Below are 288,358 nucleotides of genomic sequence, written 5' to 3'. Positions count from 1 at the left end.
TCATATACTAATATGTTAAAATAAACCTTTGTTTTATGTACATTCAGAAAGATAAGATTCTACTTGGAGTTCTACTTTAAATGCCAGCAGTCAGTTTTAGAACAGGTGTCACATTTTTCAAACGGAGAAATATCTCATTTGGATATAAAACACTCCCTTTATGTTTTCATAGCTGAAAATGAGTGTGGTGCCTCAGAGCTACATCATTAATTATGCATTTGACTTGAATCTGGATAAGTACAGACTCTGACCTTGGGCTGTGACAATCCTGTAGTGACCTTTTTCCCTCTCTGTGAGAACAAGAGCCCACTTACAGTATTCCCACATCATCATCTGGGAACATTATTGTCCTGTCCACGCTTTTTAGTTCATAAGAAGAATGAGTGTATTGTTGCATTCACGTCATATGGAAATAACTTTTGGAACAGCTTGACAGTTAAAAGCACGGGGTTTGTATTGTTCATACACTGAAACGGGTGCCAGTATGCCAAGTTTTCTGTCTAGTTTTCTGTGTTTTAACAATACTTAGATGTAGAATCTTTGTAAAAGCATTTAGCTAACTTGAAGCAGCATCCCTATACTAATGCTTAATTGCTGATTATAGTGAGGTTATCAGTAGCTGTATTGCTAAAAAGAACCTCTCATTAAGTGACTCAGTTGACTAAAAAGTAGATAGTATGTAGATTTAAGGACTGTGGTGTGAACACAGAGCAAGAGGCCTAAAAACAAACACCCAACAATCAATGAGTTATCACTTTAAATCTTGGCCTGTGTGTTAGATAATATTTTGTTGTCCTTTAAACCATGTCCAATATGATTTTGAAGAAAAAGTTGTGTATGCTGTATGTTCACTGCGTGAGCTTGTATTATACAGAGGCCACATGAAATTGTTACTGCAGTTGTGTGTGTATAAAAAAACACAGAAAATGAACTTTGTTCATTTAGAAAGACAAAAACGTTAAAGCTGCATTAACAGCTGTTTTTTTGGTCTCTTGGGGGCAGCAGTCCAGTATTCATTCTCGTATTAGCGCTTTGGTCTCTACTAACTCCTGAGGAAATTATGTGACTCTTAGCACCACTATTTTCAGCAGCTAGATTGTTGGTCCCTTTGGTTTTAGGTGGCTAGCATGCAGTGGGTTTATGAAAGCTTCTTTTTTAGCTAGAAACAGCTTCCTGCTGCGGCTAGCGCAAGTTTGACAGTGGAATTTGCCAGCAGGAAAACAAAACTTCCTCTCCAGGAACCATCAACTTATCATGGTGGACAGGTTTGTGTGTCCCTAACCTGAGGGCTGTGTTGTTTGTTTCCTGGTGCTCCTGCTCCTTTGTGTCGGAAGGAGCCAGTTGAGGTGGTTTGGGCATCTGGTAAGGATGTCCCCTGGACGCCTCCCTAGGGAGGTGTTTCAGGCCCATCCAGCCAGGAGGGGGCCTCGGAGAAGACTCAGGATTAGGTGGAGAGATGATATCTCCACACTGGCCTGGGAACGGATCGGGATCTCCCAATCAGAGCTGGTTAATGTGTCTTGGGAAAGGGAGGTTTGGGGTCCTCTGCTGGAACTGCTGCCCCCACGACCTATCCCTGGATAAGCAGTAGAAGATGGAAAAACAAAACAATGAGATGAAAGATGTTACATCCTAAAAAGTCAGATGATAATTCTCTGTGGATTAGAGATGAGCAACCCTTCCTCATTACACATAGTACTATGATCCATTGTTATAAAACTATCAATTTGTGTAGCTTTAATGTTTCTGATGAGTGAATGACACCTTCCTCTGATTCCACTACTCTGTTTATCATGACAGCTGGTATGCTAGAGAATTTGGCATATAGAGAAAAAAAAGGAGAATGTGGGGAAAAACATGCACACCACCAAAAAAACAAATTACATCTGAAATTATTGAGAGTTTAATTCCCATACAATCATCAGGGGAGCTCAGTCTTTACCAAAACACAGTGGGTAACTTGTGCTAAAAGTTTTTCTCAACAAATATGACAGATGTGACCACAATCTGAGTCACTAGCAATCCTGTGCAGTTTTTATAAATCTCCAGGTAATAATAAAATACATACAGTTGAAAATCAGACACTTGTTGCTCTTGCTCTGCTAAAATTCATATCTGATATGGGTTTTGGATGTGGCAAGGGTAGCTATATATATATTTCAACAAAGTAGTTCCTGCAGTATGTTTAACATAGATGCATTGGCGTGGGCCTTTAGCCCCAAATGTTTTGTTTTGTATCCCCAAATGTAACTCAACAACAGCAATGACAAAAATTCCGTATTAATATGCCATAATCCTCATGATGCTGTCTCGCATGTCTTTGAAGAACAATTGTAATCAAAACATAAATGTTGTCAGTCAGTGTCTTGTCTGTGTATTTGCTACACAAAATATTATGACTTCATTCTCATTAGAGTGTGATTTTATTCTCGTAATATTACACTACAAAATATTATTCTGCAAATGTCAGAGAACTCAGATATGTGGGAAAGATTCTGAATGTGCAGAAAGTTTTAAACACGACAAGAAAACCTGCTGAAAGAAAGAAACTGTTAAAATCCAGGAGTTTATAAATGAATTAAAATTAATTAATTTATCATTGAGGTCAAAGGGTGCCACTTGCACATTTAAAGAGGTGACTTCAGTCAAGCCTACATGTGTGTTGTGACTCAGCAGGGATGAAATTAAATTTCTTTAATTTTGAAATTAAATTTCAAAAGTTGAAAAACATATCTGACAGCAAGACAGAATGCCTATTTACACTATATTTTTGTATTCTTAATTGTCACCTATCACCTGAATTTTGTGTTTCATTTAATATAAATAAAAAAAATTCCTCTACAAATTGGTGCAGAAAAATTTACTTCAATTTTTTCATCAGGTGAAAACATTAATTAGTTGGCTGGGCTAAGCCCCCAGTGTTTCAAGAGCCGCCCCTGCATAGATATACAACATTTGGTAGGCACATGTAACTTCTCTGCACTTGCAAAAAACTTTAAACTTAACTTGGCCATTTTGAATTCAGTGTTAATCATTTGACATTTGCAGACGCCATGCTTTTACCAACTCCTTGCAATTTAACCAGATCCACCTTCAGTTTTGGTCAGTGAAATCTAAAGACCTCCACAATGCTAAATTGGGAAGCTTTTCTGTTTTCATTGAATGCTGACAATTTGAATGTTTCACCATTAAACAGGAAACTGTATTTGAGGAGCTAGGGATGCTCGAAAACTCACAAATCTTGGCACATACATCAGAAGTGGCAAAAATGGTTGTCGGTTGGCTGATGGGTCTAACGCCTGTGTGTAGCAAGGCGTCTCGATAGAGCCCCCTGCAAATGAAGTAGTGTACGCGGTATGTTTTACCTAATTGGACAAAATTTGGTAACATTTTCAGAAGCTTTTACAATTTACAGCAGCTATACTTTAACAAACTTCTCCCAGCAGGTATCTACATGCCAATACTGCTTGCAGCTTTAATTTCAATTGAAATTTAAGTCAAAAGTCTTCATACAATCTTTACATTTAAGACTTAGAAGAATTTGCACATGTTTTAGCACATGCAAGTCTTTGATGTTTCCTGCAATCTCTGATGCTACAGAAAAAAATTTAATGTTGAACCTGTGTTTCAGTTTTCTCAAGCTGTCTGGTACATTTAAAATGCTAATATAAGACTAAACTGATTAATAATTAAACAATTACGGTCATGAATCAATAACTTCTGCACATATTTTTCATTAGTAAATTGTACAGAGTAAACAAAGAAGCAGTATTACCAATTCAAATGTGCATGAGGGGGGAGGGGGGTGGCATTCTAATCGTCCTAACTTTGATGAAAAATAAACATTCGAGACAGTCACTCAAACAGTAAGGCCTCTGGTACAATTTTCCAAAGTAGATCATGTTGTTGCTTTAGATACAGTTAGTTGGTTGATTATTCAAGTAAACATGGTTGGAACATTTTTAATGAAGTAGTCCAATATGAGAAATTCATGATAAATCTGGTGTGTGTAGTCAATGTACAGAACATTTGGACAGATTTGATGCCCATCTGAGCCTCTTTAAAGTTGAACTGATTTCCGTGGCAATCTGTCTCTAGTTTGAGGAACTCAGATGTTGCAGTACAACGGAGGGGCTTCCACAGCGGGCTCAGGCACAACTGTTAACGTGTTTGTGATTAGTAGTATGACTGCTTGATTGACTTTTTGTCATGTCCGCCAAAGACTAATTTCACTGTCCATGTGAAACGTATATTATTCGCCACAAAACCACTGTGCTCCTGTCGGTTTCATCCATTCATGTCAAAGTGACACATTCGTGTTTGTGGCTCATCATGCGTACGCAACTTACTGTCACCCTTCCCCAAATGCCAGCGTGGTAATAGCTAATGCCATGGCAGTAAATGTAAAGCCTGAGAAACAAGGATAAAAGCATAAACAAATCTGTGATAAGAAATATGACATGGCTATCAGCATGCAGAATAAGCCTGGCCCTGCGAGCACAGGCACCCAGATTAATGATAAATTACGAGGACCTAGGCTTGTTTATAGCACTCATTTTCCCTGCTGCACCTGCTCATATTCTCTTGGCCTAGAGCAGCCCCCTCTCTCTTTTTCTATTTTCTCTCTCCATCTCTCATACTCCTTCACCCCCCCCCCCCCCCTTTTTTTCTTTTTCTCTGAGTAGGTGCTTATTTAAAATGATCCTGTGTTTCTAAAGCACTCTGCCAAAACCGGTGGGACACCCCATGAAAACATAATCTGTGGGTGTATAACTGATGTCTTAAAGGAGAGGGGTGGGCAAGGAGAGAAAATATTAGAGGGATAAGAAAAGGGGTGAGTAAAAGAGAAGGGATATAGTGGGAGTGAGAGAGGTTTACTGTAAATGAGAGACAGAAAAGCGAGTTATAGATGGAAGAAAAGGTGAGCAGAGCGAAACATTTTGAAACGTAACGTAAGAGAACGAAAAAGATGAAGCCGGGAAAGAAATGAGAGCAGTGGGCAAGCTCAGCTGCCGTTTGGTAGCAGCTCTTGTAATAAAACACCACCCGGCATCAACGCAATGCTTAATTTTAATATTAATTACAAATATCTCTCCTCACAACAAGGAAATAATTTGACAATCACTTTGGCCCCGAGTACTGTATTAAATGCAAGCTGAGGCTAAGGGCGGGAGCAGTCAATATGGAGAACTAAAGTGTCTGAACCCCCCCCACCACCACCACCACCACCACCCTTCTGTCTCCCCCCTTTCCCTCACCTCATTACATGAAGTGTGAATGTTAATTCTAGTGGGTTTATTAGTTAGAATCAAGGAGGGAAAAAAATGAAAAGAGGTTAGCATTTTTATTGTTCATTACAAGTGGCTCTCTGGTGGTACCTGGGAATTTTTTGGGGGGTTTGCTCTTAGGCCATGGGTGTGTGTGTATGAGGACGGGGTGATAAAGGGGCAGTGGGTGGAAGGTTGCAGTAGGAGGCACTACGAGTGGCTATTGTCTGATTCATAATTATATTTTTATTATGACTGAGCTCGGGGGCTCTCTCACACTGTACAAAGCAATTTCTTGTAGAGAGTGCTACGAGGGCAAAGTGTTTACATACCAAATTATAAGAATATACTGACAGCGTTTGGTTGTTAATAAGCCGTAATCACTTCCTCTAATTTAATCTGGTTGCTATGGTAAACAAATGACACTTGAGGCTGATGGCGGTGAAGGAGGAGGAGGAGGAGGAGAGGAAGAGGTGTGCCCAGTCGAAGGAGAGGGAGAAAAATAGCTGATGAACGAAAAGTGACACATACACACACACACACACAAATATCCTCCTCTGACAAGACACCTGCTGTCCTCTGTGCGCCGTACATGTTAGGAGAGTTTGTGTGTGATCTGTTATAAGCATGTGAGGAGAAAGAGAATGTACTTATATATGTGTGTATGTGTGTTGGCCAGATCCAGCTGTCTGTGCAGTCAGCAATGCTGCTCTCCTCAGAAAGCAGAAAATTGAGCGGGAATTGGGCTAATTGTACGGAATGATTGATGCGAGTGGAAACTACAGTACATTAAAAACACAAAAGCACACTCATAAGTGTGCACGCAAACACACACACACACACACACACACACACACACACACACACACACACACACACACACACACACACACATAACATATGCACTCATGCAATCACATACACTTCACACAGACACGCAGATACAAGCACCAATAGACTTTCACAGGCTCTCTGTTTGCTGTACACAGCCCATTCGCACAAATCCTATAAAATCAGTTTTTAGGTTAGATTCAGAGTTAAAACGTGTTATTTAAGGAATTATGATACAGGTTATTTTAAAAAACAGAACTGTAAAAACAGATCTGAAATAAATCAGTACCTCACTCCCTTACTAGCATTTATATTATATAGTATGTATTGTTAATTACCTATGGGCACACATTAGTTTCTGAAAAGCATCAACATAACTTGTGTCGAAGTACAAGATAAAAGTAAATAAAATAAAAAAATATGAAAAAGTATGATTAAAATATAAAAGAAGGATTAAAAGAATAGAGTGGCCTAATTTGCAAAGTTTCAGTAATAGATACAAAAGTAATGATTTTTTAAAGTGTTTTTCCCCTCCTGCTCTTTTCCTTCTTAGTGAATTCAGATTGTATGATGTATTGCTGAAATGAATAATACAGTCAGCAAAAATGTCGAACATTTGCTGGCTCCATATTCTTAAATCTGACAATTTTCTGCTTTTTTTCTGTTTTGAATCTTTGTCAGTTTAATCTCTGAGTTTTGGTTGGTTTGACAAAACAAGCAATTTGAAGATATAACATGTAGCTCTGGAAAAAACATTAACTAAACTAAGTAATAAACTAAATATTAAAGGCAGATAAATCAATAATCAGTCAGTTGACCACAGATGATCTATTTCTTGATTGGTATGTCATGTTGACCAGCTGGCTAAATATACTGAGTCGGTGGAAAAGTTTCCCAATGTGACTTTTTCCAGGGACAGACATGCTTTGAAACACTGGTGCAGTGAATTTCCAAGGCCATTGATTAACAAGAGAATAAAAACATGCTGAAGTTTGACTTCACACATGAGAAAAACCAGAGGGAGCTGTTCAGATTTGGAGAACAGCTGATACATTTATTCACATACATTCACACATGTGCACTATCTTTTGTCACCTCTTGAACTTGCTAGCAGCAGAACATGCTACAAGACGCTGAGTACTTAGAACTTCATCTCCATGCAGAATGATTGTCTATTAGGATGCACGTTCACTGCTGTCAGATGGCTGTCTGCTTGTGCGTTCATATATTAACACTTCCGACACATTTAGGTGACATCCTGTTGGCCGTGAATTGGGACATTGTTTCTTTTCATGGTATAGAACATAAAGTAGAATCCAGGTCGTCTGCTCCATTGGCTTTATCTCCTCACACTGTCTCCTGCTGATTAAATTTGAAAACCTAAAGAAAATCTCCACTTCTACACTCTAATCCAGCAAATAAGGGAGACTGAAGAGAAAGGGAATGAATGGTTGACAATGGCTTTCAATTCCAAACCCATTCAGAGGAGAAAATCCTTACCTGTCATTCTTTAGTCCGTGTTGCAGAAGTACAGATAATTGCAACGCAATAGTGTCACTGTATCGTAAATCCAGTCTCCAGTAGGCCACTAAATCAGTCAATCTTTAATATTTCCTAACAAGATTCATCTTTTTGCAAGAAAGCATTCGTGGCTGGGAATTATACATTTTTAAATAGTTTAATGGTTGCTGCCTCATTGGGGAATAAAGCTTTTTACATACATACTGGCTTAACAAATCTGGATTTACAGGACAAGAGAGACACAGAGTGAAAGAGAAAAAGAGAGAGACAGAGAGGACAGACGTCCTTGTGGCTGTGGTAATGGTTTTCTTATTCTCTCTATCTTCTCTTATAGATGCATATCAATACATATCGTAGTGTCTGCATAGAGCCTGCCACATCCAATATCGCCTGGACATTTTACATAATTATTATTTTCAGGAGTCATTGGGGTCTCATAGAAGGGAATGTAAGTGACAGGCGTTTAAAATGGTTTTTAAATCATGCGGAATAACCAGGGCCCTTCAGAAATAATTGTGTCAAACTGCTTTTCACCTTTTTTGCCAATCAATATGCACACTTATTCATGGACAGGCGACTATCCATCAAAAGGCAGCGCTGCTCTTTAATATACATGCTTGCATTTTAATGGGCTACTTTAACAACAATACCAGAGACAACAATGTGTTTCTGTGTAATATTCACGTAAAAATTGATGATACAGCCTCTTTCACATAAGGCACAGCAGTGGCTCACTTACTGTCCTCCTATGTCCATATGTATGGAATGTACACTCACACACACACACACACACACTCACACACACAAATACTTGCGTGCATGAGGTGTGCACCCACAAACACACGTAGACAGTTTGTTAAGTGGTGGCCTAAGTCGATGTAATCACATTCACTTTGTTACACGGCTCGTAAATGATTTAAAACTAGATTTCATGCATGCTTTCATACTAATTCACTCGTTCGTATTTTTCATTTTGGCCAGAAAAACTCTGAGAACAATCAAGAATTACGCCGTTCTCCAATTAAGCCTCTAAACAGGACCAAGAGAGAGGGAATCTATTCATTTTCTTTTGATTAAAATTATCGCCACTTCCAAGGAGCTTTGGGGTTTATATATTAAATAATGCATCATTTCATAATTATATAGAATATATAGATTTTTTAAATAGGATACTGGGCAAAATGCTAACTTTAATTAGATCGGTGTGTAAGATATCTCGGGGGTATGATAAAACAATGTTAAATATCTCACAATGACTGTAAAATATGTTCCAACAGATAATGAAACACAAATAGGGTGTCGCTTTGCCATGGCTCCTATTTGTCAAACCATCCCCTCATGCATCTTCTGAAATTTCATAATTATATTGAAAATATGATCAGCGGATAACACATCTAGGTGCTAAATATGATGCTGCCTGCCCCCCACCTATTCAGAGGCATACATTATCATCCTATTACTATAAGAGTAATTTACTCAAGAGAGTCGAGCATATTGTGCACCAAGCGGGGGAGAGAGGGAAAGCAAATTCATGGTAGCAGACTCCCTTAAGAAGCTGTGTTTGGTCTCCAGTCACACACACAGCTGACACACACAGTACACGTGAGCTAATAAAGAGGCCTAGAAGGTCATGGGTGGCGTAATATCCACACAAAGATGAGCTAAGGCCTAAGATTAGCAAAGAACTAAAGAGCACTTGGCAGAGCGGGGGGGGGGGGGGGGGGGTAGAGCACTTTTACAATTAAAGCAGAATTAAAGATGCACTAAAACAGCAACACTTTGCCAAGCAAACAACGCCTGCAGCCTCTTCCAAAATTACAGCGGGCTAATTTGAAATGAAGGACAAACAGGGGCTGTGGTTGTGTGTGTGTGTGTGTGTGTGTGTGTGTTTTCAGAACCTTCTCCTATTATGATTGCAGGCGTACAGACCCCTCGTTTTGGTCTATATATAAAGTATGTAAATGTCGTCTGGCTGCGACAGTCAGAAGCGTCAATAGAAGTTGACAGCTGAATTATAACCGCAGCCAAATCCATCAGTCTTTTGTTTTAACCGGAGAATGGAGCGTTTTTAAAACTCAACAAAGGCCTTTAATCAAATTCTCAAGGTTGTTGGCTTTAGCATTGTATTAGTTTAATAGTTTCTGCTGCACCATTGACGTTAATGACACATTCCTATGTAAATATAATGTGGCTCCCAGAAGCCATCAAAACATTTTAAGGTCCAATGAATACAGTTGCATTTTTTCCTTTCTCTCCCCCCTTCCTCCCCATACAGAAATGTCTTTTTATTTAGCAATCTCCGCACAGTGCTTGGTGATACAATAAAAAGGAGGGGAGATTGATTAATGGAGACTTTAAGGTAGTGATGCGCAGCACTGATACAAATAACTGTGGAGAGACAGAGAGGAGGGAAGATTGTGCCTCCCTCCCTCCCTTCTTCCCTTGTCTCCTCAGCAACACACACACACACTTGCACATACAGTATATACACAGACTTTTAAAGAATTCACATATGGAACCACACATCAGGCTACAATCACAGCTGTGGCTATACACACACACACACACACACACACACACACATGCAAATCTAAATCACATGTACAGTTTAGAGGCCTTTGGAATAGATTCATCACCCACGATTGAAAGATAATGAAACTGCATATTTTCTCACCATTCAGAGATGAAAGCATTTAGAGTAATATAGCAGAATACATTAAAGGCAGTATCATATTTTGAGAAGCCTCATAACATCTTGGCCCATATCTTAAGTAAGGGTGATAGGCTGCCTTTTGTATGTATGAATTGCTAATCAAGTCTTTGGGGGATATACTGTATTTAAGTGGTTGTTGGTAATTGGTTGGTGGTTGTTGGGGGGTGGGGGTCAGATACTTGTGTTGGCATTGAGATCACACCACATTTGCTAATATGCTTGGATACACAAAACTGAGTTAGCGGGGGACAGAGTGGGAGGGTGAGATGTAATGGAGATATTTCATGCTAGACATGTACATATTAGCTAAGAATCAGCATTCAATCATGACTTCATGTTTTATTTTCCGGATTTCTGTGTTTTTCTTCACCCATTGTTTAATAGCTTAACACAATGAAATTAACATCCATATGTCACATGTAATGGTCTACACCACACATCCTTTAAGCTCTGCTTCTAAGAATCAGTAGTGATATACTCTCATGACGCAAAGCTACCATTAAAAAGAAATATTGATTTGTTAAATTCAAATCATTTCTACGTTTCATATTAAACTAGTAAAATTATTTTTGATTGTGCAAATTATAAATCACGTTTCAGCCTAGTGGTGGATAATCTATTTTGATTCTTAGGTCAAAGCTGCAATACCACACTGTAGAAATACTCACTATTAAGTTAAAGTCCTGCATTCAAAGTATCACTGAAGTAAGTATTATCAGCAAAATGTAATTTAAGTAATAAGTAAGTACTCATTGTGCTGTTGAATATATATTATCATATTATGAGAAATGTACTTTTATCATATGACTTGTTTAACTTGGCAAAAAAACCCACACACCTAAATGAAGTCATTACAGATGATTTTTACCATTTGATATTAGTTAGTTTAGTTAATGTAAATCATCTAACATGTCATTTTCCAGTAACACACAGAGTTTACAAAACCAACAGAATATATAATAACATCGTGTAGACATCTACATACTACAGACAACGTGTTTAAATGTGAAATTGCTGTTTTCACATGTGATGTCTTAAATTTCTCATGTGAAATAGCTGAAATTGACATTTACCTGTAACATCTGAAATGTCCAAAAACCACAGGTGAACATTATGTATATTTTCACAGTTGTATTAAACATATATCTATATGTGTGTATGGTGAGGGAAATGTAGTGTGACATGCATTGTAGTAGATGATTATTGTGTTCTGAAACTTATTACCTCTAATGTTGCCCCACTAAAAAATCACCCAAGAGTTTTTCATTGTTAAGAGTGTAAAACATTTTATATTATGTACAGATTATCATGATTACAATTTGCTCATAATCCATTTAGAAAGAGCTTATAGTGCCTTATAATAGTATGTGAGCACCACTTGGAGGAAAGTGCTACCAAATAAAAGATCAAGTGCATTTGAGCATTTCCATTACACTCTCTCACACACACACACACACACACACACACACCTACAGACTCTTACACACATTGCGAAAATTTCTCATGCATCGTCTTCCTGTGTGCTCTGGGCTGTAACATTTGCTTTCTTAGTCAAGGAGAACAATCTCATTTGCAGTGAAACAAATTAGAAAAAAAGATGTAGCTGTGACAATACCCCAAATTCCCTCCTACTTATTTTTCCCCTTTCTTCTTCTTCTTTTTTTTTTTTTAATTTACAATGCAATGTATAAAAATAAACATTGAGGGCTCAATTTAGTGTGGCTTTCAGCCGTGGCACCTAATCCCCCTGCCCCACCCCTCGTCATGATGTGCTGGAGGTTGTAGATTTTGCCTGGGGGTGGGTGGGGTGGGGGGGGTCTTGTCGAGGGAGAGATAGGTGGGCAAAGAGGAGGGTCCTTTTGCATTTCACACAAAAACACAAACACACACACATACCCAGTGCAGGCCCTAAGGGATCAGCAACACATACTGTACGCTAATCACACACACACACAAACAAACACACACACACACAGCATAACTGATTCTTATTTGCCATAAAGGTGTCCCAGAAACAAAAAAAGTGCACACAAAAACACTCAGAGCTCCGCCACACACCACCATGGAGAAACTGGGAAACAAGCAATTCTTACACGCAAACAAAAGAAGAGTTTGTTTGTTTGACAAAGATCTCCACGCGGAAAAATACGTTAAAAAGAAGAAAGTGGGACAAGAATAGGCAAGGGAGGAAGACAGAGTGGCTGAGTGTCTTTAACCCTCTGCTTGCTGTCAGTCACTCGGAGAGGCGTTCAGCTGAAGACTTTTTTTTCTGTTTGTTTGACCTTATGAAATGATTGCTCATCTGGATTCCGTGCTTTTTCTCTTCCGCTTTACAGAGGAAAGACAAGACAGAAGTCGGGGAAAGAATGTGTAATTTCAAAGTGTTATTAACTCCTACTCAGAACGTGCATATGTCTTAACACTAAGCCAAACATGTCTGTTTATAGCCCCTTACTCGCATCAGCTCCATGACAAGCCCCCCCGCACATGCCTGAGCGCTACCCAGTGGGAGGCTATCTACCTGATGAGGAGGACGTCACAACAGGAGGGACGGCTAGATGAGGAGATCAACCATCCTCGGCAGACGGACAGAGAGGAAGAGTGAGGCAAAGACAGAGTGAAGTTATAGATAATCTTTTTACTTGCTGTTGGGTAAACATACAGTGTTTGTTAAGTCTGTTGCCATGGTCGAGCCAAGCGGCGAATGACGGATGCAACGGCGTTAGCTGGCTGATTAAAGCCCCATCTTCTTCAAAGTAGGGGGATTTTCACGCTGACATTTAAAGAACAAACACAATGCTCAGTTGGGTGGCATATTTGCCTATTGTTCCTTTTAAAGATAAAACTTCTGTCCATGTGGAAGTTTAAATCTTCTCGGGTAGCTGTTGTATCTGAGTGTTTTTCTTTATGTCTGGGAGGCTCAGTGCGTCTATTTGCATGCATGTGTTTCTATATAGTTCTTCACGACTGTACATGCGTGTGTATACGTGCCCATGTGTGTTCCTGCATATAAACCCTCATTCAGATAGACCTCGGTCCAACTTCGGCGGTGGCCCGCGGCCACATGGAGTGGTCTGATAGAGCACTGGAGTCTACGGGAGTCACACACACTGCTGTCATATGGCGGGGCCTCTCTTATCGGAGCCGCCAGCACGGTAAGCTTGGATTAGCATCTAGACCTGCGAAGACTGGACGTCAGCACAGCGGACAATGGTGACAGAAGAGAGGAAGGCTCAGGAGGAGAAGATGGAGATAGAGGGGGGCGGATGGAAAGGGAGGGTTAGAGCAGATAGAGGGATGTCATACTCACCAGTAGAGCAAAGAGCTACATTTCTGCCATCCCCCACTTACTGGTGTGAGCAGTTGATTTCTTTGCTGCTCTCTAAAGCCATGTTGTTCCCCTTTCTCTCACTTCTTTTGTCCCACTGGACAAGATGCATGAGAGCAGCATGTGTCTATGCCTACTTGGACTTTTTTGGTGGTCTGATGTGGAGGATGTACTTCCAAACCACAGAAACATCACACTGATGGAGCAGGCTAAGTGGGCCCTGTTTTTGAAGTCTTTCTTTGAAATAAGCGAGGCAATCCCTTGGCCCAGGGATCATATTCTATTTACGTTCCCTTTGCCAACGACACAGGCGACGCTGGCCAAATTCACAAAAGAAGATCCACATTGGAAAATCCGGCTAATCCCTGATTGAAAGTTCATGTGTTGGCTTCGATGGATAAGCTCTGGCAGATTTTCCCAGGAAAGGGGAGTAAAGAAAAAAAAAGGCAACAAAACTGGGATCCCTTTTGGTTGAAAAGTGGAGTCAGTGTCAGTGGCAGGCAAGCAAAGCTCATGTCCGCTTGTCAAGAGTTGCCTTTCATGTTCAAGGCCGCAGTGGGTTCTCTCTTCTCTTCCTGAAAGGAGAGGTTGTGTTGTCATCTTCAGAAGTGATTGGTCATGAATTAGGCCACCTTAGTTTATTTGGCTCTTCTGTTTTCTCCTTTTTCTTTGTCCATTTATTGCTTGCTCAATTTCTCATCCACTCTTTCCTCTCTCATGTTCCCAGTCTGTCTCTCCTTCTTTTCCTCCATCCTTCCCTCCCTCCCTCCTACCCTGCTGCCTCTACCCTGCTGCCTCTCTCCTCTCTCTCTTCCAGGGGTGGTGGCTATGGCTAGAGAGCCTGCACAGATGGCAGGCCAGCTTGCCTTCAGGGGAAGGGCTCCACAGCTTAAACTTCCTCCATTTTTCCTCTTTTCTTCTTCTCCTTTCTTCAGCTCAAACTTTTGGCCTGCAACTTTTCACGCCTGGCGAGCCTTTATCTCGGCATGCATGATGTGAGGGGGAAGGCAGGGTCCTAGGGGGGAGGGGGGGCTATCTGAAACGCATGAGCTGTCCTCGGATCAATAGTATCAGTGGAAACCCAACGCAGAGGCCAGTAGAGTGTCAGTGGCGGCTCTGCAGGGCCATCGACTAGCCGATAATCTGACACTTGAAATTGTCACATTTCAAACCTAAATCTCATCATTCTATGGCGAGCAATGCATCTTTCACTTTCAGTCGTGCTGATTGATAAATAGCGCAGGTGCTAGTGAGGGCTTTCTGCTAAGATTCTCACATCCACTGATTTTCGCTGCTTCTTAACACGCAGAGGCTTAGTCAGACAATAGAAGCATTAACACACACAAGTATTATCACAAGTCAGAGTTTCCTACTTTGTGTTAACAAGAATCCTCTAGATCATTGTCTTCCTGAGATGACCCTGTGATAATGGTAATATTACCTCTTGCTATCTCTCCACACATATCATTTCACACTCGAGTCAGTGTGAACAATGTTCCTCTAATGGCCTGCTATACTTAAAGCTGTCACCACCATAAGTGGTCTTGTTAGCAGTGGCCCCTTGCCTCTTCATGGGATCAGCCCAACAACTTGACCCATGTCAAGTGATCACCTGATAGCCACCACTCTGTTTTAGTCCTCCTCCCATTCAACACAGCAGGATTCTTTTTAGAGGCTCAGAACTTCTGACAGTGTATAGCAAATCATTTTAAATTAATCCTAAAATACTGTAACACTCCAGTAATTGTATGTTAAAATAATAGTATACAAAAGGTCGGTTACATAGTGCAGCAGTTCCCAAAATTTGTGCCTTAAAGGGTAAGTTCGGTATTTTGCAACCTGCAATTTCATCCCGTCAAGGTACGTTCACTAAAGTGCTTGTTTTTAAAGAGTAAGATTGTTTTTGTTTAAACAGAAACAGTTGCTATATCACTCTGATCAAAGCCACCAAACCCCTTTGACAAAAACTTGATTTTACTTCTCTGGTCTCGTTATTTTTTGTAATTGACCCTTTGCTAAGCCACGCCCCAAATATGCAATTGGCTAATTGCAGCACATTATAGAACTCTGATGGACTCGAGACCATTGACTCTAATACAATAGGAGTTGTTTTCTAGCTCTTTTTTGGCTGTATTTTTCCAAAATATGGTCAAAGCTGTTCCTGGGGCAATTGTAATAATTACAGTCGCTACCCAGAGAGGTTGAAAGGAGAAGTATGATTTATTCTCTTTCCAAAACCTAAAACAAATCCAGAAAAATCCAGCTGTGGATTGTTCCTAATGTAATGTTAGTTAGCTAACGCTTGCTAACTTACTACTGAATGTAACGTTATAAAGCCCTACTGTTCTTCTTTTTAATGAATGTAATAATGAATAGAGACCTACCCAGCTGTACAGGAACACTGTTTCTCAAAAGTCAATAATAGTACATGATTCACTTTTACTCTGTGATACGTAGGCTTTAGCTTCTATCATTATTCTTTTCACGTCAGTTTGAGTCAGTTTGACAGCCTGAATACAACCTTCAAATGCACAATGCAACTGCAAAACTGTCTGCTTCCTTTGTCAGATCAATTTTACCAAAAATTAGACAGTAGTTCTTTAGGGAGTGCAGTAATATACAGTGGCAGCGCTGTGCTAAAAGTCTGACAGGTCCAACAGTTTGTTGGACTTAGCAACTGTAACTAAGAGGGGTGTGGCTTAGCGAAGGGTCAGTTGTGTGTCTTTGGTGTTTTTGACCCTTTAAACAAACAAAAACACCACACCACAATAACACAAACTAACCGACCAAGGCAGCGGTACACGAGCAACTTGTGTGTTCTGCGAGGTAAAATGACATTTTGTTAAGGGAGTCTGGTGGTTGCCAATTAGCATACTTCATTTTCTCTTACTTTTTACATTAGTTCATATGTGACATATGATGTGTGTGTAGGGGTTGGGGTGTGTGCATAGATAATACAAAAATACTAACTCTGAACTTTGAAGGTGTTTTAAAAAAGTTCAATGACTGGCATAGCTCACAGGTGATTGAGACATGGTATGAATTTGGGGCAAAAATAAAAGCTGCAAAACGGTATTTTATTTAGTACAGTCATCTACTCTTATTACAGTCAAAAACATGTGATACAATAAACACAATTAAAGATAAAAGATCTAAATGGTGATTCACTCAAAACACTTTCTCACTTGCCTCTAGTGGTTTCTAGCCATGCAGATAGTTTTGGTTTACTTTGTCCAGGTCCTGAGCTATTTGTCTCAGATTTCTGCCTCCACTGCAGTACAATAGATGTGAATGAAATTGCATTTGTGGTGTTAGCAGTATCAAAAACAACAATTTAAAAACTGATTGGCAAAACACACATACAGATAAAACTAGGTTGGATTGACCTATTTGATATTTTGTTAGGAAATTAGGTGCTCATACCTCATTTGCTCTAACCCCACAACTTGTTCTTTTCACCCTCTGATAGTGAGGTATTATTTCAGCTCCATCGAAGGTATTATAAAGATTGTCCTTTTTTTTCAGAGCTGTTTTGATCAATAGAGAAGATGTGTGAAAAGTGGATGTTTAGGGCTATTAGCTGTGGGGTGAAAGTCAGAATAAAGCCCTGAAAAGGAAACCAACGTAAGGAGATTTTGTTTTAGCCGTCCTGTTTTTGCAGAGGAACATCTTAGGCATAATAATAATAATAGTACTTTTTTAGCAGTTTTCATTAATCTAACTGTGGTAGTGTTGTCATTGTGCTGCAGATGAGGTTTTGTGTGAGAATTAACACTCACCTTGACCTGTGACTCGCACTCTCAATTACGCATAAAATTCTAATTATATAGAGAGATTATAACATTTTTAAATATGATTGCAGCATTTAATACACTTTAAAAGTTGTACGTGCCGGTAGACTGGCAGCTTTTTTTTTTTTTTTTTTTTTTTTACAACGTTCCTAATTAAAGCTTAGAGAGGATTTGTCATCAGTGTGCTTCAAGCATGTCCTAATTCTCATTTTCATAAAACATCTGTGAAATAGTCTATATTTAACGCATGTGATGGCTATTTTATGCACTTTTTATGCTTGTCTCACAGACATCTTCATGTGCTGAATATGTACCATCAGGACAGCCGAGGGACTCAAGCACCCTTTTCAAACATCAATGAGAGCAGAGAAGTAGTGTGTGCTCTGACATATGAGCAAAAGACAGACAGAGAGAAAGAGATAAAGAAAGAGACAGACAGGGAAGGGGGAGGAAAGGGATGAAGGAGAGTTGAAAAATGATTCCGGACTTTGTCAGAGAAATCAATTGAGAAACACATAGACATGGGCAGCAAATTGGGTGATAAGGCCCCTGTGTCCTCCCCTTTCTTAACGAGGAGCACTGAAGCATGAGGGTAAATAAAAGAGACATCTCTCTCTTTCTATCTTCCTTACATTTTCTCTTTACACACGATCCCATTCTTTAGCTGCTCTGTTGGTCCCTCTTTTTTGTCATTATCTGTGTCTGTCTGTTTCATTAGACTCTGTCTTCGTATCAATACATTTATGCATGTTAATAACAGCTGACAGGATGACAGGACACCACTATGACTCCACGCTCTGTATGTGCACACATTGTGCATTTGTGTGCAAGGTATATCTGAGAGGCCTATCCTCTGGTCCCAGGTTTGGGCGAGGGCGACCAGAGGTGGTGGCGCCGTGTGCCCGTACTTTGTGTAGAACAATGCAAGCAGGCAGGCAGTCGGAGCTCTGAGGTATTCTGCAGGTGTCGCAGAGAAGGACCCTTCTGTAGCAGTGTGTCTTGGACCCGATCTCCACAAAGCTGCCTCGCCTGCTGCCAGATGGACCCATGCTTTTCCCCACACTCTTGCTCTCACAGCTAAGACCTAGGCTTTTCTCCCTCTTTTTTTTTTCTCCCCCTCCCTACAAAAGAAAAGCGCTTTGGCTGAAAGAAAACCACAGCTGAATTTTATGGTGCCGCTTCTTTTGCCAAGCTGATTTTACAATTCAAAGGGACAGAGTGCATGGAAATGCTGTTTTCGAGCTGCGTTGACGCTACGCCTTTTTAGATGCAAGTTTGCATTGGCAGATATGTTTGCCACACTAATATTTCCCTTCCCAGTGTGAAATCTTGATAATATCCGGAGTTGCGGAGAAACACAGCTCAGGGTGTGTTTGGAGTGTGCTTGGAGCAGATCTTCTGGGGTGTAATTCCTACAAGGCCTCAATAAGGTGACAGCAGTGTCAGCGCTAAACCTGATCACGCCGTCTGCAGACGTCATCGTGTGTGTGTGTGTGTGTGTGTGTGTGTTTGGTGGTTATGTGAATATATGCCTGCACACATACAAATACTGGCAAACGTTCTATGTCAGATATATCACCAGGCACAAAATTCAAAGTTCAAACCCTTCCCTTTACCTTAAATAACTGAACGAGTGGTAACACAACTTAAATCGCACGACCTCGATACAGCTACACCTCGCACTGAGCAGAGGGAGTGCTCACTTACTCCGGGGACAGAATTAACATCCAATTTCCCACTTCTCATTACAATTCAATAAAAGCCAATCTGCCTTTACCTTTAGAGCACTGTTTTGGGTGGATGCTTTCAGGGGGCCCCACTCCACTCTGAGCCCAATTAAGAACATTTAAACATATTAAAATCTCCCAAGCTCTTCACTGTCCTGATTACTGCTTAAATATAATCTGCTTTTATATCGCTCTCTCTGCCTCTTTCACTCATTTTTCCTCTAAAATTCATCAGTGATGATTTTTTTTCCCTCTAGAGGGTATTCAGGGTAAGGTGAGTAAGTATCTCTACCTTTCACGCAATGATATTGAATTGCCAAGTAGAGATTGAACTCTGCCTGTCTGAGACTTTCTCACACATATTCTGGCTGTACAAGCAGCCACTTACCGCACAGGACACAGATACACACACATACTACATAATTTAATGTCCACCCTCAGCCTCTTGCCCTCCTATTCCTACTCACTCTCAGCCTTGACTAGGATATATAGTGTGTTTAGAGAGATGCATGGATGAATATTGATGTGTATAAATGTTTCAGTTAAAACAGGCCCCATGATCGCTCAGTCGATCTGTCACATCCATCATGGCAAATCCACTTTGCTTATCTCCATCACCAGTATGCCATCTGATGGGCAAATGGTCCACAAGTCACATCCAAGGAGTCAAACAGAGTGCTCACACAAACGCATGTGAACCCCTTATTTAGATGATACTGATATTAACAGTGGACATCCAGTGCTTTGTAATGATTTCTAAGTCATTTATTCGGTGCCTGAAAGCTTCCCTGCAATAATATTATGCCTGCGCTCAGATAAAATAGGCTTGTTAATGAATTAGCTGAAAACATTTCTGAAAATATTCATGAAACAAAAGTACACACACACATATATATCTTCTTTCTAGATGTACAGTAGACCTGGTCACACCAGAATGTGGAACTCATCCACAGAATTCATCCACATCACCTTGAAATATAGGCAGTGGTGCCGACATTAGGGACAACTCGTTTACTCTGTGCTGTGCTGTTTCAAGTAGCTGTATGCAACTTTCCCTGCCACTAAATGTCACACTAGAGCACAAGCATCTCAGACTAAAATAAATGGGCGGTTTACCAGACTCCATTGGGAAAAACAGTCATTTTACCTCACACACACTTCATTCCACCTTGACAGAAACAAAATAAAACTCACCATAATCATCTTTGTTCGTCTTTCCACTGTTCCAACAATCACCACCTCTGGTTTATTTGAAATAAACCCTTAATTTACCAAAATATTCTGGCTCTATGCCTCAGCCGGCTGCTACAAAACGGGCTGCAATGACTGCAACGTAATCCTTGGGGACAAACGTTCCAGTCAAAGTAGCATACATCCACTAAAAGTGCAACATTATGGAAAGAACCCCTACAGAGATAGACAAAATAAAACTCACCAAAACTGTTTTTGCTAATCTTTCAAGTGTTCTAACAATCACCATCTCTGGTCTGGTTGAAATCCTTAATTCAGAGTTGGATGAGAAAAGACACAGCCGTTGTATCGCTCTTCTCAAAGCCAACAACCTCACAGCGAGGGACTCGCACGTATTCACATACACACGCAACCGGACCGGCCACCAAAACAAAGCACTGAGGAGCTAGAACGACAACACACACAGTGTCACGCCACATAGTAAATAGCTGTTTGCTGCTATATCAATGTTCAGAATCTCATATACAGAACCTTTGGTCTTCAGATTATACGTCATTCAATTAACAATTATTGAATGGGGTAAAAAGTTCTCACAGCTAGTGACTGACAGTTAGCAAACTAGCGTGTTGCCCAAGGACTTTCTCACATGTGGACAAGAGGATATGGGGACTGACCCGCCGACCCTGTGATCAGTGGACGACCCACGTTACCTACTAAGCCAAAGCCAACCACAAACGACATGTTTCACTGTCTGCAAACCTTGCCTCTTTTGTAGATCAGTTTATATTCCCAACAGAGAAGATCACATAAAGTTAATTTGTGGACATTTTGACGTACAAACACAGGTGTAGCTAATAACATCTTACACAGTAGTTCAGTTCCAGGGCCCCTGTTTTGTGAAATTTTACAAAGCATTAATGTTGTTAGTACCACCTGCACTGCCAAAACTAAAATCTTAGTAAGATTAATTATTTTAATTGAAGGAAAAATATACTTGTTTTTTATCTGACAAGATATTTCTGCAAGCTGCTTTTATGTTAGAGAATTTCACTTGTTTCAAGTTTTTTTGGACTTAAGTAGCAAGTGAAATATTCTTGTTGTGTTGGCAAATAATTTAGCTTAATATTAGTTTTAATATTTTCCCTATTTTAATGCTTTTTTCCTTGTTTTTGAGAGCTCAGTTTTTGCAGTGTGTGCTTTTCCTGCCATGACGAGACAAAATGTCGTCTGTAAAATAAGCCTAGAGGAAAGTTTTGACTGTGTTTTCAGGTGCAGGGTGCAGAAACTATAATTCATGACACATGTTGGAAAAGATCCATAAATTACATTCAGTCCCTGTATGACACTAGTCCCATGTGCATGGGGTTTTAGTTGACAAAGGATTTGATGCTATTTTATGTATAAAGATTAATATGTTGATTGCTTGTGTGCGTTCCCACTTAATGATATTCACAGTTGAGAAAGTAAGCACACAGTGTGAGATTTCAGACAACAGTCTGGACATCATCAGCAAAATGTGCAAGTAGAAGTGGGTTGAGACTTTCATGGGGTTTTCCATTGTCTCTACTTTCATGTCTGATGACGTATTCAGTGATCATTTTTAATCAAAGCAGAACGCTAAAATCAAGACATTATAATGTTAGGCTAACAGCCCATAACATTTTGTGCACAATTTCTAAAATATGTACTTCACTGACACGAATGAAAACAAATAGGCTTGATCATAATCACTCATCTTCATCATGGAGTGCTCAAAAGGTCACAATTACTATACTGCCAGGTGCTGGGAAATGACCCCATATTATAGTCCCACTGAGACTAAACAGCACATTCTGCAGGTACATCTGTTCACTTAAAGACAGCTGAACTTCAAATTATTCACAACGCGTAATTCAGAGCTGTGTGTAAGTCAGCCATGTAAAAATGCATCTTAAATTATACCGTGCAAACTCCAGTGTCTCATTAATATTACAGGAACTATTCTTTGACTTCATTTCATTTAATTTCTCCGTCTGAGTGGGGACAAACGTTGCAGGAGGGAGGAATTATAAGGTGTGCAAATCACATTATAGGGTTCAGTGTACAAAAAACCACTTAATTGTTTTAACCTTTCCTTCTCCACTTCTTGTATAAAAAGAAGTTTAAAAGTATATAATTATTTGTTTCATGACCATCCCTCTTTACTCTGGATTAATTTGTTGAGGCTTTTCAGGGTTAGACCAGTGCATGCAAACAGGACAACAATTAGCTTTGCCATCACTAATCAGATTTAGGAAATTTCTACTATTGCTTTTATTGCTTTATTGGTCTATTGTGTTGTTCTATTCCACTGTTTCAAGAAAAAAATCTATATCCACAATAGAGAATTTTATATATATATATATTATACTATTATTTGTAGGTATGTCTCTCTGTACATTTACCAGTCAGAATTGTTATCTCTCTGTATACATAGACAAAGCACTTAATAATTTTATTTTAAACTGTATTACCATAAAGCATTTAAAGGGTAAATGGCTGCATTTATACTGCATTTTTATCCAAAATGCTTTTCAATTTACCCCTTAATCACTCATTCGCACTCACACACTGATGACAGCGAGTTACCTTACAAGATGCTGGCCTGATCATTTGCACCAATGGGGTTCAGTGCCTAGCTCAAGGACACTTTGGCATATAGACAGGATTGAAGTGGATGATCCGCTTTATCTCCTGTCACTGTTCTCTCATAGACTGATGGTCACACTAACCAGCAGGGCAGTGACGTGTAGCAGAGTCACTTTTACTAGCCACCTTTGCAGGTGACATTAATTGGACTGCCCCCTAAAAGTCCTGATCTGAGTTATCAGTCGAGGAGAGCCCGAGTCGACTTGCATTTTATCCGTCGAATCAGTGCACTGTGGGTTTTTAGCTGAGTCATTGTACACAGAGCAACAGCATGGCAGGCTGCAAACTTTACAAACCAAGTCTCAAAATGCCTGCAGACCACCAAACTAACTGCGATGGAAGCGGAGAAGGGAGATAGAAATGGAGGGCAGCATGAGGCATGGCAGCGCGACTCCAGTCTGTTGGCGGCTCCGAAGCTCTGTGCTCCGGTGATGACTGTCAGTCATCAGTCAGACTGTCAGCAGCCTGGCAGACTCTCCGTGGGGTGCTGGGATTTTCTAACTGAACTATGAGCAGGATACACACTTTTACTTTCTCTGACTGTATGGGAATCTGATGTTTTGACATCACATATGATGAATTGTATTAAAACACGAGTCTTACAGGTAGAACATAGGAGGAGACTCATGTAGGCTGATGGAGAAACAACAGGAACAAAAAGTTAAATCTTCATATTAAACATGCAAATCCAATCCTATACACACACACTCACACACACACACACATATATATTTACATATAAAAACTTTGGAGAGTGGCTAATAACTTGACACTAGCCAGTGGCTGATGAGCAACAAAGTTAATGTCAAGCCCCGCTAACAAGACAGCACAAAAAGCACAGAAAGACCTGATTTTGCAGCTCATGTTTGCTTTCTGGCTCATGTCACTGCTAATTTAACAGCTTAAAAACATACTTACAAATGTCAAACTAGTCATTTTAGATTGTAGGGGTGTGGTCTTTTTTCATCAGTACTGTCTGCACTTATAAGGAGTGCTGTGAAGTTGTAGAGTGTTGTGTTGCTTCAGTAATCCTACTGAGGTACTGAGTAGAAGTAAAGCAATTATATATACATATATAAATATATATATACATATATATATATATATTATATATATATATATATTTATTTATTTTTTATTTTTACAAACATAGCAAAGCCTATGCATGTCTCAACACGGCAGTAGCAGTAAGACTGTAACTGTTATTAAAGTATTTAAATAAATGTGTAAAATAACAGGCACTAAAAGTTGTCTAACTGCAGCAGCGAGGCTCATCAAACTCCACAAGCAGCCAGGAGTATCTGCAGAGTAACAGGCTAAAAAACACCAAGTCTACCGTCTGACTGTGGTACATGAACAAATCTGGCGAGCCCAGAAGCCCTCCTTCTGTATTCTTTGGCACACAGGCAAAAGTTTGGCATGTACAGGAAGTGAGGGCAGTGAGAATGAGAGGTATTAACAGCAGCAGCTGAGTTACATCAGGTCATTGAGGGACAAATAAAGTATTTTGAATTGAATTGAGTACACAGGTTGGCAATGCTCAAAGGAGCATTTCGGAGGCAAAATCAAAGTACCCTTTTTTTGTCTTTTCAATAATACAAAAACATAAACAATAAATTCAATAATTTAATTATTTTAGACTGCAAGAGACATACAGTATTTAGTTTGGGTGGACTTTTATTGTAAATATTCAAAATAATTCCCCTTCCGCTAAAAAAAATAGTTAGATTTGTGTTTGTTTCATATCATCTCTGAGAATTTTTATTTTTATTTTTTTATTCAACAAGAAAAAGATCTTGAACAAAATGATAAAAATGACCACAAAAGCCAATAAACTGACTTACGACTCCGAGGGGGCAGCTTGTGTCTAAACATTTTACTCATCATTATAAAAGGCTTTTATTTCCTTGTGGCTTTTACTCTATATATCAAGACTGAGGTCATTGGCTCTCACATTAAAGATTCATAAAACCAGTACTAGGGATATGGAGAATTTATGAAACACTCACTCTGCCTGCTTATTACTGTAAACTTGCTGATATGCTGGTGGGTGACAGTATAAGAAAATGATGATGCATTTCAGCATACAGAAGCCACTGGAGATGCAAAAGAGTTGTGTGGAGCACTCGGTAATGGAGGGCATCAGAGTAAGCAGATAAGTATTTCAATGCTAATATCGGCAACCTGGCGATCTCTCACATACAATACCAGTTTTACACTCCCCCACCACCACTGTCTGTGGAGGATCATTATGCATGGAAATGACTGGCGTCTGAGAGAGCTTGTTTAAACTGAGTGAAAACAGAAGAGAGGCTGCACTGTGGAGAGACGGAAGGATGGAATAGATGAAAAGGCTTAACTGTTTACTGTCAAAGAGGTGAGATAGATCAGGTGCGGTTTTAAAAGAGATGGCTGGATGGATGTAGGGAGGGAGAACGGGGGCCGATAAGTTAAATGACCTATATATATGTGTATCCTTACTGTTTATGAAATGGAACTAATGGTGTCGGAGGTGGGATATTCTGTCTTCTCCTCGATGTGGGAAATCTCTTTTTCTGTTCGTATGAAAATGGCCTGATGGTGTGTGTGTGTGTGTGTGTGTGCGTGTGTGTCCTTTTCTATGTACTGTTACAAACATGTGTGTCAGTGGATACTGTAGGTGTGTGTCCATCTTTGTTTCTGAGAGTATTTGTGCCCATTGTGTGCAAGTGTGTGTGTGTGTGTAAAAATTAATCAAAGCGGGGGCGATGATGAACAGTTTCTGTAGAATTCTGTCAAAGGTTAAGAGCTAGTTATTTTTAAGAATGACATGAATCTCGGGGAGACAGTGATTGCCTAAATGACCACTGTAATTACCAATTACTTCTTGAAGCAGAGAATATATTCACGGCATGTAGCCAGCTAAATACAGACAGGCATTAGCCCATTTACGTACTAATGCACATAATTTAGATCCTGAAAAGGGCAGATGGGAACACAATGGAAGATATAATAGATACCGTCTAATATCATTCCAAAAAGAATATTGGATTCATAGGAGATGAATATTACTTTGTGTCAGATTGTTTTTCCATAAAACATTCAAAATATATTTCATCTTTCTTGCTCTTGCTCTTGCTTTTCTCCCTCCCTCCCCTTCCCTTTTGTATGCCGCCACCGCCGCCATGCTGTGATCGTTAACGAAGGGTACTGCAAAGGAGAGTTGTATGGAGACACTTGGCTGTTTGGCAGGCTGTTATCCCCCTTCTGCATTAAATGACAATGAGGGCTTGACACATTTCACACAACTAGCCCGGCATCACGCACTAGTTACCTGGCCTTGTCTGTGGCGCACAGTTCAGAAGTTAAACTTTCACAGTGACGCCCACAAACAACAAAAGGGCGCGAATCAGAGAGAATATATACTGTTCAGATCCAGACTTGATTTCTCTCTGTCACCCAGCAACCGGAGACGGGGGAAACAAGGGAAGTTGAGGAGGAGATGGGGACGGGGAGAACACAGGGAAGAGAGAAAAACAATGGCTGACAGGCCTGACTGGCGAAAGGATATTTACTAAATTAGACATAAACTGCAACGCTCTGCATCTCCGTCAAGGAACTTGTAAAGTCTCATAAATAAGTAAAGCAAAATGACAGAGATGGAGCACGCAAACAAATGTGGTGTACAAAATCTGACTGCAAGTGTGAGTTCATACTGGATGTGCATGTTTGTGTGTGTGCTTTGGATGTTTTTGGGTTTGGGATAATGAGTTGTCGTTTTGCTGCTCTTCTCCACTCAACAACAACCTTTCCCCCTCTCCCATACTACATATTGCTCTCTTCCTCTCTACCCTCATTTCTAACTCTCACTCTGTCACCTCTGCTATTGTCAGTCTTGCGAGTCCCTCTTTGGCAGGATAATAGGGACACATATTTGCTCTCGATGTAATCTTGTCTGTGTTCTATCTGATAAATACTTGGAGGAGAAGCTGATTATTATAGTTGGCGGTGGGGATCAAAGGGAGACGCGCCGAGAGAGGGGCGAGTGTTTTGAATCCAAACTTTGAGCATATGACTTCACCCTCCTCCTCCTCCTGCTCCCCTCACCGCATTGCTCACTCGTTGCAAAGTCATGTCCGCGCCGGCCGCGACCCGTTTGAAAGGGATTAGCTTATTCCATGTGGGGGTTTTCTTTAGCAAGTGCTGGCACTACATAGAAAGCAAATCCATAGGGGCCCCGGGATTCACATTGTAATGGTAGTAATAGCAATGGGGAAAAAACACACTCTCGCTTCTGAGCTGCCCTCTCTCCGCCAATATGTTATCTCACCCCCTTCATCCATACACAGCCCCATCACAGAATGTGTCAGGATTTAAAACGGGACAGGATATTTTTAAGTAGCAGAAACAAAGTGTGTTGACTGTTTATTTCTTTCACTTGCTTCCTGTCATCTCTTGCCAAAGCTCTTTAGGAGCAGCATTGTCACTCTTCTCTTCGCCACCGGCTCCATACTCTCACTTCTTCTTCTTCCTCTTTTTTTCTTTATCTTTAAACAATACCTGCGTTTTACTGTAGCAGCACTTTTTTAGCTGTGTCTTTATATTTTCCTTCTCGTGTTTTTTTTTTTTTGGCATCGTCACATTTGCTGGCAGTTGTCTTCAATAGTTAATGCCTCAATGAAAAGGGGTGACAAACAACAAACCGTTGCAAAAGAGAGGTTTATTTGTTACATTTTGGAAGTGAGTTTGTCTTTCTACATGTGCATTAACCCTATACTAGATGCCCTTTGGTATGGAAAAGTCCACCACGTTGTAACTGAAGTGATCATTGTCATGCAAGACACTCTTGCATTTCCATGCACTGGCCTGGGAAATAGCACATTCTTCTTACAAATTAAAAGTTGAATTCATATGCAGGAAAAGAAACCTTTCCTCAGTTCAACACACTCTGTTTTGACCACTGACTTATCGTGGCTAATGTTAGCTAACGTTAGTAAACTTTAGCTAGATTTTGATGTGTAACAGATATATCTTATGTACTTGTGCCACAGTTACACTTTACTACACTCATGTACCAGCATCAGTGCCCCCATTTTCCAGTGATAATTTTCTATGAATTTGCATGCCTCAAAAAAAGTAATGTCCTGAAAACATGTGCCTTAAAAAACATGCACATTGGATTAGTCAATTCCTTGAATATTCATCAGCAACAATTTTGATAATTTAGCAATTGTTAAAATAATTTTTAAAGCTAAAATTCACTGGTTTAGTCTTCTGAATCTGTTAAACTACATTAATGAGACTGGGGTTTTGGACTGTCTGTCAGACAAAACAAATCAATTAGAAACATCTCCTTGGCCTCTGGGAACTTGTGATGGCAGCATTTTCTACATTTCATAGGCCCAATGATTTACCAAGAAAATAAAGAGCAGATAAACTGATGATGAAAATAATTGTTTGTTGCAGCCCTACTATTGTTTGTCATCAAATCAACTTATATATGACACATCATGCATTTTAATCAATATCCACACTGAGTAAACTGTTTGCTGACTGATCATCCAAAATGAGCCATTAATATTAAGAATGAAATTAGAAAACCTTGAAAAAATTATTCAGCACACAGTCCTTAAGAAATGAATCTAACCTTGATTAGGCATTAGACTGGCTAGTAGACACTACGGTCTACCAATCCTTGCAGCCCATTATTTTAATATGTGTGTATAATAATATAGTAATTATGTTGTGTGATCACATTATTGTGACCTTTGCATTCTAAGCTTAGTTATCTATAATGTTGCTGATGTAGGATTTGAAGTTGAATCTTTTGATCTATTTTACGAGATGAGTGTCTTATAAATGCGTGTAATTTGACCAGAAATGGAGTAAAAAGAGAAATTCTGTGAGATTCATCTAGTAAAAGTGAGAACACTGTTACCACTGTAGATAAGCGCTTGTACAAAATACTAACCCTGATATCCATGAGCACAGAAGTAAGTGGTGGCTGTGAAGCCATGGCATTTGAATGACACATTGATGGCCACGGCTCGTACGTGGCATGCCAAGAGTCCAGAAGATAGAACCAGTCTGGATCGGAGCGGGCCAAGAGCTTAGTGGGGAGTCCACAAACTGCTGAAAGCTGACATTTGTGCCTCCAGGAGGTACGCAAACAGGGATAGACAGACAGTCAGATCCAACTACCCCCCACCCCACCCCCCATTCCCAACCCACCCAGTTGTCTTCATCTCTCTATCAATCTTATTTAATTGTTTTTCAATTGGAGATGTTGTATATACATTACGTACGGGTACACTGTTCGCACTCCTCCGTTCTCTCCAGCAGAAGTGCCATTTTGAAAGCTGGCCCTGTCTTTGGCTGTCTGAGGGACGGCTGGGAAAATGCTGATGTTCTGTGGATCGTTTTTCCTCCAATAGCGCTGGAGTTCATTTTAATGGGCTCAGGTTCATGTTAAATCATGCAGACTGATTGCTTTTATGTACTACCGCACTGACTTTTTCTATTTCGCCACAAAATAAACAAAGTGTTTAAATATGGAGTATAGGGAGGGGTGAAAGTTGTGCCTGAATGTTAGAACATGGACAATCATAAAATCTAATCTTCTGAGAAGAAGAAAAGGAATCACATGTATATTTGATGATAGCAACCTATCCTCAGACCCCAAACCAACATATTTTATGAGGACAGGAAACAGGGATTAATGAAAGAGATTATGACTTACTCTCCATCCTCAAAGTTTCTGTTGTTACAACCCAATTCATAATGTGTGTATCAAAAACACTGTGGCTTGCCTGCTACCACTAACAGTTAAAGACAGTGAGAAGACATAAGGAAGTTTTTTAAGCATTAGCATTCTAGCAACCATCTGTTATTAAAAAATAAGAAAAGCCCTCCTGCTGAGGCATCACAGATAATATACAATATACTGATGTTGACAGAGCCTCTATTAAGGTCACTCATCACTCAGAAAATTCATTAGCAAGACAAATGCAAGCTCTTTTCCAAAAAGAGCGGCTTTAATATTAATGTAAGCGACCAGGTAGCTTAACATTGGAATACAATGAACACACCTCAACATGTCACGTTTTGTTGTCATTCTCTAAGACTGAATGAGAAAGGGCTTCATTTAGACTCCATGGCTCTGTCAGTTCATTCAGACAGTTTAATCATATATATTTCTTCACCAAGACCAGCTTTTTTTGTCCACAATGCAATGAACAAAATGCCACAAGACATGCAGTGTGCACATGTGTCCTGGTGTACACATTTTTCACAAGGTTGCCTTTGAGTCAGTAAAGTTGCTTTTGTGAAGAGGCTCTGTGTTTTACATTTTAATTGAAGCCATAGTTGTGAGCATTTCAGCGCTTGTTGTTTCATATGACGACTGTGTGCTGCACATGTAAAGGCCTCAGTTATTACAGTTATATTGTTTATGTAGTATGCTACATCAGTACATTTGTTTTGAAATATTCAGACCATAGTCCATTTCGTAGTTAATTAGAGAATTACTCAAAAGCAGCTGAGCTTATTCCACAACAACTACACTCTTTATTTCCCCTAATTCCAAGTTATTGTGCTCTCATAACACCGTGCGTTTCCACTGTCCTGACTTAATACAGTTTAACTGTGGACTCAGTGAGGGTTCAACAGAGTGGGGTCTGTGTGATCAACAGAGCTGTTCTGCATGGTGCCAACCAGCACTGATGACTTTCATAAGGATGCTTTCCAACAAAATTATGCAGTGCGCCATGAAAGTGGTATGCATCCACTTTATCAAGGACTCTTTGTTTTATGCTGTTGCTCGCCATGTGTCATTGACTTTAATGCCTTATAAATACCACTGATATATTAAATTGGTATTACGCTTCCACATTTTTATCATCTCTGAGCTTGTTTCTGGCACTTTTATATCAAGAGGGAATGAGAGAAAAGAAGAAAAGATGAAAACCGTTCTGCCGTTATTTTTTAATTTTTTTATTTTTTAGAAGGCTGATGGTGAGTTCTGTTCATTTCACTCAGGGCACTTTGTGTTGATAGCTTACTGTGCACATAAGAAGCATGCGGTGCTAGAAATAATTGTTCTTTTCATGGTAAGAAAGGCCATATCAATTAAGGGTAAATAGCCTCCTTAGTTATTACAGTACAGCTCAGTGGTGTGCCGTCAATTGTACTCTGTTCCCCTGCTTTTTTCCACTGTCTGTGCACAAACTGTATTTAAGCCTTGTGATGTTGTTACCAGCATTTAACATGAAGAATACTCACAAAGTGTGCATATTTGTGAGTAATCATGTCTGAGAACATGGCTGTGTGAAAAAGAGGAGATGGCACTTTAAAAAAAGGAAGTGTTCTAAGAAATGACACAGCAGTGGAGCGCTGGTTTATGGTCTATTGGGGGTTGACTGTGGCTCTTTGTTTTTACATTTTGCTCTGAAGCTTAGGGGTATAGAATGAAGGTCTATTACTTGTCATTGTCTGGGGACTTGATCTTGAAAGGAAACATCATGTTGGGTAGAAAATAAGCAGCTAGAAACCATCAGGGAATACAGGGATATGTTTGAAACATCCACAAGTAGGTTCCTTCATTAATGTGATTGTGATACCTCTCAAATTCTCAAACATTTGCTGCAAAAATACATGTGTCTATTATTACTTTGCAGATTATTTTAATCTCACATTTCATATTGGGGATGATACTGAACATTGTACTCATTGTTTGATATTCAACAATATGTCTACTGTATGTGCACAAGCTAACACCATATCATAACTAAGACATCAGCAACCTGAACTAAACTCAATCCACTGTGTAACTGAGTCCCAATAGACGTAACATTAAACAAGTAAAGACGATGCAACTCATAGGGAAAATAAGCTCTCATTTAATTGTTAGAATTGGGTCATATATCAGTCAGAGCAGTGATCTGAGGAGCAGGGAGATGATCATCATTACCTGTATTAATGGATGAAGAGGAGTGATAGTGTTTCATGATGGTAATGGCTTTTGACCCCACTTGTGTGGTCCTGTATGGAGCTGGATCAAGCTGCGTGGTTCGATGGCCAAGAGTGGGTGGAGGAGAGTCTGAGAGATGGAGTGGTTTCCGAAATGGCTATGTCATAAAGTAATTTTAGACCTTATTTTAAAATTACGATTCTTGAACATTTCTGCAACAATAATGATTGCTTTTTCTGATAAGTGTCTATTTTGCAGTGGTGGAAGGCTTCTGATGCTTTACTTAAATGACACTATGTCACCTTTGAAAGACGAAATAACATATTCTCTCTCTTACAAAAGAAGAGTTGAATATAAATAAAATGCACCTATTCAATATTCTCAGGGGTTTTGCTGCTACAGCCTTAATTATGTAATAATTATGGGAAAATAATAAATGCTACAGATCTATCTGCCTCTTAAATGTATGTTAAGTAATGAATTGCTTGAACATTAGATGCATACAGTATGTGAAAAGATGAAGCAGAGTGAGTATTTTATACACAGTGTGACTTAAGTTCCAAGTGTCCAGGGAGAAAGAAGGTCAGGGATTAGAAGTGAACAAGACTCATCACTACATTTCTGTCCAACTCTTCAGGCTGTAAGCGTATGATTGACTGGTGCCAAGTCTGGCCTTATGCTTTTTGTCATCGTGCCAGCTGCAACATCCCCTGGTAGGCCCCAAAACGATGCATCTTCTTTGATACATTCTTAAGTACACATCAGACACAGTCAAATATTAATCTGCCATGCTCGCCGGCCAAACAACATCTGTCTCAAAACATGAACTAACATTCCCAGTTTTATGTTTTTTTGGCTCGCAAGAATATGCCCCTCCAACTCCAGAACACCCATCCTTCACAGCAATGCGTACATTTGTGCATTTATTTACCAATTCATAAAAATTCAAATACTCAGAATAAAATGTAGCAAACAGAGGAGCAACCATAAGCATGAAAACATATCAGATTTATTCTGCCTGCCTTGTTTACCGGTTCACGGAACACTGCATGCAAACAGAATGCAAATGCATTTGATTGAATCAGGTGATGCTGAGGTAATTGTATTTGGAGAAATGTCCAAGATTTTTTTTCATCATTATCAGTGGGGGGTTTTCTTTATGAAATCCATCTTAAACAAAAGCTATCATCACTCCCGAGCCTTGTGATCTTCCTTTGTCACATGCGGATGTGGATGCGTCTTTAATTTCCTTTCAATTAAAAGTAAATATACGCCTTTATTTTTTTCCCCCACTGTGAAATCCAAACAAGAGGAGTCAACATGAGCAGACAGGTGAGGAATATTCATTTATATCTGCCTGCCGTATTTTCCTTTTTTTTTCATTGTTGATGCTGATGATGTGATTCAACAGGCAACACTGTGCCTGCATGCCTTCTATCAAACACACCCACGAGTTTGTAACAAAAAAAAAAGGAAAAAACCTCCCTGCCGGCTTGTCTTGTTCAGAGCTGGATGGGAAAGACAAACAAACACCAAACAAGTGCAACACAACACAAACTTTACTTCATCATTAAATGGCTGTTAATCCACATCTCCTGTAGCTACAGTTGCTTTGATCAGAGCAAAATTGTCACGAAGACGCAGCTTTTTCATTTCTTATTGTCTAGTTGCTTGTCATTGTGGATATTAATGCATACATCAGTATTGCTTATTGACAGCCACTGCTGTTACTTTCCATCATACTTACTTTCTATGATATCTAACTATATAGAAAGAGTTTCTGACTGTCTGCATGCATGTACCTCTGATCGACTTCACACCTTGCAGGTGTGTTGCTGAAGACACAAGGATCCACAGTTTTGAGTGTGAAGTTCTTTGGATGAGCGGTTCTTGAGAAAGCCTCAATGCTGGAGGCCAAGCAATCATCCCGATGCGAACAGGCATGTTTTAAATGGGCACTGCACTTTTCTCTGACAATGTTTTTTTTCTTGTGAAGAAGCTCACCTCGTATGGTATTTACACAACATATTGAGAAGAAACTATTGCTGTAATTATATGGGAAATACGGGTGCGGGTTACTTCAACTAGTAGTAGTACTAACATTACTACTACAAGTAGTGCTGTGCTGTAAAACAGTACTATGTAATACATTACCGTTGTAGTCAGTGTTTTAGTACTGGATTATTTCTGTAAATTAACATTAACATTAACGCTTTGTTACTTTGACGTTTTGTGCAGCATCTTTGGAGTGGTCCGAAGGCTCCTTTGATCGAGCTTAGCTGAGTCACGAGTAACTAATTTCTCAATTACTTAGTAATGTGTAATAATTTTTTCAATAAGTTATAAATAATGAGTAATGCATTACGTTTTTCTGGTAACTTGCCCAGCACTGACTACTGGTCCTTCCAAGACCAATGCTAATACTACTTCTAGAGTCAAAGCTACTACTGTCCCTGCTGGTATTATTGCAACTACTAATACGTTTACAAGTAAAATTTTTGCTGCATGCATGATGGAGCAGTAGATGATGGCAAGTCCAAAGACAGGATAGTATATGTTTTCTTTGGTAAAATCCTTTTCTACATTTGGCTTCCGTCACACAAACTGCATCCACGGTTAAAGCAGTAAGTAGAAAAACAACAACACTGAACGAAATTTTCTCATTTCACATCAGGAAAGACTGGTTTACCTTAAGTAATACTGAGTCAAGGACTTGATTGAATTTCACTGATGTCATTACGAGGTCACATTTCAGTGTGTAATATGATATAAATTTAGTTATCCCACCCCTCCTCTCTCTGCCTCTCCTTGCCCTGTGTAGTGGACTCTTGTTTGTGCCTTTAGGATAACCTGTTTCCTTGTGCCCTGCACATGATGGATAGTCCCATCCTTTACAAATGTTTTATTGCATCTGTCATTAGCCAAAGGTGGCGCAGGCATACTGTCAGAATATGTATGTACGTGAACCTACCACACCGCATGAAATTAGGTAAACACGTACACACACACACAATTCAATTCTTCTCTCTCTCTCTTGCACTTCTGCATGTATACAGCCTTTTGTGCAGACACACTCCAAGCTATTGCTTGAATCTATTCAGTGTACCAAAGCAGTGCACCCAGCTTCTGATAGATGGAGGGCCGCTATGTATATGCATTATGAAAGGTGTGGTATAATATATCTGGACACACACAGATGTCCACCCCCTCCTTCGTGGAGAAATCACTGCACTGGGCTGTCCCAGCTGTTCTTTAATGGGGAACTCCACTGATTTTACACATTAAGTTCTCTCCACTAGTCATGGGGAATGCTACTCAGTCTGAAAAAAACCCTGTAGAATTTCTTCTGTGGCTCTCGAAATGACCCTAATGATGTCATTAGGGTTATCTCAGCTTGGGCATGGAGGCTAAACATTTAAATTTACAGGAAGACGATGTTACACTGGGCTGTGCAGTTTGGAAGACACGAGGTGGGGAAGGTCTACCGAAAAGATGCTATTATACTGCATTATGGGAAATGTAAGATCCAGTGTTTTTGGAGCTTGACCCATACTAGGGATCAAAGTTAGGATATCTCAGCCTCCGGTGCATCAATTTTGACCATTGAAATACTAAACTGTTGGATGTTGGAGTACACTTATAAATAAAGTATTTTGCCTTGACTTTCATTGCTGCCTTCTGCAAGGCCATAGGTACAGGTGCCATTTGACATGTCAGTGCCACCTAACCCACATCACCCATATGAAGCACTCAGTGAATGAAGTCAGGAGATCATCAAAGTTATTACAATTCATTCTGATAGGGACATGAATGACTGCACCAAAATTTCTAAATTTTATGTCAATCTATCCACTAGATGTTGAGATATTTCACATGATAAGTGGAAACTTATCGTGACCTACTTGTGGTGCTAGAAGAGTCAAAGAAGTCAGGGGATCACCAAAATCTTTAGCCTCCATTCTCCAGAAAGGAACTTTAATGCACAAAATCGATGGGCCCAAAAACAAGTCTGAACAACCATTGTCTTGGAGTTTAGTATCCATTCCTCTTAACACATCCATGACCCGGATTTAATGTTGTTGTAAGATCACAGAGATGAGACTGTTCAGTGTTTCCTCCTTGAGTTATATCATTAAAGGCCTAGAATACATACAACTTCACAGGTGCAACTTTGGCTTTAGATCTAATCAAGCCCTTAGACTGGCTTCGTGTCCATCCTGAGGTCTATCATGACGTCCTTCTGGAAGAGTTAGGGTGGCGGCTTGTCTTTCCCCTTCAACCTTTTCTCTCTCTCCCTGTCTTTCTCTCTCTCTCTCTCTTTAAGGACCGTGCAGTAGCCCTAGGTGAGTTATAGAGTTACAGGGGCTGCCGCTTCTTCCTTGCTACTGTTTTGTTGTTTTGACCCTGTGCCGTCGGAAGGATTTCTGAATAACAGATCTTGCCGTCCTGGATGTTTTTCAGGGAGGCCTCATGCAAAATGAATAGGGACGGCGCATTTTATTGAAGTTTGATTTAAGGAGGGGGGTGGGGGGTAAAAATGCAGGACAGAGAGAGGAAGAAAAGGCAGGAGAGAAAGAGGATCTTGTCATAAATTATTTTACTCATATCCAGCTTTGCCAATGTATGTGGATTGGTAAATAATGCATCACCCCGGCGCATAATTAGGACAACAACACTATTCTTTTCCCTCGCTCACGCTTCCAGATAACTATGTAGCTGTTGTTTGATTCCTCCTACTCTTTAATGGACGTAGAGGCTAACTGATTGATCTGTGGAAAAAGCTCACTAAATGTCCTTTAAATGCTGCTGTTGCTCTCGCGCAGAATGTGTGAACATGCGCGTGCATCGCGTTCTGCTTTTTAAAAAATTGATGTTCAGACCTCAATGATATATTTTATCATGTGAATGCTCATTATCATTTAGACACCAAATAAGTGAAGGTAATGTGTCCTAGAACACAGGAGGCGCCCTGGTAATGTTTGTCGCCAGTGATGTACATGTACATTGGCTTCGCAGATTCATTACAGCCTGAACGCTGCCGCCGTTGATTGTAACGCAATGTGACAAAATGCAAAGCACTGTGAAAAGAAAGGAGGGGGAAAAAAGACAGGAATGAAGAGGAGGTTATTATTTAATACAGTATATGTGTCTGGGTGTGTGTGTATGTGTGTGCACGTCTTCCTCTCTCTTTTTTCTTCGGCAGGAGATAACACCTTTTGGAGGAACTGCCTTGAAGCATTATCCCCGAGACAGGATACATGGCTAATCTTCGGCTTTGAGCCATTACGCTACATTTATCTGTGACCCCCTCTCTCTTTATATCATTACATTTAAAGTCCATAAAAGTGTGTTTAGACAAAGATGAAGGCATTACCTGCTCAGAAACCCCAAGTGCTATTAGAGGCTTAGGCCCCTGCCGATGTGCACTGGATATTAAATATCCTTTATCTTAAACTCTCTCTCTCACACAGCTCTCTGGGTAAGCTGATATCTCACTCTGCCCTGCCTTATATTGCCATAGGCGTAATAAATACACAGATATCAATGGGCCAAGTTTGTCCCGGTCTCAAACGATTATGTGAGGCATGCCTCCCCTTTATGTAGTGGGAGTAGCAGGAGAGCTTTTATTTATTTCCGTGGGAGGCTAAGGACAGATATAGTTACAAAGTCAGACACAGTGGAGGGGCAGAGCGGGTTATCTGCTGAACTGAGGGGGCAGGCCGAACCAGCTAGACCTCGTGCACACACACACACACACATGCAGACAACAGACAAACACAACAAATGCACACATTTATACATGCACACCGTATTGTATGTCATAAAGAGACTCGTGTATATATATACAGAGTGTGTGTAAGAGTGCACATGCATGCCACAATGACTTATATTCAACATACACATCAGATCAGTATGTTAGAAAGGGAGGGACACGGGGCATGGTATCTCTACAGAGGACAAAGAGTTGACTTGATTGTCTTAAGGACAGTTGTAATTTAAACCAAATCTCCCCCAGTTCATTTCATATTCTTTGAAAAGGACACTTCTCTCCAGGGCATAGAAACTAGAGAACCGAGTCTTTAACCCATGATGTTATCACGCTGGAGCATGTGTAATTCTTCAGGCATTTGATCATAAACCAGAGTATTGGAAAAATTTAATTTTGACCTGATGATATCGCTAGATGAAAGAGTAAGGGATCACAAAACGAAGGTTATGATATGGTAACCCCAGTTCTATAAGCACAGGCGGAGCCCTCTACTGGACTCTATGGATACTACTTATCATGCACGTAGCTGACCAATACGACGCTACCGATACGTGCGTGACTTATAAATAACAGTGTCCCTACCAAAGCGCAAAGATTAACAACATTTCACACACACACACACACACACACACACACACGTGTCATCATTGTACCTTGGTCATGTTTTTAATTACGTGGCCACTATAATAAAAGCTAATAAAATCACTTTCTAATGCATAAAGTACTCTGAAAACAAAGCTCACAACGGTATACGCTTATTATATCACAGTTAAGGGCATTGTTCGGCCCAACGCAAAGCTTTGTTAAGGAAAGGTTAAAAACCATTCTAAAATCTGAAAAATTCCCTATGTTCAAGGCCCTGAAAGCATATTTTCTCAATCAGCTTCTTACTAGGAGCAATGGAGTCCTACATGGACGCAACGTTTTCTGCCAAAGTTAAAACAGTTTCGGTTATTTGATACCAGAGAATTCTCTATTTGTGTTTTATTTTCTATGCTCTTGTCACTGGTTTTAAGTGGACAGGGCTTAGTTGGAAAAATTGCAAGGATTTAGCATTCAGGATTTACCACACAGTCAAGTGTTTAGCGGCTTTAAGGCCTCAATATGCTTGAACTCAACTTGTGTCATCCAAAGACGTCTAACAGCGTTCTGAACGGCCACAACTGAAGGCAAAATGCCTGACATCATAGCTTCCTCCTGGGTTTTGTGTCTTTTCAGTGTCATCTCGCTGAGATGAACTGCACAAATGGAGACTGTGGAGCACACTTCTGGACAGCCTGTTTAGGGTGGATGTTCATCACGCCATAACAAAAAATTAAAAAACTGTCTTTTTTTCCCTGTCTTATGGCTAACAAAGCAGACCCACTTTCTTCAGGTTTCCCATTCTTTTGTCTCCTTCTCTAGTGCTCACGTATGCTCCCACTCCTCCTCGTGCACCGAGTCACTTTCACAACTTTCATTACCTCTCTGAGGGCAGGCTGAGCAGGCTGGCAGGGGAGATGGGTGTATATCTCCTGGCTATAACCCGTCCTCCAGAGTGTGGAGGTCAATGAGATTAACCTATAGCTCCTTTTTTCCTTCATTACACACTCCAAATTACACCCACTTACAGACGAGAGAAAGAAAGAGGGAATCATATATGGGTTGATATCTATTTAAAATCTAATCCCTCTGGGTGAATTGCTCAGCCTTTCCATTTCTCTTATGTTTCTGCCTATTGCCTCTGGGCTCCACTGTGCCATGGTGTGCTGCCGTGCCGTTCAGGAAGGTGCTATAACCTCGCCCCTGTTCATATTAACTTTAGATTCATCTGCACTAATATAGGAGACACTTAAGATTATAACTCCCTCTTTTCTGTTGTTATTGCTCAGTTAAACATTACAGACTCCCAGCCTATTCATTTCTCCAAAGCCAACCACTCAACTTACTCTGATTATTTACTGTGGATTCCTTTGGTTGTACCTTGAGGCACATCATTGCTTCCTAAAAGAAACTTTATCAGTGTCCAGGTTCTCTTTTTTTTTGTTGCTCAATTTACCATGCCGTGTTTAGTGCTTTTGTAATTACCAAAATAGTTCATAGAAAAGTACGAGATGAAAACGACATGTGGATGGAGGTGTTTATACTGTAGTTTTCCTCTCCTTGTAGCTGAGGTTTGAATCTGTAGGAGAGCATTTGTTCCTAAATAGGCAACCACAGGGAGACACTTTATTATAGTTGACCTATTCTCTGTATACATGTACTGCAGTACATCTGAATCTCACTGCCTTTCACCACACTATTTATTCTTCTGTTTAACTCCAGCATGATGCTTTAAAGGTCCCATAGTAATCAGAGTTCATGATTTTGTTTTTGACTGTGGCTCAGTGTAAGAATAATGTTCTTCATGATGTTTCCCAAATACACATACACTGTTCAGACAATAAAGTAAACACATGTTATAAACAAGGTCTGGCAAACAAGGCTTTGATTTGCAAGTTTTCAAAGCAACATGTAACGGCTAACAGAGTTTTGACGAAATCATCTGTGCCCAAACTGCAGGTGGACTGCTCAACAAGCTGAAGAAATTTCATGTCATGAGCAGCAGTCTGGAAAATGACAGCATATACAAAACACAGGAAAAGTGCTTAGATAAAGAGGAAGTTTAAACTAACCAATGGGGATTTGACATATGCACACAAATGCACAGTATATATACAGTGGATACTAGGGAAATGACAACTTCTGCTAGTTGGTGTGTAACCTTGTGATGCATTTTTGTTGCAGCAGTTGCAATGGTGATTCACTTGCTTCAAAGTCATTTTTGCAAGTGTTTACATTAATTTGTCTACCCCCTGTAGGTTCAGTTAAAATGATATTTACTGAATGCATTTGCGCATACTCATGGGCAGAACAGCCACAATACTGTGCTCTGATTGGCTGATGTCACCAGCTCGTCTAATTCAAAGCAAACAAACCTGCTGACTGGAGGCTTTCCAGCTCAAATATTACAAAACAACCTTGATTCGTCTGGAAGGGTTCTTTGGTGGCCAATCAGGAGCAAGTCCAGCTGTGATATTTTTTTTTCCTGGAGGTCTGAAGACTGATGCAGCTTGAAATAACCATTTTAATCTTTAATCTTCACTAATCAATATGTTTATATAAAAATTATATTGATCATAAGATCAAATTATGTCATTGTGACCGACCCACAGAGGATTATCACCTGACTGCAGTTCTCCTCAGCTCTACAGAGCAGTGTAGTGTCTGGCCTGCAACTCTGCTCTTATCAACATCGCTTTAGGCAGGCTGTGGCCACCTGCCCAGTACAAATCAGGAATTGGTGGAGACCAAAAAAGGGCTAAAAGGAGGGTGAAAATCCATCGTGCAGACTGAAACACAACTCCAAATGAATGCTGCAGTTGTTTGTTGACTGCTGGATATTTACATAGGCAGCTGTAATGTGCTTGTCACGTGAACCATATGATAATATGGTATGTCATTGTTGTGTTCACAGGCTGTTGACCTGCCCCAGTGCCCCAAAAATCAAAATACTAATAATGCAGATGTAATTGCGTCATTATTTCAGACCCAATTTTTAATGCATTTGCTTTTTTAGCAAAGTTCCATTTAATGTTAATGTTAAGTTTCGTTTGTTGCCACTCTGGGACCTGTATATTTAATTACAGTTGCAGTTACCACAGGTGTAACCAGATCAACCACAACTGAAATCTTAAGGATTATAACTTTAAATTGGACTTCAATAAATATTTCTGACCATAAATGTGTATAAAGAAAAGACAAAAGTGATTTTAGGGACTCTCAACTAAGGGAAAGGTTTCTATCACGGGCTGTGGCACACTGCATATCTTGGCCTAAGTTGATCTTGTAGTTTTAATTATATTATACCCTTATCTATTCTTCCTCTATGCTGATAGTTTAGAGGCCTATTACATTTTTTTCCATGCTGACCAAATATCTTGTCCTCCATCAGCCATCACTGAACATGTTGGGATTTTTCCATAGCTTTTAGTAAAGTAAAGCCCAGGGCTCCATGCTCTTTGGGGGGATTCATTTTAAAGCCGCAACCACTTGTAGTGTACGTAAGACAGAGGCTTCCACCATCAGCATGTATAATAATTATTATTAATGGTTCAGTTCAAAGGTCAAACTAAATCGGAAAACCACCGTGAAACAATAGGAAGCAATGTTCAATATTATCTCATTGTGATGATTTTGCGATTAGCGATAAAATTTGCCTGTTGGTGAGCACATCTGAGGTTTATCAGCTGGAGGATGGCGTGACAGATAGAGCATCATTGTGGTGGGTGTGACGGAGTAGGCAGCAACAAGGCTCATGTAACTTCCTGGTTATGAATAGCCTCTGTGGAAAGGTCAATGCCATGACAACCCTGTGATGGATGTCACTGACGTCCAATTAAATTCTTCTAAAAAAAGGCGCCTTGGAGGCTCTCGTGTGTGCTTATTAAATATAAAACAGCTAAATCAAAAGTCTGAGGGCCTGCCTCCCTGTGCTTAATGCAGTCTAAGACAACCAAGAGCATTTTTTATTCCTCAATTATTCGTGTTTTTGATGAGGGGGTCAATAAGGGGAAGAGCACTCATTATGAATGTTTGGAGCTAAGCGCAAAGGTCATAACACACAAACACACACACAAACACATATTTTCAGACATTTTTAACTTTTTCCCCTCACTCTTTCTCTCTGGATAAATAGAAGAGCGCAAAGAACAGTCCTCCAGTGCTTTGAGGAATGCAAATATTTGTCGCCAGGTTGTTGAAGCTTTCTTTCTTGGATCTATCTCTCTTTCTCGCTTGGTCCCCCTCTCTTACACACACACACACACACACACACACACACATCGCTCATGCAAACACACAAGCTGCTTTGAGGAAACTGGGACAGACAGTCAAGCCATGAATAAAAGGATGCACGTTTTTATATTTGTGTGTTATTTGGCCCTGTGAAACTTTCAGCACATCCACATGCGCACATCAACATGCGCACATGCATGTGCGTGTAGGCACACACTATGCCCACACATTCGAGTCAGCCATCCAGCCTCACTTTCCTTCCTGGAACAGTTAAAGTCCTCTCACTTTTTAAGCCTACCTTTGGTTGAACTTATGCTTCTCTTTTTTCCCCATGTCTTGTGTATCCACTCTGAAATTATAGATGGGGATAATAATAATAATGTCATTTTGTACCGGAATCTTAGTCATTACCTGCAGTAAAGTGCTTCTAATTGATACCACCAGAGAGATAATGATTACAATGCCCTCCAGGAACATATTATTGCAATATTAACCTTTGTATATACTTTTATGCAGAAGACTCTGGCACATTAAGGGATCTCTAAATCTTACTTGTGCGCTGTAATGCCATTACAAAAGAATGGATACTCGGAGGTGTGCCCTTTTCCTGATTAAGTGTGTCCAGGGGTTTGCAGCCATCTCCAAGAGATGGACGACATGGAAGTGCAATTTCCAACATCTCTCTCTTCTCTTACTGGCTAAAGCCTCCTTTCTTTCACATGCATCCCTTTATGGTTATGCACTAGAGATGACCTTTTTCTTATTTCTGTGCATGTGTGCATGAGCATTGAAGTGTGTTTGTTTCTCATGTAGGTACGTGCACATGAATAGGCGTTTGCATGTCCGTGTATCTTTTATTGCATGCATTGGACTGTCATGTCTGCCTGTAGATGAGCATCCCCAACATTTGACCAACACTGCACAGCTGCTATGCTACACTCAACTCTCCCACCATGATACAAGACCACATCCAAACCAATGGCTATTTTTGGATACAATGTCATCACCAATTCACAATTGGCCCAAACTGAGGCCATGATCCCTACCATCAACCACAACAACATTCATCTCTTAATATTATTACATGGAGTACCACCATGCATTATGGGAAATGCTGTGCCAAAGAGAAAGAATGTATCCACTGTGTGCTTTCTCAGAACACTGTGGTTTACGGTCGTTTGACCTGATAGCTTAAAAAGCCAGCAAGGCAGTAACAGCAGCAGCAGTGGGCTGATTTAGAAGATGAAATCCTGTGAGCAGATAGAGGGACCTTTGGTTAAGAGATCTTTCCGCAGCAAAGACCAGCGTACTGCTGAGAGAGGGCAAATGAAAACAAATTAATTCACTGAGGACTGCAGTTTTATGGCTGTCTGTGTGTCAGTGTGTGTGTGAGAGTGTGCACATTGGTGCATGTGTCGAACTCATGACACAGTCTAAAACGGCTTCTTTAGACCTGGTGACACGGGACAGGAAATTGGGATATCTGAATACTCTGGAGACCTCTTGGCTTGGCCTCACACAGACTCCCACCCCCACACTCCACCCACCTGCAGTGGCAGGCTCCAGCCTCTGGTGGGCACTGTACAGAGCACAGGTCTGATCCTCAGTCATGTAGTCTTGGTGGAAGAGCTTCTTCTTTCTGTAGAGACATTGTAGGAGTTGCCCCAGATGCATGTTGTGGCAGTCAAATGTGAAATCACACTAGAGTCAAGTGGTTACTTAATTCATCCAATAAGATAAAATAATATGTATTTTTACATACCATAAATTCTGTGTTTAAGGGATTAGTGCCAAGGTAAAGCTCTGGCAATGGAAGAGGAAGTAGATAAAAGCATTGGCAGCTCTGTCCTCCCAAGAAGACCAACAGCATCAGTTGTTTCCGCAAGTATGTTTACATTCAAGTGACAAAGTCCTAGCAGGCAGAGGAATTCTGACGGGAGCAAGAGAAAAGAGTAAGGTGACGAGTGTGACAGTCTGCGAAGAGAGGAGGTGGTTCTAATGGATGGGTCAACAAAAACATCACTCATTTGAGGACTTGTTGGCTAAACAATAGTCAAGTCAAGTCGAGTCAACTTATTTATAAAGCACATTTAAAAATATCCCCTGTTGGAATAAAGTGCTGTACAAAGTAATGCAATTAAAACAACAAAAATAAGCAGACCAATCAGATAAAAAACATACATCAATAATAAAACATAAATCAATAAATTCAAATATGAAGCAACCAGGACAGATACGTGAGTGTCCCTAGACTTACTTGAACGCCAAAGAATATAAATACGTATATGTGGTCTCTGCCTTAGTTAAAACCCTCGTGTATAGACTGTTAAAGTGATTTTAGTTTGTTTTTGTTTGCTGCTTTCAGTCTGCCACAGACAGCAACGTCTTTTCTGATACTACCGCCAGATGGGGATGATGTTGGAAACAGCTTAAATTCATTCAAATCAAGTTCTGAAAGAGATTGGATTAGACAGCGTGCCTTGTGTGCGTGTTTAGAAAGATTACTGCTACTAGCGTGTGCATGGAGCATATTCTAATGTTCATATTGAAACAGTAGTGAGTAATATTACTGTAGGTCCATATTGGAAACAATGTTCTTGTTTTATACGGGATGAACCCACAGATAATAATCACTCAACTTTTCAGTTCCCCTCAGCCCTCTGGAGCATTTTAGCATCTTTAAGCTCACTGATTTGGGTTTAGACCCACAACTTTACTGTTCAATGTGCTTATCAGCATTGTTTCCAAATCGAGCAGGCAATTGTGCAAAAAAGCCACAACCTGCTTGCACCGCAGACAGACAAAGTTAGCAACTAGCCGGTGAACATAGTGTAGCATTTAACAATAGATAAAAAGATAGATTTTTCCTTCTGGAGTTGGAAGCATTGAAGTGAATATTAGGCTTGGGCAGTATTTGTTTTTTTCATACCATTCTGACATTGCACCATGGTATAAATGGTATATGACAGTCTTTGTGTTAAAATGCCATGTGCGGCTGGGGTGGACAGGGTCGGGGGGGCGACCTCTCTTCTGTGTCACGTGCATGCTAGTTGTCTGGGTGGAAATAGTAGGGACAAAACGCGCTGTACAGTGTCAGAAACAGTAAGGAGGGCAGAGAAAAGCACGCAAGGTGAACATTTGTCATAAATCTGGAGAAATATACGGGAAATCAGGAGAAATGTGACCCCCGTGAAAAGTGGATACCAGCACATCAGTGGGCTGAAGAGATGATATGCACAAAGCTTTGTCCTGTTGGCTGGCTCACCTTTATCATCAGGACTAAACCCAAAATACTCCAAACAGGGGCATTTTTCTAGTTTTCTAGTCCTGTAATGTTATCCCCACCACTCACTGACGAGTCATCCTTTTTTTTGGGAGAGAGAGAGTGAGCGGCAGGGGAATGCAATGGCGAAGAGGAAAAGGTGAGCAGTGAAGTTCAGCAGTAAAGGCTGCAGCTAAAGCTCCCGTTTGTGAGTTGTTTAACAGTTGCTGGAAAAGTTGTGGCGTTGTAGACGTAAATGATATCAGGCAGTTGTCCGTCATGCTGAGGGCGTACACTACAATACATACAGTGATATTGCTCGAGCCTAGTGATTATTGGAACTTACATTCATCAGGGGACCAAAAACCCATATCAACTTTAAAAGATGATAATATGTCATTGTTGTGTTTATAGCTTGTTGTGCTGCCCCAAACTGGCTCAGCAACTGGACTCAAACTAGGAGGATCCAGACAGCAACTAGACTAACTAGCCCAGCTGGACCCCCATATCTGTACTTTCCTGAGTCCTGAAAACAGAATAACATTTTAAGGTTGCTGATAGCAATAGGTAGCTGCCTCTGAGTTTGGTTATTTGTCCTGCTCCACACCAGGTCTGAAAACACCCGGACTGAACACGAATTAGCTTTTAACTGGTACTGTACATGACTTGTCAGGTTGTATCCTGCCTCTTGTGCAACATGAGCTGCACAGGGTAACCACAGATAATGGATGGATGAACCAGGAAAATATTCATTGCCTGGTGCACTTCATTAATATTGTTTTTTTCTGTTGGACCCAAAAAAAAAATGACAAATATGTAAAAAAGCCTGAAGTAAACTTGATCAAGTCTGGCTAACTTTGAGATAACCTAAGTATCCACAACAGATTCCTCCTGAGCTACACTGAACTGAGTAATTTCCAATTTGGATTGCGTGTCTAAAGATGCCAGTTATCACTGTTTCTCATGTGCTCTTGGGCCTTGTTAGCTCCAATCAGAGACCAGAAAACCAGAAACCTGAAACAGCTACAGTGAGACACAACCTTGAAACATGGTATGGATCCTTGACCTGCTTTGGGTCCAATCGGGTCCTCTGGGTTGTTGCCTGAAGACCTTGACTGTACGGCTTTCACAACAGACTGACTGAGCACCATTGCTCTTTTCTCAGCATTACCATACTGTTCTACTGTGCCAAGCCAGTGACATGGTCAAGGGTACAACAGCTGTATTTATTGTGTCAGTGGTAGTGCCAGTAGCATTTGTCCAGCACTGTTTACACTCTACTATATGTCCTCAACAGTTTCACTCATCTTCAACTCAACTGAGAAAATGTACCTGTTTCTTATTTCCAAGGCTACAAGATGGCCTGGAAAGATAGATAGTTGGCCAGGAATTTTTTTTGTGTTTAGTATTCATCTCATAGTTGTAACACAAGGCCCACTTGTCCTTGAATGCTTGTTACAAATAACCCACATAATTCCCACAGGCTCAGAGATAATTCACTGATAATTTAAGGCACTGGTACTGTGTAGCATTTCCCCCGAACACACAAAAAAATCAACACATTCTTTTGTTGTTCTCTCATTGTTTCCCTGCTGCTCCTGAGCTGACACTAACCTAGTAAAGCGTCTCTTTTGTTCTGGGTAACGGGAGACTGTTTCTGAAGTGTACACAGAGGTTAGTGTGACTGAGCCCTTTTGTGGTGTGGCAACACCTTGCACTTTATCTGCCGTTTAGCTTCTCTGTTCACTGCAGAGCTGCATTATCTGCTGATTTAAGGAGGTGCTGCTGAATCAGGTCAAAGTAGTGCTGGCAATTTTCAGTAAGGTAAAAAAAAAAGGCCTTAAGCGGAAACTCTCACTCGCAAGCTTTTAAAAAATTATACATTTACTCTGACACTGAAACCGTTTCATACTAATAATCAGACCTTGTATGAACGTAGCAATGAATATTCTCTCTTAATACAATTTCTCGGGACCTGCACTATGGTGGAGTATTTTTGTACTGGGGCACCATAAAGAGATTAATTTTAGTGGTAGTCTTCCCATGAGGGAGTCAATGTAATCCTACAGAGCATTAGAGAAAAGGAGATGAGAAGGAGGAGGAATGGACACGAAAGAAGTGGGGAGATGAGGATAGGAAACGAAAAGGAAAGAAAAGGAAAGGAGGAGAGTGCAGGAGAGTATGGGAGAACACAGGGGGAGAAGAGTAATCACGTGTGTCCGGCGGAGGTCACCACTGGTCTGCAGGTTCTAATTATGTGCTAATAGCCACTGAGGAGGTCATTTGGAGCCATTAGCCAGCGCCTGTAGGTAGTTAACGGCCCACAGCATAACCCAGCCTCCTTAATGTTCCCTGCGAGGCCGTTAGCGCTCTGTCACCAGCCAGCTAGCTGCCTCGTTACTGCGATTAGAAACCAATTGATAGGTAATAGTAAAATATGATCGCACACTATCCAGGAAATATGGACTCTGGTGGAAAGGTGAGAGGACAGGAGACAGCGAGTGGTAGTGTGTGAGAGTGCCTTCCCATTCCGGAGGGGAAAGCAGACTCCGCTCAGAAGCTAACGGCAACAACTGGCCCGTAAACTGATCAAAAAGTTGAGTCCAGTCTGGAACTACGCAGATCCTTTAATAGATGAGAATGTTTGAATGTTGTCTCTGTGGGTGACTTGAAAGCATAGTGGGGTGAGTCATGAATTATAACATTTAGGAAGGTTGGTGTTTTTGAGGGCTCTGAATGATGTCCTAATTGTCAACTCATGGCTCTAACTGAGCAGGTAATCCATCATCAATATGTTTCCCATTTGCTATTATGCACTCTTGCCACTGATTGGTTTGATTATCCTGCAAAATTAAGAAGCCACACACATTTACACACGCACGTGGGTAACGATTAGGTCCACTTTGTGCCTCCAATGTGTTTCTACTACATTCGAGTCAGAAAGCTAAGCATCACATGTTCCAAAAGATAAATACTGCTGTTTTTTGAAAAAACCCAAAGGTAGTACTCACACCCCCACTGCTGTTGAAACTATACCTCCTGTCCAGATAGCTGGAGATCACAAAAAATAAAAATTTTGGACCCGACAACGTGTAAATAGATGTGTAATTTTGGCTCTCGTTGTACAAACTGAGCAAGGAGATACGTCCTACTAACATCTTTGTTTGGATTCAGAAATACGGTTGTAACTTGAGAAATGGAATGAAAATATTTTTTATCGTGCAACATCGACAATATTTTTGCATCCGGATAGTTGGGAAAGTTTTTGATGATTCTGGAAATACCTCCAGAATAGCTTTAAGTGCTGTTAAACAATCTGCTGTGATTGGCAAGTATTAAAATGGCGGAAAATCCGATGCTTAGACTAAAATGTAATGGTAACGCATCAGAGGCACAAACTGGGGCTAAGTAAAGATATATGAACACATCCATGAACACACACAGCAGTTCCTTTTTCCCTTAGCCATGGATGAAAGAAATCAAATCAGTATCAAAACAAGAATATTCTAGACCTACTATGCGGAACATTGTTCTTAATCAATTAGAGTCAGATGTTTTCATTTAGATATATTTCATTTCTGCTCTGGGCAGATGTTGATTCATATGATTTAAATTAAAATCACCCTGGTTATAAGTCAAATGCAGTATACTTCCTGCTCCTCCACATTCATCAAGCTTGGACAAGTTTGATCTTGAGTATACGCTCTGTCCTGGCAAATAAAGAAATATAGCGCTTCCTGAAGAATCACAGATTTGTCTGTGATGAAATCTCCAGGCTGGGCTGTAAATATTTGCCTGTGCTGTATTTGTGCGAGCGTTTCATTAACGATCAGAGCTGACAAACATGCACACTCATTGACCCCAGTCATCGGGCCTGAGACAGTAGTGTGTATTTAGTGTGTATTTGTTGAAAATGTAAATGCCTCACATGAGGGATTGATGTCACCAATAGAGGAGACGTCTGCAGTGGAAATGAGTCTGGTGTGGTAAACGTTTTCTGTAGCCAGCGCTCCTGGCTCTTATTTAAGGTCCTTTCAGAACTTGAAAGTGTAATTGATACAAATTCTAAAGTTTAATTTTTAAAGTTTATAGTCACAGAGGGTTCAGAGCTTCAGATTGTTTAAAATTGCACTCACTCCCTTTTCATTAAAGCAGGATAGTCTGAAAACATTTGTTCATCAAAGGGCTGCTACAAATTAGACTTTGAGAAACTCAATTTGAAGTAAAGAAAAGCATTTCTTTTCCTCGGGGGGAAGCCAAAGTCTCGGCTGTGTTTGCATTTAAATATAAACAGGGCACAATATCTGGCTTTAAAGATGCATGCAGTCATCATACAGACGCAAACACCGAGACACACACTACACTTGCCATATGCACATATTCAACCCCAACTATCTAATTTGGTAGTTCCCTATAAACTGGTACAGACAACAGCTTGAAAACCTTGTTGTACCCATGCCCTTAGAATGTTGTGTCTACTCACTAATAGTTGAAATTAGCAATAACGCCTCTGGAGACGTTGAGGAACAGGCATACATGATGTAAATCTGGGTCTGGTAAGTGGAAAAGAGAGACAGGGAGTCAGATAGAGACGGGCAGAGAAGTGGAATAACATCTTAATCTATCTGAGAAGTGAACAGTGGCCGGTCTGTTTTTGGAGCATGCTGTCTTGGATGGCTCCCAAGCAGAGGGGCAAGGAGCAGAGCCATCTTCAGCTGCTAGTCACTAACATGGCAGTAATAAGGCAGTGATGACCCTCCCAGGACTGCCAGGCCAACACTCCCTCTGCCTCCAATCCCTTCAGCACAAACACACACACACAAACACAAGGCCGTGCACTTGAACAGATATGCAGTACAGCACCAAATTTCTCTCTCTGTGATATATTGACTTTCCTGGCAACTTACCAATTTCCATTCATTTTGAATGAAACTTAATAGCACACTGAAAAGCTGAGCTAGATAATCAGTAGCTTAAAACGGGGGCCACTATTGTGTTTTTGCAGTACACTGTGTAGACTCAAATTTAAAAAATAACAAATAATAAAATGTGTGATATTCATTTCTTCACTCAAGTATAATCAATCAGAGTAACAGAGAAGCATGGGACTAGTCATCATAGTTTATAAGCCTTAATGCAAATGGAGACGTAGAACAGTACACAGGGCTAACAGAAATGAATGTGATGCTGTTGCACCTGTTGCAGTAGCAAATTAAAGCAGCATCAGACCTTGTCTGTCCAGTACAGTAACCTATGAAATAAAAGAAATCATACAGTAAATGTGCTTTCTCGCAATTGCGTTTAATGTAGCAGCCTAAAGGTCTGTAGGATTTAGACTTGGATTTAGATTTAGATGAAGTTTTATTAGGTTCAGAGGCAGATAAAGCTGCACTCTTGCCTGTAAACACAAATAAATATGATTAGTTTGTATAAAGCAGATGCTGACAATCATTTATATCCTTTTTAATTAATATGAAGGGGGGTTCAGTCCCATATCTGTAATCATTAGAAGGCAATAGGAACCACTAATATCATAAAAAATCAATTATATTTTCATAAAATGTATTATCACCTTAAAAGCCCTAACTTTATGCGGCTTAAATTTGTTTGGTAGTACTTACTCTGCATACAATCAACTTAAGCCACTGAGATCCGTGTCAGCGTGTATAATATGGCTTGCACACAGTTTTGCGTGGCTACTTACACATATATGGTGGTGTGCATGTGAGTGTACAACCCCTCAGTGCTATGTATTGTTAGAAATTTGCATGCTTAAGTCCATATGGCAACTTCCTTTTGACCTGCTTTCCCATCCCAGATGCATTGTCAGGGCTGTCAGCCGATAAAGAATCACTTGACTTGCTATAACAAGTTCAAAAGGAGCTGATGACGCGCTGTTGATCCATGGAGAATCGGCAAAAGGAACACCCCTACTGCTTGCTGCTATCACTCCCATAGAGATAGCCATATTATTGATGGGGAATGGTTATGCTAATTTCTTTAAGGGAGGGAAACTTTTTTTTTTTCTATTTTGGAAAATGCTCAAAAAAAGAAGGAAAGAAAAAAAGAATTTCATACACATCAAACTGAATTCCATATAACCATTTAAAGGAGCAGCATGAGAATCTGATTTTCATAGTGCATAATGAATGTGGAGTTTCTTTTAAAGAGGAAGATGTGTTTTGTCTGGGAAGGAGAAGAAAGCAGATATTTAGGCTATCTATTAATGTCTCACAGAACTCACACACAAACTGACTCACCAGTGTGAAAATATCTTCAAAAAAGCATAAATATTATTAGTAGTATCACTAGAGTCAAAGGAAAACGGTGAACTAATATTAAGCCAGTGTATATCTTAATGTGCCTGATACTCATGTCTTTAAATGTGCAAAAAGGTTAAAAAAAAAGAAAAAGTTTTTGATAAAAAAAAGTTTAATAAACAGATTTGCAACACATTCCCAAATGTGATTCAAATAATAATAATTCGTATACACTGCAAGGTGCGGATTAATTTCACCCACAGATGGAGTGTCATGTGCTCTCTGTCAGAGTGACCATTTACATGTGTATCTGCCTCCTGCCTCTCTCTCTCTCTGACACATACAGCATGGCACAAACGGCATGGAGGGGAGAGGATGATGAGGGCGGGTGTGTGTTTGGGATGGGGCTGGGGGGGGGGGGGGGGGGGGGGGGGGGCTGTTATGAATATGACCCCGGGATATTCCATCGTGGGCCCATGTCCGGTTCTGAGGGCATTTGATAGCATCTCAGTCAGTGGCATTAATGTGTCTCTCGGTTCGACATTTTGAATAATCGGGGTTGTCTGCCGTCATCCTGCCACTAGCTGTCAGCAGCACCGCCTGTCTGTCTGTCTGTCTGTCTGTCTTATCACACTCCTCTACTCATGCACTTACATTATAGAAAACAAGCTGTCCGTGCAAGAGAGCACTTGATACTTTTTTATTATTACCAAACCGTTCCCATAATTACCCCATAATCATTATATAATCCTGTAACAAAGCCTCTATTGAAGCCCTGTCTTTTGTCAACGCTGGGACACTGAATCTATAATTGCATTATTCAGTCTCTTCCACCCCCCTATAGAAGCATAATATATCAAAACATCCGGCAAGGAAGGTTGTAGTTGCAAGAAATAGTTCGGCCTATGCGGGACGTCTTTTTGTCGTGTGTTTTTTTACGCATCGCAAAAAAAGTTGTCCCAACTTGAAGTTTTGGGCTCCTGTTGGAAATTTCAAAAAAAAAAAAAAAAAAAGTATTTGCTTCTTTTGCAGACAGAGTTGAGCTTTCAAAAATCTTCATAGAGGTGTGTAGAAATGCATTCATTCACAAACTGGACTAGTCGCATTATTAATATATCATATTTACAAATAATTATGTTCATTCCCTATTGCGCTCCCAGGCAGTAAGATAAATCGTCAATACATTGAGAAAAAAAGGCAAAAGCGAGTCCCTGAGGAGCGGTTTTGCGTTTGTATGCATGGGGACTGGTAACACAACGGGGCTTATTTACATTAAATACGCCACAAGGTTACAGTGCAGATAGATGAGCGTCATTTTTATCACTCATTACTTCTCTTAAGCGGTGACTGACGCTCAGGACGCACAGGAGGCAACACTCATTTATCCTGGAGTTTTTAAGGCGAGGAGAAGAGGAACAAGACTCGAAACAGTTCACTTGAAAGGTAAGGAATTCTACTTTTTGGAGTGATTTTGTGACCTGGGTGTCTTTACACGGATACAAGCCAATTTTTAACGCACGGTGCCTAAGCGCCGAGGCTGGCTGTGTGTGGATGGTTATGTAGCTACAGGGGGCAGATTTTTAAATAAAAGAGTGTTTGTGGGCAGTTCAAGGTCAGAAACAAACTATGGTGGTTGGGAATCGGCTTTTTTCCCTTGCCATGGTACCAGTGGAAATGTAACGATAAGGGGATTATTTCTTTAAACGCGGTTCTGTACAACGCTGGGCTCACCAGCTGCTTTTTATCCCCATCAACGGCGAATACCGCTAGACCCGGGCTGCATCCAGCCAGTCGGCTCTGCTTTCTACAATGGAGTGCCTTTTTAACGGTACAATGCATTTCACCTACCAGATAGGGGGAGTCCAAGCTGAAGGATGAAGGGAATATGCTGATGCCTGGCGATCGGCAGCAATGCAAACGTTTACCTTTAGCAGACAGCGACAGAAAAGCAAGAAGAGAGACAAGTAATAAAGACGTATTTTTCATTTCAAACTCAGGATGCGCGGCAGGGAGCAGTTGTAGGGACAGGATCGAGGAGTGGACAGTCTTTAACAGGTCCGAAGCGCACTTTTCAACACCCCCGTCATCCGACAAGAATATGATCCGGTCAAATCATATGGACATGCCTCATTATTCAATGAACACTATCTCTCACAACGCATCGTTTACGCGCAGGAGTTAGCCGGCGCTTCGCCAAATTTAAAAGGTAAGAAGAAGTGTGGAGCTTATAGTACAGGAGTGGGGTTTTACTGGGGGCTTGGGAGTGTATTACTCGCTGGGAAGTCAGTTTTGGGGACGATTGGGTTTTTTTGTGCGGGTGCATCGCAGCGGGGGCCCCCGACGTCTCCCCAATCATGATTAGAAAATAACAGTGCAATTATCCGTAGCGAGTGACGATCGTAAAAAACGGCAACAAAATAGCAGCTGGGACCAAGACATGGGCTGCCATGCTCTTCACCTTGCAACTCAACGCTTAAAAACTATTTTATACCAGTAGAAAATACATTATAATTAAGTTTACCGTCGCATGTTTTACTTTACACTGCTTGCGTAAAAAGCTTCGGTCGCACGGCTTTGCAATATTGCGCATACAGCAATAGCAGTGTGAGACTTTTACTTTTACAGTCCAGCCGTATTCCCGTTAAGAGTCTACACGGAAAACTTTCTACCGACACCCGCACTTGTGCTGAAAGAGTGCGGGAAGACGATTCAAGTTTGCCGGTGCCTCTGCCTCCATGTGTCAAAACTTGTGAGATGGAAGAAGAGCCGGTGAGACCTGCCATTTTGTGCAGTGATCGACCTCTCTTATGAATAAGCAGCCCCTGCATTATGCTTTGATGAGGCGTTACGATGGCATTCAGACGAGGGGGGTAAATGTCATATGTGGCGACTAATGCACATATTAGCAGCGGTGAAATTGACATTTTTTGGGAACCGCTGTCACTTTTGATGGGGGGGAATGTGAGTTTTTTTAGGGGAAGTTGGGGCGAGTCGGTCAAAGACTACATGGGGCTGATAGACATCCGTTACTGTGGAAAATATAAAATGACGGAACCCATAAGGCAATAAAATTTTTCCGGAGGATGGATGAGGTCGGGTGTATAACATGTCATAGCACTCGTGCTTTCTGGAGTTTCCACGCTATCGTCTTTTAATTTACGAGAGGTTGTGTATTTTTAGGATATCCGAAAGATTCAGCAGGTTGAGCGCGTTTCATGCGCTAAAAAAATCTCTAACCGGGTGCCGAATTCCCACACCGCGGCTCACATGTCAGAATGTGTGCTTATATGATGGAGCAGTATTGGATTATCAGTAATATGTGGCAGGGATGAGGCTTGTAATCCCATTTAAAGCCTCTGTCTCACCGTGCGTCTTGGGTGGGGAGGACCTTTTCTTGGAAGTCGAGTTGACCCCTCAGTGATCTGACCTGGGTTATCCAGCCACTTGCACAATGACTGGGAAGACACGTGTCATCTTTCTTAAAATACTCAGTTATGTGTATCACGTTGTTTCCCACTGTTTCTCTAACATTCCTTAAAGTTGTCTTAAGCCCCCCCCAAAAAAGTTGCCTCTTCCTCAGATGCATTGTGCAAGGAAAAGGGATAAATAGATGTGCTGTGCCAGTTGAGATGCTGTCATTGTTTAATGGTATGCACAGGGCGGATATTATGTCTGTAATAGTGTCTGGGCGTAAACCCTTTTTGTCAGCTCCTGACATTCCCATATTGGAGATGGAACAGCAAATGGATAACTGTCCCTGCTCCTCTGACAGTTCAGGCTGCCTCACAGACCTGTTTGCCCTTTACTGCACCTCTCTGCGCTGCTCTTTCCGGGTGAAAATATATGAGAAGAGACACCTTTTAAGAAAAGGCCTTGTTTTGCAGACTAGTCTGTTAGAGGAATTGATAAACTGAATTTGGTGTCAAGGCCTCAGTGGTTTGTGTTAGCAATTTATTTAATATTCATTAGGCCTACTTCTGATTTTTTGTGTTCGTCTACCAGTCAGGTTCCATTTTAATATTACATACTTCTCAGTAATGATTTGTACTATTAATAATCAGATTTGTTGTCATTAAAATAATTACAATAACAAATACGTCTAAATATTTCTGACACATGCTTTTATTTTTTTTCTTATAAAAGAAAAGCATTATTTATCTTCACTTCATGGCAAGTCAAATAGATAAATTCACAACATTTGTAGATGGGATGTTTTATTTTGGAGTCAGTGTGAGATTTCTTACAGCAAAAAAAGCCGCACACATACAGCACAAGTATTTTGACATGTTCCTGGGCTGCAACTTTCTGACCGACGGAGCTCAAAATCTGCTCTTGGGAGCCAGTGTGTAGCGGTCGACGTTGATCTTGTATTAGTTGCTTTCCCACCTGTGCCCATGTCAGTGTTGCTAAGGGGGCCGCGGGCCGTGACTGACTGTGGCGATACACATCTTTCAGCTGAAAACGAGGGAGAAGGGAGTGATGAGAGAGACGGGGGTGGGGGGGGGGGGGGGAGACAGAGAGAGAGCATGGCATGCAAAGGATGGCATCAAATCAGTCCTCTTTTCACCAGGCTGTCAGTCAGTCAGTCAGCCGCTCGGTTCACCGTGGAGTAGACCCGCTCGACTGAAGCTGCCGTGTTGTCAGTCCGACACGCAGCAAATTATTTGCACCGTTCATATGTACACAATCAGATTTTTTTAAAAAGAGGAAAGAATGATAAAACTGTTTGAAAAATCACACACTTGTTTAACAAATGCGCGTAAAGAAGGCAGCACATGAGCAGACATCCCAGAGCCTTTGCAAAAACACACAAACCCACAGTGAAGTGGTCACACAAATAACATAATCTAGCAGCACAGAAAAATATGTGTGCATAATTAATTAGACAAGACAAGATATCCTGTACCAAAGGCAGTGATACATGCATCTGCAACATAGTGCAGTCCATAGTCAGATAGCCAGCCTCATGGTGGCTAGTTGATCCCCTTCTCATGTAATTATAGGGGAGAGGGCTCCAGCTGTACAGGCTGCGAGGCCAGGGCTCCCAGTCCGCTGGGATCAGGGCGGTGGTGGGCAGGCCAGATCAGGCCAGCTCTGCTCAGCCAGCCATTAATTGATATATGCAGTCATTGTGAAAGCCCCCCCCCCCCCCCCCCCCCCCCCTTTCATTCTGGTTCTGATCTGCTTCCTCTTCTTCACGCGAGTAACAGGGCAAGGCAGCGGCGTATGTGTATTTCAGGATATCTGTGTACGTGTGTGTGTCCCACGGGGGGCAAGGAGGGTGCTGAAGGGGCTGTAACACATAGGCGTTAGTCTGGGTCGAGCCATGTAGCTCCATGACCTTGATCTCCAGAGTTCAAGCCAGAGAGGGGAAGATGTTGGCGAGCTGGGCTTACAGATACCGTGTGAGGCTAATATGACAAGAACACACACACACATACACACGCACGCACGCACACTCACACTCGCACACTCACACTCACACAATCGAAAGCATTGAATCAAATGTGGGATATGAACTCAAGTAGAGATTGCCCTGACCACAAAACATCACACGCTAGATTACACACATTAGACCGACATCTCAAACAATGAGATTTTTATCACATTTGTTTGAATTTCTGTCATAGAAAATGTTAGATTAGACTATTTTTCGCCACTATCAGGGTATGATGGCAAACTTTTATAAGGAACAGCAATTACAATTTCTACCGCTGTGGTTATAAATAGAAAGGGGCATGAATGACCTCAAAAGTTAGCGCCGCTGACCTTTGCTCACTTTTAGGATCTCATTTTTTGGAATTAATAAGTAAACTGATGAGTATAATTTCTTCATCTTTACATGTAATGTTAATGTCCAAAAGCCTGCCATGTTCTAGTTATTTCGTATTCAACAGTAAATTTAACACGTTGCTTTTGTTATAAATTAGGGCCGAAGTAAAACTGACTGTGCTTTACCTCTGACTCAGTTATTGAGAATATAAAAGCAATGGGAAATATGGAAGACACCATTAGCCTCAAATGAATATGCTATCAATTAAATTCTCGCTGTATGAATGATCAGCTTTATTGAATCATTGTTTAAATGAGAGTTTCTGTTCAGTTTTTCCCGTTGTGTGCTCTTGCTTTATGCCTCATCCTTCACTTACGAGTTGGAGTGTATATTTCCCCCCGCATGTTCTGTGCCCTGAGAGCCTGATAAGAATTGGGGGTTGAAGGGTTGAAGGAGCAGTGGGTTGGATGGGTTGGAGTGGTGGGTAATCATGGACGTCATTTTGATCTAAGAATAAAGAGTGTAGGGCAGATGAGGTGCTGACAGATAGGCTTGACTCAGTTCTTTCATACCGGGGTGCCATCATAAGGAGCGTCTGCCTGTCTGGGCAGCGGGAGGAGTCAGGGTGGGTGGTGAGAGCGGCTAAGGTCTGGATGGCAAGAGAGGAAAAGAAGAGATCGAAGTGGTCTCAGAGGGAGAGGTTAGTATGGAAGTGGGCACAAGGTGGATCTTTATTATTATTATTTTTTAAACTTCATCATAATCTCCGTGCAGCTTCAGTGACAGACTTTGTTAAATAAGCCTGAGAATGTGCATGCATGCAGGTTGGTACGCGTGGGAGTTAGCATTTGAGTTCACAACAGTTTTGTGACATGTGCACATGAACCCCACATACTCTGTGTGTGTGTGTGTGTGTGTGTGTGTATTTTCAAGGATAGTTTAACTCCTCAGCCTTGAGAAAGTCCAGTGTCCAGGCGATGATCTGGCCTTGCCTTTTCTCTCTCTGTTTAATCAGTTGGCACTCACATAACACCAACAAGGAATGTGTCCTGAAAAAATGTAAAACACCTTATCCTCACAACCCGTGATATTCCTCCTTTGTTTGCCCCGGCTTCCCTGCTGAGCCTCCTTGGCATTAAGGCATTATTGAGTTTGGCTTTAGCTTGGTATTTTTTCCCCTAAGTTCGTTAGTATTTCAGATTTAAGGATGCGTCATGCGATGTCAGGACCGTTTTCCTTTTTGATGTGTCGAAAGGCGCTGCGTTTTCAGCTGTGTCATTTCCGTAGACAACAGCTTAACACAAACAGGCAAGCACACATCAATCAGAGGTCCTGAAGCAGAGAATTGTTACTGCTTAGCATTCAGCCACGCTCAGCTAAGACAGTGGTAAATACCTCCAGTGTCGATGAGATGGAAGGTTATATGTGTGTGTGTGTGAGGCAGGTTATGTCTGTTACCCTCTTCACATACTACTGACTTCATAGCACATGTCATGTCTGCTCTTTAGCTGCTCTACCTCTCGGATGTGACCTCTGTAAACTTCTCAGACCTCTGCTAATGAGCACACCAAAGTAGCACAAGATGGAGGGAGAGGAAAGGAGGGAAACAGTAGAGTAAAAAAGGGAGAAAAGGGAGGGTGTGAGGATGCTGGAGAGAACTCCTGCACCTTTAATTATGATCAAGAGGTTTTCACCAAAGGACGGAGGCGTTGCAGTTCTGTTGCGCTCATAAATCTGGCCCCGGATGCCGTATATTGTGTCGAACGATTACTGTACACCATTATAGTGCACATTCAACTGCCTCTCCAGCACCTGATTTGCATAATTGGATCTTTAATGAAACTTGCCTTGTGGAACAAAAAATACAAAAAGAGAGATGAAAAAAGTGGTTAGGCGTGGGGGGAAATAACACGATGTAGATGAATGCCTCCTCAAATATTTGTTGGACTTTGGAAAGGTTGTGGTTACCGAAAGTATAAGGAAGACAGAGAGATAAAAAAAGAGGGGTAGTGGAGGTGACCTGCTGTGGCCCAGGCGCTCGCACATCAGCGGCAGTGCTACAAATAGGATGAGAAGTGACTGTGAAAGCTGTACATTCCCCGCCAGGTCTCGCGGGTTAAGACTACAATAGCGGGATATTCTCTAGCCCGGGGGGGATTTCAGCTCCTCTTCTGTCGACACTCATCGCACCAACTTGTTACTCAGGGAAGATGGCTCTTTTGTAGAGGAGCCGATTCCGAGCTTGCCTGGTGGAATTCCTCCGTCGCAAATATTTTGACAATGCCTAATCAGGAGCCGTCGTTTTTTTTTTTTTTTGTCTCCACTTTTTTGGTAGTGGTTGGGGGTTGCTTAGATCCTTCTTGCAAGTGGCTGAATGGTACTTTTGCTTTTATATACATGTGTGTTTTCATCTAAATTAGGAGCTTGCATTTCTAGTAATCGTTTGTCTGTTTCACAGTTTTTGTGTTGTGCATTTGGATTTGTGTGTTTGTCTGAAAGCTGCCATTCTCTTTCCCCGCCACTTGTTTGTGGCTGTGGCAAGGCGTCCGTCTAATTACTTAATTAAATTCCAACGTGTCCTGTTCCCTCTGCCTTCAGGAGGTGAAGGTTAAAATCCTCCTAGTGCCACTTTCACGCCAACGTGAGGGCCATGGATAATAGCGGGTTATTTGTCCTGTCTCGCTGAAGGATGTATTGCTTAAGACTGACAGTGAGAGATGCATAAAAAGAAGAAAAAAAACCCCAAATTTTTTAATCAACGTGTCATGAGAGAGACTATTAGGTAGCTCTCTTGTTTCTGCTGTGAGTGCCCCTCCATTCAAAAGTGGGACAGCCAGTTGTTAATCGAGTGCTAATGTTAAAAAACAACCCAACGTTGATGGTGCGTTAAAGCGTTGTGCATGCTTAGCTGTCTGCAAGCAGCAGTTTCTCTGTGTGTGTGTGTTTCCACTCTACATCTGTGGGAGTGGATCATGTGTCAAAGCGGTTTACAGGTGGCCTGCAGGGCAGCAGCTCTACAGAGAGGTGGAGGAAAGGCAGGCAAGGTTCAAGTACCTCAGAGGCTCTGACGGCGCTGAACTGAGCAATCCCAGCATTTGAGAGGACCCTTCAAAAGCCTCCTTGTCACACTACTCACTCCACCATTTCACTCTTTCTTCTGTCTCTCTGCCGGAGCTTCTGTCATCTCTCTATCCTCTCTCCCACTCTTATCTCCCATTTTTCCTATCTATCAACTGATGGAAACAAATCAAATTTATAACCCCATTGTAATCAGGAGACTGGTGAGCTCTTTCCTTAGAATTGTACCAGAGTCTCCTTCCTGCACAGGTGAATTCACTCGTGTATTTATTTGGTCAGGATTATACGTCATTTCACATATCTTGAGATTTTATTAAACATCAGTGAATCTTGACATCTTGACAAGACACTGTTAACCCATGTAAAACAATTTCAATAGCCTCAAATGGAGAGTTTCAGTGTCCTATGATGTCCCATGAATACTTTTACACATTCACATACAAAAGGAGTTGCAGGATTTTTTTTTTATAAAAAAAACCAAACTTGACAAACTTGACACTTGGCAGTCAGAAAGTCAGAAAGTACGACATCCATGGAATGGTAGATCCAGAGAAAAAAGAGAGATAAATATACAGTAGGCAAAGGGATGACAGGACAGAGCGGGGGGGAAAATACTTAGAGTGAAACGCAGCGAGCAGAATGGGAGAAGGAGCTAGACAGAGAGGAGGGATGATGTGCTTAACGGTATCTGTAGGCTTCATTCTGAACAAGCTGCTGCCACAGATCCGGGGAGCCTGCGCTGATAAATTCGGTTTGATAAAAGTCACTGAAATGCCGGCCTGTCTGCACACCTCTATTAAGCGCTGGTACATTTGTCACAGCCAGTGGAAGTCAACCAAAGGGTTTTAATGTCACATCAGGCTGAATTAAAGACTCAATTGAAAGCCCTGAAAGGTTTAGGTTTTTATTTCAAGTGACAGTAGTGGTGGTACAGCTGTGGCTGGTGCTAAAGATTACTGGGCTCTAGTTGATCAAGGCAGTCATTTTAAATTTCATATTTAGCTATCGGGAATTTTGTTATTATTTGTTGCTCATTTTAGCCTGGATGCTCATTGTGTATCTGATGACTTTGAGCGAGGGAGGGTGGAGTGTTTGTGTATATTTGTGTATGTGTGTGTGTATGTGTGTGTGGTGGGGGGGCTGAGCTCATCTCAAGTCTGACATTATTTTTCTAATTCATTTTTTTTAATCAAGAGAAATTAGATCTATGCTGCATTAATCATGAACCTTCCTTAATATAGCAAACTGAGGGAGCATTTAAAAAAGGCTGCATTTTAAAAACACACAACTTTCCCCTTGAGAAGCCCCTTAATACCACATTACTGTTCTCCATTTATGCAAAAGTAAATATGTAAACCCAAAAGGCAAATGAGCATTCCAGGCATTTAAACACACAGCCTTCTGTAAACGCCTGGTGCAGCCGCCACCGCATCTCTGAGGCATAGTTGATGTAAAAAAAAAGGTAAATATATGTCTACTGATTTATTCTTGCCCTTATTTGAGGACAGGATATTCAAAAACAAGTACTTTTTTAATGTTTTTTTTTTTCCTTAAGGAACATCATTCCCGTAAGACAGCAAAAGGCCTGAGGCCTAAATATCAGACAATCTTAGGGACTGTACAAGAATTATTAGGGTGGGGAGGGGAGCAAAATCACCTCTTCAATTTATGTAAAAAAGCAAGACCATCCCCAGGGTATCAACAAACTGCAACATCCTAACCCCAATATCTCCAAACAATGTATTTATGACAAACAAGGTGGAAATACAGCCACTCTGGTTTTGAGTAAAGAGCTGGTAAATAAACTGTTACAGGTCTGTGATGTGTGAATCAGGAACAGGCGACAGCCATGTGGGTGCTGGAGGGCTGGAGCATGGCAATATTGTACCACAGATTCCAAATAAATACAATTTGATGTTGAACCTTGACCATTTTATAAACTAAGTTAACACAAAACATTTAACTTAACTGTAGTATAATTCAGAATAAAGGCGCGACTGTCTAGGTTTCTGAAAAATAAAACACTTTGCTTGGGATAAGGTTCAATCAGAAATCAGACTACTTAACTCCACATGTATTGCGTTTCTCAAAACAAACATAGTGGCCCTACCAGTTACAGCCTCTTACCAATTCTGCACCTAAACCAACCATCAGCTGCTGATTACACCACTAATGATGAACATGAACATGGCCAAATTCATCGAAAACATCTGATCTTTCCTTCCCTTCTTTGCCTCTCCCTTTTTTCGTCCATGCACACACAAACACTCACAAACAATCAGTTGATCCCACCTGGCGTTTTATTTAATTAGGTAAAATACACAGTACATGTGTGCGGGCACACGCATGAGAAAGTGTAAGTGCATTTGCTCGCCAAGAGCTGTCAGTCTTTCATGAACTACTTTAAAAAGCGTTGTTCAAGGTGGGAGCTAAATACTAGTTATCTATTATTTATCTACGTTATTACCAGGGTTGAATTTAAAAAGAGAGCTCTTCGACGTGGGAGAATTCCCCCGGCGCCTGGTTCCTTCCTTTAATACCTCTTTTAAGTCATAAGATGCGCTCCCACCCCTGCTGGAAAAGAAACCTTTAACAGATCTCCTGCAATTTCCGACAATTTTCTCAAATCATCTGGGTTTTTTTTTCTTCAAACGGCACACCTCATCATCTCCTCTCTCTCTAGCCCCCATCACCTCGTCTTCCTTATTTGTTTTCATCCATGTCTTTTTTGTTATTATTATTATTCTTGATCGTGAGCTGCAGTTGTTTTCTGCGGCTCAGAACTGCATTTTATCTCTTTTGTTGTGTCGTCCACACCAATCGTAGTAATGGGGAGAGAGTTAAGTGGAAGTGCCCGGGCCCTTGTTCAGCTTGTCTGTTGGCTGCTTTGGTAAACAGGACTGTCAGATCTGCACACACAGAGAAGATGGTGGTGGTGGTGGTGGTGGTGGGGGGGGGGGGGGTGCATCCATGGTGTGGTTGATGACACTGATAGGCTCGAAGGGTGGGAGTGAGTTCACACTTCAAGTTTGCTCACCCGCTCACAATGTGTGTCCCAAAAACTAGGGGGTCATTTTGAACAGATTCGCTATTTCTAGCCTCCTGTCACTCTATGGCACCCATTAAAGAAAGAATAGGAAAAAGACATGGAAAACCTACAATTCATTGGATTGTACAGTGTATAGTGGTAACTCAGTATTGTAGCAGGTTTTGTACCAAATCACAGACAGGAAAGGGTCTTTTTAATGGATAGTTCAGGTTTATTAAGATGGATTGTTTTTTCGTAGGTTTTGCTGTTTCTTCATGCTTATGGTTATAACATTGTGCTTACCAAAGCAATCACTGAGATCTTGGAATGCGGTAAAGTTTTTTCTTCACAGACCACCATTATGAAAGCAACATCTCTAAAAATGTTGTCGTTTTACCTCAATCTGCAAACAATGTCAATTATTACTTTTTTTTATCATACATTTGTAGCCATGCCAGCAGTTTAGGGATTCAAAGTAAAATATCTTTACAACTATTGGATGGATTACTGTTAAACTTTGCCAAGACATTCATGGTCCCCTGAGAATAAAACCACCAGACTTTGATGATCCCCTGACTTTTCCTCCATGGACATTTGGTGACAACTATTGGATGGACTGCATTGTAATTTGGTACACACATTCACATTCCCCCCGAGATGAATTATAATAACTTTGTTTTTATCTAGCGCCATCATGAGGTTGTGATTTTAATTTTAGTTTTAAAAGTTCAATTGTTCGATACTTTGGTTTCTGACCAAATACCTCCAAAACTCACATTCCTATTAGCCTAGACAACCTAGTCTGCTTTACGTTTAGTGTTAATTAGCAAGTGCAGCATGCTTAACACACTAAACTAAAGTTGGTGGGCATGATAAACATTGTATCTGCTCAACACCATAGCATTGCCATGGCAAGAACTAGCAGAATGAAACACGTAGTCGTGATAAATCATAAAAGTTTCATTGTAGACATCGCCCAACCCTAATGGGAACCATCCAGTCTGAGCTTTGAAAGAAAGTGGTATAGAAAATCTAACATTTGTTTTATTTTCAGTTTTCTGACCACTCTTGTTTCTTGCTGTTTCTTACCGACGGAAATGAAGATCCACGTGAGTTATCCTTTCAGCCAGAATTTTAACCTGGTGGATGAACAGCTGGATCAAAAGCCACACAGATAATAAGCTCATTTTCTGCCCCAGCACAGTATCGTGTACGCTTATTGCCTCCTTCCTGTCCTGACTGGTGCCTCCACACTTCACCCGGCCTGTGACCCCACTGACCAGAACTTACTCTGTCACAGGAAGTCCTTAAACTCTGTGCTCATATCCTCCCAAACACCCCTCATCCTGCCTATCCACCAACAGGACAATGTCATGGCAGAGCTGCTTCGGATTAGGGATTGGAGAGGTTTGCACCACAAATCTGAAGTTGAGGTAGAGTTTATTTCTCTCCGTCTCCCTCATAGCCTCCGTCTCTCTGATTGCCGATCAGCCCCCGAGGGCTTTGAGGCGCTCTTGCTGGATCCCTGTGATTAGAGTAAATGGCTTCCCCTCTGCTCGCCGGAGATCAGGGTTTGTTTGCAGGGTGGGAAGAGAAGGGCGATGTGAACAACGCAGAAGAGCGGAAGATGTGGAAATGGACAGAGGGAAGGCAAAGAGTAAAAGTAGAGTGAAAACATAACTTAAGCGTTGGTTTGACAGCTGGTGTGGAAGCCCGTGGATGACAGAATCCTATAGATGGGTCTCATACCATGTTTGCATCATATCAGATTTATGGTAAAAATTATCTTCCAAATGAGGATAAAAGACCTCAGCCTCCTAGTGGTTATTTTAAATTTTGGGGAATAGCTCTACTGTCTCCCCAGTAGCGTTATGAACGGTGTATCCCACATGAATTAAACATGTCAGCAAATACACCAATTCCAAGGTAAAAGGTGCAGTTTGTCTCTGTTACGTATAAAAATAAATTGTAACTGATTACTATCTTGGCAATCATGCCCTTTCTTAAAATAACGTGAAGGTGGCATCATACTCGAAGGAACTCGGCTCACAGGAGTGATGGTCTGCGCCGGTGGACGGATTGCCTCTCCAGGCAGTGTACTTAGTAGAGACGTGTGTGTCTGTGTGTGTTTTCTGATATGTGGCCTGTAATAAAATGTAAGCCCTCAGGTGCTGAATCCTCTATGTGTGTCTGCCTGTACGTGTGCTTGTCCTCAGTTCGCTGTCACTGTGACTCTACAGTATGTACCAGTACTGTACCTGTTGTGTGTGTGTGTGTGTGTGTCAGTTACTGCTGGGAAGGGCATTTGATCCAGCCGTGGCTCATGTTTGTGCAGAGCCCGGTGGAGAGCTAGCGGAGGTCAGTCTTCTCCTCAACACCCCTTTTTCATCCAATTTCTGTGGCTGCGGGCGGCCGCTTGCCGTGCTTTTGTTGCCCGAGGTAATCTCTGAAGTGATCTTAATTATGGAGGTTCGGCCTGTTCCTCCCCCCCCCCCACCTCTTCCTCCTCCTCTCTCTCTCTCTTCCTTTTCATTCTTTCTCTTTCTGTCTTCCTCTCTGTACACGCTTTTAATCTAACAGCGTAGTTAGCGCGTAATGAGGGCGAAGGGAGCACGTGCGCGTCTGCTTACACATGCTGCGAGGCTTCGAAGAGAGGGAGGAGGAGGAGGATGAAGAGAGTGAGGAAGCATGGGAAGGGCCGGATGACAAACGGTTATACACTTTCCATGACAGGTTTGTCAAGAAAATTATGTGGCAGACCAGAAATATGGAATTTATTTTGAATTCTGCCAAACCCAAAAGTGAGTGCTATGAAAAGAAAGGTTTAACTTTTTATACTACAAAAACATTTCTCAAATTTCATTAAAAAAAAATCATATTCATAAACCGACCACTGGGCATGAAGTGTGATTCATTTCCTGTTGTATTTATAATTACGTAACATTAAATACATATAGCCGCTGCCTGTCTTCACGGTGTCTAGAAGTAGACAAGTGGAGCTTAATTCTAAATTTTTTTAAATCAAAAATCAAAAAGGAAATAAAACAGTTGGTGTATTCCAGTGAGAACAGTTTTGATGGAGGGAGGAGAGGATGGTGATAGACCTGGAGGGAAGCAGGGAAGGGGTGGGAGGGAAGGGAGGGGCAAGGGGAGCATTGGGGGTTAGAGAGAGAGGGAGTTAGATGGGATCCATTACACATAAACAGCCTAGGCATTGATGAGATGATCCGACGAGGATTAGGCCGACAATCCTGATGGACACTGAAAAGGTGACCACACTGGGAGGGGTGTGTGTATATATATATGTGTGTGTGTGTGTGCCTATATGCACATGTGGAAATGTGTGTATGTGGTTTGTAGCACAATAGCATATGCTGTAACCCCCCCCCAACGCTGCCGCCGTCGCTCTTTAAGGTCCCGCTGGGAGCCATTTCCAGGTCACAGCGAGGCCAAAGGGCAGCCGCTGGGGCATGAATGTCAATCAAGTCAGAGCTGCATCGCTTTGAGACGTTCTGGTTCTTCATGTGTGAAATGTGTTATGATATCACTTAGCTGGTTTCAGTTGGTTCCACTTTTTAATTAGTCCAAAGACCTGATGGGCTGTATTGGAATTTAAGGCCAGAATTAATACATTAATACAACAATTTTGATGATCGATCATTTATGCATTTATCAAGTGAACATGCCAACAGCTTCTTAAATGTGAGAGTGTATTGCTTTTCTTTCTCTCTTCCTTTTAAGTCTTTGTAAATTGAATTTATTTGGTTGAAAAAATCAGGCAAAGACATCTTCTTGCCTGGGAAGTTTTTAGTGGCATGTTTCACTATTGAGAGATTAATCAATAACTAAAAAGTTTAGTTGAAACAACCAGTTGATAAATCAGTTTGTTGATTGTCAGGAAATTAAAAACAAATCTTATGATTAATCGTATTAGTTATTTTTGAAACAAAAATCCCCAAAAGTCTCTGGTTCCAGCATCTCAAATTATTTCACACAAAGTGTTTCGGACAAAACTGAGAGTCTTTTGTAGTTGGACTGTTTATTGGACAAAACAAGCACTTTGGCATCTTTTTTTGCGATTTTGGCCATTTTATAGGCCAAATGATTAATTGGGTAGGATCCTCTGCATTTATGAGTCGTGTAAGAATCATATGCTAGAATTTAGAGACTGTGGGTAATGGAACTTTTTCTCTGTCTGCAGGGCAGTTTGTGCATGCAAATGTGTGTGTGTGTGTGTGTGTGTGTGTGTGTGTGTGTGTGTGTGTGTGTGTTACAGTGAGGCTGCTAATTCCTTCAGGGTCAAGGGGAGGGGCCAGGGTTAAATGGTATGACAGTGGAGGTCAACAGTGATTAGCTGCCATCTGAACTAATGGCTGGATGCTGAAGAGGAGAAGGGACAGGAAGAAGAAGAAGAAGAAGAAGAAGAAGAAGAAGAAGAAGAAGAAGAAGAAGAAGAAGAAGAAGAAGAAGAGAGGCAGGGGAGAGAGGCGCTTGCATTCAGGGTACCGGTTTGTTGAATCATTGTGTGTATGTCATTGTGTTGAATAGTCTCCCCCCTCCCATTTGTACTCACCCCCCACTATCCCCTCCTTTCCTCATGTCCTTATATTATTAAAGGTTGCCTCCGTGCTTAAGTAAGGCAAAGCAGATGGCCCTTTTCATAAATCATGCTTATAAGATGATTATAGGCGTCACCGCCACCATTCTCCCTTCACTTGCTTACAGTAGTGCTTACAGTTTTACTCAAGACCTGCTAATCTGGCTGTATTTTTAAAAAAAGCACAAAGCCACTGCTAAAGCTAAACTGATCATTTTACTGACCAGGGGAAAGGAGATGCCACTGTTTGAACCCTGAAAGCTGCAAAAAGCCTACAAAGGTGACAAGTCTGGAAAAGAAAAATGCAAAGATAAGATTCCTTGCCCTTCCTGTGCCGCCTCCTCTCTCTCTTCCAGACTCTCAGCGTTACCCCCCACTTGTTATGATCCCAAGCTTGGCGCAAAGTTGCTCAGAACAGGATGTTAAATATATAGCACAGGGAGGGAGAAGGAGAGGAAGAGAGATGGAAAAGGAGTAAAAGGAGGGGTTGTGTGTGCATGTGTGTGTTGGATTATGTCTGTGCCGTTGCACTATTCCTTGATGTATGCACCATGTCAGGCAGTCATTGTCTCCTGGGTAAAGAATGATAGTTCAAATACCTAGCATCTCTCCCCTGGTGCTCCAAATGCTCGCCTTTGAAGTTTTTATAATCCATCTGTCATCTGCGAGTAGGGAGGGCACATGTTCTGTACCACTCAATTACCAAATTCTCTTTTTGCCAGCTACAATGAGACAGGAAGCAAATAATATGGGCGACCCTGAAAAAAGAGAGAAAAGGGGTGGTGGTGGTGGGGTATATAGAAAGAGAAAGGGAGGAATTGCTTGAAATCCTGCGTTCCTGGCTTTCTCACGCACTTGATTGTGTCCCCTCGCTGCCTCTCATAACAGGAGAACAAAGCCTGTTTGTTGTGGGTGGAATGCCTAAAATGCTTCCTACTGTTACAATTATGAAGAATTTGATTGAATGTGTATTGTTTCAAGGGCTTGGTGATTTTGATCATTTTTAAAGTGCCTTAGATTGTTATTCTGCTTCCCTACTAGCAATAATAACCAGTCACCTAATCAAATTCCATTTGATATAAACATTTCATTTGTTATAACGGCTGCTAGACGTTGATGTTGTGAATGGCTAGTGTGAAAAAAAAGTGTTTTGATTATACATTATTCATTACAGACACTTAAAGATGCATTCTGATAGGCTTTTTGTCAGCTGCTGGATGGATAATCTAATGAAGTTTGCTGCAGTTCTTGGTGTTAAAATTGTCTTTAATTGGTGAACGCTTTGTTGTGCGTTGCTTTAAAGCTGCACTGAGGCGACCAGAAAAACTTCAGATAACCATCTGAAAAATAACAACAGCAGCAGTTGCAAATTATGGCTCTGAAACATATTTCATTTACATACGCCACAGGCCCCTTTTAAGGCATCTACCTTTTAATTCTTTTTCATATTTAACACTCAATACAAAACAATAAAAGCCTCAGATCTCTGCGTCTGTACCCTCGTTTACATTCAAAATCCCCCTCCTCAGCCCCCATCCGAAAGCATCCTCACTGGGAAGAAGATGAAAAGATTGTTTTGAGAAACTCGAAAGGATATTTGACATTCTTTGGTTGCTTCTGAAACTTCCAATATTCTTCCGTAATTGTTTCATACACGTTATATATCTTCATTTGGGGGAACGGGGGAGATGAAGAACACGTCGGCTTCTTTCTTCCTGAATAAAAGGCAGCAGAACCCATCTGGTTAGGTGAAACATGGCTGGCCCTCTCGCGCTCATCGCTGAAATAATACTCCCTCTAATGACTCCCACATATTCTGAAATCTCCCTTTTGAAATTGGTCTTGGCAGATTATTTGCAGGTACTTGAGTTGCATCTGTTTGCAATTTTGCAAATGTGGAAGACTTTAATGCTGGGCAGGGACGGATAGTAGAGAAAAGGCTATTTTAATCCCTGGGATAACACTGGCTGTCAGTGTGGAAGGGCCTGGGTAGTGGGCTGCACCGCAACCTAAATTTTAACTTGTCTTTACCCAGTTGACAATATGTTTATACATTCTAATGCTACATTCTTCCTCCCCCATAATTTGTAGCTGTCTATACATGGGACCAGTTTTATATAGTGGCGTCTTTGGTGGTTGCAGATGGTGGAAGAAGGTGGTGTGCACTGTGAATCCAAAATATTCAAATAGAAGTGTTAATGCGTTTGATCAGGTCATAGCAGATTAACCAGTGTGGAAAATAACTAATTACATTTAGACAAGTGCTTTATTTAAGTAAAGATTTGAGCTCTTGTTACTTTGAGTATTTTAATTTCATGGCACTTTATACTTCCAGTCCACAACTGTCCTTGCAGTCCCATGAAAACCATGCATCTCCAAATTTGGTGATTATGATTTTTGTTTGGAAAAACTGAAGGATTGAGGGTCCAGAAATTCTTTGTACTTTTTTAACTGAATAAACAATAAAAAACATTAGATTAGATTATTTGAAAAATCCTTTCACACAAAGCTGAAAACAGGCCTGTTTTCATGGCTCATGAAAGTTTTGGAAATTTTGGAGAAACATGGTTTTCAATGGTTGGCGCTGAAATTTGGATTTTGCATTCAACAATATGATCAATTTCTGAAATATAATGCAATCTTGTAGGTTAAACTACCCCAGGAGTATATAAAGTAGTTATTCCCCTTGTCTATTTACATTTATTCATTTAGCTGAAACTTTTATCCAAAGCGACTTACAATTGCTCCAGAGGTCACACGCCTCTGGAGCAACTAGGGGTTCAGTGTCTTGCTCAGGGACACAATGGTGGATGTCTCACAGTGGGAATCAAACCCAGGTCTCCCACACCAAAGGCAAGCATCTTATCTATGCACCATCACCACCCCATCTGTCCTATCTATCCTATCTAATAATAATATAATATAATACAGTATATAGTAGTATAGTATAGAGGTATAACATTCACAGGGGCAGTTTTTCAGCTTCAAGTACTTTACCTTTTGATACTCTAAGTAAATTTCGCAGATAATACTTTTCAATGCAGAACTTTTACTTGTGATGTGGTATTTTTCCATGTGGTATTGCTACTTTAGTCTCACATATTGTATTCAATCATTTAATTTGTATATCACAGACAATATGGCTCACAAATCCCTGGATGCCTAAGAGTTTGTCAGGTATTTGTATTGTCCAGTATGAAGTGCAATGATCAGCGAAGCTAAACCAAAGCTGAAATAATTGTGACTTCAGTCCTTATTATTTCTACCATGTGGTGAGCAGCTGACCAGCTTAAGCCTCCCCCTTTTTTCACCCCATTCCCCCCTCCCTCCCCCTTTTAAAACTGTAATAAGGTGCCCTATTGTCCTATGGCAGGGTGTACCGGGGCCACAGCCGAGCCCACCCGGCTGACTGTAATTGCATAGGTGGTTACAATTACATTAATTACATATTTCATCAACACTGTTTATCCAGCCGCACGGTAAATGAAGAAGCCAAACTTTTAACTCTGTCTTTTGTTTTTGCATTTCTTGTCTCCCGCCCCCAAACCCCCCCTTTCTGTTCCCTGCTTTTTTTTGTGTGTGTGTGTGGTTGTTTTATATTAGGAGCAAAGGGAGGGGAGGTGCCAGAGGAGGAATTATGCTGAAAGTGTATGCCTTGCAACTTTTCCCCTCCCTGTTGGAAATGTTTATTTGAACAGTAAGCTCATGATTTGAATATTTGTAATCCATGCTTAAATTTACAGGCCAGATGAACTTTTTGGCACAGAATGGCAACCATAAGTAGGATTTTGAGAAAAGCTTTACAAAATTTTAAGCCATGTGCAAGGCTTATATAATTTAGAAGGGGGGAAATATGCACAAATAAAACAGGCTCTGTCTTATTTACTTTACACGGGCAGAAAAAACTGCATCATATGGCGCCTGACGTATATATGCGTTAGTTATGTCCTTCTGTCCACACTTTTTAGAAAACAGAATCTAAAGCTAACAAGCAGTTGTCTATGAATACTTGAAGGAATAAAATAGCCCCAGAGGCACAGGCACTTGAGTCGTTCTCCTGTGTTAGATGTAAATGAGCGTATTCCATATTGACTTGTGCTGGCGGGGATGCCACCCATATTAGGCTGGGAGGTGGGCGGGTCGCCCCGGCGAGTGGCAGAGAGTGATAGAGAGAGACTGGGAGAGAGGGGTCGCTGAGGCGGGCAGGAAAAAGGAAGGCTTTCTTAAATGATGCTAATCAGTCCGGAGGGGCCTGGCCCTCTCTCCCTCATCAGCCTGCTGTAATTCAGATGTGCTGAGAACCTGGAATTAAATGTGTCACTGTGAGGCACATGCGTGTGTGTGCTCTTGTGCGTGTGCATATGTGTGTGTCAGCCTGTATTTGCCTTGTATTCACTTCTGTTGTGTGTGTGTGTGTCTGTGCGCGTGTGTGTTCATGGGGTGTTTAGGGGTTAAGTAGAACCAAATTAGTCGATGGGAGAACTAACAGCAGCAGTAGCTTTCTGTGTGGCTACTTCTTGGTGAATGTCAAGATGATTTAGCTGCTCTTCTGCTCGCCGTCTGTCTCTGAGCACTGGCCCTCCAATCACCGCTCTGGGCTGTCTGTTTTGTGGCCCTCCGTGCAACAAATGAATATTAAATCTGCACTGGGCAACTTCGCACACTGGCAAGAGGTTAGAGTCTGAAATATGAGGATGGTGAAGCCCAGAAAAGCTGCAAGGTAACAACAGTAAACCGTCCCCTTCTGCTGTCTGCTGATGGTGAAGGAAGTACTGCAGAGAACAGCTTCTTCTGCATTTATTTGCTCGGGTGCTATTCAGTGTCACTCTCTTGACTTTTGCAACTACTGTTTACACTTTTATACACCTAATCAAAATCATGGAGCTTTAAATCATACAGACAACTCTAGGTCAGTGCTGACCATGGCTGTGTGCAAATGTTTTGTTGAAATACTAGTGATGATATGACCAAAACAGCACTTTTTTTGGCAGCTTACATTGAGGAGCAAAAGCATGATTTGTGTGTTTTTGTTTTACCAAAGAAGCTAAACTTCTCAAATGCTAAATATTTTACCATATACACGCAGCTTTGCAAGAACTTTGCCTAAATGAAATGCAGTCTAAACTTTACAAACTGAATGAATTGATGATTAATGAATAAATGAGGGAACTATCTGATCAAGGTGTAAGTAAAGAAGAGTGGGAAAATGAGCATGCGTTCAATATGTTTGTGATAATTTTCGATAGATTTCATTCTTTACCAAAACCGAATTGAATTGAGGTTTGATATCCAGCTCTAGTGTTAATCAGTGTGTCCCTGTGTGAGCTCACAAAGGTGTCTGTGTTGTCTTTCTTGCCAGCGAAGGGTGTATGTGTGTATTCTTGCTAACATATTGTGTGTGTGTGTGTGTGTGTGTGTGCTGGGAGGGGTGTGGGGGTGCGAGTGCATGTGTGCGCAGGGACGCCAGTTGGGCTAACAGCTGAATCATGGCTCAGCCGCTGCCCCTCGTAGTCCTTGGCAGTTAGCGGTGTGAAAAGCCTTCTCTTTGAGGGCATTATATAGATTAATGTGCTGTGCCTCGGGCAGAGACACACACACCTCACCAGGGAGGGATCCTGACCGTGTGTGTGTGTGTGTGTGTGTGTGTAAAGCAGAGAATGCTGAGATTTTCTGTGAGTTTCTGTTGAGGTTTAAGTGTGTGTATATGTGAACGTTTGTGTGTGGGTGTGTGCTTATTTGTGATTGTGTGCATATGTGTGTGTGGATGTGAGAAGGGACAGTATGGGGGGCGGTGGGGAGGGGGGGTGTTAACAAGAGACTAGGGGAAGGTACTGTGAGTAAGCTGTGCATGTGTGAGAGAGAGAAAGAGAGAGACAGAGAAAGAGGCCTGGGTGGCATTCAAATGTGTTCTTGGTGAATTCTTGAATTATTTTTTTATGTATCTTCTTACACTTTGTGTTTGTGGTATAAAAGTTATTCAGTGATAATAGAAATTGTCTAATAAACAACACATTTGATCATAAAGAGTTAATGACAGAACGTAAAGTGTAAAAGATATTAGCCTGTGTTTCTTATGTGGATGTACCTGTTTATTTCGAAATGCAGCAGGATTCGCAGATATTAGAGTGCATGCTTCATTAAACTATGACTCTGTGTGCAATAAATACCCTGGAATACTTTCACTCACTTTTCACCTCATTTTTTCCTTCCAGTATATTAAGCCTACTACTTTTTAAGTACCTAAATCTACATGTATTTAGGCTACTGGATGTCTGAAGTAGCATCTGGGGAGTTGATAGCTTTCTGTCAAAGTATTTTTATATGAATCAGAGGTGTTTACGGGACCTGGTGACCTGAAATGGTCCAGTGCGTCACTCTCTCTTTACCTTCACTTTCGGTCTATCCCAAATGACTTCTTAGCTTAGCCGAGTCAAGTTCAGCTGATGAACTGAACAGTATCTCAGCAAATGCACATAAATGCCACAACTGCTGGAAGCAAATGCAAATGGAAAAGTACAACACCGTTCCAGCTGAAGTTAAAGCAAAAACCTTGTAGGGGTAAACAGGATACTTTTTAAGGCTTCTCGCTTTCTCTCTGCCTCTGTCACTCTTTTGGGTTTTGCTTGGGATTGCTCATATTTTGTACGTTTCCCCTTTTCTCATCTTCCACACTTTACCATTTTGCTGAGAAATAAGGGGGAGATTTTCCTTATCAGAATTGTAGCACATTCCATTCAAGATTAGCCACATCTGTTGTTTTGTATATGTGCTGCTGCATGTGCGTGAAAGTGTGTGCATGGGACTTGAGAGTTCTGAGATTATTTATGTGATTTTTCTGCCTCTTTCACATGTACTGTAGCTGCGTAGTCTTGGGAAACAGTGTATATATGCACATAAATGTACATATATGTCTATATATGAGTATGCATGTGTGTGTACTCTCTAGCCAGCGGTCTAAATAACCTACTTTTGTCAGACAACGGCATCAAGTCATGGAGGTGCACATATGCAGAAAGCTATTTGGAAAGGCCTCCTCGTAGCTGTCAGCTTTTATTATGCACTGAGGTGTCATGTTTGTTAGGAAGCTGAGTGCAGATGGCAGAGTGGAAGAAATGGATCACTAATTTTAACAATGATTAATGAACAGAGATGGAAAATGAATTACATCGGACTATTGGAGGCAAGGAATATTTTCTCTGAAAATGTTAACTTCGGCTGCCAGGCAGCGGAGTATATTGAGGAGGGGGAGGGAGCGAGAGAGTGTGTGTGAGTGTGTGTATGTGTGTGTGTGCATATATGTGTGTTTGTTTGTATGTGTGCGCACTGAGGTGCAATTTCCCCCCGCATCTTTTGTAGAATCAACACTTCACTGCTCTTGCCTATTACTTTACTGTTCGCCTGCTTAAACACTGCCGGCTTTATACACATTGCCCCCCCCCCCCCCATGTGTATTGAACTACCAGTTAAGGTACACACTCTTTAATAAGGTAAACACAGGAAAGGTTAGGCTGTCTTAAAATGTTAGCTATTTTCATTATTCTGCAGTATGCTTTGATATCAAATCATAGATGTAGCAGATTCGATCAAGTGTCAGTAGCCTTTTCTGTGGTATTGCACGCTAGTAGAACAATAACCTGTGTGTATATCTGCCTTTGAATGTAGTCTGCAAGCTTTTTTTGTGACTCCATATTTAGTTTTGATCATAAAAACAGCAGTAAAGTATAAGGCAAAGCAGCCCTGGCACTGTGTTCAGAAAATCAACCTCACAGATTTTTTAATTTTTGATTGACCTGATGAACACCTCATCAATCACATTTTATCAGCCTGTTTGGGTTATAAATGACAGAGCAAATCAGTGCATTTGCCTTCCAGTATTACACTATGATATGGCAGTATATAAAGCAGACATAACACTCCTCATTGCTTGTGATCTGAGAGGAGTTCCTTATAGTTTCTCCTCTCTTCCTTCCACTTTCTTTCCTTATAAAAGACAAACCTGCCCCACACCCCCTCCCCTGTATTTGTGTCTCTGTCAAGGTTTTGTCTGGTGGGCGGTTGGTGCAACATGGTTTAATAGGTAGATGTGAACTAGTTTTTTAATTAAGGCCCTTATGGGAAACTAGGAAAGGGAGAATACAGAGCAACTTCTAGCAACATTGTGTGTTTGTGTACATGTGTATGTGTGTGCATGGAAGACAGAGAGAGAGAGAGAGAGAGAGAGAGAGAGAGAGAGAGAGCTCAGGTTACGGCGGCATATGCTAAGCACTCAGAAAACATACACAATGCCTTTGGTGAACAAGGTAGTCGGTATGCCCTTGGGAGCCAATTTAGATTGTGACTTAAGGCAATGTCGTGGCTTTGTGTGTGAGCGTGTGTGTGTTCTCTCTATGTGAGTGTGAGTTTTCCTGTTGACGCTCCATTGAAACAGTAGTGGTGGGTAGATCTGGGTGGCCCTCCTGCAGACCCTCCACATCTGTGTCCCCCCCTCCCATTGCAGGACTGAGCCAGCTTCTCCATGCCTGGCTGCCTCTCCACATCCAGATTAGCATTGTGCCTTAGTCGGACCTATACTTCTTTTAAGTAATAAGGTACAGCATTAATGCGACACTGAAGAAGAGCGCCACCTACAGACACAAAGAAAATGACGAAAGTGTTGCTCGAAACTGTGACCAACATGTGATCTTTGGGTAGTGGGGTGCAGAAAAACAACAGTGTTGTACTTTTAGCGCTGAAGATTGAAGGTAAGTATACAAAACCCAGATCCTGCAGATTACCATCTAAGCAAACTTCAACCGATTTAAGCAAACGTTTGAAATGTCACAAAAAATGAAAGGTAAATCAGGAGCAGTTCAGTCGGCTGCATAGAAATTGATAAATTAGCCTCTTCAACAATGAACAAAAATGTACAAACATTTTAGGTTTTCCACCTTAATCGAGCATAAAAACTTTTTGCCTGGTTCAGACCCTCTATAATTTCATAAATCAAATGCTACTTTTAAAGGGAGTGGCGGTCTTCTACTTTGCGTACTCTGTGTCGGCTTGATTATTTTGCTGCCGTTAAGCGGCGGGGTTTCAAGGCTGGATCAGATAACATCCTCTGCTGTGGCTCCTCTCGCAGTTTTCTGCTTATGAGAACAAAGCTTCCTGTTTAGTTTTTTCATTTGTTTTTTTCTCCCCAACAATGTATTTTAACTGTCAAACGATAATCCTTGTGCATCTCAGAATGTGTCCCAGTATGATTCCCTCATCTTAAACTGGATATTACAGTGTCAAATTAAAAAGTAATAATAGTAACAAAATGAAAAAGCAAAAGATTGATATACACAAGCAATTACACTTCATATATTTGTTAGATTACTCAAGGATGTGTAAATGACATCACGCCCTCACAGGAAGTCCTGAGGAAAAATAGAGATGTGGGGGGTTTTGGGGGAAGGGCATCATCACACAATATTTCAATGGGTATTTCTTTTCTGTCGCCAGTGTTGCAAACTTGTCAAGCTTCAAATGCGGGTGACTGTGAATTTCCTGGTGTGTGTGCTTTGTTTACAGGCTCTTGTCGTCCCACCTTCTGTGGAGCTGTCGGTGCTCTTCCTGACATCCGGCATTCGTTGGAACAGCGGCAGTCACACAGGTACGATCACACTGATTGATCACGGTAAAGGGGAGGATATTAAAGGTGTCTGTCACACTTACACACCTGCACATGCATCTTCTGTTTTCATTTAATTCTTTGTTTATCCTAGGAAAGTCAATTGAGCATGCACTTGTTAAGCAGAGCCATGCTTCTCAGTCACACTGCGGTGGCATTCATATCTGGGAGCTGCCCATTACAGCATCTGTTGGTGGGTCAGTGGCTCATTCTGGAGTACATCAAAGTTATAGGGGAGAGTTAGTTATTCACAATCCTCCTTTTTTTCCAGCCAGCTAGATAAAATAAATGGAGATCCCTTCAGCAACAAACACTTCAGGCTTCCATCACACAATGCATGAATGTGTACTTGCCTGCATGCACACTTTTTGGAAATATGACACATGGGTTGCATGGATGGTGGGGCGGTTGTAGGTTGAATGAATGTCACCCCGTTAACCTAAACTTGGGGAACTTTGCAAGTGGACATACAGTATGTCATCAACCTTGCATTAGCCTCCTTGCATCTCAGTTTTATAATGCACAATTTGCAGAATTGCACCATTATTTTGGATTTTTGCCCATGTTGTGTTTGTTTTTATGTGGTTTTGCCTATTTTCACAACGGACATCATGTTGGGACAGGACCTGCCATCCAAAGGAATGTGATTTGACAGTTGAATAGCATTTGGGACAAACATGGAAAAGTGAACACTCGTGGTAGCAGTTGACAGTGTTTTTATCTAGGGTGTCATGCCACATATGTTTGCACCTCTGATAGCAGAAAGACCTGCAGGATATGTTTGCGATGTCACAAACTGACACACAATAGACACCTTTTATCGGATTTGAACCCAATGTCAGAACTGCTTTTCTAATTAGAATTCTTTCGCATTCCCCATTGAATCTGATTAGGTTTAGCTTTCAAAAAAACTAAAACGTCAATTGAGACATGTGATCACCTTTAGTTAGCTGAAAATGTAACGCTAACGTTTTTAGTGGCAGCTTAATTAATGTTCACAACCTGCAGCTACAACCTGAAAATTAACATAGATAGAAATGAAATGTTGATTAAATGTATCTGACACATTGGGATAACAGCTGTGGCCTACTTACTTTTACAGTCTTATTTTCACAAACTACCTGTTTCAAATATTGGATGTCCAGAGACACTCCAGAATATGTATTGTCTAATTTAAGTAGCACAAAGAGTTGAATCAGGAGCTAGCATCTGCAAAGTACGCCTTCTAACAGGACTAACCGGGTCTCAGGTGTCTGAACTTATGACTAGTTAAATTACAATGTCTTCAGTTCAAAACTACGGTAGATCCAATGAGGAAATTAGACCAGTCTCTCTACTGAACACAGAGAGAAAACTGATATAACTCCTATCATCTGCACTACAGTTAATAAGCAAATAAGCAAGCATTTGTCGCAAAAGTATAAGCATTAATTTAAGAATAATGGAAGAAGAAGATGAGACATCAAAACCTCTTAAAAGCTAGGTGGTTTTGGGATACAGTAACACACATTTATTTGCCTTCTACCAGTAAATAAAGCAATAGTTAGACACAATAGCCATGTTTCCATCCAATTGTCATGCGAATTTTAACTGTACTTTTGAAATTTCGCAATAAAGACAAAAAAAAGAAATTGCGAAATATGTGCGTTTCCATCAGCTGGTTTGGAGCGAATAAACCAAGCTACGGCAAGCGTAGTTACATCAGTAGTTGACGTTACACATGGCTGTAATAAACAAGACGTATGGGTTCCAAACCAGAAACAAAATCAGTCACATGAACCTGATGGCTATGGATCTTTGAAAAATGGAGAGAGGTCCTCAGAGATGTGTTTCAAGCGGGCAAACTGCTACCAGCCATGTCTCCGCACGTAATGGGAATATCCGGCGTTATGCATGCGCCTCCAAATAATGCTTTTAAATGCAATAATATCCTTTGTGGGGTTCATCAATGGGGATAAATGATTCTAATTATATAGCCTATTCTATGAACGTTTAGAGTCGTTAATATTTAGTATAGTAGCATTCATTGAGATTCAGCAAAAATATGCGGTGATCACTGTGCAGAGCAAAGGATCTGAAAAGGACCTTTAAGAGGTTAATGCATAATTCGGCAGAGCAGATGATGAAGGCTACCTGCCGAGATTTGCATCCACCTCTTTTCTCAGTACAAACGAGCGTTACCAGCCAAGAGGTGCATGAAATTCTTGGCAGGCGTGCAGAACTCCGCATAACCAGGCAAGACGGCGACAGCAGAAACAGCTGATCAGTCGTGAGTTACAAGTTCGCTACGTCAGAACTTATTCGGAAAAAGTGTTTCCATCTCCCATTTAGCGCATTTTCTTTTTTTTGACAAAGGCAAAAACCACCTCAAGCGAGCGTAAAAAGTTTTTAGCGAAATTAAAGATTTTTTTCAAATTTTGCTGTTTCCATCAACCTTTTCTAATGCGATACTTCAAAATGCGCATTTTAAAACGTTGATGGAAACACGGCTACTGACACCAAGTAACGACACATAAATGAATTAACTTCTTGTATGTGTACACATACAAGGAATTTGACTCTGTTTTCTTTGTTGCTCTCAATGTACTTGCACAGAAATAGTAATACAGCTAAAAACAAGGACAACAAAGCTGAGGAAAGGTAAACACAAACAGCTATTATATGCAAAATGTATACAAGTAGGAACTCTAAATTTCCTGTGGAACCTAACACACTCACATCTTGCTGAAATAGATGTTGTTCCCCTGAAGGTTCATTGCTTATGGAGAATTATTAGGTCTATTTTACCCAAGCATTTCAAAAATGGCAGTTGGCAACATGTGTCATTAAAATGAAGTAAACACTTACCAATAGAGCTGCTCCAAGTTCTTGTTTTCTCACTTTTTGGATGATGCTTATCACCTAAGGACAAAGCTATGTAACATAAAATAAATTTGGTGCCAGTCTTTTCATCACATATTGACTAAGGATAATAATGGGACCCCCTACGTACACACACACACATACACACACACGCACAAACATACACCCCACCTGTCAAAAAGCCACGACGCCGTCAATTCCTCTCAGTGTAGCTCAAGGAGACAATTAGCAAACAGAGGTGACATGGTAAACAGGTGCAAGCCATTATTCCTGGAGCTGGAGGAGCGTGGCCACCCCATCTCTCATGGCGATGGGCTGTTATAAAGTGTGTACTGTATGTGTGTCTGTATGTGTGTGTGTGTGTGTGTGTGTCAGTGAGTGCCGGGAAATCACATGACAAGTGAGGAACATGTCTGCTTTGTGGGGTTAGGATGCTTCATCCTGCCAGGTTGTCTGTAATCAGCATGCCACCATCATCCTCGTCATCATCATCATCATCATCATCATCATCATCATCATCATCATCATCATCATCGTCGTCGTCGTCCTTGTTACTGTGCTTATGCACCAGGAATTAGACTTTCTTGTTTTTAGGAACACATCCCTCTAGCATCACTCCCCTTCCTCTTTCCAATAATTACTCATTTATTCGCACTTTCTCACTGCTCTGTATTCTTTTAATTCGTAATAAACCATTTTCCTGAGAGTCGGCTTCCTGTGAAACAGAGAAAGGGATGAGTGGGTCAAGCGGGTTTGTAAAAATTGATTGCTTTTAAAGTGCTAATCAATGGAAACCTTTTCTCTTGAAGCTGGAAAAATCATGTTATAACATTTATGATTCAGAGAAGCAGGGATTAAACCTATATGGCAGCTGTCCTCTTCAGGACAAGCTGAGACAATGGCCTGTCTGATTTATCACCGTGCATTCACATGTGCCTCACCAAACTGAAAAACAAAGACATATTTAACTGCAAATGTAACATTCACATTATATTATTTTTGATCATATCAGATTTCATGCTTCACACTCTATTTCAGACACTATTTTGTCTTCATACCTTAAGGATAATAATATGATGCTGCGTTTCTCCAGTCAAACCATGCCTTGGTAATGGTCTGTTGTTGTGAAACACATTTTGCCGGCTGTAGTTTTATTAATCAAATATAGCATGGGTGAGTCATGTCGTTTTGGCTTGTGTCATATCAGAGGTATGTGCCACAGATTTCCCTCATATTGGAAGCAGAGCTAACACATGCTCCCCTTGACGCATTCTCACACCATTTCTCACACAAAGCACTCACACACACACTTGTAGACGCATACACACACACGCATACACACACACACACACACACACACACACACACGCAGATGACTTATATAGAGATCTGCACATGGATTACTATTTACAGACTGACGCATAAAACCTTGACATACCAAACCTTCTGCTGAAAAAAGAGAGGAACATCAGTTGTTTCTAATGAATTTGTATCTAAGTAGCGGTGTTAGGTTTTGGAAAATGTCTACTTTGACTTAAATAATATTTCAAATGCTCTTTTTCTTGTAACAATAGTGTTATTTCATTGTGTTATCACTACTTTTACTAGCTTGAAAGACCTGAATAAATGTACTCTCACCAACAGAATAAAAAGAAATTCCTAAACTTATTCCTAACTTTAAAGTTTGTGGTGAGAATCTTTCATATGGAAATCAGATCCTAAAGAAAAGATGTTTGAACAAAATTGACATAATTGTATTGTCAGATACGATCAAATTATGATGGGGTTTTTTGTGCATTCCAAGAATGACTAAGTGCAAGTTACTTTTTCAATGTACCCACGTTGCCTCAGTCTGGCTACTAATTCTCCAATGATTTCCAGCATTTCCCAGAATGCTTGTGGATGTGAACTTTTAGCTTCTTGCGTTTATAGCCATATGAGTATAGGTAGCCAGCTAATCTGTGAAGGTTGGGTTTTCTTTTTGATAGTAGCTTTTACTCAGTGACACAGCTTTGTCACTTGGCTGCAATACATTTTGGATTGTTTTACTTGATGATTTTAAAACTATGAAATGAAACAGATTCCAGACAGAATTTTTTAATTTTTTATTCTGAACAATGTACACCTAAAATATTGATTCCACTGCTGGAAGTGTCGACGTGATGTCAAACAAACTACAAAATTTAACCTGCACTCCATGTTTTTTCCTTAAGAAGATAGAAAAAGAACAACATAAGGTGCAGGGGTGGTGGGTGGAGAGGGGTCAATTTTCCCACAGTTTCCACTTCAGTGTTGTTTGGTTAAGATTGCCACTGCTGTGTGGTACTCTACCCCGCTGGTATAAATAAGGCATGATTGGCATCACAGCAGAAGAAAAACTCTCTCTCTCACTGACTGTCTCTCTCTTTATCTCTGTCTCTCTCTCTGACAGCCTTCATTTGCTGGAGGAGTGGCAGACTTGGTGGGAGTTAATGATTATAATTATTTCGCTTTTTTTCTTTCTTTTTTTTTTTTTTTTTTTTACATTGTGGGATAATTATTTAAGAGGTTCGTGTAGTCATTGTTGTAATCAGTAAAGAGAGATTACAGAAAATCCGCATGCCAACAGATGGCACTTTGCTGTTGTTGTTGCTTCATATTAAACCCAGTGCGACACACTCGGTAGCAGGCAGGCAAGAGTAAGGGGACAATCAGAAAGGGGCCAGATCATAAAACAATTTGTCCTTCATCATAAATCAATTTATCATATCACTCTATCCCAGAGATAAAAGAAATCAAAAGTATTAGGCGTTGTGTTAATGTTCAATCCCAAATCAGCTATCCCACTAACACACTCATCTTCCAAAAGTGGGGTTTTGGGGCATTGTGGGAGTTGTGGCGGATTTACACGAAAGCCTGTCAACACAACAGTATTTTACCAGAGGAGCCCCGACCCCATGACTTTATCTATTAACACCAGTGTGCACTGCCATGGTTGTTCACACTCAACACAATCCAACGGTCAGTGCTTGTTAGCTTTCCTCCTCTGGGATATCTCCTTGTGACTGCGAGCTGACCACTTTCACTATACATCCACAGTTGCATATTATTTCTGTTTTTTAAGTCTATTTCTATATATACATTTCTTGCCAAGTGAGAAAGAAACAGATAAATAGGCGAGGCGAAGTGAGGGCACTTGCAATCCAGGTTCGGGGAGCAGGAGAAGTACCAAGGCCGCTGGCCTACATTCCTGACTAATTGTATAATTGGAAAAGCTCTCCAAATGAGCAAGCAAGCCCCCCTAAACCCCACACAGCAACCACCTGCCCCCTACTCACTTAACACCCCCCACCACCACTACCCAACCCCCCCATCCACACATGCACGCCCTTCAAAGCAAATCACAAAAGAGCATTTTGGGAATAATGATAATTTCAAAAAGCGTCCATTATTAATCCCACACGCTCGCATCCCTGGCAGCAACAGCTAGGCTGGTTAGCACAGAGGGCACAAGCCACCCCCCCCCCCCCGCCCCACTACAATAAACAGTCAAGTGGGAAAAATCATTAATGCAAACTTTATTTCTTAAAATACTACATCTCGTGAAGATAGCAAAAGTGTATTCCTTTATACTTCAGAAAGCTCCTCCAGAGCCACAGACATTTTACAACTGTTTAAACAAGCTGTATAGTACTTCTCATGATGAGTAAACTTAATTTAATGTGTAAAATCAGTACTTTTTCTTTAAAGCAGTTCCATAAAATTTGTTAAAAGGTTGAAAAGCACTCGTAAACTTAACTTTCATTTTAGATTTTTGTCATAAATAAATAATATTATGCCCAAATGGGATGATCTACCTGTGTGCTGTGTTAGTGCTCATATTTTACTGTTAGTACCAGAGCTCACGGTCAAATTGGATTTCCTGATTTATGGCCCCTGCCACACGCCGTTCATTTCCATGGCTACTGAGAGATGGGGGGGTATTTGTGAGGTCGACAGTGGTGTCTAACGGGATAGCAGGGTGCTGTTAAAATGAAGCGGTTAATTAATGCTATTGATCAGCAAAAAAAAAATAGAGGCAAATAGGATTTGCATACAGCCCGAGTGATCAATGCATTAACCAATTTTTTTTTCTCCCCCTTCTGAAATCTGATTTTCTGAGTTTTCAAAGTGAAAGAGAGAGAGTTCAGACTAATGTGGATCGATCGGACCTCTCTCAGACAAGAATACAAAGCATTTTATTAGCCGGTGAAGGGTGAAACATGCCAGGAGAGAGGACGGCGTTTGACGTTGGATTATGTATGTCTCACTTCAACAAGAAGATTGCCATCTTCTTTCTTTACATATTTGTTTAAACTATTATCGACAATGTCATTTTTCTCCCACTTCACACGGTGTACAGAAAACCTGGTAATAAGGTGATATTTCTGCAGGGTCAACCAAAATCTGTTTTCTAAAAGGCAACAATGTAAAAAGAAAAACACATCAATGACAATAACAACAGGGGCATGAAAAAAACAAAAACACAGGAGGTGTTAAAAAAGCAATATGTTGTTTTTTTCTCCTCCTTTCTCTCCCTCTGTCAAGAGCAGCTTATTATAGCGTATTGATTTATAAAGCTTTAAATGTGATCCTCCATGTCCAAGTCAAGGGCAGGGAGCAATAGAGAAAGGGAGAGAAGAAGAGAGGGAGGGAGAGAAAAAGAAATGGAGAGGGAGAAAGAAAGGCGAAGGGAAAAAGGCGTCTGGAGACGGATAGAGATAGAAAGAGAACGTCCACGACATGGGGAAGTGACAGCAAGGCATTTTCAGAGCCGCTCTGGAACACAAAAGGGTAATTGTTTTAGCCCAGATGTTGCTTTCGCACAACAAGCAGGATACAATGTTCCTACTGAGCTGATGAGCCCAATCAGTGAAATGATTAAAAATTGATTTTGTCCCTGTAATTACAGTATGTAAACTACTTAGCCGGGATTGCAAAGGAAGTGATTTTCTAATTACGTATATACTCTGGTGTCTAATGATTGGTTTTTTGAAGTAATGAAGAGAGGGTCCTAACGACTCCACTGTGTTCTGTTGTTGAAGGGAGAAGGCAAGAGAAGGGCTGTGTGTGTGTGTGTGTGTGTTTGTGTGTGTGTGTGTGTGTGTGTGTGTGTGCGTCGTTAGGGCAAGACAGCAGGCTTGGATACAAAAGGGGGATGAAAATTGAACTTTTGCCAGCCAGTGCTAGCACGCTAACACGGGGGCCCTGTGTTCGTTTGCATGGGATCTGGAAGCTAAATGGAGGCTGTGACTTCTCATGGGGGTCACCAGCCCTGGCAATCTGGACCCTGCAATTAAAACCTCACGGGGGTAAGGGATTCAGGACATCACACATGCACAGGAAAATTAACACTCATACAGGCCCCAAGCACACATTAATAAGCATATAGGCTAGGCTCTTCCGCTCTGTATATATTTCACCAAGCTTTATTCAAACAAGTACGTAACTTTTGATAAAAACTCAGAAATCAACACAGAACGATGCAGCAGATGGACCTGTGTGACAGTGTTCTTTAATGGAATATGAACGTCATTGGTCTTATTTCAATGTATTGTGATTTACATGGCTGTTACTCTGGGCTGATTCTAAGCAGTTCAGCAAAAGACTACTTACTACTACTGCAATCCTTAAAAGCACAACTGTGTTACTTTTGAAAGAAGAAAAATATTGTGTCCTGAGGGAATAGTTTGGTATTTTGGGAAATACCTTTGCTTCCCTTTCGTTTCAGAGTTTGATGACAAATCAGTACGATGTCTTCACACAGCTTTGCTTCTGGGATTTTTTTCAAGAAAGTGATAAATCTTATTTCCCAACATGCTGAACTATTCCCTTAAGTAATAAATTGAACCCTTGCCCATATCAATACACAGCCTTACTTGTTCTCATATAACCAGCTGATGGTGGCTAATCTCAGCTAATATTAATATACTTAAGGTAGATGTTGCTATGTCATTGGTATTATTGAGTCTATTGTGCTGATTTGATCTTTTAGAACTTCTTAGCATGCTTGTTGACTCCCTCTACCACATATTTTGGGTGAAGAGCAAATAGGAAAGAGCCTTCTGTTTTGCCAAAGATGCATATAATTTATTACATTTTTAAATAGAATTTAACCTAAACTGTACTTCAAAATAAATAATCAGAATATGTCTAATACCATACAAACAAAACAAATCTTTTTACTGTGTAAATGAGGCAGCAAGTAGTATCGAAATATTTTTTTAACTCCTTAATCAGCCCAAATTGGGGTGGTTGTGGTGAGTGTTTCTGCAATTGCTCTTAAATTTCTGCTTGCATTTTCTCAACGCAGTACTTTGGAATGAGTACACATGCATGACCTCAGGAGCTTCTTAATGCTGTGGTGCTGGAGATGAGACTGAATACACTAAAAACGTAACTTTATATATTAACTTAATATTAATATTTACTGTCTGTAAGCCATGCTATACATCAAAGATGCATACATCACAAAGCGTCAGTGTTGTAAATAACACAAACAAATGTTTTATACTTACAAAGCTTAATGCGCAGTACACAGTTTAATCCAGTTTTAATTCAATTCCAAAGTTATTTATGTAGCGGCAGTTCATAACAGATGTTATCTCTATTGCACTGTTCCAGACTATTAGACCTAACAATTCCTACCATGAGCAAGCACTTTGGGAAAGTGGCAAGGAAAAACCCTTTTAACAGGTACAATCATCTAGTTTACAGCCTTTAGCTTGCTGCCCTGGGTGGCACTAGGTTTAAGAAAGTAAGCTATGCTGATGCTCGAGGGAGACTTTACTCTTAAGCTCATATTAAACCTAAAACTTAGCAGTGACACTTCCTGTAAGTTAAACAAGAAAATGTAGGAAGGGAAGAAGTGGGGGATAAAGGTGATAAAATCAATTGTTTGAATAATAGTACACAAACATTTTCTGATTAACTTATTAACATCTCATTTTACATCAAATGTCACTTGACAAAGAGCATCAGTGTTCAAAGTACCGACTTTTTAAATGTACAAAAACAATAAAAACTTCCTCTTGCAGGGTCAGGAACTTAAGTTGCCCTTAACCTCCTAAGACTCATTTCTAAGTTCTACAATTATTTCTAAGTGTGTCTTCACCTCTTAAGCTTAAGGAGGTTCGTAAGATGGATTTTACGACTATCACCTAAAGATGCTTTTGGGAAACTCACTGAAATCAAGATTTCAAGAACAGTAGCCATTATAATTTGGGTATTTCATTTTCTGCAGGAAAGCATCTTATCCCTTCGTTTCTCCTTTATTACCCTCTCTTTTCTCGTCAACCACAACATGACGAGGCATCAAAGATTCAACTTTTGACTTGGGCTGTAAATTAGAATCAACCACTGAGTCCGGTACATAGTGTTATTGTGGCAAGGCATAGAGACAACCCAGGAGTCACTCTATCAGACAGGGAATATAGAGATAAACTTACAGGGTCACAGAGCACATAAAGAGCACATAAATCATACCACACAGAATGAGTCACCACCTCAACCATGGCTCTCTTCTTCTCTGCTCTTAACATATCTAACAAAGCTGAACATATTTTTTTATCCTTATCTTCTGTTTAATATTCAATATTTAATTATGACTTTATTCATTTATTTTTTTAAAGATCTTTTCTGGAGACGTGAGTTAAGCCTCTGATTATTGGGAGGGAAAGATCTGTGGTTTTTAGTTCCTTGGGAACATTAATAAGTGACAGAAAGCTAGATTAAGAAAGCTGGGATGCGGCTAGAAAGAAAAATGACAAAGCTTTGAAATGCTGCCAGTATCACCAACTGCACTCTTCTGACACAGCTGATTGTAAGAGAAGCCGATAGCGCAGCCGGCGTAGGCCTTTAATAATTCATTTAGTTAGGCTATGATCTATCATTTTGTACCTTTTGACATGCGATATTGAAATTTAATATTGCATCAATACAAATGATGTATTGCCAGTCGTCAGGAGAAAGGATGTGGATTGCAAAAATATCTCTGCAAATGTCTTTTTACTCTTCTCTCTCTCTCTTTCCTTTCTAAAGCTTCATTGTACTTGAGTAGAAAGGCATAAGAGAAACATCTGTCTCCCCCCATCCTCCTCACCCCCCTTTACTCCCAGCTTTGATATGTGTGTTTAAAAAATGACAACTTAAAACACTCAGGGAGAAAGTCTCCCGCTCAAATCAGAGTCAAGAAAGGCTTGGAAAGAAAAAAAAAGTGGGGGATGTTGGAGAAGCAGAGGGAACATGACAGCAGTGGCTGAGGGAGACGTCATACGTTGTCAAGGTCTCTGACATGACATGACTCTTTAGTGCGGTGAAATCCCACAGGCAATATTCGGGCTGCGAGCAGAGCGTTAGGTGCTGAGAACCAAAGGCTGCTGTTGCGGTGTCAGTCTAGCCTGGCTCCCAGACTGCTTTGAGAAAGCAGTCTGCTCAGTGAGATAGGGATGCATTGATAGCAACAGTAGCTGATGTCAGTCTGAAGTAGATTATACGTGTCAGAGGATTTCCCCACCACTAAATGCTGCTACCAAGGGGCACTAGGCAAAAATAAATAAATAAATAAAAATCCAAATGAAAATGTAGATTTTCTACTTTCTCACATATCAATGATAAAGAAGTTAAAGAGGTGGCATTATGATTTTTCTCTCTCCTTTATTGAGTTAAATACCTTTTTTGTGCATGTAACAGGTTTGCAAAGTGAAAATGCCCAAAGTCCAGCCCAAAGGGAGTTCCCATCTCTCACAGAAAACTCTGCTCTGAACTGCCTGAAAACAGTCCAGCAGCTGTGATGACGCAGGGATGAAAGCTAAATACACCTCATATAACGCTCGCCAAGTGGCTATTCCGACACGCCCTCAAAAACACTGGTGGAAAAACAATGAGCTGCAGCACACACCTCTCCTCTCCCTTCGCACATAAAGTTGTTACTGTGATGTAGAGACAGAGCTCAGTTAAAACTTTATGGATGAAAGATACTTTTGTTACTGATTAATAACTCAGCGCTCTGAAACTCTTGCTCCAGTCCATGTTGCCAAGCTGGTCGGCAACATGTACAGCTGAACCGAAGCTGTTTACCGGCTTCTGATAGCTTCTCATGGCACCGTAGTCAAGTGAGCAACAATAAATATGCTATGGCCGGTCAAGTTAGCAGTCGTAAATATACGACATCTGAGGAGAGCTTCTGTGGTTAACGCACTTTAGTTAGGTTTAGGCACAAAAACCACTTACTTAGGTATATCCTCAAAACCTACTTAGGTTTAGGAAAAGATTTATGTTACGTGCCTCACGTAACTTTGTAAGTATGCTTTGTAAATTCACTTACTTAAGTCCGGTGTTGGTTTGTCCCTTCCCCCCACGTCTTCTGACCTCCTTCACATGCAGACTTTCTTGCCCTTTATACTACGTCACCTGCAGGGGCGGACTGGCACAAGGGTTCCGGGAATTTGACTCGAACCCAGACCAGCTTGTTCACACAAACCACCAAACCGCTAATTTTTGTGGACTAACCTTTTTATATACAGTCTATGTCAGGGTTTTTCAAAGTCTGAGACTGTGGGCCTCTCCTCATACCAAGCTTGGGAAATGGCATATTGTTTCATTCACTGAGCCTCCCCTGAAACTGTTTGGAGCCCCCCCCCCCCCCCCCCCCCCCCAGGGAGGCCCGCGTCACAACCCCTGGTCTATGGGACAAACCCTATTTGTTGATGTAACAGGTACCAAACCAAGTATAGTCTTTGCCATGTTCATCTACTGACTTTTGGGGCTGATCATTAAAGTAGCGTATGTGAACACTGAGTTTTCAGGATGGAGGAGCTTCATCATGGTGCCCACCTGCTACCAAGTCATTTGGTTGGTCATTTAATACCAAGTTTACACGACCCTGGACTCACTGAGTCTGCCTGCGTCGCGGCTGCTGGAGCGGATCACAGTCATTCTAGTCTGTGCTCACACCGGAAGCGCTGCAGTGCATCCCAAAATTGTCTCCTGCTCCGCTCCAGAGAGAAGCAACCAGTGTATTTTTGGGCGGCTTCCGTCAAGCAGAACAAAGCAGGTGAACCGGGCAGGAAGTCAGACATAAAACAGCGAGAATCCGGTCAGTTTTCAAAATAAAATACCCTGTACAGACTCCCGATCGTATATATCAACAATAAATACAGTTAAAACAGACAAATAAGAAACAATTGAACCAGATAACCTAAGTAATCATAGCAGAAGTACATAAAGCAAGCACTAATCACCAAATCAACAGAATCTAAACATGTCAGGAAAATCACACAGGCAAAATGCTGTTATTCTGAAATGCTCCTTGTGGGATGAGGGAACTAATGCGGGCCGCAGTGAAGAAGGAAGTAGAATCACAAAAGACAAATAACAAGTAATTAACGTTGTGCAGGCTGCACACTCAGAGGACGGAACTAAACCGCGGATCACACCCTGCCTGTGTGAGTCCGGGGTGATGACATAGCCTAAGTCCGCCCCTCAGACTTCCCATGATGCATAGTGTTGAAGGGAGTTTTGTTAAAATTTGCTAATAAGTTTGCCATTTGTTTGAAATACAAATGTTACTTTGTGATTGATGTATTCTTAAAATGTGTCTGCTTCGAATATAATGTTTTTTGTGGGTAATTGCTATTGTTGTGGTGATTTACCACTGAAACCATGAGTGAAGGGACTGTTTCATTTGATGAAAAGAGTTGAAGCTTCCTAATGGCTCTCAGAGTGGTACTGAATTTGTAGAGTGAATTAAGTGTCTGCTGGCTCAAGTTTGTTAGATAATGTTTTGTTGTTGTTCAAGATTATCTGTGGCAGGTCAAATAAGCCTGTAGGCCCCTGGGATTTGGCCTGGTTCCTGATTGGCCAGTCTGCCCCTGGCCACCTGACTTTGATGGCGTGCACATCCAGAAATGATACCTCAGCGTCATATTTTGAAGTGGAGGGCCTCTGACCATGTGGCAGTATTTGACGACTTGGGTGTGAGACCGGGGTTGTTGAAATAGCATCATTTAAAACTATCCACTTTCACTTGGGCAAAAAACAAAAAGCACTGTACTTCTGCATGCTCTAGAGCTCACTAAACTGCTGCAGAGAGGCTCAGTGTGAACGCATCCTAACACTTCTTCATCACCATCCACTGACTGCCCATGTCACATTCATTATAGAAAAAAAATGGCTTGTGATGGGCTTAATGATTACAGATGACGGAGTTGATGATGACAGTGATGCTGTCAGTGGTAATAATGATTACAACAATATAGAAGGTTGTCATTACAGTAATACTTGGAATCATTCTTCACTAGTGAATTATAACATATTCAGCTAAGATACACCTAGCTTTTACAGCTCTGACGCTTTTCCTCTGTAGGTGTAAATGTATTTCAACAGACGGATCTAAATGAGTGTGTGTAATATGTGTTTTGGTGTCGACTACGACATCTTTTCACGCGACTTTGGGTGAATCAGAGACGTTGACCTGTTAATATGTGTGTTTGTGCAAACGCGTGTCACTCTTGTTCTAGAGAACTGATGAGAGTGTGCAGCTGTGTCATTAACACCACGTTTGTCTCTGTATATTTGCATTTTAACCACTGAGATACGGATGTCAATTAAACATGGGAAGGAAACAACAGTTTAGGTGCCAGTCCCTGCATTCAATTGTGGGCTATTTATAACGGCCCCTTTCTCTGATCATCTTATGGCCTGCTCCTTGAAAACAAAACTTGGTACTATTTCACTATTTTAAAAATCAGAAATGTAAAAACAGCCCGTTGTTGCTCATTTGTGCAAGCTTCCAAGAATGTTGACCTTTAGCTGTTCCCTGACACTGCCTTGAAGATCTAGGAAGTCTGCCATGGTTGTAGGTGTCTGGGTATGTTAACAGTGGGGAAGAAAGCCACAGTGAGAGAGAGAATTAGGTGCAGTTAGGAGGTACCTTGGATTGCACTGAGTTGCGGTGTGCCTCCCTGCTCTCTGCCTTATGTCAAGCTTTTATTATTTCACCTTCCAAGGACCTGACCTGGTGTACCCGGGATCTACGCTTTCCAGAAAAAAAAGACAGCCTGTTGAAAAATTTTGTAAGTGGAAGATACTCTCAAAACTGGAACACCACCGTCAGTTTATGAGCATTGTAGTCCACTAACAGAGATAATGGATTAATTGCTAGATAAATAAAACTAGCGATTTGAAGGAAAGATGCGTTTATTTATTTAGCACGTTTCAAACACAGAGGTAATTCAATGTTGTAAACATAAGGTAAATAAATGCATAAGAACATTTAAAATCACACTAACAACAAAAGTTAAATCAATTAAAAATAATAAAAATCTGTCACCTTGGGTTCTGGGAAATTTCATTTATGTGAAATTGTGCAGACTAAACAGTTAATTGAATTAAATTGAAAAAAATATAATTGACAGATGAATCGATTATGATATTAATATTTGCATGATGAATAAAAGAAGACCAAAATCAGTATTTGCTTCCCTCTTGCATGGCTTAAGATGACTTCCTGATTACCCATAATATCCTTCTCACAATACAAATATTCTGCTTATTTCGGACGGTCATTTTCTTGGTTGCTACTTCGGTTTCCCTTTAAGCCTTTGCTTTTATCGCAGAATCTTTTCCTTCCTTCCTTTCTTCCTCTTGCCTCAGGGGTGCATTCAGCAGGTCAACACCTCAGCGGGTGGGTCGTTCTGGGCCAGGTGACCTTTGTCTGTCATTGTTTTGCTCCTCACACCTCACCCAGGGAGAAGGGGAAGGAGCTTAGTGCCTTACACCTGCCACTGAGTGGGCTTGATTTTGGTGTGCCAAGGACAGTAGAAAAGGTCCCAAATGATTTGGATACCTAGCCAATAGCAGGTATGTGATAGACACCTGCGAGAGTGGGTGCATATCATGTACACCATGGATACAGTGGATTGATCCTGTGATGGCCCTTATATTAGTGTCTGTTGTGAACCACGCTCAAGTTGAAAAGAACCAAAACAAGCAGCTGCTCTGTAGATAGAGATCCATAACTAAAGTGACGTTAGATTCGAAATGCGATTTGCGTTCCTGCGTGCGAGATGAATCAAACGTACCTTGAGTAAATAAGGGGACGAGGATGAAATGAAATACCCAAATGCTGCCTCCACTGGGGCCTGATTGAGTTCAGGTGGCTGGAAAGTGTCTCACCCAGGGCTAGTTGTCAGTGAAGGATCTGCTGTCTTCTCATCTGTCTGTGCTGCAGGGCTAACTGGTGAACATCGGGTGTGTTGCTTTGACGGATGTTTGTGTGCCTCCTGTGTTGCGGGGGGACGGGCCGTTGACACACTTCATATTTCAAAGGCAAGGTCTGAGGAAGAAATGAAGATTGATGCAGAAAAATGGCGCGGCAGCTCATCGCCCATTCGACACATATATTATCATTTACACATACGTGACACCTTTGTGCATGTCTGTATATCTATATATACATATGCATGGGCATGATCCAAGGCGCAGCACATTTTCACTTGGGGGGGTTTCCTCTGTTATTAGAGCCATGTGATATAATTGCATTTGATCTCCAAATAAACAGGGAATCAGTCCATCTCCTTGGTGGAGATGGCAGATGTGATGGACGAGCGCATTAGTGGCGAGGACAACATTAGATTTGCTCAAAATTATTGATCTTTTGTTTGCGAGCCAAGTCGGCGATAAATAACAGTGCATGGGAGATGTGACTCATTATCACCGTTCCAAAAGCCCGACAGACCTCTGTCAAAACACACTCTCCTTCCCCCCTCTCTTCCTCCTTCCTTTCATCTTCGTCACTACAAACCAATTTAATCTGTTTTTAATCCTTCCCTCTTTTCTGTCGCCGGCGCCTTTAATGCAAGGCCTCACTGTCACTATCTGATTCCCTTAAAATTTTAATCCTGCACTGATAACCCTGTATTATTACATATTACACACACACAGGCGGCAGGACACTCACACATACATACACATGCAAATATGTACACACAGCGTTTAGTGGCTCTCTCAGTGTTTTTATTCCTTTTTACCTTCTTAGTGAAGAAAAAATCCTTTTATCACACAATGGGTAATTTATATCCATTACCAGCGTTTTCAATCCTTTTCAGCGCGGCTGTCACTGCCTTTGGCACACTCGTGATTAATGTGATCTAATAATAGTCTGCCATTATATTTCCTTTAGTAAAACATGTACCAACATCCTATTCAGCTCCACGAAATTCATTGCCCCTTAAAATATTTTTCCCCTTTTTGTTTGAAAGACAAGATTTCTGCCCCCCCCCCCCCCACCTCCATTTCGTTGCCTCCCAGGAGGTGATTATTTGTTTTGGGGTGGGGTTGCAAGTGATGGCACTTCCTCTATTTTCACGCTCTTATGAGAATGATGAGAGGTGCCATGAAAGTGGTTTGTGTTGAAGCATTTGTTTGTGGAAGTGTGTCGGCAGGTTGGTATGAGTGTGTTCTACTCATAGTGTAACATGTTCAGTAAGATTTGTTTGTTCTAGAAAAAGTAAAAGTTTTGCATGTTTTTTTATTTCAATGAAAAATGCAAACATATGAATTAATATTTACGGACTACCTGACTTCATCATAAAATAGTGTCTAATTAGTGAAAGAATCAGTGATTGTAGAAAAGCTTCCTAGAACTCTGTTCCCCCCGTGCTATAACTATACTGGCCAAACCCCTGACCACAAATATATTAATTATTTCTTTTGGATTTCTTTTCTTTTTTCTTTTAGTGCAGGTAGTTTGGAATGGGTAATGGAGAGGAAAGATGCTCCCCATGGAATGTGCATAGGATTAGGTGTATGTGTGTGTGTGTGTGTGTATGTGTGTGTGTGTGTGTGTGTGTGTGTGTTACCGGGGAGGTGGTCCAGCAGTGGGCTCTGTTCCCTCCCAGCTGGACAGCCTGAGCCAGTCTGCCACTCACGGGGCACGTTTCAGACGGGGCGGTGCCAATGCTCACACACACTCACACGTATGAAGTGGTGCACGCACGCACACACACGATCCTGGCTCCCTCCCACAAAGAGGGTTAACCCTTACTGGGTTCTTAGACTTGTATCCAGGATGAACAGGTGGTCCCACAAAACATGGGCATCCATTTCCTCATGACTTATCCCAGTGTGTGTGTGTGTGTGTGTGTGTGTGTGTGTGTTTGTGAGGAGGGAGGGGGAGACACAGACATAGAGGGAAGAGAGAAAAAGAGTGCACATGACTGCGTAGCTTTAGTACACCTTTTGTATGTGTGTTTGGTTTTGCTTGTTACCAGGGTTTAGGGTCCCGCTGCTGCGTGAAATTGACATCAGATGGCCGTCGTGACAAGAACAATATTACATCCAGCTTCCATTTAGCAAGGGACAGCTAATATATGGGTGTCGTGTGAACATTTGTTTGCGTGTGTGTGTGTTCATTGGTACCTGACCCCAGAGTCTGACCGCACCAAACACAGCTGTCAACACTTTACATCTATGTTTTTTTCCCCCCCTCCATCCCTCTGTGCTTTTTTTCCCCCTCATTTTTTTTTCCTCTTGAATACCTCTATCCAGGATCCTTCCATTAAAGATAACTTGTATTGAGCCACATCTTATTCCGTTCAATCCGCCTCCCCCTCCTGTCTCAAGTGATCCCTTCCCAGCAGAGAAAATCGAAGGTAAACCACTTCTAAGGCAAAAACGGCGCACTCCACTTTGGATGTTTTAAGTATCACCCTCTGATGGAGGAGGAGATGCAGGGTTGTGAATGTTTCTTTGGTAAAACACATAAAAATCACCAAGTTGCACGTTTTTCACCTGACCGCTGCAATAATTATATTAGCTATACTTGGCATATGGCTGTTACAACACATAGCTGAGACCTTCTCTGCCTTTGATGACTGTGGACTTTCATGTTGGAGGAAAACATCCTTCTTTACTCCACTTTATTTGTTCTTTTGTGATTTTTCTGTGGCTCAGCCCCTACGAACCCCAGACAACGTGAAATAGACGTTTTGGAAAATATGAGTAAGTAAGCAAAGAGAAAGAGAGAGAAAGGCAGAGAGCAGAATAGAGCTGAAGAGATAAACATAAACAGAGCAGAGAGAGAGAAGGTTTCTCTCTGAGTCAGCGGGTTTTAGTAAAGTCTGATTAAACGAGGTGGGAAACCGGTTGGGGTAGTAAATAACAGAGGTGTCAGAATGTTGCTTAATGACCTGGATATCTATTGCATGAAATATGTAGCTGCAGATCTAAGCAGGAGCTGTATTTTTTTCTTCTTTTCTTTAATGCCTTAATGTGCATGGGGAGTTCAGATATTTAAGACAACTTGTTGTGAGTGGAGAGAAAGTTTGGCAAGGCTTTCCTGGCAGAAGACAGACATGCATTTGGTAAGACTTAACATTAACATTAACATCTTTTCTTAACACACAGTTTAATTTAAGAATTGACATTATTTCTTCAGCCTGGACCTGGAGCTGAAAGAGCATTTATGAGAACCTTCCACAGAAATGATCAATCAAGACCCACCAGTACTCACTAGATTTTAATGACAATAACTGCATGCTGTTTCTCCATAGTGTCAGTTACTACTGTTTCTGTCTACTGTATACATACTGCATTTTTGTATTTTGTGGTTTCATCCTTAGTGATAGAGGGCTATTTCATTTTTGTTTGGGGTTTCAATTTGATAATTGTATTTGTGATTCTTCTGTATCAAAAACCTTCCTCTACATCGTGATATTGATTTCATCCATATTGCTAGCCTTGATAAAGACGAAAAAAAACAATATGAACAAAACATTTATCGAACATCAATACCCATCTCCTTGAAATCAAAGGGTGTCGTTGCAGTCCCTTAAGCAAAAGTTTCTGAACTTACTAGCAAATTATGAATGTTTATAATGCACTTTTAAAGGCTAAGTCCAGTGAGATTCAATATTTTCCTTATTGTCAACAAATCCCACATACTCTATCCGTCCCCTGCTGCTGGAAATACTCAGCAGTGTCTGTTAACTTTTAATCCACGACACAGAAAGTCCCCAGTAGCACAAATGCACGTGTACGTGTGTGTGTGTGTGTGTGTGTGTGTGTGTGTGTGTTTTTGTGGCCTGTTACGCTTTGAGTTGGAACCAATGACTTTGGGGCTAAGTACCACAGTACCACAGTAAGAGCAGGGAAGTCAGAACTATGAGAGATTTTTGAGAGATTCATATGTTTGGAGATTTGGCCCTTACATGTCATAGTAGCCTATTGTTATTGGGGACGCATATAGAATATGCAAAAACATTTATGCTATTAAGTTAATGAAATGCTTTTTAGTGCATGAAGAATAGCCGGTGGATGAACAGGAGGAGGGGAAGAATGAACAGAGAGCTGGAGGTGTTCAGAGGTTATTGCAGTGCAGTCAGCAGTGCAGCAGTCGATTCACCTTCCCCTCCTCTTTCCGGGGGGGAAACCCCTTTCCGAGGAGGGGATGCTTGAAGCAGTGAGAGAAGGGGAGGGAGAGAAGGGGAGCAGTGGTGGCAGTGAACTCAGCACTTTCCTTATCTTTTCTCTCTCTCTCTCTCTCTCTCTCTCTCTCTCTCTCTCACACTGTCTCTCTCTCCCAGGGCTCCCTGATCAGTGCCGACCAGGAACAGAGCTGAAGCTGAAGCTGGCTTAACGGGGCTAGGCACACTGTCACGCTGTCTAAGAAACTACCCCCACCCACAGTCTGAGGTGACTCAGGGCTTTCAGGGAAGAGGAAGTAAAGGAGGGAAGGGGGAAAGAGGGGGGTTGCTTTCCAGGTATTCGTTGGCGACTGTAGTTTTGCATGAATGGGTGAAACTCAAGTGGAGGAGAAAGAAAGGACGGAAGGTTGAGGGAGAGAAAAGAGGAAGAACGCAGGGCAAGGAGGCGAACTGTCTGATGAGCCTGTGCAGCAGGTTACAGTTATGATGCACCACGATGCAATCTGTGTGGGGTGATGATGATCTCTATGATGATGAGGATGATCATGATAATGACACACACACACACACACGCGCATTCATGGGCACATAAACACACACACACACACACACACACACACGCACACACAGCAGTTGGCTGGGATGCCGTTGTATCTGGATGTACAGAGGGCCTGCATGGGCATATGAACAGATAATTCCTATTTAATCCCATCAGTTATCCGTTGTAGTAGGGTTGCTCTGTCTATCTTTAAGTCCAAGCTGGCTGTCTCTTATCTCTTTTGTCATTCTTCTCTCCAGTGTACAGACCAGAAGCTGTGCACTGAGCGTGGCCTAGCTTATGCCTTAACCTCTCTCATAGGTATGTGTGTGTGTGTGTGTGTGTGTGTGTGTGTGTGTGTGTGTGTGTGATATGACCTATGTTTGAGGGCTTCAGTAGTAGGGAGGGGAGTGCAAAAAGTCCAACTGAAGCCCAGGTTATCTTAGAAACCTCTGCGACGTTGTCTTTCTGAAAGACTGAAGTGGAAACCCTGCAGGCTTGTGTGACCCAGGCCTGACGATCTGGCATGCTCCGAGGACGCGAGGTTAGTTCACCTAGCAGCTATTTCTTGTCCAACTGTGGAAATGCCTTTGCCATCATATCAGGAATATCTAGCCAAGGTGTGGATGAACATGTTGCATTCATCTGTTAATAGCAGGGCCTAATACATGTAACCATGGTAGTGATTTATTTCTGTTGATATTAAAGTGGGGATTGACTGCGATGCTGGTTTGTCATCTTAATGCAGTAGCATGACATAGTTAGTGAACTCTTCTCCTCTCACTGCACCTTCTCTCATCCTTTCCTTTGCCAAATTTGGACGCTGACACTAAATGGATCTGCCATAATTCAGATGAGTGGGAGGATATACTGTGCATATATATATATATATGTATGTATATATTTGCATGTGCGTGTCTGTGTTAGTGTGCAGCCATGTGTGGTTGTAAAGTGAAGCATTATGGCAAAAAAAAAAAATTGGCTGAATAATTTAACACTCACATTATTTTCTAATGCCATTCTTTGGAATCTGACTGCGTCACTCTAGCAAATGCGTATGTCGGAAAGTTCAGGGGATTTTGTAGGGCGCCTGTGAACAGTGAGTGATGGCAACCAGCCGACTCTCAGCTCCCTCTTGTCTACCAACAGCTCCATGCGAGCCCCGTGCACCGTATTCCTTTCTCAAAACTAAAGCAGTGGGGAATCAAAACAAAAAGGCCACATATTTTATTTACGTGTCAAAAGTGCGGTGAAAGGAGGGTAGGTAGGAGGGAGTGGGGCATATTACTCTATCTGTCGGTTGATATCATTCCATCCATGCGGATCAATTCTCCCAGACAAGGAGAATGAGAATGGGGAGAGCACGAGAAGGAGGGAGGGAGGGTAAGGAAGCAGATCTGAAATGGTGGTCGTATTGATTTGTCAAAGAAATACAGCGTTGCGGGTTTGCTTAAACGTCCACATAAACCTGAGCTGTCAGAGGTGGGCGGGCATGTACTCACATTTGGCCACACAGACATGGATTGTGGATTTTCTGCTTGGCTTAGCTGTACATAGTCTTGCCCATCAACTTTATGTGGAAACAGGCAAAGTGGCCCCTGCTTTGTAGCATACTCTCCATCCAGACTCCTCAAGCTTCTACAAAACACTGCCTTGATTGGTCACTAAACGTCTCACAGTTCTATGACAAAAAATCTTAACTCAAAGTTCACTTACTAGCCTTCTTCTGAAGCTTTCAACTGCATCTCTCAATATTCTTCAGCAGATTTTGCTTAGACATGGACTGCGGATTTTATGTTAGTTGTTAAATTCCATTTTTTTCTCTTTTATGAGATCATCCTAGTAGCCTACTGACACTATAAAAATGTATACTTATGCTGCATACATGGTTTATGAGAAGTATGTTTGCACTGAGCAATGAGCTTCCATCGATTTCAGATGTCTATGTTTAACAGGTAAGTTCACTGGTGGGCCAAACTCCAAGAATCAGTATTTACTACCTGTCCTGACCACTTTTTTTAAGCGTCACTCAGCATAACTTTTCCATAATGACTATCACAACACACCAGTCTAACTCTCATATTCCTACAAGATCCAGGCTGTAATAACCATAACACCCCCTAAAACCTGTATTCTAAACATGGCCATGCATCTGCAGCTGCTTAGGCCCATCACATTCCTAAATTGTGAAGAGCTACTGCAATCTTGGTTAGAGTGGAAAGAAAAACACGTTGAGGTTATATCTTAACACTTTTGTTATGTAATAACCTCAATTAAGACCACCCATGCAAATTTAGCTGACCGTGGTGAAACTCTCACATACGGAAAGGACTAACACATCAACTTTGTGCTTAATTGGTTCAAGGGATTTGCCGGTGTTGCTGTATCCTGTTTATCCAGTCTCAAAAAATGTAGTCGGTCCCATATTTGACCATAGGGGAATAGAGAAAAGCTCTCTTCCACTTTGTGACTACATACCTGGCACAGGGACAAGAGTGGAGGGGGGTAATGAAATTAAAGATCAGTTAAAGAAAACTGGAGAAAAGAGCAGAGAGTGTGCACAGGGCCATAAAAGGGATAGTTTAACCATTGATCGAGAGCAGTGGTGGAAATGGCATCTGTAAATCAATTTTATCTTGGAGCAGCTAAAGAGTGTTTTCTAATGAGTTTAATGCCACATAATGGCTAAATTCCTCTGCTTAAAAGATGCCCTCAAGGTGGTGGCAAGAGATAGATGTCACCATGGAAAGCTTAACACCTCACCATTCAACAGCAAGCAGAGGGATGACTTTTTCTTACAGGAAGACTGTTTCTTAAATGATGTTAAACCTTTAATTCATTAGAAGGTTTCAGGGGTTCATTATATCACCCAGTACACCTTTGTCTAGACAGCTTGTATTATCGATAGACACAGACATCTGTGGCTGAGATTGGGCATTTAGTAAATTAGTCAGTCTGTGTTGTTCACTTCCACAACTACATATAAAACAACAAATCTGTGCCACTTCCTCATTATCAAAAAAACAGTATCAATCAAAATGAAACATCTATGGCAACTTTTTGAATACCACTCGTCATCTCACTGCTAGGCAGAAAGCAGGCTAGAATGTCAAACTGGAACAGGCCGGGTACTGCCACTGAAAAGACAGACTGACCCAGCACTAATAGATTATGAATCAAGCTGACCTCTGGCAAATAGTGGTGTTTATGAAATCCTTTATGTTACAGGACATGAGGACTGTGCGGCAGAGAACACAGGGCTTAGCAATGGCAACAAAACAGACCCCTCTCTACCAGTGTTGGGCTGTAACTTGTTATTCAGTAACGCATTACTGTAATATTATTACTTAAATTTTACACTACACTAGTAACTAGTAGTGTAATAGATTACTATTTCCAATACAGTACGATTATTACAGTTAATAATCCCAAGTAATGCTGGGTTACTTGGTTTACTTGCTACTAGAATGTGTGACAGTGCTGCTGTTGAGAAGCCAGACATTATGTTGTTCAAGTCAGCGGTTAGCCAAAAAGCTAAATAAAGAATGGAGAACAAGGGAGGTCTTTCCACATTTGGGGTGGTGCAGGGGATAAAAGGCATGCCTTTGGTGTGAGTTCAAATCCCACTGCAAAACATCCACCAATGTGTCCCTGAGCAAGACACTTAAACCCTAGGTGTGCGACCTCTGACATATACAGCAATTGTAATATAATTGTAATTATGTGTCACAGTTAAAGATGCAAAGAACCTTTAAACCTCGAAAAATTCTACATTTAATTTATTGAATCATCTGTTGAAGCAGCACAGCAACGTGAAAAAAAGAAACTACCTCTGCCCTACTGCAAAGTGATGCACGCATTCGTCGAGACAGAGTGACATTAAGCAACGTTCTGTACAAACGCTGAATACTGCTCTTAGAAATGCATATGCATAAAAACAGTAGTTCAGAAGTTGGGATTAGCTTTATTTTTTTATTTTAAACAGTGACGCTGAGAAACGTTATATGTTTTGTACAAAAAACATACCTCTTGCAGCTGTTATGAATATGCTGTTAGTTAAAAAGTCAGGAGAGAGTGCATTGTTTTTTTATGTTGTTAAATACTGTATAGCCTATACATAGCCTTCACTGTATAGAATAATAGCATCATCTGGTTTGAGAGGCTGCCATGTTTTCAGTAAAGTGGAAATGAGCTGCTAAACAGGTTTTCCCTCACTTTTTAGGATTGGGGGATTGGGGGGTAGTAAAAGCAATATAGTAACATAATGGGTAACATAACTAGTTACTTTTAATACCCAGTAATATGTTAAGTAATATTACTTTTTAAAGGAGTAATAAGTAACTAGTAACTAGTAACTAAGAAAAACAATTTCTGAGTAACTTGCCCAACACTGCACTCTGCACACAATTACTTTAGTGATACATAAAAATATAATCTCATCATCTACAGATTCATGTAACATGTGCACTAGGGTTCAACTAAAATATTTTGTAAAGGCCAATGTATATTATTATTTTAGATGTACATTTAGCATATTTCTCCCATTTCATCTATCTATTTTCAATGCTTTCCCAAGTTTGGATCATGTGATAACAGGCTAAGCAAATTAGCATTGTTGTCCTTGACACTTGGTGTATCATTCAGATCTCATGTGGCCGGCGAGGATATTTAATCTCTCAAGTGTGTTTTTGGTCTGCCCTGGAGTCTCTCCCAAAATGGATGTACCTGGAATACCTCCACAAGGGAGGTGTCCAGGGGACAATCTGACTAGAAGCAACCCAGCTGGCTCTTTTTAAAGCTCCTCCTGGATATCTGGCCTTCCCAGCCCAATGAAACCAACAGACCTACACTGTAAACAGTGACATAACCCTGAGGTCAGCAAAGCATTCTCCACTCTCTGGCGCTATTAATACTGGTCTTAAAACTGACTGTTTTCATACTGAGTTTTTCCAGATATTTGGTTTATTAAGTTCCCCTGCAGGTGTAATCTCATCTGAATAAAAAGAGCCTCTGAAACTGTCTTTAGACCATGGGACATTTAATCAAAATGTCACATTAGAAGTGATTTAGTTTAAAGGGTTGAAATGCTGCTATATCAATCCTACAAAATTGTGGAATGGCAGATGTTCAAAAGCATCATCTAATTTTCTCAAAAACAAACCCAGACCTGACCCAAGGGTGAAGTACTACTTTCTGGATTCAAAGACAATGTGTCTTGTGTGTCTTAACCGGACACAAATATACAGGGCTTCAGTGAATACATACAAGCCTGAAAAGTTGACAGTGATGGAATTAAATGGGTGGGCGAGTTTTCGAAAAGCCAAGAATGTTGGTTCCAAACCGGAGCTTGTCCAAAGGTAATTACAGTGTGCAAAGCACAAACACAAGCAAACATCAGCTACTGTTGGTTGGTTAGCGAGCATATTTATTTTTACAGTTTTGTCTCCTGAATGTGTTCCTCTGCACCTCTTGCTGGATTGGGCCAGGGATAGGTAGGCAGTAGTAAGAAGCTTTAAGAGTCAATAACTGGTAAAACCACAACCAGTACATGCAGGGATTCCCAAAGCATCCGGTATCAAGACAAATCATGAGCTAGCTAGCTAGCTAGCCTGTCAGCAGACACAAATGTGTCGAAATATTACATTACACAAATTACATTAGATAGTAATGGAAGCAAAAGGAATCCTCTTTGTCTTCAGTGAGAGTGATCTGAGGAGTCTGTAAGCTGTAAACTAGACTCCACCAAAAGGCTGTTGACGGAAAGCAGCTCACAATCAGTAAGTGCCTTTTTTGATGTGTAGACACCGTGGGTGCATTGCATCATGGGAGAGGTTTGGAGGACTCAGGCGATTTCAAACAAGCTTTATAAATTTCCAATATTAAGGAATAGAATTTTGAATCACGTCCATCATATTGGTTGTGGATGTAGCACTGATGCGATTGAAAAATTGAATTAGTCCAACACTGACGATATACATCGATCTAAGCTCATTCAATACCAACACTAGAATGGCAAATCACTGAAACAGACAGATTATATGCTGATACATATGTAAGATAATGCTATAATATAACACAGCGCCTAGAAACCACTCTGATGTGTGTGTGCGTGTGTGTGTGTGTGAAAAAAAATGAGTACAACCAGCGTGCAGCATGAAACTTAAGGAAAGTTCATCTCCACAGACCTCTAGCATTGATCACTTGGGCCCTAAAGCTATTATCTTGATCTAATTAGGTTTAACATAAGTCTGTGTCACGGCCCGGTGCAAGGCTGTCTTGTCCCCAATTCCACACTTTCACAGCATCCCTATTTAAAAATAGCACACATGTGCCACACATACATGCAGTGAATACTAATACTTTTTTTCCCCAATTACACTACTTTAATGTCAGACTGAGGTCTAAGCAGGGGGAAATGATGTAATTCAGGAGGCACTGAACAAGGGTGGGGTAATCTCCCAGGTTTCCCCACACGCGTAGATTTGAGTTAGTACTCTGACCGACCATCAAAGAGAAATTGGCGTAATTTATGGAAAAATGAAATGCATCCCCTAATATTAAAATCTGTAAGCATCGTGTTGTTCCACACCTTACTATACATATATGCATAGCTGTTAAATACTAAAGTTTTGATGAGCTGGCTAGAGAGACATGCATTATATTCTATGTTTTTAAAAACATATAGTACAATTTCGGTATTGTTGGGAAAAGTGGACTAGTCCCCTGATTGTGTGTGTTTTATAGTATAATATTTTTTGTATGTTGTGTCTCATATAATCTCAAAATGTTGCAGCTTAAAGACTAAATCCACTTCAGAGCTTTACCCGGTTCTCTGGATATTTCTACATGCATATTGTTTGAAACCGCAATGGAGAATAGCCACAGTTATCGTTATTTGAAAAATGTATAACTTTCTTATTGTTTCTAATTATTAATTAGTAAGTTTGATATTGGATCTGTTTTCTGTTATGAAAATGATTCACATGTCTCACATCCAACTTGAACGCTAAAATGTAGATTTTAGCCAATTCTCTTCCATTCTACCCTCTCTGTATTCCTATGAGCTAGGAGTTGGAGATGATCTGAATACCCCTGCCTCAAAAAGTGTAGAAGGGGAAACATACACCCGGTGACCTAATAAGAAGACCTTTGAGGTGTGCCCATTAATACAGCTGTCAAAAATATTCTATAATAGAATATTATATAATTTAATTTGTTTTATGTACCTTATATCTGGGCTGAGCTGCTTTAATACAGCTGTGAATTACCTACTCTGACACCATATTCATTTTCAACATGATTAGCGGCAGTGGTGTGCATGACTGGCGCAGTGGGTGGCTGTGGCCCAGTGCACACACTCATGGGCTCATTATGCCATCGCGCAGGTGTAATGGAATGAGCCCCCTCACACACACACACACACACACACAGGCACACATACAAGCCCTTGCATGTACAAACTGAAGAACATGAAAGCTTGCACACAGAATGAATACAGTGGGCCCTCTTGGCCTCTTTACAAAGCAACTTTTTTTTCAATGTTGTACAATCTGGCTATCCACTACAGTCTTATTATTTCAGGGCCAGGCTGAGGAACCATGCTTCAGTGCCCATATAAGGGAAGACAAGTCTAAAAAAAAGGTGTTAAGAGGACTCCCCTCCCTCTCCACTACTCCGATGTCCTCTGTTATTATGAATAGTGGCGGTAAGAGAGAAAAGCATATACTTCATTCGAATCTGTTCATGGTTCCTGAAGGACCACTCTCGCCAGACGAGGGCCCTTTTTCTCCCCCCTCCCTCTTTTGATTGATATGTGAAATCCGTCTCTTGCCACAGCTCTAAAGGCAGTCCCTGTGTGTGTCTGAAAGGTGCTCATTGTTGAGTAGAGACCACTTTGTCAAGAAACAATCCTGTTCCCAAGGAAGCTGAGAATGTCTTAAAAAAGATACAGGCCCTTATTGTGTACATTGGGGAACTTTAATTTTGTGTGTGAGGTCATTTTAATCCTGATGAATTTTTATAGTAGCGGTTGTAGTTCAATGGCTGGTCGCCCTAATGCTCTAAAGAAGGAGCAAAATAAAGGAAGAATGGGAAAGAATGAAAAAACCCACCCACAGGCCTGTTGAACAATCCTAAACTTAAAGTGTCACAGAGAGCGAGGAGGAAGGGTTGCAGCCTTTGTTGATGGACACATTGGGATGTATTTAAGTTCTACAAAGGAGATTCCGTGAATGGAGGCTTGATTTCTGCTACAAGGTTTAAAAATGCATGGTCTAAGGATAGATTTGCCACGGGATAAAGTTTGTGTAGGGTAATCTCTTAGGCCGCAGAAGCTGATGTGAACCACCCAAGACATTGACTGTGAACTGATGCCAAAGAGGAAAGACAAGCTTCTACAAGCATGCATATATGAAACTGCTGATGGTATGACTGAGTGTATTTAATTGGCATATTGGATTTTTCCTGCCTCATTTTAACACATTTGACCTATAGGCAAACTTTTACAATGAAAGATTGGTCATGTCAGAGTCGTGTTCTTTATGATAATAGACGGGTAACCTCTCAGACTTCTTCTTTTGTGCAAACTAATGGTCTTATTTGAACAGCAGTTTGTCTTTTCATCTCAGCTGTTTTGTTGTTGGCTCGCCCTCTGGCCTCATGTAGGTTTAGACTGGATGCGAGCCTATTAGGCAGAGGAGTTGAAATATAAACACCAAGCAGCTGAAAATGTGATCATCCAAACTGGATAAAGTTACTAGATTTTTGTACATTCTAGCAAATTAAAGCACTAGATAAGCACACAACTTGTTTTATTTTATTGCTTTTTTCAAAATGGTGCGTCGTCGCAGGAGGCTTGCTCATCACCACCAGGGCTAAATGGAAACTGGACCTTGTTTGAGAAACGGCAGGGTGAGACCAAACAGCGTGATTCATAATGGTTATTTATGTACCATGTAGCTGAGACTCAGCAGGGGGCAAAGACATGGTCTTTACTAAATACATGCCTTGCTGCTTAGTTTCTCCTCAGTCAGGCTTGCGGCCTGTCTTCCTGATAACTATTTCTCACCAAAAATACATCGTGTCAATGTTTTTGATCATCCCCAAAATAACAAGTGTAGGAGTCTGCGTTTTCATGGAGCAAAGACATGAGGTGCATTCAAACAAGTTTCTCTAGTGCATGGACAGATTTCACATACTTTGGGTTACCTCCAGTTTGGTGACGAATTCTCATAATGCCTCCAAATTGCAGTAGCAAGCAAGCATACACATAAACATACCCCCATGACACTTGTTCCCTCTCTTTCTCCTTTCTCCAACTGTCCTTCATTTCTTTCTCTGCTTTTCCCTCTTCCCTCTTTTCCCTCTGTTCTGAGATGCAGAGATCCAAGTGCGCGATGGTGCATTACTAAGGACACCTGCTCTGTTGATATGGCCAGGCAGATTGACTGTGTACTTGTGTTGACTGTGTACTTGTGTGAGTGTGTGTGTGTGTGTGTGTGTGTGTGCATGCATGCATGCATTTATTCATTCATCAATTTTTAGGCTGAGACTGGGACCAAACCTATCAAAATTGTTCTGAAGTGAATCTGTCCATTTCTGCCTAAAATTATGCATAATGAGCTTTTAATTCTGTGCTCTGCTGCTATCCCAAACAGTGCCCTTCTCAAGGTTTGGCACCAAAAATAGTAAGAAACTGAAAGCATGCTGTCATAAAGTGTTAAATGTTCAGGTTGATAATCATGATCAAAACTCAAATGAAATAAGTAGTGCGTTTATTTACCATTAATTTAGATCGCCTTAATAATGAGAATTAAAAAGACTTATATGAACCAATAAGTCGACAGTATTATGTCCATGAAAATAGAGTATTGGTGGTTTTATCATCTGCTGCATCCCTGACACTTTAACCATTTGTATCTTTGTAAAGAAAAAGAAAATGACATCGTGCCTCCCTGCACTTGTCATTTCATTAATTTCTCATAAAAGGGGGGTAAAAATAAACAAAGGTGTGAGAGTTCAGTACCTAGGAGGGCACAATATGTTCTGTTACGTTATTGTACTACTCTTTTTGCTCTGGGAGAAGAAAATGAGTGGAAGCGGGGTGCGAAAAGGAATACTGTGCCATTTTATTACTGACATTTGAATGAGTTCTGTTCACATCCCCTCCTAAACCCCCACCCTGTTCCCTGCACCCCCACCGCACCCCAACCGACGTACAAAAAATTCTTATTCACTTAGTATGTAGGTCACATTACAGTGGTGTCTAGCTATTGGACATGGGTTTAGATAACTGTTTGTCAAGTATTAAATGCTTTTGCTGCCTCAGCAGCCTCTGCCACTGGTATTTCTCACACAGCTGTGCAACTGAAAGGAGGCAGCACAGCAGCAAAAATCATGTCACACACATACACACACACGCACATACACCCGCTTTCAACCTTTTTGTGTATATATGTGTAATTTGTGCTTGCATAAAACATTCACTTTTGTCATATAAAAGTGCCTTATGTGAAGTTGAAAACAGCATTTGAAAGGAAGTTAAAGCGGCAACAGTAAATGAGGACTGTGCTGCGGTGAATAGGAGGTAAACCCATTGACCTGAGGTGCCAACTCAAGCAGATGAATCTTTGCTTTTCTTTCCTCTTATCCCTATTTACTTTGGGTGACCTTGTACACCAGCCTGATGCAGTGTGTTCACATAGCACAGGCCTAATGGCTTAGATAGGCCCCATCATGGCCGGCATGGCCTCCTCAATTGTACACTCGCCGTTCACTACCACCTCCGATTTGGAAATGACCCGGTGGAGGACCGGGGCAGAGGAGGAAATTGCACCTTGCGCTTTTATACCAGCAGGATCCAGGCGAGGAGTGAAGTGTTCACTTAAAACAGAAAGGCAGGAGACAAGAGGGGCACCTCGCTGCTGTACAGCATGAAATGAAAGATGCAAGAAGTGTGTGTGTCTGTGTGTGTGTGTTTGTGAGTTATCCTCCCCTCCCTCTGTCCTTTGTATGAAATGAGCCCAGATGGTGATTGATTTTTCAAGTGCTGACATCCCTGCTTGAGAAGCACCCCTCCTTTCTGAACACACACACACAGATACACACACCACACACAACACACACACACACACACACACACACACACACACACACACCCTTCTTTGTGCCGAGCAAGTGAGGCACACTAACATCTCAGTGCCATCATCATCTTTGTGACTGCCAGCAACCACCATTGATCGACAAAAGTATGCATGCAAACAAACAGACACACACACACACCATCATTCAAACACACAAGCACAGAGCAAATAAAACAAAATATAATATTAAACATGAAGAAAATCTGCTTTGACTCAAAACTGCTGAAACTATAAGTTGATATATTGTTCAGTTGATTGACAGAAAGTTAATCAGAATAATTTTTGATCAATCAAAAACAGCATTCGCTCGTTCCAGATTCTAAAATGTGAGAATCTGCTGATTTACTCTGTTTTACATCATTGTACATTAAATACATTTAATACTGTTGGCAGGACCAAACAAGCAACTTGAATGTGTCACACTGGGCTCTGGCAAACTGTGATGAACATTTAGCGTAAACACTTCATCAATAATGGAAATAATTGTTGGTTGCAGCCTTAGACTCAAGGCAACCTTTACAACAAAACCTTTTCATTTTCTATTTTTGAGGAAGAACAGAGACACGAGACAGTGTGAAAAAGGTCATAGATAAAATGAATGTGTGATAAAAACCAGACAAAAACAAATGACCCAATTTAAGGATTTTAGAGTTACTTTTACTAATTTTAGGAATCCTTCAACGATGAAAACTGATAGATAGACATAGAGCAATGGAAGGCAGGGACAGGGTAAAGTGGCTGCCACAGCAGCCCCATTGAGTTAAAGTGGCTGTGTGGCTAAATGATGTCATTGGCTAACTAGGCGTTCTCAGGCCATTGCCTCTGTTTGCGTGACTAAATACATACAATTAAGGCCTAGGCACTTCTCAATCTCTGTGAACTCATTGTTATCCCCGGGTTCAAGTGCACTGATAATGGGGGCCAGAGGAAAACAGGCGTAGCAGCGAGAGAGACAGAGAGCTGGTGGGTAAAATAGACATCTCATTATTAGTGGCATTCTCTTTCACCCCAACAGCGCTACTAAAGCCTTGCTCACTTCCTTTTTCTGCCTGTTTTCTTTTTTCCCGTGGCTCTTTCTCTTTCTTTTTTTTTTTTTTACCTATTTCTATGATTTGCAAACATTTTATTCCCGTCCTTCTTTATTTCCCTTTCTGTTCACTCTCCTCCTTTGTTATGTGAGGATGCTCTGTGTTGTGCGGTAGTTTGCAGCAGTGTTTACTCCCATACCCATACATTGTGTGGCTTTCACATAGTGGCTGAGTACGACACACACCGTTTACCAGTGTAACCCCCCCCCCCCCACACACACACACACACACACACACACACACACACACCCTCTCCAGGCCTTAATGCCACGTCTAAATGCATCATTAGTCAGTTAGGCTGCTGTGAAAATGGTAAGACAGTGGACGGGCAGACAAACCAAGAGGAAATAGCTTCTTCTAAAGCAACTGAACTTGGGATTTTTTCCCCTACTAAATATCCTATTTACCTAAAAATTATGAAGTTCAAATGCTTCTTGGAGAGCAGAGAGTTTGTGTCTGGTTCTGTGATTTCATTTTTCTTTTTTTAAATGTTGTTTTGGACATTTATTTTTGGTTGAAAGTTTGAAAGGGATAGATACTTTGATGTGTGATGTGTGATTTCAGCTAATGACGTTACTTCACTAGGCCCTTATTATTTTTGACTTCAGTTTCTGTTTCACTTGGCTGTAATCCTAGTTGAAGCTGAAAAGAAGCTGCAGCAACTTGTTTGGATAATTTTGAAAACCAAAACACAAATACACCACAAAATCATTCATAAAAGAAATAACTAACCCCTAGTATAGCCCATCTAGAGCAGTAGAGGTCACATAATGCCCCCCCCCCCCCCAACTCCCATGACACACACATACACAGGCACACACAGACCAGATTGAGTGTAATCGTCTAAAGCGAGACTTCCCTGATGGCCTCGACACTTGACAGTGATGCCCTCAAGTCTCGGAGAAAACTCTGTAACTGGAGAACGATTGCTTCTGTCTGTCTTGTGTAACTGGATCACCATACCATCCTCCCTGCCTACAGGCGCACACACACACACACACACACACACACAGACAGCACAAACAGGTAGATATTCTTTCTCTAAGACACACACAGGCAGATTTACAGATAGAAACAGAAGTAAGCTCACACAAAGTAACAGCAGTATGCATGACTGTGTATCGCAAGAGGTGTGTTTGAGGTGCGCCGAGGGGTGGCGGTGCGTTCTCCTCCAGTCGTTGGCGGGGTGCAGTGGCGGTAGCTTAGGTAAATGGATCTTATTTAGCGGCCCGTCAACACGTGTAAGGGGGCTTACGGCTCATTACTCTGGGCCCCGATCCTCTCTGCTCACCCACTGATGGATGGCAGGGGCTTCTGGGAGGAGTTGCAGGTGGGAGGGTGGAAGAAGGAGAGCAGGATGGACATCGGCCCTGCCCTCCTGCCGTCCTCCCACTTTGCCCTCTTGCTTTTACTATTCCTCTATTCAATCTGCACTATTTACTTTTTTCAAGCTTTGCATGCAATTTTCATATAATAAATTACCATATTCTCTATAACTAACTGACATACAATAACACTTCAATCACAATCAGTTCATGAAAGCATTTCTATTTACAGATCTAAACATGTCTCAGGTCTTTCCTGGGAAAAATAATCTGTTTCTCATAGAATCATACTATATACTATTTTACATTTTATTTTAAAAGTGGTCATGATAACTAACTGCTCATAAAACACTTAAAGGTTCACTATGTGAGATTCAGGGGGGGCTATTGCAGAATGTGGGCATAATATTTATGTTATATTTAATAAGTATGTTTTCATTAGTGTGTAACCACCTCAAAATAAGAATCTTTTTCCCCCCTTTTTTTAGAATGAGTACTTTGTGTCTTCACAAGGAGCAGGTCCCTCTTGTCCACCATTTTGAACCGCCGTGTTTCTACAGTAGCCCAGAATGCAGCTTTTGTCCTACTACCCATAACAAAGCCACTCGGCCGCCATGTTGGCAACACCTCTGGGCAGCTATTTCGGACTAACAAGACCAAGCTCCTGTCTGAATGAATGTTGAGAGAGCTAGAACTGCACTTTTACTGGTCACTGGGACATAAAGACTACATGAATAGAATCAGCAGTGAAATCTAATAAAAATCGTTGAAAAAGTTTGACGACTTTGCCCCAAAATAAGGTTTAAAAAGCGTTTTTCCTGACTGGTTATACTTCTGTTACGCATGTGTGACTACTACGTATGCGCAGTAGAAGGCAAACACACAACTGGCTGAAAAAAGATTATATTAAAAAAAAAAGACATGTTTTCGTGACCCTTCTAGCGCTTTGCATTGTGAGACACACAGTACAAGACTGGTCGAGGCATACTGGAGATTTTTTCCAAATCAGTACGGCATCCTGGTATTTTTAGCACACAGTAGATTTTGCTTTTGTTTGCCTGCTGCATAATACATACTACATTTTGGCCAAATCAGTAGGTGGTTTCGAAGACGGCCTGTATTTTCACAATGTATCGCCCTGGTCTCTCCTACCCTTTGGTTTCACTCTGTTCTTTCTAACCTTCTTTTCCCCTCTCTCTGCCTTTTCATTTATGTAATGTATTGCCAAGCACTAACTTTTTGAATAGAACTGTTAATCAGATACAGTTTTACCAAAGCAGTGAACAAAATGTCAAAACACAATTATTAAGACCATTTTGAGAACAAGTATTTGGTTTGAATGCTACAGTATACAATAGGCCCTTTTCACTGCTGACATTTTGACATGCCACACTTTGGAAAAGTGTAATAAAATGAACAATGAAAAAAAAATTAAATTAACTATTGAGCTGCGCCAGTTTCAGGGTCCTGGTGTTGTCCTTACTGTCACACTGGCATGACTTACTGGGACACCTGAATAGCATCAACAATTGTGTGCTGTGTGCTGTGAAAAAGGCCTGTTATTACATAGTTATAATCAAGTTTTTCATTATCAACATATATGCATATCCATTAGATTCTACTAAAAGAAGGTAAACCTTTAGAAGTAGTAACAACTTTTTTTCTGTCATTGGGGAAACTAACACCTTGACGCATATCAACAATAGAGAAAACTTTTACCCTACACCTGCTGTTCTTCAGAGGTTTGGGAGTCTGTGATTGGCTCAGTAGGTGGTACATTTTAGGTCAGGCCTGTTACTTTCAAGCTCTCTACCCTGTTCAGTACCACTGTTCTATATGTGGTGAACTTTTAAATGCTTACATTAGCTCCCTGACACCTAATTGTTACCAGCACACAAACCTGCACTGTAAACATCTCAACCATGACACACAGCTACCACACACACTCACCCACACCCACACACCCGCACATACACTGCTTCCAAAGCACTGAGAGAAGTCCCTCTCTCTTAAGCTCGTGGAGCATTCCTCTCATTCATGGAAGCAGGGCCCTCCTAGTGAAGCGCTTAATTGGCTGCAGATTACTCTTTAACCTCAGGGTTACACCGCACACACACACACACACAAACACGACACATGCACACGTAGACAGATGCAAACACACATGCACATACACACAAACGCACACACCACTTTTGCAGGCTGTTAAAATCTTAAGGGAAATGGAGTGTGGTTTTTACAACTCAGTGGGGAGGTCAAAGTTCAACAGATTTGTAACAATCTCTAAGGATCTGTCAGTCAAGGCTAAGATGCCAAGGCGACTGCCGCACACACCCATAACCCTGAAGCACACACGCACGCACACATTGGGATGCTTACTCTGTCGCCTGAAAGTGAGTCTTCTTTGCTGTTTTTCTTCTTCTAGTTTCAACTGTCATTGAGATTACACTCTGCCATTAGAGAAAGAGGCATTTGTGGTTTGTAGGCCTTAGTTTGATCAGAATTAAGAGAATATTTTTATGAATATATATGCAAACTCAATGCTTTGTTTGGACAAATAATTACATTTTTGTATAATCGTAATGGTGTTGGACATTTCTGACATAGGTCCCTATTTACAATGTAATTTATATTCCCATAATTGTAATTTAAATGTGTCTGTACGCGTGCATGCGTGGGCGTGTAAGTCTCTCCTCGCACTACTCCCTATTGTTTATGATACATGGTGAATATGCTTTTCTGCATGACTCACTCTCCTCTTCCAAAAGAATTAAGATCTGTGTGTTTCTCTCCCAAATTAGCTTTTGCACTTTTATCCTAGCGCATGAGGGAACTTACCACTAATAGTATTGTGTTCAGTGGAGAAAGAATGAAAGGAAAAGATTGAAAGAGGGACAGAGGGAAGAGGAAGAACATCAGTTATTTGAAGCAATGAGTCAGTTAACATTTAAATGCTGTTTTTTTGATGAGCATACTGCTGTAGCAGAAAAACAACAGCACACAATTTAAGACATTCAGACATCTAATTTAATGGATTATAGGTTGCAAATAAAAAAACAGTTAAGTATAATTTTTGAAAAGGAACACAGGACCCTGGTAGAGACTCAGTAATGCCTGCCAGTCTTTCCATTGTACAGGCTTATGAATGATTAAGCTACTGTAGCAACAAGGGCAGATCATATTACAGACGCCATTTTGTTAGTTCCCCATGCAGTCTTTCATATCTCCACCAGTCGTTTACCGTGTTTATTCCAAACAGGATGATGGTAGTGTGTGTATTTATATGTGTGTGTGTGTGTGTGTGTGTGAATTTTTTTGGGGGGGGGGGGGGGGCAAGCAGGGTGGCATGCTCAGAGTTAATGCCACAAATTGTTGTTAGATGCAGGTCTCCCTCTGCCATGCGTTTTGGACAGGAAGGTAACGTGATTGGCTTTGTTCAGTCTTCCTGGCAGCCGACACCAGCTGACATCTGTTCCCTCCTAACCACTCAGACTTATCTCCATCAGGGAACACACACACACATATACAGACAGGCACACACTGTCACACAGAGCAGACACGTGCACACGCCGATTCACACGGTCATGCACACAACCATACTTGTGCTTGTGAGGGAAAAAAAAAAGGAACACACATACTGTAGACACTCACATACACACTTCCACGTTTACACACGTGGGCTAATTGTGCGATAATGGAGAGTTCAGTGTGGCAGTTGTATGATGGTAGCAAATATATGCATTAAACCGGACTATGAACAGATTAACATAAACAGCACACACTCATGAACACACACTATATTTATATTATACAATACAAATATGTATATATATTAAGCATGTCTGCATTACCAGATACTTCTTAATTAACAATGTATTGAAATTACTGTGGAAAAAAAACTAGACTTGCATTAGTTGGAAAATAGGGGAGAAAGTTGCTGATTTGTTCATTGTGGCAGCATTGCAAATCTTATTGCATTGCTAATTTATAATGTTGGCGGCTGAGTCCCTGGCACAGAGGCCTGGGCGTATATCTTAGACATGTGGAATCTGAAGGCAGAGTGACATGAACACTTTCCGGGTAGACAAATAAAGAATTTCAGTTTTGCCACTCTTAGGCAAATAACCGTGTGCAAAACTTGCCGGTGTATAAAAGACTGCCTTTTTTTTCTTCTCTAGATGAGATGATGAAAAAAAAAAAGAAGAAAAAGAAGGGGCGGGTAGAGAAAAAAGGACAGAGGTCTGCGTGTGAGAGGGGGAGGCTGTTTGAAATTAGCCCTCCACTCTGGGGTCCTGGGAAATGAACGTGACACGTCCAGATTTGGTGTTATTGTTGCAATTACCAGAAAACACCAGATGAATTCTTTGCAAGCCATGTGTGCTGGTTTGTGTATGCATGAGTATGTGTGTGTATATGGTGAGCGTGTACACATATGGATGTGTGAGCATGCATGTGTGTAGCTGTGTGTGTTTGTGTGTGTGTGTGTGAGCAGGTGGCGGGCATATTTGAAGATGACAGTAGGGGTCTGACCCATGCCAGGCCCAATAAAGCAGCCTTGTGATGGAGCTTATGTGACATACTATCCCTAGGGCTCTGAGGTCTCTTTCCCTCCCTCACACACGTGCACAATACACACACTCACACACATAGTGGCTCATTTCCCAAGTGGTTCTCCCCGTCAAATGGCTGCACTCTGATTGCTGCGGTTACGTGTGAGGTCTGTGTGTGACGACACACTGTACACTGAGTTAGCTAGCGCTAACACTATTGATCCGAGTGTCATCACCTCTGCATTTTGTCCACCAACTCATATTTCCAGGTGTAACAACAACCTACAGTTGTTTTGAAATGTTTTGAACGCTAATATGCATCATCATTATCATACAATAGACTTTTTGAGAACATCTCTATAAAGGTTTAACCAGACTATTCTTGATTTGGAGTTCAGATATCAGCACTTGCTGGTCATTTCCACAGATTAATCATTTGATTGAGAGATCTTACTAAATATGCAATATTTCATTTATATTATAATAGGATAAAATAGTTTTCATCTGTCCGCACACTCCTCATGCTAACTTTTTCCAAATCCTCAATCGGTTAGCTTATAAAAAATACCCTTGATTTATAGCCTAAACTACTTTACAACACTTGTTCCTGGAATTCAAATTTAAAAATGGGCCTGCTCCAAGCGTTGAACATACTGTCTGTGAACACAGCCACAATGCTAACACAAGGAAGGGAAGATAGAGTGGTTCCATCATAGATTAACTTGACAGTAATGCTGTGAGGCAGACACAAATGTCTCTGAGACAGAGAAGAAAACAGGTTGGATGTTACCTGTCAGATAGACAAAAATCCATCCCATCTCACAGCTCATACATCCATGCTGCTGTTGGGAGATAGAAGCACCTTGTGTGTATTTCATCAGGCAAAGACCGATGGGATAGCCTTTTGTGAGTGTGTCGTTAAATAGAGAGACCTGGCACCTTACAGGTTACTGTAGCAACTTCACACCTTGGTGGCTAAAATGGCTAAAAGCTGTGGACAGAAAGGTAATTATCAGAGAACTGCTTTATTACCCAGAATACCTTTAATCTGATGCAGGAATACCAAAGGATACAAAAGTATGGAGAAAGGCACTGTGTCCAACCCGTTCTCACTCCCCAACTCGTCACATATGAACGCATGGTCAAGACCCATCTGCGTCGGTTTGTAACGCACTGGGGATCCCTTTAGCGTCATAGTTCAGTGTTGTGGGGAAGCCCTGTCACGTCAGTTTTTGATGGTAAAGGTATATGAGGTATATGATATTTAACAGAGACGACTAAGTAAGGAGATGGCTGGGGTGGATGGAGGGCCAGAACCTGGACTTTGAACCAGGAGAGCGGTGTTTGTGTAATGTGTGAAACAAAAAGTCAACATTAAATATTTTTATTGAAGTTATGTGAGTTACATAAATTGCGTAAGTTACGCAAGTGATGTAAGTTAACTTACGTGTTAACTGACGTACCTAATTATTTTTACCTAGTGCGTTCAAAAGCGACGCCAAAGGGCCTTGATCAAGTGTCAATATGTGACAAGTCGGGAGTGCTGACTTTTTGCTGTTAGACAGTCAAACTAAAAGTTCATTTGTTATCAAAAAACGTCCTGCAATTGATTTTTACCAAAACTTCTGTTATTCTGTACAAATTTGACACAAATGTGGTGTTTCAGTTGTTCCACAATTTCGGTAAAATGGCTTAGAGGAAAATATAACTCATCTGTTTTAGCTTATGTTTATTTCTTTTGATACTTCTCTTACATTTGGTCAAGACATTTGGCATTTTCCATTACCATCTTACATGAATTAGATTTTTGTTGTTGATTACAAAGCTGCCACTGGATCTGTTATCAATCCCTTTCAAAATCACTCAAACTCTTACTGTAAGTAAATTAGTTTGTGTATGTAGTGATCATCCAGAAGAAGAGAGGCACTACATAATGTGGAAATGTCCTTAAAAGAGGAAGGGAAATTAGTAAAGATTTCAAGAATGGAGGAAAGAAGAAAAAAAGTTTCTGCTGATCTGGCCTTTCAGTTGTGGCTGCCAATTATTCCACATCTCATTTGCTGCCACAATAAAACCAGACTAAAAACAAGTCATCTGATATATTTGCACACATTTCTTTCAGCAGTGCAACTTCTGCAAGATAACATCAACTCACTGACTGTGTGTGGCATGCATATCAATCATACATATATATAGGCGTTTTCGATGCTTAAAGCATGGCTCAATTCGAGCCTGAAACTCGGGTGGAGCATAAGGTCTGATTTCTCTCTTTTTCCTTCAAGGTCTTCTGCGTAATGTTTTCTGTCCTTTGCTATTGATAATCATAATGATTTTATTTTGTAGAGGCATTATCATGCTCTCTCAGCATTTATTTATTTTCAGGTTAAGTTACAAGTTGCAGTCTGCAGATTTTGGACACCAGTGGCAATCTGTGGTTTAACACAACGTGTGTCTTAGAAACTTATTATATCTCTCTACTTTGTTGTTTGTCTCGAGCACTTCCAGAGAGGTAATATGGTAAAATAATGTTTATAATAATGTTGAGGGTGTGAGTGTAAGGATCTAGTGTAGCTAAGTAAAGAGATTGCCGGATAATGCCATTTACAGTTCAATGTACACTGTGCAGAGTATGCTATAGGCAAGCTAAAAGCTTTCATTGACAGATGAGACGTCAGATGAGGAATAGAATCTGAGTGTACCATATCAAAATAACAATTAATGGTAGTCATTCTTCCTGATAAGATGGAAGGTACCTGGTCATATGACATGCATCACTATTTCTATGGCATTTGATTAAAATTGAGGTAACACATAGAGAAAGAGACAGAGAGAGAGAGACAAAGAGGGAACAAGCAGGTCGAGCAGAGAGGGGAGACACAAGCAATCAGGTAACAATCTGGGATCTGAGTATCATTGCAATTAGAAAGGGCACATTTCCAGTCATAGCAAATATACATCTCAGATTGGAGTGTACAATTTATATGAAATCTATGGACTGTTAAAAAAGAGCAGTGATTTTGGACTAATTGGCATCTAGACCAGACCGTCAAAAATACAGATAAGGTCATTGTAAGCTTTGTTTGAGTTTTCTTTTGATTTTTTCCTTTCTTTTCCCCATTTCATTATTTTTCTAATTAAATAAATAATTCTTTGAACATAAATCCTATATTAATCTTCATTGAGAGTGTGTAGGAAAAGTAAATGTAGAAACCTAAACACAGAGAGAAGATATTTAGGCTTGTGTAGGGATTGTGAGAAAACCCTACTCCTGCCTTGCCCCAGTTTGAATTGAACCTTGGTTTTCTTTTTTCATTTCCATTTTCTGCATAAAGCTCTAGCTCAGCATGTATAGCGTTCTATTAACATCTCCCAAGATAATTTTTTTCAGTTTTTTCCTCCTGCCTCTTTCTCCTGAAGGATTTATTCTCCTTAATTTATTAAGGTTCAGTAATTGGTAAGTGATCTTTAGAGTCAGCCTTGTACTCAGAGTATTTGGATAGTGATTTTACATAATAGCATTACCTGAAAACTTGCACAAGACTATGATTTGACCTACGCTCATGTCCCCTAAAAGTGTTCAAGAAAGATTACAAAATTAGGATCTATAACCCCCCTCCCCGTCCTCCAGCGACCCCTTTTAGCTCCCTCGGTGGAAAAGTGTGAACTAACAAGAGTCCAGCAGCTTGTAACACAAAGGGATATATACACATGATATTCAAGAGCAGCAGTGGAGTCTGGCCAGGCATTGCCATTAAAAAGAGTGTGTGGGGGGTGTTGGGGTAAGTTAGCAAAGCAGTATAGTGATTCGATTTATAATTGGACTGCAATGGTAGATGGTGGCTGGCAAGGACTGTTTTTTGGTAAAAAAAAAACCAAAAACACAATCTGTGCCTGCGGTCAGGGCGATGCATCGCTAATGACAGAAAGCTGGAGTGGTGTGGAAGCACAACAGTGCCTGGTGCCTACAGTACAAGGCCATCCCTCACAAAGATGTTCACAATATGATTTCAGATACATGGATAACAGATCATGAAATTGTGGGGACATCTATTTCAAGTGCTTATTTTCACAAGTGAAAATTTGTGGGCAAAAGTTACATTGCACATTAAAGACATTGCCAAATGCCACAGTTTAAACCTTTATTCACTGAAATTTGACTGAGCTTCTTGCTCTTTGCCGATAACACTCTGCTCATTCTCCACACAGTCTCACTTGTAGCTACCCATTAAAAACAGTGAAGCAGTTGGGTGTGAAAGGCTTAGAAAACCAAACCAAAACCAAAGTGCAGAAATACATTTTTGGAAATAAAGATCTTCTCTAGAAGGAACCCGAGGACACTCAGACCCAGTCCAAAATAGAACATAGGATAATTACACCGAATTCGAAATGTGGTCGACCCCAACAGACCCATGATACGCCACCATTTAATAAGCTGCCGTGGATGAAAAGAGCAGCAAAACCAACAACTTTAAACTATACAACACAATTTATATTTATATTTTTTTAGGATTGTATTAATAATTTTGTTATCAGAAGTAAAATACAAGTGTGAAGACAGGTGTAGGCCCCATCTTAGCTCAACAGTAGCTCAACAAGTTCAAACCCAATGCTGTTATGCATGCAAATAAGCAAATACACTTCTACATACATCTGGGTCCCTCGGTTAATTAGTAAACCTCGCCCACTACTAGGCAGTCAAAGGAAAGAAGAAATGGGATAATGTGAACCTAATAATATGAACGTTAACATTAGGGAACATTTGCTGTCATTGCCGAATGAAAGCATCATTTACGAACAGCAATTTCCTGTGTCTATTTCCAACTTTTGTTGACCCCTCTATCCACCCTGACCTCCTCCATCTGCAGACTGTGTGGCTCTAGAACAATATCACACTATTTCCTCTTCTGTTCCTGACAAACAAGAGGAGGAAAGTCTTTCTATGACATTTTCTATGTAATGATTATGATGCACCTCCCGATTAGAGCTGATAGTGAGTCTGCTTGGATCCATTTGGATATTGGACATATTAAAACACAGATCCAAGTACTGCATTTATAACTGGCACCCTACCCAACCTGATTAGAATTTGGACCAAGCCTGATATCTAGCTTTGGGTTGAGTACCTTGTTCAAGGGCACTAGGGCATGGTATTTGTTGAACCCAACAACCACAAAAGCTCTTGTCTAATCTCCAGATTACACCCCCTGACGCTGCAGGGGGCAGGATACTGTTGGGCAGGCAGAACAGGGCCCAGATGCCCAGCCATGGATAAGGTTTTTGATAAAGAGCCCCCGCCACCAACTCACCCCCATCCCTTTCCCAATGCCTCCTCCATAAACTATGAAAAGTTAATGAAGAGGTAACTTAATGATGTAATGAATATGGCAGAGCCCAAGGTCAAAGCTGGCTGCAGTCTGGAGCTGGGCACAAGACAGGGCCAGGTGATAACACATGGTTTTATATGCCTCTCTCTCACACACTCACACAATCCCAGACACACACAGTCTCAGTATGCATGTAGATCTAAAGATTATTTGGCATCGCGAGAACAATGCCTGGTTTTGACTGTAAATATACAGAGAAATATGCTTTGTAACTCACATATGCATCTGTATTTTTGTGTGTGATAGAGAGAGTGTGCGTGCGTGTGTCTGTAGGGACAAGGGTTTTACTGTGTAGATGTGTGTTTATGCATGTTTTTTAGTCTTTGTGTGCCTTTGCATCTGTTAGAGTTTGTGGCTTTTGCATTCTTTCCTGTGTGCGTGCAGTATGCACATCTGTGTGGGTGTTTGACAGTGTTGGGATTTGTTCTGATGTTGAAGCTGGTGATTAAAAATTGAATAGGTTTGAAAGACACAGTAGAGAGTTTTGCGGAGCCAGGTACGATCGATAGAGCTCTGGTGAATGGCCACTACCCCTACTTGTTGGGCTGGAGAGCACTTGGGAATGTGTTTGCCTGTGTGTAAGGCAGAGAGAGTGTGTGTGTGTGGGGGGGTGTACGTTATGCCTTCAAATTGTCAGTACACCAATGACACTTTAAAAAGACATTATTTTCCTCACAGCACGGTACTTTTACATGAGTTTGTTTTAGACCAGCCGCAAAGTTAGAAAATGTCTGGATTTGTGAAGGCGTCTGTGTGACTGTGTCTGTTTTTACCTCTAAAAGTAGAGAAAACAGCAACCCAACACATCTGATTTATTGATAAAAGTACATCATCAAAAGGAGAAGGGGCAAGGAGGGGAAGGATAGATGATAAGAAAAGAGGGAGAGGATGGGAGTTCTTTATGCGTGGCCTACCCAGCTGCCAGGTGCTCGCTGTGTTCGATCTGTTTGGCCTCCACTGGGATAAAGAAGTGTCTACACCTCACTTTATCCCCTTTTAGTCTCTCACACCACAACATATGGGGGAGGGGAGGAGGAGACTGAGGGAGGGCTGTATGAAGAAGATGGGTTGGGAGGAAAGGCAAGGAAAGGAAAAAGCAAGAAGGACAGAAGAAGAAGGAATGAGGGATGATGGGGGCGAACCAGGAAGAGACAGACTCAGGCACACAGTTACTAAAAGTCAAACATTTTCATAGTGCAGGTCAGCTAGCATGCAAACGTTCATTGCAAAAAATGAATGATTAGGTCTAAGATCGTCAGGTAAGTTAACTAGCTTTGATAACTCACAGTGTGGGTTTATACTACTAGCTACCTCCTCTAATACCCTTCACCTTTAAACCTGTGTTTAGTCTGGTGTAAAATTGTGTTTCTTTGGCTCTACATTGAGCTTAAACTTCACAGACACAGACATCCTACAGCTACAGTGAGCCTACAGTTTAAAGGCCAACATGGGTCATGCTGGTGGCTTCCTTTCGAAAGAAAATGTTTTTGCAGATTCCCCCTTTCTCACTTGAATCCACATGGGGAAATAAGAATGTTTTTGCATATGTGTTCCTCATCATGATGACATCACCAAGCTTTTAAGACTGGTGGCAGTGTGAGGTCTTGTCTCTGTGTATACATTTACACATCCATTAAAGGTTGCTTATGTGAAGCAATTCTTTGTCTTTAAACATTTTTTCTTCAACACATACATGCTGCATATAGTTTTCAACATTTTCAAAAGGCCCCATTATTTCATTAACGGCTGTTAACAAGGCAAGTCCATTTTAGAATGATTCCCCTAAGATGACGTGTATGTGATGGAGAAAATCGTTTATCTGCCCAAACGGTCCCCAAATAAATAAATAATAACAGCCATGTGACTGCTATCTAAGTTAATTAGGTTTAAGATAATCAGAATCATGGTTATACTGCATAACTACCAGTATGAGATGAGGAATATGAATGGAATATTTAGAAAAACAAATATGAATATCATAATATTAAAGTTCTGAAGCTATTCTAGGAGGTATTTTTTAATATAGAATGTTTGTCGATCCAGAGATTAATCAGATAACTGAGGAAAAAGGGCATCTGTACGCTGTCTAGTTGGTATTAGCCAGGTTCAAGTTGACGGTAACTTTTGTCCCGGTATTATTTATGATTATTTGCAGGAAGTGCCCAGGGTTAGGATGAGGAAGACCAAAAGAGGTAACACCAGTGCAGATTTCTGTCAGGCTGTGACAGGGACAGTCCGTAAGAGGTGACTATGCACTAAAGCGACTCGGTGGACCAATTTCATACGCTCACTCACTCATCACACGCACAGGTCGCCTGTCCATCGCAGGGCCACAAATATGCAAACAACCTACACAGACACTGGGAAAACATGCAGACTCCACACAGAAAGAGACTGCCAAGGTTTGAACCCATGACCATCCTTCTGTGAGGTAACAGTGCTAACCACTGCACCACCGTGCTACCCCCAATTTGTGACATTTAACAAGATTACATACTTAATTGTTTTTGGTCGATTTATCCAAACCGTTACTTTGGTAAGGGAAATACAAAAAAGTTATACTTTAGTCCCTGCCCTACCACAGCAGTCCCCACGGCATCACTTATGCTAACCTTCTGTTGGGTCACTCTCCCTCTTGCAGGTTTTTCCTGTCAGTCTCCTCTGTGTGCTAAAAGCAGAATACACTAAACTTAGCTTCCCCAAGGCAATCTGTGATCCATCTGATCTGCTGGACAGCAGGCATGGCAATGCACTGGCACTGTAAGTCACTATGAGATATAGTAGGTATTAGAAGCATGGATGCTCTATTATTAGATAATAGAACAAATAGAATCTCTGCTGTGAGTGTATAATGAAGGTCAGTGGGTTGAATCAGGTTTTTCCAATGCTGACCTAGACTGTTTTGCATATTAAATATATTATGACATGGGTTTAAAACCCATCATGTAGCCTCAATGTGGTTTTAATGTGCATTTATGGTTTGTGCTTATGAGGGACACTTTAACTAAAATGTGCATGAGACCTCACAGTGAAGAAAAGATAAACATGCACTTTATTGTCTGGTTTCAATATAAATTTGTCTTCCGTCCAGTGTCCAACCCTGCATACATACATATGAATCATACATATGTATCACATCAATTACACAATCAAGGCAAATCAGAAGTGCAGGGATATGTGAAAATGTAGCTGTTAATGTGCTGACGGCTCACATCACGATGGTCATACACATTTAAAACTCAAGTGAGGCTCCTTGTCTAGTTAGCAAATCAATTTCTTCACAAGGAAATGTTAAATATTGTGAATCACTATAGACTATGATAATGTGTTCGATGCAAGATATTTGCTCTAGTAATAGACAATAGGCAATAGAATTCTGGACACGTTTATTTTGACAGGATGCTCATATTGCACAGTTTAAACTTCTGAGTTTCAGTGATAGCCTGCAAGAACATATGCCTGTGTATGTTGAGTGCCGTGTTAACTCCAGGTCATTTTGACAAGTGTAAACACTCACTCTCCCCATCAAATTCCATTAAACCCTGTAAGAACACAAACACACACTCCAAAAAATAGCCCCCAAGCAGCGGCATTAAACAAGTGCTCTCATTTGGACATAAATAGTGTGATCTTACTCTCATAAATCACTCTGAGATTGCACATTTGGCCGAGGCAAAGGCTTCAGGTTCGCACACCCCTTCTGTAAACAGGTTCTCCCTCAGCCTCTCACAACTTTAGTTTAAGTCGGTAGATGTGTGAGACTCTGTGTTTGTGTGCGTATGTGTGCAAGGTTACCAGGCTTGATCCATTTTAAAAAGAGTCTTGCTGTAATCAAAAACAATAACCGCTCAAAGCGTAAACTCTTCCAAAGCCCCCCTCCACACTACCCCACCCACCCTTCGAAGTATGAAATAATATTCTGTGTGTGGGCCCTGGCCGAACGCTGAGAACGCAAACATTTCACAATAAAGTTGTTTAAATAAAGGCCTTGGCATAGATGGCTGGGAGATAGAGGACATGCTGCGTTAATTACAAGCGCCCGTTAAAATAAACCGCTGTGTAAAGTATGACTCTCTCCTTCTCCTATTCTTGGGGATTTGAACCTATAAAATGTCAGCGATGTGTGTACCTCACATGTGCTGTTTGGAGACCAAACACAACAGCAGCCCTTCAGGTTGGAGATTGGAAAAGAGAGATAGACAGACAAAGAAAGAGAAAGAGAGGAGGGGGGGGGGGCACATATGCAAAAAAACACAACAGAGCTCTACAATCAACAAAGAAAGCAGTGTTTACTCTGCATTTAAAGACTTATGAATTCTTCTCTCCCCCGCCTTGCTGTTACGTGGCGTTAACTGAAAGGGAAAATAACCCAGTTAAGCACTCGGTTTATTTTTCTTCAAACTCTTGTCTGAAAAGTAATATGCTTTAAAGACACAATAAATGTACTGGTGCTCTCCCCTCTGTATCTGTTTCAGCCTTTCCCTTACCAAGCGGTATGTGTGTGTGTCTAAGTGTGTAAAGTTACATTGCAAAGACAGAGAGGCAGAGAGATGGATTATTTTTCCTGAAGCGTGGACTTAAGTTTCTGCTTTCTGCTGCTGGGTGGCCCACTCCTCTTTAGCCGTGTTAACATAAGAATAGAGGGGTGGACGGGGGGTGAGGGAGGAAAAGGAGGGCTGGGGTAGCAGGGTAGCTGGTTTAAATTATTCTGCGCCTCCGCTGCTGCATAGCAGGAGCTGTTGTTATCCACTTAGAACATCAGACGATTTGTTCCTTCGCCCTCTCTCTTCTCTCCTTCTCTCAACCCTGGGGTCGTCTTTATTCGGGACCCTTTGTACCAGTGTTACATTATAATGTCTGTCCTGAGCAGGGTGCACCTCATTCCTTGCCACTTGTATGATTTTTCCTATTCTGGATTTTTTAATTCAGATAAAAAAAAAAAGCTTTTAAAATAACTTGCGAGTGCTTTAAAATCTGGTTTTGCCCTGGTTTTATTTGTAAAAGAAAATCTGATCTTTTTCTTGCAGTTGATTGGCAGGGGGATTCGTTTTACCTCCAACTGAGCTAAACTAATCAAGCCCCCATTCTAGTGAAAGATTTTGCCCCTGCGAGGATTACCTCAAAAATCTAAATATCAAATGTTAACTCTCCGTACCGCAGGCTGTCATCCAAGCTCAGTGACGAGCGCTGTGACGCTTGCAGGCCCAGATGAGGAATGCAGTTATGGGGAGATATTTGTATACATTCAGCCTGCGCCTTGGAAAGCAGAGATGGTGGTTGAGCACAGCTTAAAGACATCTGGATGCGATGAAATGCCATTTGTCTAAACAATCAAGAGTTTTACCAAAGCCACCCAACGTGCGCTCTGCTTTTAGTACATGCTTGTGCAATGTGCTTCAACAGAAATCGTTATTGACAAATATTTCATTGCGACAGCCTCATGAGATCTCAAAACGAGATTTTTTTTTGCATCATTCCAGCTTTCTGCTGTAAACATAAAGCATTAGTGACGGCTGTGTAGTGGAGGATGGATGAGATGTGATGAAGATAATTTGGAAGGGAGGAAGGTGGAAATAAAGAGAGACACAGAACCGTGGTGGCAATTCATTATAAATAAGACTGAGGCAAATCAGCGAGATCGTAATCTAAATACTTAAATTCAATGCTCATTCTTCTTACTGAAAAATAGTGAATAATAACTTCTCATATTTTGTGGTTGACCACCCGCCATCACTACAACAAAGCATTCAAGAAAGCTTAAATGAACTTGACATGCAAAAGATATAATATCAACATGTCAGGATGGATTTCTATGTAAACTGAAGACAAAATCACAAGATAAACACCCAGATAGAGAATGAGGCATCATCCGTCAAAAGAAATGCCACATGTATAGATTTATTTTCTTCTTAATTCCATTTAAACAAATGGCCTGGGCAGGCATGGCAGCCAGTGCTCTGACTATGCCAATGGTGTGTGTGTGGTGGTGGAAGTGAAGGGGGCAAGCAGACATGACTGGGATAATAAGCGTCATGGAATCTAATCAGATTTCTAAGAGGAACTGATTGTTGTGAGGCAGCCGGTGCAGGAGTGGGGTTGACAATAAGCTGAAATTTAAGTGTTAATTTTTATGCTAATCCTCTGGCATCTCTGTGTGATGCAATTTGGTCCAGCAGCCCCTTGACTTTGCGCCGCAGATATGAAATTGTCCCGCGCACAGAGAAAATGTCAGCTTGCCAGACCCTGAAAGCTCGTAATTTATTAGGTATGTTTCTATTAGTATGTGTCACAGTTGTTAGGGAGCCACATGCGCAGGCAGCCACACCACCTTGTTCTCTCCCTCCCTTCCTCTCTTTTTTTTTCTATATCTCACTCTTTCTATTTCTCTACCTCAACTCGCCTCATCCAACTCTCTCCATCCTTTTTTCTCCCCGCATTGCCATCCACTTCTTTAACACACACGCACATGCACACACGCACAGACACACACAATGGCACACAACACGCTTGTTCTTAAGATGGTCTCGGCTCAGTGGCTGCTACACAGGGGCATTAATGTATTATCATATATCGGGTGGTCCTTGCCCCCTGGACAAAGGCTATTTAATACAATTTAATGACATTCCCTAGAATGGGGGGAGGTTGGGGTGGTGGAAAGAGAGGGATATAGTAAGAGAATAAAAGAGGAGGGAGAGAAGGGGGAAAGAAAAGAATAAAAAAGAAAGGCAGAGGCCCAGATGAAAATAGCATCTGTGTTTTTCATGGCTCACCCATGCAGACACTGCACTGTAAAATGTGTGACTTTCTCGCCTTTTTTTCTCTGCATTTCTCCTACTCTACCTGCAGAATAAAATGTAGTTGGAGGGCCGTGGTAGGGCTAAATATGACTTTCAAAACTACTTATATCTGGGCCTTGGCAGGCTGCCTGTGTTGTTACAAGTAGTAGAGGTAGTAAAAATAGTTATACCACAATGTAAAAATACTCCATTATACTACTGCTCCAGGTTGAAGTTAGAAAGGGGTATAACCCTTACAATTTGAACAATATTAAACCCCATTTTTAATACTATTTATGGTCAGTATTTTTTCAGCTACAGTCAGTCACAGTATTTACATTCTGCAGCATTTTTCATTGTTACTAGCAAAGTCTGCCTTTCCGGTGCAGGTTTTAAATTGTGTACCCATGCAAAAGGGAGTCACAAGGAATTTCTGCATGTACTGGACGAGACAAAATCCAGTGCATGAGCGACTTTGACCCATTTTGGCACATTGGCACCACTTTGTTTTTTGGAACCCCAAGTGACCATATTTGGATAAGAGGGTGGAGCTGGGAAAGATATGCATTGTTACGCCTGACATTTTCAGCGTGGTAGCGACTTGTGAATCACAAGGACAGCCACACCCTAAAGCATACCCTGCTTTATTGTTTATTTTCCTCTAAATGGGACCATGCTTTACTAAATGAACATCATGCTGTATTGAAGGAGACTTGAAACTAGGAAATGAGATGATAAACTCATTAGGAAAGTTTTTACCGAGGTAATAAATCCAGTGGAAAGTATGGTCATTTTGTCATTGACATCTAGACAATCAGACTTTTTGCAACCAGTGGAGTCGCCCCCCGCTGGCCATCAGAAAGAATGTTCCTAATTGGTGCCATGCCAGCCATGAAATACAATTCCCCATATATCACATTTTTCCCCAAGTCCAAGAATTGTTTTGTTTTCTGCTTGCTGATAAAAGGCAATGTTTAAACATAATTGTTAGAAGACAGAGTTGCTGGTACCTGTATTAGTAATGAAACACTCAGTTTCTGTTACCGCAGGTGTCACCAAGTCAACTCAATCTTAACTATAACTAAAAGGAGTTATACAGTATTATATACAGCCAATTATATTATAGTTGTTTTAACATGTAAGCATCATTTTAATGTTGTTGCTAGTTGTGGGGGGCACTACATTTCACTATTTTGGCTATTGTACAGACTCCTGGGTAGTTAGTCTGTAACAATCTGTATCAAATGATTTTTATGTTAAATATGAATCTTTAAAGTAACTGGTGACTAAAATGAATGTAGTGGATTACCTCTAAATTGTATTATACTTAATATAATACTTAAGTAAATGTACTTTACACCACCACCTGTTAGTAAGCAAAATACAATCAGTCATTGCAAAGAGGCCATCACTGAGGCATCAAGGATGAACTAGGGACAATGTGTTTTGATGAAACTTCAGCAAAGACGCTTATTCTTCCTACAATTCTATTGTATTCTATTTTCAGTCATCTCCCTCTCTATGTTTAAACACTGCTAAAATGGCTGTGCTCCCTGCTCATATGTTGAGTGGTACTAGAAAGCCAGTCAAAACTGTACTCAGTGGGCCCAGAACACACACTGAAAGGTTTGGATGCAATTCACATATAGGTCAATTAAATGCAACAACATCTGCTCTCTCCCTACCATTTGCATATAGCATTCATATGTTAATGATGTCCCTTGTTTTTTTTTTTCTGCATGTGTGTATGTGCATGTGTGTTTGTGTGTGCTGTTTGTTTCTCTCAGTGTGTATTTTTCCTGTACTTCCTTCCCTCCTCCCAGTCTCTTTGTATCGGCAAACAAAAAGAGATGCAGAAAATTTGGATTCATACTTCCCTTTTCGAAGAAAAAAAAAACAAAACAGATACGCCCGTCCTATTTTCACTTCCTCTTGCCTGACGATTAAAGGGGAGGTTAGACGAGTGCCACAGTTGTTCCATTGCCGTGCCCCTGATTTCAACAAGAAGCCCCTTTAACACCAGAGAAGGCAAGGCCCTCTCTCTTCCCCAAGCAGCTTAATGCCTTATAAATCAATGATGACACAGATGGACTAGCGATAATCTATTTAGAATGCCTCACAGCAAATATTGTTGTGCAGATGATTAGACAGCCAGTTATTTTAACTCAGACCCCTAAACCCAATCTTCCGCTTATCATAATGCTCCTCAGATTTATAGTGGTAATTTGGGATTGGATATTTTTGTTATTTGAAATAAATTTGCTACAAAAATTATCCAAAATGGTAGAAATTCAAAGTCAGGTTGTGGCAGGGCAGTATGTCTACATGTTTGTTTGTCTTTGTGCATGTGTGTGTGTGTGTGTGTGTCTTGGGTGGCATGGGCAGCTTGAGGAACAAAAGACATGAAGAGGTGCTGGTGTCTGTGCCAAGGCCATAATGATAAGGCATGTTTCTTTAAAGAAGGGGGAGACAGACCTTTAGCAGAATTGTATCTCCGGGGCATTTTGTGTGTGTGTGTGTGTGTGTGTGTGTGTGTGTGTGTGTGTGTGTGTGTGTGTGTGTGTGTGTTAGACAGACTAGTGGCACGAGGGGGGTTAATGGCAATCCAGGGTCTCTGCCCCTTTTCATGGTCGATGGGGCTCAATTTAGCGTGCGAGGGTGAGGAGGAGGGGGAGGAAGAAGAGAAGAGGAGGAGGAGAAAAGAGGAGAGGAGGAGTGCAAAAATGAAGTGGAGGTTGTCAGACGTGGCAGCTGCTCAGAGGCCCTGATAAATATAAGCCCTTATTGATCGGTTGAAAATGAAAGATCCCCGAGTGGCGTGCAGTATTTAGCTTCTTGTGTGCCTCACGTCAGCGGTGGCCTTGCCCTGGAGGGATAGATTTTCAGCTGTGCCTCCGGGCACCGCAGTGCGCTGGCTTTGATTTCATCTTTAACCTTTTTCGGCTGCGTTCCCTTGACCTCTGCAGCGTCGCTCACTGAATTTGTTAGATTTTCATTTTGACATCGACCCCCTCTGCCCCCACCGCCCACACCCCATCTCCATCTTCCTTTCCACACATCACTGTCTCCTTCTTCATGCTGTCCATCTTCCTCTTTACCTCTTCAGGTCTATATTTCATTATCACCTCCTCCACTAATCTTCCCCCCTCCTCTGTTTCTCCCTCTAGGTGGCCATTCCAGTGAGCAGCAGTCAGTCAGGAGTGACAGTGAGAGGCCTCTTGATCCTAACAGACAGGTTGCACTCCAGTATGCAGTTGGAGTGTTAAGGTAAGCTCACACACAATTCATACCTTAGCCTGTAGCAAAAGGTCCTCAACATGAAGATTTTCTAAACTGTGCATGCTATTTGCTTCTCACTCTGTAACGATAAAAGAACAAGACACATACACACAAGTAAATGCACACATACACTCACACACTCCAACTGTTCGTCATTCACTCACCATTTAGTCTTATCCCCAAAGGCACTCTGTCTTAAACCAAAACACACACACACGCACGCAGAGACAGTCACACAGCTACAGTACACTGCTGCTATGTGCGCAGACAGAACTTGTAACAATCTGGATTGTGATAATCTATGATAATCATCCACCACATGCCACCTAAAAACGCACATGGGTGGCATTCAACACCCACACTGGCACATTGCTTCAGTGCATCTCGCCTCCCTCTGCCGCTCTCCCCAATGTCACTACCTCAGCGTCAATGTCACCACTCTGCTCCTTATTCTCTTTTATGTATGAGGAGGCTTGCGCTATAACGTCCTACGAAGTGGGGAAAAGGAAGGAATCTTGAACAATTTATGTTTGGCATTAGTGTAATTGAATCCCACTCGTATATCAAAGTAAGAAAGTTGCGAGGTGTAGGTGATATAAATGCAAGGTAGGGATCCATGAAAACATAGATATGTCCCTCCCCTTTTCCTTGTCTTCTGAACAATGTCTCCCATCTCTTTTTTTATTCTCTCCTTCTCTCCCCTCCTTTAGCTAGATGGATGATAAATTCCCAGCCAGAGTGCCAGCAACAGCTGTTGGCAGACAGGCCTGATATGAGAATAGCAGCATAGGATGAGCAGGCATTAAAAATTAATATGCTATTTAGCCTAGGTGTATTTTAGGTATTTGACATTTTCATGTCCGGGACAGACTAAATTTATTCATAGTACAGGGGGAAAAAAAATAAAAAAAATAAAATAAGAAGAGAGGGATGGGTGCAGGGAGGAGGGGTAGGCTGTGGGGGGTGGAAGGGGGGATGCAGGGAACACTAAGTGATGGCCATTCTGGTTTTATGGTCACCCTGTTTCACCTTGCCTCCCACCACAGGGATGCTGTTTCACAGTAAAATATGATAAGGCTGGTTGTGATGATCACGCTGCACACAAGTGGAAACAATTGTTCAGCAAAACATCTTCACTTTTATCTAGTCATAGAAGGAAAGATAGATGAGTATATGTGCAAGCGGTACAATAGCTATGCTAACAGTTACATGTTGAAGAGATGTCCTGTCGTTAAATAATTTCTAATATCCATCACAACAATATTCAAAGCTGTATTTTGCATTTTACACCTGATTTTCGTTCAAAATTGTTTTTCTATTCATGATATTTTAGTATTTACTTAGTTTTAAAAGAATATTTTGGAATTGGAGACTGACCTCGCCAGAAAAACGGTAGTATTGTTTTGTATCTAGAAGGCTTAAAGAAACCTACTGTAAAACTTCCATTAATTGCCCGAGCTTTTATTTGCTTCCATTACTGAACTCACCCTGCCTATATTTGGAACAGGGACAGGCCTTTAATTCCTTTCACACAAAAGTCTTGCTTAGCAAAGATGGGAAATGAGCATCTATGAAATTGTTTGTTTCAACCAGTATGGATATTACTTGTATTAAATATTGGCTAATGGATAACAACATGCACAGAGAGAGAGAGAGAGAGAGAGCGACCGACCATACCGGTAATTATTAGAGTTCTAAATGATATTCGTCTTAGCACTGACTCCGGCAAAATTTCAGTACTGTTGTTATTGGATCTTAGTGCAGCATTCGACATTGTTGTCCACTCAATACTAGATTACATTCTAATAAATACACTCCAAGACAGGTTGAAAAATTGGGTTGGGCTTTCCAGTACAGTCTAAAGTTGGTTGAAGTCTTATCTACAACACAAGAATTTCCAAGTACATGAGCTATTTAATGTGACGTGTGGAGTCCCCAAAGGTTCAATTCTAAGGCCATATCTATTCAACTTCTACATGCTCCCGCAAGGCCAGACCATGCGAAATAACAACATTGCCTACCATAGTTGTGCGGACAACACTCAAATCTATTTAGCACTATTACCAATGCATTGATCAAGTCAGTGACTTGTGGCAGACTTTTCTTCAACTAAATAAGGGCCTGTGTCCACCAAAGCGTTTTCCCTTTAGGCCAGCTTTTTTTTCAGCTCTTGAACGAAACAATGTGCCTCCTTGCCGAGTTATTTCCTTGCCCGCAAAATCTCATGAACCTGAGTACGACGAGTCCGTTCCCTCGCTCTACATGTTTCAGCCTTCTCTTCATGCAGAGCAAGGGCCAGAGCAAGTAGGCCTATGTACTTTGTGGTGACATTTTTATATTCAGTAAAATTAGGTAGCCTACTTGCAGCACATCACCTCCACGGAAATTATGTATCTTAACAACCAAAGCGTCTTGAAAAAAACGCTGCGCCTCCAAAGCACACCCTAGTGCTGCCAGCTAGGCGTTTTCAGAACAACAAGTGGCGTTTTCAAAAAACGTTATGTTTGGTGCCAAAGAAAAACGCTAAAAGTTAGCTCACTGGACTCCTTGTCATCCTACTATTACCTTAAACAAGACTTAGAGGACTCATGGCCAAACAAGACTTGTTCATACCTTTATTACTAGTAGGTTAGGCTATTGCAACAGTCTCTTTTGAGGTCTCCCTAAAAAAGCTGTCAAGGAGCAACAGCTTGTACTGAATGCGGCTGTAGGAGTTCTAAGAAAGACCAGAAAATCTGAACACATTTCAACCCTGCACTGGCTTGCAGTGTGTCAGAGAATTGATTTCAAAATACTGCTGCTCACCTATAAATCACTAAATGGTTTATGGCCAAAATACCTCACTGAAATGTTTTTACGATATGAACCCACTAGACCCCTCTGGTCATCTAGGACCGGTCTGTTGACTGTCCCCAGAGTCAAAACAAAACACGAAGAAGCAGCATTTAGTTACTACGCAGCAAATAGCTGGAATAAACTTCCAGAAGATTTGAGACTCTCACTTATTTCCAGTTACTTTAATCCAGACTAAAAACAGTAGACCACAAACCATGCATATAATATACTCTGAGAGAAAGAGACATGTCAAATAATTGTAGCGCGTGATGACCGACCAGAGGGGTAATAGAAAGTGTCATGCAAACTTTTTCTAAGCTGTAACCTTGCACTACATTTTGATTTTATTCTTTTTAAATGATCAAATACCTCTTGATTTTATATATTGAATAACATGTTTTTATGTGTAGCACACTGAGTCTGCCTTATGGATGAATTGTGCTATATAAATGCAGTTGCCTTGCCTTACATTTCACAGCCTGCCTCAGTGGATGGAGTCATGTGACCTCAGCATGTAATTTAGTCACCTGATAACAGGTATTCATACATGGGGTTGATCATAACCCCTGTCCATCCTTGAACAGAGACAGCAGTTACAATCACCCCCATGTAAGACTGTCCATTATCATGTGAACAAAATTCCATACTTGGCCACGTGTTAGTAAGTGGACCTTGTGATGAGAATTTCTTGTGACCACATTATTTTCATAACCTTGACCATGTAGTTTTTGTGCTTAACCAAACCATAACTGTAGATGTGGCAGAAAATTTGTTTCAGAACCATTCCTATTTTTTGTTTTTACTTATTTGGTTGTGTAAGTCGTTGGGTGTTGAGTCTTACAAAAAGATGACAACAGAATTTTTAGGATGATTTATCAAGTCTTTGGGAAGGTGATATGTTGATGAACAACAGTCTTCCCAGATGTTACATGTCAATTCCAGGAAGAGAACACCATGTGTACATTTTATGTGGGTTTGGTTGACATTAAACCTCCAGCAAATTAACAAAATGGTTGCTACTATGGTAACAGTCATTTTGACAGGTGACAGTACACGTGTCAAAGAGCTGAGAGTCTAACACGAGATGTACAGAACAGCTGAGTCACATGTTGATGAGGAACAAAAAAGAAATCCTATAGATGCAGAGAAGCATTGTCATTTATCCAGATTAGAAAATTAAATGCCAGCTGTCATTACAGACAAAATATTCAGCAATGTAAACTTTACATTCTGTTCTAAACATGATTAAATGCTATTCCACCGCAAAATACACCATTTACATAGAAATGTATTTGGTAATAAATTGATAAGATGCATTCTAATGGTGTGTATATTCCCAGTGACCCAGGATTAGGAGGCTACTGCTACTTAGCCACTTTCCACAGTCAAACACAAGACCCCTGGAGGTCCAGACAGCAAAAGTACAAGTCCCATGCTGAGCCATGCTAGGACAGTCTTTATCACTCTCTCTCTCTGTCTCTCCCTCTCCCTCCCTCCTTGGTGATTAATGGCTAATGCTGCTCTAGTACATCTCTATATCCCTCCTCATCCCTCCCTCGCTAATCGTTGTGAAATCTTAGACATGGCCTGGATTTGGCCTCCTGGAGAAAAAGGGGGGTTGGATTGGTTTGGGGAGGGGGCCAACTCCCACCTCCCACACTGTTTGTATCTTTTTTTTCACTTTTGACTTTCTCCTATGCCACTGCTTTGCCGTCGTCATATACCTTAAATATAGCACACCATCTTTAAACATTTACACTGATCATCAAGAGAAACATTTAGCTTGGTCAGTCAAAGGGAGAGACACTTTCAACTTCTGTACAGGGTGCAATCCAACTCTACAAATCACAGTTGTGATTGTAGAGCTTTTTGGCGCAAAATGTAATCCAGAGATGTCTTTTAAAAATTGACTACTACAACTCACTTCTCATTAAAAGAATATTATGACATAATGTGACGAAAGAATATATCGCTGGGCTTTTAATGAGTTTGCATGGACCGTTGCCAAATGCAGATTTGGGGTATAAAATCTAAAAAAATTCTATTAAAACTTCACCTGATGTTACATACATACTACTAAACACATTTAACCGATTTACATATGTTAACTGTTAGGTTTGCTAATGGCTCACTTGATGTCAGCTAGCCTCTAGTTTAGTTTATCTCTTGACAGAAGAGAATTAGCTGTCTAATCAACAGGCGGGAGATAGTTGAGAGTTTTAAAACAGTAGTGGATAAAAAGATGAAAGGGCTGACATGACTCAAAGCAGGATTTAAACCCATGTTATCACAACCACAGCGCATGCACCTGTCCTCCCTCACCAGCCAGCATGAAACAGTGTCAAAAACAGAGCAACATCAGTATAACTTCTCATTGTCTTTATTTATACCTCCATTTTAGCAATTACCCATCTTCCACCTCTGTCCTAATTGCACCCTTCGGTTCTCTCTTTTTCACCTCTTAGTCTGTTAATTATTATATTTCTTCTCCTTTTTTTCCACTTTCACCCTCCCTCTCGCCTCTTTCTTTCCATCTTCATTGCTTCCACACTTGGCAGCAACTTCCCGTCGCCGTGCAGCACATTACTGTATATACACTGACTGTTATTACCTTGGGGAACGTTTAGCAGCTTCGTGTTTAACACCATATAACCTCCGTTACTTCAGCAGCAGCAACAGAGAGAAAAACCTGGGAGGTGGAAACCAGAGACTGCTTGTGTTAGGCGACTGTTCGACTGATCACCACAATAAAGACGACAAGCGAGAGAGAAGAGACAGAGAGAGAGAAAAGGAGAGCATGTGACACGCCTGCTGGATTTCAACCTATTGGATGATCAGTGATTCTTAAGGGGAGGGATAATTTCTTGCGATATCTCTCACTACAAAGTAAATAGAAATCAAAGCTCTTCACGCTCCGAGACAGAGGCACTATATGAAAGAAACTATCTTAACAACCTCCTTCATTTCTGCTCTTTCTTCTGTACTTCACATTGATTTCATGTAACCGGTGTTAAGTGAAACTATTTGAGAGGCAATGGATCCACTTGACTTTCTGTCTCAGAGGAAGACGGCGATTGGCTCCCAGTATGGTCAAAAAACTTCTAGTAAATCTATCTCAGTCTATTCAAATAATTAGGAATAATAAGTTTTTATTATTCCTAATTATTTGAATAGACTGTGTTTGATAACCATTTAACAAATGAAAAGTTACGATGTGTGCCGGTGTGGCTCTCAAAGTGTCACAACGGCCAATGTGGCTTTGAGTCTGCAGACTCTTGGCAGATAACTGTTGCTCCCTATCATTCAAATACCCCCCACCCATCCCCTGAACGTAATGTACTCATCAACCAGCCTCCCTTGACAACCCCCACCTTACCCAGCAACCCCCACCTTACCCCTCTCATTCCCCTTCTCCTTGATAAGGATCTGTGGGCGTTGATGTCTCAAAGGGGTTTTAGAGGGGTAGGAGGGCAGCTTGACAGATAACAGACAACAAAGGAGTCAAAAGCGAGTCATGTCCATGTCCATCAGTGTGCTTGTCCACAAAAAGTCAGTGCACGTAGACCAAACATCGACAGCAGCTCAGGGGAAGACATGGAGGGACTGTCAGGTGATTATAAAAGGGGAAAAAAAAGATTCCGGGGGATTGGGTGTGAGACAGGAGCTCACGCACTCACACACACACATCTGCTCAGGGGTTTCTCTCTCCGTTCCATCATCCTCCCAGGATATAATTGAAATATTGGTTGTAATTGATATATGGGCTTGGCTGTCTTTTCCCACCTCATTCTCTTACGTGTGTGTGTGTTAAGGACGACCTATCTAGATTTCGCCAGTGATTCCTCCTACTGCCCTCTCTGTGGGCTGACCCGCCACTTCACCACGTGGGATGGACAGAGATAGATTAGCATAGGAAAAAAAGCAACAAAAAAAAAAAAAAATAAGAAGGCGCATCATTCCACAATTCCACAAAAGGCCTAACTTGTTATCAAAGTAACTTCCAGCATATTAGCAAGAAGCCCCAACCCCCTCATATCCTTTGTCCCCCCCCCCACCTCCCAGCACCCTCCCTCTCCTCCTTTGTGGCATTGCTCGCTCACACTCTGCAAGCTTCCTGAATTAAACTGCCAGCTTCCTGTTCTTTTATATGCACGGCCACATCTGGGGCGCTCGCTCGCAGGGCCCCGCCGCTTAATAACAATCACCTTCCCTTTCACTCGGCCCTGATTGTTTCTAATTCGCCCTGACAGATAGTAGCTGACAAGCCGCCCGCGCCTCCCTCCCTCCGTGACCCGAGCTCACTCAGCACACTTATAAGGCCTGTCATTTTTAATATTTGATTTTCACTTCGTAAAAAGTTATGTGTTTTAGAGCTGCCACAACCACAGCCACCATCACCCCCCCACCCACCCCCCTCCTCCCCAATCGTATGATGAAATCAGTATTTAACTGAAACCATGTCCAATGGCCGTCACTCCCTTCCCTCTCCCTTCTTGGCCCTTTCTCTTCATTCTATTTAAGCCTCCTGCTCTCCATCTCTTCCACCTCTTTCATTAATTGTCTTTCTCTCTTTCTGCCTTCATCATTTCCACCTTATCCTTTCTTTCTGTCTCTTTCACTCTCTTAGTTTATGAAGACATAGCAAGTGGGAGAATGTAGCAGCGGGATTGTACAGACTCATATGTAAGCCAGTCTCTAACCCACAGTGAACCACCTTTGCAGCCACCTTCATCCAGGCGTACACAGAACAAAGCCACACAGCTCACAACAGAGCGATGTGTATTGACAAATAACCGGCATACACGTCTGTCCGACATGCAGCTTACTGGCTTCCAGCGTTATTTGCTTTCCATTGATTCCCATTAAAGGTATATGGAGCCATGTAAAATGCATATCAGGTAGGCTGATCATTAAATGAAAGGATGGATTCATCGACAGCTTGACGGATGACATTTTGCCAAGCGATCTATATAGCCCTTCGATAAAAACACAATTTGGAGCATAAGACAAAGAAGCAGAACGGAAAAGGAGAGAAAGACAACGATTATAAGATGGATACGAGACACTCGTGGCATCACTGAATGTTAGTAGAAATAGAGAAACAAAGGTATTTGTAGCTCTTCTTCCTGTTTAGTTTTTTGTCCTAAAAAATCACTTTTTGGCTTTGCCATTTTTTAGTAGCTACGCAGAAAATACGGTTGTGGAAGTCAAGGTGGTGGATAGTCCTGTAGTTGGTAGTTTGCCTCCCATCACAGACCTGTATTTAATGTTAACCTTTTTGTTGTACCTACAATTTCCCCGTAACCTTAACCAAGTGTTTTTGTTGCCTAACCCAAACCATAAGTTTACGTCAGCTAGCTTACATTGCAATATATATACAGTATATTAAATGTTGTCATCTGATGTAAAAGAAAACCTTGTTGTTGAATCCAACTCGACCAGTTTTGCAGAATTGTCCAACATCAATGCTGATCTGCTACTGCTGTGGTATAAGATTTCTGCAGGCATGAAAACTACTTGGGAAGGATAAGGGAAATATTGTGGTTTGGATGCAACTACTTTTGTGCTTAGAGGTTTAGGCCTTTCTCATTTCATCTCCTGTCAGGTCTCTACTGCCCGCTTTCTAGTGGGTCATATGGTGCCCAAAGAATCCTTGCGGTTAAATGAATTCAACATTGTAAAATTTTAAGCACTTGAACAAGTAACCTATACTGCTATTTTTCTTGTGAGGACAGGCACATGGACACATTACACACCCTACATGTCAATGTTTGTCAAGATAGTAATACCATGACAAATACAAGATCATCAGATCATTAAATCATCCACCAACTCTGCAAAGCCTTTTTTGGTTATTGCAGTCAACCTTGTGCACCCAAACATTGTCAAACAAACACACACACACACCCCCACCCCACCCTGCCCGTCAAGACATACTTCCATTTCGGGACACCGAGGTGCCCGGGGCGCACCCGCTGCCATTCTGCATCTTTACCCAACGACAAAAAACACAACTAATTGGAGTACCACTGCATGTTTTCACTAAAGGCACAATTTAATTACATTTGAGCTGGGAATGAGTATTTTGGGAATGTCTGTATGTTCATTCAAACAAATGGAGCGAATGAAAAGCAATATTTGTTTGCTTTGATTAGCAAACAGGCAGGGTAATTTGTTAAGGAGAAAGAGTGAGGGCTGAAAATCTCTGTTTAACCCCCAGCTTTCCAGGGTTGGACTACTCTCACTCTGTTTCACTCACACACACATACATTTACACACACTTCATCCCCTCCCCAAACATTTGTGCCCCTTCCATCCTAAACATTAATGAACTTTTGCTCCTGGCTTTGTGACTCTGACCTCCCTCTTCAGCTCTCTTTATCTTTTTTCTTCCCTCTTTTTTGTCTGCCTTTCTTTCTCCCTGATCCCCAGTCTCTTTCATGTGGTCCTCCTGTTCATAAATCCTTTATTAATAACTCAGTGAATAATGTAAAGAGTATTGTTTTCTCCAAGGTTGTATTAATAAACATGAATGAATTTATTTGTCTTCACCAAAGCATGATTAATGCACATAAATGCCTGGATATTGCTCACTCTGCCCTGCATCATCAAGCACATATCACCCCCACCCCACAACATCTCTCCCACCAAAAAAAAAAAGACCTATCAACATTAAATATTTATGGCATAATATTAATGGTTTTGTAAAGAAAATAACAAGTTATTAATCCTCTGATTAACAACTGATTAACCTTTTTTATCAAGCACGTGATCCGTGCATCATCGACTCAGGATATGTCGACTGACTGCGCTGCAGAATAATTATTTTTGTGTCTTTTCTAATTGCAAAAATCGCATGGCTGAACTATGTGTGTGTGTATGTGTTTTTTTTTTCTTCTTTTGTCTTGACACATGCAGAGATACACCACTAACACTTGTTCAAAGAACATGGGATATATGTAGCCCAAGATTACAATGAGGGCTAAAGGAAAGGCAGAAAATAAAACACACAAACATAACATAACTGGCACATTCTTTCACATTGGGGGAGAACAAGAGTGGCGCCTAAATTTAGCAGCAGATCTTTTTAAAACAATGGGGTTTAATTCACATATCCATTTATTCTGCAGTCACTGGCATGGGGTAGGAAAGTGAAGTGAAAACATGGCTGAAGGACAAAACATTTTCTCTCCTTTATTTTTGCCTCTGTTCATCTCAAAGCTATTGTCTGTGTATTTTTAGTTCTTGTCAACTGAAAGACAATTATGTTGTGTTTTCTGACATAATGGCACTGAGATTGGAGAAGACTGAATTAGACACAATTTGAATCTGTAGTTCAAATCCACCTACTGTAGTGAGGGGTTTTGTTTGTTTGTTTAAGTTGTCTTTTAGAAACAGGCCAGTGTTTGTACAGTCAAAAGTAAAATAAGTCATTATGGTGATAATATATTATTATTGTTATATTATTGCATTATTTTAGTAATGTCTGAATGTGAGAGATTGGTTTAAGTGGAGCTAATTTTAACTGCTACATTTTGCTATATAATAATAATAATAATAATAATAATAATAATAATAATAATAATAATAATAATAATAATAATAATAAAAAAGTTCAATAATGAGTACATGTATACAGTAGCGTAACAAGTACAATTAGCTCAAAATTGTACTTAACCTATGTTTAAGCCAAATATCTACTATCGATTTACACCTTCCCTTAGTGCCAGTCATTTCCCAAAGCGTGCTGCCAATTTTTAGCTGTTGTAATATTTGGCTGAATTGTCCACATTAAAATTCTGTGTTTTGGCCGCCGAACACACGTCCATATTTATAACTCACCGTAATTATGATTTAGCTCGTAAAACAATCTTTTATCCTCACCCTCATTTCCACGGCAGAGATATACATTCATTCTGTGTTGGATTGTTTAGCAGGGCCGATGTTTTGCTTAGTTCCATTGGAATAACTCTGCCTTGTGAAGCAACCCACATTACTGACCGAAACATTCCAGCTAGGAGGAATGCACACCTTGGTCAACTTTACTGTGTACTTGCAAGACAGTGCTGAAATCAGGATGGCTTGTCACACATATAGGTTCATCCACTGCATCGCCACCTTGCTCCTCCAACAGTGAAGTGCAACAGAAAAACATGCCATTGTGGATTGTGTAGTTTGGCACGTATTACGATTGCACCACCAGCTGCCGTGTGTCAGTTCCAGAGGCCAGTGTTCTGGTAGAGCAATAGTGTCCTCGTTTCTTACCCTTTCTGTTCTGTTCTGTTCTTCTCACCTCACCAACATTTCCTCCTTAGTCTGGCTCAAACTCATACTGTACAACTGTTGCTATGTGGTAGCTGAATGACGACGTACTGTTGTCAGACATTCACTTAAGCACATCAGTGCACCACAAGGAAGACATCCACAAATGACTCAAAAGTCATTTTGACACCATAACACTAAAAATTAAGTGAGTTTTACAAAAACCTGAGTGGGTCTGTTTTATTATGATGCATTAGCAGTGTCAAGCAAGTTTCAAGTATCTTCAAGTTGATTTTGTTTGTGTGATAAAACAAACTGATACCAATGGGCCCCTGGAAGGTAGGCAAAAGCATTTAAAAATAACAACGCTACTTGAATTGGGAAATGGTCATAAATGTAAATAGCAAGCGCATAGGATTTACTGGGTTGAACCACTGGCATGGACCTTTAAGTTCATTGAGTAAATGTCCTCAATTGCTCAGCTTTTTTAATGCTTTGCCTTATGATGGACCCTTTGTGGGTTGCTTTGTTACTTTCCCTTTTTCCCTTTTTCTCCCTCTTTATTTTTCTCTCTCCCCTGCTTTTCTAAACATCAATGTCATACTTTGTCTACTTTATCTGAAACATTGAACCTTCCATAGGTCACCTCCTCACTTTCTCACTTGCTCTCAACATAAAAAAAATCTCAGTTATCTCCCATTCTTTCCCTATTTTCTTCTCTTTTAACTCCTGCCATCCTGGCAATACACAAAAACCAGTTTTACACACCCAAACAGGAAACTTGCTTTTACCGCTGTTTGTCCTAATTACAGATCATTTTATCTCTGTCAAAAATGTCTACTTTTATTGTAATGTTGCCCTGGATGGTGATCCTATTGTGGTTCAACCTTATTTTACTCTCCTGGAACTCCCCCTAAGACCTGGACTCATCACATGCATTCCCAGAGGCCCTTCCTCCTGTGGTCGCTTTCCCTTTTCTCTCTTCCTCTCACCAGCTTTGTCTTTTCTTGCTGTCTTCAAATTTCCTCTTTTTCATTCTTTTTTTGAAGATATCATTTTTTATGCTATCATCAAAATGAATTAGTCTGATCCCAAAATACGCAGAAGGACATATGGTTTGGCCCAGTTTCTGAGATGTACTGGGTTCATTTTTTGGTCATTCTGTGAAAAGGGTGTGTGTGTGTGTGTGTGTGTGTGTGTGTATTCGTTCATTTACAAGTTGGATTTTCAGGGCGTCTTGGGAGTTGGAGTGTATTTATAGTACTGCTCGCACAGAGGTGGACTTCATAGTAATTAAGAGAGCAGTAAAGGTGGTTAATTTTACTTTTCAGATCACTTTTATAATCTTCTGTCCCTCTATTCTTGAAACACACACATGCACACAGAGCGGCAGGTACCTGAGCCTTAAGCCTCTTATGACTCCTTGTCTCCATGCAGTGCAGACACAACACTGTGTCAGGGAGCGGTTTAGGCATGGTGTGGGCCTTCCTTAATTACTGGAGGATTGCTAAGCAGATACAACTGTGCTTTCACTGCAGTAGGTGCTGGGTCACTGGCGGCCTATGGGATTAGCTGTACACACTAGCTTCAGTCAGAAAAAAAGTGAGACACATTTTCCAAAAGAACTCTACTGAGTATTGACTGTTTGTCTCTATCTACTAATTATCCACTGTCATAAGTTTGGTATGTGAACAAACTTTCTCAAAATATTTCTGCCATGATAAGTGAATATATATAAAAGCCTGTGATGCCTAGTTGCCACCAGTACAAAACCTTTCTGTTGTGCACAGTTGCAGTACATCGTACACAGAGCCTAAGTGCTCAAACAGAACTAACATTCATACACCGATGGAACAACCATCAGCAATTTGCTGTTCAGTATCTTGCCCAAGGACACTTCGACATGAAGCCTGGAGCAGCTGGGGATTGAACAGCCCATTTTCCGGTTAGCGGGCAATCCCTATCACTAGTAACTTATTTGTGATGCTTACACTGATGTGATGGCCACTTGTGGTCCATTTGTTCTGAAAAAAAAAATTCTAGAAACAGATTTTTTATTTGTGCATATGCTTCTATACGGAGTAAAAGGGGTCACTGAATGGTTTGATGAACGTAGGAAATGTTTGCATTTGCCTTCCCAGTCACCAGATTTCAATCCAATTGTACAGCTATAGGAGGCGCTGCATGGTTCTTGCGTGCACCCACAAACCTCAGCAATTACACAATTGCGGCCGCCACGCAGACTGGGCACATGACTCTTGAAATTTGAAATAGCAGAGGCTGTGCTGACTGCCCGTGACTCGTTCTTGATGATTGGCTTGTTTGTCTGTGTTGAGCCCTGCTCAATCAGCTGCTCTTCTGCCTCCTTTCAAAATACAATGCCTATCAGATAGCCAATGTATTTTTAAAGGAGAGATGAGCAATAAAGCAAATAGAAAAGTGTTGTATTTTTTCGACATGCAGCCACTGTAAAAGTTTTAAGAAAGGGAGGTCACATTCAGGTTTTCCTGTATCTGTGGGGGGGCATGCTAAATTTTTCGACAGCTCTCTCCACCTTCACCATCAAAGACCAAATGAGGGAACATCCTTTGGAAGAATGGCTTCAGCAAAGTTCAGGGATTTGAGAAGCTATGACAAGGGGCAATGAAGCTTGTGGTGGACCAATACCACAACATTATGTAGGTTCTTTTTTCTTTAATTTGTCACCCATCTGTATGTACGGAACTTGAGTCCTCAACCCTAACCATAACACAAACCTCTGACTTTTACAATACTCCCAAGACATTACCCTGACTCAATTTAAGTTAACCTACTCTGATTCTAACACTTGTAAGTGTGCTTCTACTCCCCGTAGAAGTGGGACATTTTTGCATACGTTCAGCAGTTAAGTTGTACCTCTTGAATGACACCCCCTCTCTAAGAAAGGAGAGAAAATGAGAGTGAACACACACCTTTTCTCCTCTCCCTGGAGCACAGTGGTCTGTCACTCTGCTGTGCGCGCATTAGTTTTGTCACTGAACAAATACAGAGACACGTCAAGCACAGTCAAAACATTCCAAAGCCTAGCAAGTTTTGGTGGGAGGAAGACATTTTTGCCTCCTTGTCACCAGCGTGAGGTTGGACGTACCATCACAGGAGTTTCGGTGACAGCCCAGTGAAGGCTGCTTTGTTTGCCTAAGTCGTCTCCATTCCCTTTAATGAGCCATTATGGTTATGTTTTGTCTCAGTTGTGTTCGTTGGCTGGCTGAGTTTCTGAGACGGCAAGACAGAGGAGAAATTGGTAGGGGGGCGGTGGTGGTGGGGGGGGGCCCTGTCTTCAAACCTCCTTGCGGTGTTTCAGGAAAGACACGCTATTGGTGAGAGATTCTGTCACTGAAAAAGTGAGAGAAGAAATGTAAAAAAGTTGGTGCCAATATATTGAACATTTATCAAAACCTACAGTCTGTTAATGTTGCAGGTGTGCAGGTTCCGTGTAGATTTTGTGACAATATCAACCCAGGAATCTTGAGTTACAGTTATATTATTCTGCCTTAGGATAAAAAGTGGAACAATTTCAGTCAGTCTTCAAAGGAGAGTATTAGGAATCTGTCTAGTAGGACCTGGTCGTGTCCACCAAAATCACCTGTCCTATTATTATCCAAATAATTGTGCTGCGTCTTTTCCACTTTTCCACTTCTCACCTTAACTCTAATAACCTTTTCATCATCTGTCACTCTTAAATGTTGAGCGTTGAAGCCAAACTTTCCACTCTCTTCCTCCATATCCTCCTTTTCTTCTGTGTCTTCCGTTTGCCTGGAGGTGCAAGGAGCTTCCTCTCCACAGCACGCGGTAAACTGCAACAGAGCAAGATGGAAAGTGATGGGATGTAGAAGGGGGGAAGATGAGGGGAGTTGGGTGGCTAAGCAGACACTGTGACAACCCACCTGTCAGCAGGTACTCAGTTTAATTGGTAAACGAAGGCCGCGGGATAGTAGCGGGGCCCCTTCTCTTCTCTCTGTCTTCTGCTCTGTTTGACGAGTATTTGAAGTCACCAGGCAGTTGTTGGAAGCTCGTTCCTTCCCTGTTTGGTTCAGAGAAAGACGGAGGCCAACCAGAAGGAGAAAAAAGGAAAGAGGTGAAAAGAACACATGTTAAATATGAATTGCTACCCTGGCAGGTTCCCTGAAGGTGATTAGCCAAGTAGTGGAAAGCTATGCATGGAGATTTCATTGTGGACTGGGAATGGATAAGTGTGTGTTTCATCCATATTAGACTCTTCCTCCTCTCTCAATACCAATTCCAGCCATCAGGTTCTGTTTTGCCTCTAATGAAACATATTCATCTTCATCATCTCGCGGCTCTCAAACTCACTTTACAGCATAGTCAATTAAACCCGTAGGGGCCACTCTGCGCGGAAAAGGATATATAATGCTTTGACATTTCAGTGAGTCCACATTAGGCACACCCATAGAGCATTCTGCTTTGAGCTGGATGGGAAAGAGTCATAGCCAAGCCTAGAGGTAGAGGAAAGCCAGTCAGAGTGATTGGGTCTCTCTGTAAGCTAGTTAGCTCTTTGGATTCAGTTACTTATGCTGATGTAATAGGGCAATTGTAAGCTGATACTGATGTCTCTCTCTGACCCCTACACTGGCTCTTGTTCTCATATTAGGCTACCTAATATATACTTATGTGTATCTAGTGTAGCAATAGACTAACTAATAAATAACTCAAATGGACTGAACTCAATAGAGGAGTGTATTAGTGCTGTGGATCACCATTTAGCCTTCTTAAAAGTTCAGATTGTCCTTCTATGGACTTATGTTATCTAAATCTGTGATTGTTTGCTTTGTTTGCTTGAGTTGGTGCCTACTAGATATTCATACAGTCATTGAAGCAACTGGGGTCAGCAGTGTAACGATGCAGAGCAAGTCTCATAACAAGCCCACTGCTACAGGGCTCTGTGTGTTTGAGTGTGTGTGAGTGTGTCTCCTAGGCTCGTCGTTGATCCTGCATCTCAATGGCATGAAACAGCTTGACAGAGCCAACTTTTCCTTTAGGCTGAACATCACCCCTTCCCCCTGTCATAACCCCTCTGACTTGGGGGCGCACATCCGAGTTTGTGTGTGTGTGTGTGTGCGTGCACACTTCATACACTTGTCTTGAAGGCAACTCTGTACCCAGTTAGGTCAAGAGTGTTTACTAGAGTCATTGGTTTTGATTGCACTGTTTTATTGTTGCATCATGTCACATTGAGGAATTTATCATTTGAAGAGGGTGTTGATGTAGAGTTTGTTAGTTTTACTCCAACCACAGTTGAAAGTTTTACTTTGGTTGATTTTTTGCGCTTGGTTTACTTAGATTTAAGTTTGTACTGACTGTAAGTAAATGACATAAAAGTAGTTTGACAAAAGAAAGGTCCATACCAGCATTTTCTGGAGCTTCCACATCGTCCTCAGTGTACCAGCAGATGTTTTAGGGGTCAAAGAACAAGGATACTGTCCACATCAGACATCCATGACTTACCTGGTAATGTGATCTTGTGGTGCCACCAGACATTTATTAATCCTAATGACCTGGCAGAATAAAATAAACCAAAGCAGTTTTGATCAATTTTGGGAAGTCAAGTCAACTGCTTCAAATGTGCTTAGAGGGTCTTAGGATTTATGTTTAATGGTTCATAGTTAAAACTCAAGAGCTGTCCTGACTTTTAGAAAAGTTTGAATACTTTTTTAATACCAGGATTCAAGCCATGGTTCTTAACTTCAGTAATATTGTATTCCTTCAATTATGTCCAGCTGTCACGTCCGACGGATCAAGCTTTTAATTCATAGCAAGCCATCTCAGATTTCCTATTGAAAGAGGGATAATGCAGTTGTGTTTTTGTCGAGGATATTAATGTTGAGTGTTTTATGATGGATTGTACGTGATTCCTGTTTGTTGATTATGTTTGTTTGTATCAATAGATGTGTGTATGAGTGTGTGAGTGTGTAAAATGGGTAAATTCTATTTGGTATGCCCAGCCACCAATATGTAGAACAACAATGCTAGGCTGCTATTGTCTTGTGCTGCTCTATAGGGGTTATCTGGCACTGCATATGAACAGATGTGTTTCAAATCATTGTTGTTATTTACCAGTGATAGGCTAGAGCTCAAGAAAATGTCCGCCTGTTCTGATTTATTCATTCGGACAGTGGATTTATGCAGAGATGCTGAAAACCTGGATATTTTCTGCATGGATAGACCGGCAGATTTATTATTCATGAAGCTAATGCATTGTTTTTGTTGCTTTATATCTCTTTTTTGTTCTCTCATCCTGCTTTTTTCCCCTTCCCCCCTTCCTCTCGATGGTGCACTGAATTATCTCAGGCAAAGGTTGGCAGTTAAATGTCTGTGTTGAAATGAGAAGTTTGAAAGACGAAGCGCTATCTCCGTATATGTGTGTATGTGTAAACTGATTTAAATCGCTCTTTGAGCCCTACAGAATGGCGCTTTAAATGTTAAATGGGGGTTGAAGCCTGCCTGAACTAATTTGTAGGGCTTTGCACTGTGTTGACATTTAAATGTGATAAGAATAGCAAACTGTACCGCCGACCTATTTTGAAGATGCTTTCGGAATACATTCACATCAACTGCGGCCTATAATTAATAAAAAAAGACAGGCCTCCCTCGCTCCAGATTTGATTATAATACAACCTTATAAACACACCAGGGATAGATGAGAGGAGACGAAGAAGAAGAAGAACTAGGGGAGGGAAGAAAAGAGAAGAATTACAGGAATAAAAACAAGGGAAATGATGGGGGCAGGAATTAAGAGGGAGGTGGATTGCGAACACCTGGTCTTTGAGGCAGATTGCGTTGGCTGGCTGCTGTGCTATCACATTACTCTGATCCTGCCTCTCTTGTTTGTCAGAAAATTGAGGAGAGAGAGAGAGAGAGAGAGAGAGAGAGAGCGGGTGGCGGTGGTGGGGGGTGGGGTCGGGGTCTGCGAAATCAGCATGCAAATAACACCACATTGTTAACTTAATCAGATGCAGGGGGAGAAAATATGGAGAGGGATGGGAGGAGTGCGGGGGGTGGGGGGTGGAGGGGAAGGGGGCTGGAGGGGATTGCCAAGGAGGTGAGGCAGAAAGGAAGAGGGGTTTTGCGGTGATGGGAGACGGCAGAGGGCGCGCAGATTATGACCACCCACAGCTCCACCTCCCACCACTGTCCACATCCAACACCCTGGGGCTGCTCTGGAGCTCATGGAGGAGCCGTTGTATGTGTGTGTGTGTGTGTGTGTGTGTGTGTGTGTGTGTGTGTGTGTGTGTGTGTGTGTGGAGAGCTGATGCAGCCTCTTCAGTAGTCCATCGAGTGGCAGGGACAAGCAGTTAGCAGCCGGCTAAGAAGCTAGCTTGTCTTGGCCAGACCGCCGGTGTCGGGCATTTTCATAATGCTACTGTAAATGTCAAGATATTTCTGTCATAAACAATAAAAGTTGCAAGGCCCAAGCAACCCTTAACAACCACTTAGACACTAGTGACAGCAGTTGTGCCTCTTAATTCACATCACTCCTCCCTAAAGGCCACAGCTGAACTGTATTGGATTTAGGTAATGTATTCTTATAGGTTAGTGTAACATTAAATAATCTATATAGTCCAAGTGAATGTGTCTGTGAGTGTGTAGTGGAACAGTGTAAAGCAAGAGTCACAGGAGAGTGTCTTTTGTATAAGTCTGAATCCAGTAGGTGTGTGAGTGTTTGTGTGTGTCTCGAGGCACAAGTTCATACAGTGCACCACAGAGGTCATTTTTCATTATAAACATCCACTGCCTTAATGAACTTCACCCCCACCCCCCCACCCACCCACCCAGAGCACATACTTTCAAAAATGTGTGTGTGTGCTGTGTCATTTTAATGAGTGTGTGTACTGTAGCCTTTGTAGTGGAAGATAAGTCAGTGATGACGCTGAAGGTCAAGCAGGGCAGAGAAGAATGAGAGAAATGCAGTGTTGGCCGGGACAGACAGCTCCGAGATGAAGCGCTGGTGTAGATAGACGCAAGGAATCCTGGGACAGAGCCAGAGCATACCTTCAGAGATTGACATACACACTGCACACATTGGTGCTACTTGCTACTTATCTTTACAGGCTATTAAAGAGGTCATATTCTGCTTTTTGGCTTTTTCCCTCTCCTTTATTGAGTTATATATCTTTTTTGTGCATGTAACAGGTTTTCAAAGTGAAACAGCCCAAAGGGAGTTCCCATCTCCCACAGGAAGCGCTGCTCTGAACTGCCTGAAAACAGCTCGTTTGTAGTCCAGCCTTTACTTCCGTAACCTATCTGTGTCACTATGTAACACGCCCAGCAGCTAATCAGGCACGCCCTCAAAAGCCACTGCCTCCCCTCACCCCACCCCCCCTACCAAAGTTAGCAACCCTCCAGGCAGTCAGTGGACAGAAGTTGTTACTGTGATGTAGAGACGGTGCACACTTAAAATGTCAGACACCAGATTTAAAAATTTTTTGGGCTGTGATAGGCTTTATCAGCATTGTGTGAACTCGTTTGGCAAGGCCTCGCCCCATACGAGGGGCAAGTTGAGTCAAGGGAGAAGATAAGTTGAGCCACAAGGGGGTCGGTGACATCAATGTCATTTCATCATGCAAACTCAAACGTCAGGTCCCAACATTTAATGGCACTTAGATAGTGAAACATTGCAGCTATGTCTCCTGGTTGTTTCATATCAATGTATTGCTTTAAAGCCATCCTGTTTATCGTTATGTCCCAGGCCACCTGATGAATGGACTTCCCATTTTTGAACCTCTCCCACTACTCTGTCCAAACAAAACAGGAGTTGAAGCTTGTCTGTGTTCCCTTTATAGAAGCCTGGTTTCTGGTCTAAAATTCATAATGTCACATCATTTCGGTGATGCATAAAAATGCAATGTAAAATTACAGTAAAATAGCTGGCTCAACTTCCCCCACATCTTTTGACTCAAATTAGACCATCTCTGCCATTTTAACAAATTTGTGTCATCCCACAGTTTCAGGGTAACACCATGCTGCAACAGCATAGCCTCATATTGTAACTTCCTAAAACTTTCCAATCTGTCTGTAATTGTTCAGACACAAGTATCAGTACTCCTAGAACATAAAAAGAAATCACTTTAAACAGCAAAAAAGTTTTATGATGTTAAAAAGTTTTAACATCACCTCCCTGGCACCAGGATAAAGTGTTAAAAATGTGTTAAAATAAAATTAATTAATTTAACCATTCAATAGCCCCAGAAAGGCTAAATGAGAGCAACATAAGGGTGGTTTCCATATAGATGGCAAAGAAGTACCCTAAGGCTAGGGCTACTTTTAGTTATGCGGTTCTACCATTATGTTTAGCAAACTGTTTAGACTACACCTGCTAGTTCAAGTGTTAATTCCAATTTTTTTTTTTTCTCGAATTAGCTAAGCTACTGAAGTGTTGTTAGGGCAAAATGTTCATAAACATAAACACAAACAGATGGACAGTTTGGATTTAGCTTTCTGCTCAGGTGCCCAGGTGTGTCTCCATGAGTTTTCCACCGACAATAGTCTGAACATATGTATGTGATGTCTATGTAATACCGCATGTTTTGTAGTCCGGTACACAGAGAAGCCTGCAGTAAAAAAAAGAAGCTTCTCTGAGGTTTCACCCAACTTCTCCTTCCTGCTTTAATCACGGCTGCCTTTCACTCAGGCGTTGGCATCGATGCAAACGCTGCCTCACTGGCATGTCTCTTCAACTCTCGCTCTTTTTCTTTTTATCCGTTTTTCTGTTCTTTTATTTCCTCCTGTAAACCTTTTCATCCTCCTCCACTCCTCCCAAACCCAATCTCTGATCTTAAGAGCAGTCGCCAAGGTGTTTTTCTGATAAAGCCTGATAGATAAACATGCTCTCTTATGTCCCTGAGGCCCTCCGCCCTCTCTCCCGAGAGCATACGCCTCCAAAGCACTTCCTCTGCTACAATTAGTCTGTAATAAATACACCCTGGCCTTAAAGTAAATAATGCTCTCTCTCTCACTCACTCTCTCTCTTTCTTTCATTTTACATTAAGTGCCACATTAGTTCACTGTACATGTCTGACTTTGAGGTGAAATGAGAGAAACAGTGTGTTTTTGTTTCTTTCTCTTCTTCCCTAGTCGTGGCAAAAGAGTGTGAGAACAATATCAGTTACAAGGCCACTAAAAGACATTGTAACATATGCAGAGAATTGCAAGCATTTCCACACAAGTCTGGGCTTCTAGATGGCTTTGATAAGATTAGTTTGCTTTCTTAAACAGGAAGTGTGCTGCTTAAAGAAAAAAAAAGACACAGCATGGTTGCATAATAAGTTTAACTACTTCTCAGAGAGCTAAAGTTCCATTCAAACTCTTCAGATTAACAAAAAACAAGAGACACAGAAAGTGGGAGAGGAGAGAGATGGAAAGCGGGGAGTTTATCAAAGTGATGGAATAAAGAGAGATTTAACACGGTCATATTAAAAAGACATGACGCAGTTTCAATATTTAAAAATCCCATTTGCCTCGACAGAAGAGCTTTTTCATTCAAGAGCATATGGCAGCAGTACCTGGATCCAGCCTCTCTGTGTTATCTCTCACAAAGACAAAGAGAAAGAAGGAGTAAAGGGTTTGTGTGTGTGTGTGGGGTGGGGATTGGGGGGGAGGGGGGTACTTTCAAACAGACATTCAGACATTGAAGAATCATTCAATTATCGGCAGCATGATGTAAAATAATTACCTGACTTGCTTCCTGTAATGAGTGCTGCTAATTAGCCATAGACTTTTGTTTTAGTCGAAGTAAGAAAGAGAAAGTCCCAAACTCCCAACAGCAGAGAAGCTGTGAAAAGATATGTTGCATGTTGAGGTAGCAGCACCCCATCCTTTCTCTAAACACACACACACACACACACACACAAGCTGCAAGCTGCAACTCTTTACTATAGGCTCACTTGGCTTGAAGGCACAATTTACCTCCCAATGTATGCACACACAGCTCTCAGTAAATAGTCGAGAGTGCAAAAAAAGATCCTTCTTCTCTTAATTAGCGGTGTAACAATTAAAGTCTCCTCTTAGTAAATTGAACCTTTGTCTCCCTTGCCTCCGTAGTTTGATTTCAGCACCTGTCACAACAACCCCTCCCTTTACCACCACCTCCACCGCTGCCACACACCCACCCACTATTACCTCCACCACCACCACCACCCCCCTCGACTGTAGTCATTATGCAAAACTCTACCAGAATGCGCCCAGCATGAGCGGAAGAAAACAGCAATTATTTCTGATATTCTGTTATTTAGGCCGTATTGACATTCAACCACTTTCTCTTTCTCTCTGTTTGTCTCTTTCTCACTGCCACCACCTGAGAAACAGAGTGAGACTGAACTCGACTTCGTGTTAGTCTCAATCTTGAATCGTGCATCTCATCACTGCAGCCACTCTGCGAGAGGCATACAGCGCTGGCCCATAATGTGACCTACAGATTTCTCTGTGTGCATGTCTGTGTGTGTGTGTGTGTGTGTGTGTGTGTGATTGCAGCATTGACATGCAGCGCAGAGGGTGACCGGTGATGTAAGCTATGCCAGATACACTGTGGTCATTGTCTCTCTGGCCTCTTTCTTCCCGCAGTCTAACCATGCATGAGCGCTCTACACTGCCATGGTTGTTGTCTAACACATACTCATCCACACAGTGTTATGTCCCGGTTTTCTGACTGATTTGACAGGAAGCAGAGATTTGTCACCAGACACTCAGCAGACCAAACCACTCAGGTACATTTAAAGGTTTTTGAAAGTGCAAATTAAGTCATACTTTGAATGGATATGTATAGAAGCGGTGGGAAAAAGGTGGGAAAATTTAGAAATAAAGAACATTTCTTAGCAATAAAAGTTGAAGTTTGGGCCAGTAAAGATTTCATTTAAGCTGTCAAGAGGAAACAATGGATTATACATCCAATCGCAGTGAATGCTTTTTCTGTTTATTGCCCATGTTAAAGGACCATGCTGGTGTTTTTGCATGATTTACATATAATAAGTTAGACCTAATGTACTGAGACAGATTTTTGCGTATGCGAATCAAATTTCTTATTTCAGGTAGCAATTGGTTTCCCTTCATTTTACTACACTGTGGAAATCAATGTGCAGAGACATGAAGCTCAAAACTCATGTCATGTCTGTGCTCTGTTTTTGTCAACATTACCTTAATGTTAAAGATGCAGTTTTGCAAGTAGATTTGCATGAAATGAAGGCAACCAATGTCTGCATGGAAGGGAGGATGAATACCTTATTACTTATTATGTCTATATAAATGTATGATTTCCCAAGAAGGGAAAGCCTCTGAAACAGCATTTAGTGTAGACCATCAGGAGCTACTGAAAGGTTTTACATTGTGGCACACTTAATTCTGTTAAGTTAAAGAAACACTTCCTTCATATCTGCATTGAGCGATTGATATTCAGTGCTTCCCATAAGGACAGTATCAACAAATAACAAATAGATAAAATATCTGTGTAATACCTCATGTCATTGTCAGTTCAGTAACAACAGAATAAGCCGAAGAAGATGCAGTATCAAAGCAGGATCGATGCAGTGTATAAGTATAAGATTAGGCCCATTTACCATAATTATCATGTCAATTACTATAATTTTTACTTATTCCCTGGCTTTCGCTCCTGTCATTGTACCTCACTAAACAGAGACTGCTTAACAAGTGTTTGGCGCTATTAATCCCGCGCTCATCGCTGTGCTTTATTCGCTGCTGCAGGGGTCTGTTCACGCCACTGTGACCGCTATTGTAACACACTCAGGAGGAGAGAGGTGCTCACAGATGTACATGCACATGCACACACACCGACACACACACAGACACTGACACGCAGACACACAGACAGAGACATCTGCAGGTCACCATCATCATAGTGGGAATAATACCAGGGATGGTTATCATAAAGGGAAGCTTTGAGCTCCCGGCAGTCTTGGGAAGATGATTTGGCTGGCCCGGAACAATGAACTGTGGGAATCCGCTTGTCCTGCATTGATCTTCCTCCCATGGCATCCCCTGCAAGGCTGTCAGAGCGACGGACAGATAAAAAGACCCACAACATTTTTCTTTCTCTCTCTCTCGCTCCCTCCCGGTGTCTTTCTTTTCTCTCTGTCAGGAGGGCTCCTACTGATCAGCGGGGATGAGCTGAAAGTTGAACTACCTGTTGACAGGACCTCTTAAACAGCCCTCAATGACATATTGTGAAAGAGAAAGAGGGAGAGGCAGAGGCTCCTGTTCATTCATATTTGTCACTGATCTATTGAGTCCGTGCTCTCATCAAATCCTTCCTCCCTTGCTGTTATTTTCTCTGCGTTAAAATAGAACAATCCATCTCTGAAGCTTCGCATCTTTTCTTTATAGCACAGAGTTGATCGAGAGGCTCTAGGCATGGGATGGAGTTAGGATTGAATCTGGCAGGGGCTGTGTGACTGTCTTCCATGTGCAGTTCAGTGTGCTTTTGCCTTATTACAGAAAGTAATAATGCAAAGAAGTCAAGGAGGGAGAGAGAGAGGGAGGAAAACAAGGCAGATTTCTTTTATTGGATATTGGAATATTAATTAGACACCTTGCAAAGACCACCTGCAGTAGAAACAAAACACAAGCTAGGAAAAACTCATATCTTGTCTGTTGTAGCTACTAAAGCACTTACTCTAACTCAACATACTTTTACCCAAAAGTTTGGACTTTGAACATATTTCCAGCTTTTGAATAGATCCGAATGTCCCTGCTGCTTGTGTACTCACTAAATATTTAGCGTTCAGCGCTCAGTACATGTAGCATATGGTAAATACCCACATTGCCCCCCCCCACCCCTTCCCCCTCATTAATGATTTGGTGCAAATATGATGGAATTCAGCACATTGTGAATAATGATTGATTTGTTTAATGCAATGAATTTTTTCATTAGGACTTAATGAGGTATTGCATTGTGATTAGTCGATGGGTTTTGTGTCAATACATGTCAAAATAACAAAGTAAAGTTCAACTAATGGCTTTTCGATCCTTCAATTTATCCCCATCTTGTCCTAAATGTCAGAAGAAAGTTTTATGACAAAACTGCCTGACAGTAAATTCAAGAAGTATATTCATAAGTTTGTTTGAAATTGTTTATTTTATTATGAATTTGTAATAGGTAGCTATCCCTAATGTTGACACTGCCTTTCATATACTTCAATAATTTATATGGTTACAATTAGAGAGAAACACATATAAATCCCTTTTGCATTTAGGATGCATGGTACTATTGATAAGACCGAAATGAACTGAGCACATTCAAATGCTGACTGAAATACACTTCCATTGTGTTACAGATACCACTTATAATTAAGCTGAGGCTTGAAGAGAAAAAGAGTAGAGAAGAAAAATGCATTTAGAGAAGAGAAGAGTGAAATCAGTTTGTGTGTGTGTGTGTGTGTGTGTGTGTGCATGAATGTGTGGAGGATTTGGTGTGTTTACGGGTACACGTGGTGCTTTGCTGAATATTAAACCACAAACTTTAAAGACAACAACTGAACCATCGTGAGAAAATGCTAAAGGAAGTCTTTGTGGTTTTAGAGGTATCACAGGAGCCAATAGTTTTAATGAGGCAGCATTGCTGTACATGCCAGGAAATGATAAGGTTATACAGGTTAGAATAACGGCACATAGATACTGTACTGGTGTAAAGCTACAGAGTGGATGTATTGTTCATATCGGAGTCTACACAGGCTACACAGCCATGGCAGAGACAGTGATAGTAGGGACAAAGTCTTTCCTTAATGCAACTGGTAAGAATGACAAATCTTTGATATTTTAAAAGCACAATACTGTTAGATTTATATTGTGTTGAGGTGTTTTCTTCTGGACCTTCCATGGATATTTTGCATGAGACTCGTAACAGTTACAGTCAGCATGGTTTCAAATAGAAAGCAGTGTTGATGTGATTTCTCTAGGCAGCCATTTGATAGTGCTGGGTGAGTTGCAACATACTCACCATGTCTTTTAGAGGGCATGCGCATACTGAATTGTTGTCTGTAGTCAAAGGGTTGTGTTTGAGTGTGTCTTTGCCTGCGCGTGTGTGTATTCGTACTTGTACACCACCCTCAAATTCCATTGCATGTGTGTGTTGATATGAGCAGAGGGGGGATGTCACATAAGAAATGTCCTTTTTAATCAGGAGAAAAAATATAAAATGACTCGGGAGCAAGGCAAGCATATTAATGTGCCTCATTTGCATACGCTCGTCAGCCCGGATACGTTTATAAAAAACACAAACTGGATTCGTCAGTTCATTTCACATTATTCCATTGTCTATCTGCCTTTGTTATATGTTAAAGATAAAGGCAGAAATCAAATTGAAGAAAAGGGCAAGCTGCTATCTCCCCAAATGAGCAACAGCTCATCAGCCTAGTTTAAATCACAGATTTCTATTCCAAAAGGCACCCGCCTATGTAAAAAGGGCCCATTCAAATAAGGTCTTTTCTGATATAAGCACGCCTGGTGATGGAAGCTGTGGTGTCAAATAAACACAATTTAAAACCTAAGCCATCTAAAACAGTCCTACAAAGTTTATCTTTCCTAGCAGTTCTCTCACAATATCATTATCACAATAAATTTACACATATCCAGTATGTATCTTTTTATATTTTCACTCAAGTATAAACTTATATTATGTTGCTTTTAAGATGATATATTTCTTAGATGGGTGCATCATTATTCAAGTTATGAGTCATGAGATCTGTCATAAATTTAAGTTGGCTTTGACATAAACATATCTAGCTGTTACACATGCAAGTGCAAATAGTGCCCATTATATTCTTGATGAATTCGGTAGAAGTGCTTAAGAAACTTGTGGGGAGAAATATGGAGAATTTAAAGAGCAGCCCACAAGTGTCACATTCCTTGAAACACAAGTGGTAGCTGGTCACAGTGTCTAATTCATGGCCACAAGATAAGAATCCACCATCAACAGTGTGTTGGAGGGGCCAGTGGCTAAAAGAACAGGCACCCCTTATGTCTACTAAACTCCTACTGATGGGAGAGAGAGGGAAAAAGAGAGAAAAAATTCAAATGAATGAGAAAACAAATGAGCCAAACACAATCTAGAGTCCTCCATGCTTTAGAAACATACTGTAGGTGGAGAGAGAGAAAGAGAAAGACAGAGTCTGGCAGAACCTCAGTTGCCCTTCTTGCCTATAAAGTGTACTGGACATGTGTGCATATGTTTAATGTGGGTGTTCCCCATAGCTGCCAGATTGGGTCCATAAGCTGTCTAAAATGATCCCACTTTCTCTTAAAAGTGAACTCACCTAATGCCAGTGCTTTACACGACATGAAGGGATTTTTTGATGATTAAAATCATGCGTTATAGCACAGTGGCTGCCACTGTTACCAGGCAGCATACTAATCAGCTTAGTGGAATATTATACAATATTTTGTTGACCAAAGCAGAACCGTGGTTATTGTTTCTAAGGTTTTGACCCATGCCAGCGCCCACAGGAAGTGTGCAGATAGATTTTTATACCTCTCCATCTGGAGAGCAGATGGATCTGCATTAAAACCATTTGTTTTTGTATTTTTTGTTATGTACACATATGAACACTTTTACTGACAGTACAACATGCTCAGAAAATTAGGATATATTTCATTAGCATTACAGCAATCCAGTCCATTGTAACTACTATCTGCTTATTCATCTCAGACTTGAAGTTATCGTTATTTTTTTTTCAACCGAATCAATCAATGAATCTTTGTTGCATTGGGAACCATTTCATCATGGCCAACAGTTGTGTTCTCCATCCTAGAAACTATAAGCGTTAGGTAAAAAGAAGAAGACAGACAGAAAGAATTGGGGCAATAGAAAGAAGCAGAAGGAGAAGTGATTCACATCAAATGTAGTGCAGCTCTTTAATGGAATTTTGCGCCAAGACAAGTGTCGTGGCAACAAGATAAGAGTGTTGTGTTTACTGGAATAACCCCTTGGTTTTAAGTGCTATTGTTAATATCATAATTGTAGTATTGCGGTGGCTTCCCGACAATGCCGTTGCTCCGTTTCATTAAGGCGTGTAATTGGTGGAATTCTGATAGGATGGGCACAAGTAGCTTAATTATACACTGCTCACTGTGTTTACAGAGTAATTATTCCATCCAAAATGGTGTTACATTTTGAAAAAGTTCTAAGGAGTCACAGCATTTCTCTAGGCCCTTGGTGCTGACAATTCACACAATGCTTGGTTCATCAAAGACAATACATTTTATTTCCCTGTAGTAGGTGACACAGGACATTTCCCACAGATGTTGTTTCCCTAAATGAAGTAACACATTAGGCTTCAACATGTATTTTTTTTCTTAAATCTACATTGTTTTCAAACATTTCAAATTCTACATTTCTGTTATTTCTAATATGTTTCCTTCTTTCTGCTTGGTTTTACAGAATGGAGGACTCTAGTTTGTGTCTTGGGGTGTCATCAACGGTGCCTGACGCTGATGGCCATCTGAGCAGTGCAGTGTTAAATGGCCGCTACCCAATCAGTCAAAAGCTTCATCAGCTTACTGCCCAGCTAGGACACGCTTTTCCTGACCTGCACCGCCCACAACAGATCCCTGAAGAGAAAGCAGCCACACCTTTGGATGAGAAGACACACCACGCGGCCCTGGCCAGTCAACCTATCAGCAGTCAGATGGCCTTGCTAGCTAATCAGCTCAACCGAGACATAGACGCAGGGGCACTAAGTGGGTTGAACGGGCGTGTTGACTTGCAGCAGTTTCTCAATGGTCAGAACTTGGGCATCATGTCCCACATGAATGATATTGAAGATGATGCCCGAAAGAATAGGAAGTATCCCTGTCCATTGTGCGGCAAGCGCTTCCGTTTTAACAGTATCCTGTCACTGCACATGCGCACACACACAGGAGAGAAGCCCTTCAAGTGCCCCTACTGTGATCACCGAGCGGCTCAAAAGGGCAACTTGAAGATCCACCTCCGCACCCACAAGTTGGGGAATCTTGGTAAGGGCCGTGGCCGTGTCAGAGAGGAGAACAGGCTACTGCATGAGCTGGAGGAGAGGGCCATCCTGAGGGACAAGCAGATGAGAGGGAGTGGCAGTCTCATCCAGACAGCTCCAACACCCCATCTGAGCCTCAATAGTAGCTCTAACACCCATCAGCAGCAACTAGGCTCAGCTTGTGGCCTCCTCCCTCCTTCTGTCCTCGCCACTCCAGACACAATTTCCCAGCCTTCGTCTTCACCCAAGCCGGCTGGCACCCAGGATGAACAGACCCTGAACCCAACTACAGGCTTCCGCTGTACCTTCTGCAAAGGGAAGTTCAAGAAGCGTGAGGAGCTGGACCGTCACATCCGCATACTCCACAAGCCCTACAAATGTACTCTGTGTGAGTTTGCTGCCTCCCATGAAGAGGAGCTGATAAGTCATGTGGAGAAGGCCCACATCACAGCTGAGACTACACAGGGCCAGGGTGCTGGTGGTGCCGGTGGCATGCAGATGGCCACTGAATTCCGCTGTGACGTTTGTGGCCAGGTGTTCAGCCAAGCTTGGTTCCTCAAGGGTCACATGCGCAAGCACAAGGACTCCTTTGAACATTGCTGCCAAATCTGTGGCCGTCGCTTCAAGGAACCCTGGTTCCTCAAGAACCATATGAAGGTGCACCTCAATAAGCTGGCTATCAAGAGCAAACCGCCACAGCCGAGTGAACAGGACATTGCTGCCGTCAATAGCATGAGCAATCTGGCTCAGGAAGCTCATGCCAACCTTTATTCCCGCTACATATCCTGTCTTCAAGGAGGCTTCCTTTCACCAGACAAACAAGGCCTGAGTGAGCAGCACCAAATGTTGGCTAAAGCAGGGATAGCCATGAAGGAAAAGGAGATGTTAGGGAAGCTGCTGGGGCCAATGGCAGGAGGTATGGGCCACGCGCTGGGCGAAAATGAGAAGCGCTCACTCCTGGGTTGTCTCAACCTAGTACCACCACTCAAGTCAAGCTGCATGGAGCGCCTCCAGGCAGCTGCAAAAGTGGCTGAGATGGACTCCCTCAATAGCTACCAAGCCTGGCAGATAATGGCTCGTGGTATGGCCATGGACAGGGCTTTCATGCCGAAGGAGCAACAGCAGCACCAGCACCATGGACCCCAAGGGCAGGAAGATGAGATGGGTGGTGCTAGGGCCTTGGCTTCTTTCTCCAATGATAAACAAGACTATTCTTTGATTGCTTCCAATGATAGCTCCAAGCAGAAGCAGCTCTCAGAGGCCTTGCAGGGATCCAAGGCTGGTAGCGGAGCCATGATGTCCATGAAGGAGGATGGAAGAGGTTTTGACAGTCACCGTGACTTAATGTCTCACCATGGTAGTGCTGAGGCTTCTGGAGCCCTGGCTGGCTTGGGAAGCCCAAACATCGACTACAGCCTCTCCAGCCTCTCCGGGCTGAAAGAGAAGCCGTCAGAGTGTCCTGACTGTGGCCGGGTCTTCAGGACCTACCATCAGATGGTCGTCCACTCCCGCATCCATGGCAAAGACAAAAGAGGCATTGAGGAAGCGCTCCAGCAACAAGGTCTGGAAGAACGCCGTGGATCAGCCAGTGACCCAGAGTCCCAGTCCATTAGCCGCTCCACCACTCCTGGTTCATCCAACGTGACAGAAGAGAGTGGAGCTGGAGGAGGACACTCCCAGACAGGAAGCGTTCAAGATGACAGCCCACATCCATCTTCGCCATTGTCAGGTAAGAAAAAAATATATTGTGAATGACAACCACTTGAATTCTTTGGTCAGTCTGTGGACAAAGGAATCAAAACTGTATCCCAATGACATATTCCAATGAATTATTTTTCCTTCTTTAATTCAATGTTACTGTCTTACTGTCCTACAATTCAATCAACATAGTTTCCACTAAGAGTATCACTTTAAGTCTATAGATGTGTGTATATATCAGTGTGTCAAATCCATCTCTTTAAAAGGTAATGAAAAATAACCCAAATACCCACTGAAGAATTAGTGACATTCCTCACATAACTCAGAGTGTCTTTGTTCAAAAACCCACACACCCTTATAGAGTGGTTTGTTTTACAGGATAGGATACTACCCACAAACACACACACACATAGTTACAGACACAGTACATCCAGATACATACACATACAGAGCTTCATTGAATTGAAGTATGCACATCGTACTCTACATAGCATATATACAGGTATATGCAATCTCACTTGTTGTTCTTATGCTGGACATTGTAACAATTGTCCCATGACACTGCTGTGTTGTTGCTACCATTCACTTAAAACCATTATGAGAAGAATTAGAACCATTGCATTCACGTTTGCAGGTTAGTCTAGATCCCTGTGGAACATGAGTAAAGACTGGGAGCATAGGGACAAACTCGTTTTAACCACAGCGATTAATAAATGTCTTTAATAAACACGTTGGAGACAACCATACCCCTCCCCTCTCCCTACCCAGCAAACACAGGCCAGTCGGGGCTAGATAAGTGTATGTTTAGTGGGATTAAGGGAGGCTCGTTGCTAATGATTACACAAGTTTTTAAAGGTAACTTTCGCTTGCTCCTCAGGGCACTATGCTGGCGTTAAGAAGCGTGCGCAGTAATTAGGTCACGAGTATGCTATAATCAGTTGGTTTATGCTAAACAAGACACTAATTAAAGATATACATATAAAGCAGGTCAAAAAAATTGGTGAACTTCATTTGCAAAAGCGAGGGTATGCTTTTAAGTCTTTTGAGCAAAATATAAATAAATATAAATATAAATCAGGATGGCTTAGCTTAAGGCTGTAAGCAACTTAATTCCACCAGTGGAGATGAATTGTTTATTTATTCACAGAGGCATGAAGTCCTTATCATGCCCGTGTAGTGTGATGGGTTTGAACATGGGACAGGCTATGTTTATTTTAATCTAAGAAATAATAACAGACAACCCCCCACCCCAATTAGGAATTAATGAAAATGAGAGTGCGATAAAAACCTATTTTCTTTTTAGAGACTATTAAACATAACACTTTCTCAACAGGGTGGGGGTGTAGCCAATGTAATTATCTTCTGAATTTTAATGCTGGAAGTTTCTCTCTCCATCTCTCTCCCTCTGTCTCTCTGTCACTGCATCTTTCACTCTCTCTCTCTCTCATTCTGTCTCTTTTGACTCAAACACTTTGAATCTGATGGGTACAGCTTGTGGCGTTTCAACAACTTCAGAAGTACTGTATTAACATCCAGTGTTCAGTATACAAAAAAGCAAATTAAAATAATAATTGACAAAGAAAACCAATAGTATTTACCACCAAATGCCAACAAAGCACAAAGAAATGCATTAGATTTAGTTGTGTGCTCACCCACGGGCACCATCTTTGGAAAAGAGGGTGGGATTAAAGACAGAAATATAAATACAAAAATGAAATAAAATAGTGTATTGGCAAGTTTGCACAAGAAACAAAAGCCTGCTGGTTTCCACAAGCTCTTAATGTTGCCCTTCATTCTGTTTTTGTCAAACTGTTTGTGCGTATGTGTGGTTTGTGTACAGGTAGTATGTGTCACCATTTGCCCCATGCACAGTCAGAGGCTAAACTGCCTGATACGCACTATTCAAGCTATCTGTCAATCTGCCGCTGTCATATCTGAAAGCTGTTCTCACATTGCTACTATACAGCTTTCTGAGTGTGTGTGACAAGATGTCAAACTGTGGCTAGCTGCTTGAGAGTATGGCAATGGCGGAAAATAGAGATATAGAGAATAATAAATTAAAATTATTTAGAATCCACCGATCTGAACAGACTGGGATGCTGTTTAACTGAAAAAAAAAGAAAAAAAGAAAAGTAAACAGATTTGACATTAACACTTTTAAAATATTCTGGTTTTGCTGCTTCCTGTTTTTTAATCAAAGTTAGTCTTTCTTCACAACTTACACAATGTGATTTCGAGCTCAGGGACTCTCAAATTAGAAGCTTTGATGTGTGAGAAAAAACGTTTCTGAGTCTCACGTGGAGAAAGGTGTCATGCTTCCCCTCTGCATGCATGTTTGTTGTGTGTGTGGGGTGTATATGCTTTACAGTATGTGTGCATATCACTCTCTTCTGTATTGAACAGGATGTGGCAACTGTACCATTGTCTTTATCTTAATATCTCAGGTTTAAAAAGAAAGGCTTGTAATTCTGTGTGTGCTCCCTTGCAAGTGTCCATGTGTATGTGTAAGCCTCTGCCCTACCATCTACCCACAGCAATTTTGAGTTAAACTTGAATTATAGTAATCAAAAATAACATCTCAACTGTGAAAGAAGGTCATCTTTTTACGCTTTTGTCTTTGAGACGGCACTTGTTTAAAAGCAATGAGAGAAAAAAAGGAGAAGCGGAGAAGGAAAAGAGCTGAAAAACAAAGGCCTCTGTCAGAGATGTCCTTTAAAGACCTCCCTTATTACAAAGCAGCTAACCTTGAGCTTGTTTCTTATTGAATACAATTTTTTTTTTTTTTTTAAAGAAAACAAAGAGGTAATTACATTTATGCCCATCACCATATTTTTTGTTTGGTTATCCTTAGACTGACTTCACTTCAGCATTAATGTTTCCTGCAATGGTCAGGCCTCAAAGAAGCTGTGTTGAGAGAAAACACACTGTGCTGTGTAGTATTCATGTTGGGAAGGTTCAGCAACAGGTAGACTTGACGTGAATGCAACTTGTCACATCCAAAAGGGCCCGGTGCTTTGGAAAGCATTGCTTTCTTTGCCAGCTCTTACATGTAAATAATGCACCATTGAAAATCCTCATTTTGCACGATAGTGTCTCCCCATTCTGCTGCCACAGTACAGGCAAAATGTAGCTGAATGTGTAAAAATAGGATTTAATGCACGCATGTAAGGCCTAAAGCAGCAGAAGTCCTCCTTATGTACTTCCACAACCTTCCCACTACCCCTAAACCTCACTCCCACCTTTTGGCACCTGGCAGTACAAGACTCTATACACTCCCTCTGGCTCTCTCTTTCTCTCTCTCCAGAGAATCCCCCATGTCTACATTTTTTTAAGAGGAACAGCGTTTTAACATGGCAAGGATTAGCCTGCATATCCCTGGTCTTTACCGCGGCTCAAACAAGCAGGCAAAATGCTCGCTCCATACAAATTGAAATTGGATTTGCCAACTTGAAGCCTTAGGTTATAAAGCGTGGATATTCATCTAATTGCGATGGTACAATGGGGGCGTAATTACACATGCGGACAAACTGTTACAGTGTAATTATTGTGTCATTAACAGGAATAAAGTAGAGTTGAACAAGATCCAGACTACTATGAATATGCATGACAATCTAGCTAGCTACTCTTATTTTATTGTCAAGTTGTTAGTGCTGGCAATGTGAAAGAGGAATATCTTTCATGGATTTTTATTAACACTTTATTCACACTAGACTGTCTCTCTGCTCAGCTCTGGAGAGAATACGCAGCCAGTGTATTTTTGACGAAAGCCGTGTCAAGCAGCACAGAGCAGATAAACCGGCAGGAATGAAGGCAGGAACACTGAAAAGGCATAGAGAATCTGGTAATTTACCCTGTGCGGACTCCCGATCGTGTATCAACAATAAACACATGATGCACGGCGGTGAAGAGGGTTTTGTTAAAATTTAATAACTTTTTTTTATTTTTGCTTGAAATACAAATGTTACTTTATGATATATGTTCAATTTTTAAATATGTCTTAGAATATAGTGTTTGGTGGTAGTTGTCATTCTTGTGGTGGTTTACTATTTACCAGGAGTGAAGGGACTGTTTCATTTGATAAGAACAGCTGCACTTTCATTCTTCCATGTAGGTTGCATAGACTATATATTAAAGGGTTGTTACCCGCACACAATTAGCTTGCGTGCAGCTCTGATTCTAGTTTTATTTAAAAGCTGAAAATAATCTAATACAATGTTTATTTGGTAAAAAAAACTAAAATTAACTGTAAAAAGATTTCTATGGCAACATATTATATTGTGACGTTTTAACAGCTACTCACTGGCAACTCTAGTTGCCAGGTACTTTATGTAGTTTGATCAGAATACAAGATAATGTTGTAAATTAGATTAAAATTAGTTGTTATTTTTGTAAAAACAACAATAAATTGCTACAATTTATATACAGCAAAAACCTGTAAAATCCTGTAATATACTGTAATTTGGTTTACAGTAATTAGCAGCATTTTACAGGACATTATTGGCAACTTTTTTGCCAGGTATTTATGTTAAATTCTACAGTCAATTCATTACAGTGCAGGTTTACCCGCTGGATTGCATACTCATAGCATTGTACATTAAACTTAATTTAGTTTGGTAAAATTTCCTGAAGCTAGGCCTACTCTGAATGCAATGTTGGTGGAGTTGAACATAAAAAATACTTCATAGTCCAGTCAAAATTGCTATTGTGCTATCCACATTGTGGACAGTCTCCCCTTATTCCTTCAGATTGAAAGGAAGCCTTGGGAAGTCACGCAGTGTGATCAACTCATTAAACCTATCTGGGTTGTAAGACAATGTATTAGTTACAAACTAAAAAAAAAGAAGAAATAAATACAAATCAAAAAACAAAGAATCAGTCCATGTTACTTAGATTGGGTGATTAGCGTAGCTGATGTTCTAAGCGCATGGTCATTAATGAATTACAAGAGAATTCTGTGTACAATTAAAAACCCACTTTGTTTCTCTGTAGTTATATAGAGTGCTTGATTGCCACCTGGGCAAAGCAGGCAACTGCCCTGGCCCTGAAGGTCCCAGGATCACTGCATGGTGATTTGCAAGTGCAATTTTTTTATAGAATATTCACTGTATAAAGTTAAATGTAATGTCCTTAGGCTCCTGCCTCTTAGAAGGAACTTGTGATCTAATTAACCTAATCTAATTGTACCTTTAATATTTCATTCATTATTATGTCTACATGGTGCATATTCCTAAAAATAATTATATTTATTTAAATCAACACAAACCAACTGACACAGAGCAAACCCAGGGCATGGTAATATTTCCGTGTAGGGCTACTGGTTGGTATGCAGGGCTTTTGGGCAAAATGGATTAAGGGAACCAGGGTGGCAGGGCTCAATGGGGGCCCAGACCAGTTTTTTTTTTTTTTTTTTTTTTGGTCCCTCGAGTGGATCTATCTGGTCCTGGTTATGTCTGTGAATATAAAGATAAAAAGCAAAATACACACATTACAAAAGTAATCGGATGCCACTAAGCATGGTAACCTACTGCAGAAGTTAGCCATTTAGCGTTTGGCTTCTCACTAGGAAAAGCCAGAATAACTGACATATACCTCCTTATTGTATGCTACATTGGTCTTACACCTCGTTATACTGCAGCTAACACTTTGAAATGAGTCCACTCCTCTGTGAGCGTACGTGCCATAATATAAGTGTAAAACTATGTGCTTTAAAAAATAATGAATTTCATCTCTAATTTTTCCCGTTTCTCCCTTCTGCATAAATTACTTTTCTTTGTAATTGACATCAGTTCCTTGTAATTGACATCCGTTCCTCTACTACTTCCCCCCTCACACTATTCTTATTTTCTCTATAATAAGAGAACTCAGTGGTTACAAAACCTGAGCTTTCTACCCCCCACTCATTTGAAGGAGTCTGGCCTGTCATATCTGTATTTTTTATGTGTCACCAAACTTAAATAGACAGTCATTGTGTTACAGGCACATTCATTCCCCGAGCTGTATTTTTGTACAGTAGGTCAGGACTCTGGTGTCTGGTAAATGATAAAAGTTCTATTCAAATGCACTAATTGTCAGTGTGCTCCGCTGATTGACATGTCTCGGATAAATGCAGACTTAGTATTTTTGTACACGCTTGCACAATATAAAAGGCCAATTTATTTCTCTGTTCTTCTTTCTCTTATTCCTTGCACAGTTCATTTGATTTCTCTCTTCCTTTCTTGCTCTCTCCCTCTCTCTCCTACCCAGTCTCGCAGACTCAATTTGTAAATATTACCCATGGTGGGAATTAGCCCAGGCTTTTTAGATATTTTAAAATTCCAATTGTATTCCGACGAGTGTGTTTGATCAAGGGAAGGACTGCAAGCCTTGGTTTGCTCCTCAGTATTCCTGGGTGGCTATCAGTGGCTAGCCTTGTCCTTATGAAACATTTATCAGCCCGTTTTATGTCTTAATGATCACGTTAGGATTCCCCGCTTGGTTATGAAGCTGGGACGGGGGGAAAAAAATGGACTGTTGAGAGAGTGAAGGAGAGGCGATGAAAAAATGACACGGGCAATACAGAAGGGAGAGACTGAGTGGAGTGAGAAAAAGGGAGGATGACAGGGCATCACATTCCTCAGTAAACAGCATCACATTATGCCATCCATTCTTTTCAACTCCAAATCTTTGCCAAAACATAGCTTACCTTTCTCCTGGAACAAGCTTCCTTGGCTCACACACACACACACACACACACACACACACACACACACACACACACACACCCCTCCTCCCTCTTCTTCTGTCTTCCCCATTCCTTTTTATGTTTTTATAATTAAAACATAATATTTATCTTTCCATAACAGAAGGCTGCCTTACTCTGTCAGGTAGACTGTTTGCATATTAATATTCTTAATACATCAACAAGCTATCTTCTCCAGTGTCACTGCTAAAACTGAGCAAGAAAAGAGAAAGAGAAGGTGACTCACAAATACAGCTCTTTACTACAGTTTTGAAATGCCTGAGAAACTTAACTTGATTGAACATGCAGGAGATGAGAGACTCAAAAGTGACGGGGGAAGCCTTACAAAAAGAAAGTGACAAAAAGAAAGACATAAATCAACATCACAGTCACAACTTGTGCTCGTATTGGAGTGTGTTTACCCAGTTTCAACCTCAGGATGCATATCTAAATGCACATATCCAAACTAAACAAACATTTGTTCCTCCTGCGGTCTGAACTACCAAGCAAACTACACTGGCTAAAAAGTTTCTATTCTTTTGATTGTTTATGTGTGTGCTTAACAGAGGGTCGGAGGGATGGTGGGGAGGGCAACGCTGAATGAGGTTTCCCAGTTCCTTTTCTCTGTCTGGTGACAGCTGTCTGACTCCGTCAATGTGGAATTCCTGTGAAATGAGACAGGGCTCTCAGTCAGGGAATGCAAATGGATGGCACTGGATGGTAGCAGCTGAGACGGGCCAGGCAGTAGGGGTGGTGTTGTGCAGTGGTTGGTGGTGGGTTGGGGGGGGGGAGTTCTGTTTGAACAAGTTAACTTGGGCATGATTGGGGTTCCTCCTGTGTGTGAAAGAGCAAGAGAATATATTGACCTTTGCCTCATTAAAAATGGAGGACCAGGCATGTGACACCATTACTGAGGAATCTCTTGCTTGCTCTTTTTTTCCCTCATCCTCCCCGCTTTTTTTGCTTCTCCCTCTTTATCTATTTCTCTCTCCCTCTTTCTCCCGCACTCTGTCATTCTCTCAAATTCGCAGCCCTCCCTCCTCCCCTCTCGATCTCCTCCTCTTAACCCCATTGACAGGTCACATAAAAAGCCTTTTGTGTCAACATCAGGGTGCTGACATGAGAGCAGAAAGCGACATGAAAAATGGGCTTTATTCTTAGTTGTAGCTATCTCCTCATCACAAAAGAGAGGGAGAGAGTAAGAGAGAGAAAAGAGAGGGAGAAGGGAAAAAGGAGGAGCGAGGAGGAGATGCAAAAAGGGTGGAAAAGTGAGGGAGGGATTAAGTCCAGGGATTAAGATCTCTGAGCTTTAGTTTTTTTTCACTCTCTCCCCCTGCCACATTCCAATTGTTCTTAAAATATTTGGCAATGTCAATTAGTAAGTGAGCAGAGCTAGCTGATGAACACAATTTTCCAGGCGACTGAGCACCCTATTGTTGTGGAGCGAACAGCAGATTTCTGAGGTCATTATCATTCCCTGTTAGCCGTGCCCAGCTGCTCTCCTCTTGGCTCCAGCCAAACTCCCCTCTCCTCTCTCCTTTTTTCCTCCTGCTCTTATACATCATCTCTACTCTCTTCTCTTCTCCTCTCCTCTCCCTCCCCCTTCCTGCACCATGTTCACCAGTTCAGAGCTGCTTGATAGCAGGAAGCAACAGGGGGGGCTTCAACAAGAGGAGGGATGGGAGGAGCTGGCTGGGGGAAAGAACGGAGGAAAGAGTGAGATGGATATAGTGCAAGAGTGGGGGAATACAGTAGAGGAAAATGAGTGAGAAGAGGAGGAGGGCAGAGGGGAGAAGGGCAAAAAAAGTGCATGGGGTATGTACTACGAAGGAGTGGGCAGGCTCGGATCAGACTGCAACTGAACACAAGAGGGAGCATGAAAAGAGGAAAAGAGGAAGGGAGGAAAGAGAGAAAAAGAAGGCGATCTGATATTGTAGTTTAGACATGTCATTTGAGAGATGGTGCTTTAGAGATGGTGCCTTTGAAAGTGCAGAGCATAGTGAGCATCATAGAAGGGAAAAAGGGAGGATCAACCTTTCAGGAAAAATTTGTTTGAAAGGAGAGACTCACTGACACTACTGACACTTTGCATAACATTTATCAAACATACTTGAGGTTTATGGCAACCCTGTTGTGCAGTACTTAGCGTAAGTGATTTAAAACACTTTGGGAGGAGTGAAGAGAGAAGTTGATATAAATGATGTTATTGGAAATGTTCCTTCTTTCAAAGAAAGATGTTATTGTCCAGAGTGACCTTGATTAAAACATCATACACTGTATATTTACATCTATTTATGTTAAAGATAAATGCTATGTTAAAATCTTCACAGTCCAGCTGAGGTTTAAGATCAAAAACAAAAAACACCTGCCTGCTGTTACACTTTTATTCAAAAGAATGGCGTTGTCTTTCACAAAGCACAAAGTATTCAGGTATCTGCATCTAAACATCCAAGGGAGTCTTTCTTTTTTTTGTTTAAGAAATGATGAAAGATCTCTTTTAGTCAAACTACAAAAAGGAAAAACCAGGAATAGAGAACATCAACAATCCCAGACTTTTTTGTACTCGCCAGTTGTACATCTTAATGTTTCCCCAGAGGCCTTTTCACCTCCTCCTCTTCCTCCACCTTACTGCACCCCCAGCACCTTCCACCACCACCATCACTGGCGCCTCCCACCCATGGGTGCCCTCCCTCCTTCCATCCCCTCACACTGTCATATTTTCGACAGCACATTTACACACTTTGGAAAGCAGAAAACTTGTAATTTTCAACCTTTGTCATTCTTTGTTACAGCATACAAGTGAAGCATTTAAAAAAATAAAAATAAAAATAAAACACTTGCCCTGTCAAGCTAGTGAAACTCGATGTAAGCAGTTAAAATAAACGACAATCCACTGGTAATCCAGACCAGCAGGACCACCTCACGTTTCTCTTGTCTCTCTTGTCTCTCTTGTCCAACCTGTAGAAAGTTTGCATAAGTTAACAGTGGTTGGTAGTGTGTGTGTGTGTGTGTGTGTGTGTGGTGTGTGTGTGTGGTGTGTGTGTGTGTGTGTGTGTGGTGTGTGTGAGAGAGAGAGAGAGAGAGAGAGAGAGAGAGAGAGAGAGGAGGAAGAGAGCAAGAGAGAAAAGTGAAAAAGGGTGAGCGGCATCAAAGCGTTGCTCTCAGCTGCAGCTGCCAAGCTTCCTCGTCCCCAGTTAGCAGCCATCCAGCTGTCAGGCTGCGCAAAGAGGAAGAGAGGGGGGAAATCTCTCACCAGCCATATGGTCCCCAGTTCTGTCGGAGACACTCCACGCTCCGTGGGCAAATGGCAAATTCATATATCTAATCAACACTCTTAATATCCAGACCTGAGACCAAGGATATTTTCAGAGTCTTGCCTTTCAACAACATAGCAAAAGGAAGCATATTGAATATGACCAGGCACTTAGAGTATGTGTTTGTGGTGTTATGTGAGCTTTACTAAGAGTTACAAAGGAGTGCTGTGTAAGGAAATGACCATTTTCATTGGTCTTGACACTGGCGTCATTCTATAGTTTTCTTATTCTCACCAACTCTTATGAAAAGAACAGCTTTAACAATTTATTAATCTTCCCTACGCTGTCTGTGGCTCTCAGCCACAAGATCATTAGCGCTCACTGAACACGTAAATCAAAAAAAAATTAAAATCAACGTACAAAACACCAAAAATATTGTTTCATTTATATAATAAAAGCTAAATAATTTCCTTAAACACTGAGGCACTATAATTCTTGCAGCAAACATTATTAAAAAAGGAGTGAGTGATTGATGTGAGTGATTTTTAGCCACAGATTAATACACATTTTGGTGAACTAGTAAGTATTTAAGGCAGCAGGCGGAGCAGAACAGCGTCAAACCACTTCATAGATTTCTTGGCTTGCCTCATTGCTTGCATCCTTCCACCATTTCTTCATTTTTCCTGTAGTCTTTATTTATCTTTTAAATGTTTTCAAAGCGCTGCCACTAACCCTTGAAATAATTTGGAACTTCCATTTCGTATCACCTTCTGAGCAGTGCCCAAATTTTGTTCCAGGAACTTGTGGACATTCCCGAATACAATGCCCATGTTCATCATAATGAAGGAACAGGTCATCCACTGCAACCCTGTGGCTCCTTGGTGTGTTCCTAATAGTTTTTTAACAATTATGGAGCTCAATGGCACAGGGGAATAAGATACAGCTGGCTTTCGATACATTGACAATACTTGTTAGGAGGATCGTTCATTCTAGGTTTTGTTTTGTTTTTTCATGGCATTTGGTGACAGTAAGAAAAATATAGAATTTTTCAACTTTTTTAGCGATGGAACTAATGAGTTAAACTAACATATAGTAATAGCATGTAGACTTCCCAAATGAAACAAACTCTCTAGACACTTCTGTGGTCTTCATCCATCTGAAACAGTGTCATGACAGTAATATGAGCATTGGATTGACTTGAACCCTACTTTTAGTTGAGCAGAAGCTGTTAGCTTTAGCACAGCTAGCCCCAGAGAGCATGGGCTTGAATATGGCTTTGTGCTGTATCTGTTAGTGGGATGCTACACCTGCTCATCTAATCCTGGCAGGCCTCTGCCTCTAGTCTCTCCGGCTGCGGAGTAACGGTCTCCTTATTGCACGGCAAGCCGCACTGAATCACAGGGAGGTTTGTCAGTATTACAGTGACATCGCTGTGTAAAGCTTGGAAACAACCGTCACCCCGTTCTCGTTGGGACTAAAGAGCGCAAATCCCTCCCCGGTTTCTTTTCAGCAAACAGCTATATGGATGGAGCATGTAGCCTGCAGTGGAGGTTGTGGGTGTAGTAATTGGTATGTGTTGGAGAGCAAGATAGATAGAGACAGAGAGGAGAAGGAGGAGTGGAGAGAGATTTAAATGGAAAGAGATATGGATGGGGGCAGCTGGGGTAAGAGAGGAAGAGGGGGAGTTATCCAAGTCCCACAAATCTTTGCTCAACCCAACAACCTGAAGCAGAGGCCATTAAAAGCAGGGAGAGCTGGGTGAGATAGCAGCCTAGATGTGTATAGTGGCAGCAATGGTTTGGAGGGACGGTAACTTTAATGGCCCCACTGAGTTTTTAATGAGTGTTGTGCCCCAAACAAAACGAGCTAATTAGTGTTATCATCCATATATCAGACCCTACACACACCCATGCATTCTCAGGCAGACACATACACACGTACACACTCACAAAAACCTGCTCAAACAATTCCGAGCTTTTTTATTCTATGTTCTGTTGTTGTTGGGTTAATTTTTCGTAAATTAACATATAAATAAAATTGAGTTTTCCCTTTTACTAAAAGTCTAACAATTGCTGAGTCACTCCATTTATTATTGAATTTGATTGTCTCAACCTATGCATTCGTTTTATCCTATTTCATCCTGAAGAGAGTTCCCCCCCCCCCCTTTCTTCCTACACACAAACACACATTTTCAAACCCATAAGCCCATGCCCTGTATTTGAGACGAGCGATTATGTCTACACTGGTTTAAAAGTAGGATAACAATGCCACGACCGGGCTTTTGAAAAAACTGAAAAGGACTCAAGCCAATATCCCGGCATTTGGACTCAAGCCGCTGTTACCTGCATGTAAGCCGGGTGTTTGTCACGCCATCGCCTCTGGTTGACCACTCCGCCCCACCAGCCCCCCACTTTATTTCTCTTGCACTAAGCCTATTATAAAATCAATAAACAATTGAGCTTTTTCCAGTCCTTTTAAATCTTTTTCTCCTCTATATATCCTCTGAGATGAAGGGGAGGCATGCAGGCGGCGGCAGTGTGGAGAGTGCAGCGGGAAAAAGAAAAAACTGAAGGAAAAAAGGAGAAACACAAACAGCACAGTAACCCTTTGCTTCCACACTTTTGAAGTGAAGTGAGTTTTTAACCAACCGGCGTTCATGTTGTTATCCAATTGCGTCTATTCCAGCAGTGAGCTTCTTAAACCTGGTTCTGACCCTCAGATCTATCATTTGCACTTAAACACAGTCATGAGAACGAGTACTTCTGATACACACGAGAGTGTGCGCTTTGGTTTAATTAAAAGAAGCTTTGTGTACAGAAGGGGAAATAATTTTCCTGCATGATCTGATATTTGTGATGTGTGCATGGTATGTTGTAACTGAATAAAATTTCTCATTTTCGTTGTGACCCCATGCTACCAGATGAGGTTGAACATTTTCCGCTTTAGTCACATCACTTTATGTAACTTTTGAAGTTGCCGTGGTTATAGAAAGCCCATGGGGATGATTGAGGGATTTTTAATTGTCACATTCTTGAAATGTAATAACCCTTGAGTTGATAAAAATCAACAAACACCAACTCTGACAGATGATTTTCAAATTAGGCATCAAAAATGTTGCGTTTACAGATTTTAATTCTCTCTGTCAGTTTAAACTCATATTTCAAACTCAGCGGTGAGGAGATGACAATATAAACTTCTTTTTATTCCACCAGTCACAGAGAAGTTGGGAAATGGAATGTCTGCTACAAAGCTGTACCCCCCCCCCCCCTCCCATTTTCACTTCTCATTTTGTTTACTCCGAGTGTTCTTGGAGTGCAGATACAGTAATTATCAATGATCAAAAACAGCACAGGTTTTTCTGCTGATGCTTTTGATGTATGTATGACATTGTGTGTCGCCACATCATCAGTCACACAGAAAGGAAGCAAATTTTGGGAAATAAGCTTTTGCCACACATGCTTTAGTAGATCCTTTGTCAGACACGATACAGTATATTCTGCAGATTGTGACTAAAAGTAATGATAAACTTTACAACAGCTGCATATGATGACATGTTGTCACAGCAGAGCTGTATTAATATAAGATTGCGCAGCCTATTTAAACATTCTTGATCAGCTCGTTGTTCTCTAGGCTTCAGGCCTACAGTCGTCCACCATGCTTGCTGTATACAGTGGCCGGACTTTTGACTGCAACAGATTTCAGCAAGCTGTTGATTGCGTCATCTTGGACTTTATTCTTCCAGTGAGCCTCCATTTTGGCTGGCCCTCCTCTCAACATGCCTGCTATTGGCTGACCCTCTGCTTAACCAAGTTCTCATTGGCCAGCAACTCCACCCCCCCTGCCTTGCGCCAAGCCTTGATTGGATGACTCAAAAGAACTCTGGAAAGCTCTCATCAGGATGGTCTCAATGAGTATAGATGTGGACTATCGTGGTAAATCGTCCACGCTTTCCCTGGCTTCCATGTGGTCTTTGGAGACATGGCCCACAATACACCCAGGGTGTGTCAATGCTGGACGAGCATTTGGCCGACTCGTGGCTATTCCCAGGGTTTTTCCCCCACAGAGACCCTGTGTGGGCCGCTGGTGGTGACTGTGCTTTAGGCAGCATGGTGTGGCCATGTGTGTCACATCCCCCCTTGTCATCTCACCAGACGGAGGGCTGTATCATGGCTATCGTTCTGTCACACTTGGATGATGCTTCTTCGCCTCTGAGTTTGACAGTGACTTGCCTTAGTGACAATTACCATCCGAACCAGCTTTCTTATCCACCTGGTTCAAAAGGTCTGTGTGCTGGAGATTGGCAGGCGTTTAATTTTCCCTCTCTCACTGCTGTCATGCTGTGCCATTTATTTCACTGCTCCCTTTATGTTTCTATCTGCTCTTCTTTTGTTATGGCATGTTAACCATTCAGTCCTTTTCCCATCATGATACCTCATGTAGCCATCCCTGTACAGATAGCCGGCCACTCCAGTCCCTGTTTGCAGGGCCTCTTGCCACTGTATCACACCTCTATTCACCAGGAGAGCTGGTGAGAAAGAAAGCCACTATGTAACCATCCATGGTCCCTCCCTTTTCTCCCTGTGTTTTGCTCCTTCTTCCCCTTATTTCCACTGGGAGAAACACTGACCTCATTTGTGAGGACAATAACCCCCTTGACTTTGGGGATTAAGACATGAAACCTTTGTGGATTAATTAGGTTCAGAGCTGAATTCATTTTGTCGCCATGGAAGGCAAAGAGGAGGATATGCGCTGTAGGCTCCATTATGAATTTACTGTTTGCCCAGATAGATATATTAAAAACAAATGTTGGGGCTGATCACATTTAAATCCTCCAACCGAATGGAACTAAATTTGTTCATGGGCCAAGCATTAGCATGGGAAGTAACAGTAACACAAACTGTCAAATCAGAGCAAGCTTTATAGAGTCTTATACATAAGTGCTGACTTCAAACCAGGGTTTTGCGAGCATGGAGAATGCTAGCCCACTAAGCTTAACTCTTTGGCAAGGTTACACATGCAAATATGGTTTGCCGGACTATCTTCAATCCGCATTAGGCTGAATCTGTGCATTCACGCCTCTAGATCTACTCTTAAGCTTGTCACACATAATGTAGCAAGTACCAGTCCTGACAATGCCACAGGAATCACATTATCTTAGTTGTCTTGGTAACAAAGCAAAGTGTTTGTTTTCCAAGATGCGGTGCAATTGCAATTTAGACGTTTTACACCTATTGTGCTTTTTTTTTTTTTCAGTCAAGAGCATATGTTGTTTAAATGTATCTTTAGCTCGCAAAAGGAGCTGTTAGTTAGATGTTTTGTTTGCAAAATAACAAAGGTGTTTGTTTCACCAAAGGCACAACAGAAGATGTGTTAATGCATGTTTCATGTCATCTTGTGCTCGCTGTAAATAACAGCGACTGTTGTCTTATTAGAGTAACACCTTCTGAATGCGACAGCCCCAGGTATACCTCCCTTATGGACCAAGCGTTGAACATGTGCTTGATGAGATGCCTTCCTCACTTTCATTTACAGCTCTTCTAATGAACCTCCATCTCGTCATGTCTGCTGACTCCCTTATATTTTTTGATCTGCCCTCAAGTTAACATCGCCCAGCGGCCCACACAGTGAGCATATGTTTATGTTGATGATAAGGTTGTTATAGCAAGTGAATGTCTTTCTTATCCTCCCTGTGGTGGCTTGTAAAGCATAAACCTCCTTGTGAAGATCTTAGACAGAGTCATCCCCAGACCCAGATTAGGCCACAGATTCGAGCACATAATACACATGGAGATTCTAGATCTTCCTAAATCAGAAGGCCCTTGAATGGGATTTACCCCAGCACACACTTTCAAGGACATTCAGACAGACCTTATATGCCTTTTATACCTTTCAACTAGGTTAACACAGTCACTGTATTTTGCTAACTGAGGACACAAATGTTCCCTAGTTAAGACTTTTTGCTGACTTCAGTGTAGCCACATTTCGAGGTGCCATCTCTTAACCTCCAACCCGCCATCCAGCTGCGAGATGTCAGCTTCTTCCCTCCTGAGGACAAAGGTTTTATCATGGTTCTTTCATAGAGAGCGACTCATTCCTCCCCAGTGGTCCTCCTCATTCCTCCTATCCTCCGTCTTAAGACATGGAGCTAAGTCGAGGCTAAGCCACAAGCCACCCTCATGGGGGGACGGATCGGGCAAATGCCACCTCTCCTGGCAGGGCTTGCAGGTAAGGTGTAATCGTGCCGGCGCAGCACTCTCAGGACCAGAATCAGGTATTTCCTATTAGACACAGAGATGAGGAGTGGATTTTCGGGAGGAGGGTGGGAAAGCTGTTTTGGTCAATCCTCTGTCCTTCTCAATATCTCAGTCCTTTTTGCTCATGCTCTCTGCCTCTTTTGTTCCTCCGTCTTTGCTTCTTGATCCTCGAGCCCATCCCCCTACTTCACATTTCTACCTGTTTTGCTGGTACTTGACAAGACAGGATTTTTGTCTTCCCTGGCATCCCCTCTTTTCATCTTTTGGAGAGAAGGGCAAAAAGAGGATGAGGGATTGAAAGTTTGTGGAGGAAAGTTTTTGGAGGACGTTTCTGGATTATGTTCACAAGGCACAAGCTGCTCACAGTGTGAACATGGCACGTTGTCAATGAGATCTATTTCCATGACGATTATTTTTATACTCCAACAATCAGGGAGCCGACAACACAGTACCACAGGAGGAAAAGAAAAGTCTTTCTTCCAATTCGATACACCCTCTGTAACATTTTAGTTGTAAATACTAACAAAGCCATGAGGGAGAAGATAATGACAAGATATCAACCTTCTTTTCTGGCGCCACAAATTCCCATTCTACCTTAACTAAGTGTCCTGTTGAGTTGTCAAGTGTAAGTGCACCGAACCTCAGGCTGCATACGTCTTCTGATCGGATGCTCTCCACTGCTCAGTGTTGCGGTAAATGCAACATCTGATGGCTTTCGGAAATCCAGCATGTTGGACAGGTGAGATGCTGCAGCGAGCGTCACTTTTGAGATGCGAGTTAGCACCATGTCACCCTTCCCCATCTGTAAGCTTTCAAGATTGTATGTTTGGTGTGTGTGCGTGTATGTGTGTGCGCATGTTTCAGGATAGTCTGAAATAATTCAAACTGGTTTTATACACTGTGTGTCCAAGAAATTATAATGAAAACTCTTGTAAAAAAAAAAAAAAATAGAACATTTGTGCAGTCTATCAAGAATATGGCAACTAAACAACTGATTTGGAATTCACTGCCATATTCAGTGTCACTATTTGACTTGGTGTTTGGCAGACTCAAACAGGGTGCAGATTGAGAGACAGTGTCACAGGGAGAAGGAAATGTCTTGCCTTCTTCATCTGCCATTTAGATTGCTTCCATTTATTGCTTTCCTAAGCTTTCCCTTTTATTCAAACCTGAAAGAAATGATCAGTCACACTCACCTCCTACTTTACATGATGTCAATGACAACTGACAGGACATGTCAGATGCGTCAGTACATCTCAATGTGTCTATATGACTCGTCTCCCAGTGTCTTGCATGCTCAGTAGGCTGTTGGAGGGCTTTCTGCAAGACAGAAGGGCTCGGCTGCAGAGTGGGGCGAGAGCCAGGCATCTTGATGATTTTTTCGGGGTGCATCACTATCTCTCTGGAAGTGCCAAGTGTGCACCAAGGCCATGCCATTCACTGTAGAGAGTGTGTGATAGGGGCATGCCATCTCCAATCTCTTCCAGGCATCTCGTAGTCTCTGAAACAAAGATGAATCTGGTTGCCACATTACAGACAAACGCTGTGATTTCTGAGAGCAATAGAATTGTAATTCAGTGAAGCTGTAATGAATGCAGTGAAATGGTTGTCTAGTGAAACATTTTGTGAACTCAATTAGAGGTGCTAAAACATTTATTTGTGAAGTCTGTTATTGAAGACATAATTTGTGTTTGCAGCACAGTTTACCTAATTTTATTTATGTATTCCCTTGGTCAATGTTGTTTCTACTGTAAATGGATGTGAGATTATTCTCTTATTGTTGAGCACTAATGCTAGGATTTAGTTTGCAAAAAAAAAAACAAAAAAAAAAAACTGTCACATGCGACTGTCTGTTGTTCAGTCTATTAACTGATCCATTTAGTTTACTGTTTCCATGAATGCTAGTCAAATAAAAACTTGCATAGATTTAAATAAGTGCAAATTAAGCTGTCTGCTCAAACATCCCATACCATTTTCAAAAATTCGAAATCTTAATTTCGCTCGCCTTGCATGAACAGCTTTGTTCTCCCATGATTTGACCTGTAAAGCACATGCAAAGCTGATGTCACCTCTCTTTTACCTCCTTTTCTCTCCTCCTCATTCCCCCTCTCCACAGTCTAAATTAATGCCACATAACACGGATAGATGGATCCCTGCTAATCGCGTTAGACGTTTTGTTTTAAAATACCAGCGCCCAGCTGGTGACTCCTATCACTCATCTGTTTGTCTCTGTTGTGCTGATCTCTGTCTCTCTTTCTCCGTCCTCTTTCCTCCATCTCTCTGATGCTCATTTTCTACCTCTGTCCATTCACCCGCCCCTTCTTACCTCCCTCCTTTTCTTTTTCTATGCATCTCTATCTCTCCGCAGTGTGTTTGCTTTCCAGGGTGGAGGGAGGGGCGGGTGAAAATTTGGCCCAAATCCTAGGTATCACATGTCTGACCATATTTCAAGCCCAAATGAAGCATGTAAAAAAAATCCCTTTTTCGCTTTAAAGGTCAGACATTAGTGCTGGTAAAAATTGATCTGTGGATTTATGAATTTATCCCTGTTGTTGGGGCTCCTTTGTAATGGAAGATTCAGTGGGGGAAGCTTAACATTGCATTGTTTTGCTTTGACAACGCAGCCACGAGAGCCCGTGCAGCTGTTCCCCATGCTCACAATGGCAGATTAATTAACACAATCATGTGGCGCTGGCTCGGGCTCAACAGCCAGGTCTGCTCAGGGATAGATAGGTAAATCCTATACATGCATTTCCAGACTACCACTGAACATTCTTGTGATGCCGCGCCATAACTAGATAGATTTGGTCCCTGACTGGTCAGCTGTAGGCATAAAATTAAGGTTGAACAGGGGGATCTGTCGCTAATTGCACTGATGTTGAAATTATGGTGCTCAAGGTGGGTGTGTGCACATGAATGTTTGTGAATTTTCATTTTATTTCCCATTGTAACTGGAAGGATTTAAATGTATCTATATGTGAGTGTGTGTGTTTGTGGCTGGGCATTCCAAATCAGTTTATTTATTTTTACAACTGCTTGTTCAGACAGAAATGTGTTTATGTCATGAAATGTGTTCTGTGTTTCTCTCCATCCATGTAAATGTGTTCATGTCTGTGTGCTGATGTGCACATTGAAGTAACAGTACGCCAAGCCTATGTGTATTTTTGTACAAATATGTGTTTATGTGAACATGCATGCATGCGCACATGTGTGTGTGTGTGTGTGTGTATTCCTGCTAGACACTCCTTCTATCATCAGCTGGTGTAGAATGCCGTCGCCATTAGACAGAGCCCCTCTAATTAAGATTCTGCCAGTCGACCCGTCTCTCTTACTTACTTAGTTCCCTGACATTTTAAACTGTCTATTATGCTGCCTGGCTTTCAGGTGCAATGCTGTGTAAATGGCAAGTCAAACAATTATGTATCTTTTACATAAAGTTATCCATCAGGGATGGGGAGGAGGAGGTGGGTGACGAATCGTACCAGGTGTTTAAATTATTACTGGGCTCTGATATTTCCTGATTGATCATATCACTTTACATCCTCACTGTCACTGTATTAGCACCTTTCTTTCTTCCTCATTCCCCACCCAGACTTCCCACCCATCATTCCCTCTTTCTGCTCCTCTCCCTTTGCTCTTGTTATTTTTAATATTTCATTACCCTCTACCACACACAAACACACACCTCTCCTCAATGTTTTGCATGAACATGACCGCAGTTTGTCAATATTTTACCCTTGGCCTATCCCCTGTGTTGATATAATGATCACTTAACAGTCAAGAGTAGGGCGAGGAGGAAATTAGGGCGTCGGCAGCAGAGAGGACAACAACACTGAAGCAATTATGTTTCTTTCAGCCCAAGCATTCTCACGTTAATGAAATCCCTTATCGTAAGGGGAAGAGGAAGGAGGAGGGGGAGGACAGGTGCACGAAATGTACGTCGTTCATTTATCTTATTCTCTGAAATGAACGGAAGGAGCGGCGAGAATAATGTAGAGATAAAGTCCGGGCAACAAGTGTGTGTAGTATTATTTTTTTTTTCTTTTTCATATCGCTGGCCCTGCATTTTGCAATGACAGACGAAGAAAAGGCAGAAAGAATGAGAGGGGAGGAGGGGAGGGAAGAAGGGAGGGCATGGTGTATCACACGTTAGCATCTTCCTAAAGGACAAATCGAAGACACTCCCCATTCTAACATTTGAAGTATTTACATTCCTGCAAAATGTCTGCCCTTTTCCTTTATAGATGAGATCATTCACATTCTTGGAAAGACACGGATACCCAACTGAAGACCTTATGTCAAAATAGGGGTGATCAGTGTCTATAAAAATACTTTTTACTGTGACTTACTTAGAATTTGTTGCAGAAATGAGTACAGGGTATTTGTTTCACTTCATCTGAAAACTATTGTGGAACTTTGGAGTGCTGAGCCACTTCTTAGACTGTGTGGACCAAAGAGCTATTAAAAGGGGAAAAACTATCAACAGTGGAGACTTATGTCTAAAAAATGTGTTTTCCTCCTTAATTATATTTTTTTCTTTCGTTCTGTCATTTCATCTATAGTCGCACAGTATTTTTTATTGTAAACTTATCGAAAACTACTTGACATTTCCATTGCTTTCCACTGATTAATATTTTGAATAAAGGTTTGATTTTCCTAAAGTTGTATTAGAAACCACTGAGACCAACCATTCAGTTAAATGAATGTGTAAAAAAAGTCATACAATACATTAGGATGGACAATACAACATGTAGCCTCAGGGACTATTTAATTATTGCTAATTAAATCTACAGCAAGAAACTTGCATTTTTGGGAATTTAGTTTGTGGCGTTCTATTGGTTTTCAATAAAATGCAGGGTGATTCTGAAGTATAAATACCTGAATAAACACCTTGATTTAAATATAATGGAGATTTGAGAACTACCGGGAAGCCAGACTTAACTCTCAGTTGCTTAGGCATTACCAAAATAAAGGGATCCAGGAGAACAGGAGAACAACCCAAATCCCCCAAACAACCAACAGTTATGTCACTGTGGACCTCAACTGTTAAGCTGTTAGTTGTGCTAGAAGAAAAATCATGGCATTACAAAAGTCAATAGAAATCATCCTCTGAAAATGAACAATCTCATATAATTAGAGATATTATTAAGTGACAATTTTGACCTGCTGGTGGCACTACATGAAAAGTAAGGGGACTACAGAGTCAATGGGCTTTATCCTCTGGGGACCATGAACACATTCACAAAATCCCATTGATTTCCATTCTATAGTTGTGGAGATATTTAAGTCTGGGCCAACAAACAATTTAACATCACCATCCCCCGCAGCTACGCTGCTAAAGTGGCTAATCGTTCTCTAATTATTGTTTTATACAGTATCAAAAGAACACTGCATCATATGTGAAATTCCAGTTTATCAGAAACATTATAATATTATATAAAATAATCACCCCGCGACCCCGTATGCAGGTTAAAATAATCATTCCATAATGCTCCATTCATTTTACAATCCAATACAAACCTTGGACAGCTTATATATTTTCAGCAATACATTTGTAAGTGTGCCTATGGTCAAGTGCATGCCTCAAGTATTTTTAGGCACTGAAACCAGGTGTGAAACAAATTTTCCATGAAATCCGCAGAGGCACGATCTCACCGCTAAGATACCTTAGGGATAACAATACATTAATAAATAAATGTCCCAGTCCTTGTTAGCTGCTGCTATTAGTAGTGTCAGGCTGCAATGACACTATGTCTACTATGGGCTGCTGTGCTATGCCTCTTTCTGTCTCTCCTGTAAAAGAAGGCTATCTGATTGGAAACAGATCTGGGCCACTGGGGGGACTCGCCCCAGCTCGCTGAATTTAATGACCCATTTCCTCAGCTGCCTCGTGCCACGAGCAGTTAAACGACAGTCAAGGTGCCCAGAGGTTCCCTACCTTGGGACTGGGGGGCGGACAGAGTAGACTAGCTGTAGAGACAGAGTGAGTAATAGAGAGCAACATACCCCAGCTTCCACGCAGCCAATCATAGCCTATTTGCCCAGCAGGATGTTAGCACCCACTGATCTCAAATCAGATGTTTAGCACATTCCAGGCGTTATTTTGTGATTGGAGTGTTGAATGCTACTTTTGGTATAGCCATGCTTTTGACAGCTACCAGAAAAAGCTACACTTGTTGAATCCAGTGCATGTACAGGAGCTTGACAAATTAAAAATAAAAAGTTTCATGGATGCATAGCATTCTTGTCGACTGAGGCTGTTCTCAGTGCAGACATGCTAGTCCTATGACAGATTTCTTTTAGCCCCGATCAATGGCAATTGGAAAGAATATGCGGAGGGCTTTATTTCCCAAAACCATGTTAAAGCTGAGCTGATCGTAAAATGTTTCCCAAAAGCATTGCAATGGACATTATTGTAAATTAGCACCTTAAGTAGCCCTGGAACGGGCAGGGGGAACCAATACATTTTTTTTATTTTTTCTTTAGTTTGAAATCTATACTTTGGCTCTTTTTAAGTGACATTTGATGTCAAGTAAGTGATAATGTTTAAATTATAAAAACTTAAAAATAAAAATAAAAAACAAACTAATCAACAAAAATTTATTCAACCATTGATAGTCAGTTACTAGCATTGTCCTCCTCTCCCATTTTTACCTATTATATAAATCTCTTCTGGCCGAAATGCCACTTTGGTATATTTATGGTGTGTATGTTGTTTGCCACATGCTTATGGATATAATGACAGAAATTATGAAAGAATGCCATTCACTATAGATGAATCTGCTGCTGCTTCATTTCAGGTTTACAGTGAGCTAACAAATGTACTTTACTAAACCTTGTTCCACCCAGTAACATGAATTGTAAAGGGTAGCAGACTGAGAGCTGTAGACTCTTTACTGTACATTAGGCAATTTCAGACAGCTGTAAATTAACAAAATACATGATTTAGTCTGACATATTGAGAAAGCTATAAAAATGAGACTATTTCAATCAGTAGCACTGCTGCGTATTGACTCTGGCTGCCAGTGGCAGTACTAAGCACACTGCAGTGTGTGAGGAAGGCATATGCCATCTTCTATTTTTAATGGTTTGTATGGACTTAAATGGAAACTATGATTTTTTAATTTTTTATTTCATACATTCATACTTCTTCTCGTCAAAACCTGCCACCTGCATTACCCACAGTGCAACTGGACTGGAGATATGGTTGTGTTATGCTAGCAGCGGCTAATATTGCCTCGAGCTGCTAGCTTCAAGCAGAGGTGAGGTGAAGGCTACAGGGGTCCGGTAACCTCACTTCCTTTTAATTCCAGACCCCCAAACCTTTTTCACGGCCTTTACTTTTCATGTATGCAACACTCAATAATCCCTGTAAATAGAAATCTGAGTTGATCATACGTAATACGGTGTTGCAGTGAGAGAAACTCAGCTATAATATAGAACAATGATGCATCAATTGCTGCATGTTTGGTCCTTTGCTCTGCATGTCCATCCATCCTAAATTCATTATGAGTCTGGATTCATCATGTGGATTTTTAGAAGGCTCTTCAAAAACAAGAAGAAAACATTGAGCAACAATGCAGTTAGATGCACACCAGATTCTATTCATATGACCTCCTTTTTTTAGGGCAATAGTGTTCCATTTATAACAATGAGCACACTTGACCTTCTCCAACAGTGCTCGAGACCCAGAGGAGAGACCTAAAACAGTCGTCAAACTTTCACCACTAAAAACTTGAGCATGCTCTGCTCTATCAAGCTAATGATCAATTATTAATATCCACAATCCTCAGCCTTTATGTGGCTGCTTGGATATAGAAAGAAGGCAATTATGTGCTACTCTCTTATTTGGGTTTTGGTTGCCTCCATCTCCAGACTGCTGCTCCCTCTTCATGTGTTGAGCTCCCCCATAAATATATAACAGATAGTTCCTCTTAGCACACCACAAGTTCTTATTGGGGCCCTCTCATTGCAGATATCTAGATCCAGATTAATTTGTAATTAGTCTTGAGTTGTTGAGCCTCTGAATGATAAAGGATTCCAACCCCCATTCTATTCGCCCCAAACAGTGACGATCACTTAAAAAGAACAAACGCTCTCATGCTTGATAAAAATAGCTTAAGCTCGGACTTATTTGTTTGGCGACAAATGCTAGACACATATGTCTGAATGGCTTGGGTGATGCTAAAGCAGAGAATAAATGAGTTGGTCTATAATAAAACTTGTCATTGTGTCTTTCTGCGTGTTTGTTTGTAAAAAAAAAAAGGGGGGAAACATGCTTAACAATTCATCAGTTCAGCACAGGCAGCCCTGGCATTTTCTCTGCCGCAAGACATCACTGTAAAAGCGTAAAGTAAGAAACAAAAAGGAGAATTAAAAAGCTGTCTGCTTTACTTTTTTACAATGTAATTCTCTCTCCAGGAGATACCCCCTCGGCGGGTATCTTTTAGGCTTCCCATTAATTTGCCTGAAAATGTCATATATCCCTCCGCAGATAAAAATGATAAATGGAATAAAGACATATGGGCTTTTTTTAGGCAGTGCGTGCGTGTGGGGTATGAGTGTAAAAAATACTGGAATAGTTTTTAGTCATTTAAGAGGACAGGGGGTGTAGAGGCGGGGGTGAGGGTGTGTGTGTGGGGGGGGACTTAAGTCTATTAATAGTTGAGTCATCAGTGCCTCAATGTTCTGAAATGGCAAATTGTTAGATCCCCAATGGTGATTATTACTTGCTGTCAATGACCTTCATAACAAATTAAAATTATGCGACTGGGACAGAGCGTGCTCTTTAATAGGCGTTATGCATGGGATTGTGTGTGTGCGTGTTACTTTGTGCATGCAAATGTGTGTTCAGATGAGGGTGACCAGAGGGTGAAGGCCTCTAGCATTTAAACCCCCTCACTAAAATCAGGGCCTTTCTCTCATTTATTCTTTAAGTGTGGGTCTGTCTCTTGTGGTCATTGTCTCATGTCCACACACAGTCAGACACACACACACACACACACACACACACACACACAGAGTGAGGATGCTTGCAGCTATAGTATAAATCTTTTTATTTCATTTTCTGAGACACTAGACAAGTTCATAGAGGAGGAAAAACACGACGCGTCCTTGGTCTCTGGATTTACTGCCTGACCAGGCTGGTAGGAGCAATAGTCTCTCTTTCAGACCCCCACACACCACAAACACACACACACACACACACGCACACACATACAGTATGCATGCATGACATGAAGCAGATTTACCCACTTTAGCTCCCCCTCCACAGTGGCCTTGTTAAAAGTGTTCATCGCCCCTTGTGGTAATATATGTCTTTAAGTGCACATTTATGCTCCAGCGCTATCGATCACTGTACATTCCCCACCCGATAATTACTCCACCTTAATATGCACCCTTAATGAGGCTTAATTGATTCATTTTCATTGATGAAGAATAACGCCACTAATGGCTGCAGTGTGCAGAGCATTGATGCCATGTACAGTATAGACTCCGACCAGTGCCAGGTGGATTGAGGGTGGGATAGGAGTGGTGGTACTGTAGCTGAGCTTGATGATTGGCCTATTGTGCTTGCTGTTGATTTAGCATGCACGGGAATGAATAGGAAATCAATGACGGCTTAGGGAGGAGCTCCACTTTACTCAGTGTTAAAGGGGCAGTGCAACAGGGTGGTTGTAATCTTTAGGTCACAGTCTATACGTACAGAAGCCGAAGAGGTTTTAGTATATAACCTTTGCTTGTTCCGTTTTCCTTTCCTTGACTTTCTGTTCCTTTCCGTTCTTTGGTCAATGCCCTGTCATGTCCTATCCCCCTTTTCTGTTTTTTCCCTCTGCTCGGTTCTCGTTTTCTCATCTTTTCACTTTTATATTACGTCTATCTCCTTGTTTTATTTCATTTTGTCATTTTCTTTTCTTTTGGTTTGTTTCCTTTCCTTATGTTTTGTTTCCTTTTCTAGTCTGTCGTCCTTTCCTCATCTTCCTCATCATCCTATTTTCCCTTTCTTGTCTTTCTAAATGTGTTTACCTCTATTCTTTTCCTCTACTTACCCAATATTCCAATGTCCTGTCGTCTTTTCCTTTCCTTCTTACTCCTCTTCTCTAATTTTCCAAACTTTTTCCTTCTATTTCCTTTTGTTTCATTCCCTTGTTTTTTCCCCATTAATTTGTTTCCTTTAGTTTCTGTTCCCCTTGTTTCATTTTCTTTTCCTACCCCAATAGGCTGTAATGTTATTTCCACCTTTCCCTTTTCACCTTTTCACTTTTCTTGTCTTAAATCCTTTCCTTTCATTTCATTTTCTTGCATTTCTCTATCCATAGAAAGCCAGCAGTATCCCAGTAAAAGAGACAGAGACCTAGTCATCCTTCACTAATGGTAACCACACCACTTCCTGCCAACACAGACTGAGAGGGGGCATGATGAATATACACCCTGATTATTATAGCACTACACACACAAGCACACACACACACACACACACACACACTGGCAAGACTTGTGTGTGTGTGTATACAAACGCACAGACAAACACATTAGTAATTGCTCTTGTCTTCATGTCCTAAAAGACACCCACCTCTGTCCCCATCTGCCTTTTGTGCTCTCATGCATACATGCAGACAGTGGTGGACAACACACATAAATACACACACACACACACACACACACACACACACTCATACACCCTCAAGCATCATCCACAGCCTCTCAACGGGGCTATGATCACCCTGCTAGAATGATAAAGTTAGTGAGACATCAGTGCTCCCTCAGACATGTGTATGTGTGTGTGTGTGTGTGTGTATGTGTGTGTGTATGTCTTTTTCCAATGCTCTTTGAAGCCTGAAACAGACTTGAGGAGGGGGGGAAACAAAGGTGGGCCAGTGCCAGGGAGAAACTTATGGCACCATTCCTCTTCCCCTAGCTGGGCAGAGGCATAGCCTTTACTGAGGGAGAGAGCCACCTTCTGTCAGTCTGGTGGGGGTGGGGTGTGGGTGGAGGGAGAGATGAGAGTGAGAGAAGTGGAAAGAGAGGAATGGAGATGGAACAGAAGAGGCATTGGTCAAGACTATTCATCATATCCACCTGTGTAGTGTGTGTAGTGATAAGGACTGAGCTTTGGCTCCTTCAGAAAAGTAATAATTGATATAATATTGAATAATTGAAATAATTGATTTTGTAAGGCATCAGCAAGTATTTTAGATCTAATAGTTATCCTGCACTTTAACCCCCCCCCCCCATTCAAGCAAATAGCTTTAACACAAAACTGAGATCACTACCCTTTCATTACAAAAGGAAACTATCTGTCCTCCTTCTGTTTTTTTTTCCCTCATCCTGCCTTCCTTTTTTTTCTCCTCCACAACTCTAGTTTTAGTGCGTGCGCTCACTAATAAATATAAATGTTTGTGATTAGCATCTCTGCAGCACAGGTGCATGTTTGTTGCGAGGGGAGGCTTGTTCATTAATTTTCAGCCATGAAAAGTGCAGCTCGCCATGAACAGAGAGTCCAAATCGCACACACTGATAAATGAACGCACAGATTGTTAATGTACCATTGTAAGGCTGCTGCCTCCACCAGCTTTGAAAAAAAAGGGCCTGCTGCCAAAAGCACGGCTATGAACGCTCACACACACACACATAAACACACACTGGGTCCGAGAGGTGTGGCTGGACCCTATTCAGAGGTCTAGATTAAACTGAATAGAGCTTTAGAACGGCTGTGTTTTTTATCCTTGCACATATAGACAGGGATTATTTAGATTATATAGACAAGACACCCCCTGGTGTGAGGCCTCTGGCTTGTGTTGCCTAATTACATTTGGTAAAACTGGTATCTACTGGTGACAACGGCACTAGGAACCTTGTGTGCTGGTATAACGGTGGACATACGTGGATTACGTGGCCTTTCTGATAAAAAATACAACAAACATTTGGCGCTAAAAGTGAATTTGTTTGGGTTTGTGTCGAGAATGCAAACCCTGCGTGAAGCAGTCATTTAGAAAACTGCGGTCGGTAATCCTCAAATTATTATTTTTTTCTCCTCATGATGGTCATAATCATGATTTCATATCTGGATTAACACCCTCTGCCACCCCTCAGTCTGGGTTGACATATTTGCTTGGGCGTGGACACAACACGTGTGCATTATCAGAATGTCCACATATTGTATGTTTTAATTAGATAATGCATGCTAAATCTAGGGCCGATCCTCAATGTGTTTTTTTTGAGATACGGTCGCAACTGTAACGCTCACAACAGGAGAGAGAAACACTGAGGAAGAGTAGACAAAGAGAAAATAAATAAAATCTGCCTCAAAATGGGTTGTTTTTCAGGAGCTGCAAAAATGTTTTAATAGGGGACTGCTGAACACCTGCCTTAAAATGTCGTTTCAACATCTCCCGAATGCCATTTTGCTTAATTGACTTGGAAATGGCCCAAATGTATTGCTGAATGCGATCTAATTAATATTAATAATAAATGCCATTATTAACATCAAAGAACATCTGGTGCCCCTGTTTACCCCACCGCCTTATATGTAACACATTCTGCTGCTGTTTTCATCGCACAAACGTTGTGCGGATAAACAACAACTTGCATTTCCTTTATTTTTATTTGTTGTTGATTTTATTTATTTTTTGTTCTTGCAATTTATTTGTTCTCTGGTCTTATTTCTGTTGCTCGATAGGGTCAGTAGTAAAACAACAAGTCTGAGGTGAGGATGCTGTGTAAAATTTAGAGCACAGTTGCTCCTCCTTTCTTCTTCTTCTTGTTCCTCTTGGTCTAGACCTGGTTGTTGTAATACCTTAGAGAGTTCTCAGATCCCTGGTGTACTCCATTAGAAAAAAATATATAGACAAAAACAACAAAAAAAAGAGGCATCTGCACACTTAGAGAGTCTTGCATCAGGACTTTCTCTATGCCCATAAATCATGGACCAAATAACTTTAATCTAAAATTTCATTAAGTAGTCCTTGTCAGGTAGTAAAAGGAGGGGGATAATGCAGTGGTGTTTAATGATAATTGGTGTTTGGTTAATAAATTCTGCGAGTTCAGATTACGTTTTAGCAGTGGCTGGAATGCTAGCATCAGCAGTGTAACTAAACCTCAAATTGATTAACTTGCATGAACCAGACGCTCACAAAGATGGCAGTGGTCCAAATCAAAAAAAGAACGAGAGGGGAAGGGGGTGTTGGGAGGTGTGTGTGTATGAGAGAGAGAGAGAGAGAGAGAGAGAGAGAGAGCAAGCAGGCATCAGGCCGGATGGTGTTGTGTTGCTCTGGTGTAAGGAAATCAAGTCCCCGCGGGCGCATTTTTAAAAGCCTAATGCCTTTCAAATGATGTCATCACATTTTACTCTTTCTCTCTTTCCCCTCCCGCCCTCCCTCTCACCCAATCTCTCTTAATATCTTTCCCCTTTTCAAACTGTTTCCGTCAATCACCCCCTCCCTCCTGCCCCCAATCAGTTATTTGGCTACGGGGAGAGGCCGGCGGACTTCGACGGGCGTCACGTGACACATTAGAATAATGGCAGAGCAAGAAGCAAAACATCTTGTGTTTTTATGACTGATGTGCTTTTTCCCCCCTAGTTTTATTTCCTGAAAGTGATATCATACTAATCAAAACCACAGAACGTTTAGAGTGCAAAGTGTGATTGAAAGAGCACCATTAAGGAGCTGGCAACCCCCCCCCCCCCACCAAGCCGCACCCCAGCGTCATATATGCACACACAATCATCTGCTTTGCTGTTTATTTTTGCTGTTGTTGATCATTTATTTATTTATTTATTTATTTGTCCTCTAAACTGGGTGTGGTCGCTATAAACGACTAGGCAGCATGCCCTATCCCAGGGGTACCCACATGAACACTGGCACACACACACACACACACACACACACACACAAATTTCCTTATCAATTTATATATTTGTCAGTCAGTCGTGGAGGCTGCCCTGGTGGCGTATCCCCACAGTGGCGATGCATCACTCGCTTTGTTGCAAGATCCTGGTGACGTGCGGTCGGAAGAGAGTGAGGTGTCTCACACACACACACTTACACACACAGTTGCACTCTTGCACACAGTTACATAGAGGGGAGTGTGAGTGCAGCAGACAGAAGGCAGAGTGACTGATACTCAGCCTGCCTCCCAGATGGCCTGCTCAACTCTGCTCCAATCTGATCTCAGAGCCTTTGTTCTGGCATGTTCCATTACGCCGCCGTGACACCAGTAAAGGCAGAGGGGAGAGGAGCTGGTCTCAGATCAGATACAGCTGAATTATACATGTATTTCTCTTTTTTCCCCCTCTGTGATATTCTTGTACTCGCACAGTCACAGTTCTGCGTTTGTCATGTTTTTTTCCCGGGGTAGAGGCGAGTGAGGGGTTTCATAGTCGATAGATTAAAACTGTTTGGATGTTTGAGTTTGATGGGTGAATTTTGAAGTGGTAGTGGCTTGAATATTTAATTAAAATATATTCTTTAGTGGTTTTATTATTGGTATGAGTCTTGATACCTGTTGTGGGGATTAATGCCAGAAAATTAAGTTTGGCGGAAATAAAAGTGGCCTTTGACACTTTGCCACAAATTTAGACAAGAGATTGGCTTGTAAATACTGATCTTTTATTAAATATCAAACATTACATATCAAATAATCCAGACAGTACTTTGTTCCTCCAGTGATGTCCTCTGCAGAGTTAGAGAAATAGCAACAACCAGAAAACATGTTTCTGTATTCAGTGTACTTTTTATTAATACATTTTGCATTTTCATTTTTTCAAACTCAGTTTTGAAAATGTTTTTATAAACAAATGTATTCAGTTAAAGGCAGTGATATACAGAAGACTTCACTGGCCATTTAATAGATACGGTGCAAACATGCGAAACCTGTACAGTTTTTAAGAATGTTTTTCTGGATCCTAAATGATGGCCAAATGCAAGCTTTTCTGTTTTTGAATGCATACTTCTAGCAATTTAGCAAAAATGGTCACATATAAAGAGTCTGAATACAAGTTCAAAAATGTCAGATCCTTCTAATTGTATAATAGTGTGAGGAAAGTGAAAGCATAACAGTAGCTGGCCTTTACAGGCTTTTATATAAAAAGCCAAAGGCTCATCTGTGACAATCACTTTAATGTTATGTCTCCTGCAGTGAATCTTCTTTGCATAAAAAAAGATGGAAGATGGGGAACGAAAATCAATACTCGGAGTATAGTTACAGCTGGGTGTCAACAAGCGATCGAGAGTCTCTCCACACATCACACACCCAGCTGTGAACGATGATGCCTAATATACGGGGTGACCTTCAAAATGTCATAAATGTGTTGTGCAATAAAGTGTCAATATTTGTGGTTATGTGGAGCAGGATGACTTTTACAGTAATTGGAACAGCCGCATTAAAAGCTGCGGATCAGTCAACTGATTAAAGACAACCATGGACACCCAGCTAGTGCCTGGGAATGACGTGCATTCTCAGACATGTGTGTGTGTGTGTGTGTGTGTGTGTGTGTGTGTGTGCTCACTCACAAGATGAGCAAGGAAGCCCACCAAAGTTCTGTTTTACCTTTCTTTGTAGTGTGTGCTATGTGTGTGGGAATGTGTGAAGCCCATTTATTATTGAAGGGCTGTTCTATGCCAGGAGAGCACACTCTCATCCTCTCAGTAGTGAGTCTTCCTCTTACAGGAGCACTATTAACCCTGACACACAAGGATGTGTGTGTGTGTGTGTGTGTGTGTGTGTGTGTGTCTGAGTGTGACAGAGAGAGACAGACATGCAGAGCTTGTGTGTGTATGTGTGTGTGTTGGGAAGTGTGGTCTGGTGTTTGTCCTGCTTCTAATCTGTGTTTTGGATTTTTTAATTTTAGCCCCATCTGGGGTGGGCAGGTGGGCCACTGTCTGTTACACGATCTGGGGACTCTTTGCCAAAAAGGGATCTGTACAGTAGAGCGCTTGAAATATGTTTATGAGGAGGCAACTATGGCTACAGTATGGTGCAGTCGTGGACAAAGCACTGGGGGAATTGTATTCACTTTTATTTATTTATTTTCTGTCTACAGGCCATCTTTTAAATGCATTCAAATGAAAATGCAAAAGAATAGGGCCGGGGCGCAGTTGATGTGTTAACACAAAACTGAAATTATGCAGGACATTACATTTTCACTTGTGATATCTGACATACAATTTGTGTTTAGCATAATTTGCATCAAGCTATGCCATATTATGTTGTATCATGAAGTTCACAATAGTAGACGTGATATACAGAAATTCCTTGAAATTTTGCAGTGTTTATGTGGATTTTAAGTCTCTTACTCTCAGTGTGCAACATCACAAATTATTTAAAAATTTGTAAAAAATCAAGACAAGTTAAAACCAACATCCACAGTTTAGCATCTGCCTTTAAAAATCCAACTGAGAACTTTTTTCTCCTCGCTAGTAAGTAGTAGCAGTTTGTATTTTGTATCCGCATATTGTCAGAGACTTACATTTAGTTTGCCTTTCAGTTTCAGTTTTGATAAATGGCCTTCAGCCTGATAGCAGCGTTGCTGAATGGAGTTGTGTGTTCGTGTCAGCGTCGAAGAGGACTTGCTGACTTGGGTCTTTCCTTTCTGTAAACCTTATTTGACTCCCCAACAGAGGAGGGGTGGAATGGGGTGGGGATCGGCAGAAAAGAAAAGATTAGGCTACTGTTAAAAAATGTCCCTTATTGTGCGGCGTGGTTGCCTAAGTGGGTTGCTCGATTTTCATTATTTTTCTTTCTTTCGGCAACCCCCACCCCTCTCCCCCCCTCCCTACGCACATCCAAACCATACCAAATCGTGTGCCAGATTAGAAAATAAATAAAGATTTTAACTGCATTTGTACTTCTTTGGGTCACGTACATACTGACATGCTAAATATTTTTTATTTACCATGGAGGCTACAGACTCTGTTTATGTGTGTTTATGAGCAAATTCAGCCGTGACTGCCACAGACTTTTTTTGGTACACTTCTTTTCTTTAACCTCAGAAAAGAAGAGATCAGTGTTACTGTTGCCCATGACCACAAAGTTCACAACATCTCTTGCTTTCCAGTTCTTCTTTGCCTACCAGTACACATTTCAGATGGATAAAGGTTGATGCACAAAATGAAAAAAACAACAACAGTATATTCACATGAATTTTTACTTTGCTATAAAAACCGTAAATCTGTCGTGACAGTTCTGCGCTGTGTGGGTTGATGTTGAACATCCTGCACAGTGACTGCTATTGGAACTAGTACAGATATTTTTAATTTAAAAGCTTCAAGATACAAGACATATCAAGCATCTGTTGTGTATTCCTTTTTGTTTCTTTCAAGCTTTTGTCCCTGTGTTTTGAACTTAACTGTGTTGCAAAGGGCCTTTAAATTCTGACTGAAATCTCGTGACTGTCAGCACATCACAGGTTTTTAACCATTCGTACAACGAGGCCAGTGTGTACAATCAGATGATGACACCCTCACCTCAGATTGTGCTGCTGTCAACACATTCCCAGGTTGTCGTCACTCATCTTTAGATTCATATTCGGAGGGTGATTGTGTTGATAACAGACTGCTGTTGCACTAAACTGTGCATCATCGTTTTTTGGCACACGGAGGAAGTGGCGGAGGGCGGGGTCAACACCGTTATCACCCTATCATATCTCTGACAGCTACCTGTCAAAATCAGGTCGCAGGAAGAGATGCGTGGAGATCCTGCGATGCTGACATAGCCAAATCTATCTCTCTCTTTTTTTTCATTTTTCTTTCTTTCTTTCTTTCTTTCTTATTTTGCATTGTTAATTTTCACTGCAACCCAGCATATGCTTAATAGGAATGATGATGATAGCAAGGATAAAAAAAGAAAAACAGGAGGAGAAAGGAGAGGCGGTGGTGCAGGTGGGGGGTTGAGGGTGTGTGTGTGTGTGTGTGTGTGTTTGAGTTGACGGGGGGTGTATCTCAGGACTATGGTGTTTCTAAAGAAACTGAAAAGCTTATGAACTGTCAGCGTTCTGTCAGGGAGGAAAATAGCGCGGCCCGTGAACCCGTTTGATGCGTTTGACTTTGTGTGGTGTTCACACATTTGAGCAAGCGAAACGAGGGACAATGAGAGACAGGCAGAGGAGAAAGGGGGGAAAAAATGTGTTGTGATGTGTGTAGGGCTGGTTTGAAGTGGCACTCAACACACTTTCCATTTGTCTCTCCCTCCTTGTGCTGTCTCTGTGTGTGCTCCAGATGTTGGGGAGGACTTGGGGAAGGCGGCGGGGAGCGTTCAGCCGTCTCTGTCCCAGCATCGGGAGCGCAGTCTGGGCTCGTCCTCCAAGGATTGCCCCTACTGTGGCAAGTCTTTCCGCACCTCCCATCATCTCAAAGTCCATCTGCGGATACACACAGGTCAGTACATCTACAGATATCACTTCCCCAAACAAGTGTAGGCACAGAGTGCATTTCTCCAGCTATTAAACATTTATTGTAATTCATGCAAGATTTACTTTACTACTTGTACTGACATTCCTTCTGGGGTTAGACTGACATATTGTTTTATGAATATTGGCCTAATCAGATATTGGAGTCTATCTGCCTCTGATTTGATGGATATGATGCAGATTAATAGATTGCATATTAGTTTTGTAATTGTTACTGCATTAGTTGTCTCTGGGAAGCCCATAATCTGCATTTATTTACTAAAAATGTAAAATGTTAGAATAAGAAGAATAAGAACAAAATAAATGTCCTGAAAATAAGAAGCACCAGAAGTGACCCAGTGACCCCTGTCAATCAGTAGCACATACCGTAAGTCCATGAAATGTAATTCTACAGATATTTCTGTGTGTTTGAGTGTAATGCATTTTCCTTAAAATGACATGAAGACAAATAAATATAACTATTCACAAGCAGCAATATGCGTTTATTAACAGTGTCCCTCATTGAGGCTTAAGGTTATTATTCTGTTTTCTCATACTCATCATTTCATTGAGCTCTAATTAACACAACAAGGGTTCAGTGTCCTCCGATGACATCACTCAGAGGGCAATTTCACACTCGCTAACTCTCAATAACTTTCAAGCCAAAACAAAGCAAGCCTGTCCACAGTTTAGGGATATGCGTGAGATGATGTGTCTAATAAATCTGGCTTTACTTTTCAGACAAGTGTCCTAACCCCTCTGAGCTGCATGCTCTGTGCCCATACATCTCACCAACCAGGGCTCAGGGAGTTCTGTGATAACCTGTCCACTGGTTGTTGCTGGAAGGTTAAGGCTGCAGTCAGAGTAATGATGTAGACTGTTGACAGTAGCCAGGGTTGTAACCCTCTGCAAGGTACAAACGCCCCACTGCCTATCCAGGTTAAAGTCACAATTAGACCATGCAGAGGTCACCTCACAACAAGGACACCTTGTTGTAGTTGGTGGGCCTGGGGTGTGAAGTGTAAGTTAGTAAGGTGATTCTCTGCCTCTCAGTTCATCTCACAGAGCGTTAGTGTTTCCAGGCTCAACAGAATGATTAATCAATAACACTATCATCAGAGGAGAATGTCAGTATTTGGCAATTATGCAAAACCCTGAATTATGTTTAATGCTAATGTTTTTCAAATGTTTTTCTTACTGCTATATCTAATACGGTATGGTAACATTAGGAAAGTGGAAATGGAAAATAAATATGGTTTAGATAGGGTTAGGGTGAGGCAACATAGCCACACACCTTTACTTTTCACCTCACTACATGCAGGGCACACTTCTTCCTGCAATGACACATTGACATTGGACATATGGATGTAATTCCTATAGGGATACTGGTCTGTTAATAAAATGTCAGAGAATAGTAAAACATACACATCAAAGCCCTAAGATGACACCTTTAAATATTTTGTTTTGTCCAACAAACAGTCCCCTAACCCAAAGATATTCCATAAAATAAACAAAAAACAATTAACAATATATATAAATATATTTTATATATATATATATATATACAAATATAAAACAGCAAAAAGCAGCACTTACACAGATCATTTCATTCAAAGCAAGAGATTGAGAATTTTAGCTTCATGACTGACTACAGCGAATAATCAGTAAATACAAATCTTTCTGATAAAATGTACATTGATCAAGTGCATAACCACAGTTTGTCCAGTCAAAGCATCCTTGAGCAAGGCAATGAGATCTGGAATCACCAGGGTAGGGGTGCAGCTGAATACTTGTAACTAAGGCTTTAATGTTCTTCTTTTCTTTTCACTATCTCTTTAAAAATATATATTTTCTGCATCTTTAAGGTCTTCTCTTCTTTGTTCTCCATAGTCTATTATCATAGTGAGTAATGTCATATTTAAATAAAATAAGCACATGGTCTCAGAATAATAAGCATTACACTGTACTTTTCTAACAACACTATCATGTGAACACAAATACTTAAGTCCTGGCCTTTTTGTTAGTTTATACACTTAACAAATTAATCCCTGAGTTCCAGTAGAGACATCAAGGCTAAAACGCCGAACAGTCAATGCTTGCTTTTCTTTTTATTCTCCCTTGCTTTTATCTTCCTACTCATGCACTTAATAGACCACCCATACTGTAACCCCCTTTTTCTTTCGTTAATAACAGGCACATACTGTACCTCAGATCCAGAAAGGAATTAGAGAAAAAGCTTCTCACTCTAGCTTACTAATATGACTGGTGTATACTCATATAATTAGCATCCCTATGTTAAATAGCGCATCTAGGTCACTGCCAGGCCATCCCCAGCTACTGTAGCGTAGCTGGGGATGGCCTGGTTAGTGGTTTTCGGAGGGGAATCTGTTATCTGGTGGTGAGAGGGGTGAGTTATGTCTGCTCCGAGTATTACGGTAAGGATACCCACGAGGGCCATATTTTATCATGGAGGAAGCAGAGACCTCAACCCAGGCCTGGTGTTAACTCATTTGGCAAAACACACACAGACAAGTATGCCCATCTAATTTCATCCACAGTATATTTTACATTTATCCATTCATATCTTGAAAATACAATAAAATAAAAGACCTATTCTGGAGCTCTATACAAAAAGGAGAAAGGTTAGTAAGGAGTTTCTTGAAAGGAATGTATGTCTGGATGTAGGCCTATCTAAGCACAGCTTTAGCGTCTTTTACACAGGAGGAAAAACAGCTTGATGCATCCCCCACATGTGGCCATTAAATCATTCCTATAACCTAATCATACCAGCTCCACTGTGACATCCTGATTACATCCACGAGATGACTTTTACAGCGGCTAAAAATCCTCTCTGTGCTTTGGCGACAATGCAGAGAAATTCACAGATGACAGCCGAGCTCCCCTTCATCCTAATGCAATGTGAGTGACACAATGGAGTTGCTTACCAAGCCGGCCGAGGCAGCATTGTGCAACGCAACACAGAGATTAATGAGTGGCTAACACCAGCTTGAAAGGAATGAAGTGAATTTAAATTTCTCCAAAAGTTAAAGAGGTAATGTTACAGTATTAATTTCCTCTTGAACAGTGAGTGGGAAAATATCCATTAGCAAAATTAACCACAGTTTTCTAGGTAGCTAACATTGTGCGGCTGTGGAGCTGCAGTGTGGGGCCACAGCTAATGAACACACTGCAGAGGGTGATATTTCATTATACAAATTAATGCTCACATTTTAATGGGAAAGTCACATAATGAATCTAGGCTTCAGTGACAGCAATTAGAGGCCCAGATTGTCCCCTTCTGGACAAGGCACTATTTAGCAGTAAGCAGCTGTGTGTAAAAAATAAAAAGGTCCTCACTCTTGACAATAGCCGCAACTTCAGGCAGGGCCGCATAACCAATAAGAGTCCCTTCTCACCTTTAAACAATGAGATGGGGAAACAAAGAGAAAGAGGAAAGGTAGGACTTGCCCATGTCGTTTAACCTTAACCTAACCTTGTAATCAGGATCAATCAAGAGGGACCTGTGATCTCCCTCTCCATTCCTTTCACTCCTTTGCCGCGTCCTTCCTCCCTTTTGTCCTTTCTTTGAGTATCTACCTCCTAATACATTTCTTTCAGTGCACCCTTTTTTCTTCATTTCCTATCAGTATCTTCAATACAATGACACTGCTAAATTTTATATATTATATTTGCAATATGGTGGACAGCTATATCTAAGGTTCATGCATATACTACACATTTATGGTAATTTTAACCTCTGTGGTAATTCAACTGGTTATCCTGATAGTATTAGCAGCATGCATTACTCACTACTAACCTCTTAGTTAAAGGACAAGGCTGCCAATATTTCATATATATGTATATATATATATTAAATGTCAACAATCCTATGAAAATACCAAAACCAACAATGAATTGATACTTACTAACAGTTCTCAAAACCTGATATATCTTACTCATCTGTGCCATAGAGCTCCATTGTTGTCTAAACACTATTAAAAACACATCAATGAGACACACTGTTGCACTGGGTGACATGTTAATTAATTACAATGAGCACAGTCACTAATATATTTTGAGTCAATCCCACATACTCTGTCCTGGTGCTGTAAATACTCACTAGAGCACCAAATGCGCAGCTAAAAATAGTCCCCAACAAATGTACTATTTACTCCTGTTTGAGTAACATTTGCGAAAAACTACAAAGCCCAGCTGTTTTAGGGAATAACTGGGCATTTAAAACAAGGAACTATATATTTGCGACCTGTTTTAAAATATTCAAATCTTCTTCGGGAACAAATGGGCTCAGTGCTGACTGCTACACAAGGAATAAAAGATTCTGAAAAATGCCAGCCTTATCCTTAAACATGTCATACAAACCACTGAGTGGACACATTTGTACAAAGTTCCTGAGTGCATATCTTGTGCATTTATGGTGTCACTTTCCCATCTGAGAAAATAAAACTATTAACCTTGACAGCATTAAATACATTTTCAATTCACCACTAACTACTAACTTAAGCAGATATACTTAAAACAGATGTAAAACAGTTTCAATCCATTATTCAACTCTTTTTTTCCAACTTTCCAGCCAACTGGAAATTCATCTTCCAGCATGTCATATCTATTAAGCCATTTTAATTGCCCCTCTGTACATGTTTGGGGTATTTATCTTTACATGGTTTTATGGCACTATGCTAAGTCATATGAAATCAGTACATGCAGCATGAGGTGCAAACATATAGTGGAGGAGCAGATTCCAGTTCAGCAAACAGGAGGAGGGTGATATATAGCCACAGAGGTGTCACATAGATGTTTATGCACTCTAGTTTTTCAGGTCAAAGATGAGAAAGCCACAGTGGTGCATTTCTTACCCTTCTGTCATTCACCTTTGTCAGGGACAAAATGTCCAAAGCCAAGACGTACAACAGCAAAAAGTTTATCATTCTATTTTTAACTCCCAAATAGCAATTTTCTAGTTTTGTGGCAGCAGTGATCTGTCATGTGGCTGGGAGGTTGTGCTGTTTGCGCTGATATCAATTAAAAGTGGATTAACGGGTACATAATGACCTTTAGCAGTAAATTGTGTGTAATGTTGCAAGGCAGGATACAGTATATTCCCCAGATGTCACACCAGACCCCTGACGTATGATGGAGCAGATGTCTTAGCCAGTCCAAATGGCCCTCTAAGACACGAGCACACACACACACACACATACACACAGGCTCAGACTGACAAGCACGCATAAACATGTGTTCACACACATTCCAATCGGTGCACACACGCATACATAAACACAAGGAGATGCAGAAATGCACTTGTCGTCTGTCTCACACGCTCCAGATATATTTAAATCCTTAATTTTAATGATAAACTGGAATAAAATGATCACGCTCTGAGGGCATTTGTATTTATTTTCAGTTTTCCTTACTCGTGAACATCAAAGGAGAGTGTCAAACATACAATCTTCTGTGCTTTTCTTTTTCATTGCAGATATGTAGATGGTGCGTTAATCTTTACCCCCACCCCCCATGAACATTAACAACCTCTTATAAGAGAAGACAGAGAAGGAAAAAAGATCAGATCAGTCTAATTTCTGTCTAATTTGGCTCCTAGAATATCATTTTGTCCAGTTAGAGGAATTGAGAATGATCATTTGCATCAGGGACGTTTCCTTATTAAATCAGCACTGAGCCTCTGTTCGGCAGCTCACAGGAGAAGCACTTATTGGGTTAAAAGCTCATCTCATATGGTTTATTTTAAATATACTATGCTTCATAGCCACTCTAGCGTAAGAGTAAAGATATCAAATCACTGTCTTTCTATCTTTAGTCGGGGCTATCTGTCTCTCTGCACACTCCCTTTCCCTTTTCTCGTCTCTTTTATTCTTACTCTCTCCTCTCTTCAGCATTTCCACCTTCAATTTTCTTTTGTATACTCTCCTGTTCGTTTCTCTCCTTTATCAATATTGTATTGAGTTGGTGTTTGTGACCCTGTATTTGAGAACTCTGCAGTAGGTCTGCAGATCGCAGAGTCTTTTTCTGGAATGGTGCCCTCTAAATAATGATAAATTACTTGAGCAGTATGCCATTTGCTAATTATATCCATGATTTACTACACAGCCCGACTTAAATCATTCAAACCAGCCTTGCGTAACAATGCCATTTTTTCTTTTATAAAATGGTTTCCATGTGCATAATCTAAACATTTTATGGCCAAATACTGTATATAGAAATGTGCATACACACAAAACACTACAGCCATCCCTTTTTATTTCTTTTTTCCAACAACCCCCTCTTTTCACACAGTCACTGTTATCCCTATAACAGCAATTCTACTCTGGAAACTTTTTATATGTATATATTTTTTTTTAAATAAATAAAGCTTAGCATTTTTTCCCTCTCTGTTCATTGTTTAATGAATCCAAATCTGGCTCAGACTCCAAGCCTATTATAATTGCTAGCAGGATGTGTTCTATTTCAATATAAGTATCATTCCAATGGAAGATCTACTTCTGGCAGAATAATGCTGGTGTTAGACCATTATAAAGAATATTCATGAATATGAATATGCAGCAAAAATAAATATATGTAAATGTTACGCGACAGACAGATTCACCCCCCTTTTACCGTAATACCTTTGATCTGTGAATCATATTGTTCTTTATCATGGGGCTTCATTGCAACAAGCACATGGTTCACAAATGTCGCCAGCACGTTTCTTGTTTGTTTTTTTAATACTCATTGACTTATTTTGCATCATAGTGTATCGTCCATATTTTTTTTTCAGTACGCCGTAATGTGGAAGTGGTAGGATTTTGTGGCTGATTTATGCTTCTCAAGATAAACTGCAAATAGGGAATGTAGGAGAAATTGGCCTTTCATCGCCAAGGCACAGGACTGACAGCATACAAGGCCAGAACAGAGGCATGATGACCCCACTGCAGGCACACACACAAACACACACACAGATCCAGCTACACCCTCTGCCCCAGCCCTTACAGGGCAGATAGCATCAAGACAGTTTTGTTGTTAGTTATCCTGTCATATTATCTCTTGTAGTGGCCTGAAAGCACTATATGGTGAAATGTTTTTTATGATGTTGATATGAGTGATGGCTCACTTGGCAGAGCTGGATCAAGCTGGATCAACCCATATTCAGATGCCTACGCCATACCCCCACCCCCGTCCCACTACACACACACACACATGCAAAAATACACACACACACCAAGTGGAACAGAGCTGATGTCTGTGGAAGAGTAAAGGCATTGGATTGTTGGTGTTCATTATCACATTGTATTGTAAATTATTTCATTCATTCATTCAACTTTATTTCTTTATTCCTAAGTTTTCACTTTCTTCCCTCATCCTTTTTTTCAGGTGTTCAAAATTGCATGTGTTTTGATGCCAACTAGAAAGTGAGGCAATTGCAAAATATCTTCTTTTTTACGGTAGTTAATGAAATGCATATCTTTTTTGTGAGCTCTGCTCATTTGACCTAATTTTCTTTGTTCAGGGAGGTTACATGACCCTAGGGTCCACATTCCCTGCTCCAATAAATAGATTTTGATATCCAGTCAATCTAATAATCAGGTTAATTATTCACTGTTTTCTCTGTCTTTCCCTTTCTGTTTCTCTCTCTGTTTCTTGGCCTCTCAGGAGAGAAACCCTACCGGTGCCCTCATTGTGACTATGCCGGCACCCAGTCAGCCAGTCTGAAGTACCACCTGGAACGCCACCACCGTGAGCGTCAAAATGGCTCCACCACCTCAGGCCCATCCTCTGGCCACAACCCTTCTTCTGACCACAAAGAGGATCATGGGAAGACAGCCGGTGGCGGCATCTTTGCCCGACCAGATGTCCTCCGTAATGTTTTCAAGGGCATGCCTCCCAACCTAGACTTCAGGGCAGGTCCATTGCTGCCACATCAGTGGGCATCGGCCGGCATGATGTCTCCGCACGACCGAGATAGAGAGAGGGAGCGTGGGGATCGCCATTTTGACTCTGTCTCCTCAGCTGAGAACATGAAGACTGCTGACGGCCCATCCTCCCTGGTCTCACCAGTGACAGATAGCTTCTCCGACCTAAGCAGGGCTTACCAAAGCATGATGGGAAACGGAGTCCACTTTCAAGGTTCTCTCCAGGCCTTCATGGACAACTTTGTCCTCAGCTCTATGAAGAAGGATATGAAGGACAACCAGAGTCCAGTCCAGCTCCAGGCCCAGTGCTACCATGATAACGGTGAGCCCAAAGCAAAGCGGTCCATCTCAGCTGACCAGGAAAGAGAGGATAACGCTGAAGCCAAACAGAACTCAGAACCCGGCAAACCTGGGTCCCAGTATGAACCCCTTGATCTGTCTGTGTCAGTGCGGCCTGAGTCTGCATCTGGATCACTTCCCGGCTCTTCAGTAACCATCCACGATAATGTGGCATGGCATGGCTGCCTCTTCTGCTCCTTCTCCACCTCCTCATTGGAGCTCATGGCTCTACACCTCCAGGCCAACCACTTGGGTAAGGCTCAAACGCAGCGGTCTGAAACAGGCAAGGAGCTTCATGGAGAGGCTTCTCCCACCACCTCCACCATCGTTTCCTCCAATACCAAGACCTCTGGTGTGGCCCTTGACAAAGATGGAGATAGAGATGGAGAGAAAAGCCAGGGAAGCTGGAACAACCACAGGAACCAGCCCTACAACCCCTTTCAGAGTGATTTCTACAGGCGGTTTGGTGGCTTGTATGATGGATCCCCGAGGGCCAGCCAGGGCCTTCAAGGTTACATAGCCACAGGAGAGCAAGGTCTGGACCTACCTAGCCAGGCCTTTGGAGGAGCATCTTTAGCTGGGGATGAGCACATCGGTGAGAGGGGCTCCTGTGGGGATGCAGAAGAGAACCAGGTTGGATCAGATGATGAGGTTGTAAAGGCTGGTGTGCGCAGTGCTAGTGAGACCCCGTCAACCACCCCTAAGAGACTTCAGCAATCGAATCACTCTGATGAAGAGGAAGAGGAGGGAGGAGTGCCTGAAGAGGAGGAAGAAAGAGATGAGGATGGACAAATGGACATGGAGAGAGAGGAAGAAGGAAGTCCAGCTTTAGACCACCTCCAGAACCACCCCAAACTGCTCCAAGATGACACCACTCAGCCTCCAAAAAGTGGAACTGGTTTGGCCACATCTCCTTCTGTCATGAAACCGCTTTCTCTGGTTCCCCATCCCAAGAACCAAGCTTTGCCACTGGAGAAGCAGTGGCAGCAGGGACTTGGCCTTCTGTCTCCCGGAGGTCCTCAAGGACTTTTGAAGGCAGAGCAGCAGACCCACCTAGAGCAGCAGATGAACATGCTATCTGTCCTCAGAGCCTACAGCAATGACAACCTACCTGCATTCAACGGCCTGGGAGGCGGAGTGGGAGGGGCACCCACAGGGGGCATTAAGAGGCCAGAAGCACCTGGTGAGTGTTTTTAACCCCTACTGGCACTGTAACTTCTGTACAGCATGCATACATATATTCACACATACCTACACCAGCAGGAAGCACACACATAAACAGTCATGAATACACGCGTCTTTGAAACACAAATTCAATATTCCCAGCACTGCATAGACATAAACACTAAACACACAAGACAAACACATATACTTTTTTTCCCGCACACCCACAAAGGAATCTCAGACACTCACAAAAGGTCTCAAGATTGGCTCTGAAGTGATTTCAGCCTTATTTCAAGCAAGTTTAGAAGCTATCAGCCTGGCGACTAGCAACAGATTAATCTTTATTACACGTTTATATTGCTGGGAGTGCAGCGCCTACCTCCCGCTCCACAGCATGGAGGGAATAACCCTGGATGAGTCAGAGCAGGACCTCAGCTCCCTGTGCCATCTCCTCCACATGTCTCTTAACTATCTTAGCTCTCATAAAGCTGGCTCCCAAAAGCCCATTACTTTATAAGACTCGTCGATCTATGACCCTGTGAAAAATGAACTGTCAACTTTCATGATTCTGCTAAGGTTACAGCTGCTCCTTGAGACTGAAGAAGGAAGTTCTTTCTTTTTTCTCTTATTTACAATGCTATTTTGCTGTTAAGGGGTGGTTGCTAAAGTGTCTCTATAGGAAGAAAGTAAAAACCCAAAGTTGGTGTACTTTGAAACACCGATTTATACACACACTACAGTGACCGAGAATGCAGAAAAGAGAAGAGACTACATACTTCTGGTGTTAGCTGAGATCCTGACACATTGAAACTGAAACTGAGACATTTGAGTGAGTAGGCAATTGCCTGTTTTTGAGAAATGCAACAAAAAAGTTTTCTTTTTCATCAAGTTGCAGATTTTGAATGCTGTAGGTATCTTTTTGCTATCATATTTTGTATGTTTTTCTGATTTAATCGAAGAATTTATTTAAACTTTTTATTATGTTTTCCCAGTGTTAGCTTCAGTATGGGCAAATAGATCATCATAGATCTTTTTTCTTTTTGTGGATAACAAAAGAGTCGGACATTTTGCCTATGAAATGTAGAGCTCCTGTTAGGCATACATTCATAAAGGTACAGTAGAAGATGCAATAATAATAATAGTGACCTCTTTGTTAATGAAGCAGTGCAGCTACATGTGTTCATCTGACCTTTCCATCTGACAAAATATTATCCGTTGTCATGGAACCATGCTCTCTGCATATCTTAATATCGTGAAAGCATTTCAACCATACAAGATTGATATATGTTTCATTTAATAGAGAAATGCCTTTGTCTGAGAATGCCCTACTTATTGTCTAATCAGAAAGCCTGTGAAAGCAAGCTATGTAATGTGGGCAGTTCCCTTTGCAACTAGGAATGCTTGACCTTTAAAAAAAAAAAGGCTTTCTCTATGGAACAAAAGCCTTTCTTACATGTTGTTAGTTTGTCCTAGTCTGAGTCAGGCATCCATTGTAATTAAAAAAAACAAAAAACAACGAGCTATTATGTATCCAACTTCCTGGCAATAGATATTCACCAGTCAGATCTCTAGGATGGCACTGAAGATAGCGTAGAAAAATATAAAAGATATTGTGAAACACGAGTAAAATCATGACATGCTGTGGTGTGCTTGCATACGAATATGAGTGAGTTGTTTTCGGGACTCGCCCTGCCACAAACTGCCACTCTCATCCCAGTCACTAGCTATCTGACTGTACTGCTACAATGACATATCAAATTATACAACACTGTAACCAATATTGTACGTCAAGCTAAACTCGTACAGCTATTCTTACTGATACAGTATTTAACTGGAGGCTATTGGTTGTCTATAGGTATGAATGTGAGTTTGTTTGTCAATCTTAACCCTGTGATGGACTGCATGCTGTATTCCCCATGTAACTGTTACTGTCACTACAACATCTGCTACTAATACCACAGAGGCTGCTATTGTTATGAATATTGTTCATGCTCAGTCTGCTATTTTTCAGTTCAGTTAGGGTCCAGTAGGACCTCAGTAGCCTGTCCGTTCACTAATATCACACAGTTTGTTAGCTCCTCTCATCCTAACCCTACATCCCCAGTACACAGCAGCTCAAAAGATAGCGCTGGGCACCACAGACTGGTTGAACATTTGCAGCATCCTGTTGCAGACTTTAAAGCCATTGCACCTCCGCAGGAAGTATGGCTGGTTCCAGTCCTTCTTGTAGAGAAGCGTGTTATCCAGGTGCAATGTAAAGGTATTTAGAGGAGTGAACCACCTTGACATTCTCCCCCTGGATGGAAACATTGGTCGGAGGACACTTAGGCCTACAGAAGTCCACGATCAGCTCCTTCATCTTGCTAATGATGCTGCATGTGATTCAGTCTCATTACAGCGGCCTGCCGGTCGGGAAATCTGTTAGCTAGGAAAGGAGTGTTCACCTGCCTGGCCCTAGCACTTGTCTCCCAACAGTAGAGGCGGTAAAGTGTTAAAAGCATTGAGGCCCTGCAGGGCCTGCAGGCTTTGCTCAGTGGAGACTTTCATGTCCTCTTCTCACCTGGCCTGCCGTGGTGGTTGGGGGTGTGAGGTGTGTGTAAGTGGTGTGCATTGGGAGAAGGGATCAGTTCCAGGGCTCCAGGGGGGGGTAGTTGCAGGGTAAGGCTACATCCCCACCACTAGGTTTTTGTTTAAAACAGAGACCTTTTGCTACATTTGCACCTCCTGTCCAGACTAAAACAGCAAATCCGAAGACCTAAAACTGAGAAGTTTCAAAATGCTGCTGACCCCAAAATGCTGCATTTTAGTGCAGACGGGAAAACAGAGGACTTTCAAAACGATGGCGCAGACACTCACATTTGGCTTCCTGATGGGGTCTTATCAGTAACGCAAAGAAAAAACAATGCAACTGACAGTGTTTTGGTATTTTTATTAAATTTTTTTTTTACTGTGCAAATAACTCTTGAACTGTGTTACAACGCCACAATCGCTTCGTACATGATTGTTACTTTTTTGGGGTGCGTCATTTGGTTGATTATGGCCAGTGATGCTCCTCATGCATCTACACAGACCCTCTACTATTTCTACTGTAGTCTGGCCTCCATCTTTCTTCTGTATGTGTCCTTGCCCTCCTTGAGCTTAATCCTAAGCGCTCTCCGAATGAGTTTCAGCTCATCTCTGTACCCTGCCCCGGATCGCTTTTTTCCATTCAGGAAGGTGTTGGTGTCCTTGGTGATCCAGGGCTTATTGTTGGGGAAACAGGTTACAGTCAAGGCAGAAACAACGTTGTCCACAGAAATTGATGCATCATGTGATTCAGTGTTTGAGTCCCTCAATAACCTCACTATATGCTCAGTCAGAGCTTACTTGTGGCCTCAAAACAGCGCCTCAATGTCTTTTGTGCTGCCAGCGAGGATACTATAGCGATAACTCTGTCCAAATAAAAGTAGTCGGGAAAAGAGTATATTGACCCTGAAATGTGGTAGTAGAGTAGAAGTAGAAAGTAGCATTATATCAAAATGGTATCCCAAAGGTGTACAAAAGTTCAGTACTTTGGTAAATTTACTCCTACAAGTGTTGTTGATACTACCATTGTTACTACTGTCACCACCACTATCGTGACTGCTGCCAGTTCTGCTACACATGCTACAGTTGTATGATAAAGCTTGGATGAGAAAATAGACACACTTGTTTCATGGTAAAATGCACTATTACAGTCCCTCTTCATGGGTCCACTTGTAAACCCCTTGTACCCGCAGCGTGAAGAGCAACAGCCATACATTCCACTGTTATTTGCTGGGTGGAGAAGGTGGGGGTAGCAAAGACATCCGTAAAACTCAATTCAGACCTGGCAAAATGTGATTATCTGGAGTGGGTTTGCATTAGGTTTGTATGCAAATACAGTATAAATCATTAATATCGAAATTTCCCCCTGAATCTGTGGGAGCTGTTGTAGGGCACGCACTGCACGTCTGGAGTGGCCGTCTCTTCATTAATATGCCCAGAGCAGGGAGAAAAGGGTTACAATGCACATGAATCTACTTGCACTCTGACACATAACAGATACACACATATACGGATCCACACACACATATTCACACATCTGTACTATTACACCACACCTCCCTAAATTTGCCCAGGAATTGGATTTATCAATAAATGTCATTAACAACAGCAGTGGCCCTGAGGTATCTGTAATCAGACAAGGTATCTGGTTACTGAGGTACAGTACGCTGTGTAAAGATTGATATGAACCTGCACCATTTGTTGTACTGTAGATGTGCTTAACACGATCAATACTTGGCTGCAGTGGAGACCTATCTATAGCCATGCATTATCAAACATGAAGTATTCCATTATTCAAACAGTGCTGTACATGCCATCACTGCTTGCGAACATTGCTCCTTACATCGTATTACTTACATTACCTCAACCCCCTCGTTCATTTAATATATTAAATGCGGACCAGGACTTTAGAAGGTTGAGATTGACAAGCTGGAGAGGAAGTGTTGATAGAAGTGTAGGACTTGGATGTGCGCACTGAGGATTTCAGAGGAGAAAATGGCAGAGCTCATAGCCGAGCACCTCTTGCAATTTGAGAAGTAGGCTACATAAACAGAGAGTTAGTGGAGAGGAGATAGAAAGAAGAGAGGGAAATGCTGTATATTCTCACATCAATTATACAAATCACTTCCAATTTACAAGTACTCTCACATTGTGCTCTATGGTTCTCCTCATAAGTGCTGTGGTTTGTTGGTGTTTGTTGCAGATAAAAACTCTGAGAGAGTCACCTCCTCTACACACATTAGATCACAGTAAAAAGAGTCTATTTTTGAAGACTTGAAAGGGTGAATGTATGGCGGCGTTTCAGTCTCACCATATAGCAGCAAGAAGCGCAGTAATGTATCAACTGTAAAAGAGCTCTCTTGAACTGCATACAATGACTGAAAGTGTGCTCTGGTGCATTATTTAAGCATTAAATAAGGTCTTGCTTTAGTTAAACAATAGTATTGATTGATTTGGGATAAGAATTTACACTGATCACTACACTACAGCATTTTTGAGACGTACTATGCAGTGGACTGGACTACTTTGTTTTTTGGTAGTGTGCTTTATAAGGGGGAGGGCGGGGGGTACACTTTAAGTTGGGCAGTGTTGTCGTGTAGACAGTAAAAGCGGAGTTTTGCCTTGCGACGTCAGATTGTGCGCCACTACCTGCTTTGTTTACGATTTTATTAGGCTCCGATTGGCCAACATGGCTTTACGGTTAGGGTCATATCGCCGCCTGGTGGTTTGGCATGCCCTTGACAGCGCTTGATAGGGTGTTTTTGCATTTTCATGTAGACAGAGATTTTTTTTTAAAACAAAACTCCAGTTATGAAAATACCTGTTTACATGTGGACTAGACCTGAAATGAAGTTCAGTTACAAGGCTTGTTGATGTAGGAAAGGGTGTTACTACAATTAACACGCAGCAGTATTCCTGACTAAATTGCTAGCTCGTTACAATGACATAACCCTACCGACTTTTGATTGGATAAAAAAGTATATAATATATACATAGTTTACATCGCTTCTCTTCTGAGAGGGATTCTAGCAAATGCAGAAAATATGTAACAGAATAAAAAGCAACATAAAGCACCCTGAGTGGAGAAAAGGGTAAATTATTACATATTATTACAAACTTACTCACTGAAAGAAGGAATGAGACAGAACTATGTTAGAACATAGAACACAAGTAAAAGGAAAATGCTACTGCAGCTTTACCGGCAAATAATTTCCTCAAGGCAGGACAGCTCTCAAGAAAAGCTGCAAAAACTATGAGGTTGAGGCAGAGACACACTGAAGGCATGCCTGTCATATGCAAATCACAAGTAAATCATATAATGTCTGTTTCTTGTCTGCAAAAGAGAGAAAACCTCTTGCAGACAAGAAGCAGACATTTTAGACATAGTGTTGGGCCTTTGCTTGTGCCCTAAATGTAAGACCCTTCACATTTTAAATTGAAAAAATGAGTTAAGAAATATCTTTACTGTTTCCCCCATGTAGTCTGACAATGTCATTAGCCTTTTTGTCCTACAACCCTAAAATTCCCGTAGGTGTGTGTGTGTGTGTGTGTGTGTGTGCGCGCACACACACCGTGTTAAGGATGTTTTCATCTTAAATACAGCACTGGTTGTGTCACTAGTGGCCAATTACCTCTGTCAGAGGGAGTGCACTCCAGCCTTCCTTCACTGCGAAGGATTTGAACCCATGAGTGCTGAGGTCATATTAGAACAACGTGCAAGACATGTACAGACCATACACACACATGCACTCACACACACACACACATTCATACATCTGTATTCTCACGGAGGAGTAGGCAAACATTACAACGCATGCTATTGTAATAAAGGCTGATATAGGTGTGTGTGTGTGTGTGTGTGTGTGTGTGTGTGTGTGTGAAATAGGTTCTGTAAAGCACTGATGGTAATTAAAGACATATGGTGGGATTGGTGTGCTTGCTGTGAAGCGCAGATGTAGTGGATCACAGTTGGCATTACTGGTGTAATTTTCACTTTCTCTAGTTTAAGTGGAAGAAAGGTAGGCATAACAAATGAAGCTCCACACACACATACAGCTACAGATTTTTTTTTGTCACAATTCTAGATGCACATATGCTGGTGCCTGTATAATACAGATACAGTAACTACAATTGTCTCTTTCTGTATACACACAAACAGCACTCACCACAATTACTACACATTATTGCATCCTGGGCCTGTATTTATCAAACTGCTAAAAGTAAGTATCATTTTCAGTGTAGCAGACAACAGGAACAATGCTGACGCTGCTTTTGTGTGCAATCGCATTCTATGCTTCCTAGTTGTCTAAATTCTCCCTATTGTGGGATTTCTCAGATGGATGTCTGCTACGAGCGGCAAAATGTCTTTCCTGTTTCAGCTTGGTTTTCTTATTGTTTCTATTCCAACCCATTTTCTATTATGTAGCCTATAATTTGTATATACATATGTACAGTACAGTCAATTGTTCTTAATTTAATATTTTAAGTCCTACTGGAAATATTAACCTGTTGGTAACTACCAGCTATTTGCCCCTATTTCCAGGAAAAATGCCTAAAATAATACCCAAAATGAATCAGAAATAACTCCTCAACCGTTAGGCCTAGATGCATATCATGGTCTCTTTGATAGGTCAGAAGCTAAGGAAAATGAATCAACTGTAAATTAACCTAATTATTTTGCTATCAAAGAGTAAATGGAGATGCAATAAAGGGAAATATATTTTCATCCTCGCCTGGTAGAAAATCTATATTTAATAGCAATATCACCATCAAAACCATCATCCAACTCATTATAATGCAACAGAATATCTTCTAATACGTCTGGAATATGACTGTAACTGTAAATGTGATGAGAAGAAACCTAAGATGCAACAGTTATTACACAATTTGTCAAAAATATACCAGGTGAATGTCTATGTTTTGGCCATATTTTGTGTTTAAATGTTCAGTGGTTATTGGGGGTTTTCTTCAAAACATTATTTTTGTCCATACAACCACGTTCCAAATAACATAAAGCTTCCAAAACATTGAAATGATAAAAACAGTGAATTTGTGACTGAATGAACTCCCATGCTTTACAGACCCATAACTTGAGAAAGGAACATCCTACAGGGCTGTAAGTGTGCTCTGTCTCTTTGCATTGAGCAGACGAAATATGCATTTTTATGTTTCAACATATCACTAAAATATATTATTTTGGCTAGGAAAGAATGAACAACAGGTTAAACGTAAATGAAATAATATACTTTTAGGAATGTTTTTCTTTGATGTACAGTATGTACGATATTTTCTTGAAATACATGAAATTGAACTATAAAAATGGATTGATTTAGATAACTCTGGAATCCGTCCATCAGATTCAAACTTAAAGCCTTTTTACTGTAGCTCAGTGGTTAGATCTATTCTTGAGTTGGTGTATATATACAAAATAAATTCATAGAACACTTTTGGTGACACTGACCATCACTTTATCCTCAAAATCGTCTACCAATTCCAGCTACCCTTGATTTTAACCTTCCTTGGAAAAATATGACCTGGATGGCTGAGAATCTTCACAGACATCATACCATTTTGATGTTTGTCTCAAGCATCTCAAACAAGCGCACACACTCAAACACAGAATTCTTTGACAAGTACAAAAGAGCTAGGGTAGGTATTGCTCCCAGACACAGACAGATATCAATAATTATTCTGTACACGTAAAAGTAGGTCTGAAGGTTCAGAAAGGTGACACCCGAGGATCCTTGTGGGTGCAGGTGGTACGGTCTAATTTACAAGACAGTATCTATATTGAAGACATAAAGGTCATGGATAGATATGTTCCAGAGATGTCATTATTCATTTAGCCAGTAGACTTTAATGTTTGAATGGTCAGCGGTTGCTTTTCTAAATAGTATAGACACAAACTGTGACTAAACCTAATGAACATACTTTTCACTGTAGACAGTTGTACAATACAGCCATACATCAACAGCAACAATGACATACAGTACCGTATATCTGAAAAACCCTTTGTTGCACACTGTCACATCCTTTTGTATTTGACTTCAGTAATGATTCATCCAGCAATCCGTCATCACTGAGGTGTGGTGACACCAGTGCAAACAGCATGATTTTCATCTTGTAGTTAAAGGATCATTTTGATTTATCACAACTTGGGTCTTATTTTTGTAGCTTTGACCTTTGTTTTATTCGTTATGGTAACATTGTACTGCAACATCACTATGGCAAAGTCCACCAGGGCAAGAAACACGGGCAGTCATACAATAAGACAATACACAAAATATGTGTAAATGTAAATAATTACACATTGCACAGGAAGACTATTTTTGTTGTAGTAGTGACTTCTACAACAAAAATGGTAGGTCAGAGCTCAAACAGGAAGATCTAGGAATTAACAACAAACATTTGGGGTCATTTTTGCCTTTGTTTTTCTCTTCCAAAAATCTTTAGCTAAAGCAAAGCTCTTTAAAGTGAAACTTCGTAACCTAACGGCGGCCATTGTGGCCACAAGGGAAAACTGCAACATACTGGCGATTACTGAAACAACGTGTAACAATAGCACACGTAGAGAAAAGTGATTAAATCAGCAAACTGACTAATATACAGCAATATATTTTAAGTTTGCTAACATCAGCTATCATTAGCAAACCCATCATACCCAAGTAAGTAAGGCTGCGGCAGCAAAACTCCTGAGGGTATCAAACTGAACAACACTGAATTTTATTCCTGGTGAATTAAAGTTTTAATATGCAAGAGGAAGGTTGCGTTATTTCATCTTTAAAATATTGCATAGTCCCGCTTTAAAATTCGCCCAATCACTTGACTTTGGGTTTGTTGTTCAGCCTTGCTTCTTTTTAACAATGATCAGAATCAGAATCAGAAGGACCTTTTTTTGCCAAGTAGCTTTTTACACGTACGAGGAATTTGCATTGGAGATAAGGTGCTGCACGAAGACAAACATATAGCTGACATAAATAAATGTAGAAATACAGAAATATAGAGTAGACAGATGGTATGGAATAAACAGATGATATAAATATATAAATTGACAAAATATAAAATATAGAAGAATCACGTTAACACTTAACAACAAAAAGCAAATATATGCAATATACCGGTTATGTGCAATGATGTGAAATGTGCAAAGATACAGTATTTGAGAGGGAAGGGGGGAGTTTCAGTGAGGGACCAGGGCCTTGTTAATGAATGCCGCATTCCCAGGTCTCTAACTGAGTAAGTATAATTATATTATTACTATAGAAATTATGTCAAAAAATACAAGGTCTTTAGTTGTTACAAAACAACACTATGTTTTGAAAATGTTTTCTTGCAAAATACCCTCCACGATCAAGTAACTAGTAACATAGTTTTAGGGCAGAAAACATTGGTGTCAAAGCTCGTACTTCTCTCTAAAACTCTTGGTTGTGTCACCGGACCAGACTGTTCAGTTAAATCGTTTATTCATGGCCAATTAAATTACAGCCTTGCAAAGATTCTTGTAAACAGCTTAACCTGATTAAAACTTCAACCAGACTTTGACCAATATCTGACTGACTGCGCATGGAAACTCAACCACGGATGTTTCTCTGTTTAGACCAAAGCGAGTCCACCAGCACTCCTTCCTCTCTTGGATCCCCGCATTTCACTTTCCCACACTCTGGGATCCTCCCTTTTCTTTATCTCTCGCACTCTTTCTTTCTCTCTCTCTCCTTGTTGCTGGAGGGCACTGGCTCCTCCAGTGATTAAGCCGTCTAGAGGCCTGTCTGTCTGTCTTTTACTGAGAAGCAGAAGACGACTGTTGGCGATACACCTCCCCGGGCTCTCATTGTGTGCCTGTGCCATGTCGAGATGACAGCTTTGACGGCTGGTGAAGGCGAGGTGCTATTTCACATGTGCAACAATATTACAGTTTGACTTGTGCAGAGGTGAATTATCACCTTGTCACCCAAAAGTGCAAATAGTGTGGTTTTCAAAGAGCAAATAAATGTAATAGCTGCTGTCAAGCCCTAAGGATGGTCCTGGGTGGTACCTGTTGCTCACTTTTTCTGCCACTCTTTTCTCCTTGGCAGATGTGATAACTCTAAAAATATTTTGACCTCACTAATTTCCCAGATATCACCTGCTGTGCCTGCTGAAAGGTCCTTTTTGAAAAGGCTTCTTATTCTTTTCACATTCGCACTCTCTCCCTCAACCATAGTCATTAATACAGACGATGATATTGGCCACATCACGTTTCCTGGAAGTACAGTACAGTGAATGAAGGGCAGTATCGAGTTGCCCTTGAAAAGGAAATGGAGACGAATGCTGGATGATTGCAAAGTTACATGACAATTATTCTATTCATTATTTTAGAAACGGGATGGGGAAACAGGAGGGAAGACAGCGTGGGAGCTAGGAGGTTACCAGGATCAGGAGATCACATTCATACGCTACATATGTGTGTGTGTGTGTGTGTGTGTGTGTGTGCGCGCAAATCAAGTGCTTTTATGTATATATGCAGGTCTGCATATCCTTTCCCCCTGTGCACACTCATAGCCACGTTAGAGCGCATTGTATTCAATATTGCAAAACATGAAACAATGGGTTATAAATTGGCCTTCCAACCCGATATATTTGACATGATCCCTGCTTCCCATCTCGTTAGTTTGCTGTTTGTTTCTTTTCTTCCCTGACTCCTGTAGACTTTGTTCAGTTTGAGTTGCTCCTCTTAAGAATGCAACGTTCCCTTCCCCAGGCGCCCCGGAGATGTGAGGAGGACGCCTCAGAGGAGTTGTACTCATAAAGCTCCTCATCCTCCGAGGGAGATACAGAGAGAGACAGCAGAGACATAGAGAGAGAGAGAGGGAAGGAGAGAGAGAGAACAGCACTGCCAGGAAAAGACACACAGGCATAATAACTACACTTACACAGCTAGTCGACACATAATGAGACAATGTCGCAGCAACTTCAAGGAAAAACACAGATATATAAAAAAACAACAGAGAGCAAGGCAGAGAGAGAGGGAAACAGGGGGTTGGGGGGTAAAAAAAATGAAGAAACTATGTCAACTTTTATTTCCTCTGTTATTCCACATCAATGGAGGCATGCAGTGATACTAATAAAAACAAAAAACGTACACAGGTATAGACACATAGGCAGCAAGTTGGCGTGTTTGAAAAGCTCTGTGGCAATTAAAGACAAATAACTTGCATAATTTCCCGTAGTGAAGGCTGATCCCGACCACTCGCTAAAAACATGTTTGATTTAAACATCAAAAAGCGGCAAGAAACAAATAAATAAGACTCAAATAAACAAAGTTGCGCTAGGAAAAAAAACAGAGAGAGAGCGAACACAAACCGCAGGGGGAATAAGAAAAAGAATAGCAAGCATCGAGACAAATAAGCCAGCAACATTATAACATTAGCAGTTAGAAAATACACTTAATTCCTCGGCAGAGATGGATATAAACTGCATTGTTGCGTTGCAAATCCCAGCGACCGGATTTAAACTGCTGCATTGTTTTATTAGGGAAATATGGAGGTGGAGGAACACTGCTTGTTCTAATTACAGTGATTTAATCAGGATTAGAGAGGTTACCTGGATGAAGCTAGGGGGCTTCCATGGCAGGGGCACATGCTTTCAGGCAGACTGGTTACATGCAGTGGGATGTTTCACAGAGCTGGTCCTTATCAAAACTCATCTGCGACAATGACTTCAGCTTCTAAAACAATGACTTTCTTTGCTCTTGCGTGAGTAAACACTGGCCTATTGTTCTGCCTCCCTTCGCCTCTTCTCTCTGTCTGTATTTTGTTTCTTTTTCCCCCCTCTCCTGCCTAGTTAAACAGCAGGCAGAGGGAATCCATTTTAATTTCATTAATAACTTAGTTGATCACATATAATCCAATTTTCATTCAGTGCCGCCCTTGTCTGCCCGGGCCACACCCACGCTGACCTTTGGAGTCGCCACAGTAACAATAAAGCACAATAAGCACCATTGTCCTGTCAAAAAAGCTGAAGATGTTTTACATCATTACAAAAATTGAATGTACTCATCATTTTAAATAGGATGTTTTCCACAAAAGGCCAGGCCTGCAATTCAGTGTGTGTATGTGTGTGTGTGTGTGTGTGTGTGTGTGGCAGGGTTATTACAAGTGGGATCTGAGTTTCCCGGGTCATGTGGATGGGAACAACTTTTCTCATGCATTCACAGTAATATGAATCGCCCTTTTAAAACAGATATGGTTACATATTAGTTTTGAAAGGTACAGTAACTGGCTCAGCGTTAAGCTGCCCTCCAACACTGAGGCTCTTTGTTCCCTGGCCGAGCTAATAACTGGCCCCTGATCCTCATCTCTTACTTGGTTGCGGAAGAACACTCTCAACTTTTTTTCTCCATCTTTTTCCCCCTGAATGTATCTTTGATTACACCGTTATATGAGCTTCGTTTTGTCATTTCAATTTCACTCGATGTGTTTAGCGCTGAGAGATTTGTATTCAGGATTGGCAATTATGATTAGAATGCCACAAAGTAAGCCTTGTGAGTTTTTGCAGTGACAAGTGAAAGAGAGAGAAAAAATACCCCTCCTCCCTTTCTCTCCCTCTTTTTCTCTCTCTCTCACACATACACGCACAGGAAATATGAATCAAATATTCATGAAGTGGGCTGAGGTTCTCATATACCCATATGCTTCCTCATTCAAGCAGCTTGCAGTGGACAGAGGCATCCATCCAGCTTGTATGACACAGCCGAGTGTGACAGAGAGCATGACAACACCCCTCCGCCACCTATCACCACTACCGCTGCCATCACGATAATCATCAAATAGGTCATAGCAAGCATGCTCTCCTCTCCTCCTCGCCTCTCTTTTTCCTTTGTCCTTGTTGCCCTCCCTTTCTCTTTCGTTTAATAATCTGTTGTGAGAGAGATGAGTCCTCCGAGCTCCGTGATTCACTGGCCAGGAATCCTTGTAAAATCAGGGTGCCGTGCATTTGCCAGTTTCCAGAAATTGTAAGAACTTTATGGTTTATAGTTTTTTATTATGCCTCAGCAGGAATGAAAAGGGTGCTAAGAGAGGGGGGGGGGTCCGGGGGTGGATTAAAACTGAAGGGATTAGCACCATACTTTAAGATAAATCTTTTTTAATGTGAAATCTCATCCCCGCTCATTCTGGGGTAACCACTCTTATTAACTGCTTTTCTATCACTCCCTTTTGTGCGGCCTATTTTTTTTTTCGCTGAGCAACTTTAAGCACAGGCTTTTGGACACGGCCGCGCGCCGCCAACTCTGCCAGTTACACAAACAACGTCCCTTTTTAAGCTTTTAAACACAGAACAATGGCAAAGCACATAGCTGCACACATTAATGCTTTTGTATATGGAAGGGGAAGGGGAAAAAAGCAAGAAAGCAGAGAAGAAAAGAGATAAGCAGAGCTTGGCTGCGCTGCCCCTCCATCTCTCTCTTTTCTCTTTCTCCCTCCCTCTATCTCTGTGAGAAAAAAAAAAGAATCTCTCTTTCCATCATCAAATCCAGGCTGATCTGTATGTGTCGGGGGCTAAACAGACAAACATCATATTCTCAGTCTCCAGACTCTAATTGACTGAACAAGGATTGGTCACACTTTTAAGAAGCGTTCCATAATGGATTTGCATGTTTGTGCCTCTTTTAACTGGCAGCGCGAATGGAAGGCATAAATGTTGTCATTATTACCGAAAACAACAGCCCTCTCTCTTTCTGTCTCCCTCCATCTCTCTGTATCTGTTTTTTTTTCCCTTGCCATAAAAGATGATATCAGTGGAACGGTCGGCATTCATTGCAAGGTCAACGCTGCCTGACAGATGACAAACGATCTCAAGATGGCCACATCATCTGTCCTGTAGTTGTTGGTCGCAAAAGAGATGAATGCATCAATTTTATTTTTTGTTCTTTATTCTTCCCTACTTCTTTAATTTCATTATCACGTCACGGGGGCCAGAATGACAAAAACAACCACCTGATTATCTGCGGCACTGACTACAAGTGCTTCCAGGCCAAAAGCAAACGAGGAGAGTGTGTTCGAGTGTGTGTGTGTGTGTGTGTATTTGTTGGGGGGGTGGGGGGGGTCTTTTTAAAAAATCAGCACTTATCGTGTTTCTGTATCAAGAAGCAGAGTTGGCAAGGGACGGGGATTCAGTATTATGGACAAGCTGCTCATCAGATGGGAGTTGGGTTTTATTTCTGTGGTCCGCCCTTCCTCCCCCCAACTCCCCTCTATCCATCCCTCCCTCCCATCCTCTGCCACCCCTCTTGTTTGCTTCCCATCCAAGATGTGTCTCATTTCCCTGACTGGACAGCCACATCAGAAATGCCCAAAAAGAACTGGGCATCCTTTTGTGGACAGAACACACAACTTTTCATTTAAATTATTTGATTGATTTTTTTTTTTTTCACTGTTCATTGTTTTTGTTTTTTTTATTCCTTCTCCTTCTTCTTCTTCTTCCCTTCATCTTTTTTTTCCAGGCTCATTATCTGCAGTATGGAATACAGGGCAAAAACATGCATACCCACACATCAGAGCTAAACTCCATCTCCGCCAGTGACGGCCACTTTTGACAAAAACACTAAGTGCATTTCTTAATTATCTGACTTCTCTCTAATACTGTTGTCATCTGGCAGACAATCCCTCTCCTTGCTCTCTGATGTTGTTATTATGTTCTCATTTGGACGCTGGCTCTCCGCAGGTAGTCATCCCCCGCCACCCCTCGTCGTATCCCTCCTCCTCTTCTCACGCACAAACATACATACACTTCTCCTCATTCTCCTCACTCGCTGGTCATTGTTCAACTTTGCTTTGTTCCCTTGTATATCATAAATAAATGTTAAGGATTGCTGGTGTGAAGTGGTCAAACAGTATTTCCATAATATTTCACACACACACACACACACACGTGCATTTGTGTAAGCATCTCTGATGACCAGTGGAAGCAGCCAATAGGCGGAAGGTTTTGTTTTAGCACACTGTTCAACAGATAGAGAAAGAGGAAGAACAAGAAGAGGTGGGCACAGGGGGGTCTTTCTCCTACTTCGCTAATGAATCCATCTCGGGTACACCATCCGTCCATCACCATACCCCCTCCTCCTCCACCTCCTCCTCCCCTTCATCATCTGACAAAAAAATTGCTCGGCTTGTTAATTAAGAAAACAAATATTCAGCAACTTTATCAGAAGTGAGGCAGAGCAGGATTTTTCTTTTTGTATTCTTTTTTTACTCTTTGCTTCTTTCCTCTTTGTGAAGAAGTGCCGTCAGCTTACCTAAAGTTTCATAAGAACACATCTCTCTTCCAGGCTGTTAACTTGAACACGAAACAGTGCTTTTTTTAGTTGTCTGCTCATTTCCATCAAGCATTAAAGATTTACAAAGAAAATGCAGGAAGCTACCTTAATTCCATTTTCATACCCATTTTTGTGTTTTTAGTCACTTATGTATGTTTAATCTATCGAGCAAGGTCCTCCAGTAGATTCCCTTACACTATAAAGTGAGCCAAACTAGTCTATTGGTTTTTTGGGGGGCTTGAATGCAGAGGTTGCAGTATTGGATCTTACACCTATTGAAGCTGACGCAGTATAACAAAGCGTGCAGGGCCAAAAGTAATGATCATATACAAATATCAATATGAGAAAGACTGTGTGCTAAAGAAGACGCATTGCTATTGATGTTTAAATAACTGTAGCGTCAGAGAGATGGAGAGAGGGGGAAAAATGTGAATCATATTTTCTCACTGTGTCTTGTGGGGTGAAAAAAAAAAGCACTTAATCGAACACATCTTGCGAGGTGCAAACAGTGAAGCCAAGGGCAAGATAAAAACAGCACTTCTCTGTCTTTTCTCTTTCTCCCTGCTAACAAAACTACAAATAAATATATAACCAGTTAGTATGCCGTTTTTGCTGTGAGCCGCATTATCTGCCGGTGTTACCGCTCTCTCCGGAAAGAGGGGGAGAAGGGAGTGTTTGACAATGCAAACTCTGATGATAAAAACCAGTAAAAATGTATGTCTTCAAAAGTGTTTTTTTTTCACTTCTGTGTGTGTCTTTTAATTTGTCTGGGCATACGCAGCTGTATTTGCATTTCAAATACTCATATTTGAAGAGGGTGGTTTAAATGCCAAGACGCGAATTGATGACAATCACCTCGACTCAAAAGCATCGTCGAAAAACCCTCTCTCCTCGCTGCTGACATTAAAACTAAACCCACGGCCGCAACGCAAACACAATACAAATATATATTTATCTTCCCTGTCTCCCTTCTTCCTCCATCAACCTTTCTCCTGCTCTTTCTCTCCCTCCATCTCATTATTTTAGTATCACTTTACATTTGAATATCAGTTCCTATACTCAGCAGTGTGTGAGCCACCTCTAACAAACTAAAATAAGAGAATAATCAGCGGGCTTCAGAATGAGAAGGAATTGATTCAGCGGCAAACAGTCGGGGTGCATATACACTTTCACACATACGCACGCACACACACACACACACACACACACACACACAGCCTTCGCCCCTTTCACTGCCTTTTTTATCACTTTTCCATATTCATTTCTGTAATTTACAGTAAATCCAATAGCTGTCAGTCACACACGCACACAAACACACAAAAGAAAAAAAAAGAATTAAAAAAACGCTGTAAATTGACAGCATAGGAAACAGCTGCTGCAACATTTACAGCAAAGACCACTCTAAAATATTAAAGATGTGTCATCACCGGCGCTCGGCCCATGCATCTGTAACCATCTGCTTTCTATTAAAACATTACACCCAAAAAAAGCACATGTAGCTCACTCGGCGATGCTATTTCCAGACACCCCCCACCCCCACCCCTTTCAGATTTGCTAAATCTGGGGGAAACTACATTGGTACAAACAACCTTTTGAGTCCTGCCGAACTCAAAAAAGAAAACAAAAAACAAGTTGTAAAACCTCTGCTAGCCAGCAGCTGATATTAAATATCACAGGAGACCGGCAAAAAGATCAAAGATACATGAGGTAGGGGTTACAAGTTCATATGTTTAAGGCAGTACTGTCTTCTGTGCAGCAATAGAGTTCACATTATATTGGTTGCCACCTGTTAAGACTGAAATATCTTTCAGACCAAAGTTGCATCAAAGTGATGTCTGTTAGCATGTTTTAAGGGCTTTTAAATCAAAACTATAATTTTTTGTATTTTCCGTATGATGAATCTTAACCAGAGGTCACATACACTCCCCTCCTTTGATTTATTTCATTACATTATTGGTCCTGCCTGTGTCCCTGAGCAAGACACTGAACCCTCAAGTTGCCATGAGTAAGAGCATCAACTAAATGTCTAAAATGTAAAATTACAGTCCTCTCTTCCCTGATGCCCTTGGGTTACTCAGGGGTGTGGAGGCGTACAATGACTCAGACTGTTTGGGGCGATGACATCTGTCCTGTTAGAACAGATAGAGAGACAAAAGAGGAGAGTGAGAGCTAGGCTTCTGAAAGCAGCGCCGCAAAATATTATGTTACAACTGAGCAGAGAAAGATGGGAGGAGAGACTTATGGGCTGAGTCAAAGGTAAACAATTACAACATCGTGACTCACTTTTTTGGAGCGCGGCTAAAGGAAGATCATCTCTCCCTCTTAATAGGTAATTTCCTTTGTCTCCTGAGGATCATATCACATGTTGTTGCCTTCAACAGGGTGGTCTGCCGAGGTAAACGGCAAGTGAGAAAAAGAGAGGGAAAAAAAAAATTACAGATTGAAACTTGGCTGGAAAACTTTCACCACAGTGTTCCTTGAGAAACATTCTGTTCAAATTAAACAAGTGCCTGTTTGTGAGGAATGCAACAACAGATTCAGAGGGACATTTCCCAGTTTCTGTCTTCTTTTTTTTTTTTTTTTAATATATGTCATGCTTTCTGTCATCTTGTCTGTGCAAAACTAGTTGTCCATTTTGGAGCTGTCATCTCCTCTTCCTTCATTTGAAACCACTTCCCCCCTTCGCCTTTTCTTTCTCTCTCTACCTCTCTCTGCCACTCTCCCTTGTGATGTCACTATCTCGGCGTGAATCATTAGGATATCAGTGTTCAGCCAGTGACAGAAAGCGCATGATTAACAAGCTCTCTTGTTTTTCCTCTCCTCTTTATCCTCCTCCCTTTTTTCTGAAACGAGGACTCCCGCTGCTCCCAACGACATTTCTCCTCATTCCAGCCCCCCCTTCTCATCATCCCTCCTTCCCTTCTCTTCTTCCCTGTCGTGGATGGCAGGGAGTCACAGGTGTGTGACAATAATTACACATACACTCAGAAAAAAATAATGTCGTTTCCTCCATTTAATAAGTTTGCAGTAAAATAAGCAGCGAGATAGAAAGAGAGGCAGAGAGCTCAAATCTTATCGGATACCCCAACCTCTAACTTAATCATATGGCTCTTAAGAGCAGCCTGCCACCAGCTGGGGCTCCGTAATATGCATGCAATATGTGTGTAAAACGATACGCTTTAATTTTGAGCCCACTTTAAGCAGCAACAAAATCTGTTTATATGGGAGACATTTAAAAAGAAGAGAGGGCTGGAGGGAGGGTGAGCAGAGGATTGGGTTAACTCTTGCTCTCCAGGCCTGACTAAAGCCATCTGTCGGGTGTTGACTAGTATCGCTGTACACACTTTAATGTACAGAGAGTGGAGAACAAATGGGGAAAAAAGTTTACTTGCTTTTGGTATAAATACGGGTGTAAACTGAGTCAGAGGTGGCTCGCAGTTCACTGTGTACCCTGTTTTAAACAGCATGTCCTCACCAGAAAACGACCATATAGGTCTTTTGTTGTAAGCCTTATTTGCGTTCTTTGTTAAGAGGTGACCTCTAGTGGCCGTATGATGGTAGCAAAGGAGGAAGTCAAGTGACGTAATTTAAAGAGCGAGAAAGTCCGCGCAAGGAGGTGAATGGATGGGTCAAACAAACTGAGATTTCAAAAAGGAGACCGGCATTCGAGGCCTGTGTGAAATTAAGTAAATGTTACGTCACGCACTTATTGTAACCCAACCCACAATATTTTCTTAAACCTAACCAGGTGGTTTTATTGCCTAAACTTAACCAAAACTGTGTCCGTTTCGCAACGTTAAGCACGTGTTTAACGCTATGTGACTTACACAACATACCTAAGGTCCTGTACGCTTGTCGCTGGACTAGTACTTTCCATCGGTCATATATGTTGTAGTTCAGGGAAACAGACAGATATGTTATTTTGGGAGGAATTGACAAATTACCTATTTTGTCTGTTAGGCATGAGAACATGACTTTCCCCCCTTTTGGGCCCCCTAAAGTTGCTTTAAAGCCAGACTTAAAGCTAACTGTTGAAATTAGAAAATACACATTTTTCCACTTACAAAAAATTTTATATTCAAGAACAAAAAAAGCAGTTTCCCAACTCAGTACTGACTGGTTTTGCTGATACAACCCTTATTGATTTTGTATGACCGGTAGCTTATGGTGGCTAATGTTATGTAGATATTGCTCTCTAGATGACATTAGGTTGTTTGACATGACCTTTAAAAGTGACCTATGATAGCATGTTTTCATCTTTTGTCAGTATCTTCCAAAATTTTTAGAAGAAAAGATTCACATGTCCTCTGATTTGGTGAAATAACTACCTGGAAACGTTAAGGGAAGGTTGTGGTTTGGGTTAAAAAGAAAGTAACAATAAGGTGATAACGGTCAAAATAACTATTGGTCAAAGCTGAAATGGTCATGGTTGGAAAAAAAAATAATTCTCTGGCTTGCAATTATTTGCACTGATTGATTACTTGCGTTGATTTGGGGGGGTTTGGCGGTCACAAATGTTAGACAGAAGCTCGTCTTGTTCTTTGTACTCAAAGGGAAGCACTTTAAACCAAGTTGATGATGGTTAATGACTGCGATGACATGGGCTCTGGGAATCTCCAGGGAACGGACAAACTGAGCTGCCGTTTGCTTGAGTCGCACCATCTAGTGAACGGACCTGGGGTATCACCAAAGGGTAGGAAAGAGAGAAGGGCAGAAGAAAGCAAGAGTGAGGCATTCAAGGACGAGGGAAGCAGAAAGCTTACGGGGAAGGAAGGAGAGGAAGGGGAGAAAAGAGGAAAAGAAATAGAGGGGAGGGCCTTGTGTAAACTTCAAAAAGCCTCTGACGGCTGCTGCTGCCGCCAGCCCTGACCGCTCTACAGATGCTTTTGTTCCCCGCTCGCTCGCTCTCTCTCTCGCCCTCCTCTCCTTAACCCCCCTCTTCCTCTTCTCCTCTCTTTTCGCCTGGTGTCTTTGGTGATCCAGTGCGAGAGGAGCGGGGGCTATCAAAGCCACCGCTGTCTGTTACAGACTTCAAAACCCGGGGCCCCCGTCCGTCCGTCAGCCCCAATCATCATATCTGCGAGGCCCCAGCGGAAAGCCTCATACACTGGAGGAGAAATATTTGATCTGTCCTCTTTGCAAGGATCAACTGTCACACAAACGACAGGAGCGCCCCGGCATTGCAAAAGGAGGAGGAGGGAGGAAGAGGAAGTGGGAGCACTGGAGGAGGGCGGCAGGGGGCAGGGATAAAACTAAATAGATAAAACAAAACAAAAAAATACACCTCCACTCGACTTTAAACCCCCTTGCAATGAAAACTTTCACATTTCATATTTGTATACTTTAATATTAATAATATTACACATCTGACGCAAGTGACATGTTCGACCATAAACTTTAGAAATAGCTAAGTGAAGTTGCTCAGTTCATTATTACTTCCATTTGTTTTCTTCTTGATTCCCTTCATTTTCTTCACTTGTCATTGCTTGTATTCATTATTTGTGTGCTATGTACTGTAATAGGAAACTGAATTAGTGAGAGCAAACCAACCTAGTCTTATTTTAGGCACTTTTTTATTTTATGAGTTGCTGATCAAACATACTGAAAGACAAAATATCCAGCATTTTTCTTTTGAACTTTTTTTAAATATTAAAATTCATGAAACACCAACATAAAGTTTAAAAGGTCTCTTCAATGATTGAACATGGAGTTTCCTCAAAGCATTTCCATCAAAACTTTTTAACTTTTAAAACCTCCACAATCTGCAGGAGTTAAGGCGAGACATGATGTTTGAAACTAAATGATAGAAGATTTTTATAAAGGATTGATCATTAAAAATAGTCATTCAAGTCATTTTTCAACCATAAACACCCAAACATAGATGTCACAGCTTTTCTTTGTGGACTTTTGTTGTTTTATTTCTCTCTTTATTATAAACTGAATATACGTTAACTTGGCTTCTGGGCAATTTTGATTGATGATGATGACACAATTTCAAAATGTATACTTTATAAACTAAAAGATTAATTGGGGAAAAATTGTCAGATGAATTGATAATGAAAAAATACGTCCTATAGATATGTATGGAATATTAAAGAAAATCACGTTATTTTACACATATATGATTACGGCGAGTATGGCCATGGTTTACCCGTGTTTTTATTTGTCACTACATCACAATAGACAAATAGGCCCGTATCTATCAATTTATCTATCAATCTATTTAGCCATCTATCTGTCTATCTTACTGTCATATGACAGTTATTTATAGACATCTCAGTGTGTGTCTCCAGCAGCCGGCTGGTATAGTTAGCTCTTAAATCCTATATGTGAGATCAGACTACATAATTACCTATCACATTAAGCCCTTTATGTCCACCAGACTTAGGCCTCTCTTTCACTGTCTGTATCTCTCTCTCTCTCTCTCTCTCTCTCTCAACACACACGCACACACACATAGCAGCAGCAGTGGAGCAGCTGGTAGCATTATTGACACACAGTGTGCCTGGGGGGAGGAGGCAGAGAGAATGAGAGTGAAAATCAAATGGGGAGAAGACGAATATGTGATTGGAAGGAGGGTCTATGTTAGAGTAGATGACTAACTTCAAAGCATTTTGTGTTTAATTGACCTACACACACATAGAGCATATCACAACTTCCTAAACTCACACACACACACACACACACACACACACACACACACACCAGCCCATTTGGAGTGAATCTATTCAGACAGACTGCTATCAGTGATGCAGGCATGTCACTCATCACCCCATTGCATCCAACAGAAGAATCAGCAGGACATTGTGTCAGACTTCGTGGAACACACACATGCACGCACCACCAGACCCGCATGCACGTGCCAAGCTGCAAGTCCAAGGTTCATAAGGTTGAATGCTTCCAAAGCTCATCAGTGTACGTCTTATGTCTTAGTTCGGTACATTGTGTGAAGGAAGACCGTACCAGAGTGGACACGGCTAATCTGGTAGTGTTTGTGTGTGTGTGTGTGTGTGTGTGTGCGCGCTTCGGTCTACCTGTTTGTCTCTTATTGTAAGATCAAGAACAGGTGGACTGTAGATGAAACAGACATGAAGTCACATAAATCACACACTTGCACACATGCACAGAGGAAAATGTTTCAAAATATTAGATACACAATAGTTTAAAAATGACAAATGTGAATGTCTGCTCATTCTATTCTATTTTATTCTCTAGATTGTTTCCATTGTTTGTGCTCATCATGTGTTCCACTTCCAAGTCTATGAATTTATCATGTTTTACTAGAAGCACATTTTGGCAATGAAATCCCCCCCTTAAGTTCAGTATAAAAAATGCATGTCCATATGAATATCATAACAACTGTTATGCTTCTTTTATTGTGAAAATGATTTATGCATCTGAATTCAAAAGCATCCTGATGAACACAGTTGAGGTCTGTTTTTGGAATCTTTGATAATTTACTTGTTGTCATGTCAGGCCTCTAATCGGAGCTGTGAGGGTCGGGGTGATGTAAAAGGGTTGGGGAAGTTTTAGTAACCATGCTCAGCTGCAGGGATGCAAAAAAAGAAAGAAAGAAAAAAAAAGAAATGCACGTTCATTTTGACAAGTAGAGACAAGTCCAAATCTGAGTATTACAGTCTCGGGGGAATTGGGGAAAGATGCCAGGTGATCTGCGTGTGTGCATGGTGCATGTACATGGGAATGTGTGTGACATTGTCATCGCTTCCAGCAATGATAAACAAATTCTTTTCTTCGTTGAATGTTGAAATTTGGGGTGCCAGTTTGTGTGTGTGTGCGTGCGTGCGTGTGTATGTTTGTGAGAGTGTGGTAACAGATGTCCACCCAGTGGCTGCTGGGACGGCACTTCACAATCTACATGTGTTAAGTGACAGTGATGGACAGCAGGTAGTCCTTTTAATAATTCAATATATTTTAATCTTCTCTCCTCTCTCTCTGTCTGCGTCTCTCACTCACTATATCTTTCTTTCTATCAGAAGTCAAATAACACTGGATATGATACACAAATTGGGCAAATGGGAACACACAGACGCATTATATTTGTTCGTTTTTTTTCCTCACACACTTTCACTTACTTTGATAAATTCCATTCTTTAATTTGATTATCTCAGAGCCTATAATAAATCTAACACAGACACATAAATGCATACCAGGAGCATGTGCAATTTCTTTTTTTTTTTCATGAGCATATTCTCTGGCTTCCTCACATGTATTCTAAACATCACTCCATTTTACAAAAGACCAATCATAAGACAAAAAAAGACAGTGGCAGAGAGAGAATGAGCCAGATCCAGCCAGCCAGCCAGCCAGCCACTCAGTCAGTCAGACAGGCAGCCAGAGACATAGACATTTCCCCAACACCAGGATGCGGGTAAGTGAGCCTCAACTGACCAGAAATGATTTGCCTCTGTCTGTTAGACACGTAATGGAGTCATTTAACTAGTCAAATTAGGAGCCGGCGAGATGCCGCATGCTTCATTACTGGGTTCCAATGGGCACCGCTCTACATTTACGTCAGGAATGATTTCAGGGCAAATTAATGTTTTTATTGTCTTGCGGAAAAAAGAAAAAAAAATACACCCACATAGACAATATGACTCTTACACATGTATGTCTACATGTTTTTTGCACTCATGGCTCCGAGCTCAAAATGCAATACAACACACACAGGTTGTGTGCACACACCGCTCTGCCTGCCACACTCTTTCTTGCAGATCCACACACATCTGAGAGTCATACAGCTAAAAGATCAGCACCATCTAGAGGTCAAAATCAGATATTGTCCTCGGCTCACTGACACGTTAAAGCTCTTATTTGTCTCCCTTCTTTGGGAAAGCATTGAGAAATGTTTCACAATGTGTTACACACCAAATGATTGTTTCTGTAAAGCCATTTATTTAGAAAAGGGGCATTTGAGGCCACACGTGTGCAGCCCATGGATTATGAGTAGGGCTTAACATTTGTCCAACAACCACACCACTTTTTTAGAGGAAGGAATGCATTCAGTATAGGTGGAAAAAAGAGCTGGATAAGAAAAAAGGGGGTGTTTTAAACAAATTTCAGCAGCAGAAAGGCGGATAGTTAGCAGTGCTGATGATGTGAGTGACAGATATTTAGCATGGCTTGATCCAGCACTCCCTCTCCTGACCTCTAAATCAGAACCAGGTGATGACGGAAATAGGAAATAGAATATATCCACTTGGGAGAGATCAAAGACTGTGTGTGTGTGTGTGTGTGTGTGTGTGTGTGTGTATGTGTGAGACAGGAAGGGTGGGAGGGGGGTGTACATGTAAATCTGCACCTTGTCGACAGGGAGGTCTGACAAGTGGGATTATTGATGAGAGGCAGAACCCTGTTAGACTCTGAGCAGAGCATAGACCTCTGGGATTTGGAGTCCTCGCAGTGTTTACATGTCCGGTAGTCTCGCAGGCTGCTGACTCTCATCAGATGCAGGCCCAGTTGGAATTCAACCAGCAACTTTGCTCAGCCTTCAAATTTCACTCAGACTTCAGTTTCGGTGCAGACTTGGTGAAGTTGCCTTTATTCGTCAGACCAGGTTCTCTCAGTGCTCTTTCCTGTGGCAGTTTTTCAGGCTTCCCGCAGCTGCTTGTATTTATGTTATCATAGATTACAGCTGCATTGTTTGAAGTTGACGGACAGCCAGTGATATTTATGCTTATGCGCGAGTGTGTATTTGGGTTCCTTTGTTTTTGACGAGGCCCACACACACACACACACAACAAGATGCACCGGTGTAATCATGCTGCACACATACCCAGCTGTGCAGACACATACACACACTCAGACACACGCTGCTTGACATTCTGTCGATATCATTGTGTCCAAAAGCTCAGTTTGTTTGATGCGGCTCTGGACTGACGCTGGCCGACGCTCTTTGACGCACACACAGACACTTTGTTCTAAGACCTATGCAACCATCTCTCTCTCTCTCTCTCTCTCTCTCTGTTTCTTTCCCACTTGCTCGTCGTCCTCTTTCAGACTTCATTGCTGTCCCTCTGCGATAACAGGCAGCCCAGCCACATGGACAGATCGGTTTCATACTCAGCCAGAGAAGGATGTCAACAAGGCACTGTCAGGCTGAAACGCAAGCATGTTACTTTATATGAAAGTCTGGGGGTGGTCATAAACTTATTACACTATATTTGATGCAAAAAATATATATGCTTTTGAATATACAGAATTGTCAGTGCTCCCTGGAGGATACATTTAGAAATGGTGGCGCTGTTTCTAAATGATCTCAAACACATCTGGCTTTTATGTAGTGCAATTTCTTGCTGCTTGTCAGTGGACATACGCTATTTGTCTCAATGCATGTCTCATTTGTTTGAACACAGACGTGTGCAGATGGATGGATTTCTTCATCCGTCTTTGGTCAGGCAGGACCAGCCTCCCCCCTCAATCCCCCCCCATTGAATGAACACAGGCATTTTATAGATATAGGCACGGATGCTGCGATATTGTTTTTGACTCTCTGTTATGTATTGATCTCCGGCTCGCCTGTTTATCTGCACAGTGTGGACATTTATAGATGAATACATGCACACACACACACACACACACACACATGAACACAGAGGCACATACGCTGATGGCCTTTCATTTGGACAAGAGATCTTTGTTACTGCCACACTGCAGTGAAAGAGGAGGTGTGTGTGTGTGTGTGTGCGGGACATTCAAACATTGATGTCTGACTACTGATTCCTTGTCATCTTATTATTACTCCTCCATTCTACATGGAGGCACCACGTTGTTGTTGCATGTTTTTGTGCATAGTTGAACTACTCAGGCAACGACTCCATCGCTAATTATAGCTTTCCACTTGAGCAGCGACACAGAGACACGGGCCCTTGTGTTAACTTCTCTGCAACTCAACAGTGTTGTGGCTTTCAGATATATGCATTACTGCATTGTGTTCAACCATGTAATTTTAGTGTTTCGCTTACTTGGAACTGTAGTTTGTATGGTCCTTTTTTATGTGTCATGCAAGTGCTCGGCTGTGAGAGACCCTGTGGGGAGGGAGTTGCTTCATTGCCACAGGAACTTTATATTGAGCTTTGCAACTTTTAGATTTTATTTATATTGTGCTAATTCATAACACAAGTAATCTCAAGGTACTTTTCAGATAGTGGAGAGAGAGTAGGCCTAGAATGTAAGTGTAAATGGACTGTACTTAAATAGCTCCTTTCTAGTCTTCCAAGCACTTAACTTGTTTGTGTGACAGCTGTGACCACAGAAGCTTGTGATGTTGGTTAAGTAGTGATTTTGTCACTCTTTTCATGCACAATAAAAGTGATTTTTTTTCCCAGGTAGATTACCAGTGGCACTCAAATGCTATAAAATGCAGAATGAAAATGCTCTAAATCCTCAATTTTCATTTCATATGACTTATTTTAGGTGCAGGGGATTTTAGCATTGATATTTTCCGATATAAGTGTTGTAAATATTTCAATAAAAGTACAAGGAGTAGTAAGAATATTGGAAATTAGTTAAGTAATTAAGTACAGAGGTACTTTTACTTTACTTACTTTCCATTTCCTGCTACTTTATACTCAATTAATACTCTTAATTTTATATGCAAAACTTATGATCACTCTCTATTTGTTGCAGATAACATTATGTATGGCACCTTTGCACTGGAGTAAAACTATTTACTGTATATACTGATGCCTACATGCTAAAGTTCTAAAAGTGATCTGAAAAGTAACTAGTAATTATAACTTTCATAAATGGAGTAGAGTAAAAAGTACAAAATCCCATCTTAAATGTATTGTAAGTATAAAGTGGGCTAAAATGGAAATACTGTATTCAAGTACAACACAAGTTTCTCCAAAGTGGACTTAAGTAAATGTCTCAACCACTGTGCTTTTACCCTGTTGCTTCCTGACACAATTAGGATACTTCCTCTCCTCCTCCATCCTTTGTCTAATTTTTATACATTTGATTTCTTGCTCTTGCACTGCCTTCCCGAAGCTTGACCTCAGTTTGAACTGGAAGAACAGTCCTTTAAAAGCTATTTTGTGTTGTAAAGAAATCTCTTTTTTTTGCCATAAAGTCAATCTGGCACACAATGTAAACCAGAAGACTGACCATCATTTTGGTTGGTTGTTTGTGGTAATTACACTAATGTCTACAAATCAAGGTGTAAATGGTTTATTGATGTTACAATGATACTTGTTGTACATTTACCAATCAGAGGTTTGCTGTAGTTATTACAGTTCGATAAAGAACCACCACCCTAACCAAATAACTTTGAAGATCCCTCTTTTTTCTGGGTGTAACAGTGGCTGAATGCATGGTTAAGTCCGAGCACCGATTGAGTCCTGGCTCGGTTGTCCGCTCTGTCCAGAAGGCAACGCCACAGGACGTTAGCCTGCTCAGCATTCTGGGATAGCTGCCCAGGGGTCCCGAATGACCTCAAGAGTTAAAAGCAAACAGCGGGAGAGATAGACGAAGGCATGGAGGAAGCATGGAAACTGACAGAGAGACAGAGAAAGAAGGGATGGAGGTATGTGGATGACGGCAGGGAGGGGGAAGGAGATGGTAGAGAGAGGGAGGGGGCAGAGAGAGAGGGAGAGAAACTGGAGAGAGGGAGGAAAAGACACATTGAAGACAGAAGGATGATAAAATGATCAAAATATGTACACTGAGCTGGCATACAGGAGGAAATGAAAACATTTACAGAGACATACAGACAAAGGGAGAGGAAAAAGTGAATGGGAAGGTGGGCTACATCGCCAAAAGTATGTGGACACTCCTGGCAGTCTTCTGTGGGTCTTGCCCCACAGTTTGAAAGAAGGGACTTCATCTTAATGCTACAGCACACAATTATCTATTGGGCTTCCAACATGTGGCAACAGTTTGTTGCACAAAATGAGGGGAGTAAAGAAACAGTATTACAAGTTTAGTGAAGAGGAACTGCAGAGAGCTCTGACATGAAGCCCATCCAACTAGATGATGTCTGACCACGTCAGAAGGCAAGTTTTTATAATTGTTCTTCCACAGTCAAAGGAGGAGTGAAAGGACTACCACGTGAATAAGAGCATCACTCCTGCAAGGCATTTGTAGTGTTGCACTTCCACACCTTCACACCTGGCGAGATGCTCAACAATAACATATGAGTGTAATGTTTGTGCGTTCACGTACTTTTGCACACTGTAGAAACAAAACTAATCTTTTGTCTCTTTTAGGGCAAACTCAAAAATATTAAAATGCAAAACCCCCAGAAAGAACGAGATGGAAGAAGTAATGCAAGATGAACAAGTGTGTGCGTGCGTGCGTGCGTGCGTGCGTGCGTGCGTGCGTGCGTGCGTGCGTGCGTGAGAGAGACAAATTGAGAATGTCATCCCTCACATGGACCCGGTGAGCGACATGTCAGATCTGTCGTTTCACTCATTGGCTGCCCCACCCGTTTTCCCACAGTCATCTTCCCCTTGGCCTGATAATGACGCTTAAGAAGGTAATGGTGCAAATGAAAGCTGCCCCCCCCACCCCCCCCCACCCCCTTTCTATCTGCATGTCTCTCTACCCCTCTCTCTCTCTGGGGAACAAAGAGGACTTATTATACCTCCCTGTCAGCGTCGCTCTGTGTCTCACCACTGTACAATCACTGTTTTCAGCAGCACTATCAGCATGGGGTAAATGGAGAGAGAGACTGAGAGAGTGGGCGAGACAGGTAGAGAGAGAATGGGAATGTCTCTCTCCAGTGGAAGTATTCAACACTAGTTATCTAGAAGTGCTTTTTTAGTTTGAAGCGCACTGCTCGTTTGTTGAAAATGTCTTTGTTGGAGCTTTTTTTTCCTGAAAGCTTGAACAGGCAGTGTAATTTATTTGAGGCGTGAGTTCACATGACACACACAGGAACACATACGCTCCTTAAGTCGAGAGATATCTTCTTATTGGGGAATCTTTCAATAAATCAATGTGACTTTAAACACATTTCCCAGGCGACACGGCTGACCTGATAAGAAGTGAACTAATCTCTTTTGAGGCTGCCGGGAGAGCTTTGAACCAAATCTACTGTGCATCTATCACCAAGGTTATTTGTCAATGGCTGCTAATCCCAGGTAAATTTCCCTGGTTTTATATCAGGGGTTCTCATGTCTGAAGTTTCTCGGCCTTGGGAAAATAAGAGAGCAGGCTTACAGAAAGTAGGGGAACAAAAGAAATGTTATGGATTTCAGCTGCAAAACAATGGTTCAGGGAGGGAAACGGAGCAGAGAGGCACAGAGAGAGAATGTTTATTAATTATTCTTTACACATCAAAATCTGAAGTGGATCTTTATAAAATAGCTTGTTATTGTAATGCTCATACAGGATCAAATGTAATATTGCTTATTTTAAGCATGCTTGATTATTTCACTCTTTCTTTGTTAACCCTAAAATGTCAGATTCCCGAAAAAAAATACTGTTTTTCCCACATTTCTTTGTTCCTCTGGGCAACAACAACAACAAAATCAATTATTTTTCAACTGACCACAGCATTTTTTTTAATTGTTAGCCTCTGTCAAAATAGCTGAGACGAAAATTACACTTTTACAATTGGCAGATTTTTTTGTCCATTAAAGTGAAATCAAATATATTTTTTGCTACAAGAACAACATGTAAAACTCGAGAATAAGACATTTTACACATCAACATGACATGTAAATAAAAGAAACAAAAGACCTAGTGTTGATATAAAACAACAAATAGCCACACACTGTGCAGTGTTGTCTTTGTAGAACTAAATCAATTATCAATATATTATCATATTTGGAATTATCAAACAACAACTTATAATCAGAAAACTGTGATTTCTATGGCAGTATTCAGTTTTGTTAAAAACAACTTATACCAGCACTACCTTTACTGCAAAAGTAAAGTCAGAAGTTTTGCATGGTATTTATTTACATCATTCTATTGAGTAAGCTCTTAAAAACTAAACAAAAGACGACCAAAAATAGGATTTAGGATCTTAAATAATTTTCCTGCCGCCAACATGAACATGAAAAAGTCTTGGGGGAATTCTTCAGGGGCCATCATACTTCAGTCAGCGCTGGAGATGCCTTAATCGGGTTAAGTTAAGTACACCATATTTTTCAACAAGATGTCACAAATCAAATTGTTAGAGGAGACCATTAAGGGGTTAAATCCATGTCTATACTATATACTTTCAAAGTTTTAATGTCATCTCTCATGTCTGCACCCACTCAAGCTCAGGGCAGAGATGCAGGAAGCCAGGCTTTGGTTACGTCTGTGTAATTTATGATCACCCAATTAGCAAAGAACACAAACTAATGATTGTGACCAACGTCTGGTCCACAATGTGAAAGATAATGTTCCGCCTTCACCTATTACACGCAGCATCGTCTCCCACACACACTGCAATAAATAATTGATTGGACGCATTATTGAAAGTCATTTCTTGTGCTGCACTACCTCATGTGGGGGAAAAAAAAACTTTATTTGATTTTTCTTTTCTTTTTTTCCCATATTCATCCTGTAGTCCCCCCTTTTTTTCTCTCCGTCCCTTGAAGTCTCCCCCATGTGTGCAGAAGTTCATGGAAAATCTCTTGCCATATCTGTCATCTGTCACACTCTCTGATGAACAGTTTTGATCTCTCGCTCGTCTGTTTATGGCCGTTGTCAAGCGAAAAGAGTCGTAGCCGTAAGTGCTTACACCAGCTCGTAAATAGTTTGACGTGTGGCTCTGTAACAAAGTTGTAGGAGTAAATAAGGAACCAAACAACCACGCAGAATTGCAATTAAGTTGTACATCTGCATTATGAAATGTTTGGAGCAGGGTGATTTCTGCTCGCTCTTTTACATTTCCGAGTCTTTATATCGAAAATGTGTTTCTTTGTTCCTTGGCTGTGAGAGATCAAAGAGTAAGCACAGTGTATTATGGATACACACACACACACACACACACACACACACACACACACACATGCAGACACACCACACAGTGGGATAGCAGAGGAATATGTGGAATATAATGTTATTGCTGCTCAATTCTTCCGTCGTGAGGTCATGGTGTGAAGGTCCAAGTGAGATGGTTTACTAAAAAAGAAGACTTTCACAGCTGAATGGAACAGACTTGAAACACTAACATTAAAAGACACACTCAATCAAAACAACAAAACATGTCATTTAAAACAATCCAGGCCACCCCTTTTATTTACCCGTTTACCCCCCCTTGAGCGGCAATGGTAGTACTTCTTTAATATGTATTCTTCAATTGAAATATTTTAGTTGCCTGGTGCATAATTGTATACACATTTCCTTAAATTCAGCCTGACATTTTTGGCATCTTTTGACACTTTCAGATCTCCACCAGGATTTTACATTAACTTCTGTGGGTTTGAACAACGTTAGGCTGTACGACACAAGTTTGTAATGACCCTATGACCGATCTGTAAACGGCTGCTTACACTTTCATATGCAATGCAATATACCCTGGGAAATACTTTGCATATTGCATAGTTCCTGGTAAAATAGAATCATTAGAAAGTCTAGTCAATAAGCATATGACATGACTTTTAATTAGATTTGTTGTTTTGCTTATATAAAAAGTTAAACCACCATTTTCATAAATCATCCACTTAAAAGGCACCATGACAATTAACTTCCCTGCACATGTTCATTGTAAATTAGGCTTTCAACTTGCCATTGCACAAATGAAGTGAGATACTACTTTTAGATTTGTTGAGCCAAACAGGATTTCATTTTTTTTTTTAGTTTCAAATCAATTTGATTGACTTCAGATGGAGTAAATGCTCTTTCAGAAACACAATGGCAAGAAATTAATTTTTCTGGAAATTGTTGAAATGATAACATTTTAAACAAGGTTATTAAATGTTCAGTATCAAAAGCTTTAAACCAAAAATAGTGGCGTCAATATTGGCCTTCAAAAACCCATATTAGTTTGATTTAAGTTCATGTTTCACGGGCAGTTCTGCTGTCCAGGACAGACAGAAGGCAGAGGGAAAGCCTGAGAGGAGATGACAGAGAGCGAGAGACACAAAAAGAGCCAGTTGAGTAGAAAGCAAAGACAAGGAGTGTCTCTAATTCATTTTCTCTTCTTTCTGTGATCTAATGTACATACATCCTCCATACTGTGTCATCGCACTCCTTTTGCCTGTCCTCCTCTCCTTGTTTTGCAGTCAAATCGATGGGTTTGGGGGACACATTTCAATGGCCGGTCAACAGACTCCTTCTTCCTTCCCATCTCCCATCTGGCTTCATGCCACACCAAATTAGGAACCAGATATGTCACCACCACCGTGCTAGTGTGGATAGCACCGTACGTTCAGAACCCCATATCTGTTCATGGCTATTTTGGCAGCGCAGAGACAAATCAGTGTTACTGTCCAGGACAGACAGAAGGCAGAGGAAAGGCCTGAGAGGAAATGACAGAGTGAAAGACACAGAAAAAGAGAAATGGAGAGAGAGGGAGCGTTTCGAGGAGAAGGAGGGAGGGGTATGGGGTTGGAGGGGGGTGATCTTGGAAAGGTTTAGTATATCATAATTATCCCGTTAAGTAACGGCGGAGCAGCCTCCTCGGGGGAATTCGTCTTAAATGGAAGATTTGCAAGGAGAACGGGTCAGAGAGAAAAACGGCTTCCAGTCGGCAGGAAATCCTGTTTACATTTACATAATCATATCAACACTCACTCCTTCTTCTTCTTTGTCTCTTTCTTTTGGGTGCCTTTTCAAAAAAAAAAAAAAAAACGGGAAAGAGACAAATGAGGGAGGGCTTTAGTTTGTTGTTGTTGCTTCTTCTTTTTTTTTGCTTGCTCATATTTTCTTAAAAGTGCTGCCAGTGTTGGCAAGAATTCCTCTTTTTTGAAATCTCTTGCCAGCACCTCCAACCCCTTCTCAACATCTGTCTTTCCTGTCTCTCCTCCTCGTAATGTCCTCTTTGAGTGGGGTTTGTCAGACCTTTTGGCCTCTTTCTCTTGTTTGTTTTTTGTTGAAAAAAAGAGAAGAAAAAAATAAGTTTAAGCATAAATAAGGTATGGCGTGCCCGGCTGTGTGAGTCTTAATTGAGATCTGCTAAGAGCAAGCAGCAGATGTTTGTAGCAGCAACTGTTGAATCATCAGAGACCACTGAAAGCCTGTGAAACTGTGTTAAAAAGAAGCCAGGTGCTCCACATTTTTTATTTCTCTCTTTACATCATGGAAAAACTGAAGTAGTGGTGTGAAAGCGGGCGAATGGGGATTTGGTAGGAGGAAAAAAAGAGAAATGCGAAACACAAATATATGGGTTATTAGCAATGCTAAACTATTGTAAAGTGTCTGCATATTCATGTATCTGCCAAAAAGAAAAAAAGGAATGAGAAAAGACAAACCTGAGTTGAAGCTCAACTAAAACATGCAGTAAAGACAAAATGACAAGATATTATAATGTGATGAATAAACAGCCACATAATAATAATTAATAATAATAATTATAGGTCATCAAACTGTTTGGAACATTTCACTCAAATTACCTGTTGATTTATATTAAATGTACTTTATATTAAATAACTACTTTTTATGTATGTTTATTTAAATGTAATCCATTCAACTCTTATATTTTAACACATGGCTCTACTACATACAGGTTACAGATTAGGTAACTATGCAGAATCTGCTCACCTGATATTGTACGTTAAGGGTGCAAAGTCCTTAACAAATTTGAAATTGATCAAATTATGTACAACCAGCTCACATGAAGTGAACTTGACTTATGGGGTAGTTGCCTGCTTTACCCGATTAGTAATCCAGCCTAGGTAACAACTATTCATTCATTCATTTATTCATTCCCTCGCAGTGTGCCATCCTAGCCCCTAGTGGCTGTAAGGAGGCGTGCCAGTGTCCACACACACTGAACTGGGATCGGTATCCACCTCTGAACTTAAAGGAGATGTCATGCCTACATTGCAACACTGTGTGTTCTCATTTAGATATAGCCTTTGAATACATTTCATATTATTTATTTTATATTCCTTTAAATGATAAAATACAATGGAAATGAATGATTGAAGTACAAGTGCAACAGCGGAGGGTAAAGAGGTAATCGAGAACTATTTTAGCTTCCATAAATGTTGCACAGTCTTGCTTGATATGCTAAATTTAAATTTTAAAAAACTGCTGTCATGTATTTATCTTGAACATTTGGAAGCTTGGGAGAACCCCCCTCCGATACCAAGGGGAATACTGGGAAGCGACAGGTTCTCTGTGATAATAACTACGATAGGTTGGGTTGCTATTACTCTCCTGCCTGTCTTGTTCATCTCCCTAGAGACCTGACTTCTTTTCATCTCCCTATCTGCGTCTTTTATCTCTCTGTGATTTTGTCCTGGTCTGTGTGTGATACCTTTGTACTGAAGCCACTGATTGTTGAGGTTTAAGGAAGAGCCGTCTGGGATGGAAGACACTGACTCACCAGTATCAATATTTAATGAAAGGCCTGATATTTTGGCATCATTATTTGAGATTTTCTCTTTTTCCCCTGTCTGTGTGTGTCTTTATGAGTGAGTATTATAGACCTTAGCAGAGCAACACACTTACTGTTGCCCTATATATGCATTTTGCCCTATATAATATTGCCCTATTTGGTGCTGGGTACCTTGTTCTTTTTCTTGTCCTTCTGTGATCTACTGTACATTCATCCTCCACACTGTGCCATCTCCTTTTGGGGACACATTTCATTGGTCAATCAACCGACTCCTTCCTCCTTCCCATCTCCCATCTGGCTTCAAGCCACACCGAATTAGTAACCAGATATGTCACCACCACCATGCTGGTGTGGTTAACACTGAACACTTCTGGGAGGGCCGTGGTTTGCAGATTAACGCCTACAATTAATACAATTGACTTGCAGGAAGGCCGTCCGCTCTCTTGTGTTTGGTAGTTGCATTGCTGCTGCCCTTCAAAACCAAGCTACGGCCGAGAAGTTTGCAAGGCCCAATTTAGGAAACAGTCTGTGTGTGTGTGTGTGTGTGTGTGTGTGTGTGTGTGTGTGTTCAGATAGCCAAGGACCTCATGAAGGAAAATGAATTTCAACTCTGAAGGTCATGACAGGAAACCACATACACCACATTAGATACTACACAGCATATCATTTTGCTTTTATACATATTGATTGTTAGGTAAATTGTCTATTTATTTGTCTCTACAATATCACATCATTTCACCAACTTGGGAAAAGGGGTTTATTTTATTGTTTATTTTAATTATAGTTAACTTCACCATTACATGAAATAAATAAGCACATTCTTCTTCTTTTTCATCTTCATCATCACCACCACCATTATCATATTATTGATATCATTGTAATTTTTATTATTATTTGTAGTAACAATAATAGAAGTAATTGAACAATAACAATGGATTCTTGTAGTTTTTAAAACACGGCTATTAAGAAAGGAAGTAGACATTATTCAAATAAACACTAACCACAGCAAAAAAAAACACAAAAAACAGAAGTACTCTACAGTTGAAACACATTTAATAACAGATTATCGTATTAAAGAAACTCTGTAAAGTGAGATTTAAAAGGTAGCTGTAACCATATATGATGCTCTGGTAGGTTTTTTTCAAAGCCTGCAAGCCCTTACAGAAAAGACAAACCCAATTTGTCACAGAACACTTTTACATTGCAGTACAGTGCTTTGCAGCAGACAGACTCAGACTATACAGCTGAGGGCGCTAATGCAAATATCCACTGGCTTGGCCTTTAGCCTACTTCCTTATCTCAGAGAATGAGGGAAGGATGTTAGTTCATGTAAGTACTTTCCAAAAAAGAAATGAAAGACAAGAAAAAAGCGAATAGTGGCTGCAATCTGTGGAGATGGGATGACCTCACCTATTCCTGCCCTGTGAACAAAGCTTCCTTTTCAGAAAAGGATGGGAAGTAGTGATGGTTAGGAAACTCAAGAGCTCAAATTCTTGATTTTTTTGCAACGTGGAGTTATAGAATGAAAGACACACACAAAGTTGTGAATACATACTCAGAAAACACAAAAAATGAAAGAAAGAAAATAAGTTCTCCAAAGTAACAGCCTTTATTTGAGTGTAATAGAACCAGGGCACATGGGTAATCTGGCAGTTCAATGATTTCTTTCTCTCTTTTTTTGCTCTTCCCTTCTCTCTCTCTTTTACATTAGACTACAGGCTTTTTCAAAGCACAGTGTGTCACAAGCATTTAAGATGTGGCCTTTTTTCCCCTGCACATTCCAACGCCATTATGTTACATTGTTGCTGAATAAAAGGCTGTATTATGTTCCAGCCCCCCCAGTAAAAGGGCAGAAGTGGACCCAGTTTTTATCTGCTGAACGAATCAATCAGGATTATGTCAGCTGAAAAGAATCACAGACAGCAGTCGCCAGGCACTGCATCGCTGTGTGTCTGAGTGTGTGTTAGTGTGTATATCCCCTTCTCTGTGTGTAAAGGATGGGAAATTTGCAATGGAGGAAAGCACTTGTTGGTTATGAACATGGTGACGAAGATGTCATTTGGGGTCTAAAAAGCAAGAGGATTTTTTTCTATTTATGTATTTACCCAATCCCCTCTCACCCACCCCTTTCTCCTCCTCTGTGGGAGGATTGGAAGGGCACTAATTATCATTTCTGCAGAAATGATTAGGAGATCAAACAGGGATCGAATGCCATTTCCTTCCATTAATGCAGGGGGTTTAGAGTGCCTGTCATGGCTTGGCTTGTCCTTGGGCCTGTGGAGAGAGAAAAATAACTGGGGGGAAGAGAAAGGAGGCAATAATGGAGGCTTAAGAAGAAGGGAGCGAGGGAGGGACAGGACGGGACAGGGGTTTGGCAACAGAAAGAGAGAAGAGCTATTCAGTTAAAAGGCCAATGGATTTTGTGAGTGTAAGTTGGAGAAATCGTTTGAATAGGGAACGATAATTAGAACAGCTGTTTTTCTTGTGTGATTTGTGAAAACCTGTACAGAAACTGAATTCAGAAGAAGTCATGGTTTGACACTGCCAGCTATTTTTAAAATTCAAACTGCAGCCTGGCCTTTTAAGTGTTACTACAGAAGGTTGGCCTGGTTTATGGAGGCTCATATGTGGCATCCTCCACAACAGACAAGACCACATGAACAAGACAGAAAAGACGGAGGGGATACAATCTAATGACCAAGAATTAGATTTGAGCGTATATTTTAAGTTTGGAAAGCTACTCCAGCAATTTAGTATTGCACTTCCTAAGTAACATTGCGAACCTCTCAAGTGAAAAATTGGAAAAAGATTGGTCAAAATCGATGCAGCAGAGGCCAAAATGCCCTCACTTTTACTCAGTAGTATGGGTTAGGCTCCTCCTGGATCCTACACGTCCCATGATGCAGCTTGATAATATGGTTTGACAGTGCCACGTCATGGCAGACTGTGATATTTCCTTGATAACAGCCTCCTATTAAGATTCAACTTTGAAAGTTTTAGACTAAAGACAAAACCAGAACATAAACAAGTGGCGATGAGTTGGCATCTAACAAAGTTCGAGGTTTCCATTAAAAGATCAAAGAGACTCGAGGTGGATATCTGGAAGATTACCGAGAAACAGCGAAGCAAAGGGGAAGAATGGGGAATGCGGATGAGGTTGTGATTGTTTCAGCACGTCAGATGAGTGAAATGTCAAAGAGAATGTGAGAGATGACCTCTGTGTTCATCGCCCATTAATGACCCTGCAGCTCCCAGCTTCATTTTCCCTCTCATCAAAAACATTAAAAAAAAACATTTCCTCCTGTCTCCAATAGTCATTTCCCCCCACATTGTATTTATGTATTGAAAAAAAAGGTAATAGATCAAGCACATTCCATTATTCTCTTATAAGATCATTAGCAAATATAATTAGATATGAAAGAAAGTAATTTGGAGAGGAGAGGGGAGAAAAGCGCTATCAGGCAGAGAAGACAGATTGTAGCATCAGAGTGTTTGGGCTTAAATTGCTCAGCGGAGGTATTATCAAGCCGGCAATCTTTTAGCCTCAGAAATAGTTTTGGAGTCAGAGAGCGAAAGATAGAAAGAGGCCACTAACACTCACTTGAATATGTTTCCCCAACTGCAATCATTCTTTTCTACGTCGTACTTGTTTTCGTTTTTCTTCTGAATCTCTCTGAATCTTTCCTCTGAATCTTTCCACCCTGTCGTTGGCGTCACCTCATACTCGACCTGCGAGTTTGCAGCAAAACAAAACTGAGTTTATAAAAAGAAAAATAAGCTGACATGGAGTCATCACACACAAAACACACATTGCCACAGACAACACAAAACAGGTACGTTTTTTTACTCACTTCTCGCACACACTGATTCGGCTTTTGTATTATTTTTGCAACTTTAAAAACCAGAAATAACACACAAATTGCGTTCCACCTTCAAGTCGCTTCGTGAGGAACCTTTCGCTACACATCTTGTCTCTTCTCTCGCGCGCCCCTCCGCCCACTCTCCACCACCACCTGCACAGGAGTTTTCCACACTCTTTGTTGCACCTTAACACCATACTATGTTTGTCTAATAGGGATCTGAGTCGAAAGCAGACTGAGAGCACAACAATCCCGCTGCGTTTCACCACAAATTTGCTTTTTTTCCCCCTTCTTCTTCTTTAGTAGTGCTTTGAGGGATTGAGGGGGGGTTGCGGAGGGGGGTGCAGAGGAGGGGTGGCAGGGTGGATGTGGATTTTTCTAGTCTTTTGTGCGAATCACAGGGAATGGTGACTATAAACATCCTGTATTCATTAAAACCATCTAAAAATACAATTTTGGAGGGGGGGAGCAGGGGATGCGCTCACTTCCTTGCCGCTCCTCCTTGGTGTATACAAGCGGGCCGTGTTATGCCTGGTGCCGCTCATATTTACATATTTATAAATACTGGGCTGTACAATGAGATGGGGATGTGCCAAGAACAACACTCTCTGCTAGTGTAGGGCCCGGATGCCTGGGGGAGGGAACAAAGGAGCCACAGCCATCTTCAGTGGCACAGAGAGGGTTCACAGAGCTCGACTTTACGCCCTGTTAAAGTCCATATGGATAGAGATGATGACAGAGGGTGCATTGGAACCAAGGCTACTTTTGATCCCTGTTTGTTTTTTGTTTTTTTTAATGAGTGATACACTGCAATGTAACATAACTTTGAATAGTTTTAGGTTTCCTCAGCAGATTCTGGACAGTGCAACCTGCCTCACCTCACTGTCTTAAGAAGCAGTTATTTTCTTATTTAACTCTAGTGGGAGGAGTCTAGTGGGAGAAACAAAGCAATACCTACTCATGACAAGTTTGCAACCAGTTGCATATGCATACTGGTTGTGACCGGTGCAACAAAAGAATAAAGCCTTTGTTTCATTTTAAAAGTCCGAAGAGGTAAAATATCCAGACAGACAGGAAAAAGCAAAGATCAGATCTGTAAAAAAAAAAAAAAAAAAATACAAAAAATGCTTTTTCCAGAAACAATGTTCTGATTACTTCTGAAAATCCACATAACTCTCTTGGGAGAGTTTCAGAGTTACTTTTTGGAACTACTCTCTACTAAAGATATCCCTATCAACCGTTGACCGTGTGTTCTGTAGATTATCCAGAGTTACAGGAACACCGTTTTAATAATAATAATGCTGTGAGCACCATAAACAAGCATCTATTCACTCCTTTGTATCAGAGTAGAGGCAGACATCTCAGACTCAAAAGTTGAACACAATATGTCACCTGAGGTCTGTGTTAGCGAAACCCTAATGGTTATCAAAAATAGAAAGAATAAAGTGTGAAGCTGCTGAAACAGAGGCACCGGTGTTTCTTTCTCATTTGAGTTGGCTTTAATATCAAGGAATGTGCCACACTACCATTCTCAAGAATCATACGGTGCTGCACTGCAAAATGCCAGCTTCTACTTGGTGAATGCCTGTTGTGTGATGTTTTCACAGACTGCTATTAATGTGAGGTGATGCCTCTGAGACCACACACTCACACGTATTCACACACACACACACACACACACACAGTCCACTGTATCCCAAGGCGGTCTCCGACACATGCTTAGAGTGCAGTGTTATGCCATTGTTCTTCCTCCTTCCCATTTATCCATTCTGTTAAGCATGACACATGTATTAACAGTGGATGGATCCTGGAGCTGTGTGTCCTCACACCATATGTTTTCCTTTCCCAGGTCCTCTCCTCTCCAATAACCACCCGTGTCTCCATCCTGCTATCTCAAAACACACCACAAGAGGGCGTACTTACACTTTCACGTTGTGATTTAAGAGTGTCATGGCAATAATGGCTTGTACTGTAGATTGGTGCCTTACTGCTGTTCTTTGGCTTAAACACGAGGCTATAATTGTTAGATCATTTTTATTGAGATATATTTTGATCAATATCATTCCGCCATCACGTATGCATACTTCATCAATCCCTAAAAAGAGCAGAATCTTTGAAGGAAACAAATAGATCGGGCTTACATTCATGTGTGCCAGGCAGGTTTTCGGTGTCTGTGAGGTGCATCTGCTGCCTGCCCGAATGGGAAATTAAAACTGTGAGGGGAAGTTATGCTAAATCTATAAAGTTGGCCAGGCAATCTCTCCCCCTTCGCAGCGGCAGTTGTTTGGGGAGAAGGAGCACCGTGCTTAAATAATAACATTCCAGGTGGCTTAGTTAATGAACAGTGAAAATCAAATATGGAGCTTAATCTGCAGCTCGTTACAGGAAGTTTCTTTACAGGGAAGTCAAAGGCAGAAAGTGCCCTTGGGGAGAGACTAGACACTTTTCAATCCACTGAAGCTCTTAAAACAAGGAAACTTTATTTTAAAAAAATGCAAATGTTGTCATAGTAAATCTTAGGTTTAATTTAATGGTGGCTTCTTTCACTTTTTTGTTTAGGCAAATTAGCCTCTCATTTAGACTTTTAATACAGAAATGTTGAAAGTGATTTTCCATCAGTAGAGAAATGACTGAAATGTACATAGAAGTATGCTCAACTATCCATAGATAGGTTTAATGTCTTACTTACTGTCTTAGCTTGCCATCTTGTGGTGAAAGTTGGTTATGAAATCATATCCTTCACTAGTAAGGAATCATACTCTGAGATGTACAGCAAATACGATGAGAAAATACCAGTTAGTTTATTAAAAAAGAGAAACAGGCTTCAATGGACATAGTTGCATACATTCACAGCTAGTTATGTCAGCGGTGCTTTGTATGATCTAGGATACTATAAGTGTGCTTTAGGATTCACATTGGATCTTATATGTTTCTGTTTTCCAATCAGCGCTTCAACCAGTATCATTAGAATTTTACAATAGGTTATTTGTAATTATCCTTTAGTATCACTGGTATCATCTACAGCGGGTAACACAGAGCACTAAAAGCAGAAGCCCACGTGAGACATACAGTAAACTAAATGTTGGGTGCAGTGATGTTGAGGCTGTTCACTCCATGCGCAGACAGCTAGAGAGTTATTACTCAGCGTTTAATCTAAGGGATGTTTTATCATGTTATTAGCTCTTTATTTTCCCTCTGTTACGGCAGCACTTCCTTTCATTTTGATATCCATTTCCGTCCTTGCAAAAGCACAGCTCAAATAAACTCGTGTTTTAATTTGGTTTTGTCAGATTCATAACGCCACTTTAAAAGAACATGACATGCAAATGTGTTCAGCGGTGTTTTATTGCAAAATAATTTTCTAAGAAGTTGCTGAGGGAATGAAAGTGTAGAAAAAAAGGGGGGGGGGGGGGGCTGGGGACAAGTTGTATTATTTAGTAGCCGCTGCTGTGGGACCAAATTACGGTTATGCATTTCTTACTGTCTCACCGAGTCTTAAAACTTTTTTATTAGAATTACTCAATTTACTTCTCACCCACTGTCACACTTCCTGTCACACTTATTGAGTCAACCAACTTGCTTGTAACAAGTATGAAAGTACTCCAGTTGTCATAACCGTAATGTGTTAGCGTCATTTTAGAAATGATTTGACCGAGCACCCTATCACAATCTCACAGTGTAAGCTCTTGTGTACAGAATTAGGAAGAAATAAGTGGTAGATTTGTACAGAAGAGGATACATTGTTGTTACTTACAGTGACTAAACTAGGCAAGAGGGTGGACAGAATAATAAGAAAACCCTAGAATGCTATTCAAACCTAAACAATAGACACCTTTAAAATGTGTATATGGACATGGAGTGATCTGTAGAATTATTGTAATTGAATGTATTTCATTTTAAGGTGTTCCTGTGATTTTGTTCACCCTGTATTATTAGATACTAACCGCATATCATCTGTATACTCGAATCTGCGACACAACAGGGAAATTCTTTAAAATAAAAAAGGTCAAATTTGGAACTGTGAGCTGAAGGTTTGTGTGTTGCTGGTCCTAGTTGTTTGTGTTGGGTTTTTTTTAGAATGAGTATAGCTCATATAATATATTGAATCTGAATCCAGGGAAGACATTTTAAAGGGTCAGCTCACTAAAATTACCAATTTCTCGCCTGTCTTTAGCAGTGCCTAGCCATGCTGATACTTTTGGTTGCATTTGTCCAAGTTTGGAGATATCCTCCTCTGATATTTCAGCCACCACACCCAAATAGAATGAAAGGTTGTTTGTGGAAAAATTTGATTTGAAAACTTTAACAGTAAAATGTTTTTCCAAATACAGTGCCCCTGTAATTTGGGGAAATCTTGTCTCTGGATAGTTTTCACCTTGACTAATTTATACCAAAGGAATAGTCACAACGAACGAAAACTATTAACGGCGTGTTCTATGGATATCTATCATAACAGAGACATTGGAAAGAGATGCAGCTGTTGAATTTTTGAATGCATTTTCACCTCCATTACTGTTACATAGGGGTGGAGACCCAGACTCACAACATGGACAAATTAAACCAAAACTATGTATAACTGCAGGTAAGTGAGACATTTTCTTTCTGTAATTTAGGTGAAATGACCCTTTAAAGTATTTTTTGAGACAGTGGCCATGGCCCATTGCATGAGACGTTGTGTGTCTCAAATATCTCATCCATGAATTTGGCCCCACTAACCATATGATGCAATGCTGAGGCTGTGTGTGTGTGTGTGTGTGTGTGTGTGTGTGTGTGTGTGTGTGTACTGCAGGGTCTGTGTGTTGGGTCCATGGTGCTAATCTGCCTCTTGTTCTCTCATTGGCCGTAGTGCATCTCTGGGTAGGAGAGGAGGACCAGCCCATGACCCATGACCCCGCGCTGACCCACGACCCCAACCATCTTAACAACGACCTTAACCACCCTAACAACCATAACCTAGGTGACCCCGAGGGGCTGGACGCCCATGCTGTAAACAAAGACTAACGGCCCCCACCGGAACAAGGCAGGATGATGATGATGATGATGATGATGAAGGCAATGAGGAGGAGGAGGATGAAGGATAAATGAAGGAATACACTATGACAAAGACTTTATTTAAGATGAAAAAAAAACACATACTACCGTCAGAGTCAAGAGAAGGCGAGAACTATATGAAGGAAATTTTGGGACAGTTTCCTTTGGGGATGGACCTAATGACTTTTGCAAGCGTCCTTGGACACTAAACAAAGTGATGGCGACTTTCCTGTTTTGTCTCCTGTGGTCTGAATGCCCCTTGTCTTCGTTGTCTTCTCTTATACAATGTTTTGTTTTATTCTTTTTTTCTTTTGATGAAGCTACCTGTCTGATTAGCACTTCCTGGCACCGCAATCTCTGATACATTCCTTGAGTTAGAAAGTTGTGTCTTTTTTTTAATTAGGACTGAAGTGTAGTGCTTAATCAAATGCTTTCAAAGACTTTTCTCTCCTGTTAAATAAAAAAAAAAGACAGTTATTTCATATTCAAGTCCATGGACCACCATTATATTGTACCTGGAATGTATTCTACTGTAGAATAGAAACTCAACTTTACCGGACTGTTGACAGAGACCAAGCACATTTTATGTCAGACCAGCCACTTCTGGCTGTCCTATCAGCTGTTACAGAGTCACTATTTATGTCCCGTGACCATGCATTACACTGATTATGGTTAACACAGGACAGGGCACCATATGACAATCTACAACCTAAGTTGTTTTCAAGAAATAATATGGTATTGCTGGTAGAAAAATATACCCATGGTTTGATGATGATGGTGCTAATGATGATTGTGAAGAAGACTGAATATTCAAACTGCCCTAAATGTATTTACAATACTATATCCCCACTCCATAACCAGGCCATTACAGGCCTTCACCTTGCTATATGACTCCCTTTGTCTTTTTTCTTTTTCTTGTTCTGTATCATTCAACACAGCGCCCATAGACGCTTAATGTACATAGAGAGATATACGGTAGTTAAAAAAAAAGTGAAAACTAAAGTTTAAAGCATTTGTGACGAGGAAAAGCAAATAAGTGACAGTAGTTTACACAACCACGTTCTCAAAAGGTAGCCATTCTTCTAGAGTTTGACAGAGAAGAATTAAAAAAAAAGAGATCTCAAACCAGAAAAAAAGGTGGAACAGTTTCTTTATCGCCCTCCACCCCTTTCGCTTCATCTCTCATGTCAACCTCAAGGACTCTAGTGTTGCAGATGTTTCTAAAATACTGCCACGATCATTGTTGCACAGTGTTACTGACTACTGAAAATGGCTTGATGTATTTACTTTAAGATGAGAAAAAAAGAACAAAAAACTGGAAAAAAGACATATTGTGTATAGCCTTAGATACAAGTCATCTGTTATTGCTTCTACAAAGCTATGTAGCTGTGCTAGACTGTAGGACGTAGGGTTGATTTTATTTTTAATTTTTATATGTACTGTACATTAATGCCTTCTCCATTTACTGATCAAAAAAAGAGGAAAAAGATGACAATCGTCTCCTGTGCTGCAAACATATTTGCCCCTATATATACAGAATCCATTATGCATAGAGGGACTTTATCCTTTCTTATTTCTTTCATTTGTTTTGGTTCTCAGAAGTATTTTGCACTGTGATAGTATTATAAATCCAACCTATACAGTACAAAACTAGCTAACTAACTAAACTGAAGGTGTGTGTTTGTGTGTCCCTTGGCATTGTGAAATGTTTCTACGTCATTTTTTGTGAACCCAGAGGAAAAATCTAATGCGGTATGTAGAGTTCAAATAGAATACTTCTTTATTTTAGTCTGATCAACCTCTATACTGTATGTGGCTTTGACAAACTGTTACCCAGATTTCGTTTGTATGCACATCCCCTTTTGACCTGCAGCGTAGGCCGTCACTGCTTTAGCCTGGGTGATTTTTTCAGTGCTGAAATTCCAACTTGAGAAGATTTTGCTGCAGTACAGCCTCAGATTTTTTGTCCCGTTTTAATTTGATTTATGTAGATTGCAATTAACCATTCTTTCAATTTGAAAATGCCAGGAAAAGGGGGATTAAAACTAAAATAACAAGAGTGAGACATATGGAAAGTGAGAAGTAATGGTTGTAGGGAAATATAACAGGGTGTTTGAAGGGAGGAATTCTGGAAATGGGTTCTGAGTAAACCAATCAGACGTATCCTGCTGGAGGCACTGACAATGGCTTTGACCTCTGACCCTATCTCTGTTTTCCAGGGGTGTAAAGAGGAGAGATTAATGGCGAGAGTCTCGCTTGGGCTCTCTCATTCTCTTAACCAGCTGTAATGAGCATTCCACTCCACATAATATGTACAAAACCTGTCTTGTGAGCTGAACACTCTTTATGTTTTGCTGTACCCTCATGGCAGATGCTTCGTTTTGTAACTACTGAACTGTACTTATAGTAAAAATAAAATGTATTCAAACTAAAAAAATGGATTGTCACAGAGCAACAGCCTGTTTCATGTTTTTAATTCCTTTATTTCTGAAAGAGCGAGAATCAGGAAGGCACGCCGCCATGACGGTGTGCCACTGTGTGATCAGAAGTGGGAAAACTGTTTGGAGAGTAGTCCATCACTTCCAACACAAGTTATTATCTCTCAGTCAATTTGATGGCAAAGCTTCACGGACTGTGATCATGACGTTGAATACACACAACTAAATTACTCTCTGCACCACTTTGTCTCCTAAAGGTTCACATAAAGTAGCTGTGGTGAGAGAGTATAGGGATGATAGGAAACACATGAGCACACTCAGAGCGTCCCACGTGACTAAATGTAAAGCAAAGACATTTAAATTAGTGCAAGTCACTTCTAGATTAGAGACATGCAGTGCGTATTATACATCTTTGTTTTTGACTCATCACTGTCTCTATTCCGCATCCAGCTTCTTTGTTTTTTTTGTCTCTTCTGGTCCATCATCCCACTTCCATTTAGACCCCGTTATATGCAAATATAGAGACATCAAGGGAATATTTACTGGTGGAAGAAGTACTCAGTAAACGTATGGCTATAGCATCAAAAAAAGTTCCTATAAGTATCAGAAGTAAACATACTATGCAGAAAAATAGTGAATATTACTTGGGACTTATCATAGTCAGCTGTTGGCTGGGCTCACTTGAAATGTCGTTCTCTCACAAAACTGGTGAAGGTGCTGAACTGAGAAAAGTACCCCGCCTGTAAAATGTTAATAAACAATGGGAGAGAGAGGGAGGGGGACAAAGATGGAGCGGCCCTTAGATGGTGTGTTTTTACTTAACAGCTCTGAACTCTGGCCATCACGTGTTCTGTAGCCTGAAATTAAACTGAATTTAAATGAATTATTAAAGTATAATTAAATAAACCTGAAAAGATTGGGACTACCCATCCTATCCCATTGGTTATCAATTCAATACTCTGTTATTACTAAAAACAGTACCCTTTTATTTGGTTAGTATTTTTGCCCTGCATGTATCCACTGCATTCTTTTAACAAATCCTTTTGACCTGAAGATGAAGTTTGAATGGGTTTATCAAGAGTAAAAAGAAAGCACAGACAGCATTTGAGGTCAGGCAGAAGTAATCATTATCAAAACTACAGTAATACAAATGTTGTTGTGTGTATCGGGGGGTGTGTAGGCCTACATCTGTGAAGCAAGTATAAATACATTTTACAGTTCCCCTGTAAAACAGTAAAAGTAGCAGCAAGCCTCCAACACAGCAAACGTTAACTCCAACACAAAGTTTCCTCCCCACAGCCCCGCCGGTTCAGCTGACTCTGTTTTTTCAAAGGAAGAAATATTTTATGTTTCATTGCCCCCCTCTGTTGTCTGAAACCTGATCCGCACCGCACTGATGGAATCCGTATTTGTGTTAACCTATTGTCAGGACCCCAAAGCCTGCTGAGCTGCTGCCCAGGTCAATGCCTGACTAATTTTTAAACGGATCAGCTGCACCGCACCAGATGTGTGCGGCCTCCTGCCACGAATCTTCCAAGTCTGTTCCCAATAAAACTCACATCCGGAGAAAGTAACTGTTCGACTGGTTTACATCTACACACTCTCACACGCACACGTAGACACATACCTCACACATGTACTGTAGATGTTCAGTACATGTGCGCCTGTATGTACCAGTGTGGGCATGCATAAATGTGTGTGTGTGTGTGTCATCCCTATTTTTGAGTAGGTGTGTGTCTCCATGTAACAATGCACGTGTGTCTGATTAAAGAGCACATTAGGTCATCTTCCATTCCATCTGGCCTGTCATGTGTATGCATGTGTGTTTGCGTGTGTTGCTATTTGTTGTTCAGCCGAGCAATTTCAACATTGGAAGCGACCTCTTTCACAGCGTGATGAACACCGCTCTTTGCCCTTCATTTAACTTCCTCTCTCGTCATTTTCTGTCTCTCCCTGTCTTTCATCTCTCTCTCTTTCTCTCTCTTCAGTATCCATTTCCTCTCATTTTCCTCCATGGCATGTTGTGCAGCCTTGTGTGTAAGCACATGTTTGTACATGCAAGCTGGCGTGTTGTATAATTGTCTGCGTGCTCGCGCCTCTACGTGTGGATTGATGTGTTTAAGATGACGCGCTGCAGCGGTTGCAGTTGTCCCAGCATTTGGTTGGTCGCCGGGCAGATGGTGACCTGCAGATGAACCCGTCTTTCTGCTCATTTGTTCAGCTGCCTCTAATTTCCCCTCCTCCTGTACATTAGAACGGCTGTGGTCTTGCACTGCAGCTCTCTAGTTGGACCACCAGAGGGCACAGCAGACCAGGTTTTGGTGCAGAGCTGGTGGCGGGGGTATGGTCCTCCTCTGAGGAAGTTGCATGTTGCATTGCAGGGGGAAGAATGTCACTGAATGTGTTCTGGGAATTTGGGGGGGGGGCTTTAGCAACATTGTAGAATTGAACTGCTCTTAAGGCAACACAATATCAATAAACAAATAATGTATTATTTCCCTATCAGAACTGTATTTGTGTCTATATACAGAAGGCCTTGAAGCAGCCTTTAAACCTTCATTTACAGACAAAATAACTGATCAGTTAACTAAACAGACAAAATAAAACAAATTTGAGACGCTATCGTTGGTGGCTGGTCAAAACTTGTTGGGCTACAGCTCCGTCTTCCTCCTCTTCAAAAGGAGGGTCAGAGAAGGACCTCAGTGAATTTCAGAAGAAATTCAGTGTCTTGCTCAAAGGCACTTTGCATGCTTTTGTGCTTGTGATTGTTTGTTTTCTCCTCACTTGTACAAATATGCTCTCTCCATTTTCACCTTTTGCTCTGTACATAGATTTTATTTCTGTGTAGAGGTGCCACGTGTTCTTTTTTTAGTCCAGAATTGTGCTCTGTGTAGTTGTGTTTATATGTATCATTATTTAATTTGTATTGCAAATACATCTATAACCATCACATATGAAAGTCATGCTTAACCAAAAACTCCAGTGTAGACTAAATGAAGGACTTCCAACCACTCTAAGTCCAAAAGTAAATTTAAATAATTTATCTATATTGATAATGAACAAGAAATCTATCAATATCAATTTTGATATTTGTCCGGCATCTTAAATATAAGGTTGTGCTGATTTTCTTGGACCAAATAAGGAATTTGAAGATGTTACTTTAGAGTCTGAAAATGTGGAATCAGCATGTCTCATTATTTTCTGACATTTGTAAACCAAACAATGAATACATTCATCAAAAAAGATCAATAAAGAAAAATGAGTGTTAGTTGCAGCCCTGATTTTAAGGAGAACATATACTAACAAATGCTAATGTGACAGCTTGTCCCCTCATTCTCATGCGTCCTTCTGTTTCCTGCTAAGCATCTGTGCTTATGTATGCGGGTGTGTTAACGTCTGCATGTGTGTCCAGCAGTCTGCGTGTGTGTGTGTTTTTGAGTGTATGCTCTCTGCAGGGCTAGTGTGCTACGGCCTCCTCTTTCTCCCTCCTCAGCTCTTATGAATCGATGATCATGTGGTGTAAGGGAGATAGATGGCCCCCAGCTCCATCTTGTCTCCTCTAATTGTAAAATATTAGTTACATTAGACTCTGGCCCATGATTAATGGAACTTATTTGGAAGGTGGACTCTCATTCACACACACACTTTCTTCTTCCCCTCTCCCTCTCTCTTGGTTACCGATGGTCTCCAAAGTCTCTTCCTGGAAGAATTGAGTGATTTCACTTAAAGCAAACAAAAAGGCTTCCCCTGGTAGGGAAAGTGAAGGAGGAAAAGACGGGGAGGAGAGGAGGAGAAGGACGTGAAATGAGGGAGGGAGATAAGAAAGAAGGGAGAGCTTATGAACGGGGTAAATAACAGCTCTACTGGGAGAGGTTTTAAAAAGTTGTGGTGTTGGCTGGATCCAAAGGGATTTAAGCTCCTTGCAAGATAAATTAGATAGAGTTAGATTATTCAGTATGCAGGATCACATTTGAAAAATGCAAAACATGATCAAGTCTTGATCGTGTTTACAAGCTGATCTCTGTGAAAAAGGGGTATTTTTGTCTAATGCTAATGTTACCCACCTTGCAAAATACATCCAAGGAAGCAGTTGATAAGTTCAGACAGTGAACATTTTGAAGCGTGCACTGTGGTAATATGAATTCCCTTCCAGCACAGACATAGTTAAGGGAACACACCCCTCATTCATTAAACTAATTTTTTTTGTGGTTGTGCATTTGTGTGCACCAATTACCAATAAAGTGGTATGATTTTGCATCACCTTGGTCACAATTTATGCCAAAAATAAATTGAAACTGATATTTGTGGCCTACTCTTCACAACAAGAAATATATGTCTTCCAACAGAACAAAAAAAGTGGTCCTTGTTTAGTTGGCTAGCAATCGAAAACAATGTGTGCATTTGGAAATCCAGGAGAATGTACATAATGCTCTTCAAAGGTTTGCCTGTTATCCTTCTGCTTGTTACTCAACACAAACAAATCAACAAATACATTTAAAACCTGATGTACACCACGCAACTTTAACCTTATTTGTGAAGCAGATTATTATTTCACATACAACTTTAAATACCTCTCCTCACATTTACATTGCTGCACATGTTTTTTACATTTAGCAATGAGACAATGCAGGATTTACAGTTGTCAGAATATTTTCTTGTGGAATATTTGTCTTGCAAATGTAGTGGATCAGATGTGTAATACAGCCTTGCCCTCAGAAATATAGGAAAAGGTTCTGATGAACAACTGAAATTTTGTCTTTTTTCTAACCAAGCAAGTAAATATAAAGTTGTTGTTGCAGATGTTTAGATGTTGTCAATTACCATAATTATCTCCATTATTAATTTTAAATGTTACAAAACATATGTTTTTACCTTTGCCTTTTTTTTATACTTGTATCTTCAAATCATCCATAATAATGATGATAATTACGTTTAATTGTGGCTAAAATGCAGTAGCTGAGATGAGCTTTAACCTGTTTAGTTAACACTGCACCCCTGACCGTCAGCGACTGAGCAGCTTTACTAAGCAGTTTGGCTTCAGTGCTTTGCCCAGTGTTGACTGAGGTGTTGACTTACGGTGGTGGTGATGGAGCAGTGGATAAGACACATGCCTTTGGTGTGAGAGAGACCCAGGTTCAAATCCACTGTAAGACACCAATGTGTCCCTGAGCAAGACACTTAACTCCTAGTGGCTCCAGAGATGTGTGAGATATGACTATATATGCAATTGTAAGTTGCTTTGGATAAGAGTGTCAGCTAAATGTAATGACTCAAAAGTAGTTGAGCCAATAAGGACAGAGTCAAAAGCATTTAGTTTCATCACTCAGTTGTTCTTGGATCTCTGAACTTTAAACTGAAGACCTTCCAGTCACAATGTTGCTGTAACCTCTGGACCAGTTTTGGAATTGTGGGATTTGCTGAAGTCCTCAGAGAGTTTAATTAAATGATTACAAATATCTACAGATATGTGCACGCACTCACACCCTCACACACATATTTATACATATTCTTTATTTAAAGACTAAATCAGCAATAACCAAACTCTCCCTCTCTCATGGAAAACACCTAAGTGTCCCAGTCTGCCTATCTGCCGTGTGTTTTCTGTTTCCCTAACTTTAAGCTGTTATCACTGTGTGTCGAGGTCAAAGGAAGTTCATGATGATTAATGCAGCAGAGTAGCCAATGCTGTTTGTGTCAGAATGTGAGTGAGAAGCAGGTGGCCGGCATATCTATCAACTCCCACTGCCCTGTTTTTTTATTGCTGAGAGACATGGATGACAGCCTATGCGCACGCGCCACACACACACACATTCACGAAGATACAGATACAGCCACACGTGCAGTTTGGCATCCATTATCTGTGTGCAGTGACAGGTCAGCAGCAGATTGTGCCTCCCTCAGTTCAGCAGGGAGTGAGAAAAAAATAAGGCAAGGTAGGGCATCTTGTCTGCACACACACACACACACACACACACACACACACACACACTGTGAACCACTCTGCAAAGGTTGGGGACTGGGGAAAATTATACAAATGAGTGAGTCAGTGAGTCAGCAAACAACATAAAACAAGTGAATAAGTGAACACAAGAAAACATGAATGAGAGAGTGAGTGACGGAAAAGAAAGGAAAATGTGAGTAAGTCAGTTACTAAGCGTGTGAAAATAAATGAATGAAAGAAGCAGTAAGTGGGTGATTTGGTCACAGAAGGTATAAGAAAGAGTGAAAGAGTGACTCGCTGAATGAATGAGAGCAAATAGGTGCGAGAACCAATGAGGGAGTGTGCGTTATGTCAGTGAGTCAGTGACTGAGTAAGCAAACAGATGAGTGAATGACTGTGTGAAGCAAACTTTGAGCAAAGAGAAGACAAGCGGCCTAAAAAATGAAAATAGAACAAGCAATGAAGACAGAAAGGAAGGAGCTGCTATTCTGGGTTCTTATTAACAGGTCCTACTATTAGCGCAATTAATAATCTAGTTCAGTATTTAACATGGGACCTAGTCCCTTGTGGGGACGTTTTAGCTGGCTTTGATGCTGAAAGCACTACACCCTCTCCCCCAACAGTTCCTCTCCTCTCCTTAAGTGCCTCCCTTGGTGTTATTTGCGTGTTGGTTTTCTCTAGTTAAGCTAGGAAACAGACCAAATCACTATTCCCCAAACTTCAGGCCAATTTTCTATCAACACGCCAGCTCGTTGAGGGAAATGCTCTTAATTCATCACAGGAAATCTAGAGAAGAATAAAATCCCTTCAGGCTGTTTGAAGTAATGTAAATGTATTTATTTTTGGAGGAGGCTGGGGTGTGGGAGGAGTTTATATATATTACCAAAAAAAAAACACTGGACCATGCAGTCATGCAGGCAACATTTATGAAATCTTATACTTTTATGTTATCTTTCTTTTTTTTCCTGGAGCAAAAACCAAAGCATGACTGTTCAGGGATGTAAACAAAAACATTTTCACATACATGTACAATTACAAATGATATAAAACAGGCAAGTCCTTTAACTTCAGATCTTGGCTTATAGTCACCAGAATCAGACTATTTCTTTATAATAATCCAAATGGTTGCTGTCTGTAAAGTGCAAAGGAGCTGCTCAGAGCCAAAGCAGCATGACTTTCAATAATGGAGATTTGCCAAAATCTACAGGCTCAAAACAAGGAGGTGTAGATAGTTTTAAGTTTAATATTCAGACATTCAGCAAGGTTCATCTTTAAACACTTATTGATTTTCACTAGGTGTGTTTGTTAGTACAGAATAAAACTCATAATCAGATAATAGAGCCTGCAAATTGACATGCTGAAGTTTGGGACCATCTCTAAAAAGAGAGCTTCAAATGTTTGTAGGTAGCTTTCTCTTTTTTCCTTGTTTTCCTTGTTCTCTTTTTTCCCTTGTTTTTTTCCATACAAACGTTAAACCAATTTTATTTTATTTTGGGCCTCACTCCGTTGCACGCAGAGCCTGCTATTTTAAAAGTATATAATACAGCAAAAGGAGCTATTAGGACATACATATGATATGCACAACATTTACTTTTTAAAACATGCAATGGCCCAGTGCATTTCTGATTTGTATATTCCCACTGTTAACACCTCTTGTTCTGTTTCCATTATTCCGGTTTTTTGGACCATTGACAGTTTACACAGCTGGCCTTTTTCTTTTTTGAAGGTGTGGTTTAAATGTAAAAAATGCTTTATTATTTAAATAATTTAGGTACAGACTTGTCACTCTTAATACTACCTCACTAGGTCACCGCCTAACAATAAATGTAAATACATTTATTATAATAAGCTGCTTGCACAGACAAGCTATACGGCTTTTTTGGGAGGACGGTCTGATCTAGAAGTATCATTTCAGCAGCAAAATAGCTCGGAACACTATTTTTCAGTGTAGATGTGTGTTGGCATTCATGTGTCTGTGTGTATGTGAGGGTGTTGCTGCAGTTTGCTGAGTAATCTGGGAGCCACAGCATGCAAGCAGGTTATTGGACAGATGGTTTAGCACATTTAATTGCTCACACCTTCTGTGTGTCTCGGTCTCCCTGCCTACAAACTCTCTGTCTGTCTGTATAACTGTAGGCCTATCTCCTATTCTCCTTTTCATGCTGTCATAGCGTCCTTAAGATTTCTACTCTACTCTCTGTGTTTTTAAATAGGTATCTTTCTGTTTAATATAAGCTATGGTCAGTTGAGTGTTTTTCTGTGTACAGAACCTGTTGAATGTTAATATATTCACATGCAAACACACACACACACACACACACACACACAAATCCTCATGTTTCTTCAGGTTTTTCCCACTTCTCTCTTACTAACATGCAGCTTCTTTAACAAAAACACACGGACTGAGCATATAATCACAAACATTTACCCAAACACACACTACAGAAAAAACGAATGCACATATAAAAACATAGGAAAGCATGTTTTAAGGTGCACATACGCAAACCCATGCACAGCCACACACATATACAGAGGCACAGAAAGACCAGGAAAAACATGTTGGCGTCCAATCCAAAGCTGTCGTCCTTAAATGCCATTTGATGCCAGAACTGCCATCTGTTGCTGTCTTAAGATAGCTCTTCTCACAAGACACAGGCGAGACAACACTTTTCCAAGAGCCATGGTGTGTTTTTCACATATGCCCACAAACCGTTCAATACAAGCACAGTTTTGGTAAGTTACAACCTCAAAAAAAATCTGCCTCTCTCCCTGTCACTCCTCACTGGCACTTCAAATCAAAAGAGACCCAAAAATTGGAAAAACCATTATGACTTTATTTTTATTTTGTAAAGCTATATGTTTCTTGACATTATTGCCAGGCTTTTGATGTATGCCCTCCTATGGCTATTGAACATATTGTTAAATACACATGAAAAGACGAGACGAGAGCTCAAGTGGTGCATCTTTACTTTACCTCCAGTGGAGTGTGTTTGTGTGGACTTGTATTACTCATGTTACGGGGACATAAATCTATTAACATAGTTGGGACAAAATGCAAGTCCCTATACTGTAAATCATTAACTTTTAGGGTGAAGACTTGGTTTAAGGTTAGGTTTAGGTTAAAAGAGGGACAGTCGCCTTTATGGGGGTAATTACAGCGGGCTGGGGGGTGAGAGAGGCGCGAGTAGGGATGTGCATGTGTGGAAGGTGAAACATGTTTGTGGCACCCTCCCACACACACACACACACACACACACACACATATACCAACACACCTCCACTCACTGAATCTTCTCCTGCCCTCCTCTTTACTTTCTCTCCCCCTTTTCTTCTGATCTCCAAGCAGAGGGCCTTGGGGGGTTAATTAACAGGCTTAGATAATGCCACACTAATGAAAACAACACCACTGTTTCTCCCCTCTCTTGTCTCTCTCTTTCCTTTTCTTTGTCTTTATTCCTCTATGTATGTATCTCTTTCCCTTCCTTCTTTCATTCTTGCTTTAGGCAAGGCTGTAACCAACCTAGTGTCTGGGCCCTAATAAAGACAAAAATGACAAATTACTTAAATAAAGCAAAGTAAAAATGTAATAAGGAAATTGTACAATATCACTGGTGAGAAACATACACATGGAGCAAAATGAACAGAAATTGGCGGATAGTGAAATTTGGAAGGCCATTAGTTTTAAAAGGTCTGTGGATTCCTATTGCCATAAAGTGTCAATACTGGACAATTCAACAAAATACTGGATTACGGTTGATAAGGTTTTTTACACTCAGTGCCAACAAAAGCTGCTCAAAGCAGCTATGACACAGTTAAGGTTAGTGAAAGATTGTGTTTAAGGCAAATACAGTATGGCTAACGCAAGGTTAACAATTGCTTGGGGTATGGCAACTAAAATTATTAGTTAACATCATTTGGGATAAGATCATGGTTAGTTTGAACTGAGTTCACAGTCCCAAAAATGCTGCAAGTTTGACTTAAGGATTTTTCTTAAGGACGTTAAGGATTTCTTGTGGTCATCATTCATAAAGGCAAACATTAATTGCAGGTCTGTGATGTGATACAAAATATGACTGTCACAGAGTTGTGTAATGGCTAGAAAACTATCTATTCCATATATGTTATATGTTATTAATGCCACTGTATATTGAGATTCATTCTTCACAATTATATAAGAAAAGATAGACGTCACATTGGAAGTGATAAGAATTGGTGCATAGTGAGCCACTGACAAAATGTCAAACCGATGCCAACGTAGTTGAGGTGTGAAACCTATAATAGCGTGGGAGGATACTGTAGTGTATTGTAAAACACCTTAGTTTCTTCTCAGTGATATAGTAAGCTAATGTGGTGGGCAGCAAGGTAACATCTAAATAGTTTCAGTGACAAATCTTAAGCAAACAACCTTCAGGTTCAATTTACTGCAGAGTTGTAATCTCCCTTCAAACCCCAATTGCTCATATAAATTTTACTTACCTGTGAATTACAACATGAGACATACGTACAGAAAAAAAAGAGTTTCTCTAATCAGCATGAGAATGAACTCAGAAGTCACAATGACAATCAGTCATTTGAGACAAACAGAAGGAGAGCAGAGAAATCAGAACCAACTACAGGGAAATGCCACAAGACAAAAGGATTAAAAATCAGATTAGGTTTGACCAGGCCTGGCTCTAGACAACAGGGGGCCCTAGGCAAAATTTTACATTTATATAACAATTGTTTTATGAGGAGAACATGGCAACACTTTGATATTGTACTACCACAAAACATTCCTGCAATTTATAAAGTGGGCATAATCCTTGCATGAAATTAGTATACAAAACACACATTTTTAGGTAGTAAACATGCCTCCATTCAATAGATGTTTATCAAGAATTATGCCGTCAGACGTCATCAGAGGTCTCTCATCAGAGGGCAATAACAACTCTTGACAACAGGCATGTTGGCAGAAAAACACTACAACCAAGCCAACACTCAACAGCAGTTATACAATTCTAAATAATCTTGTCAAGTAAAGTCAATTTTATGTATATAGCCCAATATCAGAAATCACTATTTGCCTTACAGTCTGTACAGCATCCAGCACCCTCTGTCCTTTGACCCTTGATTCAAATGAGGAATACGCCACCACCACCACCACACACACACACACACACACACACACACACACCAAAAAAAAGACTTACAACAGGAAAAAAATGGAAGAAACGAAGAGCAAAAGAGGAGGGATCCCTCACCCAGGACAGACAGACATGCAATACATGTAGTGTGTACAGAATAGATTCACAAAAGAAAGTTATAGTATATACAATTATGATGACAAAATGTAGATTGTTAAGCACAAGTGAAAAGGATGAAGGAGGACTCGGAAATTGCACATTAGTATACATTATTGCACTAATAACTGTAGATCAATGTAAGGCAACAGATATATTTTTCAATTCAGTACAATTTGATAGGTTGATGTGGGGATGCTGTCAGATATTTATTTAGTATGACACCTGCTGTTTGTTGAAGGCAGTGCCTGTCAACCTGTTGGCAGAATGCAGCATTAAAGCAGGTGAAATGTTTTATCTTTTCATTGATTAAAAATGTATTTCATTCATATTCTGCAGGTGAAATAAAGCCCCGTCGAGAGGGTCAACCATTCTCTCTGTCTCTCTGTCTGCCATCCATGATAGTTCTCCTGTGCGCGAGCCGTTACACTGGCACTCTATCTAGACACGTGCACACTCCTCTCAATTCAATTCAAATTAGCTTTATTGGCATGAATGTGTAACAGCAATATTGCCAAAGCATCATACAAACTACATAACCTCTCTCTCTCTTACCTCTCTTTGGGTGATGCAGTCAGAGATTCCAGGACTCACACTCACCAACTGAGATGTTGATTGGCTTGACATGGTTTATTTATTGAGGAGGGGGCCTCCCCGTTCTGGGTTAGAAAAAAAGGACTTGCGGGGCCCTACACAACTGCATATTCAGCTCCATTTGCTGACCTAAATGTGCATTTTTGGGCCAGGGTCAAGGTCATTGACCAAATGCCAGTTGATACCCGACAAAAGATCAATGGGGTCATTCACATCCTCTACCAAACACAATCTAACAGAGGTGGGGGTTACAATCTCCATACATGACCAATTGTCACCATCTGACTGACAAGTTCACATTTAGGTCATATGGTGACACCTGACACCATGCTCTATTTGCTAATGACCACAGTCCTTACCAATGACCTGATGCAACTCAAAGCACCAGGTCATTAGTAAGTACACCTTTGAGCTTATATTCTCTACACCATGCTGACCATTTTATTGTGTCTTTTATTCCGCCATAGTTGGTGCTATGAACCCATTGCTGTAGTTGGTGTTCAGTCTTCAATCAAACAGTGTGGTCAACACTTTGACGTTTAATCATGTTTGAAATCCTCTCTCCTAAAATTTACTAATTTGTTTTGCCAAAGATGTTTTAAAGAAAACATAATTGCTTTCCAGATAATGTTTAGTGGACAAAGGGCTAAGTTTTTCTACTGATAACAAGTCAAAAGGAGAGAGGCGCAGGACTTTGACAATGGAGGTTAGGTTTAGGTAACAAAAGCATTTGCTTAAGTCTAAATGTAAATGCTCTGTACTTGTATAGCGCCTTTCTAGTCTTTTCGACCACTCAAAGCGGTTTTACACTACATCTGCATTCACCAGTCACACACTGAGCCTAAGTGCTCAAACGGAAACTAACATTCACACTCACTCATACACTGGCGGAATAGCCGCCAGGGGCAATTCGGGGTTCAGTATCTTGCCCAAGGACACGCAACCAGGGATTGAACCGCCAACCTTCCGATTAACGGCCAACCCGCTCTACCTACGTCTTTCAGCTGTTTAGCTACTGTGTTATTTACTTATCAAGAGCATTACTTTTACACTCTGGGCTTATACCACACTCTGCAAGTGGAGACTGGACTTCCTCACTAACAGACACCAGACAGTTTGGTTTGGTGGTCACACCTCTTCCACCTCTTAGTGCTCAGCACCGGAGCCCCCCCAGGGTTGTGTGCTCAGCCCCCACCATTTCACGCTGTACACTCAAGACTGGACAGAACTTGGTCGTGAAGTTTGCAGATGACACCACCATCATCAGCTAGATTTCAAACAATGATTAGTCCTTAAATCACAAGGAAATTAACTGTCTTGCAGGGTGATGAACAAAAAACATAACGTGTATACACTGACCTCACTTATAACTAAATAACTGACAAGTCTCCCGGTTGTTCCTAGATGTTCCTAGTCTGGCACTCTAGGAACTCTACTTTGATTGATAATTTGAAGTGACATCTCTGTCTATGTCTACTCCAAGATACTGACTGACTGACTGATTTTTTTCACTTCTGTAGAACCTTCAGAAAAGGTGGTTCCTAGAATTCATGTTCTGGTCTGGTGTCCTCACAATGCCACCAAGACATGGATGTGTGTGTGTGTGTGTGTGTGTGTAGTCATGGGATATATAGGAAAGATAGAGAAAGCCTCTCTTTAATTTTTAATCCATAACAAAGTATAGCCTGCGTGTCTCTAAATTGCTCAGCAGTAGTCAATTTCAATCTCAACAATAACTCAAGTTTATACATGCTACCCAAAGTTTCTTCAAGGCATGCAATTCAAAACACAATCTCTCTCTCTCTTTACCTAAACATCTCCCCGGAGATAAAACTGAGCTTGATTTGTATTTATTTTTAAAGTCCATAGAGACAAACTGTAACTAAGCGGGGAAAAGGGGGAAAAAAGTTGAGTTGTTTGAGGGCATAACTTGCTCTCTCTAAGTGTAAAATGGGATGAGATATTCTGCCTCTCGGACTTAACGTAATGTAAGAGAGTGTGAAATTAAACTGCACACGAATAAAGGGACCCTTCATTGTGTGCCGCCGACTAGCTTATCTGTAAATTCAGACAACTGGAACATCCAAAGCCTCCAAACTTGTAGCAATCCCCTTTGTGTGGCTCCGGAGCAAACAATGTAATATCAGAAAGCCAGAGCGGCTCCAAATCCTGTGTCAGATTGCCAAACACAAAGTAGCTGCTTCTGCGCATCCTGCAATGCCTTGGTGCATCCTCACCTCACGTCTGTGTGTGTGTGTGTGTGTGTGTGTGTGTGTGTGTGTGTGTGTGTGTACTTTAGCGTGCACGTGTCCGTCTTTATACATTATACGTAGACTATGCACTCACTCCTCCTAACCCCATGTGTATGCAAGTGAGTGCTTCAAATAGATTGTTTCCTCTTTAATTCCTTGCCTTGTACCTATTGATATTCCCTACACCTCTTTTAAACCCCATATGTTAATTTGATTCAGAGCATCTCAAGTTGAATAAGAGATAAAGAAAGAAAAAAAGAAAACAAGGGTAGCGGAAAATGTACTGTTATTAATAACCTAAAGTACCAGAGAGGTTCAAACTCTCTCCCTTCATTCTGCCCCTCCTTCTTCCTCCCTCCCTCCCTCCCCATTTTGTTTTGTCCTCTCTGTCTGTCTGTGAGTGAGTGAGCTAAGTGAAGTGGGTTATGATGGCGGTGTAATCGGCATCCCTCAAACAAACGGCTGGTGCTATTAAGGGCCATTGTGTTTGCTGCAGTGATGCTCAGATTCAATCTAGGGAGAACATTCTGTGCTGGAGCTCTGGCAAGGGGGGGAGATAGAGAAAGATCCCTTGCCTTGTTCCGCTCTGCTATTGTGTTCAGGGGACTAGATGTATGCACACTCTTCAAAAGATGCATATTGACTCAGGGAGCTGCAAAAGTTTAGCTCAGATGAATTTGTGGGAGCTCTCTGACTGCACAAAGTGAAAGGAGTATTAAGTGTTGGGTAATGTTTTGAGGATGTATTTGTTTCAATAAGGAGCGCGGCTGTGCTGCTGGGGTGGTGCAGATGAGGAAATTACTTTTCCCCTCCTTTTTTCCATCAACTTCACCCGTTTCTTCCAGTCTCTGTTACTCAGTCTAATCTTTCATGTTGTTAACACACCTTTATAAGGGCCAGTGGAAGCCTGAAGGCCTGAGACATTGACTTGTGGCCATAAGGGTGGAGGTTCAAGTTAGGGTTACAGGCCAATATATCAGCCTTTTTATTTAATGTAATTTAATACACTGTTGATATGATGGAGGGGCAGCAGGTAGTAATCACATGTATTGTATGTGTATTTAAGTAAATACATCTTATCTTGTCAGTGAGCCAACCACTTGTTTATGTGAAATTAAAATGAATACAACATTGATATGTACTTAGATAGATAGATAGATAGATAGATAGATAGATAGATAGATAGATGCTCTGACCTCATCACTTCCAACAAGGAAACACCAAGTTCACCACAGCAGGGACTGGGGAGTCTACAATAACTTTCCCCAATGGGGAACCTACAGGTGGATGGATGTGGGGCTTTTCAAATGCTTTATGAGTAGCAACATAATGGACAAAAGTAGTGGCAAGTGACCGCATAGCTTTCAGGAGAGCGGTGGGGCAGCAGGCACGGGGCATGCCAAAGCGCAACAAGTGGCTATAATTCTATGAGGGGAAAGACATCATGGTAATAATGATAAGTAGGTCTTGTTTTGTTTTTCTGTTTGAATTCCGTGCCACTGATTGACAGGTATAGACCCAAGAAAAGTAGCAAAAAGCAAACAAAATGAAAATCAGTAGCAATCATGGATGCACACATTGGGGTTAAAATTAACTAAGAATGGAAATGTATTCAACACATTCGTTATCAAGAGTACGCTCAAAGCTTTTTGGCGCGAAATGCTGAACAATAAATGAGAAAAGCATACATTCAAAACAGTCAAAATAAGGCTGTAACACAAATATGCCCTTCTACAAGGCACGTAACATCTGTTACTGTAACTGATCCTAATAGTAAAGTTGCAAACTTGTCAGTGTTGGTTTGGATATCAGTGCCCTCTATGCAGCTGTTAGCCCTGGTAGTTCATATCAATATGATGATGTGGCATTCTCTGTTTGGATCAGTGCGTCTCAAATGTTCTCACGTCACAACCCACCTGTAACCCACAAAACCATTAGCCCACCAAGCTATTGACCCAGTGTGGGTGGATGTCTGTTGTGTGTTCATCTGCCTACACTGTAAAGAGACTTTCACCCATGGTGATATAAATATGAATATGCTACACTGTATACGGTATGAACAGTGTGAAATTAAAATGGTTTCAATGTTCTCTTGTTCTGTTTCTTTCACCAGGCCAGAGACCATTCAAGTGCAGTTACTGTCCCTACAGTGCCTCCCAGAAGGGGAACCTGAAGACTCATGTGCTGTGTGTGCACCGCGTGCCCTTTGACAACAGCCAGTACCCTGACCGACGCTTCAAACGCTCCCGTCCCGAGTCAGATGTCACAGAGAAAAACCCCGATGACGCTGTTGGTGGTGTTATATGTAATCAGCCCACAACAGGAGCGGATGGAAGTCATGGGAGTAACATTGTGTTGTTTGCAGGGGGAGGCCACAGCTCGTCACCAGGAGTGATGCTGCCGTGAGCTGTTTTGGTTAATAACATTCAGGAGGGAGTTTGGGGTCTGTGCTGGACAATGCATTAATTAAAATACTATACATTTGTACCATCAGACACTTATTTCTAACAGACCTGTGCTTAAGACCCGGACAAAACATACTCTATTTGTGTTATTAGTAGTCTGTGGACATTTACTAAGAAAACATTATAATCTATCTGTGATGAGGTGATTCGACATTTTAGTTTTTTTTTTTAAGTAAGCACAGTGGATTATGTGTAAGAATGGAAAAGAGAAAGTGTTAGAGACTGTTAATGAAATCATAGTTTTCAGACAAATCATGGACAAAGGAAGCTATAAAGCAAAACGGAAGCCAGATGTAATCGAAAATCGAAGACTTTTCTCCAAAAATAATGCTTTTATCAGAAAAACGATCTGTGTAAACGATTTAGCAGAACAGTTACTGATGGGAAGATGGAGGAGGAAGTCACCACAGTCAGCCTAGAACATAACACCAGTGGCTGCCATTTTCCTAGCGCGAGTGATGATCACTGTATGTGTGTGTGTGTGTGTGTGTGTTGTAGGGTCAGTGGCGGCGATGGCGGCGTGTGTGTGTGTGTTGGGGATGGAGAGAGGGCGGGCGGGGGTGGAGTTGGTGCCAGCCTGACTGGAGCTGTCATCGCAGAGGAAATCAATTCAACAACACACACAAACAGACACTCAGAGTCCTACAGTGGTAACCCGACTCTGGACGGTACGCCTGGGGGTCAAGTTGAGTCCCATCAGCTGGCCGGAGCCCCTCAAGTCACCTCCATCGCTCCCTCCACTCTCATTCTCTCTAATAGTAGCCCAATCCCTTAGAATGGCCTGGAAAACACAAATCAATCAGCTGCATATTTAAAGCATCCATTAGCCAACGTTTAGACATTTTCTGCTCCGGTTTTGGCAATTCAACGTCTGGAGGTCACCTTACAGGCTCCATGTCAGAGAAGGACGGGGAGTTTTAACTGATTGTGTTTTAGCTCAGGCTGCTTTTACTTGGACTAGGAACTGTGGGCATCAACTCAGACAAAAATCTAGATTAATCTCCTCCTCTACACAGGGTGACACATGATGAAAAATTAGATAATCTTTCACATGACCCTACTTTATATAGCTACTTATACTACATTTTGTATTAATAATTATTACATGCTGATTTTTATTTTAATTTCAAAGGAGGCATTCTCTTTCTGTGTGTAAGTAGTGTTTTTTTGTTTTGTATAGGTTTTATTCCTAAGGGGGGAGAAAGGCAACATAAAGCATTGAAAACAAAATGGTTTAAAAAGAAAGAAGGAAAAAAAAGATCAACTCTGATTGTACTTTGTTTTGCCGGCAGCTGTTGGTTACTACTGGGCTAGGAGAATAAGAAAGTATAGCGCTTTGTGTCATGTCAGTATTGGTGGTAGGGGGTGGGGGCTGGGGGTTGTTAATGTTTTTATGATAAAGAGAAATGATCCAGACTATAAGAAAGTCAATATCTTACCGTACAAACACACATGCAGTGGTGGAAAGGGCTAAACTCTTAAAATTCCAGTGCCACAGCTCTACCCAAAGGAGGTTACAGTCCAACACACACACACCAACAACAACAGAGCAAGAAATACAATCCCCCTGCACACATGGAGAGATGGAGGGGAAACCAAACAGAAGGGAGAGCGGACGTGCAGAGGAAAAAGAAGAAAGAGAGACGGAAAGAAAAAGAAAAGAGGAAGGCTTAAGCTTGATTTATACTCCTGCGTAGGGTCTACGTGCGTAGCTACGCCGTAGGCTACGCACATTTTATACTTGTGCGTCGGTGTCCCCGTCATTCTGCAATTACACCCCCAAACGCTAGTCGGCGGTAGCACTACAGCGTCCACTGTGTTGACTTTTGCCGGCCGAGCAGGCTAACTCCCGGTTTAGCCCTCCGCTAACATGAATGGGTGTGAAATTGTACAAGTGCGGCTGGTGTAGCCTTTTGAAATGTTATCGACCAAATGGATCACATTCTGATAGTGAAACGAGTCATTTCGCTCGGGTTGTGACAGTCAAATATATTGATCCACCGTGTTTCAGCCGCTGTTTTGGCCGCTAGTAAAAGTTACTTCACAGCACGGGCACTTCCTGTCGGCTCGGAGGCATTGCAAGGCTACCCAGCCGTCAGACTACGCTGTAGGTGATGGCGTGGGGTAGGGGGCTACGTAGAGGCTACGCCATCGTTTTGACGCAGAAGTATAAATTGCACTTTATAGAGTAAATTCAACATTCTATGGACTGCTGTAATTGTGGTTTAAATTGGCACTACAATCCTACACAAAAGTATTTTCAGTTCACAAAATATTGTATTTCATTTACAATTCTCCTGTTTTTCATTTTCATTTATTTATTTTTTCGGTAGGACAGTACAGTACTTCTCACTGCCTTATAACTGTGTGTGGAGGGTTCTCCCACTGAGCTTCGCCCTATGAGATCCACATAACTTAATGTAGTATAAACTTTAGGTTTTAATGCACTACTGTGTTTTTGGTGGCTGTAGCTTGCTTTTCTGGACGTGTTTATATATGTGTGCACGTGGTGAACATTTACATATATCAGCAAAAAGTCAATAGGAAAAAAAAGTTTTTTTTAAAAGTGCACATTCCAGTTTATGGCACCAGTACCCTGACCTAACTAAAGCATGTAAATCAGTACAGTTTCATCACCTCGTTCAGATGAGGCAATTGTTTTTTTGTTTCAGGGCTGGAGAACGGCATTTGTTGTGATTCCTCTGTGACTTGTACTCTTTGTCCATCCCTGAGAACGATACACCATTTCCACCCCCCCACCCCCCACTGTAATCCCAAAATAATCCATTCCATTGTCCACATGCTGTTTGATCTCCGTCAAGCTTCCTCGTGAAGTAGCACATGCAGTTTTCTCAATTATAATCAGTGGTGCTAGAAAAAAAACAACTGAAACCATGCCCATTTATTTCAGACTGCAATGGATTCTGTAGTATGCGATCCTAGTCCAGTACTGCCCACATTCCTAAATTAAAAAGATTTCTATAGCCTATGGAAGGAGAAGTGAGGAGAGGTGTTTTGTTTCCAACTATAATCTTATAACAGTAGATAACTTTGTATCTAACAGAAGAATATCCATGGTTATTATTTATTACTGCACATCTGTTTAACAAAAGACAAAATCTTTCATTTAAGAGTTGTTAAAAACATAGACTGTTTGCTGCGGTCTAGATGTTCTGGTGTAATTTGAACAGTAAGTTTTATCCTGTGTTTTTTCTGCAATAAAACCTCTACCTCTGGGAAATACTTCCTTTGTGTCTGGAACCCTTCATACCATTCAGGTCAATCAAGTAAAAGTAAGTATTGACAGTAAAATACTGCTGGTACAAGTACTAAAATCAAAGTGGTAATTTTTTAATTTATGTCTTAAAACATAATATACTGTACCTAGAATACTCCCGATGAAAACGGAAAAATAATGGTGAATGGTGTTTGCTTGCAAAGGCTGCGTCTAAGTCACTCAGTCACTACACTTAGCTTACATCTAAAATCACAAGAGTGTAGATATAAATGCCTCAAGTGTCCCAACAGGGGAGTAAATAAGCAACCCATGGGATCCAACAGAAGATCCAAAACAGAAGGGAAAGGCAGGGTTTAGAAGCCTGAAAACAAGTCTACAGCCTTTAGTCTACACAATCTGTAAGACATGGACAGAATTTTTGTTTAAAACATGAACAAAAAAAATTTACTGTAACAATCAACAGAATGTGAAGAGGTAGTAGTTGTGACCAGGGTGCCATTTGTGGAATTTATCTTGGCTCTGAAGCTGCCTCTCTCGCTGTAGATAATCACCACTCTGTTCAGTGTCCCGCCCACAGCACTATCTGATCTACACTGTCACTGTTACAAGTCGCGAAACATAGCCCATCAACAGTCAGAGAAACGTTTTTTTACACAAATCGCACACTGGATGTGACATTATGTCAGATGTATTGTTGCAGAGGTATCTTCTACAATTTGCATGCTAACAGGCTAGCCCCAGCCTCTACTCTCGTAATACCACTTTGTACCTCAAGTGTATCACTCTGGCCTCCCCATGTAGTTTCAGCTGGAAGATTTGTGAGCGGCGAACAACAAAAACTCACAAAATGTCAATAAAGGAAATATTATTACACCAATTTTCCATATTAAAATACAACCAAACAACTTCTTTCACGGAACAAATTGCTTGTGTGTAAAACACTTCATTAAACTTGACAGAAACAAAATAAAACTCACCAAAACCGTCTTGGTTAGTCTTTCAACTGTCCCAACAATCACCAACTCAGGTGTGGTCAAACACTTGGGAGTTCTCATAGGCTACGTTCAGACTGCGGGCCTCAATGCTCTATTTTGATTTTTTCCCCAGATCAGATTTTCTTGTTTAACAGTTCACATTATTGTTTAAATGTGGCCCTTATCAGACTCCAGTGTGCACTGTCTGTGGCCTGAAAGTGACCCGCATGCGCAGAAGAATAACACGACGTCGCACGCTTTCGTGCTGAAGTAAACGGAGCCACAGAGGTTAGCTCATACTTGCTAACCCTCCCAATTTTCACAGACTGCTGTTTTTCATTGTCTTCTCACGGGTCACATTTCTCTCAAATTATGACAACTGCTCACAGCTTTCTGTCCTTTTCATTACGGTTTCTGGCGCTAAGAAGGAGGAAGAGAGCCACATGTTTAATACTGGCTTTATGTGGAGCTTTATATTTCGCTGCGGCTCCGTCTTCAACAGAACAGCTGCTCTAGAGTGACGTCAAAGTCGCATCAATTCCGATCCGAGTGTCCAGACTCAGGTCGTATTTAAAAAGATCTGATCTGTAACTGGAAAAGTTCAGTTTCCATGTGACTTGGCCTGTTCACACTGTCATAAAAAGATCAGATCTGAGTCACATTTGAGCAAAAAAATCGGATTTGGGTCACTTCGGCCTGCAATCTGAACATAGCCTTAGATTGAGCTCCCTCTCGCTCTTCTACTGCTTGGAGGCTGTCCTCCCTAAAAAATAGGTAGTTTGCGCAGCACGTTATTACGACCCACATTTACGTTTATTGTGGCAATGACCTCTAGTGACTGTACGACGGTAGCTGTGGTGGATGCATAGGTCACACCAGCCCAGGACTTTCACACAGGAGAACGGCGTTTGAGTCCCATGTGCAACCAAGTAAATGGTGAGATATTTTGATTTTTCCTGCCCGCCAGACGTCTCTCCTCTCCCCGCCTAAACATGCCATGTCTTCGGCATGTGTTTTGGAGTATAAATTTGATAGGTGGAGTGGAACTTGAGGGCTCCTTCTACATCATTTAATGTAAAAAACACAGTTGACAGACTTACTTTTTATATATTAATCTAAAATCTTACTTTACATTAATTTGGTAGCTTCTTTTCCCATACACATATGTACACCTGGAGCATTTCGAGGTTCAGTGCATTGTTGAATGACACCTTTTTATAGGAGGAGCCAGGGAGCCAGACTTATAAAGATTTCTATCCAGATCCAAATGCGTGATTAGTGTTTTCATCAATTTGATCATCTTTTATCGTAGTCAATGCTTTTGAAATTTGCTTCACAAGAACCAAAAGAACAAACAGAGGTCTAGTAAAAAAAAAAGTTTTTTAAAAAGTAAAAGATTTAAAAATTAAAATTTGTTGTGCCAAGCCTCGGAATAAAGAGCTCCACTTGTAATGGATACATTTCAAAAGAAGCAAATACCCACATCAAATGTTTTACAAGTGTAAGGTCTGAGGAGCAATGTAAATGCAAAGCAAATGGAAATAGGAAAAAAAACAACACTTCAACGAAAGGACAAAAAAAGGGGGGGAAGGCAAACCAGCAGCTGAATTTGAAATGTTGTCCCCAGGATGAGCGCTTTTTACTGTTAATGGAGAAATAGAGCGCGTGGCATATTTAATGGTTTTTGTTTTTATTGTACAGCACTGAATAATTAACTGGGAAGCAGCGTGTCACATAGATTTATCTTTTAATTAAAATAACGTGGTTCACGCATATTTGAGTGGTAGTCCAAATAAATGCAATATCCAAATTTATGTTTTGTTTATCTTCCTCTTAATTATCTGGAGATTGTTCACTGTACAGCCCTTCATATTCCTGCTCTCTGCATCTGTCTCTCCCCCTCTCTCTCCCTCTTTCTCCTAGTAATAACCAGTCAGGTTTTATTAATTTATAGATAATTGTGGCTACATGAATAAGGTGGATGGCATGAAACCAGCTCATTCTTATAAAGTGAGATGAATGTGTCGGACTGGCTGATGCCTCCACATGACAGCAATAAAGAGAGGAACATTTTTTCACCTTGTCTCTAGAATCAGACTAATTTCCAATATCTGTTTTCCCATTAGAGCTGAGACAAGTGGAAACAACCAGGGGCTCCACAGATGCATGCTACATGAAATTACTTGGACAAAGGACAAAGACAACAAGGTTTAACATTTATTAACATCTCATGAAAATTTCATGGAATCCTATCCTATATTTGTTGAGAAATTTATTTCTGAACCATAAATGATAACCACATGGTGGCGCTAGATAAAAAGTCAGGGGATGCGCTAAGTCATTAAGGATTAATCCTCTTGGCACAATAAATGTTTCTATCACATTTTATGCCAATCATTTTGGGGTTTTTCATTGAATAAGTGAAAACTTTGACCAAATGGTAGCACTACAGGAAAAGTAAAGGGATTATCAAAGTTTTTAGGATTCACTCTCTTGGAACCTTGTATCTGCACCAAATGTTATGGCAATCCACCCAATAGTTATCAAGGTAATGTCACTCCAAACCAAAAATGTCAACCTCATAGTGGTGCTGGACGAAATGTCATATCGAACAGTTGATTAGATATTATACTCTCTCAGACGGCCACTCTGGAAGCTCACCTCTTTGGTCTCTCCTCGCGGCGACAATAGCCTACAATGTTACCATGACAAGGACATTTAATTAGCGAATTTTAACTAGCCTGAGTAGCCTTTAGTTGGTGATGCAGGTAGTAATACCTTAATAACAATAAACTGGATAGATAAGCATCTTTTCATTCCTTATTCACTCATTGTGTCGTTTTTTTTTTTATTTAGTCATTTTAAAAAAAATTGTATTTATGAAATGTTTATTACAACAACAAAAATGCAGGATACAATTAACCAAATACATCTTAAATTGCCAGAAGCGCAAATTAAATTCACTTCTTCCAGAATATTGGAGCTTTTTATCGCTTATTTAATTGTAAGTGTTCTATTGCGGTGTGTTTCAGTTAAATAGTAAACCATTTGAAGCAGGGTTTGGATTTGTTGATGTTGAACTTTTCAAGTATGATGAGGCGCTGTACAATACAGTTCAAATAGTCCGAACCAGGAAGTACAAAATATAACAGGACATTCTTGTCAAAGCTACCCAGGGAACTGACGACACTCTGATCCACCTTGATGCGGACTTTCAGGTGTGAAAGGACCCTAAGACAAAATTGAGACATATCTTGGAGCTTTTTTTCTGATCCACATTCAGGAGACCTAAATTACACATATTTAAGGTTGTTTTGATCAGAGTAAGACACAGGTGAGTTAAATGTGTTTAATTCTTCTGAGAGAAAACTGAGACACATATGAGGAGATCCTACGAGTCATAGCTGAGTTTTCTTAGCTCTTTCTCTGAAATCATATGGTCCCACGTTCAGGAGACTTAAAGTAGACCTATTTAGCAATCATCAGAGACATAAATAATATGTGGTTGTTTCTCCTGAGTTAAATTTGAGAAGTAGGAGAAAAGGCCTTGGGCCTCACCTTAGCATTAAAAGTAGCTCATTTGTGTCTAGGAGAAATGAAGGAAACAACTATGAGATTTCTTTTTGGGTTATGCTTTCCTCTGGGAAAGACTATGTGTAATAAACAGGCAGAGAGAGCAGATCTTTTCCTCTCAGCGGGAACATATCTAAACTTAACAAACTGTCAAATGTTCAGCAATGGAAACCGAATTATTACTGATCTCTCCTTACATCCACCCACTCTACTGTTACTCTCCCTCTGACTGCAGTCTTTAGCCCCTTTCTGACATGCAACACTTTACGTTAATCTGCAATTTAACGTGTCGGTCTCATGTCTGAATGAGCACCCTGGAACGACAGCAATCTTACGAGGTCGAACCTAGTTACATTTCTGTCACTGTATCGTCTGACAATTAACGTAAAGGCTGCAGCAGCACACAAGGTCAACAGCAGAAAGAGATCAATCATAATCCCATAGGCACAGAATCCGTTTAATTATCTAGGAAACACTCTGAAAGCCTATTTTAAATTGTGGAGGAGATTCTTCGTAGATCAGATAAATGATATTAAGCTACCCCCACCTCCAACACCACCATCATGATGCAATCTGGGCAAAATAAGTTTATAAAAAACCCTCCTACAACCACAGTAATCATCTTTCCAGCATTCTCTCCCTATATTTTCACTTTTTATGCAGACCAACTGCATGGATGAATAAATGAATATCTAGCAAAGCGCTGTAGGCTACATACAGCATGTGAGCTAACAGTAATTAAACAAGAGTCCCAACTTAACGTCCTGTCAGTCCATGCTTGTGCACTGTCGGATATTATAAAACAGGCAGCAGATTTCTGTCTCTAATGACGTTAAATGATGAAACTGATGCAAAAAAATTGATATCACTGGATTTACTTGGAGACGCTGGGCGAGCATCCCTCGTGTTCACGATTGTTAACTAAGACTTCAACAACAAAATAAGTTTCAAAATCTGTCAGTGATGCAGCCTGTGAAAGAAAAAAAAGTTCTTCCTTTCTGTCACAACATTTTAAACTCTCCACTGCTCTCTCTCTCTCTCTCTCTCGTCTCACCCTGGGCTCCCTCTTACACACCGGGTGTCAAATATCACACAAGCTTTGTGGCTCTTTCTATAAATGTGCTGTCATGTCTGAATAAATGTATAAGGAACATCCCATTTCAGCAGGTCTAACTTGCAGGTCAAGAACCTGTTTTCTTTAGTTTTCTCTATTGTTTTGTCTTTGCCAAACACATTTTTGGATCCAGTAGGGCACAACACAATTTTCTCAGACCTGCAGAAGAAAGATATGGATTCCACTGTTTTCTTTATGGTAAGAAGGATACCCTCTGATGTCCCGCTCTACTACTTGGTGAGGAAAGGTACAGTGCGTCCTCCATTTTGGTTCCTAACCCTTTGCTTAAGCTCCACTTGCCTTTGGTAAAGTCTGCCATCTTCCTCGCTCTCCACCCTATATTGTCACACACACACACACACACACACACACACACACACACACACACACACACACACACGCTTGCTTTTTGCTGTATGCTTTTATTTTCCCTTAGAGTAGATGATAGTGGTTTATTGGCTGAAATTGTTGACAATTGATCTGTGCTGAAGTTAAATAAATCTTATTGTACCTCTAAAAGGGCTTTTGCCTCTGGATATTTGTGTACTGTGTTGTGATAAAGCTTTTTGTGATGTATGTGCTTGGATTCACCCTTCACTATCCACCTTATTAATGTAAAATGTATAATTTTTTGAATATTGTAAACCACCAGTGGTATATGAGATATTTGAGACGTTTGTTTATTGTTCCCTGATTACAGGTGCCCCGTATTTATTCATCTTTACTAATATTCTTTGTAATATTAATTATTTTATTAATATTTCTAAAAATCATTGATATTTGCTCATAACCAAACATGATGAGACAGCTTGATAGATAGATACCCACACACTATCCAGTCAGGCATTTCCTAGACAGCTTCTCTTTCCAGAAAAAAACATCAAAAGGCTGAGTGGTCCTGCAAATGGAATCATCTCCACTATGAACGGGGATGATGCTCATCTAATACGGTGCCTATGTGCATGTCAGGCTCTGCTTCAGTGTTTGTGTGTCCAGCCACACTATAGGATATGGTGTTGCATCTGTTTGAGTGGATGACTGTCAGCGCAAACCGGCTCTGTTATCCTGCTGACGTCTCCATTACTGTCGTCTGAGGTGGGACTTTAGCACTGTCTGCTGTCACTCTGCTGTCTCTCTCTCTCTCTCTGTTTCTCTCTCTCTCTCTCACACACACACACACACACACACACACACACACACACACGCACACGCACACATACATGAACTGCGCTCATAAAGCAAAAAAGTCCATACATGTTTTTAATGAGACACCATCACTGCTGTAGAACATGCATGAACTCCCTCAAACACAGTCACACACATGCACATATTTAAGTTGCCAACATAAATAATTCTACATAGAAAGGTTTTCTCTCTCCAGTGTTACATTACAGTCTCTGTGACATATATCCTGGAGCTGTGGACATGGTCATGTGTTTCCGTCAGAGAGCATTAGACAGCAGATCACTCATTTTTGAAGACAAAGAACCCTGCCATCACCTCATGCCTCGCAGCTCCTGCCAACGCTTTGAACTGCTTCCGCTGTCATTTCCTGTCCACCGATCAGGGGTCAGGAGAGGTCAACGTGAGGTAACCTGAGTGTGTGAGAACAAGAGAGGCAGAGGGCTCATATGTATGTCTTACATATTGTTGTGAGTTTTTCTGCCTCTGTAATATGATAAGACCAATTCTGACAAACAGGACATCTATTTATTATTTTAATTATAAAGGATAATCCTGGTTTAACAACTTGGATCTTATTTTTGTAGTCTGATCATGATGTCTATCATTGATGATAACACTGTATTCCCCCAAAGTTAGTGTTAAAAGCTCCTGTCGCCCCTTTCCTGCCAGCTTGCTACTTCCTCCAATCATATACCTGGTTCAAACTAACAGCTCCCGGTAGAAAGCAAAATTGTTACTTGAGCCATGATGTGTTTAGAAGGTCATGTACCCACAAGGTGTTATAGACAATACCAATTTGAATGTAAACAATACTAAATCAGCCAAATTTTTGTAAAGGTAGGTTATAATTTACAAGTTTACAAATAACAAGTTTGTTAAGTTAAATAAGTTTGTTTAAAATCAGACTGGTTGATGTTTTTCAGTGCTCTCAAATCTTATTATTCCTACTGATAGCTAAAACTTTCAAAAATGAAAATCATACCCATGTTTTATGGAATCAAAAAGCTGACAGTACCACTTAGTAGCTTTCAGACCTTTTAACCACATGTCACAGTCTTCATCAGCAAATGGAGTTGCCCCATGTGTCAACACATGACAGCAGTATGGATTTTCGGCCACCTGAGAATAGCCTATGTGCATACTTACTTCCACGCTAAGCGCTCAAGCTGTATGGACTGACATTTACACATTGAAGTGGATGGGCTGCCCATGCCTTTACTTACAAAGTTGCTACGATGCTGTTTTTGTAAACAGAGTCGTAGCACATTTGTTTGTCTTTTTATTATTGCGGTGGAGACTGTAACTGGTTTCAGCGCCAAAGATGGTCTCTGGCATCAGATGTGAATGGTCTCCTTGGTCTTTCTGACTGACTCCTGGCTAATGACTTTAACCGCCTCCCAGTCAGTGCCGTGACTGGTTGTGATGGTGATCACGCACAACTGAAGCTGCACACTTTTAATCGTGATGATGCCTGGCTCAGGTCCATTATGATTAAGAGTAAGAGGTGAGGCTCAAAAGTTTGAAAGTGGACCTCTGATCCCCATCCACACTACTGCATTTTTTTATTAAAATGGAGACCTTTTGCTACGTTTGCACCTCCTGTCCAGACTAATACGGACAAGACAAAGACCTAAAACAGAGAAGTTTAGAAACGCTGTCGACCCCATTTTGCGTTTCGAAACTCCAGAGAATTTTTATTAAAATATTCTGTAACCGTGCAAATAACACGTAATGTAATAAACCAGAATTCTCATTTAATAAATGCCTTCAATCCTTTAAATAATATGTGAATCACCAGTTTACCAAAAAATAAAATCCACATGCTTGTCATGTTAAATGTCCAGCACACATCCACAGAGTTAATGTGAGTGTCTGTGTATGTGACTGTGCTGTCTGTAATGAGGTACTTTGCTGTTGCATTTCTCAGACTAGTGTGGTCGCTCCAGACTGTGACAACTGATTGTTTAGTTCAACGCTCAGTTAAAATCAGGATGGCTGGTTTTAAATATAGGCAATATTTGGCGTACCACAACCTGATGTAAAAGTCAGGGAGATATTTGACATTGTTTACTGTCATTCACCTCAGAACCATGTGTGCGTCTGCACCACCAGAGAAAAAGAGACATGCATTTACACCTTTAGCCTGTCTTTTGTTTTGGAAATGTCACCTGGTGCGTATAGGGAAGGTCTGGGGGATGGTTTGAGAAAGAGCCTCACTTTATCCAGAGCTTAAACCTTTATTTTCACAGTGGAGATTCAGCTTTCCTCTGATATGTGCTCATGATGCGCTGTGACAAACTCAGCTGAAAGGCTGTGCAGTCTGCACAAAAGTCTCACAGCTGCCTTGTTGATTCATGAGCACCGAGGGTCACGGATTATCTTTTTTTCTATGATCACACAGTACAGCTGTTTCGTTAATCGTAATTGTTGATTTGGTCAGAAGACTTCATGAGCATAAAAAATAAATTTGTTGGACGTCTCAGTCAGCAGTATGGGAGTTTAGATCTTAAAAAAAGTTACCTGAAAATGTTGTATTGACACAAACAGCCCTTTACTTATTTAACACTTTTTACTGTATGTGGATATAGAGGCAGTAGTGCCTAACCCATCAAAGAATGTATCTTAGTGTTCCACTAATAGCCAATCAGTCTGACCCGTACAGGTAGTGGTGATGCTGAGAAATGATGCACACTGTGAAGAGATAACGTTCAACCATTGATAACTAGACCCATGTAGACCCACATCTACTGTTTCTCAAAACTAACACACCTTTGTGAGCCTTGGTGCACACAAAAGCCATCTTTGCTATTACAATTTTCTGCAAAACAATCTCACAAGGGAAAGCTGAAATAAAAAGTAAAAGTAAAAGACCCTTCCCTAGTCAAGTCTGGAAATGCAACAGAGGCACCCCAGGACTCCAATGAGAGTCAGCTCATTAAACAACCATTGTGTCCCTCCAGCTCAATGTGATTACCTATACTGCTTTTTAATACAGCCAAATATAGTTGTTCTCATTTATACTCATTTACGTTGTCAGACAATTCAGAATGAGGAAGAAATAGCCTAGTGATTTAATCACGGCTCAGATATCTTGTCCAAGCCACTGTGCTGCAGTGGTAATCAAATGATTATTTTCTGATCACTGATTTACTCTCTGTGATCACCTCCGCTGTGTTGCAATACAGCCAAATTCACAATATAGTTTATTTCATTTACATGTTGTCTGTTGTCAGATAACAGAGGAAGTCAGAAATATAACTACATTTAGTACCTGCTAACAAACAGTTAATGCAAATGGCCTCTTGTCAACTATTTCATGACCACATGTTCTGACAAAGTCCACGTAAATACAGGTAAATGCCAGCAGCTGTGTCGCATATCAACATTTAAAATGAGTGTAAAATAAGTTATCTTCTTAACTGTACATCAGGTGATATTTCTACAATAAGTTGCACTATGTTAACCATGTTCTAATATATCTTTAGAACTTTCTTTAGAAAGTGGAACAGCATGTTGGATGTTAGGGTTGCATGTAGGGGTGACTCAGAATAGTAAAAGATTCAATGCTCAATAGAAGGAACTTGGTTCAACTACCAGTCTCACAGTCGAATCTTTGCAGAGGCGTTATGAAACCAGGATCATACCAATTTGGTGACATGCGGGGTGCTCAATGTCGGATTTGACATAGAACTACCTGCTTTCTCCCAGTAAGTTAATATAAAGCCTATTATGATATCAACATATAATGCTGGCGTGAATATATCCAAATTTGTAACCTTAACCCTTAAGGACACATGCATTTGTGGGCGTAGCTTGTGTGGGGTAGAAAAGGAAGAGAGACAGAGCACCAGCTGCGGCGGTGTTGTGCCTAGTGTCCCTTGTGGAACATTCAAATTATTCAACACTGAAGAACCACACACATTATATCATATAGTTTATAAACAGTATTTGGAATAGACCCACGAGGAACCGCGACATGCATGCAATTCTCGACGGGCATGCACAACTTTGCACAAGACCGGTGAAAGGCAGGCAAGCAGAGAGAAAAGGGTCAACAATAAGCCTCAGTTTAGTTGGAAATGTACTGTGTAAGTTACAGTGAGTAACGAATAGAGACTAAAGTCCTGCAGCTGCAACCAACCCACGGCGGAAAGTTTGTGGCAATATGCCCTCAACGGAAGCGAAGAAGAAGACTGCAGCCATGTCAACATGAATGTTAACAATATAAGATTAAAAATGTTCAAACAAATCAGCTTTATAAATGTCTTTTAGAGAAAGAACGGCTACCGCTTAACAAAATCTTAAATGTTTGCCGTCCTGGCTCCACAATGGCGGCCAGCTCCGCCCTGATAGTAGGGCAACAGATATTCTACACATATTCCACCATAGACTGACAATTAATCTGTTATAATCTAATCTTTCTTTATCTCTTATTGGTTCTAAACTCAGTACTTGCTTTGGATGAAAGCGTCAGCCAAATAAATGAAAGGTCACATTTATAACCACACTAAGATGGCAAATGATGGCAAAGTAAAGCTGGCTGCCGGGAGAAAGATAAACAGATAGAAGATAAAAAATTAATTTATGACCCCACCTGCATTAAGCCAGTTGCCAGTGTACAGGTATGGAAAATTGTATCGGTTGTATTGGACTGCCCACTGGATCCCTGCTGTTCCAGATGGCCAGCCCCTGCTACTGTTATTGTCCATTCAGAAACAACAGACTCTGTGTTAAAAATCTGTAGATATGGGAATGTCAAAGAGGTTTCTTTTTTCTTGACACTCTGTTAAGCGTGTTGTTCAGTGCAGACATCCATGTTCCCCAAACCTCCAGCCATCACCCAACCTTGCTCCACCTCTTTTTCCCTGACACCGTTGAGTAACCAGAGCATATATGGGTTCTATTTTTTTCCAATGATAATTAAACAAGTTTCTGCCTTTATTCCATGTCCATTAGCAGAGCCCATAGCACTGCTTGGGAAATGGTCATTATCGCAGACAGAAATAGGAACATAAATTTGCTTTTAATGAAAATGTCAATTAGTGGTCTACAGTGTTAGAAGGGGGCTGATAGTGCCCCCACTGTAAATTGCACATTCCACATGCTCGCCAGGGTGCCTCACAAACACATATGTACATGCATTCGCACCATGACGACACACACACACACACATACACACACATTTAAATACAATAGAATGGCAACATAGCAGTATACTTTTAATTGAAGAAAACAACAAAAACACTCTTTTTAATAGTTTATTTTTCCACATCTCATATTATCTGATATCAAGTGCCAACTCATTTTCCATAATCGTCACACATTTGGGTAGAAAAAGAAATAAGTTAATCACAGACAGAAATTAAAAATAAGGACAAAAAAGTAATGTTTGCTAAAACAAACAAATAAAAAAAAATCCCCTCGTTAGTCTGTAGTTTCAGCTTTAAGCCGTTTCGTCTCTGGAACCCCTAGGTTTGACGAGTTGTTTTGATATTTTTATTCACATATTTGGATCATTAATCAAATGACTGCATGGAGGGAGGCAAGCAGAGGGGGATGGATGCGATCCATATAGCATATCTTCTTCAGGGCTTGTGTGTGTGTTTGTGTGTGTGCGTGCATGTTGCAAGATCAATCTAAAAGTCCTCTGCAACAGCCACTTCAGACCCTGGGCGCAGTCACAAAAAAATGATTACCATTACACTCCCACCCTCCCCACACCTCCCCTCTCACTCTCAACAGACGATGAGGGGAAATAAATGTTGCCACACACAAGCGCACACACACACTCACAAATATACCAATGGCTGCAGTCTAGAAATGACAGAAATAAAAAAGACGGATTCCCACCTAAACGTCAATATGAGGGGGATGTATTAAAAGTGCATTTGAAATTCTTAGCAGCGTTCCACTTCATTTCTGAATGTCTGGGTCTTGCACCCTTAAAAGCCGAGGAAAATAAATCAACTTTGTTGCTTGCGCCGAGACCCCTATAAAAATAAATAGATGAACGCTGGTCACCTCAGAACCATTTTTAAAATGTCCCCCTAGCTGCACTGTATCCATAATTATGATTTTGATTGTCTGTGACCACATCCTCCAAGATCAAATGTGAAGCGGAATAACAGCAACGCGGATGAAGAGATTTATTTGTCATCTGCTACGGCTAAGGTTGTGCATGACAAACAGATAGCTAATACCTTAGGGTGTAAAGTGCTGTTGCTTGGGCTTCAGGAACAATATTATACACCCTTTCATGTTACAAACATAGACTTTGTATGTTTGGACAAGGTTCGTAGCATTAAAACCTCATCAAAATGTAAATATTGCAAGCTGCCATTTAGACTACCTGCATCATGTGAAAGAAGGATGTAGATATGTCCATGACAACAGTTCAAAACAGATTCCTTAACAGCTTATTTAGGCATTTTTACTTTCATTTCATGAGTTACCATTGCAAATACTGTAGGAAAGACGACAGACTGTAGACAAAGGAATGTCATAGGTTTATATAGGCCTACATTAGTGTCACAGTTTGACCTGTTCTGCTCTGTGTTTGGTGTTTTCTGATCTTTTTTTTCCTGTCTGTTTCCTTGTCTTATTTTGAGAGGTTATTTTGAAATTGTCTGTTGTCTGTCTGTTGGTCTGTGTGTGCCCTGTTTTAGTTTGTAGTTCTGTTGTCTGGTTAGTTTTGCTTCCTGTTTATCCTGATTATCCTAATGTGCATCACCAGGAGTTAGAAACCCTGCCTGCCCCTGTGTGTGTCTGTATCATTATATAAGGCCTTTTTTTCTGTTCAGTCCCTGTTAGGCTACTTCCACAATACTATGTTTTTGTATAAAATCAGAGACTTAAAACGAAAACGATCTCTGTCCACACCTGCGTTTTAGCTGCGTATCATAATTGATCTCCATTTATGTTAAAATGACACAAATGGCACATCTGGCCGTTCACATACATTGGGCGTGCGCAAGCCTTGGTCAAAGACGTCATACTGCAAGTTACATAGGATAGCAACCTCATGAAACCTGGATTCAGTCCCTCAGATGTTTGTAATTTTCTTTAGGGGAAGAATGATAAAAACACAGAGTCATTGTGCGTTAGGCAATCCACAAATTTGATTTAAATGTACTGCAGCTAAGCAACCATGCAGTTGGTAAACTCAAAATAAGCCCTGTGCCTTCTAATACGTTAGTATTGACTTCAATTAAAGAGAATTTTTGTAAATCATGTTTGTGTTACATGATTTACTTTGTTACCCACCTGGGGCCTGCATCATGAAGTTCACATTAGTCTGGCTCTCTTTGGGTTACCTGGTTTTACTGATCATGATGTTGACAGTCTTTTATATTACCATCTGACAAAGATGGTTATCAAATGTTGTTCTTTATGTGCTGGAGAACCACTTTCTCAAAGTCTTTTATATTACCATCTTACGAAGATGGTTATCAAATGTTGTTCTTTATGTGCTGGAGAACCACTTTCTCAAAGTCTTTTATATTACCATCTTACGAAGATGGTTATCAAATGGCTCTGTTAACTCTGGGGTGTATTTCCCCCCAATTTATGACTAATAACATTTTGTTATCACAACTTGTTGTGTACATTGTGTATAAGAGAGGGAGGATGGAAAGAAACATGCAACCAAATGT

General features: G+C 41.0%; 1 protein-coding gene across 6 annotated transcripts; it reads left to right on the top strand.

The window, feature by feature from the left end:
* The first annotated feature begins 53,235 nt into the window (after window positions 1-53,235).
* On the top strand, window positions 53,236-272,321 carry znf536 (zinc finger protein 536). 6 transcript variants are annotated; one of them, XM_038701230.1, is made up of 8 exons: window positions 53,236-53,533; window positions 78,119-78,200; window positions 98,684-98,792; window positions 132,494-132,593; window positions 161,140-163,439; window positions 197,850-198,008; window positions 205,682-207,463; window positions 270,271-272,321. In XM_038701230.1, the coding sequence occupies exons 5-8, from the start codon at window positions 161,141-161,143 to the stop codon at window positions 270,561-270,563; spliced, it is 4,533 nt and encodes a 1,510-aa protein (XP_038557158.1). In that variant the 5' UTR covers window positions 53,236-53,533; window positions 78,119-78,200; window positions 98,684-98,792; window positions 132,494-132,593; window position 161,140; the 3' UTR covers window positions 270,564-272,321. The 6 variants fall into 6 exon arrangements, with proteins under 6 accessions (XP_038557158.1, XP_038557157.1, XP_038557156.1 ...); XM_038701228.1 differs by lacking the exon at window positions 53,236-53,533 and adding an exon at window positions 53,753-54,296; XM_038701229.1 differs by lacking the exon at window positions 98,684-98,792.
* Window positions 272,322-288,358: the final 16,037 nt, after the last annotated feature.

Source organism: Micropterus salmoides, unplaced genomic scaffold (genome assembly GCF_014851395.1).
Source record: "Micropterus salmoides isolate LMB-PRFRI ecotype aquatic unplaced genomic scaffold, ASM1485139v1 Ms_hic_scaffold_6, whole genome shotgun sequence".
Lineage (NCBI taxonomy): Eukaryota > Metazoa > Chordata > Actinopteri > Centrarchiformes > Centrarchidae > Micropterus > Micropterus salmoides.
The sequence above is the reverse complement of the archived record's forward strand: the minus strand, read 5'-3'. Positions and strand labels throughout refer to the sequence as shown.

Bases quoted from the DNA above. Each gene is read 5' to 3' on its own strand.
- znf536 (XM_038701229.1), top strand. From the start codon at position 161,141: ATGGAGGACTCTAGTTTGTGTCTTGGGGTGTCATCAACGGTGCCTGAC. The intron at 163,440-197,849 runs GTAAGAAAAAAA...TGTGTGCTCCAG, and splicing joins TCCATCTTCGCCATTGTCAG to ATGTTGGGGAGGACTTGGGG. The intron at 198,009-205,681 runs GTCAGTACATCT...TTGGCCTCTCAG, and splicing joins CCATCTGCGGATACACACAG to GAGAGAAACCCTACCGGTGC.